This window comes from Bos mutus, chromosome 12 (assembly GCF_027580195.1).
Source record: "Bos mutus isolate GX-2022 chromosome 12, NWIPB_WYAK_1.1, whole genome shotgun sequence".
Lineage (NCBI taxonomy): Eukaryota > Metazoa > Chordata > Mammalia > Artiodactyla > Bovidae > Bos > Bos mutus.
This window is the reverse complement of record NC_091628.1, coordinates 15483321-15771678: the sequence shown is the minus strand read 5'-3', so window position 1 is coordinate 15771678 and position 288358 is coordinate 15483321. Positions and strand designations below refer to the sequence as shown.

General features: G+C 45.1%; 4 protein-coding genes across 5 annotated transcripts; 1 reads left to right on the top strand and 3 right to left on the bottom strand.

Annotated features, from left to right (window-relative positions):
* Nucleotides 1-37439: 37439 nt before the first annotated feature.
* Nucleotides 37440-50903, bottom strand: CBY2 (chibby family member 2). 2 transcript variants are annotated; one of them, XM_014478541.2, is made up of 3 exons: nucleotides 50829-50903; nucleotides 50473-50553; nucleotides 37440-38651 (listed from the first exon to the last, which is right to left on the bottom strand). In XM_014478541.2, the coding sequence occupies exons 1-3, from the start codon at nucleotides 50901-50903 to the stop codon at nucleotides 37440-37442; spliced, it is 1368 nt and encodes a 455-aa protein (XP_014334027.2). The 2 variants fall into 2 exon arrangements, with proteins under 2 accessions (XP_014334027.2, XP_014334028.2); XM_014478542.2 differs by lacking the exon at nucleotides 50473-50553.
* Nucleotides 50904-117622: 66719 nt separating this feature from the next.
* On the top strand, nucleotides 117623-177816 carry ERICH6B (glutamate rich 6B). The gene is made up of 12 exons (XM_005896755.2): nucleotides 117623-117985; nucleotides 140191-140282; nucleotides 147670-147806; nucleotides 150106-150173; nucleotides 154952-154967; nucleotides 155077-155224; nucleotides 162404-162489; nucleotides 162644-162796; nucleotides 169175-169400; nucleotides 170144-170396; nucleotides 171838-172072; nucleotides 177582-177816. Exons 1-12 carry the CDS (start codon nucleotides 117655-117657, stop codon nucleotides 177814-177816), a joined length of 1980 nt encoding a protein of 659 aa, XP_005896817.2. The 5' UTR covers nucleotides 117623-117654.
* COG3 (component of oligomeric golgi complex 3) lies at nucleotides 176637-237683 on the bottom strand. The gene is made up of 23 exons (XM_070380275.1): nucleotides 237364-237683; nucleotides 227989-228135; nucleotides 226425-226486; nucleotides 225291-225456; nucleotides 224454-224528; nucleotides 223323-223415; nucleotides 222503-222628; nucleotides 219675-219755; nucleotides 217673-217716; nucleotides 217079-217205; nucleotides 216390-216481; nucleotides 215133-215272; nucleotides 213809-213969; nucleotides 209634-209745; nucleotides 205969-206093; nucleotides 201179-201268; nucleotides 197827-197947; nucleotides 195329-195417; nucleotides 195085-195219; nucleotides 188777-188852; nucleotides 183881-184008; nucleotides 182834-182932; nucleotides 176637-178597 (listed from the first exon to the last, which is right to left on the bottom strand). Exons 1-23 carry the CDS (start codon nucleotides 237538-237540, stop codon nucleotides 178568-178570), a joined length of 2496 nt encoding a protein of 831 aa, XP_070236376.1. The 5' UTR covers nucleotides 237541-237683; the 3' UTR covers nucleotides 176637-178567.
* A 15183-nt stretch (nucleotides 237684-252866) lies between these two features.
* On the bottom strand, nucleotides 252867-278954 carry SLC25A30 (solute carrier family 25 member 30). Its single transcript, XM_070380274.1, has 10 exons — nucleotides 278799-278954; nucleotides 268608-268722; nucleotides 266597-266744; nucleotides 264400-264494; nucleotides 263317-263402; nucleotides 261427-261522; nucleotides 260640-260764; nucleotides 258473-258611; nucleotides 256777-256857; nucleotides 252867-255792 (listed from the first exon to the last, which is right to left on the bottom strand). The coding sequence occupies exons 2-10, from the start codon at nucleotides 268669-268671 to the stop codon at nucleotides 255751-255753; spliced, it is 876 nt and encodes a 291-aa protein (XP_070236375.1). The 5' UTR covers nucleotides 268672-268722; nucleotides 278799-278954; the 3' UTR covers nucleotides 252867-255750.
* Between the last annotated feature and the right edge of the window lie 9404 nt (nucleotides 278955-288358).

The following is a 288358-nucleotide window of genomic DNA, read 5'->3' as shown; positions in this document are numbered from 1 at the left end:
CACGAAAGGCATTAACCAAGTTTTAATGAGAAGTGAGCCTGCAGTAATTTTACAAGAAATGATTATCTTCATTCTAAAAAAAATTGTGTGAATAACTGTCTCCACGGCAATGCAGGTAGTCAGAGACGTATGTGTTACTAAAAGAACCAGTTCACAAATAGGCCACGATCACTCTTTTTGCCCAAGAGTGGCAGACATGTTAACTGCGAGACTGTCTAAAGTGAAAGTGAAGTCACTCAGTTGTGTCCGATTCTTTGCAACCCCATGGATTGCAGCCTGCCACGTTCCTCCATCCATGGGGTTTTCCAAGCAAGAGTACTGGAGTAGGTTGCCATTTCCTTCTCCAGAGGATCTTCCCGACTCAGGGAATCAAACCCGGGTCTCCTGCATTGTAGGCAGACTCTTTACCATCTGAGCCACCAGGGAAGCCTTGCCAGGAGGCTCCTGGTTTCTTCCTGGATCTGATTCCTCTCTGAGGTTCAAGTGTGGTTCATTGACCAGCGCTTGTTCCAGGTAGAGGGAAATGGTGCCATGCGCCTTACGGCTTTACACAAAGGAATACATTTTTTAATGGGTTGCTGGTTTAAGATAAAATTATAGGTGCGCTTATGCTTGTAACATAAGACTTTGTAACATCATGCTCCGATACTTTGGCCACCTGATGTGAAGAACTGACTCCTTGGAAAAGACCCTGATGCTGGGAAAGATTGAAGGTGGGAGGAGAAGGGGATGACAGAGGATGAGATATTGGATGGCATCACCGACTTGATGGACATGAGTTTGAGCAAGCTCTGGGAGTTGGTGATGAACAGGGAAGCTTGGCATGATGCGGTCCATGGGGTCTCAAAGAGTCGGACAACAACTGAGCAACTGAACTGATGCTTGTAACAAAGGAGGATACCTCTGACAGTGTAAATGTCCATGACATGTGATAAGGCGCGTGACACCATTTCCCTCTACCTGGAACAAGCACTGGGCAATGGACCACACTTGAACCTCAGAGAGGAATCAGACCCAGGAACCAGGAGCCACCTGGCAAGATGTGCACTGGCCTGGGAGCCAGAAGAGGAAATGCTGAAGGACGGAGCATAGCGGGAGGGGGCGGTGGAGAAGCCGCTGCTGAACCGGTGTGCGGCAGCCCTTGGCATTGCCCTACACCTGGTCTAATCCCCAGCGCCCTGCAGGTTGCGGCAGCCCACAGTTTTTAGGAAGATGGTTTCCCTATGCATGCCGATTCTTTTCCACACCACAATAATAGCTAACACTTACCCAAGCAGTCTTTCTCAAGTTTTAACAGGCACATGAATCATCGGGAGATTTTGTTAAAATGCAGATTCTGATTTGATTGGTCTGTGTGGAGGTCCAAGATTCCCACGTTTCTATTAATAACTAGCTCATAGATGTTGTGGATTTGCCTGGTCCATGGACTACATACTTTGTGACGATTACATTGTTACTGTGAGCCAGCCAGGCCTTGTGCACAGTATGTATTCACCATAGCAAACCTCCTAGGCAGGAAACCACTTTGCAGGTGGAGAAACGTAGGCACAGGGAGGTTCTGCAACTCAGCTAAGGTCACACAGCTAATGAGGAATAGAACCAGAATTTGTTCCCTGGCAGTCAAGTGCTAGAGTTTGACTTTTAAAAATCAGTTTTAATTCTTGGAATTATAATTCTTCATACACATCCATCCTACATTGAAACCATATATAAAGGTTCTGCCTATATTTATTTCTTCAATACATTTACCTGCCAACATTTATGAGCAAGTGGGCTTCCCCGTTAGCTCAGTTGGTAAAGAATCTGCCTGCAATGCAGGAGACCCCCAGTTCGATTCCTGGGTCAGGAAGATCCCCTGGAGAAAGGAAAGGCTACCCACTACAGTCTTCTGGCCTGGAGAATTACGTGGACCGTATAGTCCATGGGGTCACAAAGAGTCAGACACGACTGAGTGACTTTCACTTTCATGGAGCAAGTATTTGAGCCAAGCTCTGGGCTAGCTCATGTTTGTAAAAAGCAAGCCCTGCCTAAAGGAGCTGGAGAAGGTAGACGGGGTGGGGGGACAAGTGATCTGACAGCTCTAATGCAGAGTGACCCACCCTGTATCACAATATGCATTGAATAACCTCGCATTGCCAACAGAGGCAAAGCTAGGTCTCACTGTTTCATTCTGCCCCTGGTGGAAGGGAAGGGAGAAGGAAACTAAGATTTTTTTTTTTTTCCAAAAGCCTAATACATGAGAGGCATTATACATGTGTTACCTCATTTAATCCTCACATCAGCCTGAAATATAGGTGATCTTCTCCCCACTTTAAAACTGTGTCAAAGGGAGGTGGTCCCAGGCGATCCAGTGGCTAAGACTCTGAGCTCCCCATGCAGGGGGACTCAGGTTCTCTCTCTTGTCCGGGAACTAGATCCCACATGCCATAACTAAGAGCTCCCAAGCCGCAACTAAAGATCCCGCATGCTGCAACTAAGACCCAGCAGAGCCAAAAAAATAAAGCTGTATCAGACCCTGTCCAAGGTCACAAAGCTAGGCGAGTAGGAGCGGGCATTTGAACTTACGTATAACTGACTCCAAAGCTGTTATTTCGCCCATATGCTGTTGTTCCTGTTATGTATGTATTGCTGTGAAACGATCCCCAAACTTTAAACATCATGTGATTACGCTTAAGGATTCTATACAACAGGAATTCAGAAAGGTCACAGCACAGAAGGTCCTCTGCAGCCTGATGTCTGGAGGACCCACTTTTGGGGGGCTTCTTGGCTCACAGGTCTGGGGCCTGGTCAGGAAGACCTGAGGACGAGTTTGTCCCCCGTGTGGCCGCTCCGGTGTGGCAGTCTCAGGCTAGCCAGACTCTACACAACGGCCCGGGCTTCCCAGGCTTCCCCGGTGGTGCAAGTGGTAAAAAATCCAGTTGCCAATGCTGGAGATAAACTAGTTTGATCCCTGGGTCAGGAAGATCCCCTGAAGAAGGAACTGGCAACTCACTCCAGTATTCTTCCCTGGGAAATCCCATGGACAGAGGAGCCTAGTGGGCTACAGTCCACTGGGTCCCAGAAGAGTCAGATACAACTGAGTGACTGAGCATGCACACACACACACACACACACACACACACGTACACACAGTGGCCCAGGGCTCCAAGAGTGAGTGTTTTCACGAACAAGGTGGAAGCTGCATGACAGTTAACAGTCTAACTCTGGAAGTTACGGGGCACGTCTTCACCTTTAGCTGCTAGTATGCTGCAGTCACAGAGCTCCCCCAGACTCAAGGGAGAGGACACAGACCCCCACCTCCCATTGGGGGACTCTATCGACCTGTGACTGTGCTGTGAAACCACCACAATCACTTTCAACCAGAGGGACCACCCTCACATGTGGCCCTTGCCTTTTGGAACCACACTGAAGACTTTTAGTAACTTTTATTAAAAGTCTTTTAATAACTTTTATCGGTCTTTTAAAAAGACTTTTAATAACTCAGCCCATTTGGATGTCATGGCTTCCAGCACCACATGGCTCTACTTGGACCCCAGCCAAAAGAGTGAGTTACTGATGGTGGAAGAGCTCAGTGGGATCTGTTCACCTTTAATCACCCTGTAAGAGACCTTGAAGGACCATTTTCATAGGACACCACGGGCCTGGTAATGACAGACTCTCCCCCATGAACACCCAGCACTGCTGTTGAATGCTAATACAGGACGTGGCTGATGAGCTGTGACAGCTTCCCAGCCACCCACATCTTCTTGAATCTGTCTCCTCACCACAGGCAGCAGTGACTCCCAGGTCAGGCATGATGGGTTAAAAGCTTCTGCATCGTGTTAGCATCATTCAGTACCTGTAAGAAGTCCTTGGCTTCCAGGGGACACTTACAGTGGGGACCCTTGGCCACCAGTAAGGAGACTGTCTCAACTTCTATAGAATACGGTCTTCCATCCTCCCTGGAACTCTACGTCCCCAGACCCATGGCTCTGAAAGCCTGACAAGCAGCCAGAGGGAGGGGTGTACCATTCACTACGGTGGACAGGCGAGAACACAGCAGGTAACTGATGGGGAGCTGATTGGACAGGAAGCCATTTAATCAATCTGAGCAGTCGCTGCAGACCGCTCATGCAGAGCTCAATCAGAAACAACCAGAGTGCGAGACATACCTCCTTTACCGATAACTTGGTGCTTCTCCCCACGCAATGTGGACTTATATTGATTTCGGCTTAACAACCCTGATCTAATATTTAGGCCTTCTAAGAAAATGGAATCTGTTCTTCTTTCCTTCCTTCCTTCCTCTCGTCCCTCCTCAACAATTTACTAGATAATCTAAGCACTATATCATTGACTGAAACAGACAAAAATCCCTGCCCAGCTTTCATTAATGGTGGAAAAAGGTAAGACCCACGAGTCCAAAAAAAAAAGTGAAAGTGATAATCGCTCAGCTGTGTCTGACTCTCTGAGACCCATGGACTGTAGCCTGCCAGGCTCCTCTGTCCGTGGACTTCTCCAGGTAAGAATACTGGGGTGAGTTGTCATTTCCTTTTCCAGTGGATATTCCCGACCCAGGGATCAAACCTGAGTCTCCCACACTGGCTTTACCAAGGCAGGTTCTTTACCACTGAGCCACCAGGGCAGCCCAGACAGTTTATAGATAATGCTAAAATGAGGTAAACACTATGGGAAAACTAAGATTGCAAGCAAGTGCTGGTGGGATGGTAAAGTGTTAGTTACCCTGAGGGGTGAGGGAGGGAATCACCGTGAAGATGAATGCGAAGGAAGCAAAGAAGTGATCCACGGGGCACAAAGGCACTCCAGGCAGAGAGAACCACCACCTCTGGGGTGGGGGGCCAGGGTAGGGGGCCGACATGACTGTAGAACAGCAAGGAGACCAGCGTCACGGGAGAAGATTGAGCAAGAACTGAAAATGGTCACCGAGGTGTAAAAGGGCCCACTTAGGGATTCTAGCTTTTATTCTGGGCGAAATAGGAAAGCAAGGAATTGTAGGGTTTTAGTAGCAGAGTCAGACAATTAACTTCAGTTGTCATACTGTCACCTTGGCCACTGTATCGAGAGTGGAGTACGGAGAATGGACTGGAGGGGGTGAGGGTGGAATCAAGGAAACCATTCATGAGGCCACTGCAGAGACAAGACAGTGGCCAAGACCAGAGTGCTTTCTGGGCAGGGGCTGAGATGCGGTCAGATTCTGGATGCATTTTGTTGAATGAACAGAATGTACTGCAGATGGGGAAGAGATACAAGAAGAGTGGCATAGAAGAGGGCTCCTAAATTCTGGACCGGAGCCTCTGGAAGCATGGGGTTTTCATTACCCAAGACAGGGAGAACAAGAACGGAGCAGAATGGAGAGCAGATGAGGAGCTCTGTTTGGGGCATGTGGAGTTAGAGATGCCCACTGCACACCCAAGAGGAGGTGGCAGGTAGGCAGCCAGATGGTGTTAACATTAACTTTCAGAGGAACCACCTTGGACACAGCCATTCCTAAATGCCTGAATGTTCACAGGTGGCTGCCAGCAGGAGCAGCTTTTCCTAAAGATATGAAGGTACTGATCAAAACAAGATAGCAGGTCTAAAGTCAATCCATCAATCCATCAGCATGGCCGCCTGCCATGCAGCAGTTCTGTTTCAGGCACGGGATGGATGGAGCAGGAGACTCAGATGTGGATATTTCCTTCAAGGCATCCTTAACACCTTAGCCAACCCGACACCCGAGTTGAACCCCAATCAAGGAATTCATAGATCTCCGCAGAGTACAGATTATGTGCTGGGCAGTGGAGTAAACACCAAGAACTGCCAAGGCACAGCCAAGAGCATCAGTCATCCACAGTTAGGGGTAAAGACATAAGCCTATGAAAATTTAAGGAGAAATCTATGAAAAGTCACTCAAAAAGTAAATGAACTAATGTAACCTGAAGGTAGAAAATCCTTAACAAATGGCTTGTTATTCAGGATGCTTATTGGAGTTCTGAGCATAAATGAGGAGGAAGTGGGTACCAGCTGGAACTTCAGGAAGCTCTCTGTTCATGGTCAAGCTCTAGAACACTCCACCTCCGGTTTTCATAAGCCTTCAAAGGTGGCATGGTTCTCTTTGCTGAAAATGGAGTTTAGGAATGATTTCTTATGTGGACTCCATGTCAATGGTTTTCAAACATCAGTGCTTGGGGAACTTATAAAAATTCAGAGTCCCGGATCACATTTCCAGGGAGTTTGATTCATTGAGTTATCTTTAGTCAGGGAGTTCCAGACTCTAATAACTCATCACTGTAGCCACAGATGGGAATGAGCAGGGAAGCCACCAGGTCCCCAGGATTAGACATGGAGCAGTCAACAGAATTTAAGAGAAAGCCTTTGCTTTGATATTTGTTTATGATACTAGTGATTTGTGATCTACTCAGAACTCATGAGTTCTATTCCAACCACATATTGCTATACTTTTCACTCTAATGAAACAGAAAACAACAAACATGGTTTAAATTCATTTTCTGGAAAATGCAACAGAATATATTCACCTAGTACTGCATCAATAATGAAGGAATAAAAGCAGTCAATTTGGTTGGACTTTCCTACTTTTCCTACTTTTTCCCAGATGGGCTTCCCTTGTGGCTCAGCTGGTAAAGAATCCACCTGCAATGCAGGAGACCCGGGTTCAATCCCTGGGTTGGGAAGATCCCCTGGAGAAGGGAAAGGCTACCCACTTCAGTATTCTGGCCTGGAGAATTCCATGAACGGTACAGCCCATGGGGTCACAGAGTCGGACACGACTGAGTGACTTTCACTTTCACTACTCTTTTCTTTCCTACTTTTGATACATTCAGATGCTCTAAGTTTTTTAATCAGGCTGCTTATGCTTAATAACCTGATAAAATCAGTTCCCACCCCACCCCAGATGACTTTCACATATCTCTCCTAGAAAGATCTTTTTACTAGAGAGCTCTATTTTTCCTCACCTCCTAAATATGAACCATATGTTGAAATATGTTAACTATGGTTCTTTGAAGGGATGGGGTGACAATTTCATGTAAACTTATGTCTCCTGGACCTAGGCAGAACTCTATGACTGTAACAACCCTACAGTTCCTGAAAGTCAAAGTAGCTTAGTTGTGTCTGACTCTTTGCCACCCCATGGACTGTAGACCCTCAGGCTCCTCTGTTCATGGAGTTCTCCAGCCAAGAGTACTGGAGTGGGTTGCCATTTCCTTCTCCAGGGGATCTTCCTGATCCAGGGGTCAAACCCAGGTCTCCCACATTGCAGGTGGATCCTTTACCGTCTGAGCCACAACCCTATAGTCCCTAACGTGTCAGAATCAGAGACAAGGTCATAGCAGCCTCCTGCCTTCCTCCTTTCATGCCTGATTAAAGAGATTGGTTGACACTGAGTTTTTTTAAGGGTGAAGAAGCAAATCTGCCCGAGATCACAGACTAATAAGTGAAACCACTGAAATCTGAACCCAGGTTTGTGTGACTCCAAAATCCATCCCCTCTCTCCTCTCTTTCCTTGTGGAGAACACACCCAGATCAACCGCCTTTGCAACCAGTATTTCTCCCACAATCAGTCAAACTGAGAAGCCATGACAGGCCTCTCACTTCCTCTGCTCCAGGTCAATCCAGAATCAAATGTGATGGCAAGTTTCCATGTGCGGAAGCATGCTTATCTTACACACACCAAAAATAGTGCAGAAGAAATGAAATGACTCTATCTCATGAGGGGAAGGGAGGGAGCCCCACAGAGCTGCCTCTGGTGAGCGTTTAGTCAGCGGAGGGCACAGACAGCGTTTACAAATACATTCTTATTCTTCACCCTCTGCAATCATGGTTTCATGCAACCCTTTAAATCACTATGAATTAAATCTGCCCTGAAGCCTTGCCTCGGGCCAACTGGACAGCATCACTGGTATAATCTTGGAACCTGGCAGGTGGATGGGGGAGGAGGTGGGGAGGAAAGCAGAGAAAAACGGATGGAACAGTCACGGAAGTCAAGAAAACAACTGGCTAAATTGAGTGCTTTCTAATCTAATGTATTTAAGTCAGACTCAGTAAAGCTTGGCACTGATCCCTGTTCACTGTGCTACGAAGATCTAGGCAGATTCTGATTAGGGTACGGGTGGCTTTCTGAAATCCTCTTTCTCACAGTGGTTGAGACCGAGCCTCATGGAGGTCGTTAATGCTGTTTGCCAATGATAGCTTGCTCTCTGCGCCCTCCTTCAGCACATATAGGAATTGCACTGTCTGGTCTCCTGTGGTTGGTGGGGCCATGAGACCAGTTCCAGCCCATGAATATGTTTCTTCCAGGCAGAAACTGTAATTGCAGATGCAAGAACTTCCAGAGCATTCTTTTCCTCTGGTGTGGAAAAAGTGAAAGTGAAACTGTTGGTCACTCAATCGTATCGGACTCTGCAACCTCATGGACTGTAGCCCACCAGACTCTTCTGTCTATGTGATTCTCCAGGCAAGAACACTGGAGTGGTTGCCATTTCCTTCTCCTGGGGATCGAACCCAGGTCTCCTGCACTGCAGGCAGATTCTTTACTGCCTGAGGCACCAGGAAAGCATTCCTCCGGTGTGGCAACTGTCAACTTCAACTGCTCTTGACATCCTGAGTTCCTGAATAGCTGCAGAGACCCCTTGGCAACCTGCATTAGGCATTCGAGTATCTAACTACACGCCCATGCCCATAGGTCATGCATGAAAAATAAACCTTTATTGGTTAAAGCCACTGAGATTTGGAAGTTTTGTTACCTCAGCATACTCTAGCTTATTCTGATTAACTCAGCAACCAAGCTTTTGAGTCAGGAACAAGCAAGGGAACTGGGAACTTTGAGATGGTAGGAAAGCTTTGCTGGCATCGCCTTTAAGGAATTATGGACCCCTAAGACTTTTGGTGTCCCCAGATAAACCTCTATTCATGGAATGCTGAAATATGATGATCTTAAAGCCTTGCTGAAGCCTATTTGAGTTTACAGACCCTCTCAGGATTCTAGAAGGCATGACTTTCAATACGTGATATATACAACAGCTCTCTGCAGAGATACTCATTAAACATCAATTCAGACTGTGGGTCAAAGGTGGACCTGCCCTTCCCTCTGTGCCCCCTACTTTAACACAGGGTCAGGGCCACAAAAACGCACTCAGGATCGACTGCTTGGGTTCAGAGCCCAACCCCACCTCATTTACAGGCCGTGGGCAAATCGCGTAATCTTAGTTGTTTTCATCCACAAAGAGAAAATCATACTACTATCTACTAATAGGATTGGTGCAAGGAATTCATGAATCGGTAGAAGTGAAGGGTTTGGAAGAATAACTGGCACACAGTAAGTACCGTATCTACCTATCGATAATATATGTGTATTATACAGATAGACAATATATATATTATCAACTTGTTAATATTATCATTAGTCCATTTTTCCCTGCCATTAGTGAATATTTTATGAGAAAGATAAATCTGAGGAAGCATATAAAGGCTTTTTCCCAACTATAAAACACGTTTTTAAGCGAAAACACAGATTTTAAACATATTTTTTTCAGTCCCTAAGAATTTGCTAGCCATTCCGCTATAATCCTTTAGGTGGCAAGGCCTTGGCAGGCCTCCCTGTAAGCACTGTGCAACCATCAGCAATACACATGTACCAGCCTGGGGGTTTCCACGATTCACAATGTCGGTGTTCACTATTGGGCTGTTGGCCACAAGAGGCTATTGTTTTTGGCTCCAGTGACCATCATTTGAAGAGTTCTCCTTGCTGCCTAGCATTCACAGGCCCCCATGAATATTGGGACAGATTGAAAAGTTCAGACCCTTTGAGACGGAGGCTGCATGTTTAACTTCTAATTGGACTCAAGGCTCCATTTTGTTGAATGATAATGGGTTTAAGAGTTGTAGGGAAGGAAACTCAAGAGAGAAGCAAATGGTGCACTGACATTTTTCAGGTAATGCTCAGTCCCACTTGACTTTCCAAGTAGCTGTCACCAAACACCAAAGCATCTAATACGCTTGGAGGAACTCCCAGAGCTTGGTGTGCTCACCAACATAAGCGCTGGGAGAACACTGAGCTTCTCTCGCTGGCCCTCCAGCTGCTCTCGGAGGGGCTAAGGACCCATGACTCGGCTCTGAGCATGTGGAGGCCTGGCAGCCAGAACTGTGCCAAGGAAGCTTTGGCAGACAACCATGCCTGCACCCTCGGTTCCACTCAACTCCTCCAATCCTCTTGCCCAAATGTGAATCTGCTCTACAGTTACACTGAAAAAGGAAGAAAATACACTAACCTTTATTTTGTGCCTGGAAAGTCTGGAGGACTCTGCTTACTTATTTTAAGTCAGAGGGATTGAGGTGAAATGTACATTCAACAAGGCTTCCCAGGTGGCGCTAGTGGTAAGGAACCTGCTTGCCACCACAGGCGATGTAAGAGACGTGGGTTCAATCCCTGGGTCAGGAAGATCCCCTGGAGGAGGGCACAGCCATGCACTCCAGTATTCTAGTTTGGAGAATCTCATGGACAGAGGAGCCTGGTGGGCTACAATCCATAGGGTCGCAAAGAGTCGGACACGATCGCAGAGACTTAGCACACACCCACGTACATCCAATAACATTTCCCCTCTTCAGGGGAACACAACTCTGTTGCTTTTAATCCAAAGATTCAGAAAATTCTTCCCAAGATCCTCCTGGGAATGCCAGGGAATTCACTTCAGTGGCTCAGATGCACAAATACAGTTCAGGTCTCTCACCTCCAGACTCGCATTCTCACTCTTTAATCCCCCAGATGAGTGATAAAAACCACTTTTGAAAACTTACAAGGAAAGGGTATACAAGCTCCAGTTTTCTATTAGACCCTGAGAGACTGAAATGGCACTTTTCAACTCCACCGAATCATTTATGTATGTATTCATCGTGTCTTTTTATTTTCTGTATTTCTGATGCTTTGACATCTGGGGTCTTGCTGACCCTAAAGTGACCACCCATCCCAGGGCTAGTCAGTTCCCAGAGATAACAAAAACACTTGCTTGCAAGTGTGCCTTTTATATGCAAACCAGCGCATCCAGGGACTTCTCTGCTGGTCCAGTGGCTAAGACTCCGTGTTCCCCAATGCATGGGGCCTGAGTTCACTCCCTGGTCAAGGAACTAGATCCTACATGCCACAACTATAAATACAAGTTAGCCACAACTAAAGATCCCGCGGGCTGAGACAAAGATTGAAGATGTCGCAAGTCACAACTAAGACCCGGTGCGGCCAAATAACTATTTTAATATAAATGTTAAAATAGTAACAGTGGGGAAGAATCTGCCTTCAATGCAGGAGCCCCAGGTTCAATCCCTAGGTTGGGAAGATTCCCTGGAGAAGGGAATGGCAACCCACTCCAGTATTCTTGCCTGCAGAATCCCATGGACAGAGGACCCTGGAGGGCTACAGCCCATGGGATCACAAAGAGTCGGACATGACTGAGCGACTAACACACACATAATAACAAACTAACCAATCCAGAGCCCACACTCCCACCATCTCTATTGGGCTCTCACACACTAAGCCTTAACCCCCCGGGATTAGGTACCTGACAAATAAAGACAGTACTTGCCCGCCAGACTCAATGAAATCATCAGAACTAGCCAACACTAACCTGCTTACTCTGCCAGCATTTCCAGCAAAAACCCCAGTAAGGGCTCTTGCCCACATACCCCCTCACTCCTTCTGCTGTTTCCCCCGTCACCCTACATAGCATGGCAGGTCCCCCTCCTCCTGGGAACTGTGAGTAACCAGCTATCTTTTCACTAGTAACTGTCCCCCGAGCTGCTGGCCTCACCATACCTGAATAGTAATGAAAATCTACAATTAAAGTAATATACATCTTATTAATGCATGTATATATACGGCATCTATATAAATAGGTTCTGATGAACCTATTGACAGAGCAGGAATAGAATCACAGATGTAGAGAACAGGCAGGGAATGTGGGCATAGGCAGGGAATAAGGGGGTGGAACAAACTGAGAGAGTAGAATTGACCTAAACACACGACCGTGTGTAAGCGGGAAGCTGCCCGTGTGTGGCGGGAAGCTGCCGAACTGTGCAGGGCACTCAGCTTGGTGATCGGTGACGACCTAGATGGGTGGGATACGGGCGGAGGGAGGCTTAGGAGGGAAGGGGTGTATGTATATGTAGAGCTGATTCACACTGGTATACAGCAGAAACACAACATTGCAAAGCAATTATACTCCAATTTAAAAATAAACAAGTTTTTTTTAAATAAAGCAACATTGATCTACATATTATAGACATTTTACATGTTCATCTGCCTACTTGAAAGACTCTCGAGGAGAGGCCATGCCAATGACTACCTGCATGTTCTTCAATAACACCTGCACGGCTGACAGGAGGGCCAATTCTGCCTCCCGTTCACTTAATCTACTCCCATTCATTTAATGGTGCCATTAAAAATATAAACATCTCAGAAAATGGTTTTGTGAAAGTTAACATAAAATTCATTCATTCGGATATGTATTGAGCATCTATAATGTAGCACGCAGTACTAGAGATTCAATAATAAGTCATGGTCCAGACCTCTGAGAGCCTCTAGTATAAAAAAAAAAAATTGGTACCCATATATCACCCCATATTATGTAGAATATAGCAGGCAGTCAACCTGTTCCTGCCTCCTCCTTGTGGTGGGGGTGGGATGCTTGGGGGCACCAGCAACAATGTAGCCAAAAAGGAAGTTAAAGTACTGGCAAACTTAAAGGATGAAAAGATCCTTTTGGTCCATGAATACCTTCCCTTGCTTCATAAAACTCTGGCCTCTGGCCCGCCCAATTACCTCCATTTTTAGTATGCAGGTTAAGGTTGGCTAGTTGGGATGATTTCACTGGGTTCTAAGCTTCTAAGAATTTCTTACATTAAAAAAAAAAATTGTGATCCTGGTGATATCTTCTGGGTCATCTGCAAGATTTGGCATATCTGCCTTCCATTCCTTGGCCAAGCAAGAAATGGAGTCAAGCCAAAACAGAGTTCTGGCCCAGAAGACATTCATACCAGAGTAGGCACCACCCAGTGGGACGGCCCAGTGAAGGATGGTGGTGGCCGAGGTAGGCTTGCTGGTTATAACTGCTATGTCAAATATTCCCACTCCTTTGTGTTAAGGGGTAGGGAAGGCGTGTCACATGGAGCCATGTGACAAGTTTTACCCAATGGGTTAGAAGCAGAAGACTCTTGGTCACTTCTAGACCAAGAGTCTAATCACTAGAGTGAAACCCTGAAGCTGCACTGCCCAATATGGCAGCCACCAGCCAAGTGTGCTTACTGAGCACTGGAAATGTGGCTGGTCCCAACTGAGATGTGCTGTAAGCATAAAATACTTACAGGGAAATTATAACATGGGGCTAAATAAAAGACATTATCAAAATTAATTTCATCTGAATCACCTTCATTTTGCCTTTTTAATATGGCTTCTAAAAATATATATATATATCCAGCTCAAATTACGGAGAAGGGAATGGCACCCTACTCCAGTACTCTTGCCAGGAAACTCCCATGGACGGAGGAGCCTGGTGGGCTGCAGTCCATGGGGTCACGAAGAGTCGGACACGACTGAGCGACTTCACTTTCACTTTTTCACTTTCCTGCATTGGAGAAGGAAATGGCAACCCACTCCAGTGTTCTTGCCTGGAGAATCCCAGGGACGGGGAAGCCTGGTGGGTTGCCGTCTATGGGGTCACACAGAGTCGGACACAACTGAAGCGACTTAGCTTAGCTCGAATTATATTTCTCTTGGACAGCACCACCTTAGAGTTTTTCTCTCCTCTTCTATGGTGACTGGGACTTTGCCAGATAAGGTTACTCCTGATGACCAGGGTCCTGAGGTGGGAATGACAATGATGGCGAGAGAGCCCTCCAGCCACCCTCAAAGCACATGCAACATAAGCAAGAAATAAACCTTTTTTTAGTCTAAGCAACTAAGATTGGCTTTGCTCAGTACTGCAGCATGACCCAGTCTGTTCTGACGGATACAAGAAGGATGAAGATGCTGGGAGTCAGTTGGGGTGGAGGTGGGGTTAGGACAAGCCGTAGGAAAGGGACACAGGGGAGATGTTTCTCATGCCACATCTTGACTGTACTCATCTTTGCACATGTGTAAAAACATGTGCACGTGCACACACACACACCTGATTATTTTCTACAGAAGAGGAGTTAGGACATGAAACACTCGTTTTGCCCAGTGACACTTCAGACCCACCAGTGTCAGATGAGTTGCATGGATCTTATATGGGCTTCCCTGATAGCTCAGTTGATAAAGAATCTGCCTGCAATGCAGGAGACCCCAGTTCGATTCCTGGGTCAGGAAGATCCCCTGGAGAAGGGATAGGCTACCCACTCCAGTATTCTTGGGCTTTCCTTGTGGCTCAGCTGGTAAAGAATCCACCTGCAATGCAGGAGACCTGGGTTTGATCCCTGGGTTGGGAAGATCCCCTGGAGAAGGGAAAGGCTACCCACTCCAGTAATCTGGCCTAGAGAATATTATGGAATGTGCAGCCCATGGAGTCGCAGAGTCAGACTCAACTGAGCAACTTTCCCTTTCACTTTTCTGTAGGGATTGTTAACATTTGGGTTGTTGGCTTCTCTGTGTAGCATCCACCTGTGCTGGCATGCTTTTAGCTCCTCCTGCCCATGGAACCACCCCTGATATTTTACTTCCAGGGCAGACCATCACCAGAAGGCCACATTCAACCTGTATCCTTGGTTCATTCAGGACCCACAGTGATAGTGCAGGGAAGCATGATCCTGAGATGAACAACTGAAGGGAATTCTGAGGAGGGCGCCATGCCACCTCAGGGTGAACTTCTGGTCTTCAGTGAACATGCAGAAGAGGGATCACAAAGTCCTGTTGTACAAAGACAAACCTGCCAAGAGTCAGAAGTCTAGATTCCCTTACCATTCACCTACCTGCTACTGCCCTCATTCCCTGCTTCCATGACAGCTGTCTTAGCTACAACAGAATATTTAATTAACAGTGCTTCAAAATAGGAAAGTTCTTTTTCACATAGAAAGAGGCTCAGGGATAGTGAGTCCAGGGCTAATATAGTGATTCAACAATGGCATTAAGGACCCGACCTCCACTCATCTCTCCTTTCACCTTCCAAAGCAAGTTGGCACACTGCCTCATGGTTGTAAGATGGCTGCTTTAGCTCCAGCATCACGTCTACCTTCAAGATGGGAAGAAGAAAAGGGTAGGAACTAGCTTCAGTTTCATCCCTGGGGTACAAAATGTGGAACAGATGCCCATTCCTCACACCTGGGGAAGAAGGGTCATATTTCAGAGAGGTGGGTACCTTCTCCTAAATCCACAGGCCTTGATTCAGGGCTTCATCAGCTGGGAACCTTTCTGAAATTTGTCTCTTCAGAGGGGTCTTTTTTGTAATATACACAAAAGCACTATTTATGCTGGTGGACTTGGACCTAGGAGCCTTGATTGAAGGACCTCTGCTTCACACCCTCCAAGGTGCCCCAGGCAGCTGTAATGCTTACTTTTCCTGTAAAAGTGACCAGCAATTTGGAAAACAGTGCCTTGGGGTTAGAGTGTGTAGCCCACAGTGGGTCATCCCCGCACATTTCCTAGCCCTATGCTCATCCTGATCCCTACCTCTTTCCCACAAACATCACCACCACCACCACCAGCAACATCCTGAAACACAACAGGTTCTTACTGATCCTTATGGCAGCAATTCATTCCCACCAAAATCTTAGCAGATAATGGCCAAGAATTATTGGAAGTCCCTGATACTAAGAGGCCACCATGGAAGTAGCAAAACTTTTCCTGGAGCTCCAGGGCCAAGGGCAGTGATGGGGCTGAGAGAAGAGGGTGGCTCTCTGGAGGCAGGCTGTCTCACTCCTGCTACCCCACTGCCAATTCTGGTTCGGTTCCAGAGGTCTGATGGGGTTTTCTGCCACCCGCCCCTCCCCCGCCCACTCTGAGCGGGAAGTGGGACCCATTCCATAAATACAACTCTCACAAATGGCATTTCTGGCTGGGAAAACTGCCCTGCAGCAAAAAGAGCCGGAGCTAATTTAGTGCTCACTTCTCATCAGCTGAAATGTTTTTATTTTGGGAGAGAATTGGTGAGCCATAATTATTATTGATCTCGGTGACAGCAATCAGAGAAAGCGTTCGTGTACCCTCGAAAGAGCAGGGCCAGAAATAGATGGAGTGTCTCTCTCAACCAGTTAGAGCTTCTACTTGCTCTAAATTGATTTTAGAGCTGACATGCCATTTAAAGAAAAATAATGATAATAAAGTTCTACAGAGTGAATCTGGACATCCTAATCCCTCCCCGTCAGTATTTATGGAGCACTCGCTGAGGTCCTAGCTATACAGTCTTAGAGAACGGTCTTACCTGACTTTCAACAGATGGATGTTAATGGGATATTTATTTACAGAGTAAAATTAAATTGGAGCTGCATCTTAATGCACAATTTACATAATCAGCTTTGTTCTGAACTGATGAGCTGTTTTCAGTAGCACTTGGGACCCTTCAGTCACAGCTGCCTCAAAGCCACAGCCACTGAGAATGGAGATTAAACAGCTTCCTCAAGCCAGAAGTCTTGATGAGGATCTATTCTCCCATCCCAGAGACCTCATCATCTCTCTAGACACTGGCAAAGGATCAAAGATCCATGTTCATTTCTTGCCACCATTTGGCATCAAAAGAAAGACGTTCAATTTGCATTTGGAAACCATTACAGTCATGGATAATCTCACCTTCAGGTCTGTAAAGTTTATGGCATTTCAATTTCTTAATGCCTCACACTCCAAACATCACACATAATTACCAATGAACCACATTGTGTGCTTGGGGAGCCTGGAGCAAATCTAATGATGAATTTCATTGTAATACCTGTGCATAGAAAGCTGGTTTCCAGGGAGAGCTGATCATAGCAAGACAGATTCAGAGCCTGGAGGGATACAGGCAGTAAATGCTCAAGGGGAGACAACTGAATCCTCAATAAGGACCTGTCATCTCCTTACCTGACCCCAGCCCAATGGCAGTGCGCTGACCAAATACTTCCTTGTCTTTCCAACCCATCTGATCTGCACCAGCTCCCTAGTGGATGTCATTGCCCCTGAGAGAAGTCACAGCAATGAACACTTACTGAAAACTGAAGCTCTTTCGATGTGCTTTGTTCAATCCTTGCTGCTGCTAAGTCACTTCAGTTGTGTCCGACTCTGTGTAACACCATGGACGGCAGCCTACCAGGCTCCCCCGTCGTCCCTGGGATTCTCCAGGCAAGAACACTGGAGTGGGTTGCCATTTCCTTCTCCAATGCATGAAAGTGAAAAGTGAAAGTGAAGTTGCTCAGTCGTGTCTGACTCTTAGAGACCCCATGGATTGCAGCCTACCAGGCTCCTCCGTCCATGGGATTTTCCAGGCAAGAGTACTGGAGTGGGGTGCCATTGCCTTCTCCGGTTCAATCCTTAAGAGAGAGCAATTATCACTGGCCCTTACCATCCTTTACAGATGAGAGAATCGAGTCCTAGAAAAGGCAAGTAATTAGCCCCCAACCCCCTAGTGCATTAAATCAAGTAACCAGAATGTGAACTCAGTCTGTCTGTCTGCAGAACACAAGGCACTTACCCTGCTGTGCACAGTCTCTTGGAGCAAACAGCACAGAGAGTTCTCCTAGCAGTCCTGAGGTTCCCAGAACAGAAATTAGACGAGGCTTAAAAATGAAACTTCTATTACCCAGGGCTGTATTTGCTAACCTTGATTCTTACCTTGGGCAAACAAAAAATCCTTATAGGAAAGGTTGATGTAAATTATTTATTTATCCGTTCATTCATTTATTCATTACAGAAAAGGTCAAAGTCATACCCCCTGGGGAACAAGCAATATACACCACTGGGATCTCTACAAATTTGGGGTTTTGTGATGTCATCTGGTTCCCTAAATAAACTTCAGTTCTAACAGAAAGATCTGTATGTAGGAAACATTCCTAAACTTCACTGAGCTTATTAGAGACGACCAAATGCGGGAGGAGAAATACTCACCTGGTGGGGTGGTGGCTGGCGGGGGTGGGGGTTCTATAGATTCTTCCACTCTCTAGGCATAAGACCCATGTGGACCTGTGTTTCAGGATGGGATAAGTGGCTATCGACATCCGTTCACTCTTAAAAGCCTAACTCAGTTCCACTGAGGACTCCACACTCGCTCTAGGATGACCCAGAAACAAACAGATGAGAGCAGGAAGATGCTCAGTTTCCCCAGGGTGTCCAGGAAGGTGAGCCCTGCACAAGATACAAACTGAGGAAAGGTCAGACTCTGACTTTTCACTCGGGTGCCCTTCCATGAGTCCGTCTGCGGGGGACCCACAGTCTTCAGCTAAACGTGCTCCAGTCCTTCACCCTGTAGTGCTCCACGTGTCAGACCATTCCTGCCTCTTACTGCTTTACTAAAATTGGCCTCATCGGTCCCCTTCCCTGAGGATCCTGCTCTCCATCCTCTGCTAGTGGGCACTAAAGTTCAGGCGGCCTTTTGCAGAGACAGTTAACTTTTCATTAGGAGCCCTCGTGGGCTTCCCAGGTGGCTCAGTGGTAAAGAACCCACCTGCCATTACAGGAGACCTGAGTCCAATCCCTGGGTCAGGAAGATCCCTGAAGAAGTAAACGGCAACCCACTCCAGTATTCTTGCCTGGAGAATCCCATGGACAGAGGAGCCTGGTGGGCTACAGTCCATGGGGTTGAAAAGGAATTGGACATGACTGAGTGACTAAACAACAACAACAAGAGATACAGCTCTTAAATCTCAGTTGTGTTTCTAACGGTGTCGATTTCAGGCCAAGGCAGCAACTTGAGTGAATGAGAAAAAAAGAGAGAGATGACCACTGCAGTAGATTGGATGGTGGCCCCCCCAAAATATATGTATGTGTTCTAACCCCCAGAAACTGTGAAGGTGACCTTATTTCGAAAAGGAATCTTTATAATTAAGTTAGGATCCCAGGAGAAAATCTTCCTGGATTACCCAGAGGGCTCCTACGTACAATAACAAGTCCTTACAATACATAGAAGGCTGAGGGCCGAAGAATTGATGCTTCAGAACTGTGGTGTTGGAGAAGACTCTTGAGAGTCCCTTGAACAGCAAGAAGATCAAACCAGAGATTCCTAAAGGGAATCAACCCAATGAATATTCACTGGAAGGATGGATGCTGAAGCTGAAGCTCCAATACTTTGGCCACTTGATGTGAAGAACTGACTCCTTAGAAAAGACCCTGATGCTGGGAAAGATCGAAGGCAGGAGAAGGGACTAACAGAGGACGAGATGGTTGGATGGCATCATTTACTCAATGCACGTGAGTTTGAGCAAACCCTGGAATATGGTGAAGGACAGGGGAGCCTGGCGTGCTGCAGCCCATGGGGTCGCAAAGAGTCGGACACAACCGAGGGACTGACAATAATATGAGAAACGGAAGAGGAGACACAGGCATAGAGGAGAGCACCATGAAAAGACGGAGGCAGAGACTGGGGTGATGAAGTCACAAGCCAAGAAGCACCTGGAGCCACCAGAACCTGGAAAAGACCAGGAAGAACTTTCCCCTCTTGAGCTTTCAGATTTTAGACACACACCTGGACAGCTGTCTCCCAAGTGGCAGCCCAGTATTCTTTGTGGCATGCTTCCCTACCAAACCCACATGCCTATGGTGGGAAGAAAGTGTGTTAGTCGTTTGGTTCTGTCTGACTCTTCGTGACCCTGTAGACTGTAGCCCTCCGGGCTCCTCTGTCCAGGGGATTCTCTAGGCAAGAATACTGGAGTGGGTTGCCATTCCCTTCTCCAGGGGATCTTCCTGATCGAACCTGGGTCTCCCACACGGCAGGCAGATTCTTTACCGTCTGAGCAACCAGGGAAGCCCATGGTGGGAAGAAGGTGGGGAGCAAATACCAATATTCTTGCGACCCCAGATTGGGAGGGTGGATCCTGAGAAATAAAATATCTAGCTGCTGCTGCTGCTAAGTCACTTCAGTCATGTCTGACTCTGTGCGACCCCAGAGACGGCAGCCCACCAGGCTCCCCTATCCCTGGGATTTTCCAAGCAAGAACACTGGAGTGGGTTGCCATTTCCTTCTCCAATGCATGAAAGTGAAAAGTGAAAGTGAAGTCACTCAGTTGTGTCCGACTCCTAGCGACCCCATGGACTGTAGCCTACCAGGCTCCTCTGTCCATGGGATTTTCCAGGCAAGAGTACTGGAGTGGGGTGCCATAGCACCAAGGCCTTAGAAGAGAAAGTCACAATTTCCTAAGATACTGGAGAAAAGGTTTAACATAACAGAGGTGATTAATGGGATCAAGAAATAATGGAATTAAAATGAGAAAAGGCATGCTTGGGCAAAGTCACGACTGTAAGAACTAAAATTAGACTGCGCAAGGATTTCTATAGGTGGATGATGGAAGACTTGTCACTCAGCACATTTAAGGCTAAATCAGTCTCCAGGAGACAAATAGGAGATGTGAGATGCATCACCCAGGCCATTATTCAAATGATTCAGAAAGAAAAAGAAAACCACTCTTTGGGACTAAAACAGTTTTCTCATCTGAAAAAAAAATCTGCATTTGATCTTCATGGGGATGGAATTTACCTGGCAATTGCTTGCCTACTTTTTTGTATAAACCCAGATTTTGAAATGCATCTAACTTTCTCTGGAGTACCTCGTCGAGGTCAGGAAAACATGCTCTGCCAGCAAGACAATCAAATCACCATAAAGACAATTTCAACAGATTCCAAGAGCTCTGGGAACCCAAGGTCTCTGTCTAGGGTGCTCTGAGAGGTGAAATGCAGGCAAGGGGAGTTTGTGGGCAGGGCCCATGGCTCCCATGCAGCCTCATCATCTTTGTCCACCCCCATCAACCACACAACAGGGGGGGTTATTCTGAGGGCCATGATACCATTGCTTGGAGGATCCCAGCCCTGTGGAGTCATCTGACCAACCTCCTGGGCCACAGCGGGCTCCCCTGTGGGAGGAGGCAGGAGGGGGAGTGACCCCTCCCCACCCCATCCTCCCAGAATTCAGTCCCGATTGTCCTCCCCACTGAGACTGAGCCAGGGACTGTTCTTTGCCTTCCTCAAAATCAGATTTTACCCATGCTGTGCACAAGCTCCTTTACTGGAATGGGCAATTCCCATCAGCAAGGAGTCCTCTTCCGTTCTGCTTGCTTGTCTCACGTGTTTGCCTGCCAGCCCCTGCCTCCATTCTGAGCCCGCCTCCACTCACCTTCTGCCTGGATGCTCAGCTCAGCCACACTGGCGTTCTGCCTCAGGGCCTCTGAATATGCTATTCCCCTGCCAGGAAAAGTGGCCCTTGCCCATCTCTAACTCTGCAGCTCCTCCTCTGCATTCTGATCTCAGCTCAGACATCTCAAAGTGGCCTTTCAGTCTGCTTTCCAGTCAGCACATGAGGACCTTGGAAGTTGTCCGTCCTTACAAGGAAAAACTTTACAATCTGAAAATCAACAACTCTTCTGTGTCTTCCAAAAACTGAGGTCACAGGGAAAACCACTGCCCCTGAACTGCAGAGACAGAGAGAGGATAACAGAGAACCACAACTTACTGGAGCAGAAATGCCCCTGAGAACCAGTGCTGAGAGAGGAATCTCTGAGCCGTAACTGATGAGTTGCTGGAGGATCTGGGTGGATGACTCTGAGAGGGACCCAGTCTTGGGGGAACCCTCACACTTTCCTGAGTTTCAGGAGCTCCTGCAGATTTTCCTGGTGAAGATCAAAGAAAAATCCTCTCCCACTTCCAGCAGGGAGAAGGGAGAGGTAGCCACTGTGAAATACACTAGAACATTCTGTTCTTCTTAAGGCAGTCTGCCCTCAGGAGGGACTGTTTTGCCAGCACCTAACCTGCTGGGGTTTTACCAGAGCCCAGCCTACCTTGGGGAAGGGAAATACTCAACTGCAGCCCCCTCTAGCCATCCTGTCCCACCTAAAGGGGTGGGGGGGCGAGACGCACTTGTGAAGATCATACCCCAGAATCGCCAACAGGCTGACACTAGGGTAATAGAGTGCTTCCTCTCCCCACACCTTCACAAGGCATCAGCAAACGTATCACAGCCAATAGCACATCACGTCACATACCACATCACATCATATAAACATCACGTCACATACCACATCATATAAACATCACGTCACATACCACATCACATCATATAAACATCACGTCACATACCACATCACATCATATAAACATCACATCACATACCACATCATATAAACATCACATCACATACCACATCACATCATATAAACATCACGTCACATACCACATCATATAAACATCACGTCACATACCACATCATATAAACATCACGTCACATACCACATCACATCATATAAACATATCACATATCACATCATATAAACATCACATCACATACCACATCACATCATATAAATATCACATCACATACCACATCACATCATATAAACATCACATCACATACCACATCACATCATATAAACATCACATCACATACCACATCAATTTCACACCACTGCTGCTAAGTCGCTTCAGTCGTGTCCAACTCTGTGCAACCCCACAGACGGCAGCCCACGAGGCTCCCCTGTCCTGGGATTCTCCAGGCAAGAACACTGGAGTGGGTTGCCATTTCCTTCTCCAGTGCATGAAAGTAAAAGTGAAGACGCTCAGTCGTATCCGACTCTTCGAGACCCCATGGAGTGCAGCCTACCGGGCTCCTCCGTCCATGGGATTTTCCAGGCAAGAGTACTGGAGTGGGGTGCCATTGCCTTCTCCGTTCACACCACATATCATATCATATAAACATCACATCACATCAATATCACACCTTCCTAACTCATCAGTATACACATCGTATATAAACAGGGGATAACGATAAAGAACATCACGTCCCACACCTTATTTAAGAAGTCTCAAAGAGGCCTTTCCTGACAATACTGTCTCAAACCATACACAGTCTTCTAGTCCACTAGCTCATTTCCTATTTCTTACTCCATAGCATTTAGCACTAGGTCTTGAGAAACCTATATGCAGGTCAGGAAGCAACAGAATTGGACATGGAACAACAGACTGGTTCCAAATAGGAAAAGGAGTACATCAAGGCTGTGTATGGTCACCCTGCTTATTTAATTTATATGCAGATTACATCATGAGAAATGCTGGGGTGGAGGAAGCACAAGCTAGAATCAAGATTGCCGGGAGAAATATCAATAACCTCAGATATGCAGATGACATCACCCTTATGGCAGAAAGTGAAGAGGAACTCAAAAGCCTCTTGATGAAAGTGAGAGAGTGAAAAAGTTGGCTTAAAGCTCAACATTTAGAAAACAAAGATCATGGCATCTGGCCCCATCACTTCATGGCAAATAGACGGGGAAACAGTGAAAACAATGTCAGACTTTATTTTTCGGGGCTCCACAATCACTGCAGATGGTGACTACAGCCATGAAATTAAAAGATGCTTACTCCTTGGAAGGAAAGTTATGACCAACCTAGATAGCATATTCAAAAGCAGAGATATTACTTTGCCAACAAAGGTCCATCTAGTCAAGGCTATGGTTTTTCCAGTAGTCATGTATGGATGTGAGAGTTGGACTGTGAAGAAAGCTGAGCACCGAAGAATTGATGCTTTGAACTGTGGTGTTGGAGAAGACTCTTGAGAGTCCCTTGGACTGCAAGGAGATCCAACTAGTCCATTCTGAAGGAGATCAGCCCTGGGTGTTCATTGGAGGGAATGATGCTAAAGCTGAAACTCCAATACTTTGGCCACTTCATGCGAAGAGCTGACTCATTGGAAAAGACTCTGATGCTGGGAGGGATTGGGGGCAGGAGGAAAAGGGAACGACAGAGGATGAGATGGCTGGATGACATCACCGACTCAATGGACGTGAGTTTGAGTGAACTCCGGGAGATGGTGATGGACAGGGAGGCCTGGCGTGCTGCGATTCATGGGGTTGCAAAGAGTCAGACACGACTGAGCGACTGAACTTAACTGAACTGAACTGAAGATCACTTAGAGTAGGAAATGGCAACTCATTTGAGTATTCTTTCCTGGAAATTTTCATGGATAGAGGAGCCTGGCAGGCTATAGTCCATGGGATCGCAAAGAGTTGAACTTAACTGAGTACACACAAGATCACCCTGCTTTATATGATTGCTTGTTTGTTTGTTTCTCCACTGGAATATAAGTTCCATGACTACCCTTCTCCTCAGTGAAACTCCAGTCCTTATAACAAAGCTGGAACAGACTTAGGTGTTTAGAAAATATTTGATGAATGATTGAATAACTGAATAAATATGAGCTCATTGATATATGCCTCACTAGCGCATATATGCCTTTCTCACTCACAATGTATATTTTGATCAGTTCCTCTTCTTTGTTTTGGATATTTTTTTTTTCTAATTTTATTTTATTTTTAAACTTTACATAATTGTATTAGTTTTGCCAAATATCAAAATGAATCCGCCACAGGTATACACGTGTTCCCCATCCTGAACCCTCCTCCCTCCTCCCTCCCCATACCATCCCTCTGGGTCGTCCCAGTGCACTAGCCCCAAGCATCCAGTATCGTGCATCGAACCTGGACTGGCAACTCATTTCTTACATGATATTTTACATGTTTCAATGCCATTCTCCCAAATCTTCCCACCCTCTCCCTCTCCAGCCAGGACATGGAAGCAACCTAGATGTCCATCAGCAGATGAATGGATAAGAAAGCTGTGGTACATATACACAATGGAGTATTACTCGGCCATTAAAAAGAATACATTTGAATCAGTTCCAATGAGGTGGATGAAACTGGAGCCTATTATACAGAGTGAAGTAAGCCAGAAGGAAAAACATAAATACAGTATACTAACGCATATATATGGAATTTAGAAAGATGGTAACAATAACCCAGTGTACGAGACAGCAAAAGAGACACTGATGTATAGAACAGTCTTATGGACTCTGTGGATATTTTTAAGATGTTTTTCATTTTTCTTGGAAATATATATATATACACACACACATATAAAATGTTTGTGGGGGTGGAGAAGGAGAGGGTGGGAGGTATGGAGAGAGTAACACGGAAACTTACATTACCATATGTAAAGTAGATAGCCAGTGGGAATTTGCTGTATGACTCAGGGAATTCAAACCAAGGCTGATAACAACCTAGAGGAGTGGGATGGGGAGGGAGGTGGGAGGGAGGTTCAAGTGGGAGCGGACATGGATAAACCTATGGCTGATTCATGCTGATGTTTGGTAGAAACCAATGCAATACTGCAAAGCAATTATCCTTCAATTAAAAATAAATTTAAAAACCCAAAATATGTGTATAGATATGTATATACCTTATGTGTACACTGTACTCCAGCTCATTATGATGAACGAAAACTTTACACAGCTATACATACACATGATCTCCAAAACTGTTTTCATATTGAGAGATGTCAGTCACAGCCACTGGGCAGTCTCTATCTTATTAACAGACACGCAGAAAGAAGAATGTTAGTAGCTTGGAATAAGACTTAGCTTAGAGTAAGATTTCTGGTTATTTTCCCCATCATATCCATAATAATATTTTTTGTCATAGTGCCACTTGCTCTTTTTTTTTTTTTTTCAGTAAAATGCAGTATACCAATTCTTGGATAGTAATATTTGTTAAGTTGGAGAATGCCTAGTTTGAACATTAGCAAAGCCTGGTTCCTTGGTGACTCAGTGGTTAAGAGTCTAGTTGCCAATATAGGAGACACAGGTTTGATCCCTGGGGCAGGAAGATCCCCTGGAGAAGGAAATGGCAATCCACTCTAGTATCCTTGCTTGGAAAATCCCATAGACAGAGGAGCCTGGCAGGCTAGAGTCCATGGGGTCGCAAAGAGTCAAACATGACTTAGTAACTAAATATCAACAACAGTGGAGCCCCCAAGATCAGGAAGATGAGTTAGGCTGTGATGATCACATGTTCCCTTGCTGAACTGAGCAGATGGTGTATGGACATGCTCTCTGGTTATACCATCCTGCAGTATATGACACTCATCCAGCTATGCTAACTCCTCCCTACCAAGAGGGCCCCTTCATCAAAACTCACAGCTATACTTTCTCTGTCCTCTTTGTGACTCAAATACCCAGAGCATCACTGCCTCCTTCATTGACCTTTGCTCCACTAAGAAAGATCAGGAACGTAAAGAGGCCACTGTGACTCAACCACGCTGTACTAGTAAGGCTGTCCATGGAGAACATCTCCATCGTGAAGACCTCAGGACACAGAGCCCTACTTCTGCAGCTGCTGGGCTTCACAAGTCAGATTTCTAAAGGGGGCATGTCCTCCAAACTCACGTGTGTATGTATGTATGCGTGTGTTCAAAATCAAGACGTGGGACTGCCCTGGTGGTCAAGTGGCTGAGAATCTGCCTGCCGATGCAGGGGATACAGGTTTGATCCCTGGTCCAGGAGGATTCTGCATCCTGAGGGGCAAGTAAGCCCACCAGACCCTAGAGCCTGTGCTCTGCAACAAGGGAAGCCACCAGAAAGAGAAGCCCACACACAGCAACTAGAGAGCAGCCCGGCTCACCACAGCTAGAGGAAGCCCGCGTGCAGCAACAAAGATCCAGTACAGCCAAAAAAAATAAATAGAATGCTTAAAAAAAAAAAAAAAACAAGATGTGAGACTTTTATACGTTGTCTCTCCAACTAGCAGCAACGTTCTCTAATCTGGACTCCATACCAGTCTCTTTACACATGTGTAATCTAGGAAGTGATTATTTTCTGCCAACTAATAGTCTACAAACCTTAACAACTAAAATAACACGAAACTCTCAGAGGTGACGACAGAGAGCCCCGTGTGTCTCAGCGTTGGGGTGTTTTCTGTCTGATGTAGCAATTCTCACTTCTCTGCCCTCCTCCTTGCATGGCTTGTTTCTCATCTGCTGCTGTTAAACACAATAAGACTGCTGAGATCAGAGAAGAGTGTTCCACCATATCAGCTTTTGATGTCACTGACTTCAGCATTCTGATATTTTGGACTTGACATAATCCAGTGCTGGGGGATTCTTGAGATCAGACCTCATTAGCAAAGGGCAGGAAAGCTTCTGGTTTTTAGCTACACTGTCAGCAGATGAATGTGTGCTGAACTTCTCTTCTGAGTTGTCTCATGAGTTGCTTATTTACTGAGCACCTACTGTGTGCCAGACACCAAGCCAAGCAGGAGGAATTCTTAGATGATTAAAATTGTCTTGAAGGAATTCTCAGGCTGGGAGGAGGGACAGATACAAAACCAAACTACATGGTAGCATGGTGAATGATTTGATAAAGGGATATTCGTGGGGAATTCCCTGGTGGGCCAGTAGTTAGTTAGGACTCCAAGCTCTCACTGCTTAGGGCCCAGATTAGGGAGCTAAAATCCCACAAACCGTGTAGCTTGGCCAAAACATTTAAGGAAAAAACAACAACAACAAAAAAAACAACTCATGGCCAAGGGTTCAGTGAGGATACAAAAGACGGTCATTGGCCTAAACTTGAATTTCCAAGAAGGCTTCCTAACACAGATGATTCTTGAATTGAGTCTTAGAGGGTGATTGAGAATTGCAAGGTACAAAGGCATACAAGATACAAAAGAATGTTTCAGGTACAGAGAACTGTGTGGGCAAAGAATGATACCAAGACAGGAGCTGAAGACAGGAGCTTGGATTTTATTTCATAAGTGTTTTTTGCATCATGGTATGGGTTACAGTCCATAGGGTCACAGAGTCAGACGTGACTGAAGGGACTTAGCATGCACACACGTGCAGTAAATGACATCTGTGTGAAATACAGGGCTTCTCTGGTAGCTCAGCTGGTAAAGAATCTATCTGCCTGTAATGCGGGAGACCTGGGTCTGATCCCTGGGTTGGGAAGATCTCCTGGACAAGGGAATGGCTACCCACTCCAGTTTTCTGATCTGGAGAATTCCATGGGCTGTATAGGGGTAAATAAGTGAGGCTGCTCACGACTAGGCCATCCTTGGAGCCAAAGAGATCAATATTTCTGCACACATGTAATACAACCCAGCATACTGGTGGTAGGAACCACTTCAAGAAATAAGGACCCACTAAAAGCTTTGAAGGAGGCTTAAGAAATAGCCAGGATTGTAGTTTAAATGGCTCACTCTGACTACAGGGGCTTCCTAGGTGATGCTAGTGGTAAAGAATCCATCTGCCAATGTAGGAGACGTAAGAGACTCAGGTTCGATCCCTGGGTTGGGAAGATCCCTTGAAGGAGGAAATAGCAACCCACTCCAGTGTTCTTGCCTGGAGAATTCCATAGACAAAGGAGTCTGGTGGGCTACAGTTCACGGGGTCACAAAAAGTTGGACACAACTCAGTAACTGAGCACACACTCTGGCTACAGTGCAGAAAGGATTTACTGAGGATCCGACCACAAGAGATTAGGCATCGTCTGATGAGGACAGGAGCTGGGTCAGTGGTCTCACAGATAAAGAGTAGGGGCCAAGTTCAAGAAACACTAAGGAAGAAAAACTGGCCTCATTCGGTGATTTACTACATGCAGGGAAGAAGGGAGAAAACTGGTCTAGCTTTCTGGTTTCTAGCCTGGATATTGAACAAACGTGTAAATGCACAAATCTACTTTGTCCAGAAGATTAAGATCTTTCCCCTTTAATCACATCACACAAAGAGAAAAAGAGGGCCTGCTTGTTTGCTTTTTTAAGACTTCTGACTTCAGACAAGCAAAGAAAACACTGAGGCCTTTTGGCATCCTCTCTTCCTTCCCCAATTCCTATCTGATTATCACAGCCAATACTCTGAAAGAGAATTTTAAAAAACATTTTAAGAAACTTGGCTTCCTGTGTGACAGCCTGATAGTAAACTCTCTTTAGCTTGGGGCCACCTCTCCATTTGTCAGATCTTAGAACGCTGCAAGGGGCCTTCGTCAGCATAAGCAGCTTCTTTGCTTCCTTTCTTCCCAAGACTTCAGGTTTCAGGATAACAGTGTGGGTCTCAAATCTTCCAGATGACCTTGAGATTAATAAACCTAGCCACTTAAGCATTGTCGATTCATCACACTGTATAGCTCTAGGGAGCACACCTCTGCTGCTGCTGCTGCTGCTGCTAAGTTGTTTCAGTCGTGTCCGACTCTGTGCGACCCCATAAACGGCAGCCCACCAGGCTCCCCTGTTCCTGGGATTCTCCAAGCGAGAACACTGGAGTGGGTTGCCATTTCCTTCTCCAATGCATAAAAGTGAAAGTGAAGTCACTCAGTCGTGTCTGACTCTTAGCGACCCCATGGACTGCAGCACACCAGGCTCCTCTGTCCATGGGATTTTCCAGGCAAGAGTACTGGAGTGGGTGCCATTGCCTTCTCTGAGCACATCTCTGAATACTTCTAAATTGGGGTGGCTTTAAACACACCAAATGGCAACATCAATGTTTTTTGGAGATGCTCAAAAGAGTTCAGAAAGCTACACTGCTACATCTACCCCAGATCCAACAGGCCCTTTTCATGTCCCTGGAAGGCTGGACCTTGAATGTTGTTTGCTCTTTAGTCACCGTGTCCAACTCTTCTGCAACCCCATGGACTATAACCCACCAGGCTTCTCTGTCCATGGGATTTCCTAGGCAAGAATACTGGAGTGGGTTGCCATTTCCTTCTCCAGGGGATCTTCCCGACCCAGGGATCAAACCTGTGTCTCCTGCATTGCAGGCAGCTTCTTCATCACTGCACCACCTGGGAATACAGACCTCAAATAGTACTAGCCGATTCTGGATGCTCCAAGAACTGCAAAAACAAATTCTCCTCCTATAAACCAAACTTATGTTTCTTGAAAGTGAAAGTGAAAATTGCTCAGTTGTGTCCAGTTCTTTGCAACCCCAGGGACTATACAGTCCATGGAATTCTCCAGGCAAGAATACTGGAATGGGTAGCCTATTCCTTCTCCAGGGGATCTTCCCGACCCAGGGATGGAACCCGGGTCTCCCGCATTGCAGGCGGATTCTTTACCAGCTGAGCCACAGTGTTTCTTATGTAACAACAAATGTAATGTATGGATCTTGTCCATTTTATTATGAATCAGATATTAGATGATATTCAGGCATTATAGTTAATTTGGATAGGTGTGATTATAACATGGTGAAGTGAAGTGAAAGTCGCTCAGTCGTGTCCGACTTTTTGTGACCCCATAGACTACAGTCCATGGAATTCTCCAGGCCAGAATACTGGAGTGGGCAGCTTTTCCCTTCTCAGGGGATATTCCCAACCCAGGGCTCAAACCCAGGTCTCCCGCATTGCAGGTGGATTCTTTACCAGTTGAGCCACCAGGGAAGCCTGAATTATATTAAAAATGTTTCAGTGATACATCCTGAAACACTTGTGTGACATCCAGGATTTGTGTTGAAAAACTCTACCCCTCCCAAAAAAAAATCAGGGCAGTAAATGAAGATGGGCTCATTGATCTACAGAAGATGCATAATGGAGGTATAGGGAATTACTGTATTTGTTCTCTATGTGTATGTGAGAAAATTTCCACTTTATTCTGCTTCTGCTTCAGGCATTGATCACCTATTAGATTTCTCAGCATCACGTTTATGCCAACTTGCATTTATTTTAGCAAGCAAGTGGGGCTGGGTGATTCTCTTCCAAATCATTAACCTTGTTGCCATAATATAATAATCATAAATACCATTACTTAGTGTTTATTACATTTCAGACACTAAGTTCACCATTTTGTATACATTAACTTATCCAGTCCTCGCAATAAATCTGTGTTTAAGAGCATAAAGAGGAGCTCAGATGCTGAATTGAGACAACTCTTCCAGGACCACCAAAAATCATGCTAAACCAACTAAAAAAATCCTCAGAAGTATTTGAGGTAGTTTTCTATGAATTGCTCTAATTTCTGTATTTTTAAAGATATACCAAAAATATTATTATAATAATGGGTAAAACATATTGAGTGCTTCCAACATAGTCTCTATTGTAATAAGCACTTTGCATGTACCGTCTCACCTGATTTGCACAACAACCTATAAAGTATATAGTGGATGTTTAGTGGATAAAGTGCACTGGGGTCCCAACCAAATGCTCCCCTGCCTCCTTGTCTGTCAGAGCTCCTGCCATCAAGAGGGGAAATGCATTTCCATCCCTTGAATGTGGGCTGGTCTTGTGACTTGCTCCCACCTACAGAACGTGGTCAGTAGAAGTAAGGGTGGGCCAGTTCCAAGCCTAGATTTCGAGAGGCCTTGCTTTCTCTCTGTCGGGCCTCTGCTGTGAGACGATGCTTGGGGTAGCCTGCTGGCGGATGAGAGACCACATGCCGAAGAGACAAAGGGTTGGAACTGACAGATCATCCCTGGAAGCAGAGCCACCTAACAATCTGCCAGCCAAGCAAGGTGTGTGGGTGAGCTGAGCTACAACCAGAACTGCCCGACTGAAACCAGCCTAACCAAAGAAGTGGTTCAGCAGCTACAAAATTTTGGAATGGGTTTATGATACAACAAGAGTTATCTGATACAGCAGGTGTCATGATTTTCTCTAGAAGAAACCATGACACAGAAAGGTTAAGCGGCTTGCTCAAAGTCACACTGTAAGTGGGGGAGCTGAGATAGACACCCAGCAGTCTGACTCTGAAGCCCACGCTGCTGGTGCCCAGCTGTTCAGAGTAAAGACGAAGGGGAGAGGTTGCTGGGCTTTGACTCCCGGTGGCCCACTCGAGACCCAGGAAGATTCATTACAAGCACCTGGCAACACAGGCGTCTCCACCTTCTCTTATTACTTTGAGTACAACCTCCCTAGAACTCTGCCTGCCCTTCCCAGAAAAAGGAACCTCTCCTCTCTGGATGTAACCTCCCAGAGACGAGGCAGGTGTTTGATTAAATTATGTTGGATTCTGAAGGAGCCCAGTGGGGTCCCTGAGAAGCAGTGATGTGTTCACTGAAGTCAGAATATTCAGAAGAATATAAACTCGCTTCCACACTTAAGCCAGAGACCCATAGTGAGGTTTTATTGTGTCCTAAAGACTGTGTTAAGCCAGCGATGAATTTTAAATGAGGAAACAGCATTCTCATATATGAGAAAATCAGTCTGGTTGCAACAGGAAGAACAGACTGAAAGTAACCTCGGCAATAGATAAACTCAGAGTTGGAGCAGTCACCCAGGGGGCGACGTGGCCAGGACTGGGATTACACCCATGGGAACAGAGAAAAGCAGGATTCAAGGGCTATATAGGAGAGAATACCCATAGGGCCTGGTGACTAGCTGAATGAGTGACGGAAAGGGGAAAACCGAGGACGACCCAACCACAGGTCCACGAAAAGTGACTGGCAACCAGGAAGTTCCATTCCCCTCATAGTGTTCTTGAGTGACAACTGACCAATTTCTGAAAAGGGACTAGGACTCAGTGTTTCCATGGTGCATGGACTTCTGAGGGGGCGCTCTGAATCACCCTATTTGTAAAGAATAAAGACGCGCTTAGAGAGAGAAAATGTCAGAATTAAACAGCCACTTGTCTTGACAGCATCAAAAATAATTTGTCACCTGCTCCTAACTTTGTTCTCAGTTACAAAGGCCATTGTTTGAGTGAACAAAGAGGGTAAGGAATCTGGAAAGAACTGTTTACGCAGAGACACTGGTAAGAGGTCAAGCTGGAGAGGACTTGCATGTGAATCAGGAGGGCAGGGGACTTCCCTAGTGGGGAGTGGGTCCAATTCCTGGTCAGAGAATGGAGATCCCACATGCAGCATGGCCAAAAAAATAAATAAAAATAAATTTAAAAAAAAATGAAGAGGGCGGTGGGCAGCTCCAAGCACACACATTCTGTCTGCTGCAAACATCTCAGGGGCTCAAAATTATGACCAGAAAGAATGTAGTTTCCAGTAGCTGCTCTTGGCATATCTAGTATATTCTAAAACTGACTGGTTTCTCAGTAGAAGCCATTTCCCATCTGATAAACCAGAAATTCAACTCAGAGGACGATACATGGATGGTTATTAGTAAGGGCCTCCAACTTCCTCCATCCGACACCATGTCCCAATGCACCCAGCTCCCAGGGCTCCCCAGACCGCCCAACCTACCTCCTGCAAGCATTCCTGACAGGCAGGTGGAAGTCACGCCATTTTAGGACAAGTCCTTAGAAAAGGGAAGTGTTTAAGAACCAAATCTACACATACAAAGGACTACCAGATTTTCTCCAGAATTGCAGATTCTGATTCCTACTGTCAACACTGCAAAACTCATTCTTACATACAGATTTTCCTACTGGGGAAGAAAAAAAAAAGTCATTCTAATTCTTTAGTTTCCACTAAATTAATAGTTTTAGGTTATGAGTGTTCCCTGTTTGACCTGACTTTCAACTAACAAGCACGAAATAGGCTGATGGCCAGAACTCAGGCAATTCTATAGGAGGATTCTAGGTGATTCCAGTCACCAAGGGTACCAGCCAGCCAAGCCAGGGGCCACATGGGAGATGCAAGGAAAGCTGGAATGCTTAGCTCTCTAAAGGCAAGCCCGGAAAGTGAAAGCGAAGTCGCTCACTCGTGCCCGACTCTTTGCGACCCCATGGACTGTAGCCAACCAGGCTCCTCCGTCATGGGATTTTCCAGGCAAGCATCCTGGAGTGGGTTGCCATTCCTTCTCCAGGGGAATCTTTCCAACCCAGGAATCGAACCTGTGTCTCCTGAATTGTAGACAGACGCTTTACCATCTGAGCCACCAGGGAGGTTTAAACCAACACTTGACCTTCAAAGAGAAACCAGCCTTGGCTATTTGAGAAAGGGCTTCGAGTTGGACCAGAAGGCAGATACAGGAAGAGTTGAAAAAGGAGCAAAGATGCTTAAAGGAAGCTCTCCATGAAGAATGAAATTTCACTCTGTTCTCCAAGAGCTTAGCAGCCACTGGATGTTAGTTAATCTGTGACAGATTGCGCTATACAATGGAACATGGTTTTGAAGTGAATCTCCCCCACTCCATAAAAATGATATTTTATGGTTCATCTTGCTAATTTTTCACCCATTTAGATTCTGCATGACAGAGAAAGTTGACAGTGTTAAATAGTATTACGTCCTCTGAGCTCCCTCAGCTTGCTACCTACTGACTGCCGTTAGGTAGCTGAATCCAAGTTAAATGTTCATAACGCAAACATGGTGAGAGTGTGTCATCCAGTTGTCTAGAATTGCAGAAATCAATTCGGTTTCATCAAAAACAAAAATGAAAAAATCCCTACGCCCTGGGGTTAGAACACTGACTTAAAGTCCAGTATTTTATGACGCCCAGCATGACGCATTTACCAAATTCAAGAGGAAAAAATTGCAAAGGCCCAGAGGCCCATCAGCAACAACTTCCTGTTTATCAGATTTTGGTGGCAAGAGGGGAATGAATGACCCGGCCTCTGAGTGCCCGGCAGTCACCCTCCACCCTTGTGTAGGGGTTGGACATGTTGTCACCACCTGGAGAGAGAAAATACTCTGTTCTCCCTCATTTGGAATTTCTGATAAAGCTATTTTGGATAAGACTCAAATCCCTAAATCTGGAAAACAGGCACCCAAACCATTTTTCAACTTCATTTTTGGAGACCAGGTTTACTTAGCAATGTGATCTAACAGGAGTTTGAGATCCACTGTCTTTAGGTCTGTGTTGAAGTCCTAGTTTGGCTCTTCCTGGCTAAACTCTGGCAAATCACATAGTGTGTTAGTTTCAGAGCTGCAGGAAGAACGATAAATGCCTATTGTGGAGCCCTATACCAAGGTCACAGGACAAAAATCTCTGAAACTGACCAAGCCCCATAGCAACTGTTGCCCTGAGCCTCCAGACCTAAACTGGCCAGTTTCTGGATCCCATATTAGGTAAAAGAAATACCCATCCTATTATCCATGCTATAGCATCCTAACCAATCACCTAATGCCACCATTCCAGTAGGAAATTCTCTGTCTTGAGGCTATAAAAATTGGGTACTAGCTTGCAAAGGGTTCAGCTCTCCCTTGAGCCGGCCTGCTGTTCAGTGTCTCCCACTCTAATAAACTTCATTTTCCTCCCATTCTGCCTCATGTCTGGAAATTCTTTTCCAAACTGCGTATGGACCACGACACCTACCTTACGGGTGCCGCCAAGGATACAGGGGTCACAGCAAGTGAAAAGTGATGGCGAGGAGCTCTGCGGAACGGGCTGCCACCTCCGGCTCACCTTCTGGAATCTGCTCAAAGCTCAGAAATTGAGCCAGTGTGAACGACAGATCAGGATTGAGGACGCTGCAGTCTCGAGCTCACGACGGTCATTGGTTTTCCATCAGCAGAGTGGGTAAACTCCTCTCCGTCACATAAGCCTGCTCACCTACACCCACGACTAGGAAATGAGCATTCTACCCAGAATCAGGCAGCGTTGCCCACCTTACCACGGTGATTCCTCAACCGCTGCATACTGGATCCACCTGGAGAGCTTTTAACCCTCACAAAGTCCAGGCCTACCCAAGACCACTTAAGATAGAACGTCTGCAGGTGATGTCGAGGCATCAGTATTTTTTCAAAGAACGCCCCCAGGTGAGACTACCATATAGAAGAGTTTGGGAACCTCTTTCTGGCTTCCCCTGTGGTCCCCCGGAGGCCACCTTTCAGCCTCTTGGTTCTAAAGTATGTCCAATTTCACAACGGGAGTCAGAGTCCAGGACACCGAGCTTGAGTCTCTGTGCCTCCCTCCAGGCAGCTGGCTAACCAGACCCCTCGCCTTACATCCAACTGGGAGGCGGGACCTGCAAGTGAGCTGAGGGCACCTGGGGGCAGGGAGGTGAGCACAGCGCAGCCCTTCCCAAACTAGGTGATCGGATTGGCAGGGTCACAGAGAGATCTCAATGTCAGATACAATTGGCCAGTTCTGGGTCCACTGAAGATAAGCAGGTGTTTTCATTACAGGACCTCTCAGACCCTTTCAGTTGGCGTGTGACTATGAGTCTGCCCAAGAGGACTGTCTCCCCGATCATGGAAACCTTCATTTTCTCAGAGCATTTCAAGAGCTGCTGTTTCAAGGAAGATACTCTGAGAACCTAGAGCAATGTTGGGCGTAGGGCTGGGGTTCTGTGCCCTGGGGGACATTTGACAATGACTGGAAATGGTTGTCACAGCTGGGGGTCAGGTGGCTATTACTGGCATCTAGTGGGTCAAGGCCAGGGCTGCTGCTAAATGCCCTATAATACACAGGGCAGCCCTAGACAAGGAGTTATCCAGCCCACTGTTGCCAGCATCCCAGCTGAAAAGTCCTAGCCTTGAGCCCCACAGCCCATCCCCTACTCTATGGCCTCATCAATGCTAGGTGATGAGAGAGCAAGAAAGACAGGAGAAAGAGGAGGGAAACAAAGAAGGAAAAAGGGAGGAAACAGAGGAGAAAAACAGATGATAAAGGAGGCTGAGGAAGGAGGAGACAGGAGGAAAAAAAGAAAAAGCATCTAGATTCATAATTGCCAAAACTTGGAGGTAGCCAAGAAGTCCTTCAGTGGGTGAATGGATGAACATACTGCGGTACATTCAGACAACAGAACAGCATTCAGCATTAAAAAGAAATGAGCGATCAAGCCATGAAAAGACACGGAGGAGCCTTAAACGCCTGCTGCTGAAGAGCCTGCCTACTGTACGATTCCAACTATATGACATTCTGGAAAAGCAAAACCGTGGGGAACAGTAAAAAGATCAGTGGTTGCCAGGGGTGAGAGGTAGGGAAAGATGAATGAGCAGAGCACAAAGGAGTTGTAAGGCCGTGAATATGCTGTGTATTCATGGTGGATGCATGTCATTACAAGCTTTACCCAAACCATAGAATGTACGACACCCAGCGTGAACCCCAATGTAAGCCATGGCTCTGGGTGATAGGCATGGGTCAATGGAGCTTTATCAATTGTAACCAGAGTACCCTCTGGGGGAGGGGAGGGGAGGGTGATAGTCTGGGAGGCTGTGGCGGGTCGTGCAGGAGGGGATGTATGGGAATTCTCTGTACTTTGTGCTTCATTTTGCTGTGACCCTGTTCTGTGCTCACTCACTCAGGTCCAACTCTTTGTGACCCCATGGACTACAGCCCACCAGGCTCCTCTGTCTATGGGATTCTGCAGGCAAGAATACTAGAGTGGGTAGCTGTTCCCTTCTCCAGGGGATCCTCCTGACCCAGGGAACGAACCAGGGTTTCCTGCACTGCAGGCAGATTCTTTACCAGCTGAGCTACCAGGAACCTGCAAGTGCTCAAAACAGGGAAAAAAAAAAAAAAAACACATAAAAACCACAAAAGAATGTAGAGCAGCCCATGTGGTTAGGCCCCAGCCTCCTCAGGTCTTTATTACTTCTCTGAATTGACCAGGCCGCTCATTCTGCTCTTGCACTGGGCACCAGCTGGTAGGGGCAGGCCAGGCGCCCATGGGGAAGGTGGGCGTTATGTGGTGGGGGCGCCCCAGCCCGGTGCCTCTGTGCGCCTGGGGAGGGGGGAGCCTCAGACCCTGCTGGGCTTCTTGGGGTCCTTGCTTTTGGCCGGCATGAAGGCGTACAGCTCCTCGATGAGCATCTCCATCCGGGCGGTGACCTCTGTCACCGTGTCGATGACCAGCTTCTGCTGCAGCTTCAGCTTGTTGTTCTCCCACAGCGCCTTGTTCTCCTCCTGGAAGAGCCTGTGTTCCTCGCGCAGCGCATGCAGGGCCCGGTTCTCCTCCTGCAGGAGCCGGTTCTCATCGCGGAGGACCTGCAGGCTCTGGTTCTCCTCCCGCAGGGCCTGCAGCGCCTGGTTCATCTCCCGCAGCAGCTCCAGGGACTGGCTGCCGTCGGGGAGGCCCGGGCCCCCCTTGCCCACCTCCTCCCCGGGCTGCGCGGACAGGGTGCTCACCATCTCCCGCAGGGCCCGGAGGGTCTTGGAGTCGTCCGGCGGGGCCGGGAGGCCCTTGGGCTCCTCGAAGGGGGAGGGGAGACCGGGGCCCGGGTCCGGCAGCAGCCCGTGGGGCTCCTCGTGGGGCGAGGAGATGGGCTTGATCTCCTCGGTCGAGGCGGCCTTCTCGTCGGGCTGGGCCCAGTAGGCCTTCCTCTGCTCCAGCAGCTGCTGCAGGGCCCGGTTCTCCTCGCGGAGGAGCTGCAGGGTGCTGTTCTCCCGGCCGCGGTGCGCCTGCAGCGCCGTCTCCTTCTTCATCGCCTCCAGGGACGAGGCGTTGTCTTTGTGCAGCAGCGGCGAAGAGGCCCGGCTGTCATCGCGGCCCAGCGCGGCCTGGTGCTCCTCCCAGAAGACCTGCAGGATCTTGTTCTCCTTGCGGAGCATGCGGTTCTCCTCGCGCAGCGCCCTGTTCTCCTCGCGCAGAGTCTTGTTCTCCTGCAGCAGGCACTCCTTGGCCAGCCTCTTGTGGTGCAGCTTGTGGTGGAAGGACGAGGACGGGGAGAAGTAGGGCGACTGCAGCCGGCAGTTCTCGCTGACCCAGCGCCCGTCCTGGAAGACGAACATCTCGTCGCTGAGCTGCACCCGCGGCGGGTTGTAATCCAGCTCCAGGTCCGCCTGCGACGTGGGGCGCTCCATGGGGTCCAGGGGCACCGACGAGAAGCGGTTGAGTGGGTAGGAGTGCTGGCTGACCACCCGACGGCTCAGCCTGGGCAGGGCGGCCTGCCGGGCACAGCGAGGGGTGGGGTACAAGTTGTGGAGCCTCAGGAAGGGCTCGGCTGTGCCCCTCTGCAGGAAAGAACAGGGAAGCCCAGGGTTAGCAAAGAGAGGCTGACTGCACCCGAGGCCGTCTGGCCACGTAAGAGGCCCGAGACCCCACAAGAAACCCCATCTGGGAGTCTGGACCAGCCACCGAGGGTGCTGTTGCACTTGGCCCCGTTATTCGCGGAGGCTCTATTCTATGGTGGTGGTTTAGTCGCTCAGTCGCTGACTCTTGTGACCCCGTGGACTACAGCCTGCCAGGCTCTTCTGTCCATGGGACTCTGCAGGCAAGAATACTGGAGTGGGTTGCCATTCCCTTCTCCAGCTTCTATTCTATAATGTCCCAGCAAATACAGAATTAGCTAATACTGAACCAGGACTCAGGGGAGACACACAGCGTTAGGTCCTGCCAACCTCCAGCGGGCCACATTTTCCTCAACTGATCAATAGGGAACTTTTTCTTCTGTTGAAAGACACCTTATTTAAAATGCATTTTGATTCATTAACCTTGAACTTGGGGCCAACAGCACTGTAACTCACGCGGGAAGGAAGCTTACCTAACACAGGTGTTTTCTCCATAAGGGATACCACTGCCTTCTCGTGCTAAACTACCACACAATTGCACTCATCTCACATGCTAGTAAAGTAATGCTCAAAATTCTCCAAGCCAGGCTTCAGCAATACGTGAACCGTGAACTTCCTGATGTTCAAGCTGGTTTTAGAAAAGGCAGAAGAACCAGAGATCAAATTGCCAACATCCGCTGGATCATGGAAAAAGCAAGAGAGTCCCAGAAAAACATCTGTTTCTGCTTTATTGACTATGCCAAAGCCTTTGACTGTGTGGATCACAATAAACTGTGGAAAATTCTGAAAGAGATGGGAATACCAGACCACCTGACCTGCCTCTTGAGAAATTTGTATGCAGGTCCAGAAGCAACAGTTAGAACTGGACATGGAACAACAGACTGGTTCCAAATAGGAAAAGGAGTACGTCAAAGCTGTATATTGTCACCCTGCTTATTTAATTTATATGCAGAGTACATCATGAGAAACGCTGGACTGGAAGAAACACAAGCTGGAATCAAGATTGCCGGGAGAAATATCAATAACCTCAGATATGCAGATGACACCACCCTATGGCAGAAAGTGAAGAGGAACTAAAAAGCCTCTTGATGAAAGTGAAAGTGGAGAGTGAAAAAGTTGGCTTAAAGCTCAACATTCAGAAAACGAAGGTCATGGCATCAGGTCCTATCACTTCATGGGAAATAGGGAAACAGTGGAAACAGTGTCAGACTTTATTTTTTTGGGCTCCACAATCACTGCAGATGGTGACTGCAGCCATGAAATTAAAAGACACTTGAAGGAAAGTTTTGTCCAACCTAGATAGCATATTCAAAAGCAGAGACACGACTTTGCCAACAAAGGTTCGTCTAGTCAAGGCTATGGTTTTTCCTGTGGTCATGTATGTATGTGAGAGTTGGACTGTGAAGAAGGCTGAGCACCAAAGAATTGATGCTTTTGAACTGTGGTGTTGGAGAAGACTCTTGAGAGTCCCTTGGACTGCAAGGAGATCCAACCAGTCCATTCTGAAGGAGATCAGCCCTGGGATTTCTTTGGAAGGAATGATACTAAAGCTGAAACTCCAGTACTTCGGCCACCTCATGCGAAGAGTTGACTTATTGGAAAAGACCCTGATGCTGGGAGGGATTGGGGGCAGGAGGAGAAGGGGACGACAGAGGATGAGACGGCTGGATGGCACCACTGACTCGATGGATGTGAGTCTGGGTGAACTCGGGGAGTTGGTGATGGACAGGGAGGCCTGGTGTGCTGCGATTCATGGGGTCGCAAAGAGTCGGACACGACTGAGCGACTGAACTGAACTGAACTGAAGACAGCACTTCAGCAGTATGCTTGAGGGCCATTTTAGAAAGTGAGATCACCAACAAAGAGTACAAGAGTGTGAAAACAGTGACACGAAACAAACTGTGGAAAGGACACTGTTTTATAGTCAGAGCTGAAACAAGAAGGCGCCTAAACTGGAAACGTGTGCATCAGGTAACTCAAATCATTCACCCTTCTGTGAGTGTCCATAGTAAACCACAAAGTGCCACAAGTGTTGATTTGGAGGTTGCAAACTAATTTCAATGAAAAAAATTTAGGCAGATTCACAAACATGGAATCTGTGAATAAGAAGAATCAACAATATAGCATGGAGGTTTTAAAGGCATTAGTGTTGGGAGTCAACCACCTCTGAGTCCTGACCCGGTTATCTGATCAGTTACAAGAATATGGACAAGTTCTGTGAGTTACCATGCTTTCAAACTGGAGCAACTGCACCCACTGCCTTGCTGCAAAGAAATACTTCAGAATTAAGAGATAATATATGAAAGCACTAAGCTGGGGCTCTCACACACTTCTGTCATCCTACAAGAAGAATAAACATCATCCTCCTGCTACCCCAGGTGGACCCACAACTGGCATCACCCTAACAGTCACTCAAATTATCCAAGACGGCAGTGCCGTTGCTAAGTCCCACCTTCTCCCTGGCCCTATTCGGGCTCATCCTTCACTCTTCCCTACCCCTGAGTTTGTCCTGATAGCAGCTCCTTAAATACCGACACACACAGTGCTAGGCTCAAAACAGAGTCCTGCTGATAATTTTGGAAAGGAGAGGCACCGCCACAGTCGTGTCACTAACCACGGGAGCTGAACGTGTGGTAGTGAAGACATCAAAGGAGGCCAAGGGATTCCTAAGGGGGAATTCATGAGGGTGGCCGTGCACCTCGAAACCACCCCATAAAAAGAGGATCAGAGTCACAGAGCTTACCTCCGACCAGGAGCGGTCGCACCTTTCAATACAGAGTCATCTCAGTGTGTTTTAAATGCAGATTTTGGAGCCTCTGCTTACCAGACTGATTCCATCTGGTTTTCTAACCAGCTCCCTTGGGCAATTCTGGCTTCCAGTGGTCAGAACTGCTCTGAGGGTTGCAGTGTAAATCACTCAGTTGAGGCCAACTCTTTGCAACCCCATAGACTGTAGCCCACCAGGCTCCTCTGTCCATGGAATTCTCTGAGGGTTACACCAGGGCTAAACTAGGCCCAGAGGTCAAGACAGGGATCACACAGATGCTTATCCTAGTTCTCTTGCTGATAGCATGAAACTAGAGAACTCGTTCACCTTCTCTGAGACCCAGATTTTCACTAGTGCAAAAGAGAGTCAGACTCTGTGATCTTAAAAGCACCTTCCAACACTGAAAGTCAGCAAATGGTACCTGTAAAATGGAAATAATACCATGTGCCCTGCTTAGTTCACAGCACTGTTACGAGGACTGAAAAGAGATAATGAATGCAAAAGTGTTTTTAAAACTGCCAGGTGCCATAGAAATGTAAGGTATTGTTATCGAGAAAAGGAGATTTCACTAATGGGGGAATTCTGAGATGATTCATAAAGTAATGAACAGGGATGCCTCCTGGAGAAGAGGTAACAATTGCAGCAATGAATTTAAATAAAAATAAGATCACGGGAGCTGCTTCTAAATACACCAAAAGCATTTCATCCAAGTACATTGCAATGCTCTCCAAATATTAATTTCTCATTTCTTAGGTTATTTTCACAATTTTACAGATAGATAAGATAGAAAACAAGTCAGGTTATTTGCATTGTATATATTGATATATATATATATATAAGTATATAGAGAGATATATAATTTGTACAGTGTATAAAGTTGGTTAGAATTCTTTAAGACCTAAAGAGCTAGATAAATAGAAGGCACAGTTCTATGCTATTAACTTTGCAATAAGCACATGTCATTAACTTTGTAAGGATGTGCTTAATCTTCCAGAGAGCAAGGGTGCAGGGACATTCTATGATCAGCACATTATTTACTTTAATAAATCCAGCTTCAGTAGTTTTCATCTTTCTCAACTGGAGAAGCACCCTGGCTCTTGGGGCTGAACCTGTGATCTGCATGAATCCCACTGTGAAGAGCCCAGACCATTTCTTGTAAATTGAAGGTGCCTTGATCCCAGAGTGAATAAGGAGTCAGAGGTCATCTTCATCCTCAAAGGGTGAGGCAATAGAGGGCTCCATCTCAGCAGTAACATCCTGCTCTCGAGGATGTTATTATGGAAAATGTAGTTTTAGTCAATGATTTATAGTTCCATCATGAGAAAGAAAGGGAAGTTTTGTGCTAGACCCTGGGCTGAGTGATCCATCCACTGAATTCCTTTAATCCTCACAACACTGATTTAATAAGGTGTTACTATTATTCCCGTTTTACAGATGGATAGACTGAAACTCAGAGAAGTTAAATAACCAGCACAAGTTCCACTTACTCAGTCACAAATCCAGTTCTGGCTCCCTGAACTTATTTATGTGAAGCACACATATGGGAAATCTCCATGAATTTAGCAAAGGACTTTCAGTACTTGGGGACTTTTTATTATGGAAAATTTCAAATGTACACAAAAAGAGAGAGGATAGTCTAGTACATCTCCATGTATCCATCGCCCAGCTTCAGCAGTTATCAACTCAAGGCCACACTTGTTTCATCTGTAACATCATCCAATTTCAGAACCATTCTTCTGCCACTGGGTTATTTCAAAGCATAGACATGGTATTGTTTTATCCATAAATAAGTCAATGTGCATTTTTTAAACAAAACCAAATACCATTATCTTCCCTTTAAAATTTAACAGTGATCCCTTAATGTCAACAAATACTGATTCAAATTTTCCCAACTGTCTCATTTCTTTTTTACAATTGACTTTTATCAGAAAGACACTTTTTTGATCCAACTGAACAACCAAAGAGAAATCACTGGTGCTTTTTACCTATTTACAGTATCCTTTATGGCCTTAAAATTATCCACTTAGTCAGCTGCCTGCATTTTATATCCACATCCTGAACTGGATAGCTGAGGGATTTCCAACTATCCCCTCAACATAAAGGCACTAAGTAGAAAGCTTAACACAGGGGTGGCAGATCCCTAGTAGTGGACAGTCTGGGTATTTGGGCCCTTGTCCTTATGCACGCCATTTGCGTGGCCTCAGTCACATCCTCTCACGCTCTGACCTTGGTCTTCACTTCTGTGTGATGGAAAGGTCAGTGGCATTATCTCTAAACACCCTCTTGTCTAACTTTCTCTGGTGCAAGGGATTTAAGTTTGTAAACTGGCATTGCCGTGACCCCAGCAGTCCTCTTTTATCAACCTGGCTTACATTGAGTCCCCTTCCTTACGTGACCAACACTTCCCAAGCAGACCCTGTACTGTCTGTTTCATGCCTGGTAACCTAATCCAGAAAACACTGATGGACTAATAGTTCTTCTTTACCTTCTTAACCAAGAGAACAAACCCTCCTCTTATAACTAAGTCTTTCTATTCTTCCTCTTCTCCCACAGAGGACCCAGAAGGTGGCCAAGTCTAGCATCGTTTCATGGCCTAGTTTCTTAGATAAAACACTTATTTTAAAAATGTGATAGTCATGCATTTATTTTAATGGGTATTAGGAAAATATACCTATTTTTATCAAACCCACAATCCTATGGATAGGATTAGGATGAGCCAAAATAGAGCAACTCCTCTTCTCTTTCTGAAAATGAGAGGATGTAAAGAAAAACAACAAATATACAGGCATTTCAGATATACCAAGAATCATGCTTAAACTCTGGGAAGATGCTGAACCAAGACAATTCCCATATTTCCCTGATTCCAATCAGACCTAACTGGACCTAGGCCGCAAAGGAAAGCTGTTTCTTGGCCTGGTGCAAACTCCTCACCCTAATCAATTCCTACTTTAAACATTCTTGCACCAAATCTTCCTCCACATTTATGTCATTGAATCAACTAACACTAATTGGGCATTTGTTCTCAGACCTGCCCTCAGGGAACTTCCAGTCAATTTGAAAATCAATGCATTAGCACCAACTATTTCTTGGTGTAAAACCTTTAATTCTGATAGGAAAGTACGGGGCACAGAGGACTCGACGTCATGAAACTAAAGAGAGTCTCGGCTCTGTGCTGTAAGTTCATGGCCTTTACAAAAGCACTTGACTTCTCTGCCTCAGTTTCCGTATCTAGAAAATGTGGGCGCTAGCGTGATTCAGAGACACCCTCTATGTTTGTGCAAGCTGTACAATGTCCAACTCTAGAGGATGCCAGTCACAACTGGTGTTGCAGTGCAGAACCTGTGCAACCATCCACAGCCATTTGACTAACATCTGCCCTGTTTGTTTCAGAGGTTTTGTTGAGCTCAAAAATAAAAGGAGAATATGTGACATCTTCTTTGTTTATAGGGAGATTCAGACATGCAAGAATGGTGACTGTGCATTCAGAAGAGAAGATGCTTAGCATTTCCTTCAGTTGTATAGAACAAGGTAAAGGAAGTAACACGGAATGACTACCATGTGATGATATGCTAACTGATTTCCATATTTATACGTAACATCTTACTGAAAAGAGCTACCATGGGTCTACTGAAGCTCACACAGCCAGCAAAGATTTATAACCAGGATATCTGACTCCAAACTGCATGCTCACTCTAGCTCCTCACAACGCTCCGATATTTTATTCTGCACGTGTTATGTTTTCATTACTTTGCAGTGGCTTTCATACGTCCTGTCCCATCTTCTCCCCAGATGAATAAACTGTCATTCTCTTAGCACAGTCACCTGCCCCTTACTCTTTTGACATCCCTAGTTTTGGAAATCAGAGCAACACGTTTCACAGACAGTGGCGGTATAATGAGTCCTTGCCAATGCACTCATCAACCAAAGCTCACTGAAGGGTGAGGAGGAGTTATTAGGTTGACTACACAACACTGTCGGAGAAGGCAGTGGCACCCCACTCCAGTACTCTCGCCTGGAAACTCCCATGGACGGAGGAGCCTGGTGGGCTGCAGTCCATGGGGTCGCAAGAGTCGGACACGACTTCACTTTCACTTTCATGCATTGGAGAAGGAAATGGCAACCCACTCCGGTGTTCTTGCCTGGAGAATCCCAGGGACAGGGAAGCCTGGTGGGCTGCCATCCATGAAGCGACTTAGCAGCAGCACACAGCACTGTTACATCATACTATTTTGGGCCCTCCAAAGTGGTGATCTCGTTCGCCTTAATATTTTTAGTCTATTTGGTAAAGCCATATCCACATTTCAATTCACATTTTAAATTGCAGAGCAGTTGCATCACAGGGCTTCCACCCACACCCACCTACATAGCCCTTAAAAGAAGCTGCCCTCTGTGCACAAGCTTGCTGGTTGTCCATGTCACCATCTTGAACCTATAATCCAATGAGGGTAGAGGCCTCAAATTCCCAATAGCTTTGGGTTTAAAAGTCCCACTTTGGCTGCTCCTGTGAAAGTCATTTAGCTTCTCTGAAAGTCACCTCAGTGTAGCTGCTCTGTCTACTGCCAGGGGTTACTGTGAGAGGCCAAGAAAGTGGTTACTAAGGTGTCATCAAGACCAAACAGAGGGCCAGTTCTCCTGGTAAAGCTTAACCATTCCTGGCCTAAAACACTAGAGCAAATCCTAACCGTCTTTCTTTATGAAAGAACTTGACAAAAAGTGAGCGTCTGCAAGCTCTCAAGATACTTGAGGTACCAAATCCCAGACCCCCTTAGCTGACGTCTGAAGCCAGCTCCTCAGTAGGTCTCCTCAACCAGTGGTATCACAGGCTTGGTTTCATGGGCCAAACTAATCTGCCCTTGGGGTCACTGAGCCCTAAACCAGAGGTCTGGGCCAATTAAAAGCCCCTGGAACACCCCTCAAAGTTCTCCTCAACCTCGGAGGTGGGGTCTCCAGCAGCATGACCCAAACCCCCAGCACAGCCTGGCCCGGTTTCCAAGAAAGAAAAGACAGTTTCTTCCTTGACATGTAGGACATGCCCTCGTAGGTGGGAGAGGAGAAGCAGGGGGCTTCTTCATGGAAGAACGGGATACAGGAAGGAAGCAGAAGGGGAGACGAGTGGCCGTGGGGCTCATCACACCTTCCATCAGGTCGCCTTTGTTAGGAAGGTGACCCACAGACGCTGCCCTCCGGAGCAAAGTGCTCCCGGCTGTGACCTAAGGAAGGTGCATCAGTGCTAAGGATGCAGGAAGGGCCCTGGGTACCGAGAGCTCCCGCTCAGATGCCTGAATCCCGCCTGTGGTTGAGCTCCATCCTTAGCATCAGGCCTGGGCTTCCCTGGTGGCTCAGACGGTAAAGAATCTGCCGCAATGCAGGAGACCCGGGTTCCATCCCTGAGTCGGGAAGATCCCCTGGAGAAGGGAATGGCAACCCACTCCAGTAGTCTTGCCCGGACAATCCCATAGACAGAGGAGCCTGGTGTGCTAAGGTCCATGGGGTTGCTGCTGCTGCAGCTGCTACTAAGTCGCTTCAGTCGTGTCCGACTCTGTGCGACCCCATAGACGGGCAGCCCACCAGGCTCCTCTGTCCCTGGGATTCTCCAGGCAAGAACACTGGAGTGGATTGCCATTTCCTTCTCCAATGCACGAAAGTGAAAAGTGAAAGTGAAGTCACTGAGTCGTGTCCGACTCTTAGCAACCCCATGGACTGCAGCCTACCAGGCTCCTCTGTCCATGGGATTTTCCAGGCAAGAGTATTGGAGTGGGGTGCCATTGCCTTCTCCGAAGGTCCATGGGGTTGCCGAGTAGCAAACATGACTGAGCGACTAACACTTTCATTTTTCACTCTTTATCCTTCTCCCCAGCATCCCTTTTTAAAATACATGTGGTCCTAGAAGGAAAATGTATGAAATCACCAACTACATGCTCCGGTCAGATCACCAGCCTCGTGTGTGGCAAATGGAGACCACATAGGAGGGATGGCGGCTGGAAATGGGGGTAGGGCTAAGGGCAGAGGGGAGGTGATGAGACCAAAGCGTATTTCTGAACCTAAGGGGTGTCTAAGGAACAGGACCTTCGGGGATGGAGCTTTCGAGGTTGCTGGCCTCCCATCTGAAGAGTTGGGAACAGAACTGGACACTACTCGCCAGTTTAGTTGCCAAGCACTGAGATTCTCTGCACTTACAGAGAAGTATGGTCACCACAGACCAGAAGAGATGTCCGAATGCCCTCAGCATACTCCAAGTCTGTTGACCAGGTTTTTTTTAAAGCCCTGCTTTTGCCAGCATTACTGAGGGTTATGGTCAGAGAACATTCAGCCCTCTGGGGTTATGTTTCAAGCCTGGGGAAGCTGAGACCCAGAATATGCTGGAAGGAAAGGCAGCTGCTGCTGCTGCTGCTGCTAAGTTGCTTCAGTCGTGTCCGACTCTGTGTGACCCCATAGACGGCAGCCCACCAGGCTCCCCCGTCCCTGGGATTCTCCAAATCTGCCACTAATTTTCAGATCAGGTGACAAGGCTGAGTATCATGATCATATGCTTAAATCAACTCCACTCCTGAGTGCCATGAGAAAGTCAATGTTGGTTTTAATAAATGCTAACAGATAAGAGGATAATTCGCAGGTCAGTGTAATTGATTTTGATAGAATCCTAACACTAACAGCAAAGAGGCTAAAGATGTCCTCTCTCGTCATACGTGGTGGTTTTAGCTAATTGTTTAACACAGAATCTTCTGAATCTTCCTCCTAACACTTTTTCAAACTGGCAGAGCTACAGGCATTGTCAGCCATAGATTCCATAGCTTCTTAAGAACAAACCCAAACAAAGGGGATTGAGAAACTGCGACAGGGAGGGACAAGGAGGGGCCCTGGAGGGGCGATAGGACCCCATTCTGACCTGGGGAGGAGCCTTCACTAACAATCTCGCAGGAAACAGTGCCTTCGAGATTCACAGAGAGCGCTCACAGGGAAAACGGGAATGCTGGGGAGAACTGAACCGTTATGTACAAAAGGAACCGAGGGGCAAGGGAGGTGGGGGGCAGCATGCAGAGAACTTGGGAAGGAAGTAACTTGGGAAGGCTGGCAAGTTAATGCGCTGGAGAGAAACAGATTAGAAAACACAAATATTTACTGTGAGGAAGGAAAACTGGAAATCAGTAAGACCCGAAAAGACCTAAGGGTGATAACAAACAGAGAATCATAGACATTTGCAATGCAAATGAGAAGCGTTCAGGCAGGGTTGGGAGCTGGTGGGGGGTGGGGAGGGCAGAGGCACTTTCTGGAGACACAGAGCTGCTCCTGCAATTCCTTCTTGAAACAAATGGACTCAGTCTCAGAACCAGAACGAAGCAGAATGTGGCAGATTCGTGCAGGGAGCTCCGGGGCTTGGCAGTTATGATGGGGGGCGGGGAGGCACCCTCTCCTAAAAGCCAGGGAAGAAGCAGGCGGCATGTGCCCAGCTTGTGGCAGAGGACGTGGGCACTGACCTGGCTTCAAGCCTCTAACTCCAGCTCCGCCATTACTAGTGGCCTTGCTGCGGTTCCCAGTTCCCAGTCCTTTACAATCTCTCCCTCGCTCTGCACGGCCCAGGGCCCCATCGTGACCAAACCAGCGCTCGGTCAGTCTCCTTTCCTCCCCGTGTTACTCAGATCAATCCTTCCCCTGCCACCAGCCGTAAGCCTCTCCTTGGGGGAGGTCCAGTCAGCACACTGATCCCTCTCACAGCCTGCTCAGATCATCTAAATGCACTGTTGCCCCTTTACCCCCAGAGAGAAGGAAACGGCAACCCACTCCAGTACTCTTGCCTGGAGAATCCCGTGGACAGAGGAGCCTGGTGGGGCTACAGTCCATGGGGTCGCAAAGAGTCGGACATGACTGAGTGACTGAGCACACTTCCCCCAGAGTGTGCCCAGCGCATCCTGGCAGGGGTCTGGAGCCTGACTCAGGACTTGTGCCCCTCCGGTTGTACCCTTGAGGCTCATCTGCCTGTGTGTGGCACAGGCAGCAGGCTGTCCTCTAATTTCATGCCTCCAAGACCCCACTGGGGAGTCAACCCTCTTCCCACACATCCCTGGACAGATCTTTCAGATCATTACCTCTGCGTTGGATTCCTCCACCCTACATTTCAGCCCCTCTGGCTGCACCGCCATGATCTTCACCAGGGCCTTAGGTGACTCTGGAGAAGGAAGGCTGCCCCCTTTGTGACATAGCAGTAGAAACAATCCAATCAGGAGGACCCCTCCCGGGAAACGGCTGCTTAGCAGGAGGAGAACTGAGAATGTCCAGCCTGTCACCTGTTCGCTGGCCTCCATTCTGACCCCCTCAGGCTCATCCCCCTTACGCTCTGTCTCTGGTACACGGCAGGCCCTAATTTTCCTGGCCCCTCCACAGGACCCCATACCCCTTGGTCCATGCCCGGGTTCATAGGTTCAGTCCTATGCCCTTGATCCCAAGTCCCAGTTCTAATTCTCTCCCCATAAGTCCAGAGTAGCTGCACAACGTGCGTGTGTGCTAAGTCACTTCAGTCGTGTCCGACTCTTTGCAACCCTCTGGACTGTAGCCCGTTAGGCTCCTCTGTCCATGGGATTCTCCAGGCAAGAATACTGGAGTGGGTTGCCATTTCCTCCTCCAGGGGATCTTCCCCACCCAGGGATCGAATCCACGTCTCACGTCTCTCGCATTGGCAGGCGGATTCTTTACCACTAGCGCCCCCTGGTGGTAAAGAAGCTCCAAACGATCTAATTTTGAAAAGACTGTCACAGAAACTTCTAGCGGTCAGGCTGGACGGTCTTATCAGATCACTGAACCCACCTCCTCATTTGACGGGAAACCCAAGACCTCGAGTGACTAAGTGGCCTGCCCCCGGCACACAGCTGGCTGGCAGCTGACCTACAGCTAGAATCTGAGGCCCTGGCTACCGTTGTCCTGCAGTATCTTGCTAGAGCTTGGAAAGAGGAGGGTTATTCCGGCCAAAACTGAGAGGTTACAGCCTTCTGTGTTCATCCCTACCTGAGGTAGAACCACATTGATGGGAATTTCTAGGCTTTCAGATCTGGTATCTCTTTTTCTTGTAAAATTTGGCCTCGAGTGCTGTGGAAAAGAGAACATAGGCAGATTTCTGTTTTCCAGCCCATCGTCTAAGCCTCAGCTGCTCAACTGTGAAACACAGGACTTTCTACTATCCACTTCTCCCCTCCTGTTAATTATGTACGTTAGGAGAATGTGAAGATGGTATCTGATAAGATGCTTCATCAATCTCTGAACAGAAATTAAGACACGTCTTACAGTTGATGACAGAGCCTTCTGAAAGTCTTTAGCTACTGCCTTTTCTCATTACTATTCCTAGCTCAAGGAAAAAGCCATACCAATGTTAGGTGCCAGGTATAGGTCCTGTGCAGAAGCTGGTCACCAAAACACTCAGAACATTCCAGAGGTGACATCACAAAACAATACGGTCTTTCTCAAGGCTCATGGTCTCTCTCTGAGCATCGCAGGTGGGAATGAGGGGTCTGCTGGCCAGGCATCTGGTTGTGTCCACGTGGCCGGTCAGGGTCGGTGTGACACACAATAGCCCAAACACTGGACCCCTGTTTGGTCATCCTGGCTGACATTTGCATCTCCACTGCCAGGCTGGACTGAGACCCCTTTCCTCTCTCCAGAGGCGGCATTTTCTACTTGGATTACTCAAGAAGGAAGAAATCCAAATTGAACTCTTCCCAGACCAAGAGAAAAACAAATGGAGTCTGAGATGTTTTCTGACACCAACCCATTCTTCAATTCTCTGACACCCATTGGAGGTCCTACAATTCAATTCTGACACACCCTACCTGACATTCATGCCGGATCCCCCAAGTTAAAGGGCTCAGTCCCCACAGAACTGCCCCCACCTCAGATGCCAGTCAGGAGTCTTGGGCCACTAATGCATGCATGCTGAGTCACTTCAGTCATGTCTGACTCTGTGTGACCCTATGGACTCTAAGCCTGCCAGGCTCCTCTGTCCTGGGGGAAATCCCAGCTCTTGCCTGAGGCAAGAATATTGGAGTGGGTTGCCATGCCCTCCTCTGGGGATCTTCCCGATTCAGGGATCGAACCCGCATCTCTTCTGTCTCCTGCATTGACAGGTGGGTTCTTTACCACTAGCGCCACCTGGGAAGCCCCTTGGGCTACCAGTCTCTCACTCAGACTCATGCTTAGTTGCTCAGTCGTGTCCGACTCTTTGCCACCCCATGGACTGTAGCCTGCCAGGCACCTGTCCATGGAATTCTCTGCAAGAAACTGGACCACCAGTACTTCAACTAACAGCTGTACCTCAGGGGTTTCCACAACCCAATCCTTAATTTCGATCATTGGCTAGAAAAGCTCAAAGAACTTAGGAAAACACTTTACTTACAATTACAGGGCTTTTTAAAAAATAAAATAAAAGATACAGCTCAGGAAAAGCCAAACGCAAGAGATGTTTAAGGCAACATATGAGGGGAGAGGAAGGCGGAGCTTCCATACTCATCAGGGCAAACCACACTTCCGGCATCTCCCTGCGTTTCCCCAACGCGGAAGCTCTCCAAACCCTGTCATTTAGAGGTTTTTACGGAGGTTTCATTACATGGTCATGATTGATTATTTCATTGGCCTTTGAAGATTGAATAATAAAACATACTGTCACTCAAGAAATCTCAAAAGTTTTAGTTACTCTGTGCCAGGAACTGGGGGCCAAGACCAAATACATATTTTTACTAGATCACATGTAGCAATTGTTGACACCTGGGCTTCATGAAACGAGCAGTCTAGTCTCCTGGCCTCCATTCTGTCAAATCATTTGTCCCTGGAGGCTGTCAGTGGGAACACTCATGTATTTCAAGTCTCCTGTTAGGCAGAAAGCTCCAAACCCATGTTATTATACCACACACAGTGAAGAGAATGATGGATCAGGGCCACCAAAACAACCCACCGAAAGCTCCCACCCCTTAGTCACACACAAGCCTCGCTTTAAGAAAATCCAATGTACAAGAAAATCAAAGACATACATATGCAAAAGCCAAGAGGGTAGTTAATCCCATTACCATTAGCAAAGAATGTCTTATTTTCAATGAGAATTTCTCCCAGGGTTTCTTCTTTTAACTTGTATTTTATTTTTTTATTTGTGGTTACAGACATATAACACACACATATAACAACATATATATAACAAACATACAAATAACAAACACATAACATTAAATTTTCTATCTTAAATATTTTCAAGCGTACAGCCCGGGAGTGTCAAGAATATCCACATTGCTGTGCAATGGATCGATGGAATCTTTTCATCTTGCAAAACTGAATTTCTAGGACCATTAAACACTTCCTCCCACTCCTGCCTCCCCTCAACCCTTAGAAACCATCTCTATGTTCTACTTCTATGATTTTGTCGGCGGGGGGCGGGTGGTGAGGCGGTGGGTGGGAACACCAGACAACATGTAGGATCTTAGTTCCCCAACCAGGATTGAACACGTGCCCCTGCAGTGGAAGTGAGGAGTCCTAAACACTGAACTGCTAGGGAAGTCCCTATTACTGTGCTTTCAATTACTTTGCTGCCAAGTCGCTTCAGTTGTGTCCGACCCTGTACGACCCCATAGACAGCAGCCCACCAGGCTCCCCCGTCCCTGGGATTCTCCAGGCAAGAACACTGGAGTGGGTTGCCATTTCCTTCTCCAATGCAGGAAAGTGAAAAGTGAAAGTGAAGTCACTCAGTCGTGTCCGACTCTTAGCAACCTCATGGACTGCAGCCTACCAGGCTCCTCCGTCCATGGGATTTTCCAGGCAAGAGTACTGGAGTGGGGTGCCATTGCCTTCTCCGTCAATTACTTTAGGTACCTTATATAACTGGAATCTTACAGTATTTGTCCTTTTGTGACTGGCTTATTTAATTTAGCACGACGCCTTCCAGACACCTCTGTTTGGGAACATGTGACAGGATCTCCCTTTTTTAAGCAACATAATATGTCTTTGTGTTCACGTACCACATTTCCTTTATCCGCTCATTAGCTGATGAACATCTGGGACTTCCTCCCTCTTGACTATTGTGAATAATGCTGCAGTGAACACAAGGGTGTAAATATCTCTTTGAGAGTCTGCTTTTATTTCTTCTGGATATAAGCCCAGAAGTAGGATTGCTGGATCATACATAATTTAATTTTAATTTTTTAAGGAACTTCCATACTGTTTTCCATTGCAGCTATACCATCACTCCCCACAGCAGTGCAGTGAAGTGAAAGTCACTTGGTCATGTCCGACTCTTTGCCACCCCGTGGATCTTCCCAACCCAGGGATCGAACCCAGGTCTCCCTCATTGCAGGAGGATTCTTTATCAGCTGAGCCACCAGGGAAGCCCAAGAATGCTGGAGTGGGTAGCCAGCAGATCTTCCCAACCCAAGAATCGAACCGAGATCTCCTGCATTGCAGGTGGATTCTTTACCAGCTGAGCTACAGTGCAGAAGGGTTCCCCAATTGTCCACACCCTCATCAACACTGGCTCTTTTCTGTTGCCCCAAGTGTTTCTGTAAGTGATGAACTTTCATACCGCCTGAAAACACAAGTCAGTTTTCCCTTATACACACACCTCACGGAAGCACCTTCATATCCACATTAGAGGCTGAGCTGGGAAGACTAAACAGAGAGGCAGCTGGATGCGTCTCCTAGAGACGCCCAAACAAAGGACCATGAACCGAATGGCTTAAGACAACAAACACGCATTGTCTCCAGATTCTGGGAGACTCGGTTATCCACTGTTATCTGATCAAAGCCCCTTCCCACCTAGTCCTAGGAGGGGGAGTGCTGAGGGAAGGAAGGAAAGCAAATAGGCACATGGACTGACCTGCCACATTAGCATGAAAAGAACTTCTTTTACTGAACCCAAACAAAAAGTTCTGATAAGAATAAAGAAGGCTGCAAGACAGCAAGGTCATGGCCACTGGCCACTGCGGACCTGGGTACAAATCTGGGGGCCCAGAAATAGTTATTTACTACGGATCTTAGTCAGCTCTGTCTGCTATCACATCCACAGACTGGATGACCTAATGACTGACAATTATTTCATATAGTTTTTGAGACTGGGAAGTTCAGAATTAAGGTGCTGGCAGGTTCAGTTCCTGATAAGGCCCGTTTCCAGGTTTGCAGATGGCCACCTTCTCGCTGTGTCATCACATGGAGGAGAGAGAGAAAAAGAGAGAGAGACAGAGTGTGTGTGTGTGTGTGTGTGTGTGTATGTGTGTTCTTGTCTCTCTCTTTTATAAGCACACTAATCCCATCCTTAATACTTCATCCAAACCTAATTACCTTCCAAAGGCCAAACCTCGAAATAACCATCACACTGTGGATGAGGGCTTCAAAATATGAATTTTGGAGGGATGCAAATATTCAGTCTGTATCACTATGTGACCTGGGCAAATGACCCCACATCTCAGAAGCCCTGTTTCCTCATCTCCAAAATGAGGAAATTACAATTAATTTGAGAGTACCGATGTAAAGAAGCTGACAGTAAGCTCTCAATAATCATTGTTTTGGCGCCTTCATAGAAAAATACCTTGCTCCCTTTGATTTATAATCTCAAAGCAGCTGACACTCAACTGGTGCTGCTGTTAAAACCTGCTCGACACTACAGCTTGCCTGGCGGCTTGTTTCTTTGCTTGCTTGATTTGCCTTTTGCTTTTAAGGGAAGAGCATTTCGAGCTGGGCATCCTGGTACTGGCATCTGCAGTTGCCCGTGACGGGTCCCTTCTTCCTCAGCAGGAGACACGCATCCATAACCCAGCACTGAAAACCTTCCTTGAGACTGTGCTCCACGTGCCTTGTTATTACTCAGATTAACACCATCATCAATCATCCACGTGCCGTGAGCATCCACAACTGGTGGGCGCGGCCCAGAACTCGGAGGTAGATATGCCTCGTGGGTTTCTAATCTAAGCAGACAGGTAGAGCAGACACAAAGCAAAGGGCAAGCACGCACACAGGCTTCGCACGTCTGCAACTTGCCTGTTGATGAATCGCAGGGGGAAATTCAACAAGCAGGAGGGTCCATAGAGAGCATGGGGCCCCCGTGCTTCCTCCAGAGAGCCACAGAAACTGCAGCTCTCGGCCCCAGGAGTCGGAAGCGCGCAGGGGTATGTGCTGACCTTCCTCTCCTTCTCATTTGTCGAGGAAGAGATGAGGCGTTGCATGGGTGAAGTGAATTACATGACGCCTGTCCTCTCTAAACTGCAAGATGTGCTGAGGAAGGTCTGTTACTTTCGCTGAGGAGGGTAGGCTTCCCTGGTGGCTCAGCAGTAAAGAATCTGCCTGCCAGTGCAGGAGACACAGGTTCATAAACAGACATTTCTCCAAAGAAGACATACAGATGGCTAACAAACACATGAAAAGATGGCTCAACATCACTCATTATCAGAGAAATGCAAATCAAAACCACAATGAGGTACCATCTCACGCCAGTCAGAATGGCTGCTATCCAAAAGTCTACAAACAATAAGTGCTGGAGAGGGTGTGGAGAAAAGGGAACCCTCTTACACTGTTGGTGGGAATGCAAACTAGTACAGCCACTATGGAGAACAATGTGGAGATTCCTTAAAAAAATGGAAATAGAACTGCCTTATGACCCAGAAATCCCACTGCTGGGCATACACACCAAGGAAACCAGAATTGAAAGAGACACGTGTACCCCAGTGTTCATTGCAGCACTGTTTATAATAGCCAGGACATGGAAGCAACCTAGATGTCCATCAGCAGATGAATGGATAAGAAAGCTGTGGTACATATACACAATGGAGTATTACTCAGCCATTAAAAAGAATACATTTGAATCAGTTCTAATGAGGTGGATGAAACTGGAGCCTATTATACAGAGTGAAGTAAGCCAGAAAGAAAAACACCAATACAGTATACTAATGCATATATATGGAATTTAGAAAGATGGCAACGATGACCCTGTATGCGGGACAGCAAAAGAGACACAGATATATAGAAGAGTCTTTTGGACTCTGTGGGAGAAGGCAAGGGTGGGATAATTTGAGAGAATAGCATTGAAACATGTATAATATCATATGTGAAACAGATCGCCAGTCCAGGTTCAATGCACGAGACAGGGTGCTCGGGGCTGGTGCACTGGGCTGACGCAGAGGGATGGGATAGGGAGGGAGGTGAGGGGGGTTCAGGATGGGGAACATGTGTATACCCATGGCAGATTCATGTGAATGTATGGTAAAACCAATACAACATTGTAAAGTAATTAGCCTCCAATTAAAATAAATATATTAAAAAAAAAAGGAAACATGGGTTCAGTCCCTGGGTCGGGGAGATCCCCTGGAGAAGGGAATGACTAACCTACTCCAGTATGCTTGCCTGGAGAATCCCATGGACAGAGGAGCCTGGCAGGCTAGTCACTGGGGTCGCAAAGAGTCAGACACAACTGAGTGACTAACATTTTCACTTTCAAAAGTAATTTATGTGATTCTGTACATTCAGTGTAAGCAAAATTTTGAAATCATCAAATTAGTTAAATGTGTAACCCCTTCAACTAAGTATCCATTAGTTGTTCCCTGATGATAACAAAATGTTTAATAGCATGTGATCTCTAAATTGTGCCAAATAAATTGATTATAGTGTCTCTTCAAGAAGTAACAAGGGCTCCATCTGCTCAGCTTCCTCAGTGAGTTTTAACGTGTTCAGACGTCTGAAACGTGGGTCTGAGATCGGGCTGGCAACACCATACAGAAGACCAACCTCTAATGGTGACCATGTCAGAGAAACACTCGCCTTCTCACTGGAATTGAAACAGTGAAGTCAGCACCTACCTAAGACCCCTTTTCCACTCCGAGCTGGCGGTGTGACCTCTGCCACTTACTTTTGCTAAGCCTCAGTTTCTTTGGCGATAGAATAGGTGTGATAGTCCTTAAAATTTGGAGTTGTGGGGAGGGCCAAACTAGATAATGTAGGAGACGAAAGACTTCAGAACAGTGGTGGGTAGGCTTCACCCACAAGAGTGATAGGTAACTGTATTGATTGACAAGTTCGGGTGGCTGAAACTAATACAATATTGTAAACCAACTGAACTTCAAGAATAAATTAAATAAATGAAAATAAAAGTTTTTAAAAGTTATAATACTGAGGGAGTAAAGAAAAACTTTGGTTTAACAGATACAAAGTTTCAGTTTTGCAGGATGGAGAGTGTTCTGAAAATGAATGGCGGTGATGGTTGTACAACAGTATGAAGCTCTCAAAGCCAATGAACTGCACACTCAAAATTATTAAGATGCTAAATTTGAAGTTATGTGTATTTCACCACAATTAAAAAATATAAAATAATTCACAAAAAGTTCAGGTGAACTGAAATCATTTTTTGGAACAAAAAATGCATTTTATTTCTTGATTTTTACCTTCTACTTCAGCAAATGGCAGACTATATTGCTCTGTCCATTTCTAATTCAATGACTTTCAGATTTATGCTGATAATTTAGGATGTGAACATTCAACTTCACATACAGCCTGCCCTCCTTCACCTTCTCCCTTCCCTATCAGAATAGCATCCCTCTGCCATCCTCTGTCCCCAGAGGAATCAGCTGAAGAGTATCTCACATGAAATCATTATTAATAATTATTACTCATTATTAATATACTCATGGACATGAGTTTGAGCAAGCTCCAGGAGTTGGTGATGGACAGGGAAGTCTGATGTGCTGCAGTCCATGGGGTCGCAGTCAGACACGACTGAGCGACTGAACTGAACTGAAGGAATGGTTTGCTGTCATCATGAAACAAGGTGGGTATGAGTGCCCTGTGCAGGGTCTGGCATGCAGTATGTGCCTATTAATAACGTTCAGTCATATGATCACTGTTTATAAACCAGTGTTTCCATCAGCTTAAATGCCCTGAGTGCCCCTACTGCCCCAAGACAAACCCTGGACACTAAATATTCTTCAGATCTTCTCACAAATTTGACCCAGACTATTTTGAACACTGTACCAGGGAATTACATATGAACATTGGTAATCTATAGCCAGTGGGCTACAAAATCTTTTCATAGTAAATCCTACCAAAAATATACTTCCAGTGCAAACCCCTAAAGGTGTATTTCTTAATTTATAAATTTGATGCTTTTTCTTACATATTATTAAGGCATGCATGTGATAAAACACACTCAAAATTGAAATTTTACAGGATAAACAAAGAAAATAACTTCTATTAAGAATGCTATTTTATCTTATTCATTAAAAACACAAAATAATTTTTGTTTTTACAAAAAAATAGAGAGTAATACTTTTATTGAGCACAGTGTGAATTTTTTTAAATGTGATTCCTTCTTAAAATCTTGGTTTAATGTAGTAAGCCAAAAGTCAGATTCTAAGTTCAGTTTACTTTTGTTTTTGGACTTAATGACTGTCCTCAATGAAAAGGGTACCTCACAATGGTCTGCTGATCCAAATGGAAAAATATTTACAGAATTGACAGCAATTTCTAAATAGCAATATTTAGTATTCAGTCCTATCCCCAAATAATGCAAAGTTTATTGCTAAAATTTGCATCCCAAATGTTCACTGAATGAGGTTTTACTTAAAAAAAAAACAACAACAACACTCTAAACTCTCTTATTTATTCTTAAAACACTGTCACTTCCACGAAGGCAGAAACTGTTTCTTAATCTTTTAAAAAATGGCTCCTATCACACAGTTAACAACCACTTGTCACCACAAGAAAAGGTTAGCAAATTTAGAACACTGTTCTTCTGCAAAAAGAGACAACTGCAAAATCTCTGAGACACAAGTGATTTTTATCATCACTCCCCATCTTGCTACAAAATAACTGCAAAGATCCTGGCATTTTGTACATCTCTCCCACTTGTAAAAATCAGATCAATTGCATCCATGATATCATCTAGTTCATTGTGCATGTCTTGGGTTTGATTGCTTTGCTGTGACACTTTGACTGTGAATTACCACCCGGTGAATAAATTGCCTGAGTGATGCTCTCCCTGTACACTCACCCCTCATCCTCTTCATATTCTAAAGCAGATGCTCCATCAAATGTTATTTTAAACAATTGTTCCATCAGAACAATATTTCTAGTAAAGTTATTTACAGCTGAGATGACATCTTTTCTGACTTGTCATCCTATAATTGGTTCACAAAAGAATAGCTCTTTGTATGCTTTATTATTGAAGGAGAAGCTGTATCTGTACTTCCCTCAGCTGTATAACAAACACTACTTGATTTGTTTCAATACTACTTTCTTCAAAGTTTTCTCTGCATCTATCAGCAGTTTTGCTGGCTAAGGAATGAATATTCATTTCATTCAGGCATTCAGAAAGGATTTATTGAGCAAGTGCTCTGAGTCAGTCGCTGTCCTAGGTGCTGAAAAAGTAAGGCACAAAATTAAGTTCTCACGGAGCTGTATGCCTATGCAGGAAAACAGATGGTAAGCAAAAAAAAAAAAACAAGTACATATCAGGGTAAGCACTCCAAAGAAAAGTTCAACAGGATATTGGGATAGCAAGTGGCAGAGTGAGCCTTTTCAGGTGATGAGGAAGACTTCCTTAAGAAGGTGACATTTGAGCAAAGGCATTGTGGGTAATCCATGGAGTATCTGGAAGAAGAGCAGTTGGCAGAGGGGCAGCAGGGGCACAGGTGCTGGGGTAGGAGCCTAACTGGTGTGGCTGAACCATAAGGGCGGTGTGCCTCAAGCCAGTGAGTGCAGGAAGACAAGAGGACCAGAGGCCAGAGGATTTTTTTCCCCAACCAGGATAGGAAGCCCCTGGAGGGTGCTCAGCAGTGTGGCGAGATCTGACTTAAGTTTTAAAAGATTTCTGTGGCCGCCCATGGAGTATAGACTGCAATGTGGCAAGGCAGGAACAGGGGACCAATTTCAATTGTCCAAACAAGAGATGGTCTCAAAGGTCATGATAAGAGGGTAAGAAAATTGTAAGAGTCCAAATAAAGAACCAAAGAGACCTGCTGATGGGTTTGGATATAGGGCAAGGGAGAAAGGAGCTAGGGCTTTTAATCAAAGCACTGCAGAAAATGTGGTGGTAATTTACAAGGGGGAAGAAGACTGGGGGTGGGGCAAGGCACGGAGATTAAGAATTCAGTTTAGACATGCTAAGTTGAGGAAGATTACATTCAAGGGAAGGTGTCAAGAAACCAGCCACTTATAAGAAGAGTCTGGAGTTACAAGAGAGGCATTTGGAATGGAAATATAAATTTGAAACTTGTCAGTGTGTAAATGGTATTAAAAGCCTTGTCACTGTATTTTCCCATGTATTATTTCAGCTGTATTTATTGCCGTGGGAAGAACAAGTATTTCCTCCAGCAGTATGCCTCTTTTATTTTTTTCACGACCAAGTAAGAAACCTCAAAAGATGCTTTTAAGCACTTTCCATTATACTAATTAAAAATTTTTAAGATGTTACATTGAATAGGACATTATTTTAAATCAATATAAAAAAGATGGTAGACATCTTTACTGTCTGTTTTTCCTATCTTGTTGGCTTTATACCCTTATTAGATAGTATTCCAAGACACACTATAGTTCAGGTGAAGGTCATCGTTAGTAATAGTGGGTATAAATTTGTATTTGTGCAACTACATAGTAACTTCACTAAAAGAGTTTAGGCCACCATGGTGTCGTTTAGTAGGTGGTTGGATAAACAAACTATGATATTTCCAGATACTTTATATTATATATTATTTAGTGCTGAATGCATATTGTTGTCTAGTCACTCAGTCGTGTCTGACTCTTTGTGAGCCCATGGACTGTAGCCCACCAGGCTCCTCTGTCCATGGGATTTCCCATGCAAGGATACTACAGTGGGTACACGCACCAGAAAGAAATGAGCGATCAAATCATGAAAAGATATGGAGGAAGCTTAAATGCATATTACTAAATGAAAGACGCCAATTTAAAAGGCTATGTACCATATGATTCCAAGCATATGGTATTCTGGAAAAGCAAAACTTTGTAGATAGCAAAAAACACCAGTACTTATCAGTGGGCACAAGGTACAGGAGTTGAATAGATGGAGCACAGAGGGTTTTTAGAACAATGAAAATATTAATACTCTGCATGATACAATAATGATAAGCATATATCATTATACATGTGTCCAAACCCATAGATTGTACAACATCAAGAATGACCCTTAAACTATGGGCTTTGACTAATTATGATGGGTCTACATAGGTTCATCAGTTCTAACAAACACACCACTCCAGTGGGGGATGTTGCTAGGGGTGGGGCTGGACATACATGAGGGCAAAGGTCATAGGGGAAATCTTTGTCCCTTCCGCCTAATTTTCCTCTGAGTCTTCAATGCTCAGTTGCTCAGTCGTGTTTGACTCTTTGCAACCCCATGAACTGCAGCACGCCAGGCTTCCCTGTTCTTCACTATCTCCCAGAGCTTGCTCAAACTCATGTCCACTGAGTCAGTGATGCCCTCCAATGATCTCATCCTTTGTCGCCCCCTTCTCCTCCTGCCCTCAATATTTCCCAGCATCAGGGTCTTTTCTAATGAGACAACTCCTTGCATCAGGTGGTCAAAGTATTAGAGCTTCAGCTTCAGCGTCAGTCCTTCCAAAGAATGTTAAACTGACTCTTAAACTGCTACCCAAAATGAAAATAATTCAAATTAAAAGTGATATCTAGTTCTAGAAGTGGGACTGTCATTGCCACTTCTTGTGCACTTATTCTTACCTTCTACCCACGATCACTGCAGATATCGTCTTAAGCCACGTGTTCATTTGCGGGTGAGTGATTTACGTGAGACTAGACCACATCATCCTCAAACCCACTCTCCCTGATGCATGAGAACCGCCGTCCACCAACCACCATCACCCCATAACTGCTTGGGAAAGTCCAGCTTTCTCTCAGGACACTTCCTTTCTCCGATGAGAATGTGACACTGGATGTTTTCCAAGAAGCAAAGATACCATTCACTGAGACGAGTCTCCCTAAGGGTAAAGGAACCATCTCCAAGCCCCTAAGAGGCAGTGGTGGCTTCATGCCTCCCCAGTCATTGCAGCACTGCCTCCTGTACTAGACTGGGGGAACTGGATTTCTCTCTGGTCCTTCCACTGTCAGCCCAGTCTGGGCTCTCTCAAGCACCTTTAAAGAAGCAGTAGCTCTTTCAGAACAGGAGAGCTGACTTGGAAAGTCAAGTTTTCTAGTGATTCCTATACCATGCAGGGTCCCAGCAGAAATCAGGCGACCCCCCAAATTTAAGGTAAGTTCAGAATGACTTCAGGGCTTACCTGGTGGCTCAGGTGGTAAAGAATCTGCCTATGATGTGGGAGACCTGGGTTCCATCCCTGGGTTGGGAAGATCCCCTGGAGAAAGGAATGGCAACCCACTCCAGTATTCTTCTCTGGAGAATTCCATGGACAGAGGAGCCTGGCAGGCTACAGTCCATGGGGTCACAAAGAGTTGGACGTGACTGAGCAACTTTCACTTTTTCAGAATGACCTAATGTTTGCAAGATGGTGGGCAGGGTGTAGGGACACCCCAGGACACCGCGCAGTCCCTTTGGGCTGCTCGTAGGCCAAGGCTCCCAGCCCAAGGCCCAAGGAGCGAGAGGAGGGAGTGACTCTGAGAACATGGAAGACAGTGTGGAAGACTGCCACTGGGAGAGGAGCAGTACCTTCAACACAGGCCACAGCCAGCCCAAGGAGATGCCACAGGGGAGTCAGGAGAAAGGATGCCCGCCTGCACCACCTTCCTGCCTCCCGTCTCCTGTCGCACTGATCAAATCCAGACAGCAAGAGAGCTGCTTCATGGAGTCGGCATCCTGGAGCAAAGAGAAGAGCAGCGCCTGGACCTAAGGAACACACAGGATAACCCACGTGATTCCCAAACGGAGGGAACCAATTACATCAGGGTCTACTCAAGGCACATTTTAAAAATGTGTGAGGACTGTGGTTAAGAACCGCCTGCCAATGCAGAGGACGTGGGTTCGATCCCTGGTCTGGGAAGAGTCCACAAGACTTGGGGCAACCAAGCCCACAAGCCGCAACGACTGAAACCCACACACCCTATAGCCCACGCTCTGCAACGAGAAGCCTGTGCACCGCGACAAAGAGCAGCCTCCCCCAGCCCTGCTCACCGAAAGCAAGAGAAAGCCCGAGCGCAGCAGTGAAGCATCAGCACAGCCAAATATAAAAAATAAATAAATAAAACACGGGAATCCTGCAGAGACAGCCCCCTTTCCCCGAAATTCAGAGTTAGCATATAGGGGTGGTAGAGAAGAAAACAGCAACGCACTTCAGTATCCTTGCCTGGGAAATCCCGTGGACGGAGGAGCCTGGCGGGCTATGGTCCCTGGGGTCGCAAAAGAGTCGGACACCACTCAGCAGCTAAACAAAATAGAGGGGTGGAATTTAAACAACCGATGCTTTTTAAAATTCCTTATATGATTCCAATGCACAGCCAAGTTTGAAATCTCTGACTTTATAAGACACACAAATGACCTTGAAAATGCAAAGGCAGGTCACAAAATTCCGTCTCACCATAAATTCGAGCCCACAAGGCCCAATCACCCTAAGAATCTTCTGCAAAGGGATTGCATTTTACACTATTACAGTGTCGGGTCTGGGGCAGCCCTTATCAGTCAGAGAGAGAACTGTGTCACTTTCTATCCTCAAGTGCTAATCCTTAGGACAGCTGAGTCTAAGGATAAGTTTTTTGCACTGGAACTCGATTGTCCCTTTACCCGCTAAGTAGAAAATAGAAGCAATGGCTCAAAAAGACCTGATGCCTTGAAAACTTTGTATACAAATCTAGACCCTCAACTTGAAATGATTGCAGGCTCTCATGGATAAATTTATTTATTTAAATTTATTTCCATAAGGCAAGGCACGTCGTTCAGAAGTTTCATTTTAAGATAAGGCTTTCTGTTATGATTTTTGAAGTGAAGACAGAAGGGGGAAAAATTGACAGTCTGAACTCTAGACTCTTGGCTTCAGAAATGCCTATTAATTCAATACAATAAAACTCACAATTCCTGGTAATTCTCAAGGTGCTCTTAAAATTGAAATTGATTCTGTGAAACTGCTTTTACCTACTATCATTAAGGAAAATTCCATTTTAACTCAACTCTTTAAAAGGGAGGAGGGCATGAAGAAAAGTATTATGTCCAGGAATATAGAATGTTATTTATGAACACTGGGCCCAGGAGAAGGGAAAACAGAAGGAGTATACCCAGCCTGGACCACACGTTTGTCTGCAGGTCCTGGCTCCAGCCACATATTCCTAGGGACTTACATGGGCGAAGCAGCTCAGAATTTCCCATCACACTGCACAGATAAATGGCAAATTGTTTTCCACAAAAGTAACACAACTCAATATTAAAAGAAGTGTAGGCAGAGCGGCAGGGGGAGCAGAAGGCATTTCTTTACTAACACAGCCAGAGTAACAAAAGGACTTCCTTTGGGACTTCCCTGGTGATCCAGTGGTTAAGAATCTGCCTTGCAATGTAGGGGACACAGTTCGATCCCTGGTCAGGGAACTAAACTCCCACATGCCGAGGGGCGACTAAGCCTGCATGCCAAACTACAGAGTCCGGGAGCCACAGTGAAAGATCCTGAGTGCTGCAATTAAGATCCGATGCAGCCAAATAAATAAGTTTAAAAAAAAGAATTATTTTTTTAAAAAAAGACTTCCTTTGACTGCAGATATTGGAGTTGGAAAGTAAAGTCCAGGTTTATCCACATAGTGAACGGTCCCCAGGGCTGTGGTTGACATGGCTAGACTCAAGCTCCCGGACAGTGTGTGAGTTTGCCACGTAACCTTGAACCGAGGCTCTTAAATGTCTTCTACCAATTTCCCGAATGATGATAGGAAGAAAAATCTGCTTACCTTACAAACCCTATCAGAGTCAAAATTCCTTTTTCTACTGGAATATCCTCAGGGCTTCCCTGGTGGCTCAGACAGTAAAGAATCTGCCCACCATGCAGGACACCTGGGTTCGATCCCTGGGTTGGGAAGATCCCCTGGAGAAGAAAATGGCAACCCACTCCAGTATTCTTGCCTGGAGAATCTCATGGACAGAGGAGCCTGGCGAGTCACGGGGTCGCACAGGATTGAACACGGCTGAGCGACTGACACTTTCACAGATATGCCCTAGTGTCTGTTCAGCCGCTCCGTCGCCCAGTCGCATCTGACTCTCTGCAACCCCATGGACTGCAGCACGCAGTAGATACAGCCCAAACTGCAATGAAACACTCGCCATGAATGAGAAATCAAATGGTTGCCAAGTGGTTTTTGACTATTCCTGGAGAGTTGACTTTAAAAGTGGTTACAAAGACCTATTATACAGCACATGGAACTCTGCTCAGTGTCATGTGCCAGCCTAGATGGGAGCGGGCTTCAGGGGAGAATGGATACATGTATATGTACGGCTGAGTCCCTTTGCTGTTCACCTGAAACTACCATAACATTGTTAATTGGCTATACCCAAATACAAAGTATTTTGGTGTTAAAAAAAATTTTTTTTAAGATAAACAAAAAAAAAAGAAAAGAAAAAAAAGTAGTTATTGGGACTTCCCTGGCAGTCCAGTGGTTAAGACTCTGCACTTCCACCAAGGAGCGTGTTGGTTCGATCCCAGGTCTGGGAACTAAGATCCCACATGTTGCATGGCACAGCCAAAAAATAAAATAAATACAAAACCTTATTTATGAGAGTAGCTAAGAGGCCAGTTTCTGCAGACAGACAGCTCTGTTTACTTAGTGTAGCAAGATGTTTTTGGTAGGGTCACCAACCCTTTTTTCCCTCTTTCCCCTTAATTCCTATTATCCTGTGACTCTTCTCCTCCACATACCAGGATCTTCTGCATTTACTACCTGTATCAAGGACAGCTTACAGATCACCAAAGAACTGTGTTCTCGCCCACCATGGAGTGTAGATGTCTCTGGAAAGTGACTTCCCAGCCAGGGACTGCACTTCCCACGCCCCTGAGCCACAGTGAGGCCAGGTGACTGAGCTCTGTCCAACTCTGTGGGTAGAAATGACACAAACTACTTCAGGATCATCTCTGCCAGGTCACTAGAAAGATGAGGAATGCCAGAGGATGCCTCATTCAGCACAGAGATTCCTGAAGTCAGTGCAAGAAAAGAAACATAGACCTCTTCTTCTATGAGACTTTCAGCATCACTTACTTGCCTGAGAACCAATGTTGCTGATTCCTCAACCAGGATGCAGTCCGTGTCTCTTTAGAAATAACGTGATATGATATGCCGAGATAACATGCAAATACAAGATCTCATTCTTAAGAGCGGTAGAATTATCTCCATTTAATAATGGAGGGGGAAACTCAGGATAAGAGAAGCAACATCTTGTCCAAGGTCATTCAAAGAAAATGCGGTAGTTCTAAGATTTGAAGCCAGGTTTTCTGGCTTTGGGGCTACCCTGGTGGCTCAGACAGTAGAGAGTTTGCCTGCGGTGTGGGAGACCCAGGTTTGGGTTCTATGGACAGAGGAGTGTGGCAGGTTACAGTCCAAGGAGTCTTAAAGAGTCAGACCCTGAGTGACTAACACTTCCACTTTTCACTTTTCTGGCTTTGAAGGCGGTGATGGTGGCAGCTTCCTCTTTGGGACAGTGTGCCCGTCGGGATCCATAACTGTCATTCAGCTGTCACCCTCAAAGACCCAGACCCTATCCAACATAGGATCTGAGAATGCCTAATTGAACCCACCTATCTCTAAAAGCGGCTTCCCTGGTGGCTCAGACAGTAAAGCATCTGCCTGCAATCTGGGAGACCTGGGTTCGATCCCTGGGTTAAGACATCCTACATGAGATCTGAGAAGAAAAACAAGTTCTCTCCAAGCTCTGATCCACATGGATGCATGGGCCATAGTGTCTGGCCATCTGTCCACCGTTATCTTTGTATGACTGACCACTGCCAGGTGTCACGCCAGCCGGCATAGATGAATTAGTTAGTATAAACCAAGGTCAGTGTAATTAATCATGCAAACTTAAAGCCTTTAATGTCCAGTATTACTAAAATCATACCATAAACTTAGGACACTATAAAGGATTCATGGCCAAAACGGAGACATGACTAAGGCCTTGAACACACCTGATTCATGTTTGAATCGAGTCTGATCCTCATTGGCCAGCAGGGACTCTTCTAACTCACTATTGTTATCAATAAAAAATTCATGTAGCCCAAACATGTATGGATTTCTATTCATATGACCCATGGGAGAAAACCCCTAGACAATCCACAGGGGACCCTTCCCTTTGCTTTTTCCAACCAATTAGCCCAATACATTCCAGACCTACTTGCAAAACCCAAGGAGTACACTGCCAAGGTTACCATGGCAGCCCCTCCATGTCCCCCTTGAGAAGGACCTCCATCTGCAGACCCCATCCCCTCCATTACGGAACTGCAACACATTTATCTCCTTCACTTCCCAAGGAGGCTTCCATACTGTGCCATTGATTGTTTCAGCAATTTACCAGGTAGGGAATTCGAGCTATGGGTTAGTCATTTCCTATACATTTCTTCCTTCACTTCTTAAAGTTTGGCGCTAAATTAATCCTTAGAAGAACGCTGTGCTCCTTGGATGCCCTGATGGTGATAAGAGAGCTGATTATTCATCTGCAAGACTTATCAAAACTCACTGACTGTCCCTGGCTGGTGGCAGACACAAGATCGGGCACCAAGAAGCTCGTTCAGCCAAAAGAAAGGACTGAGAACAAAGTAAGGACCCAACTAGACAGAAGATGCCAAAGGCAGGGAAGGGAAGAAGCTTTGCGCTGTTTTCTGAAGGATCCCAGAACTGGATTTTGCCAGGCAGCGAAAGGGATGGGCTTAAACTCCAGCAAGGGAGACCACTGGTGGCAAGCATTTACCTCCCACCTTTCTGTTCTGATAAAAGCAGTCTTCTTTATCAGCCAAATATGTTCAATCACAGAAAACCAAGAAAGAAGAGGACGTGATCCTCAAGGGAAAGCAAATTCCTCTAAGTCACGGCCGCTTCTGCAGCGGCTTTTTCTTCCTCCTCGTCTCCTCCTCCTCTGCTTTCTCCTCCTGCTGCTTTTCTTCCTAACGCCTCTCAGATGATTCTGAAATTTTTCATTTCCTGGGTGGGAATGACTCTTTGCATGAGGAAGTCTACTTTTTACCCACCCCCCCACACACACGGGTGTCTGAGACAACGCAATGGTTCTCAATAAATTTCTTCAGCCTCCTGACCCCTGAAAGAAGGACTCACTGGCAAAGAGTCTTGCCAAAGAACTGGCCATCTGGGAAACGGCCGCTTCCTTTGACTTAGGCCAAAGCTCTTCAATGGATGGAAGGGTTTTCCCGGCTTATCTTCATGATCTCACCTCCTCCCATTCCTGAGCCTTAAACATTTTTTTTCCTAATTGCCCCTCATTTATAGAATTTTAATGCCACAGATATACAGATACAATGAATCTGTTCATGCATTGTATATCTATCTGAGCTTTATACATAAAAAGTACAAGGGTTTTTTTTTTTTTGGTTTTTTTTTGCCCCCCTACCCCCAAGAACAAATTCTGGCGTTCTTGGGAGTGTTATCGCCCTCTTTGGGAGGAAAAATACAGGCTTAAATTTACACCACGTGAAACAGAGCAGGACGCTATGGTCTTTGTCCCCCGTGTCCTCAGCCAGCCTTCCGTCTGTCAAAAATCTTTAGCCAAGCAAGGAAGTTTAATCAGGGAAGTGAGAAAATGCAGAAACAACGAAAAATAGTCAAACAAGACCAAAGAATAATAGTTTAGTAATGAGGCAAAATCAAGGACCTTTAGTTCCTTCTCAAGGGTTATAGCAGAGAAAGCAATGGCACCCCACTCCAGTACTCTTGCCTGGAAAATCCCGTGGACAGAGGAGCCTGGTAGGCTGCAGTCCATGAGGTTGCTAAGAGTCGGACACGACTTCACTTTCACTTTTCACTTTCATGCATTGGAGAAGGAAATGGCAACCCACTCCAGTGTTCTTGCCTGGAGAATCCCAGGGACAGGGGAGCCTGGTGGGCTGCCGTCTACGGGGTCACACAGAGTCGGACACGACTGAAGCTACTTAGCAGCAGCAGCAGCAGCAAGGGTTATAGATAATATTCTGTGCCACATCCTGTGAGCTGTCTTACAGATACTAAAACCCCCACCAGGTGGATGAAGTTAACTACATGAGGACCAGACTATAGCCATGACATAAGCTGCCCCAGTTTTGAGAACTGGCCTCAAAGAAATGAGGAAAAACCAACCCTGGAACTGAAGACTAACTAAAACCATCAAGATGACACTGATCAGATCACCTCACGACCAATTTCAAGACGGCGGTCAGACCTGACTGTGCTGTTTCTGCATGGAGCCCCCTCCCTCTGTCTATGAAAGCTCTTGCCCCTGGTTGTCAGGGAAGGAGCCAGCCTTTGGACAGGAGCCAGCCCTTCCCTGCCCCAGTTGCCAGCCTCTGAAATAAAGCAAACTTTCCTTCCCACCATGTTTGCGTCTTTATTGACTTCTGAGCTGTGAGCAGCTGGACCCCACTTTCGGCAACATGAAAGGTGTGATGGTCTGCTATCAAGACATGTCCTGTTGCATGGAGAAAACTGAGAGCCAAATGCAAAGGGGCCGATCTGGAGGGAAGGGGTGGGGCGGAAGCAGGGGGCCAATTCCCATCCTTTATAATGTTGTCCAGGGCCAGGCGTGAGACTTGGCCTTATTCACCAACTGGTGCCTGTTCACTCACGAGAGGCATAAATACCACCTCCAATTCTAAAATCACTGGCTCTCCCCACACTTTGGCAGGCTCAGCGCTTAAAGGAAACGTTATGCCAGGACTAATTTCAATAAGAAACCCTTCATCAGGGCAGACGGGGGCCCTTTGCTCTGCTGTGTTTTCCCCGCTTTGTGACGCCAGCTCTCTGGCCGCCCTCCACACGCGCCTCGGCCCCTCTCCATGGTGCTCTGGGCCATTCAGAGTTTATTACAGCAGTATGTAATTAGCCAGGAATATTTTAGACCCATATTTTTATTCCTCATCTTCCTGATCGATTTTCTAAATTATGCGTCAGCACAAAGGTGTTTAAAAAAAATGCTTAACTCAGCAGCAATTAACTGCAAAGCTTTTAAAGCTTAGTTTTCATTTCATAGGTCTTCAAGAGCCAGAAATAATATCAATAATATTGAAATCAAGTTGTTTTTTACCCCTGGTTAAAAAGGTGGCAAGTGGCTTCAGAGGCACTACTATCTAAGGTGACATTAACCAATCTTTTCCTTTTCTGCTCCGTTTCTAGCTGTCACATTCTCCCTCTCTCTCTCTCTCTCACACACACACACATACACACCCCCATGGGCAGGATTTAATGGAGGGGACATTGCTCATGAAGATGATGTTTGAAAGAATGTTCGAGATCTCTGAACACTTTGGGAACACCAATGTTTTGTTTGGACAATACATCCTCATCCATTTTCTAGAACTGAAAAAGCTAACCCTCTAAAAGCGAAACCCTCACAGTTATTCTCAGACAGTTTAACACGAACACAAGGAAAAAAGACAGAAATACCCAGCTGCCTCTTTTACAAACACTGTGTAAAGAACCTCCAATTTGCAGAGAGTTTGGAGACTTGGTTACTTTGCAGCAATGATGAGCAAGGAGTCCTTTCGGAATTTGTACTTATTTGGAAGTCAGAGCTTGCCCTGAGGGTATATGTTGATACAACTGCCCCCAGGGTCATTCACATTCGGAGATTCTATACAAGCAAGCGATATGCAGGTCAGGGAGAAGGAAACTGAAAGAATGAGTGTTAAGAAGAATCCATGGTTCATCATGGAATATTGCAGAAAGACGGAGGCTGGCAAAATACTTCCGCCACTGCCTTCACCTGTCAACCACCAAATGGCCACTTTACAGCCTTCTAATCCCATTGCCCCTTTCAAGTTTGCCCTTGATGCGAATTTCAACCACATTTCACCTTCAACATTTAAGTACAGAAACATGAGGGTGGGCGTGTGTGTGCATGTGCATGGTGTGTGAGCAGCCAGTCTTTGTGATCTAGCCTCAAGGTGCTCCCTCATAAGATGCAGAACGAAACCTTTGTTCCTAGGCTAACTTATCTGATTGAGCTCACACACCTAAATTCTTCTCGCATCACAGTGTATTTCATCACATTATACAGAGACCTTCATGGGCTTCTCCAGTGGTTCAGCAGTAAAGAATCCGCCTTCAGTGAAGAATTGATCCATGGTTGGGGAAGATCCCCTGGAGAAAGAAATGACAACCCACTCCGCTGTTCTTGCCTGGGAAATCCCATGGATGGAGGAGCCTAGCGGGCTACAGTCCATGAAGTCACAAAGAGTGAGACACGACTTGGCAACTGAGCACAAGCACGCACACAACCTTCATACATCTTTAGCTTCCCTTTTTAGCCTTGGCTGCCAGGAGAAGCCAATGGCACCCCACTCCAGTACTCTTGCCTGGAAAATCCCATGGACGGAGGAGCCTGGTAGGCTGCAGTCCATGGGGTCGAGAAGAGTCGGGCATGACTTCACTTTGACTTTTCACTTTCATGCATTGGAGAAGGAAATGGCAACCCACTCCAGTGTTCTTGCCTGGAGAATCCCAGGGACCGGGGAGCCTAGTGGGCTGCCATCTATGGGGTCACACAGAGTCGGACACAACTGAATCGACTTAGCAGCAGCAGCAGCAGCCAGGAATCCCACAGCTAAATGCTAAGTTCAGTGGCACTAACTGGTTTTGACACATACCTTCCAGCACCACTCTCTTACCCCCATCCCATTGCTGCCCCCACCCCCATGCCCATTACATAATATTTGGCCTTTGTTCTTTTATCTTTACTTGGATATAACTTTTACAACAAGCTGCCCTATAGCTTGTTAGGTAAAAATACAAATAAAAGAAAAAGAACTAACTTATCTTTTAATGACTTTGCATTGCGGAGCAAATTCCCTGGTGGCTCAGATGGTAAAGAATCTGCCTGCAATGCAGAAGACCTGAATTCAATCCCTGGGTCGGGAAGATCCCCTGGAGAAGGGAATGGCAACCCACTCCAGTATTCTTGCCTGGAGAAATCCATGGACAGAGCCTGGTGGGTTACAGTCCATGGGATCCCAAAGAGTCAGACTCGACTGAGCTACTATCACTAACACTTATAGAGCAAAGTCCTTGTGATAGGCTTGTGCTGACATCCTTCTGGGCAAAGGCTGATTGGGGCGGGGGTGGGGCGGTGCTGCATTTTAACCCAGCAATTAGAGCACACAACTGAATCCATAAAACCTCAACATTGTAACCTGCTCCATGTGAACAATCATTTCTGCCTCCCTTGGTGACGTTTTCCATCTATAAAGTGATGACAACACTTGCTCCTTCCCCTGTTACACTCGTGTTATGAGGATCAATGCCGCAGCATCCAGAAAGTGCTTTGAGCTCCTCAGGGGACTGGCTCTATAATTATAATTACCATTATTGACAGCAGCGGGGAACTGCTGGAGGCTTTTTGAGGCATACTCGAGACTTGGGCACCTGCCTGACCTTTGGAGCTGCAGCTGGGCTTGTGAGTTGGGCTTCTGTGTTGGGCGGGTGGTGCGGGGGGAACATGTTTACCACTAGCTCCAATATTGAGATTAAAAAACAAAAAAAGAGTTCTCAAAATGCAGAAAGATTCCCAAAAGGCTGAAAACAATACATCATTGCCATTGCCATTAAAAGGAAGCCTGAAACATCTAATAGGGGCTTCCCTGGTAGTCCAGTGATTAAGAATCCGCCTGCCGATGCAGAGGACATGGGTTCGATCCCTGGTGCTGCAAGTTCCCATGTGCCGAGGAGCAACTAAGTCCATGCACTGCAACTTCTGAGCTTGCGCTCTAGAGCCCAGGAGCTGCAACTACTGAGCCCATGTCGTTGGGCTTACAGCCAGTGCCCTGAAACGAGAGGAGCCACCACCATGAGAAGCCTGCTTGCTGTAATGAAGAGCAGCCCTCGACCACCACAGCTAGAGAAAGCCCACATGCAGCAATGAAGACCCACCATAGCCAAACAATAAAAAATAAATAAATCTGAAAAAAAAAAGAAACACCCGAGAGCACAACCAGAAAACACGCATATGGTAGGGACAGCCGGCAGCAAGTGACACGGGGCCCAGAGGGCTTCAGTCCATCCATGCAAAGATCATCTTTTCCTACTTAGGAAATGCTTTTATAGGATCCCATTCTTTATTTTGGAAAAAATATATATATGATGTCCACATCCATCAAGCTTTCAGGGCTTTTTATGACCCTTTTAAGACCACATCGTCTGGAACCCTGCATTATCTATCTCAAGGAGACATCGGGCTCCGTAACTTTGTCACCTGCCTCCTAGTGGGGACCGATCACCCTTCTCCGATCTGACGGTTGTCACTACATCATTTTGAGATCGGTCAGAATTCCACAGGCAGATTCTTCCTTCGGACAGCTCCGATTCCTCCTGTGATCTGAAAACTACCCTTTCCAGCCGGCGGCATTTTAAGAGCGTATTTCTAATAGATATCTTCTGATTTCTTCTCAAGTTCCCCTCTTTTGAATATTTTCTTTGAAGTCTTTTCTGACCCTAAGGAATGCCAGGACAGATCCTAAAATCAGACATGATTTACTTGACTCCAAAAAAACACATCTGCCTCCTATTTTAAAAGTCCAAGTGCAGTTCTCATGGTCATGTTGGAGCAGTTGCTTCACTGTGCTCAGTCACGTCTGACTCTTTTCGACCCCATGGACAGTTGCCCACCAGGCCTCTCTGTCCATGAGATTCTCTATCCGTGGAATTCTCCAGGCAAGAATACTGGAGTGGGTGGCCATTTTCTCCTCCAGGGAATCTTCCTGACCCAGGGATCGAACCCACGTCTCCTGCATCTCCTGCATTGGCAGGTGGATTCTCTACCACTGTGCCACCTGGGAAGCCATGTTGGAGCAATAGCACTGGCTAAACAGAAGCTTCAGGAACTAAATGAGATGGGATGGTGTCTGGGTCAGGGGACTGGAAAGCCAAAGCAAGAGAATAACTGAAGAAAGATAACGCGAAGATGTAGTTCCAAGATTCATTTTGGGTGCAAAAGAAAAACATGCTCTACTTAGCACTCTGCTTTCAGTGTGGCATCAATGAATGCCAAGAAAGAAACACCATTTCAGAATATCTGAAATTCAACTGCAAACTTGCATTAACACTTAGCAAAAAAGGAGGGGAACACAAAGTGACAAATTTGCTTGGAGTCTTGTGGGCTCTCTTGTAGCCAAATCGCTGCTTCGAGACAGCTCATCATCTCTGTAAGAGCAGCAACTGCAGACTTGTCACTTTCCCCGCTCTCTGCTAATACAAGCTGAGTGGTTATGTGTCTGCTCTCCCCGGTCGGCAGCTCAAGTCCCGTTCTCTGCAACGCAGCTCGAGACGAAGAGCCCTCTCAGGGGACTAATGAATGACTGTCATCGGTGCTCTGTGACTGGATGACGGTGGAATAAGCGTTAACGTAGGAAGGGCGGCTTCACGTGGGAAGTACAGCCTCACTGACCGGGATAACTGGCCCAGGGGTTGGTGGTCCCCAAACACAGCATGTGAGTAACAACACGCTGCTCTTAGTTACACCCGCCCCCTGGCCTGTCCTTGGGGGCTGCCACCTCGCTGTCCACATGATCAGGCTCAGTACAATTCATCCAACCACTTAAACCAGGAGCACGTCTCCGGGGAATGTTCTCCCAGCTCCTTTGAGGAAACACCGACACCACTGGTCATAAACTCTGCAGGGTAGCAGCTGGCCCTGATCTGAAAGCCGATGCCCAAGATGGAGCTCAGGAAACACTCGGTGAGAACCAAAGAATGTACAAAGTGGCTTATTAAATACTTGGATTGTGAGATGCTGGTAATACTCTGGTTCACATGAAGATACAATTGAATCGTCTCTGATCCTAGAAGCATGTCACTGTCATTTTAACGGACGAGAGAAGAAAAACAGAAAGTCCCTTGCCCAGAGTCAGTAAGAGCCCACCTGCGGATCCCATCTGAACTTCCTGCACTTCCTGCCTGAGAATAGAGGCCTCCCCTCCCAGCACTGACTCCCTGAAGCCAGCAAGTCAAGGCAGACAGACACACAGAGGTGCTTTCTATAGGAGATGCGTGCATTAGGGAGGTCGATGGGCTTGCTACCATAGCTGCCTTCTGCCCTCTCTCTGCCTCTCCCCCACCCACTGCTGGCAAAGGCAAGTCAAGACCAAAGCAGGTGCCAAGTCCCCTCAAAAACCCATCTTCTCCCAGAGGGACACCCTTCTCCCTCCCTTCCCCTCTACAACACGATCATATACATGCACCCACAACAAGGACTGCATCTCTCCAACTTTGGCTACTGTTTTTGTCACCTGTCCTAGCAAAACATGGAGAAGGTTGTCGCCCCCTAATGCAGGTGGATCACCAGGGAAGTCTCTCCAAACCAACTCCTGAAACTTGGCTTTGTTGTATCAATCCTATTTACTTGCGGTGGTATTCTTTCTTCTCTAGCACAGGTGGGACAAGATGAATTCCAGAGTCCCTCCTGTGTCCAAAATTCCAGAACTGAAGTCCTCCTGGCTTTGCAAGGCAGTGCATAAGCCAGTCTTACGGCCAAGACACGGCTCAGCTGAGCTGTGATACAGGCCATCCCACTTGGTAACAGGGACTCCTGGGGCGTGCTGACATGGTGGTCTTCACCGTCAAAGAAATGATGGAAATAGGGCTGGGAGGGGCTTCAGGAGCACTTCTTCCCAAACTCCCTGCCACGTGGGGGGAGAATGGTTTCCAATCAACTCTTTTTTTTTTTCTTAAGATTTTCAATGCTTCTAGTTTTGCTTTTGTTGTTTGTATTTTGGCCATGTGGCATATGGCATCCTATTTCCCTGACCAGGAATCAAACCAAGGTGCACTGCAATGGAACAACGAAGTCTTAACTGCTGGATCACCAGGGAAATCCCTGCAAACCAACTCTTGAAACTTGGTTTTGGTGTATCAAGTCCTACTTACTTGTGGTGGTATTTTTTTTCTTTAAAAATAAACAGTAAAACAAAACTTCATCGTGTCCAACTCTTTGCAACCCCCACAGACTATACAGTCCATGGGATTCTCCAGGCCAGAATACTGGAGTGGGTAGCCTTTCCCTTCTCCAGGGGATCTTCCCAACCCAGGGGTCAAACCCGGGTCTCCTGCATTGCAGGCGGATTCTCTACCAGCTGAGCCACAAGGGAAGCCCCTAAAACAAAACACTAAAACTAAATAAGTCTCAAAATGTCCTTTAAAGGTGGCGGGGTTTGATAGTTCTATCAAACTCGCTCTGCGTTTTATTCCTGATCCTTGCTTTTGGTTCACAGAGGGCAGCAGCAAGAGGTGGGTTCCTCTCCCCCACCACTGTGGCGGCCAGGCTGGCATTTGCAAAACCAGTGCCCGTGGTGCACCTCTATGGCCTGGAGCCTGGGAACATATGCCTCCACTGTCCGTTCTTCAAAACTCATTATTACTCATTATTACATCAGCATGACGATGTCATTAATCAATGAAACTATTTTCACCTACAAGCTAAAACTAAACCAAAGTTTCAGTTAAGCAGTGATCAGTAAGTCTTCGTGCTGATTTTAATGATATAATTAGATATCAAACTGCTTTAGAAAAGCTAAAACACTGTGTTTAAGTATAAGCTGTGCACATACGTGTTATGAGATATATATAATATAGGTGAAATACTATTAGAATCGGTCAAACTTAACTCCTCCACCCATTGGTACGTGATTCCCACATATGTTCAAATTCTCAGTCATCTGGGGCTGACAGCAACTTCTTTCAGATTGGCTCTGCTGGCTTTTATGTGAGGGGATGGCTAAGGGTTCACGGTCACAGGATTCACCAGAACATTCCTCAGGGCTCATCTCATATTCCCTGCCCTCGCTCACTGGCCAGGCAGGGAACTGCTGGTGGAGGCTATTAAACATTTCTTCTTAAAATTGCTTTTCCGTTTAGCATTCCTTCTTGTAAATGATTTCCTGCTCACAACAGCTGGAATGATGGATCAAGAAAGGTTTTCTGTAGAGAAAAGGAGAAATTTCACATTCTCCTGAGGACTGGTTTTCACGAATTGTAGCAGAGGATCCCACAGCTCACGGATAGAGGTTGCAAGAGCTCGTCAGAAGGCCTTGCTGTTAGGGGTGTTGTGGCAATGCCCTGCGGAGAAGGCAATGGCACCCCACTCCAGTACTCTTGCCTGGAAAATCCCATGGACGGAGGAGCCTGGTGGGCTGCAGTCCATGGGGTCGATAGAGTCGGACACGACTGAGCGATTTCACTTTCACTTTTCACTTTCACGCATTGGAGAAGGAAATGGCAACCCACTCCAGTGTTCTTGCCTGGAGAACCCCGGGGACGGGGGAGCCTGGTGGGCTGCCGTCTATGGGGTCGCACGTAGTCGGACACGACGAAGCGACTTAGCAGCAGCAGCAGGCAATGCCCTGAAGACCACAGCTGGCCAAGAGCTGAGGCTTGACACAAAGCGGTTCAGTCAGAGGAATCCAGGCTGATGGCCCTGATAAATTCTTAGGTGTCCGGGCCACTAGGCGCTAACCATGACTTTTAGGCGTTCTGCCTTCAGAAAAGCCAAGTCTAGAAAAGTGATTCAAACAGAAAATTCACCCACCTTCCTTAGCACGTACGTGCTTCCTACCAGCACCAACCACTTCACTCCTGCCCCGGGAAATGCCAGCATCCTCTAGTGATGGCTGTGGACAGAGCTAAAGGTATCTTTGAATGGCCTCTTTAGCTCTGGGTGGTCCTCTATCACACCAAAGAGGAATTTTGAGGCGTTTAACTATTTCTCATTTTTTCCTTATTTTTTCCCCAAATTCACAAGTCATATGCTCCTTGTGGGCTTCCCAGTGGCTCAGCGGTAAAGAATCCACCTGCAGTGCAGGAGATGTGGGTTCAATCCTTGGATCAGGACGATCCCCCGGAGGAGGGCATGGCAACCCATGCCAGTATTCTCGCCTGGAGAATCCCATGGACAGAAGAGCTTGGCGGGGCCACTAAAAGTCATGACTAAAGTGACTGAGTGCGCAGGCATGCAAGCATGCTCATTGTAATACATGAAACGAAACTGTATGAAAACTTATTCATCTCTGCATACCCCTCCTTCTCCATGCCGATATCCAACAATCACCACTCTGAGGAATCCAGAGCCCGGAAGCTGGTGTATATTCTTCACATCTTTCTGGAAGGGGGTTTATATATATATATATATATATATATATATATATATATATGGAATTTTCTGGGTTTTCTTTGGAGTTTTTTTGCCCAAAGGGACTCATAGTCTATACATCATTCCGTAATTTGACTTTCATTTGACAGTGGTATGGACGTCCCTTGGGGTCAGTTAACAATTGCTATGTTGTTTGTCGTCATTGCTCAGCCACTCAGTCGTGTCTCACTCTTTGCGACCCCATGGACTGCAGCACACCAGGCCTCCCTGTCCTTCAGCATCTCCCAGAGCTTGCTCAAACTCATGTCCATTGAGTTGATGATGCCATCCAACCATCTCATCCTCTGTCATCCCCTTCTCCTCCTGCCCCCAATCCTTCCCAGCATCAGAGTCTTTTCCAATGAATCAGCTCTTTGCATCAGGTGGCCAAAGTACTGGAGTTTCAGCTTCAACATCAGTCTTTCCAATGAATAGTCAGGGTGATTTCCTTTAGGATTGACTGGTTTGATCTTCTTTCAGTCCAAGGGAGTCTTCTCCAACACCACAGTTCAAAAGCATCAATTCTTTGGCACTCTGCCTTCTTTACAGTCCAACTCTCACATCTGTAAATGACTACAGCAATCACTCTACAGCTGAATAATTCAGCATGGGCCTGCCGAACTCCAGCTCTGAGCCAGTCACCTGCCTTTGTAAATAAACATATTGGAGCACAGCCACATCCATTCATTTCTGTACTGCCAACAGTTGCTCATGTCTTACAACATGAGAAATGAGTAGCTATGACAGAGATCACAAGCCTAAACTATGTTCCATCTGGCCCTTTAAGAAAAGGTTTGCTCACCTCTGCCTCAAAATAGCAACCATTTATTTCCCCCTGATTCCACAGGTCAGCTACTTGGGCAAGGCTCAGCTGGACAGTTCTTCTGCTGGTCTCACCTACAGTCCCTCATAGGATCACAGTCATTAAGCAGCTGAACAGGCCAAGTGGTCTCACTCACTTGTTGACATTTGGTGCTGGATATCAGCTCAGCAACAGTGTCCAGCAGATTTCTTCACATGGTGGCAGCATTCCAAGAGGGTAAGCCCAATGCACAGATGTAAGCAACTGCTTGCATCGTTTGTCCCATTGGTCAAAGTGAGTCACATGACTGGTCCAGTGTCAAAGTGAGAGGGATCACACATGGTTGGAGATACAGGAAGGGTTAATTCACTGGGGATGATTCCTATGGCAATTTATTTCATCCTCCAAGTTAGTAGACGTAGATACAATAATGATATGTGGAGGCAGACAATGATAGGTGTTCATTTAGCTGCTCAGGGAAGTTGGAAATGAAATATTTGCAGATAGTCTGGCCTATCCTGCATGCTTGCTGCCTCATGGTTGCAGAATGGCTGCCCTAGCTGCAGACATCACAGACATGTTCAAGGCTGAAACAACAGGGAAGGGACAATACCAACTATATGGACCCCTTTATTTCAGATTCGCAAAAGCTTTATCAGAAAACTTTCATCTGACTTCAGATAACATGAAGTCATATGGCAACTTCTAACTGCAAGAAAATAGTTATTTAACTAATCCAGCCTCAATAATGGAACCAGTCCCAACAATGGAGACTGGGAATAGGTCAGGACTAGCCAACCTCAGAATTTGTGAGATATTCTAAGCCAATTACACATCATTTTTGTCTAGAAAGGATGCTGAATTTCATTGAAAGGCTTTTCAACATTAATTAATATGACCTTCATTGATGTAATGAATTACAATGATTCATTTCCTTTATATTTCATTATCTTTGCTCTCTTTAGCTAAACCCTACTTGATCATAATTGTTTTTTTATTGCTGGGTTCCACTGGCTCAGATGGTAAAGAATCTGCCTGCAATGCAGGAGACCCGGGTTATATGTATATGCACATTTTTTAGTATTCTTTTCCATTATGGTTTATCACAGGATATTGAATATAGTTCCTTGTGCTCTACAGTAGGACCCTGTTGTCACAACAGATACGAGCTGTGACAACTTGTATCTGTCATCAGATACGAGTGAGCATGTACAATGAAGCACATTAAATTAGGCGGAAACTTCTAACCTCTTTTCTCATGCAGAGTTCATATACCCTAAACTACCTATCAACTCAAAATTGTCAATGTCCAGATTTTCCCACCTGATATTATTTTCTCTACCATCCATAAAGTTCTTGAAAGAATGTGCCATTGTTATCTGGGATTTTCATCCAAGCTGCTAAATTCCATTCTACAACCTTTCATGCAGCATTTTCTTGGTCTTTTCAGAAGATGGGTACACATCTACTCACAAGAATCCCAATACTCATGTTCCTTCTTGATCATTAACGATTTGTTCTGAGATGCTCCCCCAGGTCATAAGTGGGCTGTGAAGACTCCGCAGGCCCCAACTGAGGCCTCACTCATATGGAGCTGAAGACCTGCCTCATCACAAAGGGAAGAAGAGCTCAAGCTGCAGATGGAGAGCAGTTAGAACCTTCCCGGAAAGTCCCCAGTTCTTTACTTTTAAAGATGGTAAACATCTGAGTGGAATATAAAAAAGTGCTAAGGTTACACATACCATTCCATCCATGCCCATCACTAGAACACCTCCATTGGAACCATTACCCCAAACCACAAGAAGTACTTGTGCGTCTTAATTTTCTGTCTATGAGAAACTACTTTGGGATAAGAATAGATGATACGAAACAACAGGATCAGGAGCTGATGCCTAGGAATGGTTTTGGTATAAACATGCTCTACCTCGCCACAGCAGAAATTCCCAAAACCAGCAAAAAGTACCAACTTCTCAGAGAATTCACTCACTCAGAATGAGGACCAGTCACCATGGTTTAGAGGCACCAGTGTCCTCAGTTCAAATGTGTTCACAGGGACTTTTCAGGGGTCCAGTGGTTAAGAATCCACCTGCCAATGCAGGGTACACAGGTCAATCCCTGGTCCGGGAACATTCCACGTGCCTCAGGGCAACTCAGCCTGTGCACCACAGCTACTGAAGTCCATGCTCTGCAACAAAGAGTGACGCCCCACTCACTGCAACTGGAGAAAGCAACAAAGATCTGGAGCAGTAAAAATAATTTTAAAAAAAAAGGGCATAGAGTTTACTTTTTTAAAAAAAATGTAGCCATAGCTTAGCCACCGGCAACTTATTTTACCTTAGTTTCCAATTTCTCATGAGTAAAATGGAGGAAATATTACCCACTTTGAACATACTGTGAAGACTGAGATCACATAAGTGAAAACATCTCACCAAGAAGGAAATGGCAACCCACTCCAGTACTCTTGTCTGGAGAATGCCATGGACAAAGGAGCCTGGTGGGATACTGTTTATGGGGTCACAAAGAGTTGGACTCGACTGAGTGACTGAGCACACGCAAGCTATAGGCGCAGGGTGATTCTCAAGGAACAGACATTCCTTTCCTACCGCTCAGGTCAGTCTTGCATCCACTAGGGGGCGCCGTGGTGCGATACGGCTGGGTGCTCCAGGCTGACCCAAGGTCACTCTTGGCCAAGTTTTAACCAGTTCACTCTCCATTTCCTTACCCTCAAAGGAGTCCAAGTTCCCTGTTGAACACAGGGATGGCGGTCACTTCTGCTCAACAAATTTTAGTGACAGGACACCGCAGAGCCTCTCAGGTCAAAGTACCCAGTAGATAGGAGCTGTTATTCCCGGTCCCTCCTACCCTCCAGCTCTCCCTGACTTTGTCCATTTCTCCTGTACAGAAGAAGGAGAAAAAAGTGCTCACAAGAGTCATGAAGCAAGAAAGGGGAGCAAGTGGACAAGAAGAGGAAAGGGGTGGGTGCGGGTGGGTTATAAAAAGAGACAAAGAAATTCCTTTGATGCTGAGGAGAAAAAAAAATCCTGCAGCATTTCCTGGAAGACAACCACACGAAGAGAGGATTTTGATTTAAAACCTTTAGATCACACTGAACCTGCAAATCCTAATGGTAGACAGTGAAAATCACAAGAAGTCCACTACATTACAGGATGATTATGCCCTGGGGTACGCCAATCTGCTCTGGAACACTTTAGTATGAAATCTCACATTTCAGGAACAAATGGTCAGAATGTGTAGGCACTGCCACTCAGAGACTAGAAACGAGGGTTCTCTACGAGGCGGCAGCACCAACCCCACAGGCCTGGAGCAAGGAACGAGTGTTGGCAGAGTCCCCTGCGGTGACTTTCCCTCTAATGGGATGTAGAAAGCCAGCCTCTGGGGCTTCAAAATAAAATCTCCGCTTTCCCAGAGCCCAACCCCTCAGAGTATTTATGTTTAGCATCAAACACCTCATGTAAAAGTAACAACCCTGGCTCCTGGGGCTTCCTCCAGATTTCAGACACATCTCAAGCTAAAGCTCTGGGGTATCCATGCTATCATCAGAGAGGGGTGCAAATCAGTAACCAGGAGGTGAATTATTTCCAGCTGTCACACAGCGATGAAGCAAATGAATCAAAGTCTTCCTTCATTTGATTAGCTCGACTGGGTGAAGGCTGAGCTGCTTAGAATTCTTTCTTACTCTCTCATGGAAAAGTAAACCAATTCTATCCAAAATATTTGAAAAACAAAAGCCTCACCCAGGAGTCTCAAAGTTAAATCTCAGATTGAAATAAAATATGCCGTATGATTTATCTTAGACAAAAGAAGCTTCCTGGCTGCAACTTGAACAGGCTCCAGTTTTAATGGTGCCATAAAAGTGTTTTGTGCTGGACTCAGAGAGACAAGCCCTCATAATTCCTCTGTGAACTCTGAAAGAGATCTATCACTGGGGCCCTGTGGGCAGGAACACAGATTTAGTGGGTCAAAGCACCAAGCAATCCCATTCATGACCTCACTGCATGAACTCCTAATTAATTATGGGTGTCCTAATGTGAAAAAATAGTTTCAGAACTGGAAGGTGACCTATCTCCATTCATAAGCAGACCACAAATCAGTCATAACCCCAAACACCATGAAAGAGCCGCTCAGTTTGTATCTGTGTTGAACTTTAAGGGTTGCATAATTTATATCTAAAATCCACTCTCCTGTGTCTCCTGAAAGACCCACTCTGACCTTTGCTCCCAATCCCAACTGCATTAAAAGGGACTATAAATCATTGAAACAGACACCCAATCGCAGCCCGGCTCTCTCACAGCCAGGCAACTTTCTTCCCTTGATGAGTTCATCATCCCCTAGAATGGGTTATAAAAACTGTTCACATTGTGAGATAATAATTCAAAGGCTCTTTATTTTACACTGCGGTTCACTATTCACCCAGGTGGACCAACGAGCAAGGAGACAGACAGAACAACCAGGTTCCAAGGGCCTTCCATTTGCCCCCACCTTGAGAAGACCACCCTCAGATCCACGCTCAGCCCTGCCATAGACTGTCCTCAATTGAATAGGGCTTTTTTTAAAATAATAATAATTTGCAGGCTTCTCATTGCAGTTGCTTGTCTTGTTGTGGAGCCTGGATTCTAGGGTGTGGGCTCAAGGTTGTGGCACATAGGCTTAGCTGTCCCACGGCACGTGTAATCTTAGTTCCCAGACCAGGGATTGAACCTGTGTCCCCTGCATTGGCAGGTAGGTTCTTAACCACAGGACCACCGGGCAAGTCCCTTAACAGAGATTTAACAGAACTTAAGGCTTAGGATGTGCTCAGTCGCTCAGTGGTGGCCAACTCTTTGTAATCACATGGACTGTAGCCCGCCAGGCTCCTTGGTCCAAGGAATTTTCCAGGCAAGAATACTGGAGTGGATTGCCATGTCCTTCTTCAAAGTCTGAAGATGGTGCAAGATAATAAAGCTATGGTCCTTATAGCTAAGAATCCTCTTGACTGTGGATCAAAAGTAAGAATTTTTACAGGAAACCCACATTGTCCCTTCATTACAGTAAAGCTTTACATTGAAGAACAAACATTTCTAGATTCCTAAGAGACAAGATTTGCTTCTCTCAGTTTTTCCAGGGGAGGAAAACTGTACAAATTTCTCTCCATCCCTGGATGCAGTTAAACCATTTGTGCTGATAAAACAGATGCTGTGACATCTGAAAGTGAAAGTGTTAATCACTCAGTTGTGTCTTGACTCTTTGTGACCCCGTGGACTGGAGCCCACCAGGCTCCTCTGTCCATGGGATTCTCCAGGCAAAAATACCGGAGTGGGTTGCCATTTCCTTCTCCAGGGGAATCTATCTTCCCGACCCAGGAACTGAACCCAGGTCTCCTGCACTGCAGGCAGATTCTTTACCGTTTGAGCTACCTGGTGATGTCTACCCCCACCCAAATCACTATGAAGAACCAGGAGCCCTGCAGCAAACAGGTATGGCCAAAAGAGATTTCTTCTAGCAGTTTCCAGGGAGATCTTCCCAAAAGTCTGAGGAAGAAGCGTGTGGAAGGTTTGCTGCCTGCTGCCATCCAGCAGTGTGGCAGCCTGGCTGTGTTCCTTGTCAATCATGGTGTCACTCGTGCCTTCAAAGGGACTTGGTCCATCTGGGGTGGCAGCAGAGGGCCAGGAGGCTAGGACAGTGCCCAAGCCTGCTTCAGACCAGGAATCCCATGAGTCTCTACAGAGAAGCAGTGTTCTCAGAGTTGACATCTGTTTATCCCATTCAAGGGACTTTGTGCCAATGACTCTTGCAATGTGTTTTTTTTTTTAATTTATTTTTAATTGAAGGATAATTGCTTTACAATGTCATGTTGGTTTCTGCCATAAAACATCATGAATCAGTCATAAGTACACATATGTCCCCTCCCTCCACAAAGTGTTCTTTGACTAAGGCCCTGTCCCCATACTGGCTTCCCAGGTGGCGCAGTAGTAAAGAATGAGCCTGCCAATGAACGAGGCGCAAGAGACGTGGGTTCAGTTCCTAGATGGGGAAGATCCCCTGGAGGAGGAAATGGCAACCCACTCCAGTATTCTCACCTGGAAAGTTCCATAGACAGAGGAACCTGGTGGGCTACAGTCCATGGAATCGCAGAGTCAGACACGACTGGGCGACTTAGCATGCACACAAGCTATTCTTTGGTGGTAACTTCCTTCCAACTGTAGTTAAGGGCTCTGTACGGCAGAGTCAAGTTAGCAATGTGCTGCTGTGTCTGTTCTTCGTATACATCTAAGCCTGGAGCTCTCTCCCTGAACTCTGCTCCCCTGGGGTGCAACTCTCTATATCTAGAATGCATACAAAAGGCACATGAGAGCTGTCTGACGTGGAGGACACTCTTCAATTCTCTAGTTAGAGAAGGAACAAGGGAAACATTGCTCCAGGAGAGGAAAAGTTGATTGTCCATATACAAAAAGGCAGGATTTTCAAAACTTTTTTTTTAGCTCTGTTGTCTTCCAGGGGCCGGGGGGCGGGGCGCGGAAATGAGTTGCCGTTGTAGAAGGTAGAAATCCAAATAAGCTCAATTATCAAGAACTTGTAATAAATTATAATGGAAAGGAGTCTGGAAAAGAATATCTATATCTAAACGTGTGTGTGTGTGTGTGTGTGTTAGTCTCTCAGTTGTGTCCGACTCATTGCAACCTCACAGACTATAGCCCATCAGGCTCCCCTGTCCATGGAATTCTCCAGGCCAGAATGCTGGAGTGGGTGTTGCCATGCCCTCCTCCAGGGATCTTCCTGACCCAGGGATGTGGCTCAGCTGGTAAAGAATCCACCTGCAATGAGGGAGACCTGGGCTCAATCCCTGGGTTGGGAAGATCCCCTGGAGAAGGGAACAGCTACCCACTCCAGTATTCTGGCCTGGAGAATTCCATGGACTGTATAGTCCATGGGGTCGCAAAGAGTTGGACACGACGGAGTGACTTTCACTCCTGTGTTGCAGGTGGATTCTTTATCGTCTGAGCTACCAAGGAAACCCCTATATCCATATAACTTAATCATTTTGCTGTATACTTGAAATTAACACAACATGGTAAGTTAATAACACTTCAATTTAAAAAAATTAGAAAAGAACTATTAGCTATCACAAGACAGGGTGTGCTAAATGGGACCCGTGGAGGTCGTACTCAACTAAGGCCCCCAGGGCCTGGATTCTCTGAAACAGGAAGAAGGTGATGTTTAGCTTGACGAAGGATAGGTGCCCTTGGCAACTGGAGAGTGTTCCCTTGAACCATAACTCCTGGTGTGTGGTGTGGTGGTGTTTAGTCGCTCAGTTGTGTCCGGCTCTTTTGTGACCCCATGGACTGTAGCTGCTCTGTCCATGGGACTCTCCAGGCAAGCATACTGGAGTGGATTGCCATTTCTTTCTCCCCAGGGGACCTTCCCAACCCAGGGATTGAACCAACGTCTCTTGCATTGGCAGGTGGATTCTTTACCACTGAGCCCCCGGGAAGCCCCCTGTAACACCTACAGAGGTGTTAAAATGGATTTTCCATGCATCCACTTGCAATCACCTGTCCCTGGTCTGATTTTTGTGGAAAACAAACTGTTAACCGAATTTCTCTTGGTTCCACGCGGAGGGACAGGCAGGTGCCAGGAAGCAATAAAATGTTATAGCCAAAATCTGCACTTAGGCTCTGGGTGCTCTTATTGACACCAGGAACCTCAGGAATTCCCTGAATGAGTGACTTGGGGGCTGAGAGGCTGGAGAGGACAGGAGCTGGGTGTGGGGAGCCAAGGGGGACAGAAGGCAGGGGTCTCGCCATCAGCTCACCTCCGTCCTGCTTCAGGGTGGACGAGCCACAGACTGAGTGGAGCTGGGCTTGGCCAGGGCCCAGGGAGTGGCTCAGTTTGGTATCCTCTGTTTCATCTCCCTGTATCCTGTGCTGTTTGATGCATCCTCTTTCCCAGGTTTTAAAACTGCTCCACCAAAGTCAGTGTTGAGGAGAGAAGTACAATAGCAACAAAAATCAGCCTGTTCATCGCACTCTTTTCTGACACCAAGGAACGTGGCCTCATTCCGTGCTGGTAGTGCCTCACGGCGGCTTTTGTTGATCCTGCCAAAGGAACCCATTTCACTTACGCTTACTTCTCTGAACATGAGCCTGTACTAAATATTTATGCTTCGATAAATATTAACCATTGCTAAAGTGATCATTTGCCCTAGTCTGCCAGGACAGTCTCAGTTTATGCCGGCTGTCCTAGGAAAATGAGTCCCCTCCTGCCTCTCACTGTCCTGGTCAGGAGGATAAATCCTACATGCACCCCAGCCATGGGGCACCTGCAATGCCTTCTTCACCAGCCCGTCCTCTCGTGACCACCACTTGCTTCTCTCTAGCCCATCACTTTTTAGTCATAACAGAGATCATCAATAATTCAGTACTTATAGCCCACTTACTTTCAAAAAGAATTAATGCACACCACGCATTCACTTGACAAATATTTACTGGAAGCCAAAAAGTTCCTTGAATACTCACAGATACAGATACGGACAAAGTTGTTTGAATAAAAGTTAAAAGTGAAGGCGTTGAAACCCCATGTAGTGGGGGAAGATGACTGAGTCAGAGACCAGAGGTGAGACAGTCATGGTAACTCCCTTTACATTCAACTTTGAATCTGGGAGCAAAACCGAAAAGTAAAGTACAATGAGTAGCAGCAATCATATTGTTTAAGGAAATGCAAAAGATACTTTTTCTCTGACACTAATTCTACTAGAAACTCATCATTCATTCAGTAAGTACTTATTGAGTATGTCCTACGTCCCAGGCAGTGTTCACCGAGTGGGATACAGAAGTGTACAAAGAAGAGCAAACAGATATAAATTCCTGCCCTCAGGAAGCTTATCGTCCAGCTGAATGAGACAGACAATAAACATCACATTAGAGGGACTTCCGTGACAGTCCAGTGGTTAAGACTCTGAGCTCCCAATCACAGGGCATGGGTTCAATCCCTGGTCAGGGAACTAAAATCCCATACGTTTCAAGGCATGGCCAAAAACTTAAAACACACACACAATATATATATAGAGTGTGTCAGACAGTGATAAGTGCTATGGAGAAAAATGAAACTGGAACAGAGGAGACAGAGAGCTCAGACAATGACCCGCAGCTTTAACAGGGTGGTCAGGAAACCTCTCACTGAGGGGGTGACATTTGAGGAAACACAGGGAAGGGAAGAGGGAGGGGTCTCATGGCTCTCTGGGGAAGAGTCTTCCAGATAGAGACCCTGCGATGGGAGCGCATGGAACCAGGGTGAGCCCCGTGATGAAAGTCAGGACACGACTCAGAGCTGGGAAGGGAGGGACTAAAATTGGAGAGCTTGGGGGATTTTTTTCCCCTTCTGACAAGACAGGAAGTCCTGAGAAGATTTTGGGCAGAGAAGAGCCATGACCTAATATTTTAAAGGCTCATTCTGGATGCTGTGTCGAGTGTAGATGGAGGGGAACAAAACACAGAAGTAGACAGACCAGTTAGGAGGTGTGTGGGACTTCCCTGGTGGTCCAGTGGTTAAGAATCCACCTGCCAATGCAGGGGACACGAGTTCAATCCCTGGTCCAGGAAGATTCCACATGACACAGGGCAACTAAGCCCGTGCACCACAACTATTGAGCCTGTGCTCTAGAACCTGGGAGCTGCAACTGCTGAGCCCACACGCCGAAACTACTGAAGCCCGAGAGCCCTAGAGCCCGTGCTCCACCACAAGAGAAGCCACCCCAATGAGAAGCCCACGCACCGCAACTAGAGAGCAGCCCCGGCTTGAGGCAACGAGACAAAGCCCACGAGCAGCAATGAAGACCCAAGCTTCATTTTTACAAAGAGAAGTTTGTGAAATTTCCAGACAACAGAAGGTGGTGAAAAACGATCAGACTCTGGATGCGTGTTGAAGGCAAAGGCAGGACTTCATACCAGGTTACATGGGAGGTGAGGCAGAAAGTAAATGGCCAGGATGGTTCTGAGATGCTTGGCTGAGCAGTGGAGCTGCTGTTTGCAGAGCCGACAAAGACTGAGGGAAGAGCAGACCGTGGGGGAGGACGGGAGTTTGGCCTTGACCTTGTGAAACGGGATACGCCTGCTGGACACACAAGTGGAAAGGTGGACACAAGCAGAGGGTCTGGTGAGTCTGGGGCTGTCATGGACTCTGACGTAAAGGACATAGTGTGGTAAAGTGAATGAGGTCTGTAACAGTTATTTCTGCCCAAAGTGCAGAAACATTTGTTTTATGACCGCTTTTATATCAGTCCTCAATAAAAGTCAACATCTTCAATCACAGCTAAGTGAAGGCATTTGTGGAAGCAGCCAAGTTAGTGCAGTAAACGTCCTCAAAGATGCTGCCTTTGGGAATCTAACTTTGAGCAAAGATGGAGCTTACAAAGCTGAAGGAATGGGCAGTTCCCATGGACCTCTGCCAGTCTGTCTCTCAACTATGACTTCAGATGTACCTTTGGCAAGCGTGAACTCTTTGGTTGTTCTTATTCTCTGGGGCAGATGGTCAAGTAGCAGACGTTTTGCTGTGAAAAGCAAAAGTGTCTGATCAAGTCTACCCAGATCAAGGCCCACCTCACTTTATTTGGAGACAGGCCACCAGGATATCCGAACAACCTACCAGAATTTTTCTTTGAAAGGAGCTGTGGGGCTTCCCTGGTGGCTTAGTGGTAAAGAATCATCCTCCTGCCAATGCAGGAGACACAGGTTCCCTCCCTGGTCCAGGAAGATCCCACATGCCGAGGAGCAACAAAACCCGTGTGCCATAACCACTGAGCCTGAGCACCAGAGCCCGGGAGCCGCAACGACTGAGCCACGTGCTGCAGCTGCTGGAGCCAGCATGCTTAGAGCCCGCACTCTGCAACAAGAGACACCGCCGCAATGAGAAGTCTGCACCCCGAAACTAGAGAGGAGCCCCCCTCGCCACAACTAGAGGAAAGTCCAAGCAGTAACAAAGATGCAGCACAGCCAAAAATAAACAAATGAATAATTTTTTTTTTTTTTTCCCAAAATGGAGCTCTTAATTTACTCAAATGGGCAAATGAATCACAAGCTGAAGTCTTGGAATGATAAGCTGGTGTTTAGAATCCTCCACGTTAAAATGTAGTGTTCTCCTGGAAAAATGATGGCTCTCAGACAGGAAACACAGACACATATAAGTTAATCCTGTCCCCAGCCAAATAATAACAGTGTCTGTAGTTCCTCCGGGGCAGGGAATGTCAGAAATGTAGCAGAACTATCAAGAGTATATACCTGCAACATAAAAAGGGAAACTTACATCACAGTTGAGTTTTGTCTTTGAAAGTATAAAAATCATAACCTTTAAAAATTCCTTGGAACCAGGGACTTAGTCTCATTCAGTCTGTATTCCCAGTACCTCCTAATGCAATACTAGCTCATAGCAGGTATCCTGGAGAAGGCAATGGCACCCCACTCCAGTACTCGTCTGGAAAATCCCACGGACAGAGGAGCCTGGTGGGCTGCAGTCCATGGGGTCGCAAAGAGTCGGACACGACTGAGCAACTTCACTTTCACTTTTCCCTTTCTGCATTGGAGAAGGAAATGGCAACCCACTCCAGTGTTCTTGCCTGGAGAATCCCAGGGATGGGGGAGCCTGGTGGGCTGCCGTCTATGGGGTTGCACAGAGTTGGACACGACTGAAGCAACTTAGCAGCAGCAGGTATCCAGTAAAATATCAATACTAACAAAGAAATGAATCAATCAGCATTAAAAAAAAAAAGTAAAAACAAAACCCATCAGCACCACCTGGTGGACAGCCTTACCAGGATGCATCCAAGGTTCCTGGCATCAGATGGGGAACAGACACTGAAATTTCTGTACGACATGGATTTTAGCGGCTATGGACTGTCAGGCACTCTGTGCTAGAAGCTGTGTTTTGAAGCTGTGTTTGCAAACCACGTACACTTTTGACTTAAATTCAGGTGAGGTTGGTGGAGATTATTGGGGGTGGGGGGGAGAGAGGGAGAGGGGGAAAAAAAACGGAAACAGTGACAGACGTTATTTTCTTGGTCTAGAAAATCATTACAAACGGTGACTGCAGGCTTGAAATTAAAAGATGCTTGTTCCTTGGAATAAAAGTTATGACAAACCTAGACAGCTTATTAAAAAGCAGAGACATCACTTTGCCAATAAAGGTCTGTATAGTCAAAGTTATGGTTTTTCCAATAGTCATGTATGGATGTGAGAGTTGGACTATACAGAAAGCTAAGCACCGAAGAATTGATGCTTTTGAAATGTGGTGTTGGAGAAGACTCTTGAGAGTCTCCTGGACTGCAAGAAGATCCAACCAATTAATCCTAAAGGAAATCAATCCTCAATATTAATTGGAAGGACATGCTGAAGCTGAAGCTCCTATACTATGGCCACCTGATGCAAAGTCAACTCATTGGAAAAGACCCTGATGCTGGGAAAGATTGAGGGCAGGAGGAGAAGGGGGAACAGAGGATGAGACAGTTGGATGGCATCACTGAATCAATGCACATGAGTTTGAGCAAACTCTGGGAGACAGTGAAGGACAGGGACGTGAGGCATGCTGCAGTCCATGGGGTCAAAAGGTGTCAGACACGACTGAGTGACTGAACAAAGGGGGAGCTGTAGTTCCCCCAAGCCAACTCTTGACACTACCAGAGTATAACTGAGAGATATAAATCTCAAAAACAGACTTTGGCAGTTCCCCCCCAAACACACATAGCAAAAATTGTTTTAATAACCTAGCCTCAAATTTTTCCTTTGTATTTCAAGAGATTCTTGGGAACCAAACATAAGAGTTCTTTGGCACAACACTGTAAATCAAATATATGCCACACACACACACAAAAAAATGCTTCCTGGAGAGCTGGTAGCATCCTCTGTCTTTCTATTTCCTTCCTATACTCCTCCCCAACTCACTGAGAATCCTGCTGTTGCCCCCTGGTACTAGTATGGGCTTGGCCTCTCTCTGCCTGTCTTCAACTTTCTCCATCCACATTGGGGGCAGGGTTGGGGGGAGGCAGCAACTGCCATCTGGTCATCTTCCACTTGCTTACTTCCTATGGGACCACTGAACAGAGGAAAAACCACCAAGAACCAACCAAGTTCTCTGTGTCCCAAGCCTCTTCCCCTGGAGCCCCTTTGTCCGTCTTTCCCACCCCCTTCCCAAGAGCCTGGCACGGGCCCCCAAGAGACAACATTAAGAAACACTCCTGAGATGCATGGGGTACTGGGGAGTCTTCAGGCTTGGTGGATACATGGGGCTTACACAATCCGGTGGTCCCTCTTTGAGAAAAAGCATGAAAGATTCTGAATATGAATTGAGGAGCCAAAGGGAATATTTACTCCAAATGGGAAAAGATTTCACAGAAAATTACTGGGGCCTCAAAGATCTGGGTTCTTTTCTCCTGACTCTGGGACAACTGGCCAGAAATGCCTACACAGAAGTAGATCTCAGGGCTTCCCAGGCAGTCCAGTGGTTGAGAATCTACCTTGCAACACAAGGGATGCCAGTTCGATCCCTGATCTGGGAAGATCCCACATGCCCCGGGGCAAGTAAGCCCAGTGTGCCACGACTACTGAGCTGACGCTCTAGAGCCCATCCTCTGCAACAAGAGAAAAGCCACGGCAAGGAGAAGCCCACACACCGCATAGGGGAGTAGGCCTGGATTGCCAGACCTAGAGAAAGCCTGCGAGCAGCAACAAAGACCCACCACAGCCAAAAAAATTAAATAAATAAGTAATCTTTTTTTTTCTAAATGAGAATAAAATTTTAATAAATAAATGGCTTTCCACCTGGCCTCTTGGGCCTCTATGCACATCCAGAGTCCACTCAGAGCGGCCAGAGAAGGTGAGCTTCCTTGTCACACTCGTGCCCTTGACCTCAGACCAAGTCCAGGCACCAGGACTCGGTCTCCTCCTTCGCCCCCTCCCTCTCCAACAGTACCGCCGCGGAGAGAGCAAAGGAGCAGCCCTCCAGTGTGCCTAGGGGTGTCTGTCCTGAGGGCCAGCCCTGGAGGGTTCACTCAGGATGCCTCGTGCACTCACCACCCTGTCAGCCCAGCCTGCAGCCTCACACACCTGACCAGCTAAAGGGTCTCAGCTCCGGGAGCCTCAGACCCTGCCTCTCTCCATCTTAGCTACCACCCACCCACAAGCTCAGCATCGGGCCCAGGATCCGGGAAAGGATGCTCCAGGGTTTTCACAGAGGTTATAAAAATTACCTACCATTAAATAAATAACAGAACAAAATAAAACTCTGCCCAGTGTTTGCCGCCCCTCCACTGCCTGGGAGCCCTGGGTGGGTGGGTCGGGAGTCTGGCCTGGCAGGCGCCAGCGACTCCAGGTCCTGGAGCCTGTCGTCCCCAGTTCCCACTTCGGGGGACACCCGATGCAGGTGACCGTGACGCGGATAGTAAGGAAACCTCCTGCCGTTGAGCCCCAAGATCTCCCTCGCCAGGGGAGGCGTGGGAGAGAGACGCCCAGAGCACGTCCAGAGGTTCCGGACTCCCTGCGCCCCAGCGCCGCTTCCAGGGGCGCCGGGAGGACGGGGGCGCCACTGTAACCATGGTAACGGGACCAAACAAACTCCGGCGCCGGGATTCTGTGCAGGAGCCGCGCGGCCGCCCGGCTCGGGTAAGAGCTGCGAGCATCCGCCGTCCCGCGCGCTCAGACAGACCCGATTCCTCCCCGTGCAGCCCCGCCAGGGAGTGGAGAGCAGAGTCCAGGGGTGGGGGACGAAGAAGCGACAGCGCGCTGACAGCTTTGTGCCTTTTCCTTTCTCTGCTCTCCCTCCCTTGGCCTTTCTCCTCCCAGCTATGCTGCGCTTCTCCCCTTTGTGAACCGCGGTGTGCGGTCAATCGTCGCTGTTCCCTTGCTAAGTTGTATCCGACTCCTTGCGCCCCCAAAGTCGCTGGACTGCAGCAGGCCAGGCTTCCTTGTCCCTCACTCTATCCTGGACTTTGTTCAAGTTCATGGCCACTGAATCGGTGACGTCACCCAACCATCGCATCCTCTATGCGGTCAGATACTTCTGCCAATAAAGGAGGGCTGGGTCCCTTCCACTCCAGACAGCCCTGGCCCTGAGTTCAGGGGAAAGTGCTGGGTGTGTTATACTGTTTTCAGCCTTCATGGACCAGTCAACTAAGCAGGAAAAGAATTCCCCATGTCCCAAATTGCAGCCTTGAGTACACATCAACTCCTGTGACCCAAAGCAAATGACTCCGTTTCCCTGTGTTTCTTCCCCCACCCCTGTGTCCCCTCCTCTAAAGTAGGACACCTATGGCTGATTCATGGTGAGGTTTGACAGAAAACAAAATTCTGTAAAGCAATTATCCTTCAATAAAAAAGTAAATTAATTAAAAAAATAAAATAGGACAGAAGCAGCAGCCCTAACCTTCCAGAGTGATGGCCCGGAGTGGCTGGGGCTAGTATTCCACAGGCTCTCCTCTACCTGTCGTCACAAGGTCACCTTCTCTGAAAGTTCAAACCTGAATGCACTGGAAACTCTATTTCTTTACAAAAGGCCTTAAGAAATTATGTTATAATGAGTGCACTGGGTGTCTATACTGCTGAAAATGGCACTGATCAGTCTAAGGGGGGGTGACTGTCACTTTTTGACTTCAGTGTTTGTCCCCTGGCACTTTTTCACGTGGATCCCGGTCAGCCCAGACACATGGAATTCACTATCAGCCAAGAATCCTGCCAGTTAGTCAGAGAGGTTATAAACAGCTATGGAAGATGGTAACAATAGCAACAAGAAAGCCTTGTATTTGCACAGCACCAGAGAATACCCTGGATTCTTTATAGAAATGAAACTTCTCCTGGCGCTCCAGCTAGCTCCGGCTGAGGCTTCCAAAAAGCAGAGATGAGCAAAAGCAGAGACATTACTTTGCCAACAAAGCTCCATATAGTCAAAGCTATGGTTTTTTCAGTAGTCATGTATGGATGTGAGAGTTGGACCATAAAGAAGGCTGAGCACCAAAGAACCGATGCTTTTGAACTGTGGTGCTGGAAAAGACTCTTGAGAGTCCCTTGGATTGCAAGGAGATAAAACCAGTCAATTCTAAAGGAAATCAATCCTGAATACTCCTGGGAAAGACTGATGCTGAAACTCCAATACTTTGGCCACATGATGAGAAGAGCTGACTCGTTAGAAAAGACCCTGATGCTGGGAATGATTGAAGGCAGGAAGAGAAGGGGATGACAGAGGATGAGATGGCTGGATGGCATCACTGACTCAATGGCCATGAGTTTGAGCAACCTCCAGGAGATGGTGAAGGACAGGGAGGCCTGGCGTGCTGCAATCCATGGGGTCGCAAAGAGTCGGACACGACTGAGCAACTGAACGACAACAACAAAGGCTTCCAAGCCTTGGTTGGCAACCCCTAAGCTGCACCCAAGGGTCCCATCCTCTTCATCAGCTGCATCTTTGCAGTCTGAGCCCACCCACAACCCATCTTGGGTTTTTTCTCCATGACGTGAAATAAAACGAAGTGGATGGGGACCTGAAAAGTCCAAATCAGAAACTGTATTAGAAATAGCTAGTTAGTTTTGGCTTCATCAGGTCTTAGTTGCAGCCCTCAGGTCTAGTTGCTGCATGGCACGTGGGTTCTTAGTTCCATGACCGGGGATCAAACTGGAGGCCCCTGCATTGGAAGACAGATTCTTAACCACTGGACCACCAGGGAAGTCCCCAAATTCTGAAACTTGATAAGCAGTCTCCTGTGTACCTTTCTTCTTATATGGCTCATCCATTCAGTCCACAGACTCCAGTTGAAATCCTGCCACGTGCAGGCACTGAGCTAGTGCTCAGTCACTCAGTCAGGTCCTACTCTTTGGGACCCCATGAACTGTAACCCGCCAGGCTCCTCTGTCCCCTCTGTCCATGGGATTTTCCAGGCAAGAATACTGGAGTGGGTTGCCATTTCTTCCTCCAGGGGACCTTCCCCACCCAGGGACTGAACCCACATCTCCTGTGTCTCCTGCGTTGGCAGGCAGATTCTTTATTGCTGAGCCACCTGGGAAGCCCACATGCAAGCAAGCATGCAGAGAGCAAGAAAAGAAGGGCTGAGGGAGCTGTCGGGGGAAGAGGACAGACTTGTTTCCAGAAGACTCTGCACATCCTCACCAAGGAGGCGACTCTGAGTTAAGTTTTAAAGGATGAATAGACTTCCTTTCCAGTGATAAGAAAATCCAGAAGCAAGGCTAGAATCCCCCAGAGAAATCCCTCTCTGTGAAGAGTTCTTGAATGTGTATACAGTGTTCTCCAGAAAATAAAGCAGGACTAAGCAGGAGACCAAGAAAAGACTGGGACACAGAAGCAGGGAGGAAGCAGGCAGGAGGGCTGCCCCGCACACGGCCCTGTGGCCTGGGCTCTGAGAGAGGCCTGCAGCACCCATCTGGCCAGCTGCTCCACGGCTAGCCTAATGGCCTGGCCTCTTCCTGAACTGACTCCCTGATGATAAATAATACGGGCTTCCCTGGTGGATCAGATGGTTAAAGACTGCCTACAATGCAAATGTTAACAGGGCTTCTTTCTGGGCACCTGAAGGACTGACAAGAAAGATATGAGCCTTCCAGGTAGAGTTCTGAATGAATACACAGGCCTGTTGGAGAACCAGACTTCCCTGCAGTCTCCTCTGGGAAGGAGACCATCTATTTCCTATCGAATCTCCAGGCTTTTCTTGAACCATGAGACAGTGGAGCCCTGCCGTCACATCTTTGCTGATGTATTTTTATTGCTAGGGAGGACTTCCGCAGCTAGTTCTTCACCCCTTCCAGTCCTCCGCCAATGATCTCAGCCACTAGTCTTCCACCCAGGACCGGCTGGTCCCATCCTGCCTTAGGGCTTTACCTGGCCTCTTGACTTCAGCCTTATGTGACTCACAATCTCTGACTCTAGAAATGTTTGCCTGTGCTCTTCCTGTCCCATCAAAAGTAGGAGGTGCTGGTTTAAAAACAGAGCTTATTCATTTTTAATATGTAATCCCTCCAAACTCTAAATGTGGAGCCAGGCACCAGAGCTCTTCTATTTACTTTTTCAAATTATTTATTTATGTGTTTATTTTTGGCTCTGCTGGATCATCGTTGCTGCATGTGGGCTTTCTCTAGTTGCGGCAAGTGGGGGCTACTCTCTAGTTGCAATGCACAGGCTTCTCATTGCGGTGGCTTCTCTTGTGGAGCACAGGCTCTAGGGCGCCCGGACTTCAGGAGATGCAGCACATGGGTTTAGTTGTCCCGAGACATGTGGAATCTTCCTGGATCAGGGATTGAACCCGCATCTCCTGCATTGGCAGGCAGATTCTTAACCACTGGACCACCAGGGAAGTCCACTGTGCCGTCTTAGATTGATGTCTTAGCCTTTCAGAAGAAAGGAGTGTTTAGGCAGCACTCCCCAAGTCCGGAGCCTGCCTCTCAGCTCCAAATCATCAAAGATCCCCAGTCCTGCTTCCACCAGTGGGTATGATCCACTTTAGCTTTACATTGAAAGTGAAAGTGTTAATCGCTCAGTTATGTCCGACTCTTTGCAACCCCATGGACTCAGCCCACCAGGCTCCTCTGTCCATGGAATTCTCCAGGCAAGAATACTGGAGTGGGTAGCCATTCCCTTGTCCAGGGGATCCTCCTGACCCAGGGATCGAATCTGGGTCTCCTGCATTGTAGGCAGATGCTTTACTGTCTGAGCCACCAGGGTAATGTAAAGCCACCCAGCTTTACATTAGTTCCCAGCTATGGTCACACACATAGGACTCTGGGGCTACTCCAACCACATTCATGGTCAGTCTATGTAAGAAAATAACCATCCACAGTCCTCACCCAGGTCATAATTTTCCGAACCCTCAGCAACAGGTGGAGTCCCGCAGCCCTAATCAAATCAGCGTGTGCAAGAGGCTTTCTACAGGCTTTGGGGATTCTAGGAGGCCCGGGTAGGAGCGCAGAGCTAGCTCCCAGGTGGCGGCTGGCACAGATCCAGAACCCACTCGTTCTCAGGACCCTGTCGCCTTTTGGCTACAGAGGTTTCTTCCCTTGGAGGAGCTCACTGCCTCAGAGGTATCCCTCTTTGAACAAGGACGCATGTCCGACCTGGGATGATGGGTCTACCAAGGTCAGCTACTCTCTGTCTTACAAAATTCCTAACACGGCACCCTGCAGGCGCCCAGCACCATCCCGGGGTCTGCAACATGCGCAGACAAGCCCCTCTGCCTGGACGCCTGAGGTTCCAGTCTTCACATCGAGGTTAGCCTCTAAATGACCAGAGAATTACTCATGGAAAAACCCTGCGAGCAGCCATTAACAAAAGGTTCCCTTTGCCCTTGGTCTTATCAGCATTCCTAGCGACTAACTGGGCATTTTCAGGTCACATGTGACAACCTTCCTCTCTCATTCTGTCCCTCTCCAGTTTCTCATTGAAATCTAAAATGTCCCCAAGGGGACTTCCCTGATAGTCCTATGGCTAAGAATCCACACTCTCAATGCAGGGAGCCCCAGGTTCGATTCCAGGTCAGGGAACTGGATCCCACATGCCACAACTAAGACCTGGAGCACCCAGATAAATTAATGCCCCTAAGAACTCCACTCAATATTATGTAACAACTAAATGAGAAAAGAATTTGAGAATGGATACATGGATATGTAGAACTGAACCACTTTGCTGAAACTAACACATTGTTAATCAACTAAGTAAGTGTTAGTCACCCAGTCATGTCCAACTCTTTGCGACCCCACGGACTGTAGCCCACCAGGCTCCTCAGTCCATGGAATTCTCCAGGCAGAATACTGGAGTGGGTTGCCATTTCCTTCCCCAGGGGATCTTCCCGACCCAGGAATAGAACCCGGGTCACCTGCATTGCAGGTAGATTCTTTACTGTCTGAGCCACCAGGGAAGCCCCAATCAACTATATACTCCAATATAAAATAAAAAGTTTAAAATCAATAAAGCAATTACTTAAATGCACCCTGATTCTCTAGTCCACCATATGAAACTTAGCCCCTCTAGCCAAGACAGCTGAACTTCATCCTTTGGGGAGGCCTGCCTGGAGTAGAGGAGGGAGGAGCCCACTGAGCAGGCAGTAGCAGAGAAGAGCAAAGGCTGTAACACTGGACATAAGAGCCCAGCCCCCTCTGTAAGGCTTCCAGGGTGGCTCAGCGGTAAAAGTTCCGCCTGCCAATACAGGAGACGCAGTTTCAATCGCTGGGTCCAGAAGATCCCCTGGGGAAAGGCACAGCAACCTGCTCCAGTATTCTTGCCTGGAGAATTCCATGGACAGAGGAGCCTGGTGGGCTACTGTCCGTGCGGCCGCAGAGTCAGCCACGACTGAAGCAACTTAGCATGCACACACTCCAGAAGTAGGTGCTCCCCGCCTCCATCCTCTTTCCATTTCTTTCAATTCTCTTTCCACTTCCCTATGTTAGCTAAAGCCGTCCCCCGTCCCCGGCCCTGAGATATGCTCTGGCTAGCGTTGAGTTATTAATGCACCAGGACGGCCCATGGCCCCGATGGACCCCACACTCCAGAAGCCGGAGGTGGTCCTGGCACCCTCCTAGCTCCCTGTTTCCCCACTGACAGATAATTACTCTTCCGACTCCTGCTAAAATCCCCCTCCCCCTCTTTCATTCATAACATAATCACACTGTATATAATTTGTTTTTCTGTCTCCCGGCTTAAGCACAAAGCTTTCTCAAGGTCTCCCTCAAGGTGTGCCCTCTGCAACACTGCAGCCACCGTGCCCAACGGTGTCTGGCACATAGAAAGTCCTCAGTAAGTGTCTGCAGAAAGAAAGAAGCAAAGAAGAAAGGGAGAAGGATAGGAGGGAGCCTTGGAAGCTTATCCCTCTCAGTAGCAAATGTTATAAGGTCTGGTTAATGCATGGGATGATAGAATCAGATTCACAAATGTTTGAGCAGCCTTGAAGCGGGAGGCAAAGTCAGCAAGATGAAATTTAATACTGATCCATATAAATGCCTGCATCAGCTTCCAAAAATAAACCTAAGTTTAGCACCAAAAAAAAAAAAAGGTAAAGGAACATAAAAGCTATCTTCAAATATATGCAGCCACTGTGGATCATCAGATGACAGACCTGGGGTGGGGGAGGGGCGCTGGTTGAAAGCCCAAGGGAGAAAGATTTCATAGCAGAAGTCTGTGTCATTTGTTACGTGCTAAATGCAGTGCCTGGCACGTAGAAATGGTGGCTGAATAATTCCACCACTTATTGTGGTGATCTTTCTTATCATTGTTATTACCAGCATCATTGTCGTGATTTATTATTTATAAGAGCTGTCCAACAGTCGGCCTCAAGAAGCACTGAACTCCACTCCCTGGAAATCCAAGGTTATCACTGCGTAGCCACCTGTCTGGGGAGTTTGTCGACCAGATTCCTAACCCCCAGCCCTGCCTTCCCTGTAATCCTGTGATTCGAAGAACAATACTCTGTACATCCTGGGTAGCAAAGCTGCAGATACAATTCCTGGCTGAGCAAACTGTCTTTCATACAAAGAAGCTTTTGCACTGCCTGCGTTTGCTGCAGTGTGCCTCCTTCCAGCCACCCCTCAGAAGCATCTCTTTGATGCTGAAAAATAAAATTGCTTTGTGTGAAAGCTCCCTTAATCTTATATAGATACAAATGCCTTGTATCTTTGGGGATATGCCAAACCACTCTTAGTGTTTCAGAATTAATCTTATTAAAGAAAGCTCTGTTTAATCCCCACTGCCGTTTGCTGGAGATGCTGAATAATTCCACATCTATTGCTGCTTTACCACGGGCCTTTCCCGGATTTAGTGTTGTCTGAGAAAACACATCAGCGAACCTAGGCTGGACAATGGCATTCCCACTTTGGGTTTAATGCTGTAGTTGTAGAAATGTTCCTTTATATATGTTTATGTCGATTTCTTAATGAAAGAAAAGGAATGGGTTGAAAGACTTGCCTGTTGTGAAGAATAACAAGTGGAATAATGAGTTGCCTCATTGAGACCAACTCAATATAATTACATGTGATAAACCAGTGCTGCTAATATTGCTAAGAAAAAAGGAGTTCATATAAGGTCACTATCTGTTGTCTCTGTATATCCTGGGTAACAAGAGCTGCAGATACAATTCCTGGCTGAACAGTACAGGAATATACACAACCTAAAATACAGGAAACCCCTGATTACAATACCTAGTTGTACAATGTATTTTCTATATCAGTGTGTTTCAGTTCAGTTCAGTTCAGTCACTCAGTCGTGTCCGAGTCTTTGCCACCCCATGAACCGCAACACGCCAGGCCTCCCTGTCCATCACCAACTCCCGGAGTTCACTCAGACTCACACCCATCGAGTCAGTGATGCCATTCAGCCATCTCATCCTCTGTCATCCCCTTCTCCTCCTGCCCCCAATCCCTCCCAGCATCAGAGTCTTTTCCAATGAGTCAACTCTTCACATGAAGTGGCCAAAGTACTGGAGTTTCAGCTTTAGCATCAGTCCTTCCAAAGAAATCCCAGGGCTGATCTCCTTCAGAATGGACTGGTTGGATCTCCTTGCAGTCCAAGGGACTCTCAAGAGTCTTCTCCAACACCACAGTTCAAAAGCATCAATTCTTCGGCGCTCAGCCTTCCTCACAGTCCAACTCTCACATCCATACATGACCACTGGAAAACCCATAGCCTTGACTAGATGGACTTTTGTTGGCAAAGTAATGTCTCTGCTTTTCAATATGCTATCTAGGTTGCTCATAACTTTTCTTCCAAGGAGTAAGTGTCTTTTAATTTCATGGCTGCAGTCACCCATCGGCAGTGATTTTGGAGCCCAAAAAAATTAAGTCTGACACTGTTTCCACTGTTTCCCCATCTATTTCCCATGAAGTGATGGGACCAGATGCCATGATCTTCATCTTCTGAATGTTGAGCTTTAAGCCAACCTTTTCCCTCTCCACTTTCACTTTCATCAAGAGGCTTAACACACATATATTTGTATCAGTCAAGTGAAATTACAACTTCCTCCCTCCCAACAGACTTCTGGATCTTCTCTATTAGGAGACAACAGTGAGTGATCCAAACATGCAACCATATAAAATAATTATGCATTTATCACTTTCAGTGCATACTTCTGATCTTCTACTATGTGCCAGGCATTATTCTAGGTGGCAGGAATACAATGGCAAACGAGAGCCAAGTTCCTATTCTCAGATATACAGATCCATGAACATGAAACAAACGTTGTGCAGAAAAGAAACCAACATGATGAAATACATAGAGACTGGGATGTGAGGAGCTATTTTAGATCAGTTGCTCAGGGAGGGTATCACGGGAAGGTTACATTTGAACTGACACTCGAGGAGGAGGAGCCAGGCAGCTGCAGATCTGGATGAAGAACTTTGCAGACAATTATGTGTTAGTCACTCAGTCATGTTCAACTCTGTGACCCCATGGGCTGCAGCCCGCCAGGCTCCTCTGTCCATGGGATTTTCCAGGCAAGAATACTGGAGTGGGTTGCCATTCCCTTCTCCAGGGGATCTTCCTGACCCAGGGACTAAACCCAGATTTCCCACATTGCAGGCAGACTCTTTACCATCGGAGCCACGAGGGAAGCTCTCGCAGACAATGAGAAGGACTAATGGAAGGCCCCTGAGCTTGGAATGGTGCTGGGGGGAGCAGTTCTAGGGTTCCAGGAGGGTCAGAAAAGAAGCAGGGGCCAATACGGCAGGCCTGGGAGGCCTTTCAACATGAAGTGGAAACCACTGGTGGGTTTCAAGCAAGGTCATCAAGATACGATCCAACAAAGTCACCCATTTACTGCCTTGCCATCCTATTATAATCACAATTGTGTGTGTGTGCTGTGTGCTTCGTCACTCAGCCGTGTCCGACTCTCTGAGACCCCACAGGCTGTAGCTCTCCAGGCTCCTCTGTCCATGGGAATCTTCAAGGCAAGAATATTGGAGTGGGTTGCCATGCCTTCCTCCAGGGGATCTTCCCAGCCCAGGTCTCCCACATTGGACGCAGATTCTTTACAGTCTGAGCCACCAGGGAAGCCCAAGAATACTGGAGTGGGTAGCCTGACTCTTCTCCAGGGGAATCTTCCCAACCCAGGAATCGAACTGGGGTCTCCTGCATTGCAGGCCAATTCTTTACCAGCTGAACTACCAGGGAAGCCCATAACCACAGTTAGTAATTTATTTTGTCATCTTTGTATTATATACTTCATGTGTTATTTACAGCCATGATCATACCTGTTTATATGCTTTTGTATCTTGCTTTTTTTTTTTACTAAAACTTTTCTCATGTTTTTCAATATATTCATTACTAAATCTTAATGAGCACATAATGTACCATTCATTAGCTCTATAAGTTTATTGACTAATTCCCCAGCTGAGGCATTGGCAAACTATGGCCCTGCATTTGTATATAAAGTTTTATTGGAATACCAAAAATTTAAAAAAGACATGATCTAATTTATGTGTTAAAAACAATCACCTCTGAAGAATGAATTCTTGGAAAGCAAGAGCCAAAACAGGGAGGCCACTGTAGAAGATGGTGTATTAGACAGGAGTGATCACAGTGGTGATGGAAGGAAGAATGGATTCAGGACATTTTTTGGAAGATGGCATGGAGAGGACTTATTGGTTCATCAGCAGTCTTAGGAGGATGAAAGAGGGAAGAATCAAGGGTAATTCCATGTTTCTACATCTGAGCAACTGCATGAATTATACCAGAGGTTCCCAAACTTTCTGTTCACAACTCTCAATATTTCAGTGAATTTTTCACAATGCCCCCTAAGCAAAAAGAAACCTACAATGGTTTTCATTTATTACTTATCTCCAAGGAATTTAATAAACACTTGTGTTACATTTTTATTGTCATACGAATGTATATTTATGTTGAAATGTGCTGCTGCTGCTGCTGCCACTAAGTCGCTTCAGTCGTGTCCAACTCTGTGCGACCCCATAGACGGCAGCCCACCAGGCTCCCCCGTCCCTGGGATTCTCCAGGCAAGAGTACTGGAGTGGGGTGCCATTGCCTTCTCTGACATGTTGAAACGTAAATATATATTTATGTTGAAACTTAATACACAAAAATTGAAAGAAAAAAATAACGCTTTTACTTCAGTCTTAAGTAGCCACGATGCCTTCCTAATGAAATGTGTGTGTCTGTCAGGCACTGCGTGACTCCAGTCTTGGAGTCAGGTTGCACGTCAGTTCAGTTTAGTTCAGTCGCTCAGTTGTGTCCGACTCTTGTGACCCCACGGACTATACAGCCCATGGAATTCTCCAGGCCAGAATACTGGAGTGGGTAACCTTTCCCTTCTCTAGGGTATATTCCCAACCCAGAGATTGAACCCAGGTCTCTTGCATTGCAGGCAGATTCTTTACCATCTGAGCCACAGGGAAGCCCGAATCTAAAGCACTAGTTCATATAATATGCACCAGATGCTGAGTATGGCTGTTTTCCTCAAAACTTTTAAATCCACTGCAGCATCCCTGTGAGTTCTCTGCAGTACCTGGGGAGCTTTGATGCTCAGATTGGTCAGACCATTTAGTGACAGGACATGGGTGAGGAATGGCAGGGGAGATACATAAGTGAGGGTTGCTCGGTTCGATTTCCATGGGGGAAATTCAGGGATTTCCATGGGGAACACCCAGGAAGAGCTATTGACCAAGAAAGACTAAGCAAAAAACATGTACTTCAAAAACAAATTCCATTTCATCTTAGCCTAGGAAAAATCTCTACTATCCAGTATTCTTAAGAAACAAGGTGTTCTCTGGCTAATTTTCTGGATAACTAAGAGCTAAACAGAGGGACTCCCCTGGTGGTCCAGCAGCTAAGACGCCACACTTGTAAGGCAGGGAACCTAGGTTTAACCCTTGGCTAGGGAACTAGATCCCACATGCCGCAACTAAGAGCTTGAATGTAGCAACTAAGACCCGACACAGCCAATAAGTAAATATTCTTTAAAGAAAGCGCTAACCAGAAAACTTTTTTTTTTTTCCCAGCTGTTACTGTTGAAGAATCTCTTGGCTTGGACTCAGTTCACTCCCTGACATTGTAAGTATTGCCCATGAGCATATCTAGATGTATTAATAACTGCAACTGCATCTTCTAGGTCTCGAAGGCTGCATAATCATGACTGCAAATAATCCTTACTATCCTCCCTGTGGGCCATACTGTTATCCCAGAAACAGTGATGATAAAATGCATCTCCATGAAATGAACTGTATTTTAAACATATTGTTTCCCATCAAGGGCATAACATTACATAAAGCCTAGATGTGACCATCCACGGGGCATGTGAAGAAACACAGACATAGGATTATAAACCCTATGCACAACACCTATAATCCAGAAGGTTCTAAAGCCACTCAGTCATGTCTGACTTTGTGACACCAGGAACTGTAGCCTGCCAGGTTCCTCTGTCTGTGGAATTTTCCAGGCAAGAATACTGAAGCCATTTCCTGCTCCAGGGGAATCTTCCTGATCCTGGAAGCAAAATCCAACTTGAACTGATGTGGCACTACTTAAAGTTTGTTTTTATCCCACTTATTGTGAACAATTATGTGTCTTGCTACAGAAATACTAAGATTCATTACAGTAGGTTGTTATACATCTGTGATATATTCACCCTAAGGTCAGCTGAAATTAGAAAAAAATCTGAATTCCACAACACACTGGCCCCAGGGGTTTTGAATAAGAGATAGTCTTTAGAAACAGGCCAGGAAGGAACCTAGATCTCTTGTAGGTCAATCCATTAACATTAGAAGTGAGAAAAGAAGCCTAGACAAATGTGTGGGAGGAGCCAGGAACGTGTTCAAAATCACATTCAGTTTGCAGCTCAGCCAAGACAGAACTATTTCTCCTGCCACCTGCTGCCCCAGAAAGCAGCCTATGTTTGTGTATGTTAGTCGCTCAGTCGTGTCCGACTCTTTGTGACCCCGTGGACTGTAGCCCACCAGGCTTCTCTGTCCATGAAGTTTTCCAGGCAAGAATACTGGAGTGGATTGCCATTTCCTTCTCCAGGGGATCTTCCAGACCCAGGGATTGAACCCAGGTCTCCTACATTGCAGGTGGATTCTTTACCACTGCAAAGGTGGCCTATGCTGCTGCTAAGTCGCTTCAGTCGTGTCTTGACTCTATACGACCCCATAGACAGCAGCCAACCAGCCTCCCCCGTCCCTGGGATTCTCCAGGCAAGAACGCTGGAGTGGGTTGCCATTTCCTTCTCCAATGCATGAAAGGGAAAAGTGAAATTGAATACATGTGCTCAAACATGTTAAGAACACAGGTGTCTTAGCACTCTGCTGGGGCACACTCAAAATACATGCTTCTACTGAGACGCTAAGTTGAACCACCTGAAAAGAATACAGCATCGGTTATAACAGTTACCTGCTTTGTTTCACACCATACTGACAATCTGAGGGAGGTTAATTCAAAGCCATTCTATATGACTCTTGAAAATGAGTCCAGTAAGCTTTTAATTAAGGATGTCTTTTCATCTGAATGAATTTCCTTTTAGCAATTAGAAACTCTAAAGATTATTTCTTTGTTCTTTTAAATAGTTTCTTTGTTCTCGGAATATTTGAAGGAACCGCTAAGAACTTGAGTTGTAAAGACTAGAAAGATGACATCTCTTGCTAATCCCCTCTGGTACAGGGCGGTTTAGACTTGGAACTGAGCGGATGTAGTCTGAATCCCAAATATGGTGCTTAGGAACCATGGCCTAAGCCAGTTACCAATCTCTACAAGGTCTGGTTTTCTTTGTTGAAAAATAGGATAATAATACTTTACCAGGTTTTTGTGAATCTTGAAGTTTAAAAATGAAAGTAAAATACTTTGTTCTGGGTACATAGTAAGTGCTCAGTAAATGACAGAAAGCCAGCTTTCCCCTCCCTCCCTCTCCTCACTCTCCTTCTTGGATCATGGAGAACATGCATATTTAACTACAGCTGAGGAAAAGGCTTTGAGAAGGAAAAGTGAAAGCGTTAGTAGCTCAGTCGCGTCTGACTCTTCGCCACCCCATAGACTACAGCCCGCCAGGCTTCTCTGTCCATGGGATTCTCCAGGCAAGAACACTGGAGTGGGTTGCCACTTCCTCCTCCAGGGGATTCCTGACCCAGGGATCCAACCTGGGTCTCCTGCTTTGCAGGCAGATTCTTTACAGACTAGTGCACTGAGCGCTCGTCTTCCAAACTACGCAAGACTTTCTGCCCACACAGCAGCCAGTATTGTAAAAGAACACCATACTTGGGGACGGGAGATACGGGTTCAAGTCTGAGCTTGGCCACTTATTAATTGTCTGATTTTAACTAAGACCTTTGCTTTCTCTGAGCCTCAGTGATATCATCTGTAAATGCAGAGAATAGCGTTTACTGCACAAGACGGCTATGATGAATACATTCAATATGGCACATTTGTTACAAACATATAATACATACATATGTATTATATAATACACATATGTATACATAATACATATAATACAACTCAAAGTATTCTACAAATCGGTGAAGCCTAGAGAAGATAGAGTAGAACCCCAAATGTGAAAAGAGGAGAACATTTTCCTGATTTAAGTAAAAGGAGAGAAGGCAGAGGTGAAAACTTATAGCCCTGGTGGTTTTGATACTGGTGCTGGCCAGAATTCCAGGACATGTCCTGTGATGGTTGGGAAGCATCTGGGAGAACTGACAGGCTGTGTGGATTCCTGGAAGAGCAGGTCATGGAGGGCAGGACTGCTCCACCCACCCCTTAAAGAAGAGGGTAGACCTTGAGGAGGGCGGAAGTCTCAGGGAGCCAAAGAGAAGGGGGATAGTAGAAAATTGAGGGGGTGGGGCCTCAAGAGTCAAGGGGAGGGGTTCTGAGAGCCAAGAGGGAGGGGTCTCAAGGAGCTAAGAGGGAGAGTCACAGAGCAGAGGGGGCGGTCTCAGGGCCCCGTCCTCAGCGCTCTCTGGTTTAACATTTGTGTCCATGATTTGAAGAGGACACAGTTAATAGGAAATGGCCGGCAGCCCAATAAAAACTTACTGGGAGGAGCTGGAGAAAATGTGAGGCCCCAGTTAGAAAGCAAAGGAACGCCCTGCCCGTTTTTGGAGATGGCGCTCCAGGGCCCCCAGGGTTAAGTGGTCTCAGACCCCCACGCAGTGCGGGGAGGTGGCCTCACGCTCAAGCCGGAGCTCTTGACACCCTAACAGCACGGCAGCGGACAGCCAAGACTGTGGAGGAGGACCTAGAAACCACACCGGCTATGAGCTCTGCAAGGAACTCTTCCATTCAGTAAATACTCAGCATTACCTACCATGGTAATGGTTCTAGGCGCGGGCTGACCAGTGAAGAAAACAAAGATCCCTGCCCTACGGGAGCTTACATCCTAGTGAGAGGAGACAGACAACGCCGGTAACAAGTGAATAAAGCATGTAGTATGTTAGGGAGCGAACTCTGGGAGATGGTGAAGGACAGGGAAGCCTGGTGTGCTGCAGTCCATGAGGTCGCAGAGTCAGACACGACTGAGTGACTGAACAACAAAATGTTAGGGAAGCGATACGTGCTCTGGAAAAAAGGGAAAGTGGAGAAGCTTAAGGGAGATGGGAAATGCCGTGATGGGGCGGGTGACAGTAAGCAGAACGGTGGGGACAGGCCTCACTGAGACAGCGGTGGGAAGGAGGTGAGGGGTTGTGAGCCAGGCAGATACCTGGGGAGCAGGCCCATGGGACAAGGAGAGCAAAGGCCTTGGGTGGGACAGCACTGAGACCAGGGTGGCAGGGGCGAAGAGGGGAGGGGGAAGGAGATGGGAGGCATGGAGGGCCAGTCAGGAAGGACCGCACAGGCCCTGAAAAGGCCTTGGCTTTTTTTTTTTCTAATGTATTTATTTATTTGGCTGCATGGGGTCTTAGTTGTAGCGCATAGGATCTTTAGTTGTGGCCATGTGGGATCTAGTTCCCTGACCAGGGAATGAACCCAGGCCCCCTGTACTTAGCCACTGGACCGCCAAGGAAATCCCAGATCTTGGCTTTTAATCTAAGAGATGGGAGCTCTCGAAGGGATGTATCGGGGGGAGTGAGATGATGTGATTTGTGTCTTGCAAACTGGCTACCCTGTGAAGAACAGACATGCTAGAGGCCACCTCAGTAACCCAAGCAAGATGTGATGGTGGCTTGGGCCGGGAGGGGAAGTGACAGGACTCAGAGAGGGTGAGAAGTGGGGAGGTCCTTCGGTGGGCTGATGTAGGGTGGGAAAGACAGAAAAGTGTCACATGACCCCAAAGCCTTTGTCATCAGTCAAGAGGTCCGGGGAGGAAGAGCAGGAACCCAGTTTGGACGCGAGAGTCTCAGATGTCTGTTAGGTGGCGAGTGGAGGTGCTGAAAATGCAGCTGGAGGGCTGAGCCTGGAGTCCTGGGAGAAGGTCTGGTCGCTCCCTCAGACCCTTGAGCAACTGCGCAGTGGAGGAGTAAGAGCTCTTCACTGAGGCTCCCCCAGGACTGAAAATAGCCGATGAGTGGGGAGTCAAAGTGAAGAAGGCTCTGATTCAACGCCAGGACTTCTGAACCTGGCTATCAGAGACTGAATGAGCGGCCTCATCCAGGCTGTTTTACAATAATGGCTGAAATCAGGGCTGAGAGTTGGAAAACAGACTGACCCATGGGGAGAGAGGTTCTGTACCGACAGATAAAACAGCACCACAGAGTTCCCTTGGACCAAGCAGCTTTGTAAAGAGGGGTCTGATCTCCTAAGGATAAGGGCGCTCACTCACCGCGGTCACTCCCCGTGGGCCATCACCTTCCCTGGGGCCCAGCCACTAGGAGCTGAACTGAAGGATGGGCAGACCTGAATATCTAAACCTCCGGAAATCAACCCTGAATATTCATTGGAGGGACTGATGCTGAAATTGAAGCTCCAATAGTTTGGCCACCTGATACGAAGAGCTGACTCATTAGAAAAGACCCTGATGCTGGGAAACATTGAAGGCAGGAGGAGAAGGTGACAACAGAGAATGAGATGGTTGGATGGCATCACCGATTCAAAGGACATGAGTTTGAGCAAGCTCCAGGAGATGGTGAAGAACAAGGAAGCCTGGCCTGCTGCAGTCCGTGGGGTCACAAAGAGTCGGACGTGACTGAGCGATTGAACACCACCACCTAGGCTTCCATCAGTACCAGGAAGCAGTCTTTTTCCTCTCTTTGTACCTTGAACTATTTAAAGTCTTAGCAGGACACACAAGACACACTCACACGTATATACACTTACAAACATGTCCAGTCACACACACCCTCAGAGCTGGTTAGGAATAAGTGTGCAATAGTAACAACATGAGCTTCCTGGGTGGTGCAGGGGTAAAGAATCTGCCTGCCAGTTCAGGAGACTCGAGAGATGAAGGTTCAAACCCTGGGTCAGGAAGATCCCCTGGAGAAGGATATGGCAACCCACTCCAGTATTCTTGCCTGGAGAATCCTATGACCAGAGGAGCCTGGTGGGCTACAGTCCATGGGGTCACAAAGAGTCAGACATGACTGAGCATGCGTGCACAATCAACAACACAGCTCATGTTTGTGCCTGCCGCTACTTACACGTGTACATATTGCCTCACTGAATCCTCACAGGAAGTTGGTACTATTACTGTTCCCAATATGAGGAAACTTAAGTCACAGGAGAGGTAAGAACCTCAGTCAAAAACATACAGCTTGTAAGTGGCCAAGCTGGGATTTAACCCCAGGAAACGGAGCCCCAATCCCAATCTTCTCTTTCTCAAGGTGAGTTTTCAATCTTGCTTGCCTTCCCCTTTCATTCTCACACAGACCTCTCCTCTCCTGACAGTCTAGAGCAGGTGCCTCAGAAGCAATGTTGAATTATTGACCAGGGACTTGGCCAAGGCACAGAGCTGCACCCCACTGCTGGAGCCAGGGGAGGGGTGGTGGTGGGACCCAGAGGGCATGGAACGTGGGGCGAGGGAGGTTAAGCAAGGGAACCCAGGCACCTGGTGAGACCCTGAGTAGGGGCCAGAGGGCACTCAGGGTCACTGGGGCAGGGCCATCATGTGCCCTGCGTGTCAGGAAGGAGGGGGAGCCTTCCTTCCCTTTGAGATGTGAAAGCAGGCGATGGTGGTGACAAAGGACTGCCCTTTGGTGCTGAGAAGCCAGGGGTCAAATGAGGTCCCTGGGCTGCTTTCCCGGAGGGCAGAGGAGGGGCCAGGAGGAGGCATGAGGGGAGGACAGCTGTGCTGGCCAAGCCGTCAGAGCAGGACCTTGTTGCTGCTGTTCCTTCGCTCAGTTGTGTCCGACTCCTTTCGACCCCATGGACGGCAGCACACCAGTTTTCCCTGTCCCTTACCATGGCCCGGAGTTTGTCCAAACTGTCCATTGGGTCAGTGATGCCATCCAACCATCTAATCCTCTGTCACCCGCTTCTCCTCTTGCCCTCAATCCGAACCTTAGATTTCCTGATCTTCACCCAGGGCGTCACAGAGGGCCTCAGGAGGTGGGCAGAGCCCGGTCCTTACAGCACAGCTGGTTTCCTGCCCTACTGCAAGGCCGGCCCTCTGGCCACACTTGGTTTCCAAAGCATGACGCCTTTCAGCATGTCAGCTGGGCCACAGCCCCAGTGGGAGGGACAAAGAACAACTCAGGAGCAGCAGCCTCCTCCAACCATGGAAACCAGAGGAGAGACCTTGCTGACCCCACAACCAGAACGTGGAGCCCTTCCTAGGTCTCTCGTCTTCCTCTTTTCAGTCTAGTCATCCAATCAGCCCTGTAAAGACAGAGTGCTCTGTCTTGTCTCTTTGTTTTAGTTACTCGTGTCTCCCTCTTTATTTCAAGTAAGAATATTTCAGGAATCCTGGCCTTAGCCCCTCAGAATGACAGATGAGATCCAAAGAAAACCTCACCATAGGGAATTCAGTTGGCCTCTGACTCACAGCGCGATGTGGAAGGGGTCACGCAGATAGAAATCTACGAGACTTCTATGGTTCCATGTTGACCTCTGGCATCAAGTGTTCCCCTCTTCACTAAATAAGCACATTCCTCAGTAAGGATACTGGGCAAAGCATGTAGCACATTATTACAGCTTTTCTTTGATCATCCGTGCATTCATTCAGCAGGGATCACTGAGTAGCAACCATGTGCCCAAAACGCCATGCTGGGGGCGGGCGTGCAGCCATGAGCTGTGCAAACACTGTACCCTCTGCCACCAAACAGCCTCCAGTTGAAGGCCCCACCCTCCACCTGCCAGAAAGATCAAGCCAAGGAGGATAGTGTGAGAAAGAGTAGACCTCTCGGGAGCTTTTGTTTTCCTGCTTTTGATGGTGACGTGGCTCTATTTTCTGATAGAGACAGAGAACTAGGCTTTCTTACCAGAAAACAACAGGACACATGCAATGATAAGCCTGCCTGGGAAACAAGGTAGCAACATGGACAGAAGCAGAAAGGGAGACCCATCCCATTCAGAGAGGGCAGCCTCCACTCCATATCACTGTCCCCGCAAGGGGAAGCCAGCCCAGGGTCCCTGAGACACCTATTTCCAGGACAACCCAGAACCCTTCTCTTTTGGTGAATTCTGCCAATTCTAAATATTTGCTCTAATTGTTTAAAAAAATTATTTAACTTGAATAAGATAAGTCTGGCAGCCTCCTTTGATTGAGGCAACCTTTTTGTAGAGCTGATCTAAGGAAGAACAAGCTATAATCGGCTGATTATAAGCAGCCCTTATAAAGCCGATCTTTTGTGTTGTGACCACAGAAATTAACCCGCAATCGCTCAGAAACCAGGGTCAAAATGAGTCAAGATCTAAATCCCAAGTCAAAACCGAGATGTCTGTCTCAGACACTGGATGTCTGGTTGCCATCTATTTCTGCCCGACAGCTTTTCTTATAAATTTCTAGGAGAATTAAAGGGACAGTGTCGAGAATGCAGTTTCTTTTCTGACCTCTGGAATGAGATTGCAGCTGACTGGAGCATTTTTTACAAGGCCTGATGAGGAAACAGAGAGAGAAGACTCTTAACCGTGAGTGACAGCGTGCTGTTGATAAACACCTTCTGGGCTGTCCAGGGGACTGGCTGATGTTGATCTTTTATCTTAAGCAGCTAAAAAAATATGAACATCAGGAGGGTCTCCAAAGTGCAAGAAGGACTTTGATGGAGTGGCTGGTGCCTGGGTGTGCGCTTCACCGCTCCCAGGGCTCGGCTGGGACAGAACCCCTCTCCATGGGCTCTCACGGCCCTCCCACCCCTTCCTTGTCCCCGTGGCTTACAGGCCTCAGGAGCAAGCAGGAGTTCGACCGGGACAGCTAACCCTTAATTCAGCTTCTACATCATAACAGGTGATGCATTTAGGTTGCACATCAAAATAAGGCTGGAGAGGCTCCTTTAAAACAGAAGAGGCTCCCAGAGACAGAGATATAAACCCCAAAGCTTTCCCACAGCTCAGCCTTTGCCGCAAAGGCAACATCCTCCACGGTCGCCGCCTCCAAAAAGCAGTTGAGATAGCCTACGTGAAAGAACGTGCACACAGGCCTGTAAGTGATGGAGAGAGAGCAAGTCAACTGCGGGGCGAGCTCCCAGGCTCTACTTTCTAACTTTCTGGAGAGTGGCCGCAAGAACCCTCCTGCACCAGAGTCGCCAGAGTCACCAGAATCACACCGCCTTCCAGGTCACCACCCAGCACAAGATGCTCAATATGGGTGTTAAAGTCCACCACCCTGGCTGTCTTGACTTTTCCTGCCTTGTCACCCCTGCCAAGGCAGGTCAGGTTACTCCCCACTTGACCATCCTTTACACCATCAAGCGATCCACCAGGCCTTTCCCCTTCTCCTCGGATCTCACAGTCAGTTCTTTTCCAGATTTACATTTTATGAAGCTGCCTGTCACAGCTGGGTTCTCTAGAAATAGAGGGTAAGATGTAAACTGTTGAGAGGCAACTGGGCTGAAATGCTAAATGTGCCTTTGGGACCAACCCCTGAGAAAGGACCGGCTAGGTCCTTTCTAGGACCTAGGACCTAGCTTAGGATAGGCTAAGGGGGACAGTGCCGTGGAGCAGGCTTGGCAACCCTGACCCAACTGGAGGACGTGGGGTTGGGGGCAGAGGGGCCTATGATCTCTCAGTGGTGTCCTGGGCTCGCCTGGACTTTTATACCCCCGCCTTGTTTCATCACCAGACGCAGGCAGCCCCAAGAAGGGAGTGGCTTCTGGAAGGTGGCCCCCAGCAGCTGAGGCAGACCTTAAAGGAGCTGGGAGCTGAGGGGCTGGCTGCTGACCAACTACCCCACAGCTGGGCAGCTAGTCCTTCTTGGAAAAGAGGTCTGGGCAGCGCACCTCTATGTGTTCCTCACCCCGCCCCCAGGCGAATCCTATGGGAATCTAGTAATCCACGGGCTCTAGCAACCCTGGGGGGTGCACAAATATGGCCCATTATTGATATCAACCCGGGTTCTTGGATTTTTTATTTTTTTAATTATTTATTATATTTCGTTGCCCTGGGTCTCCGTGGCTGCGTGTGGGCTTTCTATAGGTTTGGCAAGTGAGAGTTACTCTCCAGGTATGGCGCGAGGGCTGCTCCGTGCAGTGGTTCCTCCTGTTGGGGAGCAGGGCTCTAGAGCACAGGCTCAGTAGTTGTAGCCCACAGGCTTAGCTGTCTCTCGGCATGTGGAATCTTTCCAGACCAGGGAGGGAACCCATGCCCCCTGCATTGGCAGGCGATTCCTTAACCACTGGACCACCATGGGAGTCCTGGATTCTTTAATCAATAGCAGTTGATGAGGCCAGATGAGAAATTCAGGCAAGGCTTTAGGGACTTGTGCTGCGGCTAGTACTAGGGAGCCAAAGCAAGTAACAGGTGCCCTTGCAGTCCCCTGAGACAGGGGCAAGTTGGTCCCTTAAATGGGGTGAGGGTGGGAGCCGATCAGTGGGACTAGTTGGAGGGGTGACTTGCATGGTCTGCCTACCCCCCTGGTCTGCCTACCCTGGCATCTCAGAAGTGGAAGTTAGGTTTTAGCCTTCTGTTCTCTCACTGTTCATCATTTGCCCCAACTGCACACGCTCACAGTTATTTTTAGTCTCTTATGGTTTCTAGTCTCTTATGGTTTCTTTGTATTCTGTTCGAGGAGATGTTTTTCCAAGTACAAGCACTGCAGTAAAAGGCCCCAGGTCCAGCCTGTCTCACTAGGAATGTCTTTGCACATCACACCCCTCATCTCAGGCATCATGTTGCACGTATGCTAGAGAGTTAGCCTCATGATCTCGACTGGCTGGTTCCCTAGAAGAGAGCTTCCCAATCAGGTATCTTGGGAAAGACAGGCAAAGAAATTTCTCTCTAAAGTGCTTAGAGCAGACAGGAAGATTTCGGGTCTCTTACCTGCAGCTTATCCCATTGTGCAGAGTATTTATTAACATTTTTTAAATTGGGGGATGCCCTGTTCTAGAGACATCTATCCTTGGTCCTTCATTCAGTTACTGATCATTTACTTTGGGGACCTTTTATTATTCATCAGGCACTGAGCCAACTATTGGAGAAAAAGTGGGGAACAGGCCACACAAGGTCACTGTCATTGAAACACTTAGGGCCTAGTGGAAAAGAAAGGCTGAACAAGTAAACATGGAAACAGAACCAAAAGCAGAAGTAGGGTAAGTGCTCCACGAGAGAATAACAGGGTGGGAGAGGCAAGAAGGAACAGTAAGAGAGGTCAGAGAGACTGGCCAGCCCTGGGAGCCCTGGAGTGGAAAGTGAAAGTGAAATCGCTCAGTCGTGCCCGACTCTTTGCGACCCCGTGGACTGTAGTCTACCTCCGTCCATGGGATTCTCCAGGCAAGGATACTGGAGAGGGTTGCCATTCCTTCTCCAGGGGATCTTCCCGACCCAGGGATCGAACCTGGGTCTCCCACATTGCAGGCAGACGCTCTACCCTCTGAGCCACCAGGGAAGCCCCCCTGGAGTGGGGTTCGCGTTTTATTCTCAGTGCAACAGAAAGCAATCGGGGGACTGTGAAGCTGTGGATGTCCTGACGTGGTTTATATTTTCCCAAGAACACTCCTGGTGGAGAATGACTGTAGGGCATCAGCACCAGTGACAGGAAAGCCAGTTAGGAGCATGCAGCAGTAACCTAGACTAGAGACGGCGCGGTTAGCTGAGAGCAGTCACGGCGGGTCGGAGGAGAGCGGAAGGATCCGAAATAGATTTGCAAACAAGAATCAGTCCTTCCTGGGGCTTCCCTGGTGGCCAGTGGTTCAGACCCCGTGCTTCCAATGCAGAAGCTGGGGGTTCGATCCTGGTCGGGAAACGAAGATCCTACATGCCACGTGGCACAGCCAAAGGTAAGAATAAAATTATTTTTTTAAAGAAATACTTTTTAAAAAGGAGAATTAATCCTTCCTACCCTCAAGAAGTTTACATTCTGGTGGAAAGACAGATGTAGAAACTGTTTAATATAGCAAAATCATTACTTTCATGGAACTATAGAAGGTATAGATGGAGCCTAAGGTGGAACATGGAAGACCACCTGAGCGGGTAGGTGCTCACAGTTATGTTAAATCTGGGAAGGAAAAATAAGTGTTTGCTGAATAAACTGACTTTGCCAAGGGGGTGGTGCTTCCAGCAGAGGCTGCAGCCTGGGGAACGTGCCTGGTAGACGTCCAACCATAGGGACCTTGGCAGCCGTCCAGCCACGGACCAAGGCCCCGCTCACGGTATCCAGACCGCCCTGCCTGCACCTCTTCCCCTGTGCTTGTCACTCTGTGTATGGAAATCTGTTTCCGACTGTCTGTTTTTCTCCCCAATTTGAAACTCCTGGGAGACAAGTCTGTGTTCTGGTTATTGTAGCAATGGTATTTCTTAATGAATAAGCAAGTCTTCTAATGATGGTGCTACTAAACACCAATCACTCCCTCACTTTGCAGCCCTCCTGGTTGACTTCATGTCATTTCAAAGGTGATGCCTTCAGCTGTGGGCTCTCTCCAACCAGCTCCCAGAGGGTAAACCCTCTGTCTCCTCTCTCTGTGCCTTTTCATGGGCCACCAGGTACTGATCTACACTCTCCAAGGGCCATCCCGAGACCATTGAATGAAATGAGTGCACGATCTGCAGTAGGTCATTACTGACTAACGGGTTTTTATTCCTTCCTCGGTTGCCAGGATGATGCAGTAGTGACTGCCTGCTGCAGAAGGCTTTCATCTGCTAAATGACTCCCAGCATGTCTGCTGAAAATCCTGAGCCATCAGGAACACCACTTCCTCACCCTTCCACAACTTTCCACCACGACACGCAGACCTTCTCCTCGAAGGAAGAAGGTACTAAGGGAGATGAGCAGAGTTTAACGGAAGGACTTTTACTTCCTGAAGAGGATGAGACTCCAGAGAAAGAACAGTACCTGGAGGAGGAGACAAATTACCTGAAAGGAAATGAGTATCAGGATTATCCGTATGAACAGGATTATCGGGGCCATAAGGATCTGCCGAAGAAAGAGCTCCTGGAAGGGAAAATGTTTCTGTATGAGAAGTTTCTGGAAGCAGGTGAGTATCTGGGGAGGACATCCCGTAGATCGTGGTTCTAGCTCATCACAAGGCCTGGGGAAAAAAAGAACAGGCTTGAGTTACAGCCAAAGAGCAAATGATCAGTCCTACTCACCATGCCGACAGCCTCATGAATCTTTTTTTTTTTTTACTTATCAATAGTTACTTTATTTTTTTTTAATTTTATTTTATTTTTAAACTTTACATAATTGTATTAGTTTTGCCAAATATCAAAATGAATCCACCACAGGTATACATGTGTTCCCCATCCTGAACCCTCCTCCCTCCTCCCTCCCCATACCATCCCTCTGGGTCGTCCCAGTGCGCTAGCCCCAAGCATCCAGTATCGTGCATTGAACCTGGACTGGCATCTCGTTTCATACATGATATTTTACATGTTTCAATGCCATTCTCCCAAATCTTCCCACCCTCTCCCTCTCCCACAGAGTCCATAAGACTGTTCTATACATCAGTGTCTCTTTTGCTGTCTCATACACAGGGTTATTGTTACCATCTTTCTAAATTCCATATATATGCGTTAGTATACTGTATTGGTGTTTTTCCTTCTATTTTTGACCAACCTACTCAAGACTTCAATAGCTGTGCCCCCAAGCCCTGAGCCTACCAAGCAGACAGGGAGACCTGATGATCCAACGGGAAGCCTCTGTTCATAAAAAGCAAAACCAAACAGAACACACCCCCTAATTTGTATCTTCTCCTTTCCTTGTTGCACAAGTAATACATGTGCATGGTGGACATTTGAGAAACTGTATACAAGTAAAAAGAAAAAAGCAAAAGCAAAAATCAGTCTTATTCAGGGTCTTCTCCGGTGGTCCACTGGCTAAGATTCCACACCTCCACTGCAGGGGCCATGGGTTCAATGCCTTGTTGGAGAACTAAGAGGCCACACGCTGTGTAGCCAAAAAAAAAATTTTTTTTTTAATTTCTGAAAAATTCACTCCCATCCAGAGACGATAATCACTTTCGCACCTTGATTTTGTCCTCCCCAGACACTGTATAGTGCTTGTAACCTGCCTTTAAGGCATATTTATTTCTATATCATGTGCTGTGCTGTGCTTAATCGCTCAGTTGTGTTCGCTTTGTGACCCTATGGATGTAGCCCCCCAGGCTCCTCTGTCCACAGGGATTCTCCAGACAAAAATACTGGAGTGGGTTGCCATGCCCTCCTCCAGGGGATCTTCCCAGCTGCGGGATTGAACCCAGGTCTCCTGCATTGCAGGCAGATTCTTTACCATCTGAGCCACCAGGGAAGCCCAAGAATACTGGAGTGGGTAGCCTATCCCTTCTCCAGGGGATTCCCGACCTAGGAATCAAACTGGGGTCTCCTGCATTGCAAGTGGATTCTTTACCAGCTGAGCTACCAGGGAAGCCCCTTCTGTATCATAATTACATATATATATTACATATTTATAGGAGTATCATTTCACACTTTCAATTTTCTACACATCGTTTTAATGGCTACATCACATTGTATTATATTTTAAACCGTAATTTTTTTTGGCCCCACTGTACGACTTGGAGGATCTTAGTTCCCTGACCAGGGGCTGAACCCACACCCCTGGCAGTGAAAGCACCGAATCCTGACCACTGGACTGCCAGGAACTTCCCCAAACCATAATATTTTTAATTGGTTTCCTATTATTAATCATTTATTGCTTCTGTTTTCTGTTACCTTTTAAAATAGCATGTTGATAAATATCCTTATAGCTAAATTTTATTAATAAGCTCTACTTATTTTCTAGAACACATTTCCATAATGTGTTACCAAGTCAACAAAAACTAGGATGGTTCCCTGGGTGCCCATTCAGACCCTGGAAGGCATCATCTTACCCTGCTGGTGGGTATTTAACTTTGGAGTGATTTCTGTTATCCTAAGGCTCACGTTTTCCCCATACTGTTTCTGCAGTTGGCAACTTTTCCTTAAGTTGGGTTTTGTCATTTGGCGGTGGTCTTCTTGTGCTATTGCTCCAGGTGGGTAACATGCATTTATTCACAGGCCACACAGTGTCTTCCCTTGATGTTATGACTGCATGGCCATATCCAACCAGAAACAGAAAGCTAAACATCCAGGTCATCTGCATCACCTTAATGCTGACCTAGAAATAGAACTATTTTCTGGAACAAGCAACTATCTCAGGCAGCTTGAATCTTTAAATCCCAATCTGACTGCGCACAACCCACATCCTAAAAGCTGGGTGGGTTCGGCAGCCACACAGGTGTTTCACCTTTACATCCTATCCATCAAATCATGACAGATGTCTCACCCTATCAATACATCGTACTGCCCTCAGCAGTTTAGTTAGTACCTTGGAGAGGTCGTTCCTCTCGCTGGGAAATTCTCTCTTCTATGTGTCTGCACCACTGAACTCCCTCTCAGGATCCTGACAGCCCTGTTCTTCAAGTACCAAGGGTAATTCTAATACTGAAAAACAGCATTCAAGCCATTTCTTTTGCACAGTATGAATCAAGCATTCTTCATGTGTCCCCGCTACGTGTCGGACCTTCGCAAATATATTACCCACCAGAGTAGGACAAATAGAATGCTGTCAAATGAATGGAACTGTGTATAAAGCAAAAGCTTTGAAAATAAATGCCATGCTAGCAAATATTGGCGAGGCACTGAATAAAAAAAAAAAAAAAACTGTAGGAGAATACTAAAATGCCTTTAAAGGCACATGCAAGCATGTCTTAGTCTATGAAAACTCAGGGTACCAAGCCAGACTGTACAAAACAGATTAAGTTAAAACGGTTTACAAGAGGATCTTTAATTTTCAAAAGACTTTACATCAAGATTTCTTTATGTAGAATTTCTCCCCAATACCTTAAAGATGTAACTGTTTATCCTTTCTTTTGAACCTCAGTTCAAAAACAAGAGTGCTTTCCTGACTCATAACAGATGTTCAGTAAATGCAAATTGGATCAAGTTCAATTTCATTCATTTCACAAAGCCAGGTGTGTACATAGACACACACATACACAAACACATTTTTTCCTTGTTTTTTTTTTTTTTCATTTTGATTTTTAATTTTTATGGTGGAGTATAGTTGATTTACAATGTTGTGTTAATTTCAGGTATACTGCAAAGTGAATCAGTTATACATACACGTATGTCTACTCTTTTTTAGATTCTTTTCCATATAGGCCATTACAGAGTTTTGAGTTCACTGTGCTATCCAGTAGGTCCTTATTAATTAACTATTTTATATATAGTAGTTTGTATACATCAATCCCAATCACTCATATTTATTTTTAAAACAGTATTGTGAATTAATCAGTGTCTATAAAATGAACCCACAATGACAAATAGGCTTCCATATCACAGGCTAATGGATGGATTATTAGAGGTTAGTGGTGAAGCACTGTCATGACATGGATTGGGATACCTCATCTAGCCTCAGAAGGAGAGAGTGCCGTGATCTACTAGTGATGTCTGCCGCAGCATCAGGAGAGGAGGAAGGAGCCTGATGCCAATTATGGATTTGGTGGCAGATGTGAACCTGTCACAAAGCACACTTTTTTCTTCCTCTCTCAAGAGCTTGACTACATAGGTGTGAACACCAGTTCTCTCCCATTTATCTTGCATGGGTTGGGGCAAGTCACTTAACTGCTCTTAGTTTTCTTAGCTGTAAATTAGGTATACACTGAAAGTTGCTCAGTCATGTCCAACTCTTTGTGAACCCAAGGATTATAGCCCACCAGGCTCCTCTGTCCATGGAATTCTCCAGGCAAGAATACTGGAGTAGGTAGCCTATCCCTTCTCCAGGGGATATTCCCAACCCAGGTCTACCACACTGTAGGTGAATTCTTTACCATCTGAGCTACCAGGAAAGCCCAAGAACACTGCAGTGGGTAGCCTATCCCTTCTCCAGGGGATCTTCGTGACCCAGGGATTCAACCAGGGTCTCCTGCATTGCAGGCAGATTCTTTACCAGCTGAGCTACCAGGAAGGCCCGTAGGGATAACACTAGACCTACCTTATGTGAAGATTAAAGGGGTTAAATTATGTAAAGCATTATGAGCTATGCCAGGCATATAGCATTTTAAGCATATAACCTATGTAAGTATTAGGTATTATTATTATAATATAGTATCATTCCCCTTTACCCCTGACTTGTGATGGGTAGGTAACATCCCCTGGCCACATTGCTCTCTTTTGTAAAATGGACATAACAGAAAGACAAGAGAAGATGCAATGAACTAGGGTGTGGGAGGGATCTATGCCCCCACCCAACTACTCTGCAGGCAGGTCAATTTCATAGACTTTGATTGCCCTGGACCAATCAGTGTAGTGTCAGACCAATGACCCCCATCCCCTCTCTTCTTTAAAGGGATGATTTTCTCCATGGTTTGTGAGAAAATCCAATAAAATTGGATGATATCAATGCAGCATCAACTGTTACTGAATAATCAATGGTCACGTGTGACAGATCTCCCCGGATTTGAACTGGGAGGTTCCAAATCATTGTTGTGAAGCATGGGTGTGAACCCGGGGGTGTCAGAGTTAGAAGATCCAGCACAAGGGTGGGCCTTGGACCTTGGGCATGTGGATTACCTGTTCCAGGTTTCACTTTTGCCGTGTGAAGAAATACCCTGTGACTGTGGCAATGTTCTTTCATTTTCATTCTGAAAATGCTTTGAAAGCACTCCCACACCACACAATTGCCCGGTGCAAAAAGGCATGTCTGATCTCACAAGGTGCAGGAAGGTTCTAGAAGGAAGAAATACAATCTGCATTTCTGACGTGCTGTCATAGAACGGGAAACCACCGCACAACGTGGTCCCTTTTGTTCAATTAGAACCTAAGACCTTCCTATGATATGCTCCTCTGTCCCTGGGATTCTCCAGGCAAGAATACTGGAGTGGGTTGCCATGCCCTCCTCCAGGGGATCTTCCCGACCTTGGGATGGACCCTGAGTCTCTCACATCTCCTGCGTCGGCGGGCGGGTTGTTTACCACTAGTGCCACCTGGGAAGACCTTCCTAAAGATGAACTCTGCTCTGTGGCAAATGATGCTGTAGAGATGTCACAGTATACTGATTCATAATGTTTCTACTTAATGACATTTTGAGACACACAATCCACAGGATTTGATTTTCTTGCCTCTTGCTAGCTCTTCTTTGGCGGCTCTGAATGCTCTTTGACTTAAAAGCTATAATTTGGTTGCTGTTTCCAGGTGAGAGTTGGCATCCCAGGGACCATATCTAAATGGGGAACCTAGCAATTCTGTGTATTTAAAAAGAAAGGCTTGTGATACACTGATAAGGCAGAGACAGGGGAGACAGACAACTTGTCAAGCAGCAAAGTTCACAAATAAGCTAGAGCTTCCCAATCAGGGTGCCTTGAGTCGGCCACTACTGGGGAGAGATGCTGGGTCCCCAGTTCCCCCAGCCTCCACACTGCTCCCATACAAACAGCATCATCTTCTACAGCTGTCTTGTCCTGAAGGTTAGGAATAGAGTCCAGCGACATAGGGTGTATAGTGTTCATTTCAGTCTCTGTTTCCGTCAGGTCTTCAGTCACTCTTTACCACCCTCCTCCCTTTACAAATGAGGATCCTGGCGTCTGAGAGAGGGTATGTGACTTCTTCAAGGTCATGGAAAATAACTAAGAGTCAGGAGACGCTCCCAGGCCTTCTCTTTCTCTTCTAATCGCTTCTCTTTTTCTCCTTCCTTCCCTCCTTTCGTCCTTTGTTTCTGCTTTTTAATAAATTATATGCATATTTTAATTCTAGAGGAGTAACATAAAATGAAGCAAAATCTACTTCTGTTCCTTTTCTTGTGGGAAATGTGAAAAGTAGGAAGACACCAACCTACCAACATCCGAATATAAATAAGGCTGATTCACATTTCAGCAATTTTTATTCTGTCCCTCCTGCTCTCATCTTTTGCTTGCTGGTGGTGGTGGTCCTTGTTTTGTCTTGATTTTACCATTTCAAATACGCTGTATATACAAGCTTGTATTTTACTTTTGTTACTTAGTCCTGTGACCTTCACCTTTGCCCATATTGCTTAGTGTTTGTAGCCATCATTTTATTTTTTAGTATTGATTTATTATTGTTATTTATTTTGGCTGTGTCAGGTCTCGATTGTGTCATGCAGGATCTTCCACTGTGGAGGCAGTCTTCTCTAGTTATGCGGGCGGGATGGGATCTTAGCCCCCCGACCAGGGATCAAACTCACACCCCCTGCACTAGAAGGGGGGCTCTTAACCACTGGCCCACCAGGGAAGTCCCTGTAGACATCATTTTAATAGCCAAGTAATATTCCTCAGTAATAGTCTATCTCATGGGTGAACTATGGATAAGTGTTGAACATTTAAGTTTCTCATTCAAGTTTTCTGATTCTGATTTCTTTACACTTCCACTGGGCCATCCTCTATTACTAGAACTGATGCTCTATTTTATCCCAATTGTAGCTGAAATTCTTGATGTCATATCATTCAAACCCACTAGTCAGGTGATTAAATGACACAAATAGAACTTGTAAAATTAAATATCATTTTTTAAAATATTTATGTCCTCTGAACCTCAGCCCTCTTTCCTGTATGGAAAAAAATATCCTTCATCCTGTGACAGAGGAGGGACTCTATGATAACCCGAAAGATTAACAAAGCAAACTTGAATGTCCCAAATCCACAATTTCATGAAAATTACCTTCTTGAGTTCTAATTTTATAAAATTTTTAACCTCATAATTTCTAAAGGAAACGATTAAGAAAGAGAACACCATAAAAAAAAAAAGGCAAAAATAGAAAAATTCTGTAAATCAGGGCTTCTCCACCTCAAACCCAGCATCACATAATTAATGACAGGTTTTTTAACAGAAAGAAAGTTTCCTTTTTTTCCCTAACATTGTCTTTCTTTTATTTTTTCCAACAGACTTCAAGGCTCATTCTTCACAAACCCTGCCTGGTCTTAGAGCAAGGTAAAAATTTTTTGGTGTTTTTGGGGTTTTTTTCTGATAAATCAGGGTGAAAATTCATGCTGAGGGCTGATGCTTCGTAGCCTTTGCAGTCCCAAAGACTGGGAGCAGGGGTGAGAGTGGGTAGGGGTGCAGGGAGCAGGACCTCCGAGAAGGAGGGGTTCAGGGGCGGTCTCCTAGAAGTCACACACAAAGGATCGCCCAAGATTATTCCCCTTTGCCATTCAAGCCACTCACAAGCTGAGAGAGGAGCCCCGGGATCCAGAGCCCTGGGCACCCAGAACTATGGAAAGAGCAGGGGCCAGCTGAGTCTAGAAAGGAGGTTAGTGTGGGGAAAGACGGCCAAGGGCCCTGGGCATCGTTCAGTAGTGAAGAGGTGTGTGAACGCCACAAGGAAGTTGCTATCCTCCTTGCTCAGGCATATTCCAAGCTCCAAATGATCGTGCAGTGAGTATTCGTGGAACTCCTGCTACAGGGCTTGACCCACGCTAGATGGTCACTGCGAGAGCCGTGGACAGAAGCCTCTGTGTGCTCCACTCTGTAGACACCCCTGTGGGGCAGGGGACACGCGAGCTCTGGTTCACAGTCTTCATCCCCTACATCCGCCCCAAAGGATGACTAGGGGAAGGCGGTCACTGACCTCCAGAGGGGAAGTGGGTGGACACTAGATACAAAGAAAGCGCGAGGCTGGCTGGGTTACACTGAGAAGCAGGAATGAAACCTGCTCTACTGTGCAGGGAAGACATAGGCCATAACTTGAGGACCCGGGGCTCCGTACAGGGGCACCCCCTCCACCTGGTGAGGTCAGCTCCCCACTCCCACCCTCCACCAGCCCCTCTGTATCATGCTTCGTGCTTTCAGAGGCTCAGCATCTGCCAGGACCACCCCACTACGCCAATCCACAGAGGGAGTGCTTTCCGGAATCCCCTCCACTTCAGTCACTGACACTCACAGAAGCAAGCAACGTGATGCTGAAGGGGCCTGACGATGAAGTGACTGGTCAGGCTGTGATGGAGAACAGGGACCCAGAGCCAGGCTGCCTGGACGTGGATCTCAGCTGCTCCACCCAGCCAGCTGTGTGCTGTGGGGCAGCCGCTTCATCTTCTGCCTTGGTGTTCCCATCTGTAAAATGGGGACAGGAAGAGTTTCTGCTTCCCCAGGGCTGTGTGTATTTGTGTGTGTGTGCGCACACACTCAGTTGTGTCCGAATCTTTGTGACCTCACAGACTGCAGCCTGGGATGCCAGGGATCCTCTGTCCAGGGGATTTCCTATGCAAGAATACTGGAGTGGGTTGCCATTTCCTCCTCCAGGGGATCTTCCTGACCCAGAGATGGAACCTGAGTCTCCTAGGTCTACCTGCATTGGCAGGCAGATTCTTTACCATTGTGCAACCTGGGGTGGGGCTGTGGTGAGGATTAAACAAGTACTTCAACATTCAGAAAACTAAGATCATCACATCCGGTCCCATCACTTCATGGCAAATAGATGGGGAAACAGTGGATGACTTTATTCTTCTGGGCTCCAAAATCACTGCAGATGGTGATTGCAGCCATGAAATTAAAAGACGCTTACTCCTTGGAAGGAAAGTTATGACCAACCTAGATAGCATATTGAAAAGCAGAGACATTACTTTGCCAACAAAGGTCCGTCTAGTCAAGCCTATGGTCTTTCCAGTGGTCATGTATGGATGTGAGAGTTGGACTATAAAGAAAGCTGAGTGCTGAAGAATTGATGCTTCTGAACTGTGGTGTTGAAAAAGACTCCTGAGAGTCCCTTGGACTGCAAGCAGATCCAACCAGTCCATCCTAAGGGAGATCAGTCCTGGGTGTTCACTGGAAGGACGGATGCTGAAGCTGAAACTCCAATACTTTGGCCACCTGATGCAAAGAGCTGACTCATTGGAAAAGACCCTGGTGCTGGGAAAGATTGAGGGCAGGAGGAGAAGGGGATGACAGAGGATAAGATGGTTGGATGGCATCACCAACTCAATGGACATGGGTTTGGGGGGACTCTGGGAGTTGGTGATGAACAGGGAGGCCTGGCATGCTGCAGTTCATGGGGTCGCAAAGAGTTTGACACGACTGAGCGACTGAACTGAACTGAACTCATGGGGGTGCAGTGGAGCCGTGGTTACCACCCGGGTAGGTGCAGTAAGGGCTGTGTGTCACTGTTAGCCTTCATTCTGCTCCCCAAGAGCCGCTCATAGAAAACTTAACACGTGTAGAACGAGGAGCAGGATTCCTGGTCAGCTTTGTTCCCAGCACAAGCACCCGTCCAGTCTTTCAGCCGTATTGCTGCTTCTGTTCCCCGGCCCGGCGGGGAGCCCCAGGCCTCCCCTGGGTCTGCCCCCAGGCAGTTCAGTTTGGCTCCCCAGGGTCCAAGGCTGAGCCTGGGGTGCTCAGAGAGGCCCTGGATTTTCCTCACCCAAGGCTGCTGAGAGATCAAAATCTCCACAAACCCCTTTGGGCAAGAAGTGTCCCATGGGTGTGTGTTTGCTAAGGTCAGCGGGGAGGGGGCACAGACTCAGGTCAAGTGTTTCCTGGGTTCCTCGTAAGCAGGAAAGCACTGGCCCCCAGCCCACGCACTTCTGCACGCCTGCTGTGAAGGTGCCCGGGCACACACCAGGCCCCGTCCCCGCTGTGAGGCAGCTGCAGGAGCGGACATGGTGGAATCTAGGACCAGGGACCCCGTCCTGCACCCCTGCATTGCTGATAAAGCAGGGCGCTGGTGTTTGGCAACGCAGTCTGGTTTCCCAGGTGCTGAAGTCACAGCAGAGCCCTGGCAGGCACCCCAGAGGACCCTGCATCGTCCCAGCCCTGGGCAGGCGTGGCAGGGAGGGCAAGTGTGCATGAGAATGAGCATGACCAGAGCGGCCCTCTGTGACCTCAAGCGCAATCCTAGTGCTGGTCAGCTGGCCGCTTTGACTTCTCAAGGTCTGTCCACAGGGACTTGTGTTATCTCCTTGAATCCCAGCAACATCCCACCAGCAGGATAAGACACTGAATTCAGAGGAGTCCCCTGATGCGGCCTTGAGGCCCAGAGCAGGGCAAGACTTGACACCTGCTGGAAAAGCTCGCCCTTCTCCACTAGTTCTCGACCTCTGTGGTCACTTGACTGAAACCTGTGCATCTTGCCGCTTGCCCTGGGGCCCCTGCCCAGTAGCACACCCTGAGAACACAGCCACTCTGCCCGGCCCTGCGGGCCAGCACAGGCCCACCCCCGGGCCCCGGGAGGTGGCACAGATCTGCCCTTAACGCCCGCAGACGCTGAAGGGAGAACGGCATTCCTGTGGGGACTTCCCTGCATCAGGGCACCCTGAGCCCCACAGGGAACCAGCCCATCTTGTGAAGGGCCACTGAACTTCTTACTTTGCCTCTAAAAACAGCACTGCCTCTAAGAGCCAACACTGCCCACTCTCATTTTGTCCTCACTTATGGAGATCTGGTGCAGGGGGGAAGTATTCTCTAAAAGGTGCAGAGCACTGGAGTATGGGCATCTTTTTGAATTATGGTTTTTACCATTCGGTTACCATGTGGGAAGCTGCCCTGTAACACAAGGAGCCCTGCCTGGCACTCTGTGACTGTCTAGCGGGAGGGGTTGGGTGGGGTTGGGGGAAGTTCAAGAGGGAGACGATATATATATCCTTCTGTCTGAGTCATGATGTTGGACGGCAGAAACCAACACAGCATAGTAAAGCAATTATCCTCCAATTAAAAAAAAAAAAAGTGTGGAAACCAAGGCATGGAGAAGTCAAGGGGCTTACCCAAGGTTACGCCACTCTACTCCAAAGAGCCAAGACTCCAACTCAGACCAGCCGACCCCAAAGTCTACTTTCTTTCTACCGTCCGTAGTCACCGCCCCCCTTATCAGCTGGGCATTTCCCTCACGCCTGTCTCTGCCAATGGGACCAGTCGACATGACATGACTTCAGGGCCAAAAGCCCCTCTCATCCCTCTGACGTGGTTTCCTGTCTACTCAGCAGAGATTCCTGAGGAAGGGCACGGTGCAGGGCAGGATGCTGGGGCCCCTTTTTGATCCCGAGCTCCCCGGCAGCAGGGTCTGCGCCTCACACCTGAGGGCCTGTCCTCGGGCCCTGCAAAACCTTCCCTGAAAATGGTGTGTGCAGAAGGTGTACTGGCAGGCACAGACCCCAGTGCTTGACCTGAAGTGCTGCTCTGGTCTGCCTGAGGCAGCCATGAGGCGGGAAGGGCGACTGGAATGAGCAGGGTGGTGAGCTGGCAGGGGCAGAGAATGTTCTGGAAGGCTGGACTGTCTGTTATGGAAGCCTGGTCTGCTGGCCTTTGAAGGCGTCTGCAGACCCTTTCATTCTAAGTGAAGCAGCAGCTGGCACCCAGAATGGCCCACAGGGCTATTTTCCATTCCCCTGTGATGGTCCTGGAATGGGTGGAACCCTGCGCAGGCCAGGGAGCAGCCATTGCCACCCCAACCTCCCCGCAGGCAGCAGCGGTGGGGCTTCTAACCCGGCCCCTGCCTGGAGGTGGACTGTCTGTGGCTGGCATCCCTCAGGTAACCACCTTCTTCACTGTCCCTTCTCCCATCCCCTGAATCTGCCAGCAGCAGGCCTCTTCTCGAGGACACGATGCCATCTACATCATTTGTGAAGCACGAGGGAGAGTTTCTGCCCTCCCAGGACCAGAGTACACAGACGGAGTGGATTTATGAAAGCAAGATGGGTAAGGGACCCCGCACCCCACATCCACCTCGAGGCCAGGCTCCGGGGGTGCTGGGGAGATGTGGCCTCGAGGGTGTCCCATGGAGGTGGAACATCGAGGCTGGAGCATCACCCGTCAGATTGATGATGCATACTGCTTCCTGGGCCATCCTGTCCCTGTGACCCCCCGCTTCCCTTCATCCTAGACCCCCCTCAGAGAAAGAGCATCAGCAGAGTGCTAAGACAAACACCTTCTCCCATCTCCCCCTCTTCATTAGTTTTCCTGTTCTCGTTCCACATGAACACAGGCCCTGTTTCCCGCGGGGACACAGGCCATTTCCTTCCCAAATTACAGGCCGGTTCCCGGGGACAGAGCCCATCTCTAAATAATCACGTGGTGAGAGGACTGGGACCCACCCCAGAACCTCCATCCGAGCGTGCGGTCAAAGCCAGCCCTGGTTCAGAACGAGCCAAGACTATCCATAGCAGGAATTTGTGTGGCCACAATTAGGAGACACTCAAGAGACAGCACGACTGAAGCGACTTAGCAGCAGCAGCAGCAGCAGCAAGAGACAGTTTGGCAAGATTGCACTGAGGATCTTAATTCTCAGCCCAGTTAAGCCCAAAGGCCCTTTGCCCTAGGATCCTGGGAACGCACCCCTGAACGGCATCTTCTCTCGCCATGATTAATAATTTAAACCCAGCCTTAGTGAGATTGATCCATCACAGATTCACACATTAGTTTCACATCTGTAGTCATGGCAGCAGTGAATTAGATTCCTGACCGGCACCTCACTTCCCTGCCCCCATCCGTGCCTGCTCGATTTTGTAGTTCAAATGTGGCTTAAATGAAATTAGGAGCCAGAAACCCTATGAGGGAGAAGGGGCAGCGGAGGCAAGCCCACACGAGCCAGGAGTTCCAGGGTGCTGGCTGCCAGCACACGATGGGGAGGATTTTACAGGCTAAGTCGGTGCATGTGGGGTTTGTGTCAGGGTTTGTGCTCTGATGGAGCCCTGAAAACTGGAACCATTTCAGAGTCAGTAAGCGTGATGGCTGGGAAAAAAAATCTGAGCACTTATCTAAATATTCATAAGCAGGATTCTGGAAGTCATTTACTGGGTAATCGCCTGTAAAGTGCCAATGCTAAGCTTGAAAGGAGGTGGGATAGGAAAAGGAGACAGAGGGAGGCTGAGGTGGGGGAGGGGGGGCACCAGAGCCTGTTCACTCCACGGGGCACCTTCCTTCAGAGGGAGGCCCTCTGGAAATCAATGTTTCATTTGCCATATTCATTCACGATCCTTTTGGTCTCCAGGCTTAATTATAGAGCCAGTTATGTCTGGATCTAATTTAGGTTTTAAGTGCTCTGTGCATTTGGACTGTAGGGGCATGTTTTCCAGCCAAGTCTCTTTCCACTACTGAGTTCCTTTGTGATGACACCGCATGACGTGTGGGATCTTAGTTTCCCCAACCAGGGATGGAACTGGGGTGCCCCCTGCAGTGAAGTGTGGCATCTTAACCACTGGACCACCAAGGAAGTCCCCAACATGTGTTTAGTGTTTAGCACAAGTCTGGCCACCCACAGCAATACCTACTGATCAGATACTGTGATGCTGGTGGCCTGGACCGACGGTGTGGAGTGTTGAGCCTCTAAGCCAGGGTCAAGGTCACACCCCAGGCTCCTACAGAGACATGAAGGGTGGTGGCTACAGCCGAGATTGGAACACAAAGAAAAGTCAGCAATTTCCTAAAGTTTATGAAGGTTTTTCTTTTCCCTTCTGCCCATGGTTTACAATCAATCTTTTGGAGGGTGTTAAAATAATAACTGGACAGATTTTACTGGCAATAGCTACATGATTGTGTCTGGCCAGGGGAATGGAGCAAAGAGGCTCATTAAGAGACTTCTCTGAAAGAGTGAAGAGTGAAAAGGAAGCGATGGGGAGTGGGGTGCAAGGGGAACCCCAGAAGTATGGAGCTCCAAACAGGAGGTCAAATCTAGTTAGGAGAAGGTGGAGGAGAGTGACACAGGGAAGATGCTCCGTGTGTGATGGGGACGTACCCCCGCCATGAAGAAAAGCCAGTCCCCCTGCAGCTGGAGGACAGGATACTAAGGGTTCCTGAGCATGGCAGATGCAAAAAAAAAATCTGATTGGCCCAGGGCAAAAGCCGCCCATCCACTAGTTGGAGAAACACAATTGAGGCTAAAGCAACTCAAAGTGCTGGTTTTGTCGGGGGCAGAGGATCCCCAGGGGTGAGCGGAGGTGAGTGTTGGTGGTGATGGTGCTCAGGGTCCAGGACTGGGCATCCCCAGCACCCGCTGCCTGTAAAGATGCAGATTCCCAGGCTTTCCTAACAATCCCTGCCTGCATCCTTAACTACATCCCCAGAGGATACTCAGCACAAGAGTGCTGGAGAACCAGCGAAGCTCTAAGGCAGAATGGATTTCATGGGTGATAGATTCCCACTTTTAAAGCCTCTTTTTATTATGGGACTATTCACCCCATACTCTCCATGGAGTTGAAACTCACCATTCAAAAAACTAAGGTCATGGCATCCAGTCCCATCACTTCATAGCAAATAGATGGTGAGACAATGGAAATAGTGACAGACTTTATTTTCTTGGGCTCCAAAATCACTGCAGGCAGTGACTACAGCCTGAAATTAAAAGACACTTGCTCCTTGGAAGGAAAACTGTGACAAACCTAGACAGCATATTAAAAAGCAGAGACATCATTTTTCCAATATAGGTCTGTATAGTCAAAGCTATGGTTTTTCCAGTAGTCACGTACGGATGTGAGATTTGGATAAAGAAGGCTGAGCACTGAAGAATTGATGCTTTCAAATTGTGGTGTTGGAGAAGACTCTTGAGAGTCCCCTGGACAGCAAGAAGATCAAACCAGTCAATCCTATAGGAAACCAACCCTGAATATTCATGGGAAGGACTGATGCTGAAGCTGAAGCTCCAATCCTTTGGCCAACTCATGAGAAGAGCTGACTCATTGGAAAAAACTTTGATGCTGGGAAAGACTCAGAAAGGAGAAGGGGGCAGCAGAGGATGAGACAGTTGGATGGCATCACTGACTCAGTGGACATGAATCTGAGAAACCTCTGGGAGATAGTGGAGGACAGAGGAGCCTGGCAATGCTACAGTCCCAGGGTCACAGAGTCAGACAGGACTTAGTGACTGAACAACAAATTCAACCCCAGACACCAGAGACAGCATTTTACATGGACTCTATAAACAGCACTTTGAAACAAACATGGAGGTATAACACCCAGATAAATAAATCCTTGAAACCTATTACTACAGAGAGTGGCAGGTCTGACACGGAAGAAATGCTAAAGGCACCAGAAATGCCTCATGGCTTGGGTGATGAAGCAGGCTGGAGGAGGACCAGAATGACTATTTATGGCCCCAGGTGTCTACACCGCCAAGCACAGAGCAGGGTCATAAACAAAGTATACCAGAAATTCTAACACAGAGCATTATATCCCCGCTGGTAGAAATCCTCAAAACTTGGTGCCCCCCTGTACACACACACACAATAAGCACCTATAAATATTTGTTACATGCTTGTGAAACTGCTGTTGAGTCCTCACCAGACTCCCGATCATGATGATGAGAGGGTGCACCCTTCCCTCAAGAGACGGTCTTGGTAGGCAAGGAGCTGTATGCAGACGTTCGTACACATGGAAAACAGCTATGATCAACCTGGGCCAAATATCGAGAGCAAAATGACCAGGAGGAGCCAGCACAGGATCGTTAAGAACCGATCAAGTACTTCCCTGGTGATCCAGTGCTTAATAATCTGCCTGCCAATGCAGGGGACACAGGTTCCATCCCTGGTCCGGGAAGACCCAACATGCTGAGGGGCAATGAAGTCCATGAGCCACAGCTACTGAAGCCTGCCCGCCTAGAGCCTGTGCTCTGCAACAAGAGAAGCCACCGCCGTGAGCAGCCCACATGCGGCCACGAAGTGCGGCCCACACCAGCCGAGACTAGAGCAAAGCCCGTGTAGCAACAAAGACACCGTGCGGCCATAAATAAACAAATACTTTAAGAAAAAAGAACAGATCGAGTGATGCTGGCTCTTAAGTCACTTTTTGACAAGGTCATTAAATCAGGAGCTGTGGTAAAGCAGGAGGCCTGAGTTCCAAAACATGTTTCATTTTCAGAGCCTTCCTGATGTTCCTATAGACAAGGTAGACAAACACAAGGTGGGAGCATCATGATCACAACAGCATGAGCACTGTGGAATAAGCATCCAAAGAGTCTGTTTAAGGATCGAGTCCATCCGTTTTCCAGTTGGGGGCCACGGGGCTCCGTCCAGCACAATATTTTATCATAGACTCAGATACAGATATAGGAGGAATACTGATATCTGTACACGACTGGAAGCGGTTGAGTCATGATGATAATGTGATCAGATTCTGAAAGATCTTGACAGCCAGAAACACTGGATCAGGACTGGCTAAATAAAATAGAATGCTCCTTTAGATTAGACCCTGCTTGTAGGCCCACAAATACAGGAAGGAGAAGGACAAGGCGGGGGAGCCCTGTCTGCTCTAGATTTACTCAACCACAGGCTCCATAAGTCAACAGGATGACTGATGTGACGGCCAGAAGGTTGATATAAGCAGAAACAACTACAAGGGTATGTAGAGGGAGATGAGTCCTGCTCCAGCCTGCACAAGAGCAGCCCAGGGCGCTGCTCACTAGAAGCATTCCACCCTCCATGGGGGCCAGAAGTGGACCAGCTGGGACTCAGAGGAGAAGCTGGTATGAGGCCGGCCTGGGGGTAACATCGCCACAGAGAACTGCTGAAGCAAACGAGGCCGTTAAGTCTGGAAGACACGTGAGTCTGAGACAGAATAAGCGCCTTCGAATATCTGATGAGCTGCCACACAAAACGAGAAAACGAGACCTGGCCTACCCACCTGCACAGAAGGGCTAGAACAAGGCAGCTTGAGGAAAACTGGTTAAGAAAAGGAAATGGGTCCCGACAGCCGGAGCCATGCGCGGTAGAATGCATGTTCTTAGTAGTCAGAGAACTACTTCCCTGGCGGCTCAGACGGTAAAGCGTCTGCCTACAATGCGGGAGACCCGGGTTCGATCCCTGGGTCGGAAAGATCCTCTGGAGAAGGAAATGGCAACCCACTCCAGTACTCTTGGAGAATCCCCTGGACGGAGGAGCCTGGTGGGCTACAGTCCATGGGGTCGCAGAGAGTTAGACACAACTGAACGATTTCACTTTCACTTTTCAGTAGTCAGAGAGCTCTCTGTCTATGGAGGACTCAGTCTTAGCTGACAGGCTGGCAGCATGGATCCTGCCCTCTTCAGGGAGGCTTTGCCTCCATAGACAAGATCCATGTCCACAGAAAGGGCTCAAATCCTAATGCTCCCATGAGCAGGGAAGCAGAGGTGGGTGCAGCTTGCCTCGGCTTTCGTATCATGGGCCTGCTCCTCCCTATTAGGAATGGAATGGTGTGTGTGGTGTTTGTGTGGTGTGTGTGTGTGTGTGTGTGTGTGGTGTGTGGGTGTGTGGGTATGTGTGTGAGAGAGAGCAGGGATCACAAAATTCTAGAAAACATTGGCTCAAATGGTAATGAATCTGCCTGCAATGCGGGAGACCAGAGTTTGATCCCTGAGTCAGGAAGATCCCCTGGAGAAGGGAATGGCAATCCACTCCAGTAGTCTTGCCTGGGAAATCCCATGGACAGAGGAACCTAGCAGGCTACAGTTCATGGGGTTGCGGTCAGACATGACCAAGCAACTAACACTTTCACTTTCAACCAAGAACTTTAAGAAAGTTCTCAAAAACTACAGTAGCCTCTCGTGACATAACTCATCTGTACTAACCAGGCCCCAGGGCCTCCCCATTGGCCCTCATTCTAGTCCTCTCTGGGAGCTCTTGACCACAGAACACCAGAGACACGTACTTCCTGCAGCGACAGGTGCACCCCGTTATAAGCCTACATGGCCTGGAAGCCACTTGGCTCTGTGGTTCCTATAGAAGGAGAAATATCCCTCAGGTCTCCCCAGCCATCCGCTCTGTCCTGGGGACCCTAACTGACCAGACAAGAAGAGGGCCTGCATTTCCCAGCCACTGTTTACTGCAGCCCCAGAGTAAGTCAGCAAAGCTAAAAGGAGGAATTGGGCAGAGGAAGCATGCAGTATACCCCAGCAGGGGCCTCCAACCCAAGTTTTCTCCTCTGTGGATCAACTTTGGGTGCCAAGAAAGAACCTCAGACCCTAACTGTCCAATACGAACCCACTGAAAAGAGTAAGGTTAAAACTGTCAATGGCCATCATCGTCTGTCTTTTAACAGTACTTTCAAAATCAAGATCTCTAAGAGAGGAAGAATCAACAACGACGCTGGCCACCTTCAAGTCTGAGTCACAAGGTATCATTTTAACTTTATAATTTTACGATGATTTTAAATGACTAGTGGAAGCTTCAGGTCCATCTATGAGATGGTGAGAAGCACAGAATTAGCATGCCCCAGGCCAAAGAGAGTCCTCGTGTGATCATTTTAGACTAGGGCAGCCTTCATTAAGGTCAGTGGGCCAAAGCCTTATTTCTAGACCTTGATGTCAAGGCTCAGGGAAGAAAGTTCACCAAAGGGTAAAATGCTTTTAATCGTGAGTTAAAATTGAGTTTTGAAAGGGGAGGGAATACTATTTACCACTAGAGTTAGAAAGGATGATAATGGATTACCCATACTCAATTTGTTCCATGACATCTTCTGTGTATGAAATTATATTTATTGTGTACCGTACTGTGTACTCAGCAGTGGTATGTCCATCTTCATATGGACAAAGCTATCCTACCCTCTCAGAACGTAAACTCTAGTGGAAAAGACGAACCATGAACCAGTGGAGGGGACTCGATGTGTGCTGAGCATAAGCTACGGCTCCAACTGCTGAAAATCACAGGAGCCTCTTATCCTAGAATATGCAGTCTCCACCCTGGTCTCTCCAGACATTTAAGGGTGAAGAGTTCACCATTCCACCTCCTATTAATCATTTTTCCTATTTGTTTTTAGCCTTTGTTCCCAGTGAAGAACCCCAAATGGCAGAAAACGGTGAGTCCCACAGAACCTAACCAAAGATTCCTGCTCCCTGTGGAGTGTCTGGGAATGGTGCCCCCCGGGTGAGCGGGTGCCTTGCTGGTCTGGCCAGTGCTGAGTCCTAGAGAAAATCGAGGGAAGTGCTGGGCACACAGTCCACGAACCTGGATGTGCTTCCCTGCCCTTAACTGAAAAGGGGAGATAGAAAGAGGGTCTTGGAGGTGAGAAAGAATGGCCTGGGAACAGCCCAGAAGTCCATCTCTCTCTACCCAAGGTCTGTATAGGGACACCCACATTTCAAGAGAGGCCAGCCAGTCAATTACTAGCTTCTCTGAAGTCTGGGCAGCAGGGCTTAACTGGGATGCATGGGTCCTTCCAGACAGACTCATTCCATGGCACTTTGGCAGGGAATGAATTAGAGCCCTCAAATGGTACCCTTAGAGCCTGATTCCGTTTTTATTAAAGGAGGGGACAGCTGAATCCTCTAAGGGAGAAGGACGGGGGAGCAGGTTGGGTTTTGGTGGCAGAATCCTAACTTGTACACATTGCTCCACCAAAGTCCTACAATTAACCAGACCTAGTCTATGGTTTGGAGGCAGGCGTGGCAACCCACTCCGGTATTCCAACCTGGAGAATCCCGTGAACAGAGGAGCCTGGCGGGCTACAGTCCATGCGATCGCAAAGAGTGGGACACAACTGAAGTGACTTAGCATGCACACATCCTTTTATTGAATAGAAACAACGGAGGGATGGTGAATTGCTGGGATGGGGGCAGGGAGGAGCAGGGTTACCTGCACAGGAGGCTTATCAAACAAACTCTTTCTCACTCTAGAATCTTCTGGATCTTATTCCATTTCCAGAGAGGAGAGAGCCAGGGTAGGCTAGTGCTGCTCAGACCTTCATGTGCAGAGCATTCACCCAGGCCTTGTGTTAAAACGGAGACCCTGAGTCCAGGGGCCTGAGGGTCCGCGTTTCTCACAAGCTCCCGGCAGCAGCTCCTACAGGCAGGGTGGAGGAGCAGACAACAGGCCCGAGTTTCACCCTGTGCCCAGTTCTCCGAGCCGGCCCGGGGGCAGTCGCCTACTGCTTCTCTCCTCCGTGCCCTGGTTTAGAATGTGGGGATCTGCCCTGCCCAGCAAACACACAAGACTCCAATATCCACCCCAAATTCTGGAGGCATCCTTCTGTCAGGAAAAAAACAGCTGTTAGAGGCAAGCTATTGACTGGGAGGAGAGGAGTTAAGACTTGTTGGTAATCAGTCCGGGAGAGAGGTCCCACTCCAGGGAGTGCTGTGTGCCCGGCTTTGTCGTGTTGGCGCTGGTCCCCTGAGCTGCCCTGAAGTCCGCTACATGGACGAGGGGCCCAGGGTGCAAAGGGCTGAGTGACCCGCTGGGAAGGCCCTGGGTAACAGGGCCACCACTCGGGAACCTGGCCTGACACCTCCCCCGCCTCCCCAGTCCTCCCATAGGAGAGACTTCGAGGGAAGATAATCCCACTAGAACAAAGGTAGAGGTTGACAGAAATCCCCAAAGGGAAAGTTAATTAGGACTAAAGCTCTTCCTTCTCCTCCTGCCCCAGTTAAGGCTGCGTTACTGAGGATTGACTGGGCTTGTCTTGACATGTAGGCGGGGACGGTTGATGCTGCTGCTAAGTCACTTCAGTCGTGTCCGACTCTGTGCGACCCCATAAACGGCATTAATAAGGTTAATGATTTCGAGGAAACAAATGGCTCTGAACACGGCTGCTCCCAATTCCGGCCTGCCAAGTCCCCTTCTTCCCTGGACAAACACTTACTTCTTTTTCTCCCCCCCCTCAAATTTAATAAAGCCTATTAAAAGACAGCACTGACAAATCACAGGGAGCTGCTGAGCTAGCAGGGTCAGAGGCAGGCTCCTCTCCTCCCTGGCCGGCAGGCACGTCCTCAAAGAACCTTGCTCGGGGGCTCTGCACCCGGCCTCCCCAGACTCGCGTCCTATCAGCTCCTCCACTACTTCTCCTGAGGGCTTGCCTGAATCCCCGTGGGTTCTCGTCAGGTTTTCTCAACAAGAAGAAACTTCTCCAGGCCACAGCCCAGGTGGACAGTCTGGGGACGCAGTGTTCTGGAATGTAGCTGGAAGGCCCCCCTGCCTTTGCCAGTTGTGAGCCCCTCAGTGGAGAGGGTGTGTGCTTGGAAGGACTTGGCGGGAAAGAACTACCAGCGTGGGGGTGAAGGGGTACTCTGGCCACACAGGGGCCCCTGCAATGAGGCAGGTTTCCACCAGGAACAAGCCGAGGCTGGGGTGGGAGGTCTGCAGGCAGAGAGGCCCCTGGCCTGATGTCAGGACAGGCAGATCCAGCTGGGTGGAGCTCACCATCCCTCCAGGGGCCCAGAGGAGTCAGCGTTTCCATTACTGAACCAAAGTCCAGAGGCAATGCAGAGATATCGTGTATGGAAATCACAAAGAATGGCCCCTCCACCCCCAGAGACCCAACAGGGACATACATCAGACAGACTCAGTCAACCCAGCGCCACTCCCGGTAGATGTTCAGGGCTTTCTGGATGGCCCAGCAAGCAGGGGCTGGTGTCATCCTGGAGCCAAGACAGAGGCCACCATAACTTCCCCGGGGATCCAATCATCGTGTACGAACCCTGTCCCCCCAGCTCCGCCTCAGGATCCACACCTTTCCCGGAGCAGGGAATCCAGGCCCAAGTTGTAATTATCCGTTCCTCCATTCAATTTGCACCCTGTCCACACTGGAGGTCTCCAGCCCCTCTCCTGGCCCACCGTCACCAGGCTGTGGTTGACCTTGAGAACAAAGGCATCTGCTATCTCCCAGACACTTTTTTTTTTTTTTTTAGCTCACTGGCTTGGGGATTCTCTTTTATGCTTTAATTAGCAATTACGAACCATCTACAATTCTGGAGATGGGAATATTGACAAAAATTGACAAAACTGACAGGAGATGGGAATATTTCTCAGGATTTCCAAGAGAAAATCACACTCCGAATAAATCTCTCTGGGAATAAGATCTAAATTCCTCGCCAGGGCCTACTAGGTCCTCCATGAGCTGGCCTTGGCCCTCCCAGCTCACCTCACTCTCACTGCCCTCCACACATCCTGCGCCTCCTGCAGTTTGTCAGATGCCTCAACATGCTCCCACTACCTCCCACCTCAGGGCCTTTGCACCTCCTCTGCCCCCTCCCAGGGATGGTCTTCCCCAGCCATCTGCCTGCTCACTCCCTTGCTTCGTGCAGGACTCACTCAAATGTCACCTTGTCAGATGCACCTTCCCTGACCACCAGAAACACACACTTTCCTAAATCTGCCACTGAGATACCCTTTCATTCCTGTTTTACTAATGTCTCCAAGTCAAATTTTAAGTGGTTTGATGAATTTAAAGTCTTATTGATGACCTATGCATTTGTAGTTAAAAGGTCAAGTGTAAATGCCGTAAATCTGTTTCTCTTTTTGTTTTGTTTGTTTGTCGTTTTGGCTCCTTTTCCAAATGCCTCTCCTTTGGCCGTGCCTTCCACCATTGAAAGCCACGGAGTTTGATTACAAAGAGAACTTTTGGGATCGTGTATTAAAAGACCCCATTAGCACACTGGAAGGTGATGAGGTCTTCGAAGATGAAGTAAGTTGGGTTAAAAACTGGGAACACTGGCTCTGAACGTTGGGGTAGGGTGGCCCGGGGGCCAGCTGGACACTGCGTCTTGAGCCCCGGGAGTCACAGCGTTGCTCCGCTGTTATCACAGCCCAAGAGAGCTTCTCTTAAAACAGGCTGAAGTGTAAATGACATGTGTTAATCCAAAGAGGGTCAAAAGAAAGCCAAGGATGACACCACAAGGCCCTGCATTCAGTAACATGAATAAAACCCCCCTCAAGATTGCTTTTGAAGGCAGCAAAGTTAAAAACAAAACACACAAGCTACCCAGATACTTATTAATAGATCAGGGCAAACCGCTCTTTGTAGAAACCTTGTGTAAAAATGAAGTTAGACCCTGGAAACATGGACTAGATGTAATTTTCCTGCTAAGCAATGGTGGCTCAGACGGTAAAGAATCTGCCCACGATTCAGGAGATCTGGGTTTGATCCCTGGGTGGGGAAGATCCCCTGGAGAAGAGAATGGCAACCTGCTCCAGTGTTCTTGCCTGGAGAATTCCATGGACAAAGGAGCCTGGTGGGCTACAGTCTATGAGATTGCAAAGAGTCAGACACGACTGAGTGACTAACACACATATACACACCACTTAAAATTCTAGACATTATATATAAAACAAACACAAGGAGCTTTTAAAAGACAGAGAAAAGAAGACAGAAAAGAAGGGACCGTGAGATCCAAGGAACAACATGGAGGTGAGTTTCTGAGTTTTCTGTTTGCTTCATATCCTCCTGAAAAGACCACAATCAGAAACCCCAACAAGCACAGACCAAAGCCCCCCAAAAAGCCTACCATCTCCAACTGAAGGACCAGGCATGGAGCAGCCCAGAAGACGGAAACTTCAGACAACAGCGTCCTCAGTGCAAACCCCGCAACAAACAGCAACGGAACATAGCCCACAGATCTGAGTCCTGCCCCCACACTTTTCAAAGCAGCACAGAACCAGCCCTGGAAGTTTAATGGCGGTCCTTTCCCAGCTGTATCCAATAACTAGAGACACCATGGGAAGTTCCAAAAACTTGAATAGTCTTACATCTACAGAAAGTTTTGTACTGTCTTTACTGCACAAATGTTTTACCTGCTAATGCAGCTTGGTGGCTATAATTTCCTGTGTCAACTTACCTCCAAGGCTTCCAACACCTGTTTACTCAAGTTATATATCCTTTCCACTATAGCTGAGAAATTTTCTCAGGATTGTAGGTACTAACTACAATCACAAAAGTGAGAGCTTGTGTCTCTGAAACTCAAAATTAAGCAGATACATTTTCCTGATCTTAAAAAGGCGGGGGCGGGGGGGGGGGGTACAGTGAGGAATAACCGAGGCATTTAGTTTTTGCTCTTACTTTAAATTGAAAAAAATTCTCTGATTTCAGTTCTTATTTAACCCTAAATTCCTTACTTTCCAGACATGCTTCTATACACTTATATTAATAAGAAGCAAAAGTATTTTTGCTCAGCCATGCCCGACTCTTTGCGACCCCATGGACTATAGCCCACCAGGCTCCTTGTCCATGGGGATTCTCCAGGCAAGAATACTGGAGTGGGCTGCCGTGCCCTCCTCCAGGGGATCTTCCCCACCCAGGGACTGAACCCAGGTGTCCTACATTGCAGCAGATCCTTTACCATCGGAGCCACCAGAGAATCCCATTTTAATAAGAAAAAAACCTACTGGTTTTTCAAATACTGAACTACCATGTCAGACAGTGGAGAAGGGATTACATGAACCTAGATTCACGGCACTGAATATAATAAGACAGGAAAGTAAACTCAGGCATTTTAGAGAGATTTTTTTAGCAAGAATTGAAATCGAAAGGAATTGTTTTAACTAGAAACAAAATTTTCAAAAACCTTCAGTGCAGCTGTCAACTGAGGTTCTGTGTGTCTGGTGGGGCTGCAGCTGTAAGCCAAGGGGACACCCGCCATGGAGCCATGTGAGGTTCTGGATGAGAGAGGATGCTGGGAGGCTTCTGGGTGACACGCGGCCTGTGTACATGAGCCCCAGTCACAAACACCTTGCCTTGCCATCTCAGGGACTTGCCTCAGGTGACAAAGTATGGCACAGAGAGCGGGGCACGACCCCCTGCTGTCTATACCACCTGGCCTCCAAAGATCAGACACTTAGGTGAATGACAGGGCAGCACTTGTGGCCCAGCTACAGTATACCCTGAAAAGCACCATTTCTCCACATCCCATGGGCAGCAGATGTGCCCAAACAGGGCCAGAGCAGAACAGAAGGAATGCAATCAATGCCACAGGATACCTGCAGGTGAAAGACTTGTCTGTGTGGACTTCCAAGGCCTTTGGGAAGGGGAGCACCAGAAGCCACTGAGGTTCCCACGGGAGAGATGTCGCTGAGGTCCTTTGACTTGGAGGCCGCCATCACCCTAGACCGTGGTTATTCTGACAGTGGCATCTGACAGATCTCACATGCTTCGGGCCAACCCAGCCCAAGTGCCACAACTACCAAGCTGCAACGACTGAGCCCACACTCCACAAGAAAAGCCACCACACTGAGAAGCCTGCACGCAGCAACTAGGGAGTAGGCCCTGCTTGCAGAAACTAGAGAAAGCCCTCAGGCAGCAACAAAGACCCAGCACAGCCAAAAATAAAATTTAAAAAAAAAAAAAAGGACTCGTGAAAGACCGGCCTGGGCAATTGGGTCATTGCTCCAACTCGAGGGAGGAATGGTCCACAATAAAGAATTTAGAGGCAGAAATTTTGGGACCACAAGCCTTCACCTCAATCCGCCCTGAAGCACTGATACATTCCAGTGTGAAAAGATAAACTGAGGCCTATTAAAAATCTGAAGAGTTTATTTGAGCCTGTATGTGGCTCAGACGGTAAAGAGTCTGTCTACAATGCAGGAGACCCAAGTTCAGTCCCTGGGTCGGGAAGATCCCCTGGAGAAGGAAATGGCAATCCCCTCCAGTACTATTGCCTGGAAAATCCCATGGACAGAGGAGCCTGGTAGGCTACAGTCCATGGGGTCGCAAAGAGTCAGACACGACTGAGCGAGTTCACTTTCACTTTCATGATTAGAATCAGGCAGTACCAGACCGGAAGTGGCTAAGAGCCCTCGGCCAACAGGAGCTGAGGAGAGACAGAAAAGGCAGAAGCAGAGCAAGGAAATTATTGACTGACTGGCTTAAAGCTTAAAGCTGCTTGTGAGTGGTTGTCCTTGGATTTTGATCTTTTAGGCTTGAGGCATTTACAGGCTTAGGTTTTTGTTTGCTAACTTGGGGCACCATGGCCTCAGAGCATCCTCAGTCTGATGGCCTCTGTGTTTAATTAATTGAACACCAGCAATGAGAAGAGATGCAGCTGAGAATCAAGCAAGTCAGTCATGAGACACCCCAGCTTTTCCCCAACCTGGAAAAACCAGCCAACCGCAAGCTCCATTCTTGTATCTGCCCCAGGTCACTGCGACTTTGTATATGTGGGTCGCCCTCTTCCTTTTGGTGTAGTTGTTTAGTTGCTAAGTCATGTCTGCCTCTTTTGCAACCCCATGAACTGTAAACCACCACAGTCCTCTGTCCATGGAATTTTCCAGGCAAGAATGTTGGAGTGGGTTGCCACTTCCTTCTCCAGGGGAACTTCCTAACCCAGGGGTTGAACCCACGTCTCCTGCATTGGCAGGTGGATTCTTTACCACTGAGCCACCAGGGAAGCCGCCCCCCTGCCCCCACTACTTACTTTAGGAGGCTTATAAGTGAATGGCAGACTGTACATTATCAGATGCAGAACAACCTCCATAACAACCTCAACCTGTAGTGAGCAGGGCGATGTGACAACCTGCAGTTCTTCTGGACACCAAGTCACACTTCACCTTCTACCAAAACGGAGCTGAAAAAAGAAACTCTTGTGAAGACCAACCTATGGGTCAGTCCTGGTTAACCTCACAGACTTGAGATAGAATGAACAAATCTACAAAATGAAAAGGTAGCTTGCAGTGTCATTACTTTGGAAGAATCTTTAAAGACAGAATAATGCACTACAAGAATGCGCTACCCTGGTTTCCTGAAGACTTGTATCCTTCATGGTTATTTATGATACGATAAATAACCAACCACTGAGAGCTTGGTTGTTCCAGGAACTAAAAAAGCCTTATGCTCTCAAGCCATGGATGCAATTTTAGGTTCTAGAGCCTTCTCTACATTTGGAAGAAGGAGGTAATTTTATGCTCTCAAAAGATTTCTTGGTATGCTACTATTAAAAAAATATTCTTAAGGGAACTAAGGAATGAGAAGAGGGTGTGACCATTATGGAGACAATCTTCAGAACAAACCTTGCTAGTCACCCTACTGTTCCCACTGTCTTTTTCCAATAGCATGTTGAAATCTCATCTGGCACATTAGGGAATCAGATTTCGGGCTATTTCATTCTGCGGTCCCTTTGCAGGTTTCCTCTTGGATTGATCTCCTGATAATTATGTAGTGCCCTTCCTTATCTCTTGTAATCTTCTTTATTTTAAGGTATATTTTGTTTGATCTAAGGGTTGCTACTCCAGCTTTCTTCTGCTTCCCATTTGCATGGAATATATTTTTCCATCCTCTCACTTTCAGTCTATATGTGTCTTGAGGTCTGAAGTGGGTTTCTTGTAGACAGCATATATATGGGTCTTGTTTTTGTATCCATTCAGCCAGTCTATCGGAGAAGGCAATGGCAACCCACTCCAGTATTCTTACCTGGAAAATCCCATGGCAGAGGAGCCTGGTAGGGTGCAGTCCATGGAGTTTCAAAGAGTCGGACACGACTGAGCGACTTCACTTTCAGTTTTCACTTTCATGCATTGGAGAAGGAAATGGCAACCCACTCCAGTGTTCTTGCATGGAGAATCCCAGGGACGGGGGAGCCTGGTGGGCTGCCGTTTATGGGGTTGCACAGAGTCGGACACGACTGAAGTGACTTAGCAGCAGCAGCAGCCAGTCTGTGTCTTCTGGTTGGAGCATTTAATCCATTTACATTTAAAGTAATTATTGATCTATATGTTCCTATTGCCATTTTCTTAATTGTTTGGGGTTAATTTGGGGGGGCTCCAGAATCACTGCAGATGGTGATTGCAACCATGAAATTAAAAGACGCTTACTCCTTGGAAGGAAAGTTATGACCAACCCAGACAGCATATTGAAAAACAGAGACATTACTTTGCCAACAAAGGTTCGTCTAGTCAAGGCTATGGTTTTTCCAGTAGTCATGTATGGATGTGAGAGTTGGACAGTGAAGAAAGCTGAAAGACGAAGAATTGATGCTTTTGAACTGTGGTGTTGGAGAAGACTCTTGAGAGTCCCTTGGACTGCAAGAAGATCCAACCAGTCCATTCTAAAGGAGATCAGTCCTGGGTGTTCACTGGAAGAACTGATATTGAAGCTGAAACTCCAGTACTTTGGCCACCTGATGTGAAGAGCTGACTCATTTGAAAAGACTCTGATGCTGGGAAAGATTGAGGGCAGGATGTGAAGGGGATGACAGAGGATGAGATGGTTGGATGGCATCACTGACTCAATGGACATGGGTTTGGGAAAACTCTGGGAGTTGGTGATGGACAGGGAGGCCTGGCATGCTGCAGTTCATGGGGTCGCAAAGAGTCAGACACGACTGAGTGACTGAACTGATTTTGTAGATCTTTTTCCTTCTGTTGTATTTCTTGACTATATAAGTCCCTTTAACAATTGTTGTAAAGCTGGTTTAGTGATACTGAATTCTCTTAACTTTTGCTTGTCTGAAATGCTTTTTATTTCTCCATCAATTCTGAATGAGATCCTTGCTGGGTACAATAATCTTGGTTGTAGATGTTTCCCTTTCAGTACTTTAAATATATCCTGCCTTTCCCTTCTGGCCTGCAGTTTCTGCTGAAAGATAGCATATGGGGTTTCCCTTGTATGTTACTTGTTGCTTTGCCCTTGCTGCTTTTAATATTCTTTCTTTGTGTTTAGTCTTTGTTAGTTCACTTAGTATGTGTCTTGGCATGTTTCTCCTTGGGTTTATCCTGTATGGGACTCTTTGTGCCTCTTGGACTTGACTATTTCCTTTTCCATGTTGGGGAAATTTTCAACTATAATCTCTTCAAAAATTTTCTCATACCCTTTCTTTTTCCCTTCTTCTTCTGGGACCCCTATAATTTGAATGTTGGTGCATTTGATATTGTCCCAGAGGTCTCTGAGACTATCCTCAGTTCTTTTCATTCTTTTTTCTTTATTCTACTCTTCAGAAGTTATTTCCACCACTTTATCTTCCAGCTCACTGAGTCGTTCTTCTGCTTCAGATATTCTGTTACTGATTCCTTCCAAAGTATTTTTAATTTCAGTAATTGTGTGGTTTGTCTCTGTATGTTTATTTTTTAACTCTTCTAGGTCTTTGATAGTTGATTCTTGCATTTTCTCCATTTTGTTTTCAAGGTTTTTGATCATCTTTACTATCATTATTCTGAATTCTTTTTCAGGTAGTTTGCTTATTTCCTCTTCATTTATTTGGACCTCTGTGTTTCTAATTTGTTTCTTCATTTGCGTAGTATTTCTCACCCTTTTCATTATTTTTTTTTAACTTATTGTGTTTAAGGTCTCCTTTTCCCAGACTTCAAGGTTGAATTCTTTCTTTCTTTGGTTTCTGCCTTTGTAAGGTTGGTCCAGTGGTTGTGTAAGCTTCGTACAGGGTGAAATTTGTGTTGAGTTTTTTGTTTGTTTTTCCTCTGATGGGCAAGGCTGAGTGAGGTGGTGATCCTGTCTGCCGATGACTGGGTTTGTATTTTTGTTTTGTTTGTTGTTTAGATGAGGGTGCACAGGTGCTACTGGTGGTTGGGTGATGTCGGGACTTGTTTTCAAGTGGTTTCCTTTGCGTGAGTTCTCACTATTTGATACTCTCTAGGGTTAGTTCTCTGGTGGTCTAGGGTCTTGGAGTCCACTCAGGCCCAGGGCTTGATCTCTGGTCAGGAAGGAGGATTCCACAAATGGTTTTTTATGGCATTAAGTGAGATTAAAACAAATACCCAAAACCAAGAAACCAAAGATGAACCCCAGACAAATGGCAGTCACAAAATCAGGCAAATAATAATTAAAATAATGGAATATACACACATATATATACACCCATGAGCAAAGTTAAAGCAGTCCAACAAAAATAAAATACAGTAGATTGACCCGGCAAACAAAGGAAATCAAAAATTATATTTACCAGTTAAGAACAAAACTAACTAAAGCACAAACTGGAAAACAAAACGAAAGCAAGGTGCCAAGTGGGGAATAAAGCAATGAAAACAAAACTAACAAATATTTTGAGAGGAAAAGAAAGCAAGAAGAGATATGCAAAGTTAAACAGAGGTAGATGAAGAAGATTTATATACATTTAAGATTAACTCTTTTGCAGGTTTCGACCACCTCCTATCAGTCGGTGTTCAGGACCGTGCTCAAAGAAATGGCTGTTCGTGACGAACTGGAGGAGGATATTACCATTCCCCTGACTGGTCATCTGGAGGGTGAAACCAGAAGGAAACTGGGAATTCTGTAAGTGACAAGAGGGATAGAACTGGTGGTCACTGGGAAGGTGCTGGTCACTGGGTGGAGGTAGACCAAAGCTAGCGGCAGAGAAAAGTATTAACTGGGCCACGAGAGCACAAGGAAGGCCAGGGTCTAGAAGCTTCCTTGTGTCAAAGAGCTGGCACAGCCAGACACAGGACAAGGGTAAGATTAGGGGTCAGGGGACAGGATGATCTGGCTGCCAAAACTCAAAGGCAAAGAAATCTATGAACAGGGGATATACAAGATAGCATCAAAGGTGAGCAGGGACACAGGCTGGAAATCCCAGGCAAGAAAAAGTCTTGAAGGGACTGTGAACTTATACCGAAGTCTGGGAGGCAAGGCTCAGACCCCTGAGCCTTTGATGAGAAGGGACATTGGGGGGATCATGGGCATCTTCCAAGAAATTCCTTAGTTTCATCCTAGGCTAGCCATTGCATCTCCATGCTCCTTGAGGGGGATAAGCCCCAAGCATCACTGACCTGGGATTCATGGCAGGGGCTTGGGGAGGGATACAGTTATTGCAGATGGCTGCTGGCACCAAATGTTTCTAGTTGGCATGACCCCAGTCACAAAATGTTCCAGAACCCCATCTGCACATCCAGCCTGTGGTACAAGGAAGCCTGGATTTTCACTTATCCAGCTGTCAGAAGCCTTGGTGAACAAGGTACATGGTCAGGCATCTGAGGCACTCTCTGGCAGGGGCTCCGAGGAACAGGCTGTGGGGGATGGGGTGCCATGCATAACCTCCTTGCTGAATGAAGACTCCCAAAAAAGCAGGGAGACACTGACTGCCAGCAACTTCTGCTTTGGGCTCAATAGAGTCCTGGGGCCAGAGACCCCTAAGGCTTCTCTAGGAAAAGGGAAGGCTAAATACACAATGCAAAATACAAAGAACACCCAAGTTTTCAGATCCTCATAAAATAAGAAAAAAAAAATCCCAAATAACACCGTTGTAGGTTATCCTACATGCTAGGTTACATTTTCTCCCCTTCTTTCTCGTTAAGCCCATAACCGAGGCTCATTCTAACCTAACTGCACCCAGGGAACGCACCTACTGTGTGCTGGTCTGTACAGTAGTGCGTACCCTTACTAGCAAGGCTAGTAAGGATTCCATTAGCTTGCCAAGCTGAGCAAAGAACCAAGGAAAGAACCTTCCCCAAAGGGCACTGGGTGCCTCTGGAGGGATCCCCCCACTGGAATCTAACTCTTGCATGCACCTGGCATCCTGCTGTCAGCCTGGACAGGCTTCACCCCACCCTCTTCCTCCTTGTTCTTTTACAAGTGATGGTAGGCGAGGTAACTGCTTCAATTCCATTCACAGTGCTTGCAAATAAAACAAGGAACTCTTGGCACAAATGGGCCACGAGGAGCTCATTCTCAACTTGCAAATAGCTTCTAAAGTACAGACACTAAACCTCCTTTCCGCCAGACAAACAGTCCAGCCCTTTTCAGCAGATGATATTTGCTTCCTGAGGTTGCTCAGGGTTAAATTATTACACTCTCTTCGAGGACTCCGAAGCGAGAACTTAAAATCTGCCATGTCAAAGGCCCTCTGCTCAGATCCAATTAAGCCTTGGAAGCTCCCTCCTTCTGGCAGATTCCCTTTCAAAAGGTCTCTGATCTGAGGACCAGGAAAGGCTGCTGTCTCTGGAGACCACCCTTATTTGGCAGGAAAACAGTCCCAGCCATTGAAATGCCAAGATGACTCGTTTTGTATATTGACATGAAAGGAGGGTTGAAGGCTTGATCATTTTGAAGAGCTGTGCCTTAATGTGGCCTTCATGGTGAGTCATTTTTGAGTGAGTTTATTTGAAAATTTCCTACTCAGTGTAAAGGAGTTTCAGGTGGCTGTGTCCGGTTCACAAATAATACTGTTTCTCTAAGCTATTTCCGAATAAGGCTTTACTGAAATGTGCTCAAGCCACAGAAAAAAAACAGCCTGCACGAGCTGAACTCATAGGGTCAGCTTTGGCTGGCTTTGGATCTCCCGACCCTGGCTTCATTCCCAAGAGGAACCCCACTGAATTCATTTGGAAGGATCTGGGGTCAGCCCAGGTGCCGAGGCTGAAGGCCAGTTAAAGGCCAGGAGGGACGCACAGCACCAAGTGGTGGCCCCTTATTCCTGAGCAGAGACTGGAAGAAAGCCGGCTGCAAAGGCAGAGCTATCCAGCCGAGTCTCCACCTAGGAAACGATGGAGCCGGCCCCAGCTCTGTCTGTCGCGTAGCGTGACATGTAAACACGAATTCGGTCTCAGCTTTTAAAGACGATTCCCCTTCCTTCCAGGTTGAAGAAAAATTTTGAAAAATACAAGGAGACGATCCTCTGGATTATGAGGAAACGTGAAAGTAAGAGCTCCTCTCCCCATTTTCCATCCGATCACCTGGTTCCCCTGGGTGCTTCTTGCCGTCTCCCACCTTCCCCCTTGTCCCTCAAGGAGGCAGAAATGCTCGTTCCCTCACTTGAGCATCCATTGGGCCAGTAAAGTCTCAGCCGCCAGGGACTAAAATACGGAGCAAGCCAAATACAGTCTGGGACTTCAAGGGGCTTATCCTTTGATTATGATGAGGGTGGCAGGGAGGGCAGGAGGCGAAGATAAACAGGAAAGCAGGGAATTTGCACATAAAATAGTTAATGCTTTGGTGGGAAGGGGATACTATAGGACCACACAAGAAGGCATCTAACCTGTATTGGGGGAGGTTCTAAGAGTCATTAACACAAAGTTTAAGAAAGAAATAGCCCCTTACCAGATACTAAAGGCATCCTAAAGGAAATCAGTCCTGAATATTTACTAGAAGGACTGATGCTGAAGCTGAAACTCCAATACTTTGGCCACCTGATGCTGAAGCTGAAACTCCAATACTTTGGCCACCTGATGCTGAAGCTGAAACTCCAATACTTTGGCCACCTGACGAGAACTGACTCATCTGAAAACACCCGGATGCTGGGAAAGATTGAAGGCGAGAAGAGAAGGCAACCACAGAGGATGAGATGGTTGGATGGCATCACCGACTCAATGGACATGGGTTTGAGTAAACTGTGGGAGTTGGTGATGGACAGGGAGGCCTGGCATGCTGCAGTCCATGGGGTCGCAAAGAGTCGGACACAACTGAGCAACTGAACTGGACTGAAAGGCATTGGAGGTCCAGCTGTTAAGACTTGCCAATCATGGACTCTGCCAGCTTTGGGGGTCTAATCAAAAACTCTGAGCCAAGAGCCTAAGCTACCAGGCTACTTAATTCAGAAACTCCAAACCACCAGCTGGAACATCTTTCAGATGACCAGATCCCACTGACATAGAATTGGCAACGACAGCCAGAGCTGACACACCTCCTCCATCACGGCGCTCTTTCTTGCTGAGCCAGGACAAAACCCCAGGTTCCCTCTCAAGAACTGCTCCCATCCCCATACCAGTAAGTATATGCCCTGACCTAACTCCTGTAGAATGACTGCTGTGGGCAGCCCCTTGTCTCTGAACCCTCCTATTTCCAAGCCAAGGATGGCTTCGCAGGCATGTGAGCTGTGCAGGTACACAGGCCCCCACACTTAGGGCCCTGCGCTTGCTTTTAATGCTCGGCTGCCACTGTCTTGAAATCCTTCATTAATTTATTTTGGTTGCCTAACATGCGGGGTTCTAGTTCCCTGACCAGGGATCAAACCCATGCACCCTGCACTGGGAGGGCAGCGTCTTAACCACTGGACCACCAGGGAAGTCCCTGAAATCTTGAATAATTTTAAAACGAGGATACCTGCATTTTGAAATTATGTAGCCTCTCCCGTGGGTGAAAAGAAGTGGGAGATACTACACAGCTCGTGTCTTGAGCCACCAGACCCCAAAGCTCCCCGTGTGAAGGACACAGGCCTGCGGGCCGTCTCTGGGCAGCAGCCTCCAAGCAACATCACTTCAGAGGAACCTGACAGGTCTCTGCAGCCAGCCTGACCCCACTTTAAGGAAACTGAGGCTCAGACAGGCAGCCTAACACCTCCCCCATTAAAGACAGAGCTGGTTATACAGCACAAACCAAAAAATCCGTGCTTCTAGCCGTCTGACAGGGGAAAAAAATGAGCATATCTGTGTCCCTTGTTACCGTGACCATTTCAGGAATGCTGTCTGTTCATTTCTGACTGACCCTCAGGAAGAGCAGCCGGGCTCACATCCGCCTCCCCCCGCACAAATCGCCTCCACTCTGGAAGGAAGCACCGAGGAGGGCTCCTCCGAGGGAGACTGAGGCCCGCGTCCAGACCTCTCACAAAGCGCTCTCATCGACTCTGCCCCCACCCACCTCTCTCCTCATCTCCCTGAGGACAAGCTCCTCTCTGAGCTCTAAGGAGCAGCCTCCTCCCGTTCCTCAGGGGCACACAGCCGTGTTCTCCTCTCCCCAAGTCCCACTCCACACCTCTCCGACATCACCGACACCACCTCAGACACCTTCATTGCCCCAGTGTCCCTGACTCCCATCCTCTCCTTTCTCAGTCCTTTCTTCACATTCTTTCCAGCAAAATCTTTTCAAAACACTTCCCTGGCCCTCCACTACCTCCAGGAAAATTCCACATTTTCCCCACGTGGCTTCAAAGGCCCTCGCTCTTGTCCATTCCAGACACACTGGCTTTTCTGTTATTCATCACATGAGCAGCCCTCCCTGACACAGGGCCTTTGAACGTGCGGTCCTCTGGCTAGAGCACTCTGCACGCCAATACTCTTGTGACTTGCTCCCTCACTTTATTCAGGTCTCTGCTTAAAAGTCACCTTCTCAGAAACTGTTTCTTTGGCTACCCTTTACAAACCAGTGTGCACACACGCACAATCATTTTCCATTCTTCTCATCTGCTTACCGTTTCTTTGGGGCACGCCTAGCCACCAGCAGGTGAAGTTTTCACCTGTTCACTTGTGTAGCATCCAATGCCCCTACTAGAACGGGCAGCAGGCTCTGTGCCACCCCCGGTACCTAGGACAGCTTTGGGCATACGTGAACACAATGGATATTTCCTGAGTGAGTGAATAAAGGAATGACCTAGCCCTGCCTCTCTCTCCAGAGTCACCCGTTATTACTAAGCTGGTCTCATGCTAGCCTTCAACCATGCAGCACTTATGCTAGGAATTCCACCTGGCAAACTAGAGACAATTTCCACTCTGTGCACAACCTCCAGGCCTGGATAGGGTCCCTGTGTGCTCCGATGGCACCTTGCCCTCTGTGTTGGCAACCTCAGAGTTCCTGGGGTGAAATTCTAAATCAGCCGCTGTAAGATAGCATCACTGACTTCAGGGACACGAGTCTGAGTAAACTCCGGGAGACAGTGAAGGCCAGGGCGTGCTGCAGTCCATGAGGTCGCAAAGAGTTGGACATGACTGAGCAACTGAACGACGAGAAGCAGAGGGCAAGGAAAGGCCTGAGAGGCGGTCCCCTCCAAATTGTAGGTGGCAGGTTTAAAAAGCAAGAGAACTTACACCCGACGTGTGCATTTCTCTGGCGGCACAAGACTTGTGGATTTCCACCTCCACTGGCCAGACTCTTACAGTTTAAATGGAGGCCTTACCTGACTTCAGGGAGGCATCCATCCAGGTGGGCTCAACAACACAGTGCCCGTGAAGCTGCATCCTTGCAAAGGGTTCCCAGTGTGGGAACCGTGGGCAGAACATACATTCCAAGGACCGGGAAGGGGATGGGGAGACTTCCATGCCCCGTCCAGCTCCTGGGTCAACAAGCTGTCACGTCCTCTCCAACACCTCCTCCAACGCTGGACTGGACCCAATGGTGGGACAACCAAGCTCTCTTAACTGCTGCTAAGTCACTTCAGTTGTGTCCGACTCTGTGCGACCCCACAGACGGCAGCCCACCAGGCTCCGCCTGGGATTCTCCAGGCAAGAACACTGGAGCGGGTTGCCATTTCCTTCTCCAATGCATTAAAGTGAAAAGTGAAAGTGAAGTTGCTCAGTCGTGTCTGACTCTTAGCGACCCCGTGGACTGTAGCCCACCAGGCTCCTCCACCCATGGGATTTTCCAGGCAAGTAGTCCTTGCTAGCTTACTCCAAAATTCAATAGTTATAAAAATGGACTGAAATGAAGACTAAAAAAAACCCTGCTGCTGCTGTGAAAACTAAGTGGGATACTTTTGAGAAGATTCAATAAGAAAGTAGCTATGAAAAAAAAAAGTAAGTAGCTTTACAAATACTGCTTAGAACTAGGCGTGCACCAAACATACACAAAAGGCTGGGGGATATACAGATTTTTTTTTCAAGTCTACAATCCTGCACTCAAACTATGTAGAAACTGCCAAAGTTGAAAGTGATAGATGATAAATTATGAATGGGGTTTGAGCAAACGTGATCACAGAGTCCTGCAGTTAAAATTGGTGTGTTAGCTACCACGTATAAAATAGCTAGCTAGTGGGAGCCTGCTAATACAGCACAGCAAGCTCAGCTCAGTGCTCTGTGATGACCTAGAGTGGTGGGATGGGGGTGTGGGAGGGAGGCTCAACAGGGAGGGAATATATGTATACATACAGCTGATTCACTTTGTTGTACAGCAGAAACTAACAAACATTGGAAAGCAATGTCCTCCAATTAAAAATAAAATTTTAAAATATTGTTAGTATACATGTGTGTTTTAAGTTAAAATAGCATGCTTAAGGCAATGGCACCCCACTCCAGTACTCTTGCCTGGAAAATCCCATGGATAGAGGAGCCTGGTAGGCTGCGGATCATGGGGTCGCTAAGAGCCAGACACAACTGAGCGACTTCACTTTCAGTTTTCACTTTCATGCACTGGAGAAGGAAATGGCAACCCACTCCAGTGTTCTTGCATGGAGAATCCCAGGGACGGGGGAGCCTGGTGGGCTGCTGTCTATGGGGTCGCACAGAGTCGGACACGACTGAAGCGACTTAGCAGTAGCAGCATGCTTAAGGCATGTTTCCTTTTTTTTTGATGACTCCCACTTTAGCCTGTTTTTCTCAATTACCAGACTCAGCAGCCTCACTTGTTCCTGGCACATGGCTGGTGTGTCACCCCTTGCATCCCCAGGTCTGGACTGTGTGGCATTCACCATGGTGTCAGGCATCTGACACTGAGCTGGCACCTCACAGGCCCTTAATAATTGTGTGTGGAATGAAAGAATGAATGGGAAAAAATGAGAGAGCTTGGGGAAATATGGTCGATATCCCAACTCCTCAAACTCTCTTTGGGTTCCTTGAGAGAAATAGATCTAAGTTTTCTTTCTCTTTTCTACCAAAGCCATATTTAGCCAAAGGACTGCAGAGAGCACGTTCACGTTTCACTTATGTAATATACCACCACAAGATGAGGAGGAGGAGGTGGAGCCAGAGAAAGAAGTCAAAAAAGCTCGTCGTGTCGTTCGCCGTACGAAGACGTTAGAACTAGATACGGACTGGATCAACAGCAAGCTTAAGGTAATGCCCTGGTGTTTGCATTTTGTCCAGGGTTTTTTTTGTTTGTTTGGTGTTGTGGGTGGGGATTTACTGGATTTAGAAAAGGCAGAGGAACCAAAGATCAAATTGCCAACATCCATTGGATCATCAAAACAGCAAAAGAGTTCCAGAAAAACATCTACTTCTGCTTTATTGACTATGCCACAGGCTTTGACTGTGTGGATCACAATAAACTGTGGAAAATTCTGAAAGAGATGGGAATACCAGAACACCTTACCTGCCTCCTGAGAAATTTGTATGCAGGTCAAGAAGCAACAGTTAGAATCAGACACAGAACAACAGACTGGTTCCAAATTGGGAAAGGAGTATGTCAAGGATGTATATTATCACCCTGCTTATTTAACTTATATGCAGAGTACATCATGCGAAATGCCGGGCTGGAGGAAGCACAAGCTGGAATCAAGATTGTTGGGAGAAACATCAGTAACCTCAGATATGCAGATGACACCACCCTTATGGCAGAAAGTGAAGAGGAACTAAAAAGCCTCTTGATGAAAGTGAAAGAGGAGAGTGAGAAAGTTGGCTTAAAACTCAACATTCAGAAAACTAAGATTATGGCATCCGGTCCCATCACTTCATGGCAAATAGATGGGAAAACAGTGGAAACAGCAATAGACTATTTTCTTGGGCTCCAAAATCTGCACAGATGGTGACTGCAGCCATGAAATTAAAAGATGCTTGTTCCTTGGAAGAAAAGTTATAACCAACCTAGATAGTATATTAAAAAGTAGAGACATTACTTTACTGAGAAAGGTCTATCTAGTCAAAGCTATGGCTTTTCCAGTAGTCATGTATGGATGTGACAGTTGGACTATAAAGAAAGCTGAGCACCAAAGAATTGATGCTTTAGAACTGTGGTGTTGGAAGAGACTCTTGAGAGTCCCTTGGACTGCAAGGAGATCCAACCAGTCCATCCTAAAGGAAATCAGTCCTGAATATTCATTGGAAGGACTGATGCTGAAGCTGAAACTCCAATACTTTGGCCACCCAGTGGGAAGAAATGACTCATTGGAAAAGACCCTGATGCTGGGAAAGATTGAAGGCAGGAAGAGAAGGGGATGACAGAGAATGAGATGGTTGGATGGCATCACTGATTCAATGGACATGAGTTTGCGCAAGCCCCGGGAGGTGGTGATAGACACGGAAGTCTGGCATGCTGCAGTCCATGGGGTCACAAAGAGTCAGACACGACTGAACAACTGAACTGAACTGGGGGTGGGGGGGCTGGGGGTGGTTCAGGTGGGACATATACACATATCCTCAGAAAGCTGTCAGGAAAAATACACAATGTGAACACAAACAAGACAAATATGTCCCATATACACGAGGCACAGCTGAGTGTGTGGTTTATCACAGATTGGCCAGGACTTTAACTGGGATCATTGTCATTGAAACACTTCTCTTTGCAGGGCCTACAGTAACCAACTGGTTGGAATTGGGAGTAGAGGAAAGTAAATCTATAATATGTAGGTCCCTCCCTAACAAATTTAAAATCTATATCAAAAAGCAATTGCATGGTGAATGTGTATGTGAACTGTGGTACATCCATACAATGGAATATTAGTGCTGAAAAGAAATGAACTATCAAGCCATGAAAAGACATGGAGGAAACTTAAATTTGTATCACTAAGTCTAGGAAGCCAATCCAAAAAGGCTACATATTGTATGATTCCAATTAAACGACACTATGGGAAAGGCAAAACCATGGCGGCAGTAAAAAGACCCAGTGGTTGGCAGGTATCTGGGAAGAAGGATGAACAGGAGGAGCACAGCGGGCTTTCAGGGCCATGCATACATTCTGTATTGTAACGGTAGATATATGTCATTAGTACTGCTCTTTAGTCACTAAGCCGTGTCTGAGCCTTTGCCATGGACTGTAGCCCACCAGGCTCCTCCGTCCATGGGATTCTCCAGGCAAGAATACTGGAGTGGGTTGCCATTTCCCTCTCCAGGGGATCTTCCCGACCCAGGGATTGAACCTGTGTCTCCTGCGTTGCAGGTGGATTCTTTACAGCCGAGCCGCCAGGGAAGACCATATGTCATTATGTATTTGTATAAACCCACAGAATGTAGAATACCAGGAGTGAACCCCAGTGTAAACTATGGACTCTGGGTAATGGTGATATGCAGTGTAGATTCTTTGTATAAATGTACACCACGGTGTGGGATGCTGATAGTGGGGGGAGGCTGTGCATGTGTGTGGGGGTGCAGAGAATTTATGGGGAATCTCTGTATTTTCTACTCAATTTTGCTGTGACCTGCTCTAAAAAATAAAGCCTATCTGTAAAAGCCAATCACATGGTATATTTATAAAGATGGACACTATAAAGCCATGAGTGAAAACTAGTCTCAGTTAGTCACATGAGCTAGTAAGGTCCGGAGTTCAAAAAAAAAAGGCACTGAAGGGGGAAGTAGGAAGATGTGATAGACTCTCCGCTTTCTGTAAATATATACTGAGAACGTGCAGTGCCCCAGGCCCTCTTCTAGGTGCTGGAGCCACAAGGGTGAACAAACAAAGCCCTGGGAGCCAGGGAACTTACGTTTTAGTTGAGCACACAGTCAACGTGATGGAGGATGAGATGGCTGGATGGCATCACCGACTCAATGGACATGAGTTTGGGTAAACTCCAGGAATTGGTGATGGACAGGGAGGCCTGGCGTGCTGCGGTCCATGGGGTCACAGAGAGTCAGACACAACTGAGTGACTGAACAGTCAATGCACAAAATTCTGTTCAGTGCCAAGGCAGGTATTGTTAGGTGCGGCAGGAAGGCAAGCAGGATGAGAGGCTCTAGAGTTGCTGGGCTGAGAAAGGAGTAACTGTCATGCTTTTAGTGCAATTGCAGAAATGCCATTTGAGCCTAGGCAGGCACGAAAAGAGGGAGTGAGCCACTAGAGACTTGGAGGAGGAGTGTCCTAGGCAGAGCTAACACATGCAAAGGCCCTGAGGCCCCTAGCCTCAAGGATGGTGGTGAGCAAGTGAGAAAGGGATGGGAAATGAGCTCGGTGTTTAGGTCAGGTAGAGCCTTGTGGGTCCTGGTTTTATCCAAAGGATGCTGTGGAGCCACTGGAGGGGCTAGAGCAGGAGGAACATCATCTGGCTTAAGCTCTGGAAGAATCTTTCTGGCTGCTCTATGGAGAACAGGCTTAAGGGGGCAAGAGTAAAGGCAGGAAGTTCAGCTGGAAGCCAGGTATTAATGCAGGTGAGAGATGACGTGCATCTCTACTAGGCTGGTGAAGGAGGTGGTGAGAAGCTGTCTCACTGGGCGTATGTTTTAAGTAGCCCTGACTAATAACACAACCTCTGTGCTTAAGACCATTATGTATGTTTTTCTGGGTCTCACTCCCTTGAATTGTAAATTGAAGATAAGAAGACCATACTTATCCCACAAAATCGTTGGAAAAAGCTAAGTCTACATTATATGCAGAGGTGCTTTAAAAGCTGCATGATGTTACATAAATGTTAGTTTCTCATGTGTTCTCCAATTTACTAAGTGATAATACAGCTTTTTCTCACTTGCTCAGGCCAAAATTCTTAGATTCCTCCATTTGGCTTTGTGTGGTATATTTCCCAGTGAGGGAAAATGGAATGACTCTATCTCTGTGTCAGGGATTTTTCTTTGCCCGTGGCTTCTTGTTTTTAGGAAAATGTTATTCCATGACAAGTGAATTTGATGAGAGAAGAAAGTGTATCCAGAAATTCTGGCTTCGGGTGGCTTTATGAAAATAAGACCTAAAATATAAAATCCTCCCCCGTGAGCAAAATCTAGAAGCTTCTTACCAGTTCTAAGGAAGAAACCAACCATAGATGTCCTTATAAAGTGCTTTCTTTAGGGTAAAAAAAGAGAGAGAGCAGTGATTTGTAGAGTAAATGCGCAAGGTGGCTGGGAGCTTAATGGCTGGAGGTGGTGCGTTTCCAAGGATGAGCCTGCGGGCTGGGGGGCCGCAGGGACAGACTGTGGGAGTCTGGCTCCCCTTTCATTGGATAGCCTTGTGTAGGTCACTCAGTCATGTCTGACTCTTTGCAACCCCATGGACTGTAGCCCGCCAGGCTCCTCTGTTCGTGGGATTTTCCTGGCAAGAATACTGGAGCGGGTTGCCATTTCTTATTCCAGGGGATCTTCCCCATCCTAGGGATCAGGCCGGCGTCTCCTGTGTCTCCTGCATTGGCTGGCCGATTCTTTACCACTAGCGCCATCTAGTGGAGGCGCCTCTCTTAAATGGGGGAAATGATAGCGCCTCCTATAGGGTCACTGTGTTGTAGAAGTCACATGCTGAGCGCAAACGCTGGATGTGGGGACAGAGTCAGTTACAGGATCTTCATAATCACCTGGTGAAGCGGTTCCTGGGCATTGAAGGCCACGCCCTGCGGAGTCCACAGCAGCTCATCAACCAGCTGCACCTTTTTCTTTCATTGTCTCAGATTTTGGCACTTTGCAGTGAGCTCTCTTGAGTGAAGGATTCTTCAGTCATTAAAAATAAGAGCTTGAAAACCACTGATCTAACACCTCCTCTCCTCTGAAGTCGCTCAGTCGTGTCCAACTCTTTGCGACCCCATGGACTGTAGCCTACCAGGCTCCTCCGTCCATGGGATTTTCCAGGCAAGAATACTGGCGTGGGTTGCCACTTCCTTCTCCAGGGGATCTTCTCAACCCACAGATCGAACCCAGGTCTTCTGCATTGTAAGCAGGCTTTTTACTGTCTGAGCCACACCTAGCTAGAGTAATGCAGGATAAAACATGACCGGAAAAGGCATCCTGCTACAAACACCTGGGAAATTCAAATAAAATGTAAAAAGAAAAAAAAGTCCTTTTAAATGTATAGTATTTAAATGCAGAAGTATATATGTACAGTATTTAAATCTATAGTATATAAGAGTATATTGGAGAAGGAAATGGCGATCCGCTCCAGTATTCTTGCCTGGAAAGTCCCACGAACAGAGGAGCCTGGCCGGCTATAGTCCATGGGGTAGCAAAGAGTCGGACATGACTGAGCACACATACACACATAGAAGGGTATATGAGAAAGTAAGGGAGGTAATACCGGAAACAGAAACTGGAAAACGAGAATAGTGAGAGTGACTGAGGTGTGGGAAGCAGGAGAAAAGGCTTGCCTTTTAATGTCTGATGGGGCCTCAAAGCCCCTGGAGGACACGCATCCTTCTCAGGCACAAGTGAAGTAGCTACAGTAAGTGGTGACACATTTAACCACAGAACACTTTGCAAACAGAGCTGATACCAGGACTTTCCTGGTGGTGCTGTGGCTAAGACTCCTCCTCACTGCCAATGCAGGGGACCAGTGTTCAATCCCTGGTCAGGGAACTGGATCCAACTTGCCACAAGTGAGACCCAGCACAGCCAAAGATGGAGGTGTGGGTGGGAAGCTGATACCATATGTACTCTGCTCTCTTATCCCTGCGGATTTTTTTTAGTATTTCTGTATAAATTTTTGGCTGTGTAGGGTCTTAGTTGCGGTTTGCAGGCCTAATTGCCCTGAGTCGCGTGGAATCCTAGTTCCCCGACCAGGGATCGAACCTGCCTCCCCTGCATTGGAAGGTGGGTTCTTAACCACTGGACCACCTGGGAAGGCCCAACCCTGTGGATTTTAATTGGTAATATTAACAACGTAGCCAAAAGCAACTCGTACATTTGCAAACTCAAAAACACACCTGTAAATAACTTGTGTGTCAAAGAGGAAAGCATATTGGCAATTTAAAATACTCAGAATGAAATGAAAGGTGAGTATCTACACTTGGAGGAAAGAGCTAAAATTTTGAGAGAAATGTTATAGCTTTAAATGCCTATCTTAAAGAAGAGGAGAAGAAGGTCGTGAAGAAGCAGCAAGATGGAAATCAATGAGCTCAACGTTCAATTCGAGGAATTAGAAGAAAAATACATAGTCTAACATAGAAAACCCACAGAAAGCAGCCGTATATAGAAAATAATGCTGGAAACAAAAATTGATACCCTGGAAAACAAAAAAATATTAGAATGAGCAAACCAAAAGGCTGGGTCTTTGAAAAAAATGAGTGAAATAAGCAAATCTCCAGGCAAATGATCCAGAAAAAAGAAAACATATACATGCTATAAAGAATGAAGACAAAGGCATAACTAAGAGACGTGCATGTGTGCATGCTCAGTCGTGTCTGACTCTGGACTGTAGCCCTTCAGGCTCCTCTGTCCATGGGATTCTCCAGGAGAGAATACTGGAGTGGGTTGCCAATTCCTCCTCCGGGGGATCTTCCCTACCCAGGGATCAAACCCACGTCTCCTACATCTCCTGCATTGGCAGACAGATTCTTTACCACTGAGCCACCTGGGAAGCCCAACTTAGAGACAGTAGAAGGTTTTTGAAAATATTATATCACAAAATTTTATGACAAAAAATTTGAAAATTTACATAAAATAAACAATTTCCCAGAAAAATAGAATTCACTAAAACTGATTCAAACAGAGATACAATACTTGAATATACTAATGTTATCAGTGAAACTGTGCCTCCCTAGATGTTTAAATCCTAAACCCCACTGACGCAGATTATGACATTGTTTGGAAAATTGGTAATTAGTTCAGATGAGGTCGTGCTGGAGTGGGGTGGGCACCTAACCCAGTATGACTGGTGTCCTTATGAAGGACAGTGAAGGCTGAGACTCAGAGAAGATGGAGCCGGATGTCGGAACCCTGCATACACAAACCAAGAAGAGTAAGGACAGCAGGTCGTCACCAAGGCTGGGACAAAGCATGGAATAGATTCTTCCTCTGAGCCTCTAGAAAGTACTGACCCTTCTGACCCCTTGATTTTAGACTTCTGGCTTCCACGGCTATGAAAGAATAAATTTCTACAATTTAAAATTGCCCAGTACTTTGCTGTGGTAGCCCTGTGAAATTAATATAACTGATAACCATTAGATTGAAATGATAGTTTAAAACCTGCACACATAAACACAGAGTGGTCCATTTCAGCTTCCTCAACACCAAGACAGGTAAACCAGGCCCCTGCGAAGGTTTCCTTCTGGAATCCCCAGCAAGTTGGTGGTGCTGATGGGTGGGGGAGTGATGGGTGGGTGGCATGCAGGAATCAGAGAGTAAATAGACCCATGTCAAGCCTTCTGGTGACAACACAGGCTTCTCTCTTCTCCCTAGGTACTTCAAGGTGATGGAAAAATAATTCTCTACCCCGATGAGATTATCTTCCAAATTCTCTTTCCTGATGGATCAGGCCAGATATAGTATCCACTGGAACACAGGGACAAATACGATGCCAGGAAAGTTTGTGTTTCCGGGCCAGGGCATGGGTTTTATTGGGGCCTGCATCGCTCTTCAGGGCTCTCTGCCTTCTGCAGGGGACCCCAAGGGACTACTTGTGCCTTAACCATCTCCCAGTTACCCATCAGGACACCTGGCTATGCTCATCCTCAGTATAAAAGAGGGCAAGTTCACGTACATCATTCTGGAAGACAGTGCAAAAACATGCATCCGGGCCTTTATCAACAACTCTGGCCATGCCACCTTCCATGATGAAAATGGAGACATCTGGTAAGCCTGGGGCATGAGTCCCAAACACCCCTCCCTGCGGAGAAGCACTGTGAGTAAGGTTTTGATTCCCAGTCTGCACAGCCGTCCTCTTTCTGGGTAAGCCTTTCTCTCGCTCATTCACTTAGAATTCATCCGTCCAACCCATACGTGGGGAGCTGGGTGTCGTGATGAGCCTGTAAGACAGGTCCCTGACCTCAGATGGTGCCTCAGCCTTTTTGCACCATTGCTTCCCCTCCAGGACATAGCAGTCACAGACTCAAAAGCTGGAGTAAGCTTTGGGTTTCGTCTCCTCTCACTTAAGAATCAAACTTCACGAGAATGACCTTAGAAAGATCCAGTGCCCGCTCTGTTCCAGGTGCCGCTGAGAGAAAGGTATGGTTAGTGCACTGGAGGTACATGTCTTGTATTTTAAAAACATAACTTCTAAAAATTTCATTGTAACTAACTTGGCTGTTATGTTCCCGTTTCTGGTAATGGTAGGGAACCTCATCTTACCCATTCAAGGTAATTCAGTCACTTTAGAACTTTTCTCCATCTCTTTGGTGTAAGAACTCTGTCTTTTCAGGATTTCTCCCTTGCCTTCTGTTCTAGTGGTCAGAGAGTGGAGAATGCCTAGTCTCTTGAGCCAACTTTATACTTCTTGATAGTTAAGGCCAAATTTTAATTCCAAAGAAATATTTTCACCCTCCAGGCCTTGGTTTTTAGGAATATTTTCCCTGTTATGAGGTTTTCAACACCATTTGCTAGTTGACTACTTTCTTCTCAGGTGTATCTGCTCTTCCTGGAGGGCCATTTGTATAGAAATTGATGTCTATAATATTACAAAGCTACAGTAATTAAAACGGTGTGGTCCTGGCACAAAAGCAGACATATGGATCATTGGGACTGAACAGAGAGCCCAGAAATAAACCCACACATCTACAATTAATCTTCAACAAGGGAGGCAAGACTATACAATGGAGAAAAGACAGTCTATTCAGCGAGTGGTGTTGGAAAAGCTGGACAGCCTCATATAAATCAACGAAGTTAGAACACACCATCACATCATATACAAAGATAAACTCAAAATGTTTTAAAGACCTAAATATAAGACATGACACCACAAAATTCCTGGAAGAGAACATAGGCAATATCTTCTCTGACATAAATCATCACAATATTTTCTTAGATCAGTCTCCCAAGGCAAAAGAAATTAAAGAAAAAATTAACAAATGGGGCCTAATAAAACTTGAAAGCTTTTACACAGCAAAGGAAACCATAAACAAAATGAAAAGACAATCCATGGACTGGGAGAAAATATTTACAAATGATGCAACCAACAAGAGTTTAGTTTCCAAAATATACAAACAGCTCATGTAATTTAATATTGAAAAAAAAAAAAAAACAACCTAACCAAAAAAAAAAAATGGGCAGAAGCCTTAAACAGACATTTCAAAGAAGATCTACAGAAGGATAATAGGCACATGAAAAGATGCTCAACATCACTTATTATTAGAGAAATGCAAATCAAAAGTACAGTGAGATATCACCTCACATCAGTCAGAATAGCCATCATTAAAAAGTCTACAAATAATAAAAGCTGGAGAGGGTGTGGAGAAAAGGGAACCTCCTACATTGTCGGTGGGGATATAAACTGGTGCAGCCATGATGGAAAACAGTATGGAGGTTCCTAAAAAACGAAAAATAGAGCTACCGTATGATCCAGCAGTCCCACTCCTGGTCATATGTCCAGAAAAGGTGAAAAACCTAATCCAAAAAGAAGTCCATCAACAGATGAATGGATAAAGATGTAGTGTGTGTGTGTGTGTGTGTGTGTGTGTATATATATACAGTGGAATATTACTCAACCATAGAAGAGAATGAAGTAATTCCATTTGCAGCAACATGGATGGACCTAGAGATTATCATACTAAGTCAGAGAAAGACAAATATATATCACTTATATGTGAATTCTAAAAAAATAATACAAGTGAATTTATGTACAAAACAGAAACATACTCACAGACAGAGAGAACAAACTTATGGTTGCCAAAGGGGAAAGGGTAGAAGGAGGACAGATTAAGAATATGGTATTAACAGATACACACTGCTATATATAAAATAAACAACAAGGATGTACTGTACAGCACAAGGAACTAATATCTCGTAATAACCTGTGATGGAAAAGAATCTGTATATAAAACTGAGTCACTTTGCTATATATATACCTGAAACTAACACAATATTCTTTTAATTTAATTGGAGGCTAATTACTTTACAATATTATAGTGGGTTTTGCCATACATTGACATGAATCTGCCATGGGTGTCCATGTGTCCCCCATCCTGAACCCCCCTCACCTCCCTCCCCATCCCATCCCTCCCTCAGCGTCATCCCAGTGCATCAGCCCCAAGCACCGTCTCATGCATCAAACCTGGACTGGTTTTGATGCCAAAACAAATCTGTTTTACATATGGTAATATATATGTTCCAATGCTATTCTCTCAAATCATCCCACCCTCACCTTCTCCCACAGAGTCCAAAAGACTGTTCTATACATGTGTGTCTCTTTTGCTGTCTCACACATAGGGTCATCAATACCATCTTTGTAAATTCCATATATATGCATTAATATACTGTATTGGTGTTTTTCTTTCTGACTTACTTCACTCTGTATAATAGGCTCCAGTTTCATCCACCTCATTAGAACTGATTCAAATGTATTCTTTTTAATGGCTGAGTAATACTCCATTGTGTATATGTACCACAGCTTCCTTATCCATTCGTCTGCTGATGGACATCTAGGTTGCTTCCATGTCCTGGCTATCATAAGCAGTGCTGCAATGAACGTTGGGGTACACGTGTCTCTTTCAATTCTGGTTTCCTCAGTGTAACACAAATATTTTAAATCAACGGTATGTCAACAAGAAAAGTGTTTTTAAAAGAAAGACTTTGCTGTCTTAAAGTGAGAAGAAAGCACTGCATACAAGAAGCACCAAGGAATGGGGCCAAGAAACTTTATCTCCAACAGTATCTGCTACACACAGTAGGGGCTCTTCTCCTAAATATCGTTAAATATTGGAAACAAGAGACCATGAGGAAAATCCGCTTTTATTTTCTTGATAAGGAAACTTCAGTTCAGTCGCTCAGTCATGTCCGACTCTTTGCAACCCCATGAATCGCAGCACACCAGGCCTCCCTGTCCATCACCAACTCCTGGATTTCACCCAAACTCATGCCCATTGAGTCAGTGATGCCATCCAGCCATCTCATCCTCTGCCGTCCCCTTCTCCTCCTGCTCCCAATCCCTCCCAGCATCAGAGTCTTTTCCAATGAGTCAACTCTTCGCTTGAGGTGGCCAAAGTACTGGAGTTTCAGCCTTAGCATCAGTCCTTCCAATGAACACCCAGGATGGTCTCCTTTAGGATGGACTGGTTGGATCTCCTTGCAGTCCAAGGGACTCGCAAGAGTCTTCTCCAGTACCACAGTTCAAAAGCATCAATTCTTTGGCGCTCAGCTTTCTTCACAGTCCAACTCTCACATCCACACATGACCACTGGAAAAACCATAGCCTTGACTAGACAGACCTTTGTTGGCAAAGTAATATCTCTGCTTTTTAATGTGCTGTCTAGGTCAGTCATAACTTTCCTTTCAAGGAGTAAGCATCTTTTAATTTCATGGCTGCAATCACCATCTGTAGTGATTTTGGAGCTCCAAAAAATAAAGTCTGACACTGTTTCCACTGTTTCCCCATCTATTTCCCATGAATACCAGACCACCTGACCTGCCTCTTGAGAAACCTTTATGCAGATCAGGAAGCAACAGTTAGAACTGAACATGGAACAACAGACTGGTTCCAAATAGGAAAAGGAGTCCGTCAAGGCTGTATATTGTCACCCTGCTTATTTAACTTCTATGCAGAGTACATCATGAGAAACGCTGGGCTGGAAGAAGCACAAGCTGGAATCAAGATTGCTGGGAGAAATATCAATAACCTCAGATATGCAGATGACACCACCCTTATGCAGAAAGTGAAGAGGAACTAAAAAGCCTCTTGATGAAAGTGAAAGAGGAGGGTGAAAAAGTTGGCTTAAAGCTCAACATTCAGAAAACTAAGATCATGGCATCCAGTCCCATCACTTCATGGCAAATAGATGGGGAAACAGTGGAAACAGTGGCTGACTTTATTTTTTTAACTTGGGTGCAGAAAAATGATGAGTCGTTTGCCCCGAGTCATACATAAAGTCCCAGGAAAGAGGTTTTATGGAATTTTTGACTCGGCTTGAACTAAAGCAGTATTTTCAATGATCAAATAAAGTTTGCAAGAGAAAGCACATCTTAGGGCAGCACACCCAAACCCAGGGGGAAGGGCGGTGCTGAGAGCTGGGGAAAGGCTGTTCCCTGCCCCCTACCTCAAGATTCCGATTCTGCCCATCTGGGGCGGGGCTGGAGAGGGGCCTTCTCTGTACAGGTGCTTCATCCTCACAGATACCCCATGAGCAACATACTGTTATTATCTGCATTTTACCACTGAAGCTGAGGTACAGAGAGTTTAAGTAACTGGCCCAGAGTCACACAGCTTGCAAGTGACCAAGTCAGGCTATGAACCTAGAAAGTCTGACTCCAGAGTCCGGGTTGTTTTGTCTTTTTTTGTTGTTTGTTTTTTTAATTGGAGGATAATTGCTTTACAAAAGTCTAGGTTTTTTTCTAATTCATTACACGCATCACAGCTTCTCGGCTAGGTGAAGAGGGGTGTGGTCGACAGGCTGGGCTCAACGGTGAAGGGACTTAATAGTTTGCACTTGGCTCAATGGGAGTGGGAAGCAACAGGACACTTAGTGTTGGGGACTGACCAGAAGGTGACCGAGGCTGCCCTGAGCAGGTCTGAGCTGGCCTCTCCCTCTGAGCCGAACTTAAAGGCCCCTGGACAGCTTGGATGAGGCCTGGCAGGTGATCTGAGTGACCCAGGCTGCCCCAAAGCCCGCCTTCTCCTGACTAGCCCAGGGCTCAGATTCTCTCCCCTTCTGTGTTCAGTTCCCGAGAAAACCTTCTGCACCGGTTCTCAGGACAGACCGGTGGGATGTGAAAAGCAGAAGCCAGGGCAGACAGATATATGATGGGCTTGAAATGCCAGGAGAGGATGCTCGCAGGAGAGCAGGGCTTGGGCTGGGAGAGGGAGGAACCCACCAGTCCACACTCACCCACGGCTGGTTACGCGGGCACCAGGCGCCGTGCGGGGACAGCATCTGCCCGGGAGCCACACGGATGGGGACCCTGCACTCCGGACTTCCAATTATGTTTCCATATTAGTGGGAAGGACGGATGATAAGCAAGGATGGCCGATTCTCATTATTCAAGATAGTTCAGTTCTGTCAAGTCTCCAGGACATGAACTAGCAAACGCTGAACCGTTGCTTCCGGGGAAAGGATGCCTGTATACACGTTACATCGAGTCACAAACGTGCACGGGGCAGAATTTGAGTTGCCTGGTGCGCACGTTCCCAGCTGCTCTGCTTTCTTGACGCAGCTCTTAACACGGGAAACAGGGGATGGAGCAGGGAGGGGAAGGGCAGGTGGTGCTGGGAAGTCCAGCCCTGGGGCTGGTGGGAGCCAGGATGGGGTGTTTCTAGGACGTGAGCGTATCCATGTGTGTGCTGCTGCGGTGCTTGCCCAGTCATGTCTGACTCTTTTACGACCTCATGAATTTAGCCCGCCAGGCTCCTCTGTCCATGGGATTCTCCAGGCAAGAATACTGGCGTGGGTTGCCATTTCCTCCTCCAGGGGATCTTCCCGACCCAGGGATCGAACCTGCGTCTGCTGTGTCTCCTGCATTGGCAGGCAGGTTCTTTACCACTGAGCCACGTGGGAAGTCCCCATAATGTATATACACACACCTCTTTCCCTGGGGAGCAATGGTTTACTATTTGCGAACTCCGTGTTTGAGGCAACTTTATGGAATCTAATTATAGCAAATAATGAGAATTAACGTGTATTAGTAAATTATACGAAGAAACCTAACTAAGGCTGAATTGTCATACTGGGACCCAGAGGGGCTGGTCAAGGAGGGCTTCTCGGAGGAGGTGACATTTAAGCCAAGACTTAGAACCCACTGTACCACACAGGCTGGAAGAACACTTTCTCCAGGGAGAGGGAACAGCATGGCAAAGCCTTGAGGAGGTCAAAAGCACACATGACCCGGAACTGAAAGGAGCGACTGGGTGTGAGGGGCTAGGGGCAGGCCTTGGCTGAGGGCCTGCACCTAGTCTGGGTTCTGGGGGCAGAGGCTGGGCCAGGCGGGAGCTGGGGAAGGGCAGGCCTGCATTGCAGGGGGAGGCCACGCCCCCCAGCCCCTCCCACCCCGGGCCCAGCATTGCGGCTGCCTGATGCCTTCTTGGTCTAGGTTGAGCCTGAGCCAAAACCTGGGCTACTACTTCGCCAAAGATGAGTACCAGAAGGCCTGGAACTGGTGGGATCTCAGCCTCCACGTGCACGCGCCCCCCATCCAGCCCATCTCCCTGAAAATCAACCAGTACATTGAGGTGCAGATCAGGAGCCAGGACAAGATCATCTTCCACTTCACCCACCACAAGAAGCACATTTGCTTAAACCTGGGCACCAAGTACAAGGTTCGGCCCCAACTCCCCACCTTGCCTGCCAGGCGGGAACCACCTGCTCCTGGCCACTGCGGGTTGGGGGTGGTCCACGCCCTGGCCTCCGGGCTATGTTCTGCCTCAGCCCAGCCCCTAGGGAAATGAGACCAGCTTCAGGGACCGATGTGTGACCATGTACAAAGGCCGTCATTTCCTAGAGGGGTGGGATGTGGAGGGTGGGAGGGAAGTTTAAGAGGGAGGGGACACTGACAGCCAATTCACGTTGTATGGCAGAAGCCAACACGACGTATGTAAACAAAGAGGCAATCAGCTAACATCCAAACACCCTGAGATTCAGAGTTGAGGAAACTGACATCCTCATCCTGGACAGGCCCCAGGGGAGCCCCAGATGGAGGTGGGGCTCACGGGCAGACATTGGCCCCCTGGCTGTGGCAGGGCTGTCTCCTGCTGCGCTAGGGAGTCCGTGGGGAGCAGCCAGATGCCCCCAGGAGGGCACAGCCTTTGGTTTGGGGTCAGGTTGGCATGTGGCCTCAGCCCAATCACCGTAGCCTGTGTGTCCAGAGGCACAGGTCAAGTGTCTTGGGGAAGCAGAAGAAACGTCACTGGTGGCAGGACTGGGCACTCAGGTTTGCCCTGGAGAGACTCGGTCCTGGAAGGGTCCAAGAAGACTCTGCCCACAGGGTCCCAGTCCTGCTGTGGGGGGCATGTGGTATCCGGGCAACATTAATCCTCACCCAGCCTTCTGTGAATTCCCCCAGTACATTACCCTGGAGGTGCTGAGCGAAATGAGAAAGAAATCAGTTCTGGAGATGGAAGTCAGCCCCACGGCTCAGAAGATCCAGATCCTTCTGGGGAAAATGAGTAGGATCCTGAGGCTGTTGACCATCCCCGACTTGGAAAACTTCATTTGGTGCGTCAAGATCTTGCCAACAAGGCGACACAGGTCCGAGCAGGAGCTCGCTCCCGCCAAGCTCAAGCCATCACCCAGTTGTCCCAGAGGGGCTTTGGCAGGTGCTGGATGTCTGGGGGAGGTGGAGTTGTCAAAAGCCCCAAGGAAACCCCCAAAGCCCTAAGCTGTATCTCATGAGAGCTGGTTTGTAATTTGGTACCTACCACAGCTCCTTGGTTTGGTGGGGCAGAGTTCTGGGGGTGGGGGGCAGAGACAGGACTGACAGCATCTGTGGCTGGGCACAGAAGACTTAAGCATGTGCCCTGAGGGTATCAGAGGCAAATTGTTTCAGAGAATACATGTCAACACCTGTCCCGCTGGCTTCTACTGGTCATTTGAATGCAGAAGTTCTTTCTAGTCCTTGGGTTGACTCAAGACACAGACTATCTCAAAGCCTAGCTCCACCCATTGTTGACTGTGTGACCTTGGGCATGTAGTTTCCTCCCTCGGTTTCCTCACCTGTAAAATGGGTCTAGAAACAGTAGCCTCACAAACACCCCCTCTTCTGCCCCTGCCAAGTCAGAGGGACACTCACTCAGTAAAGCAGCACCAGCCTGCAGCCAGTCCCTCAACTGGGGGAGGGAAGCCCAAAAGGACCCACAATCAAAGCCTCTTCAATCTCTGGGCCCCTTTTGGTCACTGGTAACAGTTACCAACTCGAGTAGATAAAGCAAAATGGGAAACGTGTGATCTGGGTGGAAGATGCAGTGGGTCTCCGGTCCAGAAAGGACTGGTGCGTGGGAGGCCTCCAGAGCCAGGACTATCATTCTCAGCTCAGTGACACTCGTCTTATTCCAAAGACGCGCTTTCTAGGCATCTCAATTTGTGTGGCTTTGTCTCCTGATCTTTCTCAAAGACTCCAGTGGTCTCCGATTGGCCTGGCTTGATTAGGTCACTCTTGGTTCAATCCAGTGTGGTAGGGAGGGCGGGGTTATGTCTTCTAACCATAGCTCCTAGTTGATGTCAAGCATGGGGAGGGGCAGTCGTTTCTAGAAAAGGGGGGTTTGGGAGCTGAGGGTCCTGTACAGCATGCCTTTTCTACATCCCTGAGACACTGCAGACCTTCCAGAAGGACCCCAACTGCAGCCTGAACCAAAAGAGTGTGGGAAACCCCTTCTTCCTTGCTCAGCCTAGCAACTAGCCAATCCCTGCTGTGAACAGACACACAAGCCCTACTTTTGCAGCTGGGCTCTCCTGCCTCCAAACCCTCACCAAAGTCCCATCCTCACTCCAAACCCAGACAACTGTGCGCCTGGGGTGGGTCCGGGGTGGTCGGGCTGGTAGCAGCGGGCCCTACCGGCCACTTCCCCTCTGACTCTCACATCTTATTGGCACGTAGCATCACCAGCTACTACTACAGTTACTTTGCTGCCAGGCGGTGAGCCACAAACGCTGCCAGTGACCACTGTGGGGAGCAAAGCATCACAGGCCAACCTCCACATTTACGGAGCTTGTTGGTTTACACCTTTGCTGGGTGTGGGCAGGGGCCCCTTCTCTTACCAGGCGCTGGAGACAGAAGCTCCGGGGTCGAGTCTCAGCAGCAAATAAATCCTCCAGGCCTGCCCACATCTCAAAGCCCCAACGTTTCTCCAACATGTGCCCTGGAAGCCGATGGTCCTGGTGGGGGTCTTGGCACCGCCACATGCCAGCTGTGCGACCTCAACCAACGCAGGGAGCCCCTCTGGGACTCCATTCCCTCCTCTGTAACAGGAGGACAACCACAGAACACAGCTCGCAGGTAGAGGATGAGAACAGATGGTGTTGGGGAAGTGCTCGGCGTGGGGCTTCCCAGCTGTGAGCGCTTAGGATCATCAGCCAGTGCCTCCCCTGGTCCTGCTCCTTCCAAGAAACCCAAAAGCGTGACTCACCCCATTAATGCAGAGATTGTCAACAGGTGGCCTCAAAGAGGCCTTGGGTTTGGTCAGCTCCCTGTTTTAAAATATTCTGACTTCCCTGCTGGTCCAGTGGCTAAGACTTTGCACTCCCGATGCAGGGGTCCCGGGTTCTATCTCTGGTCAGAGAACAAGATCCCGCATGCTGCTACTAAAGATCCCGTGTGCCGCAACTAAGACCCAGCACAGCCCAGCAGATAAATAAATATCTCTTCAAAATCTTTAGGGACTTCCCTGGGTGGTCCAGTGGCTAGGACTCCGAGCTCCCAACGCTGGGGTTCCTGGGTTCAGTCCCTGGTCTGGGAACTGGGTCAAACATGCTGCAACTAAGACCCAGAACAGCCGAATAATTGAATAATAAATATTAAAAAAAATCTTTAACCATTAAAATATCTTGTTGCCAGCACTTACTTAGATGCGATATTTCACAGAGATTTTTTGCATTTCTAACTTCTCTTGCAGCTGTTGCTCTGTGTGAGTGTTATCATGGACCAGACAGAATAACCCAGCAGCCAGGGACTACTTCATAAGGAAAAGTGAGGTCCCTAACCGATGAAGAATGTAGTGAAAGCAGCTAGCTAGGTGACCGGGAACTAGAAAAACCCAGCCCCCACCCTCTGTGTTAGCTTGCTAGAGCTGCTGTAGCAAAGGACAACACGCTGGGTGGCTTACACAACAGAAACTGATCGTCTCAGGTCTGGAAGTCGGAAGTCCAAGATCAAGGGTGTGGAAAGAATGTAGCCCAGGCCCACCTCCCAGCTTCTAGGAGTTCCTTTGTCTCTGGCAGTCTTCATATGGCCTTCTCCCTGTGTGCGCACCTCTGGATCAAATTTCCCCTTTCCAGGGACTTCCCTGATGGCCCACTGGTTAAGAATCAGCCTTGCAACGCACAGGATGTGGGTTCGACCCCTGGTCTGGGAACTAAGATCCCACATGCCAAGGAGCAACTAATAAGCCTGTGAGCTACAACTAGATAGCCCGCGAGCTGCAACTAAGAGTCGTCACAGCCAAGTAAATGTTTGTTTAATTTCCCCTTTTTATAGGACCACCAGTCATGCTGGATAAGGGACCTGCCTCTTTACAGTGTCTTAGCCAACTACATCTGCAACAACAAGCTGGTTCACAGACACTTGCTGCTTGGGTAGCAGGAGAACTCACGAGACAGCAAGTGCCCCCTGACCTCCCCACACCTCCCGCCCCACACCACTGCCCGGGGCAGTGTAGGAGGAAAAACCCCCTCCCCCGTGCCTGGCGGCACAGCATCAGCACGCTACAGAGCCTCACTCTGCACCAGCTGGCGGTGGAGAAATGTTCTCTGGGCCCGGCTCCAGAATCTCAAAGCAGGGCCAAAAGGGGGTGGATTTGGAGGTGAGAGGCACTCCATGGATACTGACACAGAGGATCTTCCTTCTCCCTGCTCCAGCATTAATGAAGCATGGAGAATCACACACACACACACAAAGTCAGCTTGGCCAAGACGGAAGCAGCTGCAATCATGCCAAGGCCAGGACACTGCCAAGGCAGTGCACCAACACTTCCTGCTTTGGAAACAACGACAAAACCTCTGCACCTCTAAAGCTTCCTCTTCTCATTCCTCTGGTCCTCCGGCTTCTGGTCTGTCCCCCATACCCACATTTCCTTCCAATAGCCCTTTCCTGCTCCAGTCAGACATGATGCATTCTGATGCTTACACTCCAGGACCCTGATGGATACAGAGCATGAGCAGTAAGGAGATGGGGCTGGACACATAGATGCGCAGGGGTCTGAACAGCCTGCGTGCTGTCAGGAGTTGTACGCAAAGGGAAAGGAGAGCGTTAGTAAGCCTAGGTTCTTGTAGTAAAAATACCTCAATATTCCCAGCAAGGAATATTGAAAATGAGGGTCTTGACTCAGGGCAATGGCACTGTAAATAGAGGAGGGGAGGGAATAAAGGAGGGGGGAAGGAGGGGTAGAGGACAGGCAGGACTCGCAGGAATGGGATGGGGAAGGGAAGGCTATGTGACTTGGGTCCACGGGGATTCTTTCAACCCGTACTTACTGAGCATCTACTGCAGGATCTGTTCTAGGCACGAGGTACAAAGCTGTCAACAGAGCAGCTTACAACCTGCAGTGCGGAAGACAGACAATAAACTAGCAAAAGACACCATTTGTTGGTATGAAAACAGGTGAGGGAACAGCAAGTGCTGGAGATTGGGGGTTGCTGTGTATATCCCAGGGTTCTGCAACTCCACCACTCTCCACATTGGATAACTGTGCGTTGTAGGACGCTGGCCTATGCATCATAAAATATTTGGCCATTCTAGTTGCTTCTCCAGCTACTAATAGAAACCAATGAAACCTCTACCCCTGTGCACACATACACACCAGTCACGACAACCAAGAACGTCTTTCGATGTTGCCTAATGTGTTCTTGGTGGCAGGGGCAGGGGTCATCTTATTGAGAACTACTGTTGTAGATCGTGTTTGGGTTTTCTGTTTTGTTGTTTGATGCCCCAGCACATGTCTGTCTTGGCAAATGTCCCATATACTTGAGAAGAATGTATTCTGCAACAGTTGAGTATTCTGAATTAAGCAATGAGGAGACGCAGGGACATCGACTCTGGTCCATTCTATAACTAACCTGGTGGTGGTTTAGTCACTAAGTCGTGTCCAACTCTTGAGATAGATTTATTAAAAAAAAAAGTCAATGCCAATGCCATGAAAACAAGCAAACAGAAACCTTAAGAATTTCTACATTAAAAGAGACTAAAGACATGTAACCACCAAGTAACACATAAGCACTTGGGTAAGAAAAAGCTATGAAACATTTTGGGTAACAATTGAGCAAAGTGAAATATGGACTACATAGGAGATACTACTGATTTTTTGAAGTGTGATATTGGTATTAGGGTTATGTAGGAGACTGTGCCTACTGTTTGGAGATGGATGCTTAAGTATTTAGGGGTAAAATGTCATGATGCCTGCAACTTACTTTCAAATAGTTCAGCAAATGAACGTGAAAGTCGCCCAATCATGTCTGACTCTTTGCGACCTGACCCCATGGACTATACAGTCCATGGAATTCTCCAGGCCCGAATACTGGAGTGGGTAGCCTTTCCCTTCTCCAGGGGATATTCCCAACCCAGGGATCTTATCTGTAAACTGAGATGAGACTATGCCTATCTGTAAACACTGAGGGCAGGAGGCGAAGGGGACGACAGAGGATGAGGTGGTTGGATGGCATCACTGACTCAATGGACGTGAGTTTGAGCAAGCTCCGGGAGATGGTGGACAGAGAAGCCTGGCGTGCTGCAGTTCCTGGGGTCACAAAGAGTTGGACCCGAGTCAGTGAATGAACAGTAACAAACACCACTAATAACTGATAATTAAACCTTACCCGACTGGAATTCCCTGGTGGTTCAGCTGTTAGGTACTTTCACTGCCAGGGCCCAGGTTCAATCCTTGTTCAGGGAACTAAGATTCTGCAAGCCACATAGCACAACCAAAATAAAAAAGTAAAACTCACCTGATTAAAAGTGTAAAAGAGCCCAATATTGTAAGAAAAATTACTTAGAATATACATAGAAAAAATCTGGAAGCAATATGCAAACATTTAACAGCAGTTTACCTTTCAAGTTTCATTTACCAAACTCACATTTTATGTTAAAATTCAAACACTGTAGAAATGTCTAATAGTGAACATATTTTAACTGGGAATGGTTTTTAAAATCCCAAATGTATTTATTGGATGACTATGTAACAGATGCCCCTTTACCACGTGTCCAGCAGCTGCCTCCTTTCCAGGGGGCTGAGGGGGAGCAGACAGACAAGCTGGGGAAGAACCACCACTAGAAGAAAGTGCTCCCGAGAGGAAGCAATGAAGCTCCTGCTTTCTGAGAAGCAGCCTTCCCACCACCAATACCCGCAGGCTCCTCTGACAAACGGCCTCTTTTTAAAAACTAAGGCTGACTACTCTTTGTTCCTTCTTAACAGCAGAGAAGAATTTAGATAGGGGGTTGTAAAAATACAAGGCTTGTTTTTCTTCTGACTTCAATAATGCTAAAGTTCAACACAACTATATGTGCTGATGGTACTCTGGAAATTGGCGGTTTTGCAAATGAAGAAAAATTATCTTTCAATTAATGAGGCATTAAATGTTTCAAAAATGTCTTTCCACAATAATCATCTTGCCAAAAGAACCCACACAATACCAGTAAAATGGGGGAAATGGGAGTAACACTGATGGAGAGTACCACCATTGGCTTGTGATACGTGTTACTGTTCCGCAAGATGGACCACTGGGAGAAATCCAGTCCAGGTACACAGGCTCGGTCTATATGATTTCTCACAACCGTGTGTGAATCAACAATAAAAATCTTAATTAAAAAAATTCTTTTAAAAGGATCCACACACACACTCATGAGGACAAAGTAGGAAGCAAAAATCTTTATTTCTGAAAAAATTCACATTTATTAAAAACAGCAATTTCTAGCCAAATAATATAAAGCATTTTAAATTAATTATTTGAAAGTATGTACACTCTTTGTATAAGTGAACACTTTAAACTGTACAGATTTAAACAAACAGTCATTTAGCAAACAGGTTGGATCGCTATTACCTACTCAGTAAGGTGTTTGAGTGTTTCAGAAATAAACGATTCAAAGCACAAGAATGAGTGCCATCAAATATTTTTATCCTGAAGAACATCCTCTGCTCTGTACATCAAATGAAATCAGCCATAGTACTGTACAATAATCATGCCCTCATTTCTTTGGAAAGGCTATTTAAAAATCAAATGTACATATAATATACAAAACTGGATATTTTACAGTTTATTTCATTAAACACATATTTAAAATAGTAAGTAGAAGTGAGTAGAATCTTCCTAATTCATTCATTTCCTATCAAAGAATGCATATGGCCCCTCTTTACCTTCTACCTTCCCAAAATATACAGAGTACTAAGGTCTATCAAGCAACATCCATCACCAAGTTACACTGAGGTGAAAAGCAAGTGACCCTTTAAAATGACAGACATCGGGGTGTGTAAACTGTCCACATGTGGCAGGAGTCTACTTGAAGTGGATGAAGAATATAGTCTCACAGAGTGCGGTCTGCTGGCTACGTTCCAGAGCCCTTGTTAGCGTTCTCTCTCTAAACTAGTGTCTGAGTAACTCAAAATTCACTGTGAACCAAAAAGCAGGTGACATTTACTGTAACATCAGAGGCAAAACCAATTCAATCAGGAAACAGGTATTTGTAGGCAAACTCAAGAGATGTGCGTGATTAATCTGATGATCCCTGATATCAGGCAGTCCATTTCAAGGCATGGGCGGTCTTCACCAGTTTGTAAGTAAACTGTATTCTGCTGTTGCAGGCTGCAGATCCACAAGGCTGGCCCGCGGCACAGCCGCTGTGAATGTTCGGGACATAAAAAGTGCTCGCTTTTCAAAGAACTACGGAAATGGAAGGCAATGTGCAGAAAGCTGGTAACCCTAAGCATCGTGCATGCAACCTGCTATTCATCAGGCTTCCTGGCCGCCTCAGTGTGGCAGCCTAAAGATGCCCTAATTGGTACCTCCCCCTCACAAACACTGCCCACTGTACCATGAAGATTCTCATTAAAGATACGCATGTATCCACCACGAGGAGGCTGCAGCCCCGGCCTGCTCTGAATGCTCTGTACCAAAGCCATTCACAGTACAGGTTCTGGGACCTTACACGAGGCCCTTGCATTTTGAAACTACCTCACATCAAACACGCAGAAAGAGAACACCCTGAATCCCCTGGAAAGCAGGACGTCTCAGAAGCAGCCAATCTACTCCAAACTAAACTTCAAAGCGAGAGGAGAAACATTATAAATAGAGTGTAGAAATAACATTTCTGGAAGTAAAAAAAAAAAAAAAAATAGTACTGTGGAATGCTCAGTGGTTAAAAGGACTGCAGTGTTTCTTGCTCTAACAAACCTTACTCTCAGAAGTTTCCTAATTAGCTGTATTTCCATAAAGCTCTTTGCGGTATTTACTGTAACCTATTTTCACCGCATCTTTCTTAAGAACCATTTCCCTGTGTGCCCGCCACAAGTTTCTCCCCTTAAAAACTTACACTGCTTGTGACCATTTAAGTGAGGCAGTTATCAGCGCTCATAAACTATATAGCTTATCTTTGGCATTTTGATGTTTTTAAAAGGGAAACACAAATCATTGCCACTTTGCTTCCATTTCGTTCTGTGCTCAGCCCTGAGCGGCGGCCGTGTGGTTCTGGGGACGTCCCTCGTCCAATTCCCCGGTGTCCTGCAGCCTCTGGACCTGGCAGCCCGTTCCTGCCAGCTGGCCATCCATACGCACAGCCCAATGGGCCAAGTTATTTAGAAACGGACAGTAGGAGGTTCAGCTGAAAAGCAGAGAAAGGCTGTGTTAGTTCCACTGTGCAACACCGTACTCAAGAAAAGGTGTTCAGGTTCTCACAACCAGAACAATAGGGCAAGTCTAAAATTTTTAAGAGACCAATAAACCCAGCTGTAAAGTAGAACCTGGACCCGTGATGGTCTGACTCCCGAAGCAGCCCCTGGGGCACTGCTCATCGTGGGGTCCTGTGAGGAGGTACGGCCAAACCTGGACCCTTAACTCGTTCAGAATCCGATGAGGAAGACAGAAAAAAACTAGACACCAACGCTGACAAAAAACAGAAGTAGCTCTCAGTTCAGTTCAGTTCAGTCGCTCAGTCGTGTCCGACTCTTTGCAATCCATGAATCACAGCACGCCAGGCCTCCCTGTCCATCACCAACTCCTGGAGTTTACTCAGACTCACGTCCATCGAGTCAGTGATGCCATCCAGCCATCTCATCCTCTGTCGTCCCCTTCTCCTCCTGCCCCCAATCCCTCCCAGCATCAGAGTCTTTTCCAGTGAGTCAACTCTTCGCATGAGGTGGCCAAAGTACTGGAGTTTCAGCTTTAGCATCATTCCTTTCAAAGAAATCCCAGGACTGGTCTCCTTTAGGATGGACTGGTTGGATCTCCTTGCAGTCCATGGGACTCTCAAGAGTCTTCTCCAACACCACAGTTCAAAAGCATCAATTCTTCGGTGCTCAGCTTTCTTCACAGTCCAACTCTCACATCCATACATGACCACAGGAAAAACCATAGCCTTGACTAGACGGACCTTTGTTGGCAAATAGCTCTCAGAGGTCCCCAAACTTCTTGGCACCAGGGACTGATTTCGTGGAAGACAATTTTTCCATGGACTGGGGGTGGGGACAGTTTGGGGATGATTCACTTGAATTATATTTATTGTGCACTTTATTTGTATTATTATTACATCACTTCCACCTCAGATCATCAGGCATTAGATCCCAAAGGTTGGGGACCCCTGTAAATAACCAACTTCATCTTTCTCTATGCAGAGTGTGCTGTGCAGAGAGTTGTATGCTAGGAATTCTTTAAGTGATTCTTCATTGCACAAGAACAGGCCCGGCAGATTCGGGAGCCCCCTGCCCCCTCTGTAAAGGAGGGCGTGACACAGAGCCGGCCCCGAAACCAGAGAAGTCGCCACTGTCGCCGGCAGGGACACAGCCTGAGCTCTGCAGGTCTGCCACCCCGGCCCTATAGAGACCTGCGGCTGACTGAGCCTGGCAGTGCATCCTTCTACACGCAAGGGTTTTTGGGGTTTGTTTTTTTGGGTTTTTTTCGCATTTTATTTACTATTAAGTATGCACATTGCACATTTATGAGATCTACTGGCAACTATAACTGTCCTTTCCTTTTTTAAAAAAAAAATTAATTTATTTTAATTGGAGGCTAATTACAATATTGTGGTGGTTTTTGCCATTGACATGAATCACCCATGGGTGCACGTGTACCCCCATCCTGAGCCCCCTTCCCACCTCCCTCCCCACCCCCCCATCCCTCTGGGTGGTCCCAGAGCCCCGGCTTTGAGAGCCCTATTTCATGCATCGAACTTGCACTGGTCATCTATTTTACATATAATAATATGTATGTTTCAATGCCGTTCTCTCAAATCTTCCCACCCTCTCCTTCTCCCAGAGTCCAAAAGTCTGCTCTTTTTACATCTGTGTCTCTTTTGCTGTCTTGCACATAGGGTCATCAGCAGTCACTAATAGCAGCTGTTATTATTATCTAGAAAATGAAACGGTTCTGAAAGAGGATCAAGGAACAGTGAGGAGGATGGGTTCTCTTAGTGTTTTTCAAACTACTGGTTGCAACCCATTGGTTCATTGTTGTGAGAATAATTCAGTGGTTCACCAACAGAAGAGAGAAGAAGAGCAAAGCAACTGAGTTGCACACAGTGTGGATGACCACGGTAAAACCTGGAATTTACAGACACACGCACACACACTAAAGCACGCACCTCACGGGCAGGAGTCAGGCAGGAACCCAGGAGCTCTGCGTGTTCTCGCCAGACCCTCCTCCCCTCACACCTTTACCCACCACAGGCAGCCGAGGCCCGAGTCACCCCTCGGGGGCTCTTTCCCACCTCTCAGCCCAGCCCTCTGGCCGGCAGCCTGGCGCCCTCCCCTCGCCAGGACAGGCCTCCTTCGCAGCCTTCTCGGGTGATGGCTGCTTCTCTTCCGCTTGCCCGCGATCACCGGGCCTGGAGGCAGGACCGGAGTCCCCTCTGCCCCTCAATGTCATTCCCGGACCATTCTCCTTCCCTGTCCCGCCACTCTCCCCAGCTCTGGTTTTCAGACCAGGCCACGCTTCACTCCTCCACCAACCACTCCTCGGCTGTCACCTGGCCGGGCACTTTTTGCAGGTCTCAGAATGCTATCATTTTTTTCTAAAACTACTCCTGTGAGTATTCTTGGTGATTTCAACACCCTGACAGCTAACCTTCCAGGGTGGAGGCCTCTCAGTTCTGCGCTCCTTTCCTCCAACACCCTCCTCTTCCGCCAACCTCATCAGCTCCTCAGGCCGCGGGCACCTGCCAGCTCCATGTAACCCCTCACTGCAGCTGCTCCCCACTGTCACCGCTCACACTGCGACCCCACAACCATCTTCCAGCTCGTCTTCCTTCTTGTCCGCCCACTGCACAATCCTGACTCGACCAGGACCTATAGCCCGGGTTCCTCCCGCCTTCTCCCTCTCTTTCCCTCAGCTCCTCCTGCTCCTCGTCTGCCATGTTCCACAGCACCACTACAGCCACTCCCTAATTACTTCAGATGACATATAAAAAGTGTCCTGATTGTACACGACCCTAGAACTACAGAGACACCTTATCTTTGAAAGATAAGAAACTCATACAGCCATTAAGAATGAAGTTCTGATGCAAGCTCCAGCATAGATGAGCCTTGAAAACATGATGCTAAGAGAAAGAAGCCAGTCTTCAAAGGCCATGAATTGCATGATTCCATTTAATGCACTACCCAGACCAGGCGAATCATAGAGACAAAAGTGGATTAGTAGAAGAGGGGAGCGGAGAAGGCAATGGCACCCCACTCCAGTACTCATGCCTGGAAAATCCCATGGACGGAGGAGCCTGGTAGGCTGCAGTCCATGGGGTCGCTAAGAGTCGGACTTGACTGAGCGACTTCACTTTCACTTTTCACTTTCATGCATTGGAGAAGGAAATGGCAACCCACTCCAGTGTTCTTGCCTGGAGAATCCCAGGGACGGGGCAGCCTGGTGGGCTGCCGTCTTTGGGGTCTCACAGAGTTGGACACAACTGAAGCGACTTAGCAGCAGCAGCAGCAGCAGAGGGGAGAATGAAGAATCTGCTAAAGGACAGGGGTTTCTCTGGGGTGGGATGAAGATGCTCTGAAATTAGACAGCGGTGATGGTTCCAGGACTTAGTGGATATACCAAAAACTCTGAATTAAAAAGATGAATTTTATGGTATATGAATTATACCTCAATTTAAAAATGACCCCACTTCTCCTCCAGTTACCACCCCATCTCTTCTCTCTCTGCACAGCAGAACTCCTCAAAGACTGACCACACTCACTGCCTCCAGTCTCTCTCCCTGCAGATTCAACGCAAACCAATCAGACGCTCACCAACCTTACTGCTCTCCTCTCTAGTCCTTACCATACACTAAACTCCTCAATGATTCTTAAAACCATAAACAAAATACCCTCTGTGGCGCCAGTCTACTTCTACTCAATAAAAGTTTGCCGACAGACCTGAATAAATGATGACAGTAAACACAGGCTGAGCTCTCTATTCAGGTTTTTTTAATTTAGGAAGAAGAGAGAAAGAGGACCTCTTTCTAACATCTTTGAAACATGGGCCTCTTATCATACATACTGCAAACAAAACTATGCAGCAACCTAAATACCACTATTTGAGTTTTCCACAAAGAGTTTATTTTAAACAGCAACTTTCAATTATCAGAAAGCATTAAAAAGCAACTGAGGGGACTTCCCTGGAGGTCCAGTGGTTAAGACTCCATGCTTCCATGGCAAGGGGCCAGGTTTGATCCCTGGTTGGGGAACTAAGACCCCATGTGCCACAAAGTGTGGCCAAAAAATAAAAAAGAAGCAACTGAAACTTTGAACACCATTGCCAAATGTGTTGTAATTTTAAAAATTACAACAAAATATGGTAACTCAAAAGATCCTATCTACTCAAGTAAGGTAACTAAAAGGTTATAAAAGTAACACGGATTACCTACCTGTTCCATTGAAGGACAAGCAATGATTTGAACATCTTCAGGGCTAAACTCTTCCTTTAACAAGACGTGGAACTTCTGGAAGACTTGCTGAATATTATTCTTAGAAAGAAGAAAAGGCAATTGTATTACGAGTCGCTGAAAACAGATTCAGCCTCCTTAAACATGAAGAACCAAGGAAGTTAAATACTACTATTTGCCGAAACAAGTGGAAGAGACGTATCTTCCAGGGGATTACCAAAGACATGTAACTGGTCCTTAACATTTCACATACCAGCACAACCTAACTAATAAGACTTATCAGATCGTATTTCCTGGAAAAAACTAAACTCTTGCCAGCTTTGTTCCCTCCAGAGAATAATAAGAGTCTTCAGCAGCAATTTCTTCCACAAAAGATAATGAAGTTCCCAGACACATAAATTGTACTTTAAAAATCAACCAATGCCTTGGGTACAGATGTGAGCTCAACACAGAGCTGGAAGCAGTGACCTAAATTTGCTCTGACGTTTAATCCCTTGGGGGTCGCTGCAAGCCATTTATTTCCACTGCTGCTGCTACTGCTGCTAAGTCGCTTCAGTTGTGTCCGACTCTGTGTGACCCCATAGACAGCAGCCCACTAGGCTCCTCTGTCCCTGGGATTCTCCAGGCAAGAATACTGGAGTGGGTTGCCATTTCCTTCTCCACTCACCAGTAAAATGGGGCATAGTTCCTGAGATGCTATTCTCTCAAGTGCTGGGCCACATCTCACACAGAGGTCTGATTACTTATTTACTCATTTACTAATTTCTACTTTTTGGCAGAAATTACCTTTGTGCCATAGGTAACCATAAAAAATTAGGACAAAATGAGGGCTAGGGGGGGAAGAGGGGCAGAATCAGAGAGACGCAAGCTTTGTTAAGTCTTTCAAGAATCCCAGTGTTTTTTTTAATCAACTGCACTAGAATAGTAGATCAACATTTCCAAATGTTTACAGGAAGAGGAAAATGCTAGACGAAGCAAGAATACTTGAAAAGACCAGCCAACATTCAAACAGATCATCATGAAACTTACCCTGACTGGTTTAAACAGGATGAACTCAGTATCCTTGTTGGATAGGTACAAGGACATACTTCTCAATGTCAGGGGCAGCTTTGCTTTTATTGTCTTGTAGGCACTTGCCACAAGGTCACTGACCTTTGCTGGAAAGAAATTAGCCTCCTTAGTATCACAAATAAAAACAGAAGTACTACTTCCACTTTAATTCAGAAGATAATAAAACGAGAGAAAAACAGCAAAAGACGACTATTTCTTCAAAGAATTTTTTTTCACTTTTGTTTATTTATCAGTTTAATCACAAGCCCATAAACATTCATTAAGTATTTAGATATATAAAATTCTAACTGCAAAGGCTAAACAGAAAAGAATTCCCCCAGCACGGCTCAGGACATTCACAGGGATGGTAGTATGGTGCCTTTGGAATTTGGAGACCAGAGGTAAGGTAAAATTGGAAGTCATCTGCAGAGAAACACTAGAAAGAATTACTTCGTAATGAATGGACTTATTCACTGTGACTCTCACTGACTCACAGTAAGAGATGCTCTCTGTCTTATGAGATTATTCAGAAAATGCCCACACGTATTTAATGGGAAATAAAAATCCATTTGTTATGTTCTTATACTATATTATCAGAAAAGGAATAGAATTCCAGAAAATGGTAACTGAAATAGTTAATAGCCCAGATGTAGTGTCTCAAAAGAAGTACAAATGGAAAAGAATAGCAGTAATCTGTGTGAAGTACTTAAAAGAGAAAATTACCTAGAAAGCTAGAAAGGAAAAGACTGATTAATCATTACAAAGATGGTTGACCTCACTCATAATTAAGGAAATGCCTATTAAAACAACTGGAATATTTCAGACTGGTTACAATCACTAAGATTGTGCACATGCACGTTTGGCGGAGGTGGGGAAACAGGCCCCTTCGTGCACCATTATTTTTGGCCACGCCATGTGGCACTGACCGTGGAGACCTAACTGCTGGCTGTCTGCTGCTGCTTTAGTTGCTAAGTCATGTCCAACTCTGTGACCCCACGTAGCCCACCAGGTGCCTCTGTCCGTGGGATTCTCTAGGCAAGAACACTGGAGTGGGTGGATCTTCCCAACCCAGGATCAAATCTGTGTCTCTTGCATTGGTAGGTGGGTTCTTTACCACTGAGCCACCTGGAAAGCCCATTTTAACTACTGGACCACCAGGGAATTCCCCTTCATCCACTGTTGATGGGAGTACAGTATGAACTGGTTCAACTTCTTGGACGGGATACTGGGCAATGTCTAGCAAAACTGAAAATACACATACTCTTTAATATTTAATGTTTGTACTGCTGAAAATTTACCTTATAGACATGCTCACAAAATACCACCAAGATATGTGTGTTTATTAAAGAGTGTAAGGAAAAACTAAAAGTAATTTAAATATTAACAGAATTATTAAAGAAATTGTGCTCTAGTGATATATGTGTCCATTCCTTAAAATGGGTAGAGCTGGATACGCTGATATAGAAGGGGCTCTAAGGTACCGAGTAACTGTTTTTTTAAAAAGGGGCAGGGAGGGGATATTTTGTAAGCAGATTGGGTAGGAGGTTGCTGGAAAAAGAGAACCAAGCATGGTTTTCTTGACATAAGGGAAGCCATTTTGTCCTAAGTCATTTTGTGATCTAAGCCCAGCCACAATGCTTGTCCCTGAACAGGTCTCAGTAATGGATGATCTTAGGGGAAGTGAGGGGATGCAGGAATAAAGGAGAAGCAGTCAAAAAACAACGGTTCAGTGACAAAACACTAGCTTTGTCCTCAAGGGATACAGAGAACAATCTGATACACGTCTTTGAGTTCTGCAGGAAGTAAGACCCATACCAGGTGGAGGCTGGAATGATGCTGCTGCCCCTCATGACTTCAATCAATGAAAGCTTAGATTCTGTAGACCACCGCCCCAGTTCAATGCTGAAGCCCCTCTGCTCAAGCCCCTTCATGAATACGTGTACCCTTGGCTTAAAACTTCCCCAATTTTGCTGTCTGGGGAGATGCTGCTCTGGGAAAGATCCCTGGTGCTCTTTCTTGCTCCAAGTAATACCTCCTTCCTTCTCCTGATCTTTGCCTTTTTGGTGTCTTTTAACTCAACACTTACCAAAAGGGAAACCTGGTGAGTGTTGAGCTAAAACTTGTTACCTAAAAAGTGGTTACCCAGGTTTTTCAAGTAACAGTAGTATAATCTTACTTGTGTAACATATTTCAAGTCCATACGTGCTAAAACACACATGTTCGGGAAGCAGCTGTGAACAGCGGTTACCTTCGAGAGAACTAGTTTGGAGGTGGAGAACAGAACTACTTCTAATTTTATACTTCTCCACATTTCCACTTTCATACCACATTAAAGGTTTTTTCAGTTGAGGAGGGTCATAGATGAGCAGGGCAAGAAAGTGCCTGTGCCCACAAGAAGAAAGAAGCAACAATCCAAGGACTGCATGTTTTTCATGAACAGATGAAAACTCCTTTAAGACAGTAAATTCCATAGGCTCTGTCCCTCTCATCACTAACACACTTGAGGGGTCACTGGTCAGTTTTCAGAGGCCTGGACAACTAGTTTTATGTGGAGCTCAGTAAATAAAGTACCCTAGTTCTTAAGAAGGTATATCTCCCAGAGTGAAATAACAAACTGGCATCCTAATCATAGCTCAATCTCATGAGTTTATCATGAATTGACCCCAAGAATGTGATCAAGTCTGCATGTACCACATTAACCCTGGGTTCCAGGGGTCCACGACAAGTTCCTAGACTGTTCTTGGTGCTCCCTCCCCAAAGGCTCAAAAATCTTTGACATTTCAGTGTGGGTTTCTCCTGTTACAGATCAAGAGACAGCAACTCCATAGCTCCCTGTGGCCAACGGGGGTGGAAGATACAACTAGGTAAACTGAAGTATCACTGCTAACATTGGCCAGCATCTCCTCACACAGAAAGAAACTTAGTGATTAAATGACAAAAACAGTAAGCCTGATTTCATCTAGTCCTCCTGTTGGCTTCCTTTTCCTTTCATCTACTCCTGCTTTACTAATGACAACGGTAGTGCTACTGAAGAGCACCACACACTCAACACTGAGACTTCTCCTAGGATTCCACTTGAAAAATGACAGCCCCTACTTTGAGCAAAAGAGAATCTTTTCAGAGCAGAAAGAAAATACATTAATTATACATCAAGCCCCTAGGCTTAGCTGTACTAAGTATGCCTATGCCAATTTGTTGGTTTCTACCTATTTTAAGAAAAATTTATTGCACCCAAGAGTTTCATCTACATTAACATTCAAAATAAAATCAGCTCCTATTTCTAAGTAAGCTCTGCAAGTAACTGAAACCTTGAGCCAAAAGCCCAGTTAATCCAAAGACAATCAGAATTCCTTCTAGAACTGGTGCTGAGTTACAGATTGACAAGCCTGCTGCTGACCCTGAGGGGTCAGAACAAGTGGTTGCCACCAGGCTGACTATAGTTAGAACTGCCAGTATTGTCTGTAAAAGGTTGGTTTTCTGTCTCTTGACAGAATGTACTACTACACGAAGGATGTTCTCTGTCCTTTCGTAAGATGGCGAAGACTTCAATCTCATATACAACACAAGGTCTAAAATAATAAATCCAGTATACCACTCACTGTCTCTACCGCAGTGAACGAAGGACTAAAGTGTGTCACAAAGTTTATTTGCAAAATAAAACAAATCAATGCAAACCTATAAAAGTTCCCATGACAAATTTTTGGCATAAAATCCTGCCTTTCGTTCAAATACAAGTGATAATTCTCTATGCTTCGCAAATCTTCCTAAGAGACACAGAGCTACTCTCACTCTTCTCTGTTCTACTTCAACTTCTCTGTTCTACTTCAGACTAACCTGAGGCACTAATAACTGAAAATTTCAGAATGGCCTCAATTCTTTTTCCCAAAAGAAATAAGTACCCGACAGACATACATTCTTCACTATGGAAAGCCAATCGTGTTAAAGACCTAATTCTAGTTTAAGTGTCTATAGACAGTCAATCTTTTACAACTGCTAAGATGGAATGATCCTTCGGCTTTCTCACTATAAGAAAATTGCTTCCTACCAACTTGCACACAGCTTACCCATAATTAAAACACTGACTGCTTCGCCATCGTGCTCTTCTCTTTCAAAGGATCTCTATCACAACATGAGCCAAGGAACGGCCAGAAATATATAATCTAACAAAGTGATTTATTCTGGTTGAATGACAACTTAAACTGTCACAAAATGGACTAAAAATAACCCACAAAAACTAGTCTTGATTTTCAATGTCTACTATCTAATGCCAAAGAAGGGAAAAAACCTTCTAGCACAAAAAAATTTACATTTAGGAAAGAGTTAAGACAGGAAAACATCTCAAGCATTTCTGCCAATCAATGACATTGCCTGACAACTCCCAAACAACTTTTACAATGTTTTTTCAAACACTCTAAAACATTAAAGAGAATGTAACTTGTATAACATGTAATAATGTCCAATATTTCTTCATATAATACTTGGAAACAGTAGCATACTCTCCATTAATTTCATACTATCAAGCACTGTATTTTCATCTGAGTTCTAGGACAGTGAAAAGCAGGTATACAAAAACTAGTGCACTCAAAGCATTCTCATCTAAGCCATATTTTATTTTTAACTGGGTGTGCGCGTGTGTATTTTTATTTTAATATGTGTGTGTGTATTTTTTTTAATTCTTCCTTTGACTTGGAATGCTTGTTGAAATACAAGTAGTGTTGGCTCAATTAAGACCTGTCAACTCCAAACTGGATCTTGCATTAACCTAAACCACAGCAGGAGTAGGAAACCAACTCCAAGCTGTCAGAGCATGACTATATAAATGCAAATTAACCGACATCCTAACAGGGAAATCCCAAACAGTAAAATGCGAGATACCTGGTTGTGCCCAAGGCTGCTGAGACAGCGTATATTTAGGTCCTCCCTGACTGGCCATTGTTTTTAATGCTGAAACCTAGTAGAGGAGACAAAAGGAAAAAAGTTTCATTTCACTGATGACAAATTAAACTAGAACTGCTCTCAAAAGATGTGACACCATTCAAACCTATGAAAATAACAATAACCAAATGTACAGCTCTAAGAGAAAATGAATCATTTCCCATAGTCCTTTACAACCAATAAAATATTTTAGCAAAACTTCTTTCGTGATTTCAAGGCATACCACTGTTTTGCAAAAAGAAAACCACACCAATGTCCTGAGGCATTCTGCCTGAAACATTTCAGGAAGACAAGAATGAAGACTGAGAGAAACATCAACACAAAACAGATCTCTCTTTAAGTGGACTGTTAGGTTAACTTTAAATTATTTTCCTATGTTATCAGAAAAATGTCACAGGAGCCGGACAAAATCCCCTTTATATATCTATAGGGTCCTTTCCTTCATTATAGGCAGAGAGAATGTTATTTAAAAAAAAAAAAAGTTTTCAGATAGCATCAAAAAGCACCCTTGACCAACCAGTGTGAGAGGGATGGAAGTGGATGCCCACCCTCTAGTCACTTCTCTCCTCATTCCTCAGCACCAGTGCAGAGAAGCAAAACCATGCATTTTGGACAAGAATGTTCTTAAGATGGCAGACCACAGTGGGGCTAAGGTGGAGCTGGGGAGTGTGAAAGACAGAAATTCATAAAACATCTTTTTAGAAATGGACTGCTAGGTGCCAAAGGTCCAGGCCATGACCCTGGCCTCAATAGACAGTCTCATTAGAAAGACTTCAACACCAGCTCTTTCGATTTCTCATAAAGAAGGCCACATAAATATGCAGGCAGAGAATGAGCACAGACAGGATATAACGTTAACCCAGGCCTTTCGAGCCCTCTTGGTACCAAGGCGTACCAAGTTCACATTCCTGAATCTACTTCTAGGTCCTTGCTCATGCTGTCACGTGTATAAAATCGCCCCTTTCCACTGTCACTCAATTCCTCTATATGGCTTTATGTTTACTGTGAAACGCTGCTTTTAAAAGTGAGTCACTCATTGAAACATGTAGAATATCATGTAAGAAACGAGTTGCCAGTCCAGGTTCGATGTGCGATACTGGATGCTTGGGGCTGGTGCACTGGGGACGACCCAGAGGGATGGTGTGGGGAGGGAGGAGGGAGGAGGGTTCAGGATGGGGAATACATGTATGCCTGTGGCGGATTCATTTGATATTTGGCAAAACTAATACAATTATGTAAAGTTTAAAAATAAAATAAAATTTAAAAAAAAATAAAATAAAAAATAAAAGTGAGTCACTGTCTAGGGATCAGACAATGCTAAAAGAAAAACATGCTCATGTTTAGTGTATATTATCCCCAGTATTTCCCAACGTAAATAGAAACATACTAATGCGTCTACACTTACAAAAGCAGGAACACAGTGCTCTGAACTGTTTTTTCCCACTTAAATCTAAGTCCTGACTGAACATTCTTCTGTATCCAACTGTTACACTTTAATAGTAACGCCTGCCTGTTGGTCCACTGCCTGTTCCAGAATTTAACCAATTTCGTAACGACATACACTACACAGAACTATTTTTATATTAAAAGCAAATACAGACTGGTATATTCACCTCTATTTACTATCTAGATAATTAATTAGGTTGGCCATAAAGTTCGTTTCGGTTTTCCCATTAACATCTTACGGAAAAACCTGAATGAACTTTTTGGCCAACCCAATACTTGTCTTTAAGTTAGACCTCAAGGAGCATTTTCCTCAGTTTCCCCAATAGCCGCATCTTTTTTAAAACCCCACAGGATGAAGACAGGCCCACTGTCTCATAATGACACTGCTGTACACATCTTCATGTTTACATCATATCCATCTTGATTTCCCATTAGGTTATAACACCTTAAGAACAGAAATGAAACTTATAGGTCAAATTCTATTACAACATTATGTCAGAAAAAAATTTAATTTATACTGTTACTGAGGAAATTAGTAATACTTAAGAGGGAACATTAAGAGTAAACTTGCAATACTTTAGCAAATTGCTTGAGAGGAAATGAAATCTGCTAACATAAGTCTGAGTTTTTAGCATAAACTGGTCCTACCATGGGAAACACTTTTTAGCTTAGCTATAAACTTTGAAATTATACTTCCTATAAAATACTTTCATTCAGATTTTTTTGCAAAAGCAAAATCTTCACTTCATATTTGTCACATAAACTAACATTTCTGCAAGTACTTAGAAAGTACTTTGCTCTTTTTGATCTTCTGGTCCTGATATATATAGTGATGTATATAGAGTACAATGGAAGTTGCTCAGTCGTGTCTGACTCTGCAACCCCATGGACTGTAGCCCGGCCAGGCTCCTCTGTCCATGCGATTCTCCAGGCAAGAATACTGGAGGGGGTAGCCTTTCCCTTCCCAAACTGACACAGGGATCAAACCCGGGTCTCCAGCATTGTAGGCAGATTTTTTATCATCTGAGCCACCAGAGTCCTTGTACCAACTGTAAGTAAGAAGGAGGGATACGACAGCACTCTTCTGTAGGGATCAGAAACAAGGCTTGGAGAAGCTGAGCACATGCACCCATCTCGGTCACGAGGTGCAGAATGCGGTTGGCAGCTCAGCGTCCTCGCCTCGAAATGCTGTGCTCTCTCGACTGCTCTCATGACTACCCCAAGCCCTACTTAGGAGTCAGCTTCAAACAATATTCAATATGATGAAATTTGAGAACAATGAAAAAGTATGGACAGTGTTTTAGTTTTGGAAAATATCTGACCCAAAAGTTTCTGTATGAACCTCTACCCCTCAACACTTGGAAAACAGTTTTACACTCCCTGCATGCATGCTCAGTTGCTCACTCATGTCTGACTCTTTGCGACCCAATGGACTGTAGCCCACTAGGATCCTCTATCCATGGGATTTCCCAGGCAAGAATACTGGAGTGGGTTGCCATTTCCTTCTCCAGGGGATCTTTCCGACCCAGGGATCAAACCCAGGTCTTCTGAATTGCAGGCAGTCTCCTACATTGCAGGCAGATTCTCTACTGACTGACCTCCAGGGAAGCCCACTGCACTCCCCAGGACCATTCAAATGATGCTGAGAGAAAAGGCTATGTTTCAAGGAGCAGTAAACAAGGCAAAGTTCTTCTAGAACTTTATCATTCTCAAGAAATTTCATTATTTTATAAAATAAAATTTTATTAATTGTGACCCCCAAAAAATCAGGAAGGATGTTTACAATAGATAGATTAAAAACGCCACAGAAATGTTCATCTCATGTGTAATGGGTCACACTGCTAACGTTGTTTCTCAGTCTGAAATGAAGATGATTTACCTACTCTAGGTAGAGGGGATGTAAGGAGAGTTAATGAAAACAAAGCATCTCAACAAAGAGAGCTCAAGCAAAGAGCTACGTATACAATAAAGCCAATTTACAACAGGTGAAGGGGATCGGAATCACACCTGGAGTCTTCAGGTCCAAAAAAATAAAATCTTCTGACAACCTAAAAATATTTTCTACAGACTCTCACAGTTTGTTTTATGGCAAATCCATATATATTTTTAAAATCAATCCAAACTCAGAAACAAGCTGAGGACATTTTGTTAATGAGGCTTACATCCAAATAGTAAATACTGAGACCTACAAGCATACATCCAAATGAAAGGTGAAATACTGTTTCCTTTCTACATCGACGAGTACTGTTTTTCTTGCAGTCATTTATCAAGGCACAAGAACCGCCTGCTTTACAATGGCAATTATAATAAAAGGGGTGTAAGATTCTGCACCTGCAGAATTACCTTCAAAGAAAATCCTTATAAGTTTTAAAATCATTTACTCTGTCTCTGCTATTCAGAGTACTAGTAATGCTGACTTGGTGAGACGTGAAAAATGTTTGGTCCACAAATTCTAGGAAACAATGTCTTAAATGATCACAAGCGTCTGCATGAACTCCAGTGTGTACAGTGCATGTGAGTCGCCTGTGTGTGTGTATCTTCGCCTTTGACCCACTCTATGCCAAGAGGACAAGGGAAGAAACCTAGATTTGGAATTTGTTGTTTTTTAGTTGTTCAGTCACATGTGAACACGTCTGGCTCTCTACGACCCCACAGACGCTTTGCAACCCCATAGACTGCAGCTCGCCAGGCTTCCCAGTCCTTCACCACCTCCCGGAGTTTGCTCAGTCTTATGTCCACTGAGTCAATGATACCATCCAACCATCTCATCCTCTGTCACCCCTTCTCCTCCTGTCCTCAATCTTACCAGCATCAGAGTCTTCTCCAATTTGGAATAAGATAACGTAGAAGGGATGCTGGGTCCTCTGAGTTGAAGTATCTACTAAAGAGTCTCACTAAACAGTGAGGGGCAGTGAGGGACCAGGGTTGTAAAAGGAAAATCGAGACAACTGCGAATGAACTGAGGAAGGGCAACACAGACTGAGCTGGTGGCGGGAGTGAGGGAGACCTCTGCCTCCCCCGCCCCACAGTGAGAGGAGTACGAACAGAGCTGCATGACCAGCTGCACGGGGTCCCTGCTGCAGTGTGTGGCATGTCCAGGCAGAGCTATGCTATGATTCAGACTTGGATACATATTTCATACCTAAATGTCTCAATTTTAAAGAATGTTCAGTGTCCAGAATCTTCCAAAATGCACAGTTAAACCAGATTCCCAGGTGGCACTAGTGGTAAAGAACCAGCCTGTCAACGTAGGAGATGTAACAGCTGTGGGTTCGACCCCTGGGTCAGGAAGACCCCCTGGAGGAGGGCATGGCAACCCACCCCAGTATTCTTGCCTGGAGAATCCCATGGACAGAGGAGCCTGGCGGGCTACAGTCCATAGGGTCGCAGAGAGTCGGACACAATTGAAGCGACTTAGCACATATCAAACATACCAAACTTATACTCAGGTCAACTTGGACAACTGCCATCAGTAAATTTTCACTCTTTTGACTTCTAGGAAAACTCTGTTTTTCTAGGAAAAAACCCTTTAAGCCAAGATTTCATTATAACCAACTTGCTTACATCAGAAGATTCGTTCTGCTGCTCTGTTACTGTAAAATATTCATCTCTAGCATTTCCCACCAGTATTAATGTGGGTGCTCTCCCAAAACACATACTACAATCTACAAACTAGTTGTCCACGAGGGCAGTTTTAGTAAAAACTATGATGACTTATTTGTAACTTACAAAATATCAATACTAGCACCATTTTTTAAAAATCAAAAGCTGGTAGAAAACATTTACACCACACTCTTTTTAAATTTATGTAGTGAGAAAAAAAAAGCACACATTCCAAATTCTTGAACAGGCTAAAATCCACCAAACAAGTAATATACCCCAATCATAAAAAAATAGTTTACCATTTCTATATTTGCTTTTTTTGGTATCATTTCTTATTTTTAAAAACTAGTATCTTCTGTCTTTATCACGGGACCCAGCAACACGTTACCAACGAACAATCTCCTGAGCTGCCTCCTGTCATTTCGTAGATATACCCTGTCTCCCCATTTAAGACTTAGGTAAGCAAATTTGAGAGGAAAGGCTGTCATTTTTTTTTTTTTTAAATGTCCGCAAATTCAAGTCTGGACAGATAGTAGAGATTAATAAATTAATTTCAAGACTTTTTAAACATCTTTACAAGGTAAGTCCTTAGCAACAAAACTTAGATTTTTAAAAAACAATTATTGAAAAAAGAAAGTCAAAACCACCATGATCTGATTTTTTTCTTTGCTGGCATTTGCCAGTTTATGGATTTTAGCTGGGAGACAGAGAGATAGACAGATTATTGTAAATCTATATATCTGGTGATTAACAATGCAATGATTTAGAATCTTCAATTCTCAATTACCCATACAAAATGAAAGGTAGGAACAGCATGTAAAACAAGAGAAAAATAACTCATTTAGGTAATGAGAAACCCTCATACATAGGTCTGGGACTACTGCCATGAAGGTCCTAATCTAAGTGAGAGTCCCAGAGTACATGCAGACATCTACACTGTGGAGAACAGAGCTAACCAGAGCCTGCTCTAACTAGATTTCCAATACTCACACCTTCTTTTAAAACTGAAGAATTCTGCATGCCTACCTAAAAGTCCAAACCAAAAAGCTTCCATAAGAGGAAACACGGTGATTTCTTAGGATTGTTAAGACCTCAGTTTACTATTTCCTTCTGCCAAGGATTTCACAAGAAGGCAATTCAAACTGCAATCTAGGGAAGAATTCAAAGTTACTTTCCCAAGCATGCAGCAAGGTCTGTACCTTTGTCAGGAACTCCTCCAGCGGCTCTATGAACAGCCTGGTCTGCTGCTGAATAAACTGCTCACAGGCTGACTTCAGGTGGCGGTCTACGTCTTTTTTAGAGTCGAGGTAATGTTCTCTTATCTCAGGAGTACCCTTAAAAAGAAGATGAAAGTTTCCTCCTGTTTTTATGTGCCTAGAAATTACCAGACATGCAAAGAATGTCATTTCTCTCCCACCACCAAGGAAACAGACTCCTTCTCACCTCCAACAAGAACTCTATCAAGGCATTGTTGCTATTCAGCCTAAAAAATCTTGGGACAGTCATAGGATTCAGGATTTTAAATGCTGCATCTGTGGAACAAAATTACTCATCCAGTGAACATGTACAGTTTCAACAGAGAAGTCACGTAACTATTTTAGCGTGTAAACATACACTTGTTCTCTATCACCACAGAGCAAAAGCACTTTCATTTCCAAGTCACCTCCATGAGCGGGTGAGGTCAGTGCCCGTGATGGCTACAGTACTCACGCATAATTATTTTCTAGAACTCAGAATTGCAAAATGGCTATTAACCACAATTGTTTATTTTTAGGAACAAAGAAAAAAGGATAAATGGTAATTAACACCTTACAATTTCACAGCTTTACTTTAATGATGCTAAATAAGATTTTCTTAAAAAAAAAAAAAAATTCATATACTTACCCAGCTTCTTTTGTTTAAGATCTGGCTGGCATAGAAATTTATTCATTCAAAGCAGAGAGAATAAATTAATATGTCAGCCAGAAAAAAAGAAAAAAAAAAAAAAACACCAAAAGGACATATTTACCCCTCAACCTCCAGACTAACTAGAATCTGTGCAAAGTACTAACAGGTCTCATTGATGTTCAAATGCAATAAGATATAACGTTAGTAGTGAGAGGTTAACAGGCTTAAAAGTACAGACAGCAAGTATTAAGTGATAGTCAGAAAAGCCCATTACTTTGCTTTGCCTTGCCAGGCTGGAGAAAGCACAGCACGAAGTGCTTCTAGCCTGGATTTAAAAGTACATACACACACCACACTGTACTTCCTGCCTCGACTGTGAACTGATTTAACTGAAAACAAATCCCCTATCAGATTCAGTATTCTGAATTCAGTATTCTTTAGTAAATGACTCTTCATTTCTTCTGTCCTTTCTACAGGAAACCTGAAAAACTGTAGGTGATCATACAGCAGGATTACAGAACCTTCATTATGTTGTAGGGAAAACATATTTTAAACCAAAATTTGCCAAAATTAATACTTCATTTTCTCACACCTCAGTGGATCTATAGTAGAACGAAGCAGCAACAGGTTATGAATTAGAAAAAATATGAAAGAAAATAGATCAGTCCTGCTTCACCTCATCCTTTGAATAAAATACGGACAATCAGTGCCTGGCATTCCTCAAGGTTAGGGTGCTATTACCACATGTCACACTGAAAGGAAAGGAGGAAATCAACTTAAAAATGATGCATTCTATAAAGGCCAAAGTCAGGAAATCTGGCTGCTGTTATAAAAAAAAAACCTTACAAAGCAGATGAATAACATACAGGCTTACTATCCAGATTCCACCAGAACCAAAAGGTATTCTCTGTGGTGAAAAGGAAAGTGCATTAGGAAAAGAAAAAGAATAAGCTGTTTTAATATGACTCACTTTGATTCCAAGTGATGTTACAGCAAGTCCACTATTTTATAAGCAGTCATTAGGAAAGTAACTTGTTCCTCTTGGAAATCCTATATTTGGAGACTCTCTAAACCATGGAATACAAAAAGTAATCTGAATGGCTATGAATTTTCTCAATTCTCCCAATGCACAAGGGAGAAATCCATTCATTTCATAAATGGATGGCTTAAGGCATTAGAGCTTAATTCTCTTGGAAATGGTTAAGAAAAGATAAAGTTTAGATAAATTTGTAAATAAGGGAGATGGAAATTGATGGTATATCCTTTAACTGTTCAAGATCAGCATCTTAAAAAATAACTACTGTAATCTTTTAGAAATCATCACTTGCTAATTCAGTCAGAAACAAATCATTAGTATGGATAAAGCACCTATCTCAAGATGATTCAATGTCTATTACCAATTCAAGATTCTACTGATGCGATTACTTAATCAGCTGATTTAATAATACAACTTAGTTTATTTAAGCACCTTAAACTTACAAAAACACTTTAATATATATTTTCATTCATTTTCACTCTTAATGATCTTGATAATCTGGTGAAAGCATCATGATGGGTTAATTCTGCTCATTTTACACAAGGTACGGAAGCTAAAACACACATTTAAAATCACAAGAACTAGGAAATGATGGACCAGGAACAGAACCTGACTCACTCTTCTGATTTTACCCAGCTGGCTTCCTGAGTTTCTATGAATTGACAAACCCAACTCAATGTCTAAAATCATTCCAGTTAGCTGACACTCTTAAGTAGTTATTACAATGATCTTTCATTTTTTAACTGGTTATGGTAATATGTGGCAGAGTCTAAGAGAAGTTATACTCCACTGCAAGTTGAAATGCTCAAATATAGTTCTCTCCATAAAGAAAACACAGCAAATTAGATATAATTAGGATGTTGTCAGCTTAGCTCAGTATGAACAAGCAACATGCTCAGCAAGCACAGCATGCAAAATAAAAAATTGCAGATGAACATAAAATAAACCTATAAACCTGTGCTGCCACACTTGGATGGGTCAAACACACCCAACTGTGCCAGCCAGGGCAATGAAGTACCTCTAGTTTTCTTGAGGTCCAGGGAAATTTCCTTAATGGTGAATTCAGTGTGAAATGGAGCGATTTGTTCACGAAGAATCAAAAGGTGCTTTATTAAGAAAAGTTGTCCATCAATCTGAGTCTAAATTGTAAGACAGAAAAATGGATATTATCACAGATTAAGTAAAAATAGAAATACATATAACACGTTTGCTACTAATTCAACATTAATCTATCTAGGTCACTTGCCTTTAGCATAACTACATGGTACCAATACTCCTCTGTTGTGCGATGAACTCAACCATATTTTCAGGTTGAAACTATCTGGAAAAATCTTACTTCAAACTTTTACTATCATCTACTCTACTTAGCAAACCCAAGAAAGTAAACCAGACAAAAGGTCGTAACAACACAGTTAGAAACAAAAGTCAAGTCTATTCTAACCTGGTGCAGAAAGAAAAAAGATGATATGGCCCAAGATCAGCACAGCACAGGAAGCAGAGTTCCATCTCTCACAGCTTCCTAGTTTCTCTCAGTAACAGCTTTCACTGTTTGGTCAAAGTAGTTTCAATATTCAGAATATCAGAAATATTGGTATTTATATAAAAGTACAAAGGAGCCTCCAAATGTAAAAAGATTTGGGGTGGTCATTTTGGATTACCCTGCCAGCAATGGAGAACGGACTACCTACACCCCACACAGGAAGTGCAGACACTCCCGCATTTCCTTTTACCCTCTCAGGACACATCTTCAAGAGTTTTGTGATTCAAGCTCAGTTCTCAAAGCTCTGACCCAGTTCCCAAAATAGTGAATCACCATAGCTCTCATTTCAGAAGAGTCTGTATATTAAGAAGAGCAAGGATATGTTTGCTCCTTCTTGCTGCTACCCAAGACAGACTTACTTTGAAAATATTTTTAATAAACTTATTCTGCATTAGGAAAAGAATAATGTCTTTCAGTAACTAATACAGGCATACCTTGGAGACACACCGGGTTTGGTTCTAGACCACTGCAATAAAGTGATTATTGCAACAAAGCGAGTCACACAAATTTTTTGGTTACATTTACACCAAACTATTATGTGGCCAACAGGATTATGTTTAAAGAAACAAAGTACATACCTTAATTTTAAAATACTTATTGCTAAAAATATTAACCATCTTTAGCAATCAAGTATTTTTAAATAACCATCATTTGAGCCTACAGCAAGTCAATAGTAATAACAAAGATCCCTGATCACCGATCACCACAACAAATATAATAATGAAAAAGTCTGAAACACTGAATTGCCAAAATGTGATACAAACACTCTAAGTGAGCAAATGCTGTTGGGAACATGGTGCCAACAGATGTGTTTGACGCAGGGTTGCCACAAATCTTCAGTTTGTAAAAAAACACAGAAACAAAACCCCACAGTTATCTGTGAAGCAAAATAAAGCAAAGCACAGTAAAACAAGGTGCACTGTATAAGCTTTAAGGAGGTTATTAAAGTGACTGCTCTCTGTTCTCTCTCTCCTTCCCACCCTCCTGAACAGACACAAATCAGTGTGTATGATTTACCTGATGGAAACTCACTCTGCACTCTGGATAAGTAGGAAATGCTACCCACTTTGAATAATTGCTCTGTTTTCAAAAGAACTAACAGCTCCGAAGGAGAAAACAGTACCATATAGATTGGATTTACTTTGCTGAAGCTACTGTGATTCAGCAAATAGTATCGTGTTAGTGTACTGATACACTAGGTGCTCAATTTAAGTATGGAAGAAAATTTCTTTCCTTAAGAAAGTCTCAACATATTAAGCCATTTTCATTGATCACTTTTCCAAAAGTTGAAAGATGAAAAGCACACTAACTTAGTTGTGAAAATAAATCGGCTAATTCTTACTAAATTGAAGGTCTCCTCATATATATTTAAGCACTTACGATATGCAGGAATGGCCTTATGCCATTAGACAATGGCCTTATGTGAGGATGGCCTTACAGGTTGTGTGGGGAGAAGGCCGAATAATGAAAAAAAAGGGTTTTCATTCTTCCCTTTAAAATGAGGACAGAGATATAAGAGGATATAAGCACATGAATTTTTTAAATTACATCATTGTTTTCCCTCTGATAATCTAAGAAATACATGCTCACTGCATAAACTGTGGAAAATACAGACAAGTGTGAGAAGAAACAAGAGTCATCTGCAGTCACCCCAACCTTCCATCACTACTTTCTTCAGTGAATGTATTAATCACATAGTTATCATCTGCGTCGTATCCTGCGCCTTGTCTTTACCTTAACATATTTACGTTAAATTTTGTCACTCCCTTTTCTGGAATTTAACATCTGTGTATTCCACTGTATGGAATATACCACAATTTACTTAAACACGTGTCTAGTGTTAGACGTGTTTCCTAATTCCCTCTATAACAAAAGAACATGAAAGCTCAGGCTGGGAAATATGTTTTAAATTTCAACCTGCCTGTCTATAACTTAACTTTCCATTCTCTTCTAGTTCCCGTGTCAGAATTTCCCTTCAATTCTCAATCCCATGAATGGGAACATACAGTGGTCACAAAGGCAGAGCTTTTTCCAGCTTGTCTAGGATCCCACATTCTTCCATGAGGAGGTTTCTGTTTTTAGTTTATCTAAAACCTTGAAGTTAGAAACCAAGTTTATAAATCTGGAAGTCTAGAAAGGTTCACAAAGTCTGAAAACTCCCACGAGCTATGAAATTTCGGCTGGAAACAGTCCCACAGCTTCCTCCCTGTTGGTAAGCAATAGGTATTTTAGGTGGAGAGTTAAACAGAGCAGCATCCTGAACCATACTTTCTGGAAAAAAAAAATCTCAGGGGTTGTGGGAGAAGCACATGCCAACAGCCGTCAGCACCAGATCCCTTCTTCTTGAATAAAAAGTGTAAGTTACAAAGTCATGTCAACTCCTTCTAGTCACATAATCCATGGGCCACAAGTCTTATCTTCCAAACTGAATGACTGATTCCTCCAAGTGAGGCCATTCAACTATTTGGAATGGCATTGTAGGGACGATGACAGATTGCTACGATTTCTTGAAAACAGTTTCGGTATTACAGGGAAAGAGCAGTCCAGTACCTTCCTGCTACTAAGGCTAGAACAAGAAACCTTTATCCCACAGAACTGATAACCTAAGTATCACCTTTGGTACTTCAGCAAAGCTGGCACTCTTTTATATAGCGTAGTCTTCAGCACTAAAATGAAGCACTACCTCCTCTCAAAGGGCCTCAAAATTAAATCACATTAAAAAAGTAAATGCTACTGCCAAAATGGCTTTAAATTTCTGTGCCTGTATATAAACGCTGCATTCCACAATAGTATTATAGATGATCAGATTTCATCTAACACTTCATCAAACCTTGTTTTTGCTGATGGACTCTGATGCTCCAAGCAGTGACTGAATGCAGGCCGACAAGGCTTCCTGTGATAGTCCTTGGAACACTGCCCTCTGGTGAAACAAAAGAGAAACATCCCCTGTAGCACTTCAAACAAAGCAAAAGAAATTTGTAGGCTGTGAGTACAGCTTGCTTGCCCTCATCTGATGAATTAATTTATTACTACCAATTGCAAAGAGTCAGACACGACTGAGCAACTGAACTGAACAGATACTCCTCCCAGACTTTCCTATTGCCACACAAGCTTTCCAGACCAGCACAATTTCCTAATCTGCACCTCTTGAAACTCTCACGTGACCATCCAACATTATTTCCTGAGCACCTATTTCGTGCCGGGCTCTGTGCTGGTCCTGGAAGCACAGTGGCAGGTGCACAAGGCAGATGTGACCTGAGCCTGGGAAGCTCTCACTCCAGTGCGATCTCATGATATAGGCTGTTTTTTAAACATACAAAACCAACTTTAAAACAAAGCCTCAGTAAATCCACTTCTAAAAACGTATCCCAAGTAATATCAGTACTGTATTCTAAGATTCATACTTATGGCTCTTTTCATAATACTATTTAAAGCAGAAAAAAAAAACCTGGAAATAAATGTTCAATGATAAGCAGCTGACAAAATACTAGTAAATCTAAATTATGGAACATTGTACATGAAATCAAAGGATGCTGAACAGGAAGTGATAAAATTCTTGTACAAGAATATAATTAATTAAAAACAAAATCAGGTTACAAAACAGAAGGTGAAGTAGGATTAATTTAATTCTGCCACTGCTGTATCTTCCCAGAGGTGTGGTGTGTGCACAGATTCCTGTCAGCCCCCCTGCTTTCTCTCTGCCTCTACTCCACCTGAAACAGAACTGATAAGGATGTGTATGAGCAAAATATTTATTACTAGGCCACCATCCTGGTCTCTTGTCTCGTGCGTAATGATTTATTCTCTATTTGTACTGCTACCTTCTCTTCTGTTTCTCATGAGGCTACTGCACAGTGAGACAAGATTAAGGCTCTCTCTTGCTAGGTCAAGATATACCCATTTGAATGCAGAGTTCCAAAGAATAGCAAGGTGAGATAAGAAAGCTTTCCTCAGTGATCAATGCAAAGAAATAGAGGAAAACAATAGAATGGGAAAGACTAGAGATCTCTTCAAGAAAATTCGAGATACCAAGGGAACATTTCATGCAAAGATGGGCTCAATAAAGGACAGAAATGGTATGGACCTAACAGAAGCAGAAGATATTAAGAAGAGGTGGCAAGAATACACAGAAGAACTGTACAAAAAAGATCTTCATGACCCAGATAATCACGATGGTGTGATCACTCACTTAGAGCCAGATATCCTGGAATGCAAAGTCAAGTGGGCCTTAGGAAGCATCGCTACGAACAAAGCTAGGGAGCTGATGGAATTCCAGTTGAGCTATTTCAAATCCTGAAAGATGATGCTGTGAAAGTGCTGCACTCAATATGCCAGCAAATTTGGAAAACTCAACAGTGGCCACAGGACTGGAAAAGATCAGTTTTCATTCCAATCCCAAAGAAAGGCAACACCAAAGAATGCTCAAACTACCACACAATTGCACTCATCTCACACACTAGTAAAGTAATGCTCAAAATTCTCCAAGCCAGGTTTCAACAGTATGTGAACCGTGAACTTCCAGATGTTCAAGCTGGATTTAGAAAAGGCAGAGGAATCAGAGTCAAATTGCCAACATCCCCTGGATCATCGAAAATGCAAGAGAGTTTCAGGAAAACATCTACTTCTGCTTTATTGACTATGCCAAAGCCTTTGACTGTGTGGACCACAACAAACTCTGGAAAATTCTGAAAGAGATGGGAATACCAGACCACCTGACCTGCCTCTTGAAAAATCTGTATGCAGGTCAAGAAGCAATAGTTAGAACTGGACATGGAACAACAGACTAGTTCCAAATAGGAAAAGGAGTACCTAAAGGCTGTATATTGTTACCATGTTTATTTAACTTATATGCAGAGTACATAATGAGAAATGCTGGCCTGGATGAAGCACAAGCTGGAATCAAGATTGCCCGGAGAAATATTAATAACCTCAGATATGCAGATGACACCACCCTTATGGCAGAAGCAAAGAAGAACTAAAAAGCCTCTTGATGAAAGTGAAAGAGGAGAGTGAAAAAGTTGGCTTAAAACTCAACATTCAAAAACCTAAGATCACGGCATCTGGTCCCATCACTTCATGGCAAACAGATGGGGAAACAATGGAAACAGTGACAGACTTTATTTTCCTGGGCTCCAAAACCACTGTAGATGGCGACTGCAGCCATGAAATTAAAAAACACTTGCTCCTTGGAAGAAAAGTTATGATAAACCTAGACAGCATACTAAAAAGCAGACATTATTTTGCCAACAAAGGTACATCTAGTCAAAGCTATGGCTTTTCCAGTAGTCATGTCTGGATGTGAGAGTTGGACTATAAAGAAGGCTGAGCACTGAAGAATTCATGCTTTTTAACTGTGGTGTTGAGGAAGACTCTTGAGAGTCCCTTGGACTCCAAGGAGATCCAATCAGTACATCCTAAAGGAAATCGGTCCTGAATATTCATTGGAAGAAGTGATGCTGAAGCTGAAACTCCAATACTTTGGCCATCTGATGTGAAGAACTGACTCATTTGAAAAGACCCTGATATTGGGAAAGATTGAAGGCGGAAGGAGAAGGGGACGACAGAGGATGAGATGGCTGGATGGCATCACTGACTCAATGGACATGAGTTTGAGCAAACTCCAGGAGTTGGTGATGGACAGGGAAGCCTGGCGTGCTGCAGTCCACAGGGTCGCAAAGAGTCAGACGCGACTGAGTGACTGAACTGAATTTGCTAGGTCACTCACCCTGCCTGCCTTAGGAAGACAGCTTCGATTGAGACCCTCTCTTCTTCCTACTCATGTCTGTCTTTACCTTCGATTGGTCAGATGGAGAGGGATAAGATTTGAATGTAGGCTAGGTGAAAATGTAATGGGCAGGCCTAGGGCATAAAATAAAAATAGGCACAGTGTCGTTTGTGGGCCTACCTACTGTTTGCCTAAAATTCCCGCTAAGCACCTAAGAGACTTCCCCAGGGTCTGTGATGACAATGGGTTCTATGTGGAATGTGGCCCCCCGGTATTTCCCCTGGGATCCTGGCTCCACCGTACGAAGTTTCTGAATCCCAGCCTAACACTATCATTCAATACATCTACTGGGAGGACCTGGGGAAGAAGGGCTGCCAATATCCAAGTTTCCCTCTGGGAGAGATCTCAGCAGCTGGGCAAAATGGCTGAGAATCCAACTCTGTACAGGAGACCTGGCCTCACCCCTAAAAGTCCCAGAATGGAGTAAAAGGCGCTTTCTGGTTCAATTCCAGAATCTCTGAGCACAAACTCCAGGAATGATGCAGTTTATCATAGATACCAAGTAGTGAGCTCTCCAGTGAACCCATGAGTCCGCTGTGCAATCCCGCTCAGGCCAGAGGGCGGTGAGCACAGAGGATCTCCAGAGTGGGAGGGGATACACACGTTCCCTTCTAAACCACACTCTTAACAGACAGTGGCTTCTGAACAATTAATTACATGATCATTGTAATCTTCCCTGATGGCTCAGATGATAAAGTATCTGCCTGCAACACAGGAGACCCGGGTTCAATCCCTGGGTTGGGAAGATCCCCTGGAGAAGGAAATGGCACCCCACTCCAGTACTCTTGCCTGGAAAATCCCATGGACGGAGGAGCTTGGTAGGTTACAGTCCATGGGGTCACAAAGAGTCGGACATGACTGAGCAACTTCACTTTCTTTTCTTTTCTTTCTGTATTTGATCACTTCTCTCTTCATATGCTATTTAAGTTGTAATGATCAAATTAATTTTTGAAAAGTGAATTAAAGCCACTGAGTTTTATAAACCATTTTTTGGGGTTTTAACACTAACAGTAAATAAATGTAGACAACTGATCATTCAGTGATTGATAAACTGTTAAACTGAAATGCTTAAAATAAATGCCACCTAAAATAAATGTGCAGTATAAGTTGAGGCTAAAAAAACTAAAAGGGTACTGCTAATTTCAGCAACTAATTAGTCCATGGTTAGTAACACATGTAATCTGTTTAACAAGGAACCCTTGTTAAAGAAGTTGATTTAAACTGAGTACACACATGTATACCTGTGGCAGATTCATTTCGATATTTGGCAAAACCAATACAATATTGTAAAGTTTAAAAATAAAATAAAATTTAAAAAATAAAAAAAAATAAACTGAGTACAAAAGTAGTTGCATTCAGTACTAAATGTGTATTATACGAAATATATGTATGTGACACTGGACATATTAACCTTCCTGCATCTTTTTCTTCATCTATAGACTAAAGACAGATAAACTAATCAATAGTTTTAAATGTGTTTGTAGCCATGAGAAACAATAAAAGCTACAGGCTTTCAGAAACAATAAAAGTTATATGTCTTTTTCTCAAAAAGACAACTACAAACATATAGATGAAATTTTACCCACAACTTCAAGGTGTTCAGAGACTACCCAAAGCCCATGAGAGGATTCTGAGGGCCTACAAAACACTCAGGTTAAGAATCTCTAAGTTAGATTGATTTTAAAGTTACCTCTGTATATAAAAATCTTATTATTTGCATCTAATACCAAGCAAAATATATTGCATCAAGATCTTAAAATTTAAATTAAAAAATATTTTAAGTCACAGAGCAAGCAATTTACAGTAAAGATACAAGGATTGACTGACAGACATACGTCTATACATCTGTACAATTTGGAGAGACAGACAAGAGTTCGTCGAACTGTAGGGTACCACATTCCATGAAGATCTGCTGGAGAAATCGTGGTCTGCTGTCTAGGATTGAGAGATTCAGATGAACCTAAAACCCCAAGTGGAAAAGAAGACATTTCACAGGTCTGTCTTACATGCACAGCAATTATACACGGTTAGTTTCTGTTACCTATCAAAGGCTGGAGGTATCCATTTTCTCTAGCCTCGTCTCTAATGGAGAATGTCAAAGGAATCTCCATAGTGACAAGTGAGATTGAACACACTGACCGAGAACACACTTGAATACCCACGTCTGTACATTCCAGCCGCCCACACGCAGCCCAAGTTGCCTTCTCCACACTGGAATCAATTATCTTTAGGAACTACATGAGCAGTATACACACATTACAGAATACCACGCACCCAATAAAAAGGAGACGGATCTAAACATAGTCATGTGGACACAAGTCGGGGTGGGAGGGGAGTGACAAGAAAACAAAGCACTTTAAACAGGAAGATTAATCAAAGCTCGTTTGCCTGACAGCCTTCCACGTGCAGAACTGTATCACTTTCAGGCCCACACAGTATATCCAGTGCCCAAGTGACCAGAGCTGTGTGTCCAGCCCCCCGCCCCACCCCAGCCTCCCCAAGTCAGAAAAGGGAGCTGCCAGCAAGTGTGAAGAGGGGAATGAGAGGAATGTAGCTGCACAGCTGCACAGAAACACTTCTGTGAGAGAAGCACAGTCACCCGGGTGGAGGGACCAGAATTCGGATGAGCCATCAAAGTGGAGCTGAGACCACACTCTGAGACAAGAAGGGCAGACTGAAATGCAGGCTGCGTATTAGAACACATCAGGAAACATTACCAAAATTTTCATTGCAACAATGGTTTATGGTTACATGAAAGATGTCCCATTTTAGGGGGTGGGGGGAGAGATGCTGAAATACTCAAAGGTAAAGTTGCAATGATGTCAATAACTCACTTTAAAACAATTAGCAAAACTATAGATACAACATGATAAAATGTTAAGTCTTAAATCCAGGTGGCTGGCATAGGTGTTCATTGTATCAGTCCATGTTTCTGTGTATTTGAATTTTTTTAAATAATAAAAAGGTAAAAGTATAGCCAAGCAAAACAGAATTCATTTTTTAAAAAAAGAGCTATAGGGAATTCCCTGGTGGTCCAGTGCTTAGGACTCTGTGCTTCCACTGCAGGGAGCCTGGGTTTGAACCCTAGATGGGGAACTAAGGATCCCGCAAGCCATGCAGTGCAGCCAAAAAAAAAAAACAAACATTTTAAAACAGCCAGATCCGCATATGCTCAAAAGGAGACCTGGAAGCCGTGGAGTGGATTTATGCAGGAAAGGGCTGAGGGCAACGTTGAGGATGGGTGCTTTCTCTTTCATTCTATAAGCTTTTTTTTTTTTTCAAAAACATGTGATACTTATACAATTTTAAAAAGCTCTGCCTTACTTTAAACTAGGATATCTCCTTTATATAAAATTTCTTAAGGAAAAAGAATGAACTAGACAAATTATATATGGAATATTTAGGAGATTAAGTATCCATAGTTTTGCTGAGAATGAGGCTATCTGCAGGATTCCTCCTTCAAAATGAAACAGCCCAAAAAGTACTCCCAAGTTAAAGTTTAGTGAAATAAATGTGTTTAAGTAGCTTAATGCCGGAAGTCAATTTATTTGTTCCTTTTTTCATTTTCCTGAAAACAGTTAATAGTTGAAGCGGCAGATGGGGAAAGTTCCTTATACAGCCAAGTCCAGGGCCTACTGGCTGCCTCTTCTGAGGAGCAGCGCAAACCGGCTGCAGGGCGTCTCCCGCACCTGCTCGCCTCCTCCTCCGTGAGCCTCAGTTGCCCTCACTTGCTCGACATGGCGATGAAGGGTTACGCGTATTAAAGATACTGATAATCAGCCTCTTCACAGGATGGACCCTCCGCCAATTTGCCAATTTGCCCTGACATCTACTCCTACTGCGCTTCCCTGGTGGCTCAGATGGTAAAGAATCTGCCCGCAATGCAGGAGACCTGGGTTGGATCCCTGGGTGGGGAAGATCCCCTGGAGAAAGGAAAGGCAGGCCACTCCAGTGTTCTTGCCCGGAGAATCCCATGGACAGAGGAGCCTGGCGGGCTACAGTCTGTGGGCTCACAGAGTCGGACACGACTGAGCGACTAACACTTTCACTTCTTCACTACTCCTACTACAGGAACATCACATCAGTTAAAGGCCTCACTTTAGAGGCACCTCGTATGTACTTCTGACATAGCAGAAGACCAGGGAAAGTGATTACTCTTTTTCTTTTGCTCCCCTTGCCAAGACTCAGAGTCCCGGTTTCCATTCCCAATTCCACCTCCATTCTGAATAACATCAGTAACCATATGGATGACCCACGTGGTTGTCCCTGACCTTCGCAACTCCAGAGACCTTTGCTTCCATTCCTGCACCCCTAGTCCAGATAGTTTAACTTTCTTTCAGAATTACTTTCTTATTAATTTCTACAGACTTTACTACTCCGAACTATTCTACCTCTTAATTATTAAAACTCGGTATCCCACTCTCTGGCCACAATGTCCTCAGATTTCTTATTTCTCAGCTCTTTACTCAAACCACTCTGCCAAGCCCTCCTCTCTGACTTCATCACACCCTCTCTTCCTGCTTCCCACCCCTCTGGCTGTTCCTTCCCTGCCAACCTGGTACCGGTCCACTCCCTCCATCTGCTCCTAATGTCAGCCCCTGTTACAAGTCTCTCCCCAGACTTCCGCCACTATCCTGCCACTCTCTGTCCTGGGTGATCTTATACGATTCCAAAGTGTCAATGACACCTCAGTCTTTATCTCTAAGCCAGTCTTCCTCTTTATAGCTCTAGAGCAGTGCAGTCCAAGAGGACTATTATGTGAATCATAAATGTGACACATTAAAACGCCACCCTGGACTTCCTTGGTGGTCCAGTGTTTAAGAATCCACCTGCCAACATAGGGGGCACGGATAACTCACGAGTTATCCAGGGTGACTCTAGACAATTTTGCTCCTTGCATAACATGCACCCTAGTTCAAGCTATCCCATACATTTCTGTCGCTTTTTCACCCCAGTCCAGGCACATTTACAAAATGCAAAACTGATGGTACAAGTAGCTGGAATTTCCAAGTCCGTGAGAGTATCACCTGACACCTACCACACTCTGGCCCGCCTCAGCTGCTCCTTCCCTATAAATAACTGGTGCCGAACCCACCAAACCACATGAGCTCTCCAAGCACCTATGGTATTCCACTCCTGTCTGCAGGCCTCCACGCTGCTCTGTCTTAAACAACCTTATTCCACCTGGCTCTCAGACTCATCCACACGACAGCTTTCAGATTCGACAGCTCTGACTGAACCTGCCTTTCTGCACGCAAAGCTCATTCCCCTTCACAATTCTTCCATGGTCCTTCCACGGTCCCAGAGTCCTGTGCGTATCTTTATCCTGTCACCCCGGAACTTCTTGCTTAATGCCTGTGGCATGCCAATCTCCCCCGACTAAAGTATGGGCTCCTCAAAGCCATAAACAGTTTTTCATGCCTGAGACACGGCAAGTCCTCAATATAAGTTTATTAAATGAATGAATTAAATAATGGAAGTTAAAGACAGCATAACATACCAGATTTTGTTAGACTATTAGGAGGCTCTGCTTCTTCTAACCGAACATCTGAAAACGAAGCTTCTGAAGGTGATAACTTCTTCTGTTCATCTTTTAAACTCTGAGCAATTTGCTATATAAAGAAATCAGAGAACATTAAAAGTAGTTTTGAGCTGTGTCTAGCAACACGAACACAATGTTTCTATAAAGTAAAAAATATATATCCTAATTCATGAATAAATGGACTACTTAAGAGAACCATGCCAAAACAGCACATAGAAATGAAGAGTTAAACTGGCAGTGTCTCTATTTTCATAAAAGCAAACACAGACTTTCCTGAACCACTAATTTCAGAACCATTACAAGGTATGTGCTAAAGAGTCAAATATACAAGGTTCAGATTAGAAGCTTAATTTTCAACTTTATATTTAGAAACAAAATACTCAGATTTAAGACTGGATACATTGTGGATGTCAGACATGCTTGTATCAAGTGTTAGCTAACTCACACCATGGTTTTCTCTTTATGTGAGAACAGCTACAGTTTGGTCTTTTTTTAAACAGATTTTTAAAAATTATCTTATGGACTGGAAACTATCTGGCTCTTCTTCACTGCTTAAAAAATATCATCAAATATACACATCACTAACTACTAAGGGGGCAGTGAAAATCCTACCAAGTTACACTGGTTATACAGGCGGAAATACACAGAAATGAAGGCCTGAAAGACATTCAGCTACTGACAAAAAAGAAATGGCCAGATAACTATTCAGGAGACAGGCTCCAAATCAATCAGGCCTGTCCTTTCATTCTGCATGCACAAATCAGAAAATATAGCTAATCCCCAAAGGGCACAGAGATGTAACAGCCAGACCACGCTATACCCCCGACCCTCACCAAAAGAAAACAAGTAGATTCACTGAAAGCGGTATCCAAGAGGTCTAAACCAAGAGGTCTACACAAGAAAAGACTCAAGACACTGGCCATGTGATGACGGAATAAACGTATCCAATCTACCACTAAATTAAACTGGGAGCGGGTATACGTGTGTGCTAAGCCGCTTCAGTCATGTCAAGCTCTTTGTGACCCCATGGACTGTAGCCCACCAGGCTCCTCTGTCCATGGGATTCTCCATGCAAGAATACTGGAGTGGACTGCTACGTGCTCTTCCAGGGGGTCTTGCCAACCCAGGGATCGAACCCACATCGCTTACATCTCCTGTATTGGCAGGAGGGTTCTTTACCACTAGTGCCACCTGGGAAGTCCAAGGTGGGGACATGGGGAGTACATAGTAAACTTAATCACCTGACATCCTATCAGACAGAATTATTAAAACAGGTACTCTATCTAGAAAACAAAAACTGATATTCACAAGGAGACAAGGGAAGAAAGGGAGGAAGGAGAAAGCGAGCACAAGTCCCTGCATCAGGCTTAGAAGCAGACCCACTAACACCAGTCTGCCCAAGAAGCTGGCACTGCTGAAGGTCCCCACCAAGAAGGCACAGGCTGCTCCTTCACCAGGTAGACACCTTCCTGAGGTTATGAGCCCCAGCAAAGGTCATCTCCGTGGTGCCCTCCTCTGTGCTCTGACCTGTGCCGGTAACCCCATGGGCAGGAGGGACATGCTGCCTAGAGCTTTGGGCTGTGCCTCCAGCTTTACTGTGGGCCTGGCCCGTGAGGGGGTGACCAGCAGGTCCAAGGTGCACTGACTGGCTGACTTCCCAGGGTGCTGAGAGCTCAGCACAGGCCAAGGCCCAGGGTTGCCGTCACTAACTTCCCGGAACAGTTGGTGACACCACCAACTCCCCCACCCCGCCCCTTCCCATGTCCTGTCTCCACTGCTATAACCTGCAGCAGTATACCTGACTTTGTCATTCCAAAAAATGAATCAATAAAAATAAGAAGCTCCAAGTTCTAATTCTGTTTTAGCACTAATACCCTAGGCATTATTTAAACTCTGTCCAGCACTCAAAGGAAATGAAAATACATTTGTAACTGAAAGATTAGTGAGATGTATCTAAGTCTTCAGACCACAAATTGGAGACGAGTACTGTGTAGTTTGGAGAAGGCAATGGCACCCCACTCCAGTACTCTTGCCTGGAAAATCCCATGGACAGAAGAGCCTGGTAGGCTGCAGTTCATGGGGTTGCTAATAGTCGGACACAACTGAGTGACTTCACTTTCACTTTTCACTTTCATGCATTGGAGAAGGAAATGGCAACCCACTCCAGTGTCCTTGCCTGGAGAACCCCAGGAACGAGGGAGCCTGCTGGGCTGCCGTCTATGGGGTCGCACAGAGTCGGACACGACTGAAGCGACTTAGCAGCAGCAGCAGCAACTGTGTAGTTTTGAGTAGACACATTTTTACTAAGAGACCATGACACATGGTTATGTGACCATCCACTCTGGTGGCTCATATGTTACTAATCCTCTTCTATGTCACTTACAAACAACAGGCAGATCTAAAGGCACAAGGTGAGAAATACGGTCAGGCTGAGCGGGTCTCGGCCAGCAAGCTTGCTTCCTTGCCTTCCTGCTTTTACCTACTTTGCTTGATTGTGCATTACTCCGGACACGGGCTCCTCATCCTCTAGGAGGGTCAGAAGCTCCCGTCGCTGCATCCAGTGGGGTAGCTAACCTGGAATCACCTTCAAGGCCACAGTCAACACAGAGGTCTGACCCGAGGAGGGTCTGGAAACAGGCCTGGCTGGCAGCTGCAGAGAGTCTCATTGTCACAGGAGGGCCAGGGTGAAAAGCTAGGAAGTTCAGTACAAAACTGCTACAGGACACCTGGGAGCAGTGTGCAGACCCTGTGGAGCACGAGCTGCCCAAAGCTGGTGGAAGAGTTCAGGGACCTGACCAACCGGGCTGGGCTTAGGAGCCAACTGTGGAAACTTCTTAAAGAGAAGGGAACACCAGAGCACCTGACCTGTCTCCTGAGAAATCTGTATGCAGGTCAAGAAGCAACAGTTAGAATCAGACATGGAACAGACTGGTTCCAAATAGGGAAAGGAGTACATCAAAGTTGTATATTGTCATGTTGCTTATCTAAACTTATATGCAGAGTACATCATGTGAAATGCTGGCCTGGATGAAATCAAGATTGCCACGAGAAATATCAATAACCTCAAATATGCAGATGACACCACCCTTATGGCAGAAAGCGAAGAAGAACTAATGAGCCTCTTAATGAAAGTGAAAGAGAAAAGTAAAAAAGTTGGCTTAAAACTTAACATGCAGAAAACCAAGTTCATGGCATCCAGTCCCATCACTTCACGGCAAATAGAGGGAGAAACAATGGAAACAGTGACAGACTATTTTTGGGGGCTCCAAAATCACTGCAGAGATGACTTCAGCCATGAAATTAAAAGACACTTGCTCCTTGAAAGAAAAGCTATGACAAACCTAGACAGCATATTAAAAAGCAGAGACATTACCAACAAAGGTCCATCTAGTCAAAGTTATGGTTTTTCCAGTAGTCATGTATGGATGTGAGAGTTGGACTATAAAGAAAGCTGAGCGCCGAGGAAGATGCTTTTGAACTGCGGTGTTGAAGAAGACTCTTGAGAGTCCCTTGGACTGCAAGGAGTTCCAACCAGTCCATCCTAAAGGAAATCAGTCCTGAATATTCATTGGAAGGACTGATGCTAAAGCTGAAGCTTCTATACTTTGGCCACCTGATGGGAAGAACTGACTCATTAGAAAAGACCCTGATGCTGGGAAAGACTGAAGGCAAGAGAAGGGGATGACAGGATGAGATGGTTGGACGGCATCACCGACTCAATGGACATGAGTTTGGGTAAGCTCCGGGAGTTGGTGACTGACAGGGAAGCCTGGTGTGCTGCAGTCCATGGAGTCGCAAAGAGCTGGACACAACTGAGTGAATGAACTGATGCCACTTACAAACAAAAAAGAAAACACAAATTCAACTTAAAAACAGAATGCATAATGGAAAAGAAGAGATAACTGAACAGAATGTTTCTAAATACAACTTAAAGGAAGGACCAAAAAAAGAACACTCTAACAAATCATTTCTGTTCAGTTTTGTTAAAATGTTATTTCCTAAGATTTCACGTCAAGTTTCCCTTGATTTTGCATCCTGAATGAGAATTTAAAAAAATATCCTATCTTCACCACGTTTGGTATAAAATATCCAAATGTGTGGGGGTGGGTAAAAGATCCAACAAGAAGACCCACCTCCATCATAACTAACTTATCAGGATACGCTAGATCTCCAGGAGCTGGTTTGTAGCCTGTGATGTCCGTCTGAATGTAGATGTGGGTCCGGTAGACAAGCCGCTCCTGTACATCTTCTAGCATCTGCTTTACGCCAGCTGCAAATGCCCCCAGCTGTTCAGCTGATTTAAAAACAAAAGTGCAATCACCCATTCCTTTAGATTTAGAAAATACTTTCTTTAAACAAGCAAAAACATTACAAAATTGTCTACAACAGGAAAAACCAGTCTTGCTTCAGGGAGTGGTTATATTCTATTTTGAAATAACTGTCTTTCAATTTCCTCAGATTTAAAGTTGGGAAATAAATTTGCCCTTAGATCTTCTTCCTGAGACTCTCTGAAATAACTTCTATTATTAATATGAATAATAAAATCTTAGTTTTAAAGTGCTCTGTGACTTTTAAAAGGTATCTCATATAGCTTCATACCAATCCTGAGAGATGGCTAAAGCAACTTGTTAACTGAGTTAATCCCCATTTTACATATAAATTGAGTTCCACAGATACTAAATGACTTGCTAACATTCTTACAAGGAAAAATGAATAAAAAAATAAAATGAGGGAATTTCTCAGAGGCTCAGTGGTTAGGATTCTGCACTCTCCTACCAACGGTCCAGGTTCAATCCCTAGTCAGGTGTGTGTGCTCAGTCGTGTCCTAATCTTTGTGACCCCAGAGTGGACTGTAGCCTGCCAGGCTCCTCTGTCCATGGATTTTCCAGGCAGGAATACTGGAGTGGGTTGCCATTTCCTTCTCCAGGGGGTCTTCCTGATCCAGGGTCTGCTGCACTGCAGGAAGATCCTTTACCACTGAGCCACCTGGGAAGCCCCAACAGTGTACTAGAAATGCCCAAACAAAACTAATGGTTGGTTCTCTCTGGATTTCAGATGCCAGAAAGAACAGTAACTGCAATTATTTTATTACTAATTTTATACAGACTTTAAAATTCTTTCCCCATTATTATTTTAGTCACAGGATAAAGTGGTTCAAAAAGAGACAAGGCATCAACCTAAGTTTTAAATATATTAAATTTGTATAGGGATGTGGGGGGGGTGGGGAATGGATAATCTTTTTCAAATTCACTGAGTCACAGATATAATTTAAAACCACCTTTCGGGACACTTCGTTGGTGGTCCAGTGGCTAAGACTCTGTGCTCCCAATGCAGGGGGCCTGAGCTTGATCCCTGGTCAGGGAACTAGATCCCACACCCCACAAAGATGACCCAGTGCAACCAAATTAATATTTTTTTAAATAATCTTTGAAATGATGATTTATACTTATCATTTACCATTATTCTGTACATGATCTTCAAGCACCTCATTTTTAAGAATCCCACAAAGTTCCGAGAGAGTTTCTAAGTGAATAACATGAATGATCAATGGCCTGAAGACATCATACAACGACACACACAGTTTCTCCAAAAGTTCACTAAAATGAAAGAATGAAACATGGTTACCAGTAGTAATCCTTTCAGTATTTTCTAATAGTTTAAAAGTCACCCTTAATTACTTCCAGCCAATAAAAATAATGAAAATGTACTGGAAAATAATATGCGGGAACATTAAATAATGAGAAGTGAAAGGCTGAAAATAATTCTCTCAACTGTTTTTGGTAGAATCAATAAAAAAGCTCAGAATAAGCAATTCTCACAGTCAACAAATTAGCTGGCCCCAGCTGAAAGTCAATTTATTATAATTTTTACTTACATTAGCAATAATCTTGTGCATGTCTTTGCAAAAACAATATATTTCAGTAGACTTAATTTTCCTACACCATAAATAATCTACACTATAAAATAATTTGATTATTTTTTAATTTTCCTACACTATAAAATAACCTACACCACTATGAATCAAATGGTGACATTTTTCCCAGGAAAGACTGGTTCAAAACTCTTGAATACATACAGATTTAGATAAACAAAACTCAAAGTATTCTGGACATGCGCCTAGTATTTTGACAATTTTAAACATTTGAAAAGAAAAAAGTGAGGCTGTCTATAGTCTTTACATTGTCAACCGTACTCTTCTATATGTAGTCTTTCACCAAAACCATGAGATGTGTTTGTTTCTTCCCCATTATGAGAGTCATAATCTTGGGATTCTTATGAGTCAAAATCGCCAATATGAAGAACCCAGAAGTGACTAACAGTGGGTTTGAAAGACACTTTGAGAAAAATACGAAAAAGGATTTTAAATAGTATCTACATTTTTAAGTATCTCTCATGAGTTAGAATCATACAATTTTTTTAACTAGAAAGAATTATTATACTTAGTGGAGATAAACGGCTCCATATACCAAAATAGCTGCCTATACAGGATTCTTACTCTTGTAACTTACTGTTTCCATAATTATAAAAATATGAAAGCATATTGGCCTTTAAGCTGCAAATTTATTTCAAAGTAAATAGCCACTGTCTCACCCAACAATACTCTGTTCATATATCCACAAAAATTAAAACATGCCTTAGAGTACTACTATAATATGATAAGCCATTAGCAAATTAAATCTTAAAAACAAGAATTGGAGTCCATGTACCACGTACTCTAATTTTGACGTTGGTTTTGTGAAAAATTCATTGTAAAGCTGGTGCTCATCCTGGCACACATGAACCATAAAGGCACAGCCACTGCGAATCTGTGGGAAACAAGCACACACCACCTCTAATTAAAGGCGCATGACAACTCCAGCCAGCACTCATGAAGTAAAGCAAACATTTTATTTACAAAGAGACTGTGCATATATAATTCATAAAAGAACTTCCTAAATAACAGAAAACGGTTTTCGGCATAATGGGGATATGGATGACTTTTATTTTCTTACATTTTCTAAACTTTTGACAATGAAAAGTACTCTTCCAGTTCAAAGGGGGGTATGTAAAAAAAGAATCTATATGTACTTTCCTACAGTCTGAATTAAAATCACACTAAATAAAAAAGCACTTCTGCAGCAAAAGCTAAGATTAAACTGTCTACGTAAATCCACCAACTCTGAAACTTCATCTTTCAAAAAATAATACTTATTTGTAAATCATCACATGCTCAAAAAATAGATCAAAATTAGAATATTTTGCCCAAATGAATGCTAATTACTAAGTGAGATTTGTCAAAACTGAAAGATTCTGTCACTTTGTTGATGGGGGGACCAAAACTTATTTACCCACGTGCAGTCTCTAGGGTGTCAGAACAGCTTCAGAGAAGGTTTAACATGAAACCACAACAAGCAGAAACTCACCAAGGCGCAGTGGTCTCTGTTATTCTGGCTGGTCAACTCTGTTACAGTGCAAGTAATACTGGGGCCCAAAAGGAGTTCCCGCTGATCCAGGTAACACTGGTGGATGTCAGTTAGCAGTTGTTGGTATCTGATGAAAAGCAAATGAGACTGGAGCATAAACTTCTGATTCCAGGTATGTACGTTAAATCTGATCTTAAATCCCAAAATAGGGTGCCAAGCCCCCAAGGTTATATATGGTTACTGATCACTTGCCCACATTAAAAACTAGAAATGTTTATGTATATAAAGAAAAAGCAAACAAATCACAATGATCTAATAAAACCTTTATCTTTTAAAGAAAGATTCATCTTCCAGGAGTAGTGGTCCTACATCTACCTCAATGAGAAGAAAATCCAGCTATATGGGAAAAAGATGCTTTGTAAACTCATGAAGTCAGGTCTATGACCTTGCTCCCCAAATTGAGCTGTGTGCCACAAGAAAAGGCTGGTATAGCACACAGGTAATTGCTAAGAAAACATCAAGGACACAGCAAACTTGGAAAAACAGCACTTCAAGGAAGGTAATTTGGAAACTGAAGAACCTGTGGGTACTCACTCAGGTATTTTTTCAGATCGTTGTTCTATCTGTTCAATGAGAGTCTGTGGAATAAAGAAAAGCTCACTAACTTCATCTGTCTTAGTTATACTTTTAATTACTTTCTGATTGTAACAGTAAAGAAGCTCATGTTAGAAAATCTGGGAATACAAAAAAGCTGAAACATAAAAATCACCTAAAACGCAAAAATTAAAAAAAAAAAAAAACAGTATTTTAGAATATTTTCTTTCAGTATTTGTATATACACAGTTGTTTTCCTTTTTAAACAACACTGGAATTATACTATATATTCAGCTTTACAATCTGCTTTTGAAAAACTAATATTTTAAAACACTTTCCTTTTATTAAATAACTTCCGTTATCAGATGAAAATGTTTGAAAAGCCTTAGCCTACTGCCTGGCACTTAGTAAACAGTCAGTGAGTCATCATTATAAATACTATTTAAAACATTACTTTACATGGCTATTTGATATCCTGCTGAGTGGATGCACTCTAAGTCAGACATTCTTCTATTGCTAGTCATCAAGGTTGTTTTCTAAGAATATCAGCCCAGTGGTTAAGAGCTCCGGGTCTTGAAGTGAAACTAGAGGGTTTAAGTGCTGACTCCCAGTGGCTGTCTGAGTCCAGAGAACAAGCCCACGACACTGAGATTCCATTTCTGACCTTGGAAAGCTGATACAATAATAATACCTAAGTCCCAGCTGGGGACTCCCAGCACTGGGTCAGAAAAGATAAAATATTTTTAGAGACTTTTGTTCCATTCTGCTAAAATGTTTTTGAGGAAGAAATTAAGTATTAATACATTCCATCAGCAGTATCACCTGTCTCACCAAATTCTGAAAAACATTGACTATTGCACCTTACTTTGTCTACTTCTAACAGACCAAAAATACCACTTACTACTGAGCCCTCATGCCTACACCATTTTTTCTAATCAAAACTGTATCACTGTTAATTGACTAACAAGCAACCAACCTGCTGCTGCTGCTGCTGCTGCTGCCGCCAAGTCGCTTCAGTCGTGTCCGACTCTGTGCGACCCCATAGATGGCAGCCCACCAGGCTCCCCCGTCCCTGGGATTCTCCAGGCAAGAACACTGGAGTGGATTGCCATTTCCTTCTCCAATGCATGAAAGTGAAAAGTCAAAGTGAAGTCGCTCAGTTGTGTCCGATTCTTAGCGACCTCATGGACTATAGCCTACCAGGCTCCTCCGTCCATGGGATTTTCCAGGCAAGAGTACTGGAGTGGGGTGCCACTGCCTTCTCTGGCAACCAACCTGGCACAATCTAAACCTCAAACTATCAACTAGCTGCTGTATCTTCTCTAAACAAGACCAAGTTCCTGCTTTGAAAAACAAAAACTCCTTTCCACTTACTTTCAAGATGGATACAAGGAAGAGAGTGGGGTCAAAGTCAGCAAAAGCAGACCACTCTTTCTAGAAACTTCACAACAATAAAAAAAGATACACATCCCAGCTCCAGTCAGCTGTATCTGGGATGACACTGGTTTAAAATATTGTACTGGTTCTCTGCTTTTCCTGAACTAGCATGACATGGAACACCCTTCCTGAGATGGTCTCTGCCACCATTCTCACTTATCATCACACTCGACTAAAGTCTGTGTTCTAGCATCAACAAATTACATGAGGTTCTCCCCAAAGACATGTCTTTTATGCTTCTAGTACCTTCCCTGTACCTGTTGCTCTCTCTGTAAAAAACATCCTTATCAATCCCCCCAAGTCTTCTCTAAATTCAAGCTTTTTAAGCTCAAATATCAGCTTCATCTGGAAACCTTCCTTGAGCATCACAGAAGAGCTAGGTGTTTCCTGCTCTGTGGGCTTAAAGCCCCTCAACATATACTGCTGTAATGTGGAAGGACAAAGCCTACCATTCATTCATGCTCATTTTTCTGGTATAAGCAATGGACCTAACATACATTAGCGTTTCCAAAGGGCTGGCTAAATAAATTTCATAGCAGTATCTTTTTTATGTCAATAGACTTACTCTGACTTTGGGGGCAGCAGCTCGAAATTTCACATAAAATAGTGTAAAGGCATTGTCTGCATTAGGTACAGATGAAGGATCCTAAAGACACAAGGCGGAGGACAGAGAAGGCAGGTAATTAGCAAACAAAAAATTATTCAGAAAATATAACACAAACCATGTCATATGACTCCTGCTTGGCCTATATACCAACCAAAAGCTTACAGAGAGAAAGACTAAATATTGTTATTGCTACATATAAAATAATTGTGTGGAGCTGCATCTCTCTCCTTTTCATAATTAAAATTTATCCTATGCGTCAAGAATTTTGGCGGTAAAAAAGACTGAATTCAGATTCACAGTCATTTACGGACTGTAGAACATTGGTCAAATTATTTAACCTCTCTGAGATACAGGGCATCCATTAAATGGAGACAAAACATATGCACAAACGTTTTACAGAGCTCAGATATAAAGCACTAACACATAGTAAGTACCATAGTTTTCAAAATTAAAAATTTTGCAAAATAGAAAAATCATACAATCTGTTCTGTAAGCTAAGAGCAATGTGAATGATGAAATGCAATACAAAAATCAGTAGCTCTGAACTGAAAGCTCAAGAAAATATTCCATATTTTTAGAAAGTAAGATTAAAAAATAAAATGTATTACCTTTAAGGTTTTATTTTTTTTAGGAAAGAAATGTGCTCAATGACCATCCTATCTAGCTCCACTCTTATTTTCTAACCTAACACTCAGCTAATTTTCCACCTAGCATCTACCACAATCTTTAATTGATTAATTTATTCCTTTACTGATTATTTATCCTGAATATAAGCTCCACAAGGGCAGGGACCTTGTTATCTCCTTTCACTACTGTACAGTTCCCAGTCCAATGCCAAGCATTTAGGAAGCATTCAATAATAAAGTTCCTAAATAGAGAAAATTAAATAATCCATCATTTATAAAGAAAAATATTTAAATCACCCATCATTTATAATTCCACCACTCAGAACCACTTTTATCGTTTTGATGTATTTCCTAGTATTTTCTTTAAAAAGAAAAAGTTTAAGTGAGAAATAGTCTGAATCTTTTTTATTATTTATCATATAGTACTGAATTATTTCTCACACTCTTATGTATTCTTTGAAAATAAAACTGTGACAAACAAATATATATGGCCATTTTTCTTATTATAAATGAAGTTGCAACGTATATTCTTATTTAACAATAGGTTAAAAAACAGAGCTCAGTCAGTTCAGTCGCTCAGTCATGTATGACTCTTGGCAACCCCATGGACTGCAGCACGCCAGGCCTCCCTGTCCTTCACCAACTCCTGAAGCCTGCTCAAACTCATGTTCATGAAGTCAATGATGCCATCCAACTATCTCATCCTCCATTGTCCCCTTCTCTTCCTGCCTTCAGGCAGCATCAGGGTCTTTTGCAATGAGTCAGTTTTTCCCATCAGGTAGCCAAAGTACTGGAGTTTCAGCTTCAGCATCAGTCCTTCCAATGAATATTCAAGACTGATTTCCTTTAGGATTGACCAGTCTGATCTCCTGTAGTCCAAGGGACTCTCAAGAGTCTTCTCCAACACCACAGTTCAAAAGCATCAATTCTTCGGTGCTCAGCTTTCTTCACAGTCCAACTCTCATATCCATACATGACTACTGGACAGACCATAGCTTTGACTAGACGGACCTTTGCTGGCAAACTAAAGTCCCTGCTTTTTAATATGCTGTCTAGGTTGGTCAAGTGTCTTAATTTCAAGGCTGCAGTCACCATCTGCAGTGACTGTGGAGCCCCAAAAAATAAAGTCTGTCACTATTTCCACTGCTTCCCCACCTATTTGCCATGAAGTGATGGGACCCAATGCCATGATCTTCGTTTTCTGAATGTTGAGCTTTAAGCCAACTTTTTCACTCTCCTCTTTCACTTTCATCAAGAGGCTCTTCAGTTCTTCTTCACTTTCTGCCACAAGAGTGGTTTCTTCTGCATATCTGAGGTTACTGACATTTCTCCCAGCAATCTTGATCCCAGCTTGTGATTCTTCCAGTCCAGCATTTCTCATGATGTACTCTGCATATAAGTTAAATAAGCAGGGTGACAATATACAGCCTTGACATACTCCTTTCCTGATTTGGAACCAGTCTGTTGTTCCATGTCCAATTCTGTTGCTTCTTGACCTGCATACAGATGTCTCAAGAGGCAGGTCAGGTGGTCTGGTATTCCCATCTCTTGAAGAATTTTCCACAGTTTGTTATGATCCACACAGTCAAAGGTTTCGTATAGTCAATAAAGCAGAAGTAGATGTTTTCCTGGAACTCTCTTGCTTTTTCGATGATTCAACAGATGTTGGCACTTTGATCTCTGGTTCCTCTGCCTTTCCCAAATCCAGCTTGAACATCTGGAAGTTCACAGTTCACGTACTGTTGAAGCCTGGCTTAAAGAATTTTGAGCATTACTTTACTAGCGTATACAATGAGTGCAATTGTGCAGTAGTTTGAGCATTCTTTGGCATTGCCTTTCTTTGGGATTGGAATGAAGACTGACCTTTTCCAGTCCTGTGGCCACTGCTGAGTTTTCCAAATTTGCTGGCATATTGAGTGCAGCACTTTCACAGCATCATCTTTTAGGATTTGAAATAGCTCAACTGAAATTCCATCACCTCCACTAGCTTTATTCATAGCGATGCTTCCTAAGGCCCACTTGACTTTGCACTCCAGGTTAATCACCATTGTGATTATCTGGGTCATGAAGATCTTTTCTGTATAGTTCTTCTATGTATTCAGACTAAGGTTATGGAAAATAAACGAATCAAACCCCCCCCCACCTCACCAGTTAACTCACCCTTTTTAATAACTGATTTGTGAGGTTCTGTAGTGTGTTCACAGTGTATGTCTTCATGAGGTGCAAAGCTTTAGAAAGACACTGCTTAAACTTCAGTAAATATACAGGATAATCTTTAAAATTCGGCTGTAAAGGAAATGGAAAGATTTATAAATATGAAAGAAACATTAACAAAGCAAACATTTAATGAAAACCAACCTTTATGCAAAGCTATACAGAAAGTTCAAAGGCAGGTCTTATGTAGGTCATACACTCCTTGAAGACAAATACTATGACTGTCTTGGTCATAGCCAAATTCCCTGTGCCTGACATAAAGCAGGGCTCAATAAATATTAGCCATTTTTAGCAAAATATATTTTCAGTACCGCACAGACCTCAAGGCTAATATGTGAGGCCCAACTAGGAAAAGGATTGGAGTTGGGTGAAATAAATAAAGTTATAAATCCTCAGTGGACAGAAAGAGATGGTGATTACATCAAAGGGCTTGTCCTTTCATTTCCCCTGCCAAGTAATAATTTTTGTTTTCAATGAAGTACCTAGCAAAATAGGAAGTCAACAATCTAAACAAATCACTAGCCCTGTTAGATGGGATAAAGCTGTGTCAGCCAGACCCTTTTTCTACTTCAGGGGCTTCCAGAGCAGCTGAAAGTACAACACTTTTTTACATCACTACTGAAAGTGAATAAGAATTTACCACAATTTTTCTTCAAGTATATTACAGATATGTATTTTCCCTTAGGAAGAAATAATTATTGCATAAGAAGTGATGTAAGAGAGATGTCAAGATTTCTTTAAAACATACAGAAATACCATGACTTACATGAGATGATATGTACGTTATACAATCATCTAACTTGGCCAGCATAGGTATAAATCCTTCACTATTCACAGACAACGTGGGAGAATTCAATTTCTTTAAGGGAAAAAAAATATTTTACATTTTAAGAGTCAAAAAATAGCCTCAAATGCAGCCCATGTGTAACAATACAATAGAGGACAAATTAAAAATTATATGGATTGAATTCAGTTTATTCCTAATGAGCTTTAATGGAGCTCTTCATGAATTAGCAAACATTTTATCCTCCATTGTACAGTTACATTAAAGTAATACATCAAGAACCTAGATTTTTCATTTTCTAGTACTTTAAAACATAAATTTTCACATTTCAAAGAGTGGTGATTTTCTCAAAGTTAAAACATTATGTTTAGCAGTCATACTATGAAAGTAAAATATAAGTAAACATATACAAGTAATATGAGTATAAATAGAGGTAACATTATATAAACATGATATTTAATATTTAATGTAATAGACAATATATATTAAAATATATAAAGCTATATAATATATATAAAATCAATTATTTCTAATCTTGATATACAGTTTGTCAATGTATTCCACTGTTAACTGGCTACCGTTTTACTTCTCTCAAAGAACTTTAATAATTAAGATTACTTTTAATAATTTTAATAACATGATGTATATGCAGTTATTATAATTTATGAGCCAGAGCACAGAAAAATATAATTTACACAGCAGTCCTTATTGTGACGATCTCTTTGGGATACAAGAATGCTTTAAGAGGGCTATACTTTTCCTCAAACTAAACATGAGATTAGTTTAAGAAATGCTTTAATTAATATTATAGAAACACAACCACAGAAACATTTAAAATGGAATATTTCTTCTTATAAACATCACAGCTTGCAAATAAGATACTATTAAGAGTTAACCAAAAAGAGATTTTAATAACTATAATACAATATAAAAAGAACTATTATTTAAATCATATGTGGAAAAAATCTGAACTGGTAATGGTATGTCTATCAGCCACAAATAGGAATACCTTAACAACAAGCAAACTGTTAAGTTAAAAATATCACTCAAGCCAATTTATAAGTTTAAAGATTATACTCAGGAGGGGAAAATAGATAAAAAAACAATGCTTACTGTGTTAATAGTTTCCAATTCATTAAAATAGGAAAGTTTTTGTTGAATGTTTTCAGCCAGATCAACAAGTTCCGACTTGCAGTTTTTTAAAAGAGAAAAATCAATTACTACAAGAATATAAGAATCAACACTCCAGTCTCAAAATTACATTGAAGAGGTTTATATCAGTCATACAGGTTTATATTAGATATATATAGTCTCACAATAATGCCCAAAGATTTCTGCAATAATGGGCTAAAATAAGCAATGATTCTTACAGTAAATTATATAAGACCTTTTTACAAAATAACAAAGCATTGCCTTTTAAAAATCATACAAAATACACAGAGAAATCTGAGATAAATATAGGAACTTAAATATTCTATTTTTAAGTCATAGGTTTAAGTGTGATCTAGATCTGTCCATCATTCCATAAACCCCACCATTACTACACTCTTGCTTGAAGTGTCAACAGGGAATTCCCGGGTGGTCCAGTGGTTAGGACTCAGTGCTTTCACTGCCAAGGCTGGGGTTCAATCCCTGGTCAGGGAACATCTTGCAAGCCACGCAGCGTGGCCAAAAATAAAGTGTCAATAATAAAAAGCAGAGAGGGCAAACAAATATATCCTCTTCACTCTGAAACTGTACTGAGACCTAACAGCTCAAAACATACGAGAGCTTGCCAGGGCCCCTGCTCCCACAAGCTTAAAAGCAGGCTGTCAAAGTAACCATTTGTATGCTTACAAATGCAAATCTTACAGAGCAGTGTTCAAAATTAAGGAAATCAGAATTAAATTATATTCATCTATTTAAAAATATTAAATACAGTCACTGACATTCTCTCTTCTTCCAAATTACCTGCTCTTTCAGGAGCTGTTCACAGGCTTCATGTAGGGTTCCTGTCTTATTGGACACAAAAAGATACTGTTTCTGCAATGATTCCAGATGCTGAAGAGCACTGTTTACATCATTCAATATAGCATCACACTGCTCCTGAAACCCAGACAAGTAATCCCTCATCTGTCTAGAAAACAGAACCAAAAGGGGATTGGCAATAATATTTTCCCCCAATAAGCATAGACAATAAACAACAAAATCTTGTTTTTCCCCCAAATTCTTGCCTTTCAGAAGGAAAGTCTGACCTAGTCACAAACATTTACTAATTCAGAAATGTAGCAAAAACTATGTCACAAACTGTTTCAATGCTTAAGGAGGAAAATGACTGAAACTATGAGCAACAAAAGGCATCAGCCTTGCAGCCATAAACTGGCTTTTCACATGCAGGTCAATAAATCATGGGCTCAGCTCTCAAAGACTGGGACACCAAAGTCATCAAGCAGGTCCATCCCTCAGGTCAAGTCTGCCTTTGAGGGACTAAGTCACGGGAAGAATTCTGGACTTGGAAGACGTGAGTCCAAGTCCCAGCTCTGCCCAAGTCTCCATAACATTACGCAAGGATTCAATATTTCCAGGCCCGAGTTCAGTTATTTGTAAAATGGGGATAATGCTGCTGTGAAGACTAAATGGAATCATACATAAAAGAGCCTAATACAGTGCCTAGCAACAGTCGTCACTTAATGTTAAATGAATGCTAATGTTCAACTCAGAGCCGGCAAATCAGCTAGAGATCATAAGTCACTTCCTCCATGCCGCCAATACACACAAACAACACAGCACCCGCGCAGCCCAGCGGCCACCCCAGTCTCCTGGGTCTCTCCCTCTAAAGAAAAGACAGCAGGGTTCCTGACAACTCCCACTCCATTTCAAGTTATCTAAAAATCAGTGTCTCCCTCCTAACCTGCTAACTGACTTTTCTTTTAATCATGCAACTCCCGCTACCAGTTGTAATGACTTACATCTTCTCTACTTACCCTTAAAGAACGTGTGACGGTTCAAGTTTTCTTTGTACCTTAATTTTATCTAAAGACACAGATTACGAAACACTTCAGATGATCTAAAAATCAGGATAGCCAACAAATGAGAGCCACATACCTATATTTAGTTCCTTCGTCCTGATCCATCTGAGTTTGTAGCTTTGCAAACCATGAGAAAAACTGGAAAAATAGAGTATTACGTTGTCAATAAAACTACAACAAACTAAAGAGTGGCTACATGCTAAACAGCAAGTCAGAAGGGCAGACACTAAGTCGTATTGTTTGAGGCTCAGACATTAAAAGTTTTAAGCCAGGTGATGATAATTTATTGCATGGTCAGTGTGTATATGCTAGGGAAAACAAAGTATCTTAAAAACACTGGCCACGTTCAGAGTCAAATAATAAAGAGTATTAACAAGACAATATGTGTTAACAGGAATAAATATTTCTTCCCAAGAGGTTATTGCCTACCTGCTAATTTGCCTAATATGAGTAGGTAACATAAGGCTTTGGTTAAATATTAATATTGTTATCTAATAATAATTGTGAGAATATAAGCTCAGAAATAATATAAAGCAGTGGTTTAAAAACATAGCTTTTGCATCAACTAAACCTGGATTTGAATTCTAGGCCCACCATCAAGTTGTATACTTAAAATGAGTACATTTTCATTATATGTAAATTATAACTCAATATATTAGATTTTTTTAATTTAAAGAGAGATATGCAAGTGCAAATTTAATCCAGATTTTTTTCTCAAATACTCCAAATAAATTCACAGACAAGGTGCAAGATGATCTTCTATAGTTCTCAGGTGGGATCTGAAGTCAAAGGTATGCTTTATTCTCCTAAGATATTACACTTGCCAAGTACCTTGGCTTTCGTTCACTGAACCCTGATGATAAGAGATGGAGGTGACTTTCAGATCCAAGTTGGCCCAACTCAAGAGCTTTTCACCACTCTGCAGCACTGCCTTTCCCGACTAAGTGTGTGTGCACCTCAGCACGTTCGCTCCACGTTTCACCTGGTAACCGCCTCAGCTTTGGTTTTTTTTTTTAAACTGAAGTTATAGTTGATTTAAATTTATAGTTGGGAACAAGTAAAAATAAGCAAAAAAACAACAGATTACGTATGTTAAATTACTGAAAAATAACCATAAGCTTCCGTCTAAAGAGAATACTGAGGTTTTTAAGAAAGAAATTACCTAGCAACAAGTGGGGGCAGGTCTGTGTATGTCCATGTGAGCACACATGCATGCTGGGGTGGGAGGGCACACATTAATACAGACACACACTGGGAGGAGGTCAAAAAGGCATAAAATATCAAAACCTTAATAAATACAATAAAACTCTATCAACTTGGAATATCGTATTTTTATCTGTACTGCAAATACAAATGGGCAACAGGTTCACTTAAGACACTTAAGAAATAGCCATCACTAACACAAAAATCACAAAATCAACACTGTTCTAGAAAGAGATACTGCTTTGGGAAAGATCCCTGGTGTTTTCCTTACTTGCTGTATATAATACATCCTTCTCCCACACACACACGCACAAAAATTCTAGAAAGATTTTAACTACAATTTTAAAAGATCAAAAGTTTTAATTAGGGCCTTTATTAGCCCTCTCTTGAAACTTTTAAAACACTAAATATTCTTAGAAGAAAAAGCTGCCATTCACCTGCTGTGCAGTTTCGATTCTTTCTTCTTCCATTTCTAAGGACGTGAATCCCTTTAAGAGAATGTCTTCTGTAGATTCGGGCACCACTGAAGTCTGTGCAATGGGCAGTGACTGGGAGGGTAAACTGCATAAATCTTCAATAGGGAGCTTGAAAAAAGAGAGCCACAAAGAGATTCAAATAAATTGAAAATTCTCTGAACTTAACTCAAGACTGGTAGTCCATCTCAGTATGTCTGAAAGAGAAGAAATGTTTTCCATTAAATCATCTAAGGTTAGTAAGTGCCATATAATACTAACACTTATAGTTAGGCTCTCTCTATGGTGACACAGCCATAAAGAATCTGCCTCCCAACACAGGAAACACAAAAGATGTGTGTTCAGTCTCTGGGTTGGGAAGATCCTCTGCAGGAAGAAATGGCAACCCACTCCAGAATTCTTGCCTGGAAAATTCCATGGACAGAGGACCCTGGCAGGCTACAGTCCTTGGGGTCGCCAAGAGCCAGACACGACTGAGCAACTGAGCACACACACACACATATTAAACGCTAGTCTCAAAATGTCAACAGGATACCAATATCCCACTAGTAAAGTTTTAGGCTTACCTTTTGAAAACTGGTGGTGAATCTGTACTAATTTGCACACATTCTCCTACTGGAGCCTCTGGTGAACTAGCACCAAAGGCAAAGCCTGTGTGCTAACGAAAGCAGCAGGCCCTCTCAGGCATCAGCACGGAAGACTAACCTCCTTAACCCAACCAGCAGAAGACAAAGCACACCCAGAAATCAAGGGCCACAGCTGCACCTCCTGCCACTACCTCCACACAGCTGACAGGCTTCACCCACATCTTCCGGCTGACCGATTCTGAAATTACAACTGAAGAGAAAGAATTTCAGAGTGTCCCATCAGAGTCCTGAGCGCCTCACTTTGATGCCATCAGACCCAGAATACTGTCTAGTTCTCCATTACTAAAGATAGTCCCGGTGTTCATTTACTTAGAGTCACACAGGCAGGCTGTTTTTATACCTAAAAGGGCCGGGGGGAGAAGAGGGCGGAGTGTGATTGCTGGGGAAGGTAAAAAAGCCCCAACTGTTTCTTTTCAAGCCCAGTTTTCAGCCCTTAGGGCATGACACCTGAAGTCTAGCAATAAAAGACCTTAATCCAAGGTTTTAGGAAATTGCTTCCTATTTCTCTAGATACAGAAATTTCATCTGAAGGCAGTATTTTCTTTTCAAAGCTAAAATAAAATAAGGGAGATACAAAATGCACCATCATTAATTTAGAAATACGACCCTTTAAATGTAAGGGATTTTGTACCCGGGTTCACGTGGAGCTGTCCTCTCAGCCATGGTAAATAAAGCACTTTATAGCACAGCCTGCCTTGAACCCTGCTCCTGCTCCCTATCTTTCCAGCCATGCAGCTTTTGGGAGCCTAGGTCCCCCACCAGGGATCGAACACACATCCTCAGCTGTGAAAGCACAAAGTCCTAATAACTGGACCACCAGGGAATTCCCTGCTCCTGCTCACTTATGAGATGTGTTACAGTGGGCAAGTTACTTAATATCTAAGTATTTCTAAGTTAATGACGGACTTCCACAGACCACCAGGTGGCACAGTGGTCAAGAAATCCACCTGCTAATGCAGAACTGGACATGGAACAACAGACTGGTTCCAAATAGGAAAAGGAGTATGTCACGGTTGTATATTGTCACCCTGCTTATTTAACTTACATGCAGAGTACATCATGAGAAACACGGCTGGAGGAAGCACAAGCTGGAATCAAGATTGCCAGAATTATCAATAACCTCAGATATGCAGATGACACCACCCTTATGGCAGAAAGAGAAGAACTAAAGAGCCTCTTGATGAAAATCAGAGGAAAGTGAAAAAGTTGGCTTAAAGCTCAACATTCAGAAAACTAAGATCATGGCATTCAGTCCCATCACTTCATGGCAGATAGATGGGGAAACAGTGTCAGACTTTATTTTTCTGGACTCCAAAATCACTGCAGATGGTGACCATAGCCATGAAATTAAAGACGCTTACTCCTTGGAAGGAAAGTTATGGCCAACCTAGACAGCATATTAAAAAGCAGAGACATTACTTTGCCAACAAAGGTCCGTCTAGTCAAGGTTATGGTTTTTTCAGTGGTCATGTACAGATGTGAGAGTTGGACTATAAAGAAAGCTGACCACCGAAGAATTGATGCTTTTGAACTGTGGTGTTGGAGAAGACTCTTGAGTCTGTTGGACTGCAAGGAGAGCCAACCAGTCCATCCCAAAGGAGATCAGTCCTGGGTGTTCATTGGAAGGACTGATGCTGAAGCTGAAACTCCAATACTTTGGCCACCTGATGTGAAGAGCTGACTCATTGGAAAAGACCCTGATGCTGGGAAAGACTGAGGGCAGCAGAATGGGATGACAGAGGATGAGATGGTTGGATGGCATCACCGACTCAATGGACATGGGTTTAGGTGGACTCTGGGAGTTGGTGATGGACAGGGACGCCTGGTGTGCTGCGGTTCATGGGGTTGCAAAGAGTTGGACACGACTGAGCAACTAAACTGAACTGAACTGAATGAAGGAGGTGTAGGAGACACACATTCGATTCCTGGGTCGGAAAGATCCCCTAGAGAACGAAATGGCAACCTACTCCAGCATTCTTGCCTGGCAAATTCCATGGACAAATTCCTGGTGGCTACAGTCCTTGCCAAGAGTCAGACACAACTGAGCATTTTTCATTCATTCAATATAGAAATTAAATTATCTGTATGGGACCACTGCAAAAACAAGAAAACACAAGTGTGAGAAAGCAGACTTCTTGGATCCCTGGGAAGCTGCACAGAGAAAAAAAAAAAGTTCAGGAAGGAGACTGATCCTCAATCTCCCCACAAGCCAGGAGGGTCTTGGATGTATGTGAATATGTATTAAGGGCATCACCTGTTCATATAAACTCATGCTGAATGGCGACACAATCTCTGCATATAAAAGGACTAAGAACTAAGTTTCTGGAATCTGGTGAGACTCTACCTTGAGTTTAAAGTGTGGCCAGCAGCTGTCTGCTGCCATGAGCGGTTCTGAGGACAGAGGGAGCTAAGAGCGCCTGTTCACGCTCTGTGCAGCCGCTCCAGTCACCACAACTGCTGCCTCCCTGGAGTGGCTGCACAGAGTGTGAGCCGGCAGTCCACGCACGGGGCACGAGGCCCGCCAGACAGCGAACGAAGCGATCGGAGCTGCTGCTATTATCACATTATTATTATCAACACCGCTACTGATGAGCACAAACAGAGTAAACAAACATTAATTTGTATTGAAGTACAGTTGATTTACAATGCTATGTTAGTTTCTGATGTACAGCAAAGTGGTTCAGCTATATACAAACACAAATTTTTCTTCAGATTCTTTCCTGCTACAGGCTATTACAAGGTACTGAATACAGTTCTCTGTGCTATACAGAGAACCTTGTTGTTCATCTATTTTATATACACTAGTAAACACCTGTTAATCCCAAACTCCTTAGTTATCCCCCCACTTCTGCCTTTGGTGACCAGTTTGTTTTCTACGTTTGTGAATTTGTTTGTTTTGTAAGTAAGTATCGGTATCATTTTTTAGACTCCACATGCCACGTCTGTTTTTGTCTGACTCACCTGACTTAGTATGATAATCTCTAGTTCATCCATGTCGCTGCAAATGGCATTAGTTCATTCTTTTTTGTGGCTACATACTAGTCCATTGTATATATGCCACATCTCTTTAGTTCATTCATCTGCTGATGGACATTTAAGTTGCTCCTGTGTCTTGGCTATTAAGTAGTGGTGCTATGAATACTGGAGTGCATGTATCTTTTCAAATTAAGAGTTTTCTGCTGATGTATACCCAGGAGTGGGATTGCTGGATCATATGGTAGTTCTATTTTTAGTCTTTTAAGAAACCCCCATACTGTCGTCCACAGTGGTTGCACCAATTTGCATTCCCGTCAACAGTGCAAAAGGGTTCCCTTTACGGAGTAAGTACGTTTATATATCAGAATTGAACTGCTTCTTGGAAACAGAATAGTCTGTAAATGACCTTTATCAGTTATTTATGAACAGATCATGACAACATTCAAACACATAATTTTCTCAGCAGTTTATACGTTATCTAAGAAGCTCAGACTGGTAAAGCGTCTGCCTGCAATGCAGGAGACCTGGGTTTGATCCCTGGGTTGGGAAGATCCCCTGGAGAAGGAAATGGCAATCCACTCCAGTATTCTTGCCTGGAGAATTCCATGGACAGAGGAGCCTGGCGGCTATAGTCCATGGGGTTGCAAAGAGTCAGACACGACTGAGCAACGAACACACACACAAGAAGGTAAAGGGAGGGAGATGTGGATCAGGCACAGATTTGGAAAAAAAAAAAAAAAGCAGAAAGCAAGAAAGCACATGGAGGCTAGGCTGAAATAAAAAGACTAGACAGAGTGCAGCTGCACTCTTATAGTAAGAAAAACACAATCTACGAACTATATTCCACCAGAGAGCTGAGGTCCCAGTGTCATCAAGCAGCTAAAAATCTAGAAAAAGAAGGGCACCTCCAGGCACACCAACAGCTGAGGGTTGAGGGGGACGTTAAGAAAACACAAAATTCAAAATGATAGGAAACATCTTCTTCCCATGGACCTGTTCCCCAGCCACCCAGTTCCCTCCCCAGGAGCTACTAATGTTAACTAGTTTCTCATGAAGCTTTCCTAAGACAGTTTATGCATATACAAAGGAAGTTTTAAAACCTTTTTTTTTTTTAAAGTTTTACTTTTTTTTAAAAAAAAGTTTTATCTTTTTTTTAAAACCCAAATAGCAGTATAATATATACATCTTTGCCTTTTTCATTTGATATGCAGCATTTTCAACAGAGTGTAAGAAAAAGATGGAATTTATTTTCTTACTTCAAATTCACAACTCTTTTCATTAAATTATAACAAGGGCATTATTTTACAAGTCCAGCAGTTTAGAATGATTACCTGAAAATCAAGTTGCCCTCTTCCCTTCTCTGCCCTTTCAATTCTTCTCCGAGGTACATAACGCTTATAATTTGAGAAATATTTCTAAGGAATTTGAGGGTAAAATGGAGAACTTTTAAAAGCAGAAGGAACCAAAGAGATTATCTGTAATTTGTATCAACTTTCTTTTATAAAAATTATTCATATTTTTATTCCAGATCACCAGAAGAGTTAAAAAGTTCACTGTTTTCAGTATTTTTGTTGGTTATTCCATAACTCGAAAACACAGATTAACAGAACTGTGTTTGAATTCATCAATTTAAGGTCTTATCTACTGACTCCCATGGTGTAAAGTGAACGTAATACCCTTAATATTTCCTTCTATACTTACTCTCAAATTCTGTTACCTATATACCATCCCTTTTATAGACTGTCACAATTTGTATTGTCAGGTAATTAAGTCTTAGATGCAGATTTACTGAAACCACTTTTTCTGGGTGTGCCACGCCCTAACACTGTCGTGTCAAAAGGACCCGGGGGCGTCATACACGTGTGCTCTGGCTGCCACTGTGAACAAGAATGCATCCTCTAATATACTTTAGAAAATAAAATCATTTGAAAACTCTATCTACTTGAGAAGGTCCTACACAGTTACTCCAAATATAATCTGTAATCTGGACGTTGTGAGTAAATGAGATAATCCGAATCATGAAGGAGCATTCTACTCGATCACTTCATGCACAAATGACTACTTTCCAACCACAAGAACTTTTAAATATCAGAAGCAGAAGGCGGCTTCCTGTCCTGTTGCCTCGTTCTAATACAAAACCATTTTCTCTCAAACCAAACAAGCTAGAAGCCGCATTGCAACCACTTCTAAGAAGTTTTTAGAATCACAAAACAAGTTGCTTTCCAAGAGGTTATGAGGGACTTCGCTGGTGGTCCCTTGGCTAAGACTCCTGACTCCCAAGGAGGGAACCAGGGGTCAACCCCTGGTCAAGGAGTTAGATCCCACGTGCCACAGCTAAGACCTGGTGCAGCCAAAGAAACAATGAACAAATGTGTTTTTAGAAAAGTTCTCAAAAGATGTCCTCGTTAGGTACATCTGCCCAGCTGTCTTCTCTCCTCAAAGCACCTGGAACAGAAGGGGAAATCAAGAAGGGTGTGCTGGCGTCACCCACTCTCCTGTTCTGGCTGCTCTTTCACTCCTGGAGAGCAGACGACTGGACACCTCTGGTCCACGTGCACCGTCCCAGTGTCCGGATGGAGAAGACATCCACCACCAGAGAGGAACGAGCCCGGAGGAGAGCTACTATATGTGAACAGGGACACTGACATATCAAATACTAATTACAAATTATCAAGCCTTGCCTGACCAGCTGAGCGGGGCCAGGAAAAAATAAGCAAATATGCCTTTCTCTCCAAACTTTTCTTGCACAGTTTTGGGTTAGAGAAAATCACTTTTGTAATCAATGTAATGAATTTATTCCCTAAATGAAACCTGACATTATCAACTCTGCTTGGAGCAAATCATTGAAGAGGTACAGATGGAGACTCAGAACCTTCCTCAAGGCACCTAACTCCTTCTTTTCTAACCTCTGGTCTGAGTGACACCTACATCAGCTCAAGATCATAAGATCCTAGCCTGTTCTTTTAAGGTACAAATCATTTGGGGAGAAAAGCACATATATAATACAATACTGACAGGTAGTTTGCTGTATGCACATACATGATTTAATTCTCACATACCCTGAGAGGCACATATCATCCCCATTTTATAAAGAAGAAAACAGTTTCAGAGAAGTATCAATCTAAGGTCACAAAACCTTTAGGAAAACACCTCTAACAGTCAATTACAGGTAACTTATAGGGTAAATCATCTCGGCATTTTATCCAGAATGACTAAACTCGGCAGAAAGAAAAAGGCTCTCATGACTAAAAAATATGCTCTAGCTACAAGAAACCAGTCTACCTAACACTCTACCACAAATTTTCTTATTTAACACCAACTTAAAAAGTGTAACTCCTTTCCAAGAAAAGACTAGTTCACTTTCATAGAAAAGAAAGTTATTAACAGCTTTATGATATTTATTGAAAGTTAGCTGGTCTCTTCGGAGAAGGCAATGGCAACCCACTCCAGTACTCTTGCCTGGAAAATCCTATGGATGGAGGAGCCTGGTAGGCTATAGTCCATGAGGTCGCTAAGAGTCGGACACGACTGAAGCGACTTAGCAGCAGCAGCTGGTCTTTTACTAGTCAACTAACTTGCTCAGTTCCTGCTGTTCAGGAAACAATTTATATTCTGAAAATTGGAAAATGCTACAGAAAATCCTTTACAGATACCCTGGTTGGACAAAATAAAAACTGAGGCATTCTTTCTCACTGCCAATGTTAAAAGAGTGACAATAGGGTTAACAAATTCAATTTCAGTAGTCCCTGGCGGTTCAGTGGTAAACAATATACCTGGTTCAATCCCTGGGTCAGGAAGATCCCCTGGAGGAGGAGATGGCAGCCCACTCCAGTGTTCTTGCCTGGAGAATCCCATGGACAGAGGAGCCTGGCGGGCTACAGTCACAGGGTCCCCAAGAGTCAGATGAGACTGAGCACACACATGCACATCCAAGTCTCCCGTCCGACACATGAAGGGAAAAGAGGGCTGCTGAAAGCAGACGAGCAATGAGAAATCCCCCTCACAGGTTTCAGGATGGGTAAATGACAGGGTGGTATCTGATTCTCACAGGAAGCCAACACTGAGACTGCACACAGCAGAAGACCCTCACTGAACCTTTGATCTTGTCAGACTCTACCTACCCAGGACTTTACATTGCCTTTTCCTCTAGCTAGATTACTTTTCTTGTCTTTACAACGCTGGCTTCTTGTTTTCCAACATGAGTTCTCTACTTAGTTTCAGATAAGACGGAAGGCATCTTATCTGAAAGGGCATACATACCTCTTTCCTTGGTGTCATACCATCCTGTTTTATTTCCTCTATATCCTGGACCACCCCTTGAACTTACCTTCTTCGCTCTTTTTTCACATATTCATAATCACCATAATTCTGTAAGCTCTATGAGGCAGGGATCTTGTCTTTCTTATCTTTCAGTCCTCAATTCCTGGCCCTCAGTTAGGCACATAATATATGTTAAATGACTGCCTACTAACAGTAGGCATTATATTGCAAGAATATCACATAACAGGATGAAAATGAAGAGATTCCATTTACTTCTCTCCAACCCCTCTCCCTCATGCTTAATGGGAATAATAGTTTGTGACCCAAGACAACAGAAACAAGTTGGGTCACTTTTCTTATGGAACACAGTTTGCCAAAGGTACTGGGATGTCCAAGCATACTGCTTTGGTAACAGGCCAGATCCAATTATAAACAGACTGAAATATTTACAGAGCAAACTTCTATTCCCCGAGCATAATATGCTTTGATGGCAACGCCAAAGCAAATTTCTACCTGCTTCTTTATTTATTTCAAATCCACTTTCAGCACAGACTTATACAGGTGGACAGAAAAACCCAAGAAAGAACACCTGTATTTTACTGCAAAGCATGAGACAGTTTAAGTGAGAATTTTCAAACCAAAGTTCTTACCCTCTAAAAGCTTAAATCGCTAAACTCCACCTGCCTTTGGACACCAACGTGTGAAAACAAGGCTTCCAACATCAAAAGTAACTATGGGTGCAAATAAAATGACCTTCTGAACCTGGACCCCAAAGCCAGAAAAAGTTTGTCAAACGTCTGACAACTCATGAAAGGTACTTCTTGTTATTATAATTAATTGAACTGAATCACACAGAAAGTAAAATGCATAGCACCCCAAACTGGTAGTTAGAAACGTGGACACTAAAACCGAAAACCAGCATTATCTAATAATGTACTGACCTAGCTTCCAAAGAAAAACATTTTTATTGCTCTGCTGTAAGTCAAATATAAACACGACCTGCACTTGATTCGAGAGCTCAACAGATCAACATGCGATGAATGAAAACTGTCACCCCGGACTAACTCTGGTCTTCCCCAGGTGCCCCTAGGGAAAAGGAAGCCGGGTTATTCATTAAGGTGGCAAACAAACACCAACAGGAGGCTGTCCTGAAAGCGAAGCACTTCGGGTTCGCCGCGCTCTCCTTCCGGGAGAGGATGGGCGGCAGGACTCGGGCTCGGTGACCCCAGGGACACCCGGGGCAAAGCTCCCGGCCAACCGGCCCGCGCCGCGGGGCAGCGCCGGCGGTCTCGGGCAGCGAGAGGCCTGACAGCCCTGGAAGGGGAGCGGCCTCGCCCACTGGAGCCGTCCCCGCGCCCGGGAAGGAGGGCAGAGACCCCGGACGGGGGTCTGCAGGGCGGGCGTCGGCGGACGCGCCCACGGAGCTGACCCAGCCCGGCTCCCGCCGTCGCCTCACCTCGGCCGGCACGGGCAGGGCCTCGGCAGCCGCCTTCAGCGCCAGCACCGAGTCCGTCTGCCGGTCGGTCAGCGGCGCCGTCGTGTCCGCTCTCCCATCCCACAGAGCCAGCTTCTCCCGAGCGTCCCGCTCCGCCGCTGCCTCTGGCAGAGACAGCAGCAGAGCCGCCTCCGCCATTGCCGCCTCCCCAGTGGCCCTCAGCAGCAGCGGGGAGGTGGGGACCCCGAGAGAGACACAGAGAGGCCCGGGCCACTTCCGGGAGCGCTGAGGCTTCCAGCGCGGCACCGGCGGCGGGGCGGGGCGAGCCAGACCACCCTGACTCCGGAAGCGATTCCTTCCCCTGCGTGGGCGGGACTGAGTCCAGGACCGACGTGGCTTTCGACGGGGTACCAGTATTTCCGGTTGGGATGTAAACCGACAGGACGAAGGCTCTAGGCCCTAACGGAAATAGACTTGCCCCTACAGGAAGTCCCTATCTCAACATCAATAACTTTATTGTTACGTGTCGTTATTGACAACTGTGTTCCGTGACCCTGCCGGCAGGGGCCTTACTGAGCTCCAGGATCTGCTACCTCTCTCAGCTCACAGCACCTTAAACTGTGGATTATGATTTCCGTGTTGGCGTGTTGAGTTACCACAACTTTTCCAACATTCAAAATTCCGCTGTTAGAAACCTAATTTATGAAACATAAAAACTCAAAGGCTTAGGTATATCAGACATCATGCACGCTAAGTCGCTTCAGTCGTGTCCGACTCTTTGCAACTCCATGGACTGTAGCCTGCCAGGTTCCTCTGTCCATGGGGATTCTTCAGGCAAGAATACTGGAGTGGGTTGCCGGGTCCTCCTCCAAAATCAGACATTATGCTGCTACTGCTGCTGCTAAGTCGCTTCAGTCGTGTCTGACTCTGTGTGACCCCATAGACGGCAGCCTCTCAGGCTCCTGGGATTCTCCAGGCCAAGAATACTGGAGTGGGTTGCCATTTCCTTCTCCAATGCGTGAAAGTGAAGTTGCTCAGTCATATGCGACTCTTAGTGTCCACATGGACTGCAGCCTACCAGGCTCCTCCGTCCATGGGATTTTCCGGGCGAGAGTACTGGAGTGGGTTGCCATTGCCTTCTCCGATCAGACATCATTCAGTTCAGTTCAGTTCAGTTCAGTCGCTCAGTCGTGTCCAACTCTTTGCGACCCCATGAATCGCAGCACACCAGGCCTCCCTGTCCAACACCAACTCCCGGAGTTCACTCAAACTCAAGTCCATCGAGTCCGTGATGATATCCAGCCATCTCATCCTCTGTCGTCCCCTTCTCCTCCTGCCCCCAATCCCTCCCAGCATCAGAGTCTTTGCCAATGAGTCAGCTCTTCTCATGAGGTGGCCAAAGTACTGGAGTTTCAGCTTTAGCATCATTCCTTCCAAAGAAATCCCAGGGCTGATCTCCTTGCAGTCCAAGGGACTCTCAAGAGTCTTCTCCAACACCACAGTTCAAAAGCATCCATTCTTTGGCGCTCAGCCTTCTTCACAGTCCAACTCTCACATCCATACATGACCACAGGAAAAACAATAGCCTTGACTATGGACCTTTGTTGGCAAAGTAACGTCTCTGCTTTTGAATATGCTGTCTAGGTTGGTCATAACTTTCCTTCCAAGGAGTAAGCGTCTTTTAATTTCATGGCTGCAGTCACCATCTGCTGTGATTTTGGAGCCCAAAAAATAAAGTCTGACACTGTTTCCACTGTTTCTCCATCTATTTCCCATGAAGTGATGGGACCAGATGCCATGATCTTCGTTTTCTGAATGTTGAGCTTTCAGCCAACTTTTTCACTCTCCTCTTTTAACTCACCAAGAGGCTTTTTAGTTCCTCTTCACTTTCTGCCATAAGGGTGGTGTCATCTGCATATCAGACATCATAAATAGTATCAAATAACCACTCAAATGTCCAGCATTGAAGAACTGGATCAATAATTCACGACACAGATGTATAATTGGAAAGCTGTTCTGCCATTTATTTTCAGCAACAAAATAAATGATAGTATTTGACTGTAACCTATAGAATAAAATAAATACCTATGAGTTCACACTGATATAAATAAATAGGGGAGAGACTCCACTTTACTAAAGAATTTCAACCAATAAACATAGAAAGATGGAGGGGAAAAATCATTAAGGATATCACAGCAATAATTAAAAAGCAGGGAAAAATCTAAGGATGCTAAAATTAGTGGGTCAAAGTTTGAGGAGATATAGAAATTTGCATAGTATCAAAGGATCTCTCAAAGATATTTATTCATGGGGGAAGGTGAGGCTGGCTGTAAAAACTACAGTGGAGAAACCTGGAAGACAGCCCCTTAACCAAGTGATCAAGGTCAACGTCATCACCATGAAACTCCTAATGTGATAGATGAAGAAGGACATAGTATCACTTTTGTGATATTCTTGCCAGAAATGCAAAACCACATTCTCATTATGAGAAAACATCAAACAAACTCAAATTGACAGACATCCTACAAAACTGCTCATCAGTAGTCTTCAAAAGTGTCAAAATCAAAACACAACAAAAAAAAGTCGAAGTCATAAATGAGAAGGAAGACTGACGAATTGTTACATTTAGGGGACGAGAGAGACTTGACAAGTAGATGCAATGTGGGAGCCTGTATTGGATCTTGGGACAAAAGGGGAAAACTATAGAAAAAAATAAGCCCTATGGTTTAGATAACAGTAGTGTACCAAAGTAATTTCCCAGCTTTGATTGTTATACATAATGTGGTTATGTAAGATGGTAACACAAGGTGAAGCTGGATGAAGGGCACATCTGAACTCTGTAGCACTTTTGCAGTTTTCTAAAGTCTAAAATGGCATCACCGACACAATGGACATGGGTTTGGGTGGACTCCGGGAGTTGGTGGTGAACAGGGAGGCCTGGCGTGCTGCGGTTCATGGGGTCATAAAGAGTCGGACATGACTGAGCGACTGAACTGAATTGAAAATTATATCATCGTCAAGAGTTAAAACTTGCCTGGTGGTCTAGCAGTTAAGATTCCACACTTAGCACATCCTACATGCCACAGCTAAAACCCACTGCAGCCAAATAAATATATAAATATTTTAAAGAGTTAAAATTCTTGTGCTGTAACAAATGTGTATCTCTTTGGAGAAATGATAAAACTGAGAATGAAATAGTGTATCATACTGTTGACCAAAGGAAACACTCCCCAAATATTCACAGATGGTTAGAATTATTAATAATTACTTTCTTTTCCTTTTTTTTTTCCAGTGAGTTTTACATCTAAGTTAAGGGGTTTTTTGTTTGTTTAATTAGTATACCTAAAACACACTTCCTCCTTTTCAGGCCTGGCTGATTACAAAAATATCAGAAATGAAGTTTATCCTATTGAGCTTTGCGATGATAATTCTTCACCAAGTATTATCCTTCAGAGGCCAAATCCTCCTTCAGAGGCATCTTCTCTCACAAATGTGTTTATATTGCAGATTTTCCTAAACCCATAATCATGCTTTGTTATTGTGGTTGTTGTTTAGTCACTAAGTTGTGACCGACTCTGCGACCCAGTGGACTGTAGCCCACCAGGCTCCTCTGTCCATGGGATTCTCCAGGCAAGAATACCGGAGTGGGTTGCAATTTCCTTCTCCAAGGGACGTTCCCAACCCAAGGATCAAACCCGAGCCCCCTGCAGGTAGATTCTTTACCGCTGAGCCACCAGGGAAGCCCCATAATCATGCTGCTGCTGCCGCCAAGTCGCTTCAGTCATGTCCAACTCTGTGCGAGCCCATAGATGGCAGTCCACCAGGCTCCCCCGTCCCTGGGATTCTCCAGGCAAGAATACTGGAGTGGGTTGCCATTTCCTTCTCCAATGCATGAAAGTGAAAAGTGAAAGGGAAGTCGCTCAGTCATGTCCAACTCTTTGCGACCGTGTGGACTGCAGCCTACCAGGCTCCTGCGTCCATGGGATTTTCCAGGCAAGAGTACTAGAGTGCGGTGCCATTGCCTTCTCCGGAACAATGCACTAGTTGCTCAAAATTCAGTGGAGAGTGTGGAATATAATATGCTGAATTCTGCTTCATACTGTAGTGTTCTTTTCTGTATGAGCAAATACTATCTAGTGGCCCCCCCACCTCCAGAAAAAGTACAAATTTCCTATAATGGATCCACTTTTATACTCTATATCACAAGTCAAATTTCTTCCTATTTCCAACTGCTGATTAGCCTATTCCCAGATGCACTAGATGCCATGACAAGCTTTGCTACCGTAATTTTTTTTTGGGGGTGGTGCCCCTCACCTCACAGCTTGCAGGATCACAGTTGCCCAACCAGGGACTGAACCCAAGTCACAATGGTGAAAGCTCCAAATCCTAGCCACTAGACCACCAGGGAACTCTCTCTACTGTAATTTTTAACAATATATTTATTTGATTCAAGTATTGTAAGTGTTTCCATAAAATCACTCAAATTGATAAACATTCATATCCCATATATGTGTATATATGCATGTATGTATAACGCACACATATGTATTCACGTGGAGAAGGAAATGGCAGCCTCTAGTATTCTTGCCTGGGAAATCTCATTGACAGAGGACCCTGGCGGGCTACAGTCCATGGGGTTGTAAAGAGTCAGATGCAACTGAGCACACACAGATGCACACACTATATATTCACACAATGTGTGTGCATGAAAAAGAGAAATGAGAAGACAGGGCTGCAAAGGCTACCTTGGTGTCGGAAAAGACTCTTGAGAGTCCCTTGGACTGCAAGGAGATCCAACCAGTCCATCCTAAAGGAAATCAGTCCTGAATATTCACTGGAAGGACCGATGCTGAAGCTGAAGCTCCAATGCTTTGGCCACCTGATGCAAAGAACTGGCTCATTAGAAAAGATCCTGATGCTGAGAAAGATTTAAGGCAGGAAGAGAAGGAGACAACAGAGGATGAGATGGTTGGATGGGAAACTGACTCAATGGACGTGAGTTTGAGCAAGTTCCAGGAGTTGGTGATGGAGAGGGAAGCCTGGCATGCTGCAGTCCATGGGGTCTCAAAGAGTCAGACATGACTGAATGACTGAACTGAACTGATCTTGGGAAAATGACAAAGATGAGATCACAGGAGTCTCATCCCCAAGTGACCAAGGTCCCATACCGTCATAGATGACATTTTCATTTATAAAGTTATTCAAATTTCCCTTTTGACCTCTTGATCGAAACCCTGTAAGTAAGGCAGGTTTTTCTCCCATTTAAATGTAAATAAATGAAACACAAGATGATGAGGTGAGACCTCAAAGATATTTGGGAAGTTGAAGGAAAAGGCCACTTTTATACACTCTTTTCTAGAGGGAAACTTGCCAACACCTAACAAAGCACAGGCCAGAGAAATGGAAAGAGAAGACAGCCCTTTGATCCAGCAATTTTATAAGAGAATCTATCCTGAGAAATTTTTACATATTAAACACAAAAAAGTACATACATAGGATAATTTTGTGGGAAAAAAACGGACACAGCTTAAATATTTTTCAACAGAGGGAATGGTTTAGTTCCTATTATCTATTGCTACCTAACAAACCCCAAAATCATGCCCCACATGAACCACTGCTTCATTATCTTTCATAATCTTGCAGGTCAGGAATTTCTAGAGGGCATATCAGAAAAGACTCCTTTCTGTTCACCATGTCCGGAGCCACAGGGTCTCTCCATTAGGCCACTCATATGTGAAGACCTCAGAGTATTTGGATGTGACTCAAGGCTTGAAGAGATTGTTCCAGCTTCTTCTGACCTTGCATCAGAAGTCACAGAAGGTCATTTCTGCTGCACTCTGCCAAGTGAGTCACTTTAGTCAGGCCAGATTCAAGGGGAGGGTCTGACCCCCTTCTTAACGGGAGTAGTTAAGAATGGGCAGCGTTTTTTGTTTTTTGCTTTGGTTGTGCTGCAGGATCTTACTTCCCTGACCAAGGATTGTGGAGTCCTAATCACTGGACCACCAGAGAAGTCCCTAATTAGTGTTCCATTGAGAACCCATAAAGTTCTACACACATGTGCAACTATTTGGGGACCTGCCATAAAGAAGCAGAGACGAGTTAGGTTGTGGGATATATATATTGCAGGGAATTCCCTGATGTTCACTGGCTAAGACTCCACGCTTCCACTGCAGGGGTCACGAGTTCAGTCCTTGGGGTTCCTACATGGCACAGTGTGGCCAAAATATATAAGGCAATGGTTTGAGGAGTCTTTCAGAAAAGGGTAGAGGAAAGGAAGTTTCCTGAAAGGGATTTGTGACTGTTTTCTGAAATTAAGAACGTGAGCATAAACACCACTGCTATTGCTGTTAAGTCGCTTCAGTCATGTCAGACTCTGTGCGACCCCATAGACAACAGCCCACCAGGCTCCCCTGTCCCTGGGATTCTCCAGGCAAGAACACTGGAGTGGGTTGCCATTGCCTTCTCTGAGCATAAACACCACAGCAGCCTGGAAATTGAGCAACAGCTGGGCCAACTGTAGAGGAAAGAAAGGAAAGCTCGAAGGACTTGGACCTCAGGGGATTGACCAAGAATTGGAAGCCACCTCCACTGGCCTCTGCTGGTATTAATTCCCCACGTGTTGCTCATTCAGCTTGTGACTCCCTGCCAGGGACCAGTAGGTTATGGTGTAAAACATGTAAATATGTCCTAGCAGTAAATCTAAAATAACCGAACCCTGACACAGGTCTAAAGTGGTTGTCCCCACCTCCAAAGTAGATCCCTTCCTTCTTCTCTCGGCTGGATGTGGGGAGAGGGGGTACTGGTCACCTTTGGAGGACTCTCCTGGGTGGAAATATGCTCTCCAGCCTTCTGTTTTAAAATAAACAGCCTGGTTGGTAAATGAGGGATGTTTTGTTTGTTTTTGATGATTAAAAACAAAACAATCAAAAAGCAAAAACACATCTCTTCTTTTTCAAATTAAATAACCTTCATGATTATGTCATGGCATAACAGGCAGATATCCACCTGAAATAACCTAGATCCTGCATTTTAAATTTTTCATCTGCAGATTTTTATCAAATGTGACTGGCATTTTGTTGAATTGAACTGTAAACTTGAAACAGGAGGAGGAGAAAAAAATTTTTGCCACTTTTGCTTCACCTCTCCCAGCCCCAACTTCCTTACTGGGTTGTGAGCTTGCTAAAGAACAACTGTGGGTGAGCCTTCAGGGCCAGCCAGGGGTGCCCGTGGTTTCTGTGGTCTGGCTTCCCTTCCTTCCCCTCCTCCAAGTCTGCACGTGCGCCTCCGGGTGGCCGCAGCAGGTGGGCGGGTGCAGGGGGGCTCCAGTGCCAGTGGCCGGCTCGCCCTAACACCGAGACAGCCATGCAGGGCCCACTCCTTTCTGGCCAGAATAGCGACTAGGACCCCACGTATCTGTACCAGGCTGCCTGGGGATACTCCCGTCCTTGCCACAGAAGCTGGATCCCAGGTGGCCACTGGAGAGCATCAGCATCCCGGCCTGGGGTCTCTTTGGAGGGTTTGTTTCATAAGCCTCTGGCTTGTGGTTCATCCAGTCCGCCATTTCGCATGATGTACTCTGCACATAAGTTAAATAAACAGAGTGACAATATACAGCCTTAATGTACTCCTTTCCCAATTTGGAACCAGCCTGTTGTTCCATGTTCGGTTCTGTTGCTTCTTGACCTCCTGAGAAATACAGATTTCTCAGGAGGCAGGTAAGGTGGTCCGGTATTCCCATCTCTTTAAGAATTTTCCAGTTTGTTGTGATCCACACAGCCAAAGGCTTTAGCATAGTCAATGAAGCAGATGTTTTTCTGGAATTCTCTAGCTTTTTCTATGATCCAACGGACGTTAGCAATTCACTCTGGTTCCTCTGCCTTTTCTAAATCTAGCTTGTACATACCATTTGCATATAAATCAATCCCTGTTCTTCTATAGCTTAATTAAAATAGCAAGGGAGGTGGGGTAGAAGCTGAAATCATGTGGCAATCCTAAAACAATCATGCTCTTGATTCATAAAAAAAAGTATACATATATGTATATGAAATGAAAACACATTAAAAACACTGATCAAAGGCTTTGGTTCAAGAAACACCACAAAGCAACTTCCCTGATGGTCCAGTGTCTTAGACTCCAACTTTCATAGCAGGGGGCATGGGTTTGATCCCTGATCACACAACTAAAATCCTGCTTGCCAGGCATCGTAGCAAAAAAAAGAAGAAAAAAAAAATGCCACACATTATATCCTGCTGCTCTAAAGGCACAGATAATGGTGAATGTCCCTATTACGTACTATAAATGTCTGTAACTAAACATTCTAAAGCTGCATCTTTGCTTCTTAAGACTTTTCATCCGTTAATGTCTTAGAATAGGCCCCCGGAAATGGAAAACTGTCCATGGGACAAGAGTCACGGGTGTTCCAGATCAAGGATGGGAGGAGAACGCGGAGGAGATGGGAGATACAGATCCCAAATCCTCCTTCTGATCTACCTCAAGGTCTCGCCTCGGTCAGCCCCACTCGGTGACTAAAATCTGACCACTGCCAAAGATCCCAGCCAATAATGTAACATTGCAAAAACAGCTGATGCTGTAGCATCAAGCTCCTCTCACCTGCTCCTTACTTTACCCAGTAGGTGAGCTTTAAGTGCCAAAACATTAAATCAGAGCATCGGTGAGGAGCATGGATTAAACATCAGGCTTCTCAGATTTATGCGTTCACTCCATGGCTTACAATGAAGTAACAAGATGAGATCATTTGAAAGAAAATATTCTTATGGCACCCGCCTGTCTGCAATTGCCTCTTGCATTTTTCAGAGCATGGTAATTTGAAACTGTTGAATTTCTTCCTACACGATCCTTAATTTATTATGAGAATCACTTCTCTTAGTGTTGGTTTTTATAGCTTCAACAAGTATTTGAAGATCTGTTTGCCTTTTCAAATTATTTCTTTGCTTACTCACTGTATCAGTTTCTTATTCACACATCAGTGATCTGTATAAATCACTTTAAATCTGGACAATTTACTTAAATAGTAAGTTAGGCTTTATTTCACAACAGAATTGCTTTCTTAGATCAGACATACGGTCCCCCAGCTTCCAATTTAGAATCAAGGCATATTTTGAATAAAGACATAACTACTTGCCAAGATTTCGACCTCAAAAAGCTATGAACTGCATGTTTACTAGCAATAAAATTTAAAGAAATGGAATAAAAAGCATTATTATATTATGGTGCTAAAAAATAACTTGATTTCCCAGCCTTGCTTCTTCAAGATTTCCCACCACTGCTCATATCCAGGTTTTCTAACAACCATGGTCAGTCTCTTTAACTTCATTCAAGTCTTTACATAAAGTCTGCTTCTTGATGGGAACTTGTCCAAATACAACCTTTTTATTCTATCCCCCAATCTTCTTAACCTTTCATATTTCCCATCTCCTTGTCTCAAGCTGTATACAGAGAAATTTCTTAAGATCTATTTTACAGTTTACTATTGCTCTCTTCAAAGAATTGTCTATTTTTTATCTTACACAAACTTTATTGCTCTTTAAAAATGAATCAATACAAGTATAGGCTTCAAACTCTCAGTATTGAACAAATTCCCTCTCATTGAATTAATTTTTTTAAACTAGCTAAAATTTTTTTTCTTTAATTAGGAACCTTGGGGGAAAGAAGTCACATCAGGATTTAAAGGCAAACTGCCTACCTATTTAAGTCCAATGATGTTCTTCAGTCATAAAGATTTCCAAAATATTGTAGTTTTCTAAAAATCTGGCTATATTTTTAATTTGCTTGGACATTTTTTGAGACTTCTTCCCTGTTTCACTCCTTTCGTTTCATTAATTTATATTTGTACGAATCATGCTTTTACATTTTCCTGAAAATCATCCTTTAACAAGGGGAAGTACAAGGTAGGCTGGATCTCACCCAGGATGCGGAAAAGACCTCCCTGGTTGAGAACGGAGGAGCACTCAGCCATTTGTAGTCATAACCAAATTGCTGGACCCTTTCCAGGCCTGATTCAAACTCCACAGTCTCTTCTATCGCTCTTTTTAAAAAAGTATTTATTATTTTTGGCTATGCTGGGTCTTTCTTGCTTCAGCTGGGCTTTCTTTAGTTGCGGCAGGCAGGTTTCTCACTGCAACGGCTTCTTTAGTTGCAGAGCACAGGCTCTCGGCACAAGGGCTTCAGGAGCTGCAGCTTGCGGGCTCTAGAGCTCAGGCACAGGAGTTGTGGCACACAGGCTCAGTTGCCCCGTGGCACGTGGAATCTTCCCTGACCGGGGATCAAACCCGTGCCGCCTGCATTGGCAGGCAGATTCTTAACCACTGGACCAAGGAAGTCCTCTTTCATCACTCTTAGAGAAGAACTTCAGGTTGCTTCTTGCTTGAGTCTCTGTGAAGGGTCTCTGGTCACAATGAGATAAAGTGAGAAATTTGTAACTAAAGGAAAACTGAAAAACTCACAAAATTGTGGAAATTAAACAACACACTCTCAAACAAGGTATCAGTAAAGAAGTCACAAGGGAAATGAGAAATACTTAGAGACAAATGAAAGTAAAGCACAAATAAATGGAAATACATCCCATGTTCATGGCTTTTAAGTCTTAATATTATTAAAATATCAATACTACCCAAATAAATCTACAGGTTCAATGCAATCTTATCAAAATCCCAATGATGGTTTTTGCAAAACAGAAAAACCCATCCTAAAATTCATATGGAGCCTCAAAGAACCCAAATAAGCCAAAACAATCTCGAAAAAGAACAATAAAACTGCAGGATTCACATTTCCTGATTTCAAATCTGAATACAAACCCACAGTAATCAAAACTGTGGAACTGGCATAGATAGACCCATGAAGATACAGAAATATATCCTCACATATATATTGAAATGATTTTTGACAAAACTATTCAATGGAGAAAGGACAGTCTTTTCAATGGTAATGGGGAAACTGAGTATCCACACACACAGAAAGGAGGTTGGACCCTTATCTAACACCATACACAAAAATTATCTCCAAATAGACCAAGGACCTACATGTAAGACCATAAAGCAATAAAGCCCTTAGAAGCAAGCTGGACTTCATTAAGTTTTATAATGTTTAGCAAAAGGCACTATCAAAGAGTAAAAAGGCAACCCACAGAATGGGAGAAAAGATTTGCATATCATATATCTCGTAAGGGATTAATATCTAGAATCATATAGAGAACTGCCAAAACTCAACAAAAAGACCGAACAACCCAATTCAAACACAAGTAAAGAACTTGAATAGACATTTCTCCAAAGATATACAAATGGACAACAAGAACAGCAAAAAAAAGATACTCAACACCACTAATTATTGCTGTTGCTAAGTCGCTTTAGTCGTGTCCGACTCTGTGCGACCCCATAGGCGGCAGCCCACCAGGCTTCCCCGTCCCTGGGATTCTCCAGGCAAGAACACTGGAGTGGGTTGCCATTTCCTTCTCCAATGCATGAAAGTGAAAGTGAAAAGTGAAAGTGAAGTCACTCAGTCGTGTCCAACTTTCAGTGATCCCATGGACTGGCAGGTTCCTCCATCCATGGAATTTTCCAGGCAAGAGTACTGGAGTGGGGTGCCATTGCCTTCTCCGCCACTAATTATTAGGGAAATGCAAATCAAAACTACAATGAGATAACACCTCACATCTGTTAGGATAGTTACCATTAAAAAAAAAGAAAAGAAAACAAGAAGTGTTAGCAAGGATGTGGATCAAGTGGAACCCTTTGGCACTGTTGGTCAGAATGTCAAATAGTACAGCCCTTGTAGCAAACAGTATGGAGTTCTTAAAAAAATTAAAAATACAATTACCATATGATCCAGCAATTCCACTTCTGGGTATATAATCAAAAGGACTGAAAGCAGAGTCTCAGAGAGACATTACTACATTCATATTTATAGCAGTATGATTTATAATAGCTCAAACATGCAAACAGCCCAAGTGCTCATTGATGGATGAATGAATAAGCAAACCATGGCATATGTGCATAACAAAACTATTGCTCAGCCTTTAAAAGGAGGAAAAATTGAAAAACATGGAAGACCTCCTAGAGACTGAAAATAGAACAGGGGTTCCCAGGTTTGGGAGGAAGGGAGAAAATGTGGACTTATTTAGTGGGTACAGAGTTCAGATGGGACAGTTATGGGGATGGATGATGGTGCACTTAATGCCACAGAACTATACACTCAAAAATGATTAAAATGGCAAGTTTTTAAATGCATATTTTACAGCAATTGAACTGAACACTAACAAATCTGTGTCATAAGAGAAACTGGGTAAATAAAGAGCTCAGTAAGAAATAGCACACACAACGCTCTTACCCCAATTCTCAGACTCCTTGGCGACCTTAAGATAATGTTTATCACATAAAGGTCCCAGAAGTGATGAACAAACCTCCGCAGGTTGCTTCCATTTAACATGGCAAGTATTTTTGGTATGATCTACTCTGCAAATTTGGAGTAGGAAATGGCAAGCCACTCCAGTATTCATGCCTGGAAAATTCCATGGACAGAGGAGACTGGTGGGCTACAGTCCATGGGGTCGCAGAGTTGGACATGACTGAGCACACAGGCACGAAAACACTCTGCAAATTATTGTGGTAAAACAGCACCAAGTAGTAGAGCAAATTAAAATAGTGATGCAGGGGGACTTCCCTGGTCGTCCAGTGGCTGAGATCCCACACTCCCAATGCTGGGGGCCAGATTCCATCCTTGGTCAGGGAACTAGATTCCACATGCCACAGTTAAGACAGGTGGCACTCATGGTAAAGAACCCCTCTGACAGTGCAGGAGACGCAAGAGATGGCATTGATGCCTGGGTTGGGAAGATCCTCTGCAGGAGAGCACAGCAACCCACTCCAGTATTCTTGTCTGGAGAATCCCTTGGACAGAGGAGCCTGGTGGGTTACGGTCCACAGAGTCGCAAAGAGTCGGACAGACTTAGCGATTAAGCATGCATTCATGCTGCTACTAAAGATCTTCCATGCCATAACTAAGGCCCGGTGCAGCCATATAAATAAAAAATCAAATAAGTATTTAAATAATGATGCAGGAATTCCCTGGTGGCCCAGTGGTTAGGATGCCACACTTCCATTGCAGGTGGCACGGGTCTGATCCCTGGTCCGGGAACTAAGATCCTGCGTGTCACACAGCCCTCTCTCCCCTGCACCAAAAAAGAGGTAAAGTAGTCACGCAATTCAAAACGAAGCAGTTCTTGGCTGTTCATAACCCTGGCATTAACTGTCAGATGAGACTACTTTTAGGTCGAGAATCATTGGGATTCTCACGCATACATTCAGTGGAGAAAGGTAACAGCTTACGTTTTGTCAGTTTCTGTTTCCACAGAGAATTGTGGGGTGTTTTAGAAATCTATTTGCAAGATTATAATTGATGAAGCAAAACCTCTTAAATGAAAATGTAGTGGTCGCTCTACCATATAATACAATGAAACTGCATATAATATGAAAATCATTATGTCAGGGGGAGTCTAAAAATTGTATTAACATACTCTGGTGTTTAGAGACTAAGTATGTACATGATACACTCTTCTAGAGGTTTCCCCCACTGTCCAAAAAAAAAAAAGTTAAAAAACTTTTAAATTACAAAAGTACTAAGTTTACTGAGGAATAAGAAGTAGTTAAAACTGAAATAAACAAGTTTCCCATTTAACCTTTCAGCTCAATTTTATGTTTGACAAACATTAGGTATACTTTACAAACATAGTCAAAATGCAAATAGTCTGCTACACACACTGCAACTCTCACTTCCCCCAATGCCCTTCACGTATATGTACTTTGAACATTTGTATTCCAAATTAGTCCTTTTCGAAATTTTTCTTTACATGGCAAAACATCAGTTTTCAAACCAACCAATATGATTATGCATAAAGAAAATATCAGTAATTTTCTACCCTGTGATGATTAAATTTTGTGTCAATTTGACCTTGCTACAGTGCCCAGGTGTATGGCAAGTGCTAGTCTAGATGTTGCCATGAAGATATGTGCAGCTGTGGATAACATCTACAATCAGTTGACATTAAGATTACACTCCATATTGGCCTTCCCTGGTTAGGAATCTGCCTGCCAATGCAGGGGTCACGATTCTATCCCTGCTCAGAGATCTCACGCGCCGAGGGGCAGCTCAGTCTGTATTCTACATCTACTGGGCCCAAGCTCCACAGCCCAGGACTCACGATATTGAAGCCCGTAAGCCCTGGATCCTGTGCTTCGCAACAGGAGAAACCACCACATCGAGAAGCTCCCCCTCATTGAGACTAGAAACACCCTGTGTACAGGAACAGAGCCAAAAAATTAAATTTTTTAAAATCATATAAAAAAAAATTACACTCCATAATATGGGTGGGCCCCATTCAATCAGTTAGAGATCTTAGGAGGGAAAAACTGGTTTCCCAGAGAAACTCAAGACTAAAACAGAGGGAGGTCCCTGGCAGTCCAGTGTATTCACTGCCTCAAGCTGCATGGCACAGCCAAAGGAAAAAAAAAAGACAAATAGAAACCCTGCCTGAGTTTCCAGTCTTCTGTCCTGTGCAACTGCCCTACAGGTTTTAGACTTGCCAGCCTCCCACAATCACATAAGCATATTCCTTAAAATAAATCACGCGTGAGCGCACACACTCATCCCACTGGTCCGCTTTTCTCTGGAGAAGCCTAATCCACAACCTTTACAACCATTCCCTACTGATGTAAGTTTATGCTTTTTCCTCTAAGTGTTGAGTTCATGATATACCTATAGAAGTCTACACCTTAACTTTTTTCCTATATAAGGCATCAGCTGTGCCTTTAAAAATAGATAGCCTGGATTCCATGCCCAGCGTGTCTAACAGGTGCCCGGATCCAGTGGGATGTGAACTCTCCAAGCATTTAAGGTTCACCAGCAGCCAGCTCTTCCCGCTGACCTTCACGTGAACTCGATCACATAAAGGTGGGTCATCTGATCTCTTAGGTAGGGGACCAGAGACCACAAGGCTCTTTTTTTTTTTTTTTTTTTTTTGCCAATTCTGTTTTTTCAATAGACCACTGTGTTTAATTCAAATGTTAAGACAGGCACCTAGAAAATATTTTCAAGTAAAAAAAAATAAATAATGAACCAGGTTTGCATTTCATCCCCTGGTTGTTTTATACCCAACTAGAGGTGTCTGCCTAGCCAACAGTTAACCAAGGATCTTGCCAACACCAGGCATTGGAAGAAGGACTGAGGGGTCCTGAAATTTCAAGGCCCTGATGGCATCCCACCTGTGTTCCATTATCTCAAAGCTGCCTTGCCCGGCAAACCCAATGAGCCAAATTCACTGGCCTCTGCGGAGCTGCAGACTGGGAGGCCACACATGTCTCCAGGCAATTAGTAAGATGATCTCGACAACTTCTCTAAGCAGAGAGAAATGTCTGCAGCCGCTTCATGGACGCCAGATCTACTCCAGCTTCCTGGACGTTTCAGAGCTTGTTTTTGTTCGAATGTTTCTATGCATCTGAAATAACCACAAATCATTTTTATTATTATATATTACCACAGTTTATTAAATAATGACACAAGGTTTATGCCACATTTTCCAACAATGTTTAAATAAAGAGCTCAAAATATAAAGGCTTATGAAAACATTTATAGTCTTTATATAATAATATACACTATTTCTGGTGCATGAATAAATACAGAAAACAGAAGCCGTTCTTTATATCACAATCAGCCAAACTTAGCCATCAATGATTACACCAATCCACAAGCAAACAAACAAACAAAAAAATCCACTTTCTTCATTTGGGTTATAAAAGCTAAAAATCCCTTTGCTACATTTAACAATATCCAAGGGAGTGGAGGGAGGGAACTTATAGTCATAGCCCCATAGACAAGGGGACCAAGTCTCCCAGTCCTTCAAGTTCTTCCTTGGTTAGAAGCTTCAATAACTGCATAACTCTTTCAGGGAACAGGGAAAAAAAAAAATCAAAACAGGTTAAGACTCTGTTCTATAAGGTATTTATAATAAGTCTGCACTGAAGAAATACATGTCTTTAAAATGTGCTTACCTTTTACAGAGGGGTTTGGTTTTCTTTTCCTCCTGGTATGAACATGTACATATTTGAATAAACTGATATAATAAATATTACGTGACATTCAGTCTGTTCATGGTCTTCAAAATGAACTCGCTTCTACTGTTTTAGGAATTATATGTATACTTACAATGTTTTCTACATTAAGGGAGAAAAACAAAGAGTGGCTCATAAAAAGTCATCCTTTAAACTCAAGGAGCCCAAAAGTGAAAGCCTTTCTATAGAAAGCCCTTACATCAATGGAATGTTCTGGTAAGAAGAGAAGTCTCCTCTCTAAAGATATGGTTTAGTACAAGGGACGAGGCCTGAAGGGGCTCAGCTCTCTAGTATCACATCTGGAGCTGGTCAGCGAGAACTAGACTTCCATCTGAATCTTGAAGCAATCAACACCTACCTGCCCCTCTGACCGCCTCCTTTCTTGCCTTAGCTCTTCCTTTTGGAACAGAAATCCTGCTTCACAAAATCTTATTTTCAAAGTCAGCATTAATATAGAAGGCAAGGTGAGACAGACAGGGAGGAAAAACTGCCCAATCCCCAAGAAAAATCTGCGTGCCTTCTATTCTGCTTTGAAGGAGGAAGCAGTCCAGGGGCTGGACGGACTGGGAACCTGCATATACGGCAGAGGTGACTGTCCTGGAGCCCCAGGGAGGACGTATTTACTGGTACTCTCACAGGGCTTCCCAGGTGGCGCAGCAGTCCAGAATCTGCCTGCCGACACAAGAGACACAGGTTCGACCCCTGGGTCAGGGGGATCCCCTGGAGGAGGAAATGGCAACCCACTCCAGTATTCTTGCCTGGAGAATCCCACGGACAGAGGAGCCTGGCGGGATACAGTCCATGGGGTAGTTAAGAGTCGGACACGACTGAGCACACTCTAAGGGTAGAACCAATGCTACCCAAGTGAATGCTGAATATATTTCCTTTTCTAGGGATGTCTTCTAGAAGAATAAAGGTCCTGGGACTCTCTCAGAGTCACTTTTTATTTTGAAAAGAGTAAAAGACGAGAAAGAAGAATGATCTCCTGTCTTTAGAAGAAAAGAAGGAAGCTATTATATACCTCTTATCAGACTCTAGGTATACAAAAATATTGCTTTTCAAATTTCAAGCAAGGATTTTCCATCCAAACTGATAAGGAAATCCAAGACAGGAAATATTTTAACAAACATGACCAAAACTAAAGTAAAACCTGGGAAATCTGAAAAAATCAACTTTTCGATTAACTTGCTACATTTCACTAAGGGAAACAACAGAACGTTAGCCTCTTTCTTTCACAAGAGTTTTATCACAGGACCTCCCTTGGGAGAAGTTCACGATAAAATGACTCTCTTCACACACAGGAACTATTTATTTTGGAATTATGGCTATACGACATCATGATGTAGACACTTATGCTACAAGGCCAGTAGTAGGAGCTACTGTTTTCTTCACCTGACACTCAGTATCAATACATGTTATTATCCCCATTGTACAGACTGGGACACAGAAACTTTGCTAATATCACAAATTATTGACTTGGCCAAAAAGTTTGTTCGGATTTTCCCCACGCTCTTACGACCTGAGCAAAGGTTCTGGCCAACCCAGTACTACCATTAGCTAGGACAGAACCCAAGTTGCTTAAACACACCTCCCACAACACAGACTTTGCTACCTCCCAAGCCAACCTCTCACACCATCATGAGTTCAGATGGTAATACTTTGTAACAATTCCTCACAAAGGTCGGGTGGTCAAAGGCTTAAAAGTCACTTATTATAAGTGAAAGATCCTGCCAAAATAGGAAATTACAAAGCAGTGCAATGTTCCAGCGATCTCTAACCCGCCCTGTTTATACTTGGGGTACACCACGTCTCCATGTGTGAATTTCTTCAGCAGACACGAAGCCAAAGCCCCCCAAAAGCTCAGGAACAACACCGTCTGAGACGTTCCATCCCACGGTTCCAAAGAGCTTCTTCAGAACAGTCTGGGAGTCTTGGCTATGAGCTGAGGTGCTCCAGGAGTTATTCTTCGCCTGAAGGAAATGGCTCACAGTTCCTGACCTTCATGCAAGTTTTCTTTAGCAAGAAACATGCACTTCCTGTTATCTTTGATGTCGAAGGGCACTTGAATGGTAAGGACTAGTGTCTGGATGTTACAGTCGAGGCCGTTAGCATTTGGTGCAGAGTATCCGATGCCGGGGCACAGCGATCCAAGCTAACCCAGCCCTCACCTGTTGCTCGCTCACACCTTAATCTGTGGCAGGCCAAGCAGTGAGAAGCAGTGGGAAAGACAGGAGGCTTCGCTATTTCAGAAGTGAGCATTTTCAGAGGATGTCTCATGCAGTCTTGATTGTCACAAATCCAGTTTCTTCAGCTGCTCATAGGTCACAAAGAACTGCAGGTGTATTAGTTAAGGCTGACATTTTATGCCATCTTAACCCTGACGTATCAAAACCGACCCACAAATAGCACACGCCTCCTAACAAACATGTCTGGGCAGACCATGTGCTGGGGGCATGATGAAACACGAGGGCTCCATCCTCAACCACCCCAAAAGAGCTCCCAGGGAGCCTTCCCAAGATTGGCCTGGAAGAGACAGATCACAGTTGAGGCACACAAATCCCTTGCATCAGCTGCAACAGCCTCTGGGAGTACATCCACACTGCTAGTTTTCTAACGTTGGGGAAGACTATAAGAGTAGTGAAGTCTGTAAGAGAAGGCAGCAACCCTGGAAGTTCTCCTCCAGGGTGGCTGGTAGGCAAGCTTCCATTCGAGGGAAGCACAGATAATGAGGAACAAGGGTGGTAAAGCAATTATCCTTCAGTTAAAAATAAACAATTTTTTTTTTAAGTAGAACAAAACTGGTAGAAACCAACATCTCCTACTTCATAATTCTGCCCTTTCATTCCTAACAAACTGTCGTTTCTTTCCTGCCTCTCACTTTGGCATGGAGGACAAACTGCTAATCAGGCAAATAATTCAGAAGCTAATTCCCATCATTGGGCACTCTCGAGCATTCTAGAACATAGCTGCCAAGCCACATCCTGCCCAAGGGTGGCCAGGGATTTACAGAATAAATAAATAAGTCCTTGTCTCTCTCTGAAATAAAAAACACACTCAGCTCCTAGAGCAGAGTCTAAATAAAGGTTTTCACTGATATCATTGGCTTTCAAGAACACCATCATTAAACCAAGTTTCACAGAGGCTGGCAGAGAGACTTTCTACCTGTGTATAAAGAAACTGAATAGTTAACTTATTCAATGAGAAGAATTCAAAAGAGAAAAAAATCTTTTAATTATAATTAATAACCCGACGGTTTATGCAAACAACATTCTTTAGGTATATCTTTGTTCAGATCTACTGCAACAGAAAAGGATACAATAATATTCCAAGGACCAAGTCTCAACCAATTTGGCCAAAACCCTTTATATAGAGCAAAAAACCCTTCATTCTTCCATGTCTGTTAGAAGGGAGGGGGGAAAAAGAAGTTAGCATCCAACTTTCCAATTATGTCAAATATGCCTTAATTAGTAGCCAGACTGAACTGAACTGGTCTGTTTTTCTTAAAAATAAAATTCTGTTGGAAGGACTATCTACAAAATCATTGCCCACTGCCTTTCTTTGTTCTTTAAAGCTTCCTGCCTAGGTGAGGACTCAGGCTCTGTACCAAACCATCCCACACCCAGAGCAAACAGGAGCTGGATGAAGAAGAAGTGAGATTTAACTCCAAACTAGAGTCTACTGCCTCCTTGCCATGTGGACTCACAACAGGTCATAAATTAGAAAGGGAGGCGACAGTGATAAAGATATAATTCAGGGGACCTTTACTTGATGTGATTGGATAGGCAACATTAAGTATCTTTGCTTCATTTTGAAGTCTAGGGGTGTGCCAGCATCATGACGGAAAACAGCAACCACAGAAGTGGTCCCTCATCTTTGGCTGCTGGCAGTCCGGTAGCAGAGACAGTCCCAAACTTTCATCTACTCATCAACAGTAGGCCCAGTTATTTAAACCGAGAATTAAGGTTAAGATTCATGGGTTCCTTTCAGAGATGTCTGAATGAAGGATATTCATTCCAGTTTGACTCAACAGGAAGGCGATATATTCTGGAAGCAGACACAGTTCTACTGCCATCACAGAAAATATGAGTATTTTCTCACCCTTCACAGCAGAGCAGAGACAGAAGAAAAATGAACCTTCATTTCTAAATATTCATTTAGATCTTGTATTTATAAAAGCCCGTTTTAGGCAAATACTCTGTACCATCTCTAGGCTTTAGGGCACCACTCATCTTAGTTATATTAAGCCCTCAAAACTTAGATACTTCTTTGATTAAATAAATATAAATTTAAAAATAATATAGAATGGCATTGAAACATGTATAACATCATATATGAAACGAATCGCCAGTCCAGGTTCGATGCACGACACTGGATGCTTGGGGCTGGTGCACTGGGACGACCCAGAGGGATGGTACAGGGAGGGAAGAGGAAGGAGGGTTCAGGATGGGGAACACGTGTATACCTGTGGCGGATTCATGTTGATATATGGCAAAACCAATACAATATTGTAAAGTTAAAAAATAAAATATATTAAAAAAAAATAATATACATACATGTATACACGTATTTGGGGGGCAGATTCACAGACAGAAGCCATCCACAGAATGTTGAAGACTAAGTAAATGTGCTTATTTCACTAGTGTCCCTTATATTAATATATCATATTCTATGAACAAGGCTTTATTACTCTGCTTATACTTATTATAAACATATATAATATTTCTACCTAACATTACTCCAGGCACCACGCTAACTATTTCGGCAGTATTAGCGCAATGATTTTTATAATAATCCCGTGACACGGGTGGTACCACTGTGCCACTTGTGAGGAGGCTGAGGAGTGTCTGTATGGACCAGAGTCACAGGATTACCAGTGACAGAACCAGAGGTTCATCAGGCTCCAAACCCTTGTGTATTTAAATCGTGAAGAGAAACTCTTCAGAGGATGACATGGAAGCCAAGAAGCCACAGAAAGAACTCGCAACAGAGTACGGACGGACAACCCCACTCACCTGTAACAAGCAATCCAGGGTACCTTTGTAGCCAGGGCATTTGCCATCTCGGAGGACTCTCTGGTTCATCATACGCGTTCTCACCACATCCACAGGGTTTGAGGCCAGGGCTCCCGCCAGCCCACAGGTGAAGCTTGAGCTGTAAGAAGAGACCATTAGAAAAGCATATCAAAGGCAGGAAACGGCCTCCCCCCAATTAGGTTGACATGTAACAGGTAACATTGGACAGAATACACGTGAATAAGGACCCTATCTGAAGCGCTACACAGACTTCCAAACACCAGCACTGTTTATCCTGGTTTATAAATCCCAGTCCCGGCTAACAATACCTTTGAGGTTCTGGACTGTCATGGAAACAGGAAGGAATACAGAAGCATACAAGGAACATCTTCCAAGGATGAGCTATATCTATCTATTCACCTCTAAACAGACATCAGAGTAATTTTAGCCGTATCATAACTACCCTGTTCTAAGAGATCAGAGAAAAAGATTTCCTCACTGTAATATAATGCCCACTGGGGGCCCATGGTAGCACTAAACTGATACCTGGACCATAGACCAGTCCTGGTATCAACTAACTCAAGAGTCGGTTTCACAGCTTCGCAGCTACTAACACTTTGAACAGATAATTCTGTGTTGTGAAGGTCTTTCCTGTGCAGTGTAAGACATACACGGTTCACCAGCCTCTCCCCAGGAGATGTCATTGGCACTCCCTGTCCAGCTGAGGCTTAAGAATCACAACAGTCTCCAAAGTTGCCAGATGTCATAGGAACAGAGCAGAAAAGTGACTGCGAGAGCCAGGGGTTGGGGGAAACAGGGAAGAGGTTGGGAAAGGCACACAGACTTTCAGTTTTAAGATGAAGAGGGTCTCATAAAGCAACTTGTTGTTGTTTAGTCATTCAGTTCTGGTCTGACTCTTTTGCTACCCCAGGCTCCTTTGTCCATGGGATTTCCCAGGCAAGAGTACTGGAGTGAGTTGTCATTTCATTCTCTAGGGAACTTTTCTGACCCAGGGATCGAACCCGAGTTTCCCACATTGGCAGGTGGATTCTTTACCACTGAGTCACCTGGGAAGCCCTATAAAGCAACTATACTCCAAAATAATTAATTTTAAAAATAATAAATGAAATGGCATTGAAACATGTAAAATATCATGTATGAAACGAGATGCCAGTCCAGGTTCGATGCACGATACTGGATGCTTGGGGCTGGTGCACTGGGACAACCCAGAAGGATGGTATGCGGAGGGAGGAGGGAGGAGGGTTCAGGATGGGGAACACATGTATACCTGTGGTGGATTCATTTTAATATTTGGCAAAACTAATACAATTATGTAGTTTAAAAATAAAATAAAATTAAAAAAAATAATAATAAATGAATAAGGTCTGAGGGTCTAATATATAATATGGTGGTTATGGTGGATAACAGTATTATATATAATTTAAATTTGCTATGAGAATAGAATAATTTTGTTCTCACACACAAAATGATGGATGTGTTAATTAACTGGATGGGGGTAATCATTTCACAATTCACATATGTATCAAATCACATTGTGTACTTTAAATATCTTACAATTTTACTTGCTAGTTACACCTCAATAAAGTTGAAAAAAATTTTTAAATATAAAAATAAAAATAAAAGAATGCTAAACACGATCATAGATGCATAATAAAGCACATATAATAATACTTTTGTGGGGCTTTCCTGGTGGCTCAATGCTAAAGAATCCACCTGCCAATGCAGGAGACTCAGGTTAGATCCCTGGGTTGGGAAGATCCCCTGGAGGAGGGCATGGCAACCCACTCCAGTATTCTTGCCTGGAGAATCCCATGGATAGAGGAGCCTGGCAGGCTACAGTCTACATGGTCGTAAAAAGTCCACACGCCTGAGCACAACACAGCAATATATTTTTGTAGACGTACTTACACGTGCATAGAAAAACCTGAAGGTACGTATCAAAGAGTTAACAATGGCTACCTAGGTAAAAGGATAAAGGCTTATTGTACCTTTTCCTGCTTTACTTCTGTACCATAATTTTCAAATATGAGAATATAATACTTTCATAATAAACTTTCTTTAAAATGTCTATAAATTTGTAGCAAATTTCCACTCTAAAGTCATGCATACCTAAAACATTAATTAAAAAAAAAATCCATAAACATACAGGAAATGGGTATACACAGTGTCTCCCATCAGGCCTGAGAGAATCAGATGCTTCTTGGTGAGGTCGTAGACTGGCAGCTCCACGCCGACCACAATAGCAGCCCTCTGAGCAGTAAGGGACACGCCCTGGGTAAAAACATCAATAATGAAGATTCAGACATCTCTCCCAAACGATGGCCAATTTTTATGTCTGCCTGCTGGTGGGTAGAAATGCAGAGTGACAGAGTAGAAAAATGCAGAGGGTAAGAAGTCAGAAACTCCAAAGTCTAATTCTGATTCTGGTACTAACTGTACAACCTTCACCAAGACAAGTCACCGCTTAGCGCCTCCGGTTTCCTCGGATGTACGGAGAGAATGGGACTGGATCGCCTTTCGGATCCATTCTATGAACTGACAGTCCCTAGAATACTAGGAAATAGCATTCCATACCAGCGCCTGATTAATGGTCTTCAGAGAAGCCATGAAACCATACCACTGAAAAAAACCCAAGATAACTGTAAGCCCTTCTCCCTAAGAACTTAAAACAGAAAAAAAACAAAATTTCAGCCTTCATAGCATTTCTTCCATGTGAATTGCACAAAAGTTACTGTAAAATCATGGCACATTCCTGATGTAAAATCATGGCATGTTCTCAATTTACAAATTAAGGAAATTAAGGAAGAAGATCCCTTCAAGGGCAGACGCCATTGTTCAGTTACTGCATTATGCCATTTGGATTAGATAAAATAATGGAAATAGGAAAAAAAAAACTTTTTTTTTTTAAAAGAAAAAGAACCAAGTCAGCTCACCTTCCACAGTCCTCTTGTGCCCTCTTGCTGGTAAATGTTAATGAAGTTGCCTATCATTCCTCCTTGAAGGGTGCTGCTTTGAGCTTGCATCCGTATCTAGAGATTAAAGACTAACGTGAGAAAGAAACTCGCATGTTTCTCCCCAAATTCAGGAAAAAAAAAAAAAAAATCAACCTGCTGTTTAATAACCATTAAAAGAAAAAAACTGTACCATATATATTACTATAAAGCTAGCTTAAGTTTATATGGATTGGTTCTTAGGTACTTTGGAATCATCAAAAAGCATCAAGGAAAGTCCAGAGTTAAGTGTCAAAACAAAATTATTATTATTAATAATAGTCTTTTGAAATGGAAAGAAAATGGCATATTTTCCTCTAGGTTACTAAGCAGGAAAGAGAGACTCTGAGTGTTAATTTTTAAGACTTCACATAATTAATGAGTATCCAGTGTGCCTGGCAGCATCAAGCATGGGCAAGCACTCTTCTTAAATTAGTTACTCCAAGCCACTATTATTTCCCTCCAGCCAAACCGAAAGGTATGCGGACGTGCTGGCCAAAGGACAGCCATGTGACGCCGTCACACTCTGAACTTACAAGTGAACTTTACCACAGCCATGGAATTCACATGACTGAGATGCCAACATAAAAATAACGTTTGATGTAGCTCTCCACGTTTTTAAAAATAAAGAGGGACTTTTCACTAAAAACTGGTACCTTATTTTGTCTGAGGGAGCACACGCATTTACCTCTAACTCTAAAGGTGACTGCTACTGCCATGGTAACACGCGAAAATAAGACAAAATGCAGGAAACTGCCTCTCCACACATGTAAGAGGTGAATGAGTGCGGAAACTTTTCTCCAGCGATCTAGCCCCAGCACGGGGTAAGCTCAGAGCCTGCTAGTTCTCTTTGCACCTGTGTAACTGCAGCGTCCCTGCCGTGCACAGCTTTGATGTTATCAGAATCTCCTATGAGACTGAAGACTGCAGGCGGGGTCCTTGCCTTAGTCATTCTTGGATTCTAAGTACACAGGGCACCAACTGGCACAAAGCAGGAGCATCATGAATGCTGCTTGCAATAATGGGGGAGAAGGAGAGGGAGGGAAGGAAAGGGAAAACTTGAGACGGTTCAAACAAGGACGTGCACCTAACTGATTTTAATTCATTAGTCCCAAGGGATTTAAGAAGGCCGTATCCTGGTACTGTCGGCAAGGTCATCTAATAAGGTATGTCTACTTGTGGTTAAGTAAATATTTTCTTTATTATTTCCTGGAGTCAGATTAATGGATAACGTAACGCGTTCTGAAAGGGTCACCAATGTGCAGCCTCGACTGGTGTAAAACTTGCAGTCCACCTATTTTCACGAACCAATAAAACACAGGAGATTTTCAATGACAAGTGAAATGCATCCAAGCCTAAATGTTTTTCTCTGGTTAGTCACCAAAACCTCCCAAATCACCACAGTCTCCAAGAAGGGGCTCTACTCGTGAGCTCACCTGTACCAGTGGGAAACCCCCTAATGCAGGTTTCTAAGTTAGAAGCTTCCCGGCACTAAAACTGTAAACAGACTCGCACATGCACAGTGTTATATTCTCAAATTTTCATGATCTGAGTGTTGATCTCATTAAGAAAAAGCAGAGTGTGCCTGAAGGTTATAGGGCTGTGGTGGCGGTTTAGTCGCTAAGTCGTGTTGGACTCTTAGGACCCTATGGGCTGTAGCCTGCCAGGCTCCTCTGTCCGTGGAATTCTCCAGGCAAGAATACTGGAGTGGGTGGCCATTTCCTTCTGCAGGGGATCTTCCCAAGCCAGGAATCGAACCCAGGTCTCCTGCATTACAGGCAGATTCTTTACCAACTGAGCTATGAGGGAAGCCCAAAATATAGGGCTGCCTACCTTCAAAACATCCGTTGGATTAGCAATGCTTGAGGATATGACTCCAGAGAGAATCCCACAGACCACATTTATCAGAAGGGTTTCATCTGCAAAGACACATTATTTGACTTTTCACATATACAGAACTCTTCATGTAATGCATATACAAATGAGATTCACTTACATACCATTTGTTCACTTAGGAAAATAAAGAAATATATGCTTAACAAAGTAAATGATTTTAAAAGAATTTGGGATTTTGTTGGCAGAAGAGATTTTTCTCAGGAAAAACTTCATTTTGTTTTTAGTTACTTCTTTTTATTCTGTTTTTTTTTTTTTTTTTGGCTGCACCACTTGGCTTACAGGATCCTACTTGTCCAACTAGGGCCTGAACCCAAGTTCTATGAGTGAAAGTCATAACTACTGGACCTCCAGGGGAAGTCCCATAGCAAAATTTCTTGAAACCTAAGAAGGAATGTGAATTATCATGGAAAAGTAACCACCCATCAATTCACTCGTGTGTGTAAATATAACTATTGTAAATAAGATGAGGTAGTACACCATGGTAAGAGAACAGAAGATACCCTATGAGATAACGTGGAGATAAAACTTTCAAGCACACCATACTTATTTGGAATACACTGACGCACTTTAAAGCAGCTTTGCTCCTGCTCACTGCTCTCACCCAAGAGTGACGGGTGCTCATTCCTTTGTGAAACAGATAGAAACTTCTATGGATTAAAGCAAAGTCAAAGAATCAACCAGCAATAAAATAAAATCAAATCAGAGTTCTTAACACTAAGAAATACAGCCTGCTTTCCTGAAAAATAGGTGATAAGTCCTAGGATTTTAGAGAATTTTAAGTAGGCTAGAACTATAATGACATACTCCCTAGTCTGGATGTTGTGGAAGTAACTCATTAAGAAGCTTGGAAATTGCTCTTTTTAACTGTTACCCTCCTAAATTCAGCTAATGCTGACATGCTTTAGGCAGAATTTGTTTAGACTTTATGCCCAAAGTTCTCCTCTGTTCGTAAACCACTTGAGTAAAAAGACTAAACAACCCACCTCCTGTCCATAAGTGGAAAAAGGATTCCCCACTCACCTTCTGGACGCTCGACAAATAACCGCTTTAAGCTCTGGTAGGTGCCTATCTTGATGGTGCCATAGGAAGCCTGGCGTAACATTGCCGGGGCGATCCTGCCAAACCAAGGGACAAAGGGACACAGGAATTCTTAAGAGTCACTGAAAATCTTCTAGAGGATGCACCCAAGGGACACAGGCATGCTATCTGCCTTCCGCAAACTACACGAAGATGGATTTCTCTTAAAAGTTCGAAATCCAGCAAAAACACAGGCGGGTTCAGTCAAATGTGTGCAAGTTATTAGCTCCCTAAATGACAGCTCAGCACGCTGTATTTATCCTCAGTGAAAACGTTCACGAACACGTGAACACAGAGTTCCGTTTCCCTGATCGTGGAGGGCTTTCCTTTCTTGGGACAGAGTCCCTATGAAATCTGGCCTCTGTCAGCACCCTCCAGGGCTTCTCTGACGTTCACCACCCACCTCCCTGGGGGCCCTATTCCAGTTATTCCCTCTCCTTCCAGGGACCCTCCCCAATCTCATAATCACCTGGCATTCACACTCCCAGGTTCTCCTGCCACACTTACCACTTCTTCTTAGGCTGCAATTGGGCTTCCCTCCAACCTCTCCATCAATATCCGCCCCCCTCCCCCCGTCCCACCAAAATGAGCCCAGGGGACATCTCAATTACTAAATCAAATGATGGTTTTCAATCAGCATCTTATGAAGCCCCTTCGCCTTGTGGTATCTGCTCCAGTCCACCCTTGGCCCTGCTTACAATCATCTCCTCCCTAAGCCTTCCATTCCTCTCCTTTCTCTGCGCACCTACCTCTGTCCTCTGAGGGGCCAGGGGATTCTGTCCTTCCTCTCTTCTCTCCTGGCTCCACACACTTACCAGATGAGCTCATCTACTTGCATGGCTTCAGCTGCCCAAAGACTGCTGACTCCTGAACTCATGTTTCCAACCCTGATTCTAGGATGCATTTCCACCTGCTTCCCAGATTTCTCAACTCACACGCCCTACACCTACCACCAGAGCAAGAGTTCACACTGAGCTAATTACCCTCACTTCCGAACGACCCACTCTCCTCTCCTGGGTCCTAGATCAAGGAACAGAACCTCCGTTTGCATACTGGCCAGAACCGGAAGAGAAATCAGCGCGTCTCCTCCTTTCCCATCACTCCATGGGTGAGGTCACACACTATGTGGATGCTCTTCCCTACACAGTTCCTTCAGGGCAGGAGCTGCTGCTGGACTACCACCCCTCTCCCTTGCTGGCCGATTCCAGGAGGAGTCAGCAGGTAGAAGGTGGAAGAGAGGGCAGGAGGGACAGGAAGAAGCAGAGGATTTCCTCCTCTCCCCAGGCACTAGCAGAGCATCCCTCTACTGCTCCTACAGGCTCCTTCAAGGCTTCAGCCCTGGGAGGCTCTGCTAACACTGTTCTTTTCTCCTTGTTCCTTTGGTCCCAGCCTCGGTAACAATTTCTCATTTTGCCAGTTTCTAGGTAACCCTTCAATTGTTCCCTTAACCCTTAAGCAGCCCTTTTATTAAAGTGAAAGTGTTAGTCGCTCAGTCGTGTCCAACTCTTTGTGACCGCATGAACTGTAGCCCACCAGGCTCCTCTGTCCATGGGATTCTCCAGGCAAGAATACAGCACCGGGTAACCAATCCCTTCTCCAGATCTTCCCGACTCAGGGATCAAACCCAGATCTCCTTCATTGCAGGCAGATCCTCTACCACTGAGCCACCAGGGAAGCCCCTTTCATCCAATCTCCCTTCGTTTAAATCATCTGAAAGAATAACCTCCTGCAGGGCCTCTGATAGAGGCAGGGTCCCTTCTTAATCACTTTCCTATCCAGCGCCTACAGCACAATGTTCACTAAACGCTGGACTAAAGCAAAGCTGTTCACTGCAATTCTTGTCCACGGAGAATACAACATCATTTTTGTTATGGTAAAAAGCTCGGTAATAGCCAAGGGGAAGAGGAAAAAAATGAACTACAGAACGTTTCAAAACAAATGTAATTTTTGTACCATTATCTGTATTTGACTATAGTAAAAAGTTTTACCACAACATTCACTATACAAAACATGTAGAAAGCAAAGTTGAAATGAAAACAATCAACCATTGCTACTTGCTCTTTTCAAATACACCCCGAACTTGGACTTTTTCTCTGTGAAGTCTCAGTGTGAAGTCTGTCCATTTGAAACGTCTACTTACCCCGAATACAGCGCTTTCAGGCCTTCCTCTCTGCCTATCCTCACTAATGCGTGCAACATTCCTCGATACCTGATTTCTTTAAAGTTTGCATCATTCTTCTGGCCTTGAATCTGGAGCCGTGTCTTGGTTAAATCAATTGGAAAGGTACCTTAAAATTTTTCAGAAGGAAATATTTCACTTAAGAGAAAGAAATTCCACTAAATAAAGGATAAACACTGACTTATTACTGAGGAAACATTCAGATTAAAAAGCAGAATTAAGAATTTGATACTTTGCAGTCTTCCACTTACTTTAAAAAAAATTAAGAATCAAAAGATTTTTTTAAAAACACATTAACTATTTTCTTTTCCATATATTTGTATTTATGTCCCATCTTTTTCTACATAGAATGTGAAGAGGCTGCACTGCTATCTAAAGTAGGTACTTGGAATGTTTTATACAAACATATATACATATATACACATAAACATATATACAAAAGATATCCATTTTAAAATCTAAGTTACTGGGAATTCCCTGGCAGTCCAGTGGTTAGGACTCGGTGCTTTCACTGCTGTCCCAGGTTCAGACCCCTGTCGGGGAACTAAGATCCCACGAGCTGTGCAGCATGGCCAAAAAATAATTATAATAAAATGATAAAAATAAAATAAAAGTTACTATTTCTCACACATGTGAAGGCTAATATTGTATTCAATATGAATGGAGATAAATGCCTTTTCTAAAGGAGTTTCTTACTGTGTGTTACAGCCTAAAAGTGACTCTTGCTGCTGCTGCTTGGTCACTTCATTTGTGTCCGACCCTCTGTGACCCCACAGACCACGGCCCGCCAGGCCCCTCCGTCCATGGGATTCTTCAGGCAAGAGGACTGGAGTGGGTTGCCATTTCCTTCTCCAAAAGTGACTCTTAATATAGGCTAAAATGTTTAATGTGGTACCTAAGAGAGAGTCCATCCAAATATACACCCCCGAACACAGTAACCGTGAGTCACTGTGTCAATGAGTCCACAGAGGAAACTGAAGGCAGGGGTGGGTGGGTGAGTGGTTACAGCGTCCCAACCCATCGGCTCCAGTCCCTGCGGTCACCCCAGGTCAGCAGTGACTCACCTAGCACCTGGCACACAGCAGCATCTCAGCCAACGTGGGTTTCATTCTGTTTTGTTTTCCTTTAGGCCACAGCAGGAGGCTTGTGGAATCTTAGTTCCCTGACCAGGGATCAACCCGGGTCCCGCAGACAGTGAAAGCAGGAAGTCCTAACCACTGGACCGCCAGGGAATTCTCACCAATCACCAACATGTGTTGAATGAATGATTCAAGGAATAAACAAAGGAACAAATGGGATGTGCTGGGAGATGGAGCTGATGAAGTCATCAGCAGGACGTGGACGAGCATGATGGGAACACGACGACGCGATGACGGTCGCTCACCTCTGGCTTGGGAAGATGGTGGGGCTCCCTAAACCTCTTTATAGTCAAATGTGTTCACAGGGACAGAGTGGGAAGGACGACAAGGAGAAGGGGGACAGATGTCAGTCAACAGTGATTCATGAGGCTTCCGTTGGGGCAACTGGTTCAACCTTCTCCCCACTGAACTTTGAACCCTAAACTGCTAATAAGCAGTCAGAGTCATTGTTTACCTTTTTTTTTTTTAAATATTTATTTATTTGGCTACATCGGGTCTTATGACGGTTGCGTCATGCAGGATCTTTCCTTGTGACAAGCGAGCTTAGCTGTCCCATGGCGTACGTACAGAATCGTAATACTGATGTCCCTGCATTGGAAGGTGGATTCTCAACCAATGGACCACCCAGAAAGTCTCTATTTTGTCTTACAAGATTCCCAAGAGGAGAAAGAAATTTTAAATTCTAAGACGAAGTGTTTCAAAATCTCAGATTCTGTGTTTGAACTACATTCACACCAAAAGTCTTTCAATATCCAATTATCGTGACCAGAAGTCTAAGCCTCGTGGTATGCAGCAGGCAGCTGGCCAGCCTCCGCCCTGGGCTCCTTACTTACCGCACTCCGCTGTGATGGAGGCCAGGCCTCCATACACGAAGGGTTTCCAGTTAAGGGCCGACATGCTCACCGCTGTCTGTTGTTCACAGAACCATAGCCTCCAACGGGGTTTTTCCTGGACACAAAAGTAAGACGTTTCAATGGAACTTCTCACACGGGCAGTTTCTTTTTTAAACTTCTGTTTCACTTGGAGATGGGCTTTCCTGGTAGCTCAGATGGTAAAAAAAAAATCTGCCTGAAATGCAGGAGACCCAGGTTCAACCCCTGGGTTGGGAAGGGCCCCTGGAGGAGGTCACAGAAACACACTCCAGTATTCCTGCCTGGAGAATCCCATGGGCAGAGGAAACTGGCGGGTTACAGTCCATGGGGTCACAGAATCAGATGAGGGTGCCACCAGACGCTACCGTGGAAACCCCCCACAATTCCCAAGGTGATCCTCACCTTATAAAGCAAAGCACCCTATCTCCTGAACCCCAAATCACTTTATAAGTGGCCTTAATTCTCACCGAGGCCATAAATAATCCAATAAAATAATACCTTGAAATGCGTGTATGTGTATAGTGTGGTACATGAAGCCAATTTTCTGGGTGGCCCGTGTTATCTTCAACCTGTTCTTCAACACTAAATAAATATTTGCTATTGGCTTTCCACTGTCTTAGTGAGTCCCTCCTGGGAGGAAATGAAGTTCTTCAGATTCACAGAAGTAGCAAGATGTTGCAACCCAGTGTCACAAGCTAAAATGATAATTATTGACCTAGCATGGCCACAGTATACTTCCAGTTTATAAAGTTACCTCTCTTCTCTTACCCATACTATGCTACTAGCTGTGAGGAGGCCTGGGATGAAGAAACAAGGCCAACTATGGGGTGAGAGCCCCATCACTTCCTTCCTCATTCATAAAGCTCCAGTTATTAACCTCTAGGTTTTTAAATTCTCCATCCTCTTCATCGTCGAAACATCCAAGGCAACCAGTCAGGGGTAGAGCCCATACCTTTATTCACTAAGCAAAATAAAATGCCCAGCTTTTAGGCCTATTGTGGAAATTAAGTATATTTTTTAAAACTAACACAAAACAGACACTCACAAAGGCTGCCTTCCACCCCGCTTTGAGGCTACGTGCCCTCACTCACTGTGACACACACGCACGCACCTGCCACAGCCAGGCCCCCACATTCATTCTATGTTCTGCAGCTTCACGGGATTTCAGCTGGCAAATCTGGGCTTGCGCCCAGTAAAAGGAGACACAAGGAAACTACCCCACTTCTGTGTATCTGCTATCAACTTTAATTCTTGTCAGTTTAAAGTAAAATTGCATTCAGTTGACCAAAAAGTTCATTGGCGTTTCTCATAAGATATGGAAAAACTGGAATGACCTTTTTGGCCAGTAATTTACTATAGTCATCGGTAAGCAATATGCCCAAGGTTTTTACTTTGTAGGTCCAGGGAGTTTCCCCAGGTCTGTACTTCCCAGGAGACCTAACACAAGTACTACTAATGTCAGTTCACAAGATGGCCAATCGGCTTGCTTAACCAAGAGAAAACACAGGAACTTAAAGGGGACCCTGGCAGACTGATAAACTGATATCTATTCCTCATTTATGGACATTAGCTCTCATCTCACATGCTAGTAAAGTAATGCTCCAAATTCTCCAAGCCAGGCTTCAGCAATATGTGAACCGTGAACTTCCTGATATTCAAGCTGGTTTTACAAAAGGCAGAGGAACCAGAGATCAAATTGCCAACATCCGCTGGATTATGGAAAACGCAAGAGAGTTCCAGAAAAACATCTATTTCTGCTTTATTGACTATGCCAAAGCCTTTGACTGTGTAGATCACAATAAACTGTGGAAAATTCTGAAAGAGATGGGAATACCAGACCACCTGACCTGCCTCTTGAGAAATCTGTATGCAGGTCAGGAAGCAACAGTTAGAACTGGGCATGGAACAACAAACTGGTTCCAAATAGGAAAAGGAGTACATCAAGGCTGTATATTGTCACCCTGCTTATTTAACTTATATGCAAAGTACATCATGTGAAATGCTGGCCTGGAAGAAGCACAAGCTGGAATCAAGATTGCCAGGAGAAATATCAATAACCTCAGATATGCAGATGACACCACCCTTATGGCAGAAAGTGAAGAGGAACTAAAAAGCCTCTTGATGAACGTGAAAGAGGAGAGTGAAAAAGTTGGCTTAAAGCTCAACATTCAGAAAACGAAGATCATGGCATCTGGTCCCATCACTTCATGGGAAATAGATGGAGAAACAGTGGAAACAGTGTCAAGACTTTATTTTGGGGGGCTCCAAAATCACTGCAGATGGTGACTGCAGCCATGAAATTAAAAGATGCTTACTCCTTGGAAGGAAAGTTATGACCAACCTAGATAGCACATGCAAAAGCAGAGACGTTACTTTACCAACAAAGGTTTGTCTAGTCAAGGCTATGGTTCTTCCTGTGGTCATGTATGGATGTGAGAGTTGGACTGTGAAGAAGGCTGAGCGCCGAAGAATTGATGCTTTTGAACTGTGGTGTTGGAGAAGACTCTTGAGAGTCCCTTGGACTGCAAGGAGATCCAACCAGTCCATTCTGAAGGAGATCAGCCCTGGGATTTCTTTGGAAGGTATGATGCTAAAGCTGAAACTCCAGTACTTTGGTCACCTCATGGGAAGAGTTGACTCATTGGAAAAGACTCTGATGCTGGGAGAGATTGGGGGCAGGAGGAGAAGGGGACGACAGAGGATGAGATGGCTGGATGGCATCACTGACTCGATGGATGTGAGTCTGAGTGAACTCCGGGAGTTGGTGATGGACAGGGAGGCCTGGCGTGCTGCGATTCACGGGGTCGCAAAGAGTCGGACACGACTGAGCGACTGAACTGAACTGAACTGAAGAGATGAGTAAAGTAGAAGGCTCCCTAAGCATGGAACTTAAAAATCATCATGTTTAAAAAAAAAAAAAACACATGTTTTAAGTATTTTTGTACCAAAGAACAAGCACTGCTCCCAAAAACTCATCTAACATCCTTAAAGTTTAATATTTGTACTTAACTAATTCTTAACCTTACTGAAGTCATAAGATAATGATTAACACTGTAAGTTACACACTGTAAAACACATTAATAATAAATCCAATAATCCATGTACTGTCCTCAACCCATTCTTGAATTTTGCTGACTTCAAGTTAAAAAACAAAACAATAACCATGTAACAGTGACATGCAGAAGTACTGCAGATTGCCATTACAAAAGTGCTCAATATAAATGATTTCAGTGGATCCCCCCACAAGAAGTTTGGGATAGGACAGAAAAACAGACCAGGAAAGCCAGTTTCAGGAACGTTCCTTGTCCAAAGCCACATGGCCAAGGGGGCAGAAATGGACCTATAACCCCCAAACTTGATCCCAAGTTTCATGTTCTTTCTGCTACTATCTGAGGCTGTACATGATCAAAAGGAATGATGGTGTTTTAATTAAGGAGAAAATACTACTAAGCAGCTGTGAATACTACTGATGAGACACAGCATAGAAACAATAAAAATGTGCTTAATTTAAGAGAAAAGTTTTAGAAATATATATACTCAAGTGAAAGTGAAGTCGCACAGACTTGTCGAACTCTGAGACCCCATGGACTGTGTAGCCTACAAGGCTCCTCCATCCACGGAATTTTCCAGGCAGGAGTACTGGAGTGGGTTGCTATTTCCTTCTCCAGGGGATCTTCCCGACCCAGGGATTGAACCTGGGTCTCCTGTACTGCAAGCAGACGCTTTTACCATCTGAGCCACCAGGGAAGCTCCTAACAACACTCAGAAGGTAGTCAATTTGAAACAGTTCAGTCACTCAGTCATGTGCAACTCTTTGCAACCCCCATGGACTGCAGCACATCAGGCTTCCCTGTCCATCACCAACTCCTGGAGCTTGCTCAAACTCATGTCCATTGAGTCAGTGATGCCATCCAACCATCTCATCCTCTGTCGTGCCTTTATCCTCCCAATCTTTCCCAGCATCGGGGTCTTTTCCAGTGAGTCAATTCTTTCCATCAGGTGACCACACAAGTATTGGAGTTTCAGCTTCAGCATCAGTTTTCCAATGAATATTCAGGACTGATTTCCTTTAGGATTGACTGATTTGATTTCCTTGCAGTCCAAGGAACTCTCAAGAGTCTTCTCCAACACCACTGTTCAAAAGCATCAATTCTTTGGCGCTCAGCTTTCTTTATGGTCCAACTCTCACATCAATACATGACTACTGGAAAAAACCATAGCTTTGACTAGACAGACCTGTCAGCAAAGTAATGTCTCTGCTTTTTAACATGCTGTCTAGGTTGGTCATAGCTTTTCTTCCAAGGAGCAAGCGTCTTTTAATTTCATGGCTGCAGTCACCATCTGCAGTGATTTTGGAGCCCAAGAAAATAAAGTCTGTCACAGTTTCCCCATCTATTTCCCATGAAGTGATGGGACCAGATGCCATGATCTTAGTTTTCTGAATGTTGAGCTTTAAGCTTTTTCACTCTCCTCTTTCACTTTCATCAAGAAGCTCTTCAGTTCCTCTTCACTTTCTGCCATAAGGGTGGTGTCATCTGTGTATCTGAGGTTATTGATATTTCCCGATCATCTGAATAGGGATAATTAATTTTTCCAATACAAATGGTATTATTTTTTCCAGAGTTTTTTTTACTGAGGCAAAATTCACTTACTACAAACAAAGCATCAGAGCAAACAACTCAGTGGCACTCAGTACCTTCAGAGTCACACCATCAGCGCCTCTATCTAGTTCCAAAATATTCCATCACCCCATGGTCAGTGAATTGGAGGTTCTTTCTCCATAACGAAAAAATTCGGAGATGAAGCAGAGAAATTAAGAAAGTAAAGTGAAAGTTTATTTAAGCAAAGAGAGACAGTAGGCTTACAGGCGAAGAGCTGCCACCCACAGTTTCTTTGGCAAGCTGGTCACGAGGAGCATACAAATAAAGGAGCGCAATATTTACTGGAGAAGGACGAGCCTGGGGGTCATATTCCCTGATTTTCATCCCAGCCCCATTTTCCTGAGGAGAAAAAGGATTTTTGTCTTGGGGATTTAGCTCAGATCAGAAGTGTCATGGCATCAGTGCAAGATGGGTGCCTCTTATCTGTAAGACTTTGCTGTTGTTGAGTTGCTCAGTCGTGTCTGACTCTTTGGGACCCCATGGACTGCAGCCCTCCAGGCTCCTCTGTCCATGGAATTCTCCAGGCAGGAGTACTGGAGTGGGGTGCCACTTCCTTCTCCAAGGGATCTTTCCCACCTGGGATTGAACCTGCATCTCCTGCACTGGCAGGCGGATTCTTAACTACTGAGCCACAGGGAAGCCCTATTGTAAAGAGAGCACAGACAGCAAAGGATTACATTTGGATGCAGGTGATTCCCATCTTTTCCACCTTTCTTTGCCTGCTTTTCCGACCCTTATCACCCAAAATGGTGTCGTTTCCTGTCAGTCTGAAGGTTCCTGTTTTCCTTTATCTGCCTAGGGACCCTCGCTGTTAACAAGATGCTTGATTTCCTGCCACCTGGCCCCTGCCTCCATTTCTCTACTTACACCTAACTACCTGTCTGCTGTAACTAACAACTCCAAAAGGAAATCATTAACCATTCCCCACCCCTCATGGCCTCTATGATTCTTATTTTCTTGGCTGAGACACTACATGTGCTAAGTGGAACACAGGATTCCTTTTTAGCAGCTCCTAATGCATTGGAGAAGGAAATGGCAACCCACTCCAGTGTTCTTGCCTAGAGAATCCCAGGGATGGGGGAACCTGGTGGGCTGCCGTCTATGGGGTCGCACAGAGTTGGACACAACTGAAGTGACTTAGCAGCAGCAGCAGCAACCTGTCTGAGGTCAGCAATACGTGCACCGTGAACTTCCAGATGTTCAAGCTGGTTTTACAAAAGGCAGAGGAACCAGAGATCAAATTGCCAACATCCGATGGATCATGGAAAACGCAAGAGAGTTCCAGAAAAACATCTATTTCTGCTTTATTGACTATGCCAAAGCCTTTGATTGTGTGGATCACAACAAACTGTGGAAAATTCTGAAAGAGATGGGAATCCCAGACCACCTGACCTGCCTCTTGAGAAACCTGTATGCAGGTCAGGAAGCAACACTTAGAACTGGACATGGAACAACAGACTGGTTCCAAATAGGAAAAGGAGTACGTCAAGGCTGTATATTGTCACCCTGCTTATTTAACTTCTATGCAGAGTACATCATGAGAAATGCTGGGCTGGAGGAAGCACAAGCTGGAATCAAGATTGCCAGGGGAAATATCAATAACCTCAGATATGCAGATGACACCACCCTTATGGCAGAAAGTGAAGAACTACAGGGCCTCTTGATGAAAGTGAGAGAGGAGAGTGAAGAGGTTGGCTTAAAGCTCAACATTCAGAAAACTAAGATCATGGCATCCGGTCCCATCACTGCAGGGCAGAAAGATGGGGAAACAGTGGAAACAGTGGCTGACTTTATTTTGGGGGGCTCCAAAATCACTGCAGATGGTGACTGCAGCCATGAAATTAAAAGATGCTTACTCCTTGGAAGGAAAGTTTGACCAACCTAGACAGCATATTAAAAAGCAGAGACATTACTTTGCCAACAAAGGTCCGTCTAGTCAAGTTATGGTTTTTCCAGTGGTCGTGTATGGATGTGAGAGTCGGACTATAAAGAAAGCTGAGGGTCGAAGAATTGATGCTTTTGAACTGTGGTGTTGGAGAAGACTCTTGAGAGTCCCTTGGACTGCAAGGAGATCCAACCAGTCTATCTTAAAGGAGATCAGTCCGGAATATTCACTGGAAGGACTGATGCTGAAGCTGAAACTCCAAAGTTTGGCCACCTGATGTGAAGAACTGACTCACTGGAAAAGACCCTGATGCTGGGAAAGATTGAAGGCAGGAGGAGAAAGGGATGACAGAGGATGAGATGGTTGGATGGCATCACCGACTCGATGCACATGGGTTTGGGTGGACTCCGGGAGTTGGTGATGGACAGGGAGGCCTGTCGTGCTGCGGTTCATGGGGTCGCAAAGAGTCGGACACGACTGAGTGACTGAACTGAACTGAACCTGTCTGAGGAGCTTCTTAGAAGTACAGATACTAGGGCCTCACCCACTGAATGAGGACCTCAGGAGCATCCCCAATGCATCAGTGAGTCAAATAGTGATGGCAAATAATGCCTTGGAATACTTATCACTTAAATAACTTATGTAGTTGATCAGGCAGTGATGACACTACAGACAGTTCTTTTGATTGGTCTTATTTAGCAGTGATTTTTAGCAGTGTTTGCAGAAATGCATACATACAAAATATACACACACACAGAAGTACAAAAGATATCCTCTAAAACGTCAGCAAAAATGTATGGGAAATGGATTTTACCTTCTCATCTCTAATTAAAAATGCTTTTAAAAAACTGTATTGTATATTCATGCCATCTCACCCATTAAATCTTCTGGTTTCCTGTCAATACTTTTGTTTTGCTAGTTTAATGAGATTTGGCTCTTTTTTTTTTCTGTTGGCTTTAATATTAGGTTTTTTAGTTATAATGTTAAAACCCAGAGGTTCTGGGTTATACTCATATGCAAACACTCAGCTAGGGTGCCGCATTGCAGTGGAGTGGCCTCCCACAGTTTTGATCACACACCCATGAGTTCCCATTCAGATGTACCCTCACAATACCTTATCTTCCACAAACCAGAGTCCCTCCGGTATTCCTGGTTAAACTGTAGGAAAGTACTTTCTATTCAACTATTAATAAGATGTTTAAAAGTTAATTAAGGGTACTCTTTCTGCCCCCTTCTGATGCCTATGTCAGAAGCTTTCTCTATCTCCTTTATACTTTAATAAAACTTTATTACACACACACACACACACACAAAGTTAACTAAAAGTAGGGTAAAAATAACTTTGGGGCTCTTCTCTTTTCCTTTCCCAAAGCTAGGACTACATGCCTGAGCAGTTAAGACTACTGTGCCTTCCCAGGTTATTGTTTGCAGAGTCAAAGAAAGAATAACTGGGCTTAAATAACAACCAAAAGCATCAGTAATTGGGCAAGCATCCAAACAAGAAGAGATTCTGGTTAATGTTGGAATAGAGGGGCCCGTAGGTCCAGTAAGCGTACTGGCCAAGGCTAGTTGTAACTGGGCTTCAGTTATCTGGGGCTGGAAACCTCTGTTTGGCATTTCAACCATTTCTTTGTTTTAGAGCTCTCTTTGGAGGGGTTCTCCTCACACACATTCCTTAACTTGCTAGTTCAATTTTTGGCGAAATCCCAACTCTACTCAAGTGCCAAGACTGAAGGCCAACACAGTCAAGGAGACTGAAGTGTCCCTTAGCAATCACTAGTGTTTGAGCAGTAGTTCAGCCTGAGATTCAGGGAGGGACTTACAACTTGCAAAAATTCTATCGTCCTGCAAGGGGAGTGGCTGTTAATCACTTAATCTCTTTGCTCTCTTCTTCCGGCGGCGCCTTCTAGCTAAACTAAAAGCCAGAGACCACTTCTCTGAGCTGTGAACACAGTACTAACAATGGCCGTCATTATTAATACATGACATGTATTAACGTCAGGCACTGCTCTGTTTTCCACATAAAAGGTTTTGGTTAATCTCCATGACCTTATGCAATCGGTACCATCATCACGTTTCACAACTGAGGACAGCCAGCCTCAGAGAGGGAAAGTGACTTTGCCAAGTCACACAGCTATGAAGGACTCAAACTGAACTCTCCCTGAGGGAAAAGCTGATCTTCCTCTACGTACCACAAAGCCAAACACTATTTTCCAAAGGCTGTTTAAAAAAAAAACATTGGCGCAAATAATAAGAATACAATAAAAAGTGGGGGTGGGGGTGGGAGGGTAGGAAATCAACATATTCAAAATAAATTTATGATTTTCCTAAGGGGGTATATAAACATTTCTTAACTATTAATAAACAAAAAAGTGTTTCCTAAGCGGAAATGTCTATATAAATTAAGAATTCAAAGCATTCTCTCTGCACTTAAGATAGGTTACATAACCTATTACATTTTCTATAACTTTAGCATTTATCTTCCCCTTACAGCATCTATACAGCCGCAAAGAGAGGTAATTAAATACAGCAATTGCTGCCGGAACTTCTGAAAGCTTTCCAAGTTTCCCTTATATAATTAACTCTGGGTAAGTTCTTTCAGTATTACAGTGCTCCCTTTTCAGTTCCCAATCTTAAACCGCAATCCAGTCTCTAAACTTCGGTGCGCTCACAAATCTTTGTTCCCCGCAGGGCTGTCTTCCACGGTTTTTTCCTATTTCCCATTCTTTTTAAAGGTACAGGACGAAAAACAGGCTCATCAGACTCATGAAACGTGGGATTTTAAGAGTCTTAGGAATCTATCTTATCTCATATGAATTAACTGAGTCACAAAGCGTGGCAGCAGCAAAATCAAGAACAAATTTTACGCCTTTCAACTTTTCTCGCAACAGGAGGAGCACGAAGCTAGACTCTCGCAGGGCTACGACACGTTTAGCAAATCTTGCGCAGGAACAATGTCACTGCAACCGGTGTACCCGAAATTAATCACGCCTAGAATTATGCTAAAACCCTTAGCTACATTAACTTTACGAGGAAATTAATTTCCACCAGTCCACGAAAACGTGAACAACTTGGCGTGTTCCAGGAGCAACTCAAAGGAGAGGGCCCTTTCCCAGACTACGCAGCTCGCCCGGCCCCGGTTGCACGCTCCTGAATGAATCGCAGGTGTGAGCGATGCAGAGGCAGGTGAAACGCACCGCGGCTGCAAGGGCGCACACGCCGGGATGCAAGACGGGCGTCACACTTGATCTCGGTGACACTGGGAGAGAAATCACCCCCCATGCCGCCGAGAGATGAGAGCCAGGAACCGGCCCTCCTGCAGCATCGGCAGCACCAGGAGGGGGGCGCAGCACCAGGAGGGCGCACCCCGGAACCTCGCGCCCCACCAAGCCGGGCCCAGCACGCGCGCCGGAGAGCAGAAGCAGCCCCGGGAAGGCCCCACCCGCGCCGGGGTTCTCCGGGACCCGGCCCCGACCCCCAGCCCCCTGGCCGCGGCCGACCAGGCAGCGCCGTCGCGTAGGGGCCCGGGAGTCCGGCGCCGGTGGGTGGGGGCGGGCCGGAGGAGGGGCGACCGGCGCAGCCGCGGCCGGAAGGCCAGGCACTTACCGGGCGGCGGCGGCCCTGAGACTTCTCCGTCCTGGGGTCTGCAGCAGACGGAACCGGCGGCCGCGCGGGAGCTGGAAAAGAGGCAGCAGAGAGGCGGGGGCGGCCCAGAGGCCTGCGCGCGGCCCAGCCCGCCGGCTCGGCTCCTATTGGCCTCTCCCGGCACAGGCCACGCCCTGGCAGCGTCCCAGGCAGCAGGGGGCCACCAGGCTGTAGACAGGCTGGACCCGGGCCTCGTATCTGCCCCGGTCGCGGTGACGCCTCCTACGGCCTCGAGATCGACGCCGCAGGGAAACAGAAACTTAAGAACCATGAAGAGCCCTCTGCAAGGAGAAGTAAACTTGCTCCCTTTTTATTTAAAACCCGGCTTTTTAAAGTAAAATTTATAAACCAACCGAAGACTTGTACAGTAGACTCTGCACTAAATTTAATGCTAACATTTCACAATATTTGCGTTCTCTTTCACTGTATAGGGTTTTTTTTTTCACCCTGAATTATTGGAATGTTGCAAACAACACTGCTTCACCCCCTAAATACTTCACCATCAGGACAAGCAAGAAATTTAATGCCGTTTCAGTCAAACCCAATATACTGTCAATATTTAAATTTCTTTTGTTGTCCCTAAAGCTCACAAACACACACACACACACACACACATATTTTTTTTATTTTTCAGTTCAAGATGTACCCAGGATTACCCTAGTACTAGTATTCTTTTTGTTATTTTTTTTTTAAAGCTGGCTTGCCGGTTCTTTGTCATTCCAACCCTGGATCCAAACCTGGCAGGCCGACAGTGAAAACACCCAGTCCTAACCACTAGGCAACCAGGGAATTCCAGTACTATGAAAAAAATCTCCCATTACTTTGACATATTTGAAAAGTCCAGGCCAATATTAGACTCTAAGAGTATGGGGTTATTGAATTGTTTATAATTAGATGCAAGTCAAACTTTTTAGTAAGAGAAGTCAGAGGTGATGCTGTCTATTTCCATCCAGAGACACAGTATCCTTCTGTGTCCATGTCAAGCCTGATCACTTGGTCAAGGGCGGTCTGGCAGTCCTCCACAAAGATCCTCTCTCCCTCTGCAACAGATGATACCTGTATTTTGTTTTCTCCTCCTTCTCTTCCCCTTCACAAGTCTCCTCTTCTTTTGAATAACAGCATGAACTCTGGCGTTCTTTAAAATTCAATTTAATCCAGTTATTATAACCAACTACCAATAATATTTGTGGTGTTTGAATTTCCCTTTTGTGACCTGTGAAAGCCCCTCCTTATGTATATCCTGTTATCTTTTTTTTTTTTTAATATTTATTTATTTGGCTGTGCTGGGTTGCAGTTTCAGCCTGTGGGATCTAGTTCCCTGACCAGGAATAGAACCCAGACCCCTGCATTGGGATCAGCCAAGTCTTAGTCCCTGGAAACCAGGGAAGTCCCCATCCTATCGATTGATCTATCTTTGAACACTATCTTGCTTTCTGACATAGGACCTCCTAGCTCTCCTTGCATTTTCTCTGCCTGATGCAGAGAAATTTTAGTTCCTTTTAGTAGGAAATGGTACTCGGAAAATTAGATCTTAGTGTCCAGGGTGCTCATTGCTATTAAGATGTTATTTCTTTTAGGCCCTTTCAGCGGACCAAGTGTATATATATTCACAGAGCTATAAAACACTAAACAGTATACTCTTTACCCAGATATATTTTAAAATCATGAGTTCATATTGATACCTCCAATTAAACAGTCAGCATCTCGAGGTTCATTCTAGCCTTCCTCTTTCCATTTTATATTTTTCTTCTCCCACAGTGAAAAACCCTGGTTACTAAGAAAAAGATGTAAAATATGATGTCAAAAATGGTAAACATGGTGGGGAGATGTAAAAATGCAGGAAAACTCTGGTTCTTGTCAGCATCAATATATTTACTGGTTTCTTCTATCCTACAATAGAGACGAAAGAGCTGTGACTTCGATACTAACACCAGTAGCAAACCTAAGTTTAAGATTTCTTTGCACTTTTTCTATCTTTGTAAATACATCTCTTTCCAAAGGTGTGCCTGGAGAGGATGGTGATCAAAAGTTACTTGAATTCATCTGCTTTGCAATATAGTTGTGTTATCTGTGTGATACACTGTGATATAGTGTTGCTGCTGCTGCTGCTAAGTCAATTCAGTTGTGTCCGACTCTGTGCGACGTCCGACTCTGTGCGACCCCATAGACGGCAGCCCACCAGGCTCCCCTGTGCCTGGGATTCTCCAGGCAAGAACACTGGAGTGGGTTGCCATTTCCTTCTCCAATGCATGAAAGTGAAAAGTGAAAGGGAAGTCACTCAGTCGTGCCAACTCTTAGCGACCCCATGGACTGCAGCCTACCAGGCTCCTCCATCCATGGGATTTTCCAGGTAAGAGTACTGGAGTGGGGTGCCATTGCCTTCTCTGTGATACAGTGTTAGGTTTGTTATTTTTATTTGCATAATTTTAGTTTGCCCTTTTCATCTTTCTTATCTAGCTTTCATTTTTGAATGTATAAAGCGCTCGCTTGGTTCAAAATCAAATCTTCCAAACGTTTTCAGAAGAGGAACACCCCCTTCCTGTTCCCTGTACTCTGTTCCCACTCACTGCCTATCACTAACCACTGTCCTTAGTTTCCCGTTTATTCTCCCACTCCCCCCAAAATTAAGAATATGCATTCATTTGTTATCTATTGCTGTAGGGTTACGTTTTGCAGCTTTAAACAACAAACATATATTACTTCACAGTTTCTGTGCATCAGAAATCCAAGAAGGGCTTAGGTAGGTAGGTCTGGCTCCAGGTTTCTCACAAGAATGTATTTACTATGGAAGGACTGCAGTCCTCTCAAGACTGGACTGAGGGAAGATCTGCCTCCAAACTCAACTGGCTGTAGGAATATCCTCTTTCAAGCTCCCTCACAGGGCTGTTGGCATATCTCTGGTCCCCACTGGTTGTGAGCCAGTGAATTCGTTTCTTGGAGCTGCCTTAATAAATTACCACAAACAATATAGTTTAAAAAAAAAACACAGGGGTTTACTCTCTCACAGTTCTGAGGCTAGAAGTTCAAACTTGAAGTGTCAGCTGGACCACATTCTCCTGAGACTTCTACCTCCACTGTCATCTCACCAAGTCCTTTCCAGTCTCACAACTGTGTGACACACCCTTTCCTATAGATTCTTTAGATAGCCAAACTCCACTCTCCCTGTGCCCCACCAGCCTCTGCTAATATGCACATCATCTTTAGTAATACACACATAATATCGTTTATATTTAGCATGAAGATCCCTCTCAAGTATAAAGATCCTTTTGTAATGTAAACTAAATTTTAAAAAAATACTGGAATCCCTATGAAATGAATGGTAGTACTTTCAGCATCTATCAAGAAAATTCACATTGAATTGAGGACCCTCTGAATAACCTTGGGTTCCCCCAAGGGTCTGGATCCCCGTGTTGGAAATTATTGCTCTAGAGACTACTAACATGGTGACATCATCATAACCAGTTTAGAAAAAAACAAGAATAACAAATGAAACGGTAAGTCTAGGAACAAATCTACTAACTACCCAGTGCCAGTCCCTGCTAAACACAACTAGTTTTTCACCTACTCTTTGCTTTCACATTTGCCCTATAACGGCCCTTCATGTGTGTGTTTTATCTGACTACAGTCAAAATACGAGATGGCAATGCGGAAGTGGAGACCTGAATTCTATTCAGTCCTGGCCACAACTGTTTTAGCTCTCTGACCTTGATTAATCAACTTCTTTAAGTCCTCAGCTGCCAAATACAAACAACACCTACCTTACAGAATCTTAAGTGACATGCAAAAATGTACTCTGTAAAATGTAAATGATGTAGAAACATCTTCTAAATTCATCTGGCGGGGCCTCCCTAGTGGTCTAGTGATTGAGAATCCACCTGTCGACGCAGGGGACACGAGTTTGACTCCTGGTCTGGGAAGATGCCACATACCGCAGAGCAACTAAGCCCTTGAGCCACAACTGCTGAAGCCCACGTGCCTACCTGGTGCTCCACCCAAGAGAAGCCACCGCAGTGAGAAGCCCGACCGAGCCAACGAAGAGTGGCCCCCACTCGCCACAACTAGAGAAAGTCCTCTTGCAGCAATGAAGACTCAGCACAGCCAAAAATACATAAATCTTTAAAAATAAAAATAATAAATACATTCATCTGGCTCTGTCACTTGTGAGCTTAAGATTCTTCCTTGGCTTCCCTGGGTCTTCAGGATAAAGGACAGCCTCTTAGCCTAACAGAGTAGCCCTTTCCCTGGTGGTCCTTAGAGCTTCCAGTCACAGGAATCCTGTTCCCTGTCCTCCCCTCTTCACCTGCCTCTCAACCCTGCATTCTAAAGCCTGTCCATCTCAAGTAGCTGGACTCTTTGCCATACTTCCATTCAGGCCTTTATTAGCCGCTGTTGAGAAGAGTACAGTCCTCACGGTCTGTAACTTGGGCTATGCCAGACTCCACGAAGAGCTGGGCAGCAAGGGCCATTCCTCACTCACATCTTGGTTTTCTTCATCACCTTGGCAGTCGCACTTGTACTGATGTAGTAACAAGGAAGAACAAATGCTTTGGAATCAGCTAGAATTTAATAAATGTGTGTGAGACTACCTTAAACTACAGGAACGATATTGATACATTGTCATGTACCCTACATCTTGTCAGGAAGGAGTCTCTTTGGGTTTTTTAGATGCTTGGTGCCATGCAGAATGAAAGGCCTGAATCAGACCACTTTCAGGATGGACTTCAGTGATTTGTGGTGGGAGGAGGAGGAGGAAGAGGTTGCATCAGAGACATTTGGTCACCTTGCCCCCTGGCAAAGTGGAGCAGTAATGAGTCATACCTACTCCTAACAACAACAGCTGGATGGGGCAGTGTTCCCAACTGGTATGTTTGGAATGAGCTGGTAAAATTCTTTATCCTTATATCTCACAGCAGTGGTTATTAACCAGCAGATCTGTCCCCCAGGAGACAGGCAATGTCTGGAGATGTTTTTTGATTATCACAACTGAGTGATACTACAGGCATCTATGGGGTAGGGGGCAGCCATGCTGCTAAACACCATACAATGCCCAGAAAAGGCCTCCCACAACAAAGAATTATCAAAAATGGCAATAGTGCTGAGGTTTGAGAAATTATGTTCCTGGAAATGTGGCTTTGGGCATATGTTTTTCTTGGTTACAGGTGCTCTTTTTTTGACTGGTGGGGGGTGGTCATACAGGGTGGCAGGTGGGCTCTTAGTTCCCCAACCAGCAGCTGAACTGCACCCGCTGTGTTGGGAGTGCAGAGTCTTAACCACTGGATCACCGGAGAAGTCCCACAGGTTCTCTTTGGAAAGCCCATCTTTTGCGTAAGGCTCCACGTGTTTATATGAATGAGCTGCGGCTCCCTGAGTGTGCTGTTCCTCCCCACACCTCTGGAGCCTCGAACATTGCTAAGCTGCACCTGCCAAGTTCCCTCTCTTGCTCCTATGCTCTCATCCTTCAGGCTTCAGTTTTGGGCATCAGCTCCACCAGGAAGTCTCTCCTGATCCCTAAATGCCAGACACAGTAGATGCGCCATGCATATGCCTCCTGCTACCACAACAGTTACTGCACTTCAGCAGCAATAGCTTGTGCCCCTGTCCTAGTTCTCCCAACCAGAACGCAGAGCTCCTTCTAGCAGGGACCCAGCCTTGCTCACTGCTGTATTTCTAGTACTCAGCACAGCACATGAAACGGTACATAGTGAATATACATACATTTGAAGAGTCTGTATAATTTGGGATCTGGCTGAAAGATAAAAACCTTTTTCAAATGGTCCACCCATCTTCCTCAAGTTGGTATCAGTTGTGGGCTTTGATCAAAGCTTCCCTAGTTGTGTTTCAGTATTCAGTAGAAAAAATACTTCCAGTACAAGGAATCTCATATGAATTCCAGTGAGTTATACCAGGAATCTCAGGTATTTAACTATTTTCTATTTCCTTTTTATTATCCTTTTAATTTTTATGCCCAGAAATTTCCAAAGTATGGTTTGTAGGCCAAATCCAGAAAGTTGCCTGTTTTTATACAGTCCTAGAGCTAATAATCAGAGAAGGCAATGGCACCCCACTCCAGGACTCTTGCCTGGAAAATCCCATGGACGGAGGAGCCTGGTAGGCTGCAGTCCATGGGGTCACAAAGAGTCGGACACGACTGAGTGACTTCACTTTCATTTTTCACTTTCATGCATTGGAGGAGGAAATGGCAGCCCACTCCAGTGTTCTTGCCTGGAGAATCCCAGCGATGGCAGGGCCTGGTGGGCTGCTGTCTATGGGGTCACACAGAGTCGGACACAACTGAAGCGACTTAGCAGCAGCAGCCTCAGTTTTGCCTCCTGGACTGCAAAGAGTGAAATATTCATAACCTGGTTCTTCACAGAAGAAGTGTGCTAACTGATCTCTACTCCAGCCTTTAGCACATTTGCGTTTAAATATTTCATTCTCCACAATTCTCCACTGTTTGTGCCCTTAGCCTGTCGGGGTTCATTTGGTAAAGGGACAGGAACACAGCCCATAACAGCTGATGGCAGCAGAAGGAACTATCATGAGACCCTCACAAAGACCCCTGCCACCTCAGAGGACAGGCCTATGCCACAGTTCTCTTAATACAATCAATGCAGCTTACACACTTGAGCAAATTCTCTTGCACCATCACTTTAAAATCATAAATATAAGATTAATTACACATGTCAAATTGAAATCACGAGGTAATCTGTCAGATTGTCTAGAGTATAGCTGCTATTTTTATTATGGACACGGTGCATAAATAACAGACACATGCAGATTGTCTTACACTTTAAGGCTGGTACTAAAAATATTAGTACTATGGGTTTGATTTAGTTCACCATCGCTATATTTAATTCTAAACCTTCTTGGGGTTATGTAATCATATAAGGTGCCCAAATAATAGCAGGTTTACTAGCTCACGTCAGCTGAGCAATGGCATAATGAAAAGAATCAGGACCTTGATAATATTATCTTGAAGTGCTGTGAGCTACACTCCAGCTACATGTTCCCTTTTTATAGAGCAGCTGTGTCTGATTTGTAGCAGGGACTTCAAGTCTAAGTCTTTCTTTTGGAATTTAGTTTCTCTACCTTCATCCCTCCTCACTGTCCCCCAACAAACCCAATTTGTTTGTGCTCCATTTCAACTTTTAGGGACTGATTAGGTGGAGAGAGAGAGAAACAGACAGACAAAGAGAGAAGCAAGTGACATTTAAAGAGAATAATCGTAACTTCTCAACAGCAGTACAGGAAACTAGAAAACAACGGGCAAGGCCTTAAATTTGAGGGAAAATTATTGCCAAACTGTAACATCATATCTAACAAAAAAACTTTTAAAGCTACAGACACAAAAGGTCTCAAAGAACTGGCCTCTCATGTATGTGTCTTCAGAAAAGTTAAGAGAGGATATATTTCCTCAAAACTAAGGAATAAATGTTTAATAAAGGAAAATATGGGGGCCAAGAAATAGGGGCTCTAACACAGGAAGGTGGGGAAAGGGCTTCCTAAGATGACCATGAAAATCAATCTCAGGACAACAGCAACCAGCCTAGATTAGGGCAGGAATACATGGAAACCCTGGAAATACGCTGCCGAGGAAAACTGAGGCTGCCAGTCACTGGACATTTGTGAAACTGATAGGAGGCTTTAACTTCTAACAGAGAGTCTAGGGATGAATTAGAAATAGTCAGAAGTCCCCCCAAACCTTTTAAATGAAGACAATTATTTCTTTTCTCTTTTTCTGGAAGTGGGGTGGGGGGGAGGTGTGCCAAGCAGTATGTGGGATCTTAATTCCAGGGATTGAACCCTTGTCCCCGGCAGTGGAAGCGCAGGGTCCTAACCACAAGACTGCCAGGGAAGGCCTTAAATATAGACAATTACTAATCCCAGGGAAAACCAGAGGTCATATTTAAAAAAGGAAACATAATCATAGGAAATGATTCCTGAATATTCATTAGAAGGACTGATGCTGAAGCTGAAATTCCAGCACTTTGGCCACCTGATGCGAAGAACTGACTCTTTGGAAAAGACCCTGATGCTGGGAAAGATTGAAGGCAGGAGGAGAAAGGGACGACAGAGGATGAGATGGTTGGATGGCATCACCGACTCAATGGACATGAGTTTGAGCGAGCTCCAGGAGTTGATGATGTACATGGAGGCCTGGCGTGCTGCCGTCCATGGGGTCGAAAGAGTTGGACACAACTGAGCGAACTGAACTGAATCATAGTATACTACATGGCTCAGCTACGAATAACATTTACAAAGTCAGAATAATTAAAACACTATATATTGGTTTAACCAAAACAAGCAATATAATTGTAATTAGAGGATAGTGAAGAACCCTGTGCGTCTACGTGAGTACCTGTGTGTAAGTGGGAGTGAGGGTGAGTGTGGGTGGGCGTAGAGAATAAATCTTTAGAAGAAGGAAGTCTATACATATCCAAGCAGAAAAATTAAGAAATGGCAGATAAACCAGCTTGTGAGAAATGAAGGCAGTAAATGCCAGAAGAAACAGTTGAAAGTAGTTGCTTCTGGGAAAGAGGGGTCAGTAATGGGGCTGCTCACTATTATTTTTCATGGCAACTCTTGTAAAACAACTTGGCTTTGAAAACCATGACAATGTACAACTCTGATTTTAAAAATTAAAAAATCTTTTGAATAAAAGAAAGAAATCTACTCCTAAGTTTCATCCATCCTCATTGGCCAACCATTCCCCATCTCCTTCACTGGCTCCTTCTCTCTACCAGCTCTCTAAGGATGAGAATGCATCTGGGCTCTATCCTGAGCCTCTTTTCTTCTCGTACCAAACCCTCTCTCTAATGATCTCATCTTGAGCAGAGGCTCCAAATTCCACCAATGATCCCAAGTTTGTATTTCTAGCCCTGCTTTATTTGCTACTCCAGACTCGTATATCCAACTACCGATGGGATACCTTCTCTCGGATGGAAATAGCCACCTCAAACCTATCAAATCTATATTAGTGTTCGCCAAAGAAAAGAACCACCAGGAGGTAGAGATACAAAAACAGATATATTGATAGCTAAAGAAATCTGTTATAAGGAATTGGCTCACACAGTTAATGAAGACTAAGTCCCAAGATCTGCAGTTAACAAGCTCTAGATCCAAGAAGGAAGAAGGCAATGGCACCCCACTCCAGTACTCTTGCCTGGAAAATCCCATGGACGGAGGACCCTGGTGGGCTGCAGTCCATGGGGTCGTGAAGAGTCAGACACAACTGAGCGACTTCACTTTCACTTTTTACTTTCCTGCATTGGAGAAGGAAATGGCAACCCACTCCAGTGTTCTTGCCTTGAGGAGCCTAGTGGGCTGCCGTCTATGGGGTCGCATAGAGTCAGACACGACTGAAGTGACTTAGCAGCAGCAGCAGATCCAAGAAGGGCTGATGTTTCAGTCTGAGCTCAAAGACAGGAAAAGGAAACACAGCAATTAAGCAGAAAGAGTTCTCTCTCACTCAGGCTTTTTGTTCTTTTCAAATCTTTAGCTGATTAGGTGAAACCCACCTA

Coding starts and splice junctions, on each gene's coding strand:
- CBY2 (XM_014478541.2), bottom strand. CDS start 50,903: ATGTCACCTCTGGAATGTTCTGAGTGTTTTGGTGACCAGCTTCTGCAC. Junction 50,554..50,828: donor ATACCTGGCACCTAACATTG/GTATGGCTTTTT, acceptor TCTTTTCCACAG/CACTCGAGGCCAAATTTTAC. Junction 38,652..50,472: donor TCAATGTGGTTCTACCTCAG/GTAGGGATGAAC, acceptor TCTTTCCTGCAG/AGGGGCACAGCCGAGCCCTT.
- ERICH6B (XM_005896755.2), top strand. CDS start 117,655: ATGACTCCCAGCATGTCTGCTGAAAATCCTGAGCCATCAGGAACACCA. Junction 147,807..150,105: donor AGAAGGAAACTGGGAATTCT/GTAAGTGACAAG, acceptor CCTTCCTTCCAG/GTTGAAGAAAAATTTTGAAA. Junction 155,225..162,403: donor GGATCAACAGCAAGCTTAAG/GTAATGCCCTGG, acceptor TCTTCTCCCTAG/GTACTTCAAGGTGATGGAAA.
- COG3 (XM_070380275.1), bottom strand. CDS start 237,540: ATGGCGGAGGCGGCTCTGCTGCTGTCTCTGCCAGAGGCAGCGGCGGAG. Junction 228,136..237,363: donor CCCTGCCCGTGCCGGCCGAG/GTGAGGCGACGG, acceptor TCTTTTTTCAAG/CTCCCTATTGAAGATTTATG. Junction 223,416..224,453: donor AATTGGAAACTATTAACACA/GTAAGCATTGTT, acceptor TTTCCCTTAAAG/AAATTGAATTCTCCCACGTT.
- SLC25A30 (XM_070380274.1), bottom strand. CDS start 268,671: ATGTCGGCCCTTAACTGGAAACCCTTCGTGTATGGAGGCCTGGCCTCC. Junction 264,495..266,596: donor CTGAAAGCGCTGTATTCGGG/GTAAGTAGACGT, acceptor TTGGTTTGGCAG/GATCGCCCCGGCAATGTTAC. Junction 258,612..260,639: donor ACTGTGTATACCCATTTCCT/GTATGTTTATGG, acceptor CTCTTCTTACAG/CTCAAGCTTCACCTGTGGGC.